The 288358-nt window shown below is 43.8% G+C and overlaps 1 protein-coding gene across 1 annotated transcript; it reads right to left on the reverse strand.

The window, feature by feature from the left end:
- Positions 1-14286: 14286 nt before the first annotated feature.
- Positions 14287-232145, reverse strand: LPAR3 (lysophosphatidic acid receptor 3). The gene is made up of 3 exons (XM_086954047.1): positions 231971-232145; positions 103814-104570; positions 14287-15011 (listed from the first exon to the last, which is right to left on the reverse strand). The coding sequence occupies exons 1-3, from the start codon at positions 231977-231979 to the stop codon at positions 14677-14679; spliced, it is 1101 nt and encodes a 366-aa protein (XP_086810173.1). The 5' UTR covers positions 231980-232145; the 3' UTR covers positions 14287-14676.
- Between the last annotated feature and the right edge of the window lie 56213 nt (positions 232146-288358).

The raw sequence follows: 288358 nt of genomic DNA on the forward strand, positions 1-288358 counted from the left end.
ACAATGCCTTTTATTTATGTTTTTATAAACCAAAGCATAAATACAAGGTATTATCATTTACAATGCCAATAGCTCAAACTCGCGTAAATGCGAGACCTATTGCATTGCAAACATTAATTTGTAGTGGTCATGGATTTCATACTTTTAAATAGTTTAAATAGTGGACCATTATGTACTTTAGAGTTCTTTGTCCATGTTATAACGTGTACCACCTACGTTGAAGGTGCGACACCTGTAGTGTGGAGAGTCGAAAGTATCCTCTCTCACTACACTTCCATAAACGATCACAAAAAGTCTTGATAAACCTGCAGCAAAGGACAGTCTAGTTGTGCGTAGTTCGGATGTTAATATCGGGACTACGCACTCTAAAGTACATAATGGTCTACTATTCCGTTAGCCTTGAGAAAGTCTTTTCGTACAAAACACGTGTCGGCTGCCTGTTTCAGATGTTATGGAAATAGTGCTTGATATGGAATAAAGGACATACAAAGAAAAATCGAGACCGTCTTATGGCCTTCTTGTTTGATACTTCACCACCCCAAACTGGTTTTCGGTCTAAACATAGTACTGAAACAGCCTTCCTAGCGGCAGTGGCAGATGCAAAAAGAGACTAGACCATGGAGGCACAACAGCTATAATAATTCTGACCTTAGTGCTGGCTTTGAGACAGTGAACCACAATATTCTCCTTAAAAGGTTCCACACATGTCAGGGAAAGCTCTGGACCTGCTCAGCTCCTTCCTGAAGGACAGATCCTTCCAGGCATTCAACAAATCTTGCTCATCAGACATAATTTCTCTCAACTGTAGAGTCCCGCAGGGGTCATCCCTGAGTCCTGCGCTTTTTAATCCATGCATATAACCACAAGCAGACCTTGTGACTCCCTTCAAGATCTCTATAGTTTCCTACGTGGATAACACCTTGCTGGTATTTTTGCTCACCCCAGTCCTGAATCCCGCAGTCCCCACTATGGGACCATGTCTGGAGTTAGTAGCGAGCTGGATGAATAAATCATGTCTTGAGCTGAATGGATCCAACACTGAACTTATGATTCTTGGGAGCAATCTCCATCCACAACTGGCCCTGGGTTGGCCAGAACTCCTTGGTCCACCCCCAGCCCCCAAGATAGATATGAAAAGGTTGGGGGTTTTGTTGAACAAAACCCTTTCGATGGAAACTCAGGTCACCAAACTCTTAACCAGCTGTTTTGGAATCCTGCATATGTTACGCAAACTACTTCACCTGCTTCCTCAAACATCAAGGAGGTTGGTAGTCCAGGTACTGATTCTATCCTGAACTATGGCAACTCGTTCTTCCTTGGTGCACTCAAGACAGTCATCCGAAACGTATACGTCATACAAAATGCAGCTGCACACACATTGCTAGGAATCCCCAGACACACTTCTCGCAAAGAAGGTCTGGCACGTCTTTTTTAGCTCCCAGTTGCCCAAAAATTGAATTCAAAACTATGAACTGCACATAGAGTCCTTCACTTAAAAGGACCTTCCATATTACTCCAGTTTGTCACCGCCGGCAGCCCCAAAAGGGCACTAAGAACCACCAATGCACATCTGGCCACAATTCCCCTAATAGAAAAGCCAGACGTGGAGGCCAGTCCTTTAGGTTGAGTCTTGCAAAACTTTGGATATCCCTCCCCCTAGCCGCGAGGACAACTAAAAATGAGCTGTCCTTCTAAAAACGTCTCAAGACCTGGCTATTTAAGAACTAGCCCTATGCTGATTACCAGTGTAATCAGAGGTGCTTTACCTCTCAGCAAGCGCTGGGATGCCCACGGTTCGCCATGCACTCTACAGGTAAATCTAGGGGCAATTTTACAAGCCCTGTAAGCCTCCGGAACGTCACTCTTTACTACACCCTATGAAGTAGCACAGAGTTACTCAGACTTTGCTGTTCAAGTGCTGTAATACATGACACTAGCAACCACATATAGTGCATCAAATGTAGTGTCTGAGAAAAAGCAAATTATAAGTTCTATAGTGCCTATGCCTAAGAGATATATGGGATTTTTGCACTGTGAACTATTTCAAGTATGGCTTGAAAGTCTTTTAAGGGGGGCGGTGACTCATAAGCAATGAATGTAGATGTTCAGAAAGTAAACCTGAATACAGCACTAACCCTTTTTAATGCACCTCCTACTCTTTTGTTCACCAGAAGTGGCAGCAGGCAATATTGTTGCCAATTTTAAAGTCATGGTTGCTAGTGAGGAATTTATCCTAATGAGTTGTGTAAATTCGGATTCAAACCTCTCTAAAGTATATTTTCTAGATAAGAAGCTAAGTTTTCCCTACTTGTCAGTGTCCCTCTATACACACTCTAGAGTGGCTCTTATGACTTTGTGAAATAGAAAGGTCCAAATTGAGCAGGATCAAACGTTTCAAAGAACTAATCAGAGTCACTGTCAATGTCTGGTCTCTTGAGGCCCCCTTGTGTGTAGAACCACCAGCTTGAACTGGGCTCCCTGAAGCAACCTTCCCTTATCGGACTTGCATTAAACTTTATCCCCATCCTCATTAGTTCCAGCCTCTAGCCCAGCACAATGTCTTATAGCGCACTGGACATAAGTGTTAACACTCTTTGCGAGTAATCGGGAGAAGAGGAAGGATAGTTTACAAGCCCCTTACGCGCAGGTGCGTCACTTTTAATATAGGAAAAATTGACGGACAGGTGGTGCATGGGGCTTGTAAATAAGCTCGAAGAGTGTCACTTCTTTTCTCTGTCTACCTGGCGGGCTCTGTTATGAAAACATCACCAGAGATTATACCAGGCACTTAAATCGAAGTAGGGCCAGCTACAGCTAACCCATTTAATTGCCCAAAATTGAATGTACCAGAGAGGATTTTTCTTTTCAAAAGTACGTGCTTTGAGTAAACCCCTAACTATGGGACAGTGGCTTGAGACACATTGAAACCATTAAGAACTCTAGGGTTGCCCTTAGGCACTACATCCTTACAAGCATGCTTGCTTAGCACCGGTGAGGGAAGGTGAGGCATCCCGCCACCAGCATTAATTTCTTAACTACCTATCTTCATTACTGGTTCATTGAAGACCCCACACCCGCTACAGCACAGGGCAGAGTCACTGATAGTGAAGGTGACAGGTAACTGACACCTACCTCAGCATGGCTGCAAGCTATTTCCAATTGAATATGAAAAACAGTACTGAATCCACCCAAGCAATGCTTAAATTATAGGGCCCACAGAATCACAGAAACACCCATATCCAGATGGAGACAGGACAAAACAGGGCATTTGTTGGGAAAGTAGATTGAATAAAAAAAGGACTAAGGATCTTTAAGAAATTCAAAGTTGATAAACTTTACTGATGTTTCCAATAGCACGCGGGTGGAAATTGACCCTAACATGGTTAAGAGTGGAACGAGAAGGACAAGATGAGGAGGTAATGAATTATCACACACTGAGGCTTTAAGGTGTACAAGATTCAAAATCGTGTACACAGCCAGGTTAGAGAGTCCTTAATCACCTTGAGGTTGAGGGTAAAGATCGCAGTTAAAAAGCATTTTAAATGACAATTTAGCTTGCATCAATGTACTTTAATGTGCGTCACCGTTCACACAAAGGCATACCTCTCATCTTGCATGCAACTCACAATGGCAAAATGCTAAAAATGTACTCACACCGCTCCTCCTGGATTCACATGTTCACGCTCCTAGGGCCGGTCCCAGTGAGGCTGGAAGAGTGGGGCTGTTTTTGCAACAATGGGGGCAGGTAATGTTACTGGGGGTCAGTTTTGCAGCGGTGCTGCAATACCAGCCCTAGTAACAAAAGCAGCTGTGCCTCACATTTGCAGGGACCTTGCACACTCCCCCGCCCGAGGGCCAGTTGGATAAAATTGCCAGGGATGCTTTGGGTTACCAGTCAGGCCCTGCACACCACTCACCTTGAACTCAGACAGAAGTGGCGGCCAGCATGGATCTGGGGTGGCGAGGCAGGGACAAGGGGGTTAAAAATGAAAAAGACACTTACCTCCTTGCAGTTCTCTCCCATGTCCTCTCTCCTCTGCTTCAGCTGAACAGGAAGCAGGCAGGCTCCGCTGCAGCATTGTTATTGGTCTGAGCACCGTAGTTTGATGCTCAGACAGGGGCTGAGGGCCTAGGCATGTTCTCCACCCAGGCTATAATGCAGCCTGGGTGGAGAACATGATAAGTGCGCATGACTGGCCGGCCTCAAACGGCCGGCCAAAGCCCATGACTCCTCCCCTGCCCTGCTCTGTGAGCAAAGAAGCCTCATCCCGCCCCATGCTACTGCAGCAGGAACATGTAAAATAATATCAAGTTGTTATCATTTTATTTTTCCTTTCTTTCACTGCTGCAAAGCAGTGGGGGAGCGCTCCTTCACCTTAGCGGAGGAGCTGCCACTGTCACACTGACCACTTAACCTACACTAGCACAATCACATCACACCCGCTACACTCACACAGGCTCACTCTTCACTCAAACAGGTACACGACTCACATTGCACTGAAACAGGTTCACCACCCACCCAGGCACAACTAACACTGTAATCACGTTACTCACACAGGCACATTTCTGACTTTGTAGCCACACAGGCTCAACTCACTCCATATGCATAAGAAACAATTGATGGACGGAATGCTGGACAATGCAAACATTCACCCCCAGTCACAAAGATCTGGATTTAATCCATCATTCTTTTGCTCACCACACCACCCCAGTTTGAACCCAACCATATGCAAATCAGACTTGACCCTGTTCCTTTTGGGAATAGTCCAGCCCGAACTGCCAAGCCAGGTCCTCCCTGGACCGGAAACAAGCATCCTGGGACCGGTTTCAAGGCATCTCCCTTCATCAGCCAGGCTAGCTTGAATCTAGAGGTCTAGTGAGCAAACTAACAATACAAGAGAAATTTACAATACCCATTACTAGGTAGACAAAGGTGTGAATAAGGTGATAAAAAGTAACCAGACCTATCAATAGAAAGAGAACGGATCACACAATTCTTTCAGTTATCAAGGAACACCTTATTATGTGGACAGGGCTTGAAGTGGATTCAAGAGCTAGCCAACTCAGAATCTGCTGCATTCAGTTATTAATTTCTCAATACTATCTTACCTGAATCCTCTGAGTAGCACTTTAGTATTACTTATCGCCAAACCTAGACCCAGGCTGCCAAACTCACCTATACCAATGACTATAGAGTCGCAGGCCCCGCTTGAACTTCCGCAACTGCAGTCAGCCAAGCCATCAGTAGTGATGCCAGATGAAGAAATAGCAGACAAACCCGCTATGCTTAATGGGTAAACAAGAACTTCCAGGGTGAATTTTCTTCTTATTTGCATCTGCATCTTCATGCTTCTCTACCTTGCTTCATTGTCATAGGACATGATCTGATGTAGCCACTGGAAGAAAGACAGTTGAAGACTGAAGAAGGCAGAAGGTCTTTCTTCTATGCAAACGGTACTGCTATCAAAGTCACCTTGAAAATTAAAAAGAACTTAACACATTTTTCAAAAAGCAGAGAGACTGCGAGAGATAAAGGATATTGGGAGTGACATTCTGATGTTTTACTGCCACTGTACAAACCAACAATGGATAAACATGGGGCAGAGCAAGAAGAAGTAGTTTTACTCTGTGCAATACGTACAGTGTCTGCTCCTCTACATTCCTTCTGAGGGTTGGATAGAAGTGTTTATAAAGGTACTGGGAGAGCACAAAGGCGGAGGGTCGGTTACCTACACACTGGGGTACGAAGAATTGTCCTAAATGTAGGACCCTGCATGAATACGTGATTCTTTATTGACGAAAGTGTTGCATTCATGGTTGACATGGAGTAGTGAGATCCTGTTCTTTTACTAGAGTAGAGGTAGCAAGGGAGTAGAATATCACCTTAGAAACTTAGTACAAAGATATAATGCGGTGTTTCTTGGGCTCATCTATGTGTGACGCACGTGCGCAGCAGATGCATAGACCCGGCCCTGATAATTAAGTGCCGGTGCTAAGCACCGGAAAGCACCGGCACAAATTAAGCACTGCCTCTAGTAAAATAACAGGGTCTCACTACTCCATGTCAACCATGAATGCAAATCCAGAAAACACAAATTAAGCACTGATTCCAACATATCTCTCTAGTTAGCTTTCCCTCCAACCATGTCAGTTCCGGACAACAACCACACAAAATCTCAGATTGGACAACCCTGTGCAGTAAACAGCTAAGCAAACTTTTCCATAATTAATATCATAAAGGGTCTGCAGAGCTGTTCAAAGCTACCAGCATACTGGAAAATATAAAACTATGCATCAGTCGCTCACACTTCAAAATCCACAACCCTGCTGCATGCAGTGTCACATCACATCATAACATCTGCTCATTGGTGGTCCTCACGTATGACATGGAAACACATGCCACATATGTTCAAAACAAAGACACCATTTTTCTAACCACACACCCTACACGGTGTAGTATGATACCATGTAGGCAAGCATTTGATTGGCCCACTAGGTGGCCGTAAGTGCTATTGAAATGTTGCAATGCATAAACAAATGGTTCCTCTTCACAAGCAGCTCTGCACAGCTCATGTTAACAGTTTGCTGGGCTGTACAAGGGACATTCAGCCAGAGCTATTTGAGGATTTTCATACCCGTTATTGACACCACAGCAATCGCAAGCAGTTTTACGTTACACAGTACACTTTGTGGGTACCTTGTGTTGAAACTGTGTGTTCCTGTATGATAGCTTTATCGATTTATTTGATTTGCCCTGTTTGGATCCCTATTTTACTGTATATGTAGCTATGTATTTTTTTTGATCTGTTGCTTTCTATAAATCAAAGAACATATTGCTATTGTGATGACTAATAAACTGTATCCAGTCTCAACCTTCACACCACTTCATTTGAGTTCGATTTTGTCTGCTTGGCCAAACTATCACAGAAAGTCTGAAGCTTGGGTATCCAACATTCAATATAGCATATCAAGACCCAGTGTGTTGTTTAGTGAATAATACATGTATTTTCACCTCTGATATTAGGCAGTCCGTCTAACTATAAGGGCTGTATGAGGGAAAATGATAACAGGCTGGAAATGAAAAAAGTTGTACAGAAATGTTAACGCAGAAGCCTTTGTTTCATTACTGCCACCACATGAGGAATCACAAAGAGGCTCTGATAAGTGAGGGAACCTGACAGAATGAGGAGGATGGTGCAATCTAAGGTCCTTAATCAATAAAATAGTTGTCAAATGGCTTTGCGTGAACTTACCACAACAACTTCAATCTTTAAAAGAATGAGGTTCTGATTTAGCCCTGGGCGGTTTTCACTGAATGTCTCTAAGGGTGTTGGAGGACATTTTGTTTACCACTCTGACATATTTTTAGTTCACCATAGGTCTGGTGGTGTACTCTGTGAGTTCACACAAGTGGCAGCCATGGTGGTTCCTGTGAAGGCACTGAAAGTTGGAGCTAGTTTCTGAAAAATAAAAAAATCAGGTGCCCACACACTGGGAGTTGTGAGTCACAATTTTTTTCTGTTCTTGACTGCCAGGTTATACCTAGTGGTGAAGAATGGGAAAAAAGGACACCAGACTTTCCACTGTAAATAGGGTAGGCAGTCTGATGACCTTACTCTAATGCAAAGGACACTGCTGTGTAGGGACTTTCAGAGTAAGCTTTCAGATGGTGGAGCCATAAGGGGCACCACCGTCGTAAAACTGACAGTCCACCAGACAGAGCGGGTGGACTGATGGTTCATCACAGAGAGTGCCAAAAACTCCTAAAGGAGTCTTGCTCTTCTAAACATTAGTAGCTTGCACACAGTGGAAATGTATACCTGAGATGTTTGCCTATGAAGGTGTTAAGCTAATAACTAGGTATCATCAGTGTAACTGTATGTTGAAATATTTTAACTACCTTAAAAAGAGGATGCACATATACATTACAAATAATCTGTGCCTCCACTTATAAGTGTCTTCAATTTTGATCTGAAGGGGAAAGTGAATCTGGAGTTATTTTGGCAGGCAGAAGGGATTAACACCAACTCACTACTGAATCAGGGTCTAGACATCGATGAGGTGGTATGATCCAATGTGTCAAACATAGCAGACAAGTCAAGAAGGAATAATGAGATGTTTCTTCCCTGGCTGACTTACACTATCAAGTCATCAAGGACTGTACCACAGCTAATTCTGTGCCTCTTGAAGGACTAAGACCTGCTCCAACCATATTGAAAAATGTATTGTTTTGAATTATTGAAGGTAATTGAGTCATAAATGTTATTTCCACAACTGCTGTGGATATGAGATCTTCCCAAATTGAAAAGTCAGAATAATCCAGAGAACTGTCTTTCCACTAAAAGACATCTTTAAATTGTTACGTACAACACCCAATTGCAATGATGAATTAATGAAGGACTTGCATAGTTGAAACAATTAGTAAGTGGCTATTAATAACTTTTAGACAGTAATCTAGAACCGATCACAAACATTTACTTGCTTTGACTAGGCTCATTAGATCTTCGGTGATCTCCAATTAACTGTAATGGAAAGAATGATCTACTGAAGATCATTCTGACTTACATGGGGAGGAACTAGGGGCCCTATTAGGATGACGGGCGGACTTTGTCCGTCCGCCACCCTATCGGTAAACGGGACCGCCAGCCATAAGGCGGGGGTCCCTTGGGGACAATTAGGATGCGCCCGCCACAGTGGTAGGGTGACGGGTAGGATCACGGGCGGATCGCCACCGCTATACGGGCGGTGGCGATCCACCCGTGATCCTAATGGGCCCCTTGGTGTTTGTTCAATGCTGGTCTTTCAAAAATTGATGAATTTTGCATAAAAAATTCTGAAAGGGGGAGAGGATATAGCCTTGCAGCTAGAGCGGCCGACCTCGGACCTGGGGACTGAGTTCGAGTCTCGGCAATGACACTCAACATCCTGTGATTCTGGACAAATCACTTAATCTCCCCGTGCCTAACAAAAAAATTAATGAGTTCATCCGTAACAAAACTGTAGCTCATCTCAAGCGCTCTGATACCCGATGTCTCTGGTCTAGTTCGCGCTATATAAAACTCTAAAAAAAAAAAAGGGCGCAGCACAGCTCGAGATATCAGAGCTTCAGAGGTTGGTTATTTTAGTTTCAAGGACTGCAAGAAATCACCCTGAAGTTTGTTTTGGATGAATGGTATACAGTCATAATATCGAATACAAAATATCGATTGGCCAAAATATCGAGTTAAAAATATAGAATGGACACAATATCGAGTGGACAGAATATAGACTACAAAAATATCAAATAGAATAGCAAAATATCGAATAGAATAGCATTAATATCGAATTCAAAATATAGAATGGACAAAACATCGAAATGACAGAATATAGACAACACAAATATCGAATTTGAGGTAAGTAAGTTAATATTATTTTTTAAGTGTTTTTATGTTACTATATGTGTGAAAAGTGTATATTTATTTTATAATTCATTTTAATTAATTCATTAATTTAATTGTATTCAATTTTTGCGTAATATAATTCTGTAGCAGGTTGTGGGTTTATAGGGGAATAGGGTGGGAAGTAATTTAAATATAATTAATTAAATATGTTAATTTATTTATTGGTATTTATGTTGAATTAATTGGTAATTAATTATTAATTGGTAATTAATTAAAATATAATTGGTAAATAATTGTAATTAATTGATGAATTGATAATTATGTTAATTCAATTAATGTATTTTCTGCAGTGGGCTGTGGGTTTACAGGGGTATAGGATGGGAAGTAATTTAAATATAATGAATTAAATATGTTAATTTATTTATTGGTATTTACTTTGATTTAATTGTTAAATAATTATTAAATGGTAATTAATTAAAATATAATTGGTCAATAGTTTTAAGTAATTGATTAATTGTCCATTATGTTAATGTTATTAATTACTTTTCAGTAGTGGGTTGTGCGTTTATAGGGTAATAGTGTGGGAAGTAATTGAATTATAAATAATTACATTTTTAAATGTATTTATTGCTTATTTTTGTTGTAAAATTGATTTTTTTATTAATTCTTAATTAATTTAGTGTTCATTGGTAAATAATTTGTATTTGTAGGTAATTTTTTTTAATAATTAAATTTCATTTGTATTTTTAATTGATTAATTATTATATTATATAAAATTGTTAATTATTTTATATTATTTGTAATTGGTATTAATATTTAATTTAATTTAATTCATATATGAAGTATTTACTTTCCCTACTGTTGCACTCACTGGAGTGGGAATAGTCATTTTTACCCGTACGCTATCCAACGCTTTCCCTACTGTTGCACTTTCTGGAGTGGGAATAGTAATTTGTACCTCTACGCTATCCAACACTTTCCCTACTGTTGCACTCTCTGGAGTGGGAATAGTAATTTTTACCCTCCCTCTATCCAACGCTTTCCCTACTATTGCACTCAATGGAGTGGGAATAGTAATTTTTACCCCTACGCTATCCAACGCTTTCCCTACTGTTGCACTCTCTGGAGTGGGAATAGTAATGTTCACCCCTACGCTATCCAACGCTTTCCCTACTGTTGCACTCTCTGGAGTGGGAATAGTAATTTTTACTCTCCCGCTATCCAATGCTTTCCCTACTGTTGCACTCATTGGAGTGGGAATAGTAATTTTTACCCTCCCGCTAACCAACGCTTTCCCTACTGTTGCACTCACTAGAGTGGGAATAGTAACTTTTACCCCTATGCTATCCAACGCTTTCCCTACCGTTGCACTCTCTGGATTGGGAATAGTAATTTTTACCCCTACTCTATCCAACGCTTTCCCTACTGTTGCACTCTCTGGAGTTGGAATAGTAATTTTTACCTCTACGCTATCCAATGCTTTCCCTACTGTTGCACTCTCTGGAGTTGGAATAGTAATGTTTACCCTCCCGCTATCCAATGCTTTCCCCACTGTTGCACTCACTGGAGTGGGAATAGTAAATTTTATGCCTACGCTATCCAACGCTTTGCTTTCCCTACTGTTGCACTGTCTGGAGTGGGAATAGTAATTTTTACCCCTACGCTATCCAATGCTTTCCCTACTGTTGCACTCACTGGAGTCCGAATAGTAATTTTTAATCTCCCGCTATCCAACGCTTTCCCTACTGTTGCACTCACTGGAGTGGGAATAGTAATTTTTACCCCAACGCTATCCAATGCTACCCTACTGTTGAACTCTCTGGATTGGGAATAGTAATTTTTACCTCTACGCTATCCAATGCTTTCTCTACTGTTGCACTCACTGGAGTGGTAATAGTAAATGTAACCCTCTCGCTATCCTATGTTGAAAATATTGTATATGTTTTGTTAATATTATGTATATATATATATATATATATATATATATATAAGTGTGTATTAAAATTATTAATTTCTTTAAGTTACATTAATTATTTATTAATTTTACAATTATTTAAGTATTTTAAGTATGTTTAAATTAATTATATGTATTATTATATTAATTTTAAATTACTTTTAAGATATTTAAAAAAATCGATATTTTGACTGTCTACATTTTTTACAACGATATTATGGAGTCGATATTTTTGTACTTACCTGTTTGAAGATAGGAATTCGATATTCTGGCATTCTATATTTTCTCTACAATATTTTGGCAGGTCGATATTTTGCTCCTCGATATTCTGTCAGTGATCCCATTTTTATAGTTTCTAGGACTGCAAGAAATCACCTTCAAATTTTTGTTGATGAATGTGACATGTTCAAAAATGTATAAAGTATAAAAGACCGATTCAAAAATAAGTTTACGCAGTAGCTATTGCATGCCTATGCTAGTAAACAAGACAGTGCTTGGTGCAAATACCTTTTATAACCAGATTATAAAAGCAAACATGCAGGTTGCAATGTGACACAAATATGTGTGCATATTTGCTTTGTTGTATTTTGTAGTGCTGGTACTGTGTTATTTTCTCGTGTTGAGTTTTATACAGCATATTGTCGTGTTGTATGATACTTGTGATCAGTTCTTTTTTGTTGTGTTGTGCACTACATTTTTGTTGTCTTGTTTTATTTTGTGTTATGTAATTTTTCTGCATTCTGTTATGCTCTTTAATTACTATAGAGATACCAACAAATGCTGTTACATTTCGAACCGAAAGCAGCACTTTCCCTCGAAGTTCCAGCGACAGTCAATTATTTACAACTATCTAAGGTGGTAGTACCACCATCATTTTGAATCAAAGCTCTATGATGACGGAGTGTGATTTTGCTTTTGCTAAATTTAACAGCATTTATTAGCAAAGTGTGATTTTCAATGTTAAAACACATGTGCCTATGTAACTTATAATTTGTAGTAGGTAGCCACAGTTAGCTATTACAAGAAACCACTCGAGTTAACATGTTGTAATGAATTAACTTAGACTAATATTAATATTATTTTGAATGTCGACATTACAAGTTTAAGGGCAAGAGGCCTGCTCAGATATTTTCATGGTTGTTTGGCACAGAGATGTTTTTCTTTCCCTGGTGCAGATGCTGTAATTTTCTAGAAGCCTTCTATTATCTAGCAAATAGGCACTTGTTTTGTATTAGATGACTGATAGTGAGTTTCTCACTGGAAGGAGGACAAAATAGTGCAACCCATGGGAAGACCTGTCTGTACCAGAGATTCTGTACAGTGTAACAACTCAAGGACATAGCCATGTATGAACAATTGGGAACACATGGGAATTGAGGGAGTTTACCAGCCCCAGTTTTTGGAACAGAATGATTGGTTCCTGAAAGTGGGAACAATCTGAAACGTTGCAACTAGAGTTTTGTTGAATTATGATAGTGTGTGTTCCTTAGAATAGTTAGGAGAGGAGAAGGAGACCCCAGTGATGCTTGCTGACTTTGACCTGAGAAGATCTTTATCAACTTTGCAATTTCCACTAATTAAATGTAAAGGCTTCATGCCTGAACCTTCCAATTCTCTAATCGGAAACCTTCATTTGGTTTTCTGAAGCTGACACCTTACCTTATTGCCTAAATGCCCAAGTCGACTTATCATGCTTTCATTTAGATTAAGCAATCCCTTTATGGAACACACCTGTTGCATATTTTGCATACTGTTTGTAATTCTTACTAATGTCCTATCTTACCTTGTTTTGTAATATCAACTTTTAGTGAATTAAAAGCTGTAATAAGAATGACTAAAACTTGAAAACTAATGAATTAAACATTTTGGATTAAATTGGCTTGTTAATCATTTTAACTAATTCCTCACCTCTTTGTCGTCTTCTGTGAAGTCTCAATTGGTCTTCACTGTACATGGAAATTAATGTAAATGATGCCTCATTACCCACTGTCCCTGTCAACTAACAAAGGTGCATATGCCGATGGATAGGCTCATATGATGATTACACTCGAGTTTTGAGATGCAAGTAGCCCTCCTGCAGCAATGGGTAACAGCCAATTGCTAAGGAGAGTCTCTAAGGACATGCAAGACTGACGAGATTTCTGGAGTTCACAGCAAGCTCTTTGCTTATTAATGTTGGGGTTGGGTCACATAGTGCACAGAATAAAATCGCTTATTTCCATATCAGGATGAGTTCAGCAGGATAAAAGTCTCCACCAGTTCCTCTGTGCCTAATTAAAACCGTTCCTATCCTGGTGAAGCACGGTTGTAGGTTGGGAGCCTGCTTGGTTTGCAGGTGCCCTGCAAGACCCCTCCAAACGAACAAAAATCTGCCAACAAAAGAAGGAGTACTGCTGCTCGTATACTCCCTATTAACACACCTGTGTAGACGAAGTACCAAACTATATCACCATTCCTTGAGAAAACTATATTGTGCAGTGGGTGCTTTGAAGCATTCTGTAAAATATTCAAATAGCGTCAGTGGTTAGGCAGTAACTATAAGTAGTTGAGACATGCTACAGCTAAATAGTAAATATTTACTTTTATATGGAACCTGTCATGGTGCAACATTTGGCTGTAGGTGCTAGAATGATACATCAGAAAAGGAGTACTCTTCTGGTGTTTTTAAATCAATATAACTGTTCAAAATCATGCTACTTTCACAACCTATTGCAATAAAATTCCAATTGTTACCCAGGCCAGTGCTTATGTATACACAGTCAGATAATAAAGTACATGCTTCAGGGGCATGTTGACAGGTGCTACAGTTCAAGTCTGTACCCATATTTATTTGGTTTGTTGCTTTTCTGCTAAAGTGTTGATCACAGAATGACATCGCAATGAGTTTCTTTCCAACTCTTAGATGACCTTTCTATCACTTTTATGCCTGAAAGTGTAGCATATACTTGGAAATATATCTGACATACACATTTATTGGAAACTGAACACCAATTAAGCAAATATTTAAAATGTACATATTAACCTGAGAAATGAATAACCACAGTGCACAAACATTGTAGTAACTTACTCTAGGAGTAGGCGTATTTTCAGTAGAATTAATGTCTAACATGTTTAGAACTAGTGACCAGTAAGCTATTTTTTAACTAGGCTAATCGAATAAATAATAAACACTTAAACACAAAAATGTATGCTACTATATGAGTGTGTTGGCTTACCAATATACAGTAGATTAACTAGTTTTAGTTCAAAACTATTTAGTTTCCTGCATTGGTCAGAAAAGTCAGTTCTTATTTACAATATGGATGGTTTGCTGCCTGAGGGAAAAGGCTCTTTTAAGAATTGTCATATGTGCACTTTCTCATTGACCATCGCTTGAGTTGTATTATCTTCGAAATAATGACTAGTGGTACTGGCATTGCTTCGAGTACTCGTCATGGCTGAAGGTAGCCTTGAAGATCGACGTTCTAAAACTTCATAAAATCTACAGCAGATCATCCTTTTCATCGTCCTCCACATCTCTTCATCTCTGTATGAATAAATGATGGGATTCATGACGGAGTTCATCAAAGCCAGTAGGAGAAACCATCTCTTCACTTGCTGCACACCGCACTGAGTGCAATTCAAACCGTCAAGCAGCAGAACAACCATCCCGGGAGTCCAACACACAACAAATGCACCTATAGAAACAGTTGAAAAAAACTGAAGTTAACTTCATGGCTATGGAAAGTTCTGAGAGAAAAATTACAGTTCTATATTCTGGATTATCAAAGGAGACTATTAAATAAAATTAGGTTTCAGTCAAACAGTTACAAGTGGAGACAAATTTTATTTTTATATATATATACATGTGATCAAGGGCATTCCACTACCCGAAACGCGTCATACGGCTTATGAAAAAATAAACTGTTTCTGCCACGAAGTTCGGGTCCGTGACTCTCTTTCCAATGCACAAGGAAGCAGGAGGGAGTCTATATATATATATATATATATATATATAATGCCCGAGGATGCCTGTCTAAAAAAATCATCATTCTATTGAAGACTCATAAATTGGAAGACTTTGATTACAGAATGTAATATATTACACTCAAGTTAATTTGTGTATGATAACCGTCTGGAATACTTTCAATGGTGACCAGCGTACTTACTCAAAACTCATTTAACAATTCTTTGACCAAGAGATTGATCAGTTTTTAGATTGATTATTTTGTTGCATATTGACGTTTTGGTCTTGTTTTGACTGACTAAATGCCCATTGGGACAAAAAGCTAGGTATTCTTTGTGTACATTAGCATTTAATTTTTCCTTGGTCCTGAAGCGACAGTATCAGGCGTGAAACACGCGTTGGCCCAATTTCCTGTGCAACATTCATTTGTGGCAATAATAGTTGTAATTAAGAAAACTAAAGAGCTGTAAAAGTCTCTAGTGTGATATCTAAGGAAAAAGAAGAGACCTAAAATGCTGTCTGCTTGCAATCATGACCATAATTTCAGTGAAAATATTTAGGTAGTTACACAATCCTTAACTTATGCCCGCTGCAAGAAACAATCACAACTTGAACAGTCAAAACAACTGCTCACTGATCACAAAATAAATTTAGGAATAAATAACAACATTTAACAACACAACATCAACAATCCATACATGAACAAAGAAAGGATACCTTATCTATAGTGATGTCACTTCTAATGTGAACAGTAAGATGATTTGTATTGTCAACACTGATATCCTCGATTACATTTGCATTGGTATATGTCAAATCATGTTAGACCTCATGAGCATGCCATCTGGTGGACAAGGGCAAGGACACAATTTATAGTTTCTGCCCTAACCAAAACTGTCAATTGCAGGGGTATTTCAGTCTTGTTTCCTAACCATAACTTCACTCTATGTTTTCAGGTGAATTTATGTATTGTTTTAAAATGTTATGGTAATGTGTTATGCGCAGAAGTAACCATAAGGTACCCGCAGCAAAGTTTTTCATTTACTTTCTGTTTTTTTTATGATATGCTACATCTGACTCCTAAACATGGCCTTTTGACATGCACAGCAGGAGATAGCACTAGAGTTGTTATGCCCTTTGGTCAATTTTAGAGTGTGACTAACCCATGTTGCAGCTATCAGAAAAGGAAAAAAATACAGGGCTGTCTTGCAGTGGGTTTGCTAGCCTAACCATCCCATTGCAGGATGGGCAGATTGGGAAACACCATTCTCAATTAATCTAAACACAATCATTCTCTTTATTAGGTCATGTCTGAGCCAGCGCATGCGCTGTCTGGCAAAACATTTAGTAACTGGGTTTTAAAAGTGCTACCCAGAGGCTTTTTCCGGCCACCAGCTTGCTGTTACACACAAAAGCGCATGCGACGTGCACAGCTGCCATCTGGCTTTCTGTAATGGCTCATTAAGCCTTACAGCGCGCGTGAATACTCCTCCCCCTCCCTTCTCCCATTTCCTCCTCGTCAGCTTCATTGCTTTCACTTTCGACCATGCGCGAATTCTCTTCCCCCTCCACCCTCCCTTCTCCCACTCCCTCCTCGTCAGCTTCATTGATGTTTCTGCAAGAGTCCCGGGACTCTCTCATCCCAACTGCACGTTCGCACATAGTTCCCGGGCTTCTTTTCACACTTGCGTGCTTGTTTCCCCACCTCAGAGAAGTTCTGACTTCGAGTGAGTTTCCTTTGACTCCTTGGTCAATCACTCTCATCTGCCTTTTCACTCGTTTTATTCAAAACCAAAATCCTTTTTTTGTAATGTTTGTGTCCCCATCTTCCGTTTTTTCCCCTGAGCTTCCTTCTGTAGTCCTTTGTTTGTTTCTTCCTTTTCTTACAATGTCCTCTTCCTATTTTGAGCTCCGGGCGTTGAGAGGCAGCCGACGGGGGACCGGTTTCAGGTAAGAGACTTCTTATTCTTTCCGCCTCTCCCTCACCATTCGTTTTCATAATTTCTAAACACTATGTAAAATTACAGTTGTTCACCCATTCCCCTCACGCCTTCTTTTGCTTAGATCCCCACTCACAGCTTTATTTTCAATCTGTTGGTTCCTTTATGGTGCCCTTTTAGTCTGTTTCTATCCTCTAATTATCTGTCACGAGCTAAGCGCTTCTGTTTTCTATCTTTTCCTCCCAAAACATTGCCACTTTATAGCCACCATTATAATGACGAGTCCCTCCTCCAAAGTACTCTCTGTACCTATCATTATGGTGATACACACAGAGTGCCCCCGATGTAATGGATGTGATGGATTCCATGCCACCCAGGGCGCAGAGCTCTGGTCATAGGCCTTTAAGAAATAACCAAAAGCATCCTGGTTGCTATGGTCTTGATTACCAATAAAAAAAATCTAGCTAAATCGTCAGATTACAGTGGTCTGAAAACATTGTCTCCATTGTTAATCTATTTACATGAAACCTTCTCCATCTTCCTCCACCCCTGCGATCTCTGTCCCTATAGAACTCATCCTATGAATTCCATTCAAATAACAGGCTCACTACGAACCTTTGCACTCCTGAATATCTTGACGATAACCATCTTTCAACTGTCAGTCCCAATCCCATGACGAACCTACACTGTATTTCTGCACTTTCACCGGACGTCAGTTTCTGTAATGAAGCAACAGTCATTGCGAAGAAACAGTTTTTCGAATCTCTTATGCTTTTACTGCTGTTTCTAGTAAGTGCACTATTTGTTTGATTTTGAAACTGTACTCTAAATATGAAAATTCAGATTTGCTTTTTTTGTGTTTCCATCCTATCTAACAGAAAGGGACACCAGCATTTAAAAATCTGTTCACACTGAGCTCACTCAATCGTTGTCCTCTCCTTCTATCGCTCTTGCCTGTTGTCTTGCGTTTTGCTGTTTCCCTCTCCTTCTCAGAGAGCTTCACACTGGGCGTAGTAAGGTTTTCACATATTACTTCTCCCTCCTGTCACTACCCTCCTCAAATTCCATTCCCTCCTGTCACTGCTTATCTTTCTCTCATATAACCAGGGCCACTGGAATTATGCAATTGTGTGGCTGCAGCGATTTTCGCATAGTTATATATTTTCTGCATTCACCACATATTCCATAATTTGGTTCAGCTGCAGATTTTGGCAAACATGATTTTGTTTCTAGCTCAAACTGTTCAAAAGTTACTACAAGCATTGGCATAGCCAATAGGTCTCGCCTTTGGGACCTTTTAAGTGTTTAGCCATGCAACAGCTGGTGTTGCACCATGAATATTGTGCTGCATAACTAAATACTTAGAAGGTCCCAAAAGCGAGATTTATTGACAATGCCAATGCTTGTTTCTTTATCCTTTTGGATTGTATTTTGGAACTTCACTCAGTATAGCTATAGGTAGCCTTCACTTCCCTAGACCATTTTGCAGTCCAATGAAGCACACGCAGGCATGAGTGTTTTTTTAAAACCCATGCCTTTTTAGGCAGTACATTTAGAAAGGGTGGTTTATCAGTTATCATTTCATCCCAATACTTTGAAAAGAATTCTAGCTCAATGTCTATCCAATAACTTTAATATAGGTCGTGTTTGTTAACTGCATATAGTGTGTGTGCTGCTGGACTTGTATTGAAACAAATGGCATTCCTACTTTTAGCTCCTGGTGCACCCAGGCACACAAGGCAAATTTGTTACCAGCGACCACAAAATAGGAAGCAATTCCTGGATGTGCTTTTGATGGCATTCCTACTTTTAGCTTCTGGTCTAGCCTGGCACACAAGCCATATCTATCACAAGCGACCACAAAATAGGAAGTAACTCCTGGATGAGAAGTTGTAATCGAGAATCAAAAAAAAATCCAAACTACTGGCCTTCCACTCTGCCTTTAGATGGTCAAATGCGAACCCTGTAATTTTATTGTTCTAAAAGTACCACTTTTACACACGCTTATAAAACATTTGCCGTATTACTCTCATCCTTTTTGGATGTGATATACAATTACAGAAATTCTCAGCCCACTTAAAAATATAAGGCTAAGTTAAAGCTGCAAGCCTGTCATGCAGTTTATGGGTGTGTTGTTTCAAAGTTCATCTGAGCAAATGCGAAGATGTACAGGATCTGCAGTTCCAACCAGACCCTGTAGCTGTAATTAGGATCAAAGATGCAAGGAAGGAGCCAGGAAAAAAACAAAAATAGAAAAGCAGTATTTTAGGCATTCGGTTAAAAAAAGCCGATTGCTGCTTCAGAAAAAGCAATGGCAACATTGTGGGATATTCTCCATGACACGTGAGCCCATTTTACTCTGATCCACGCCACGTGTTCAAGATAACCAAATATTATGTAATATGTCCTCTTTACATTAACTGTTCACACATTTATTGTATTTGGATACCCTGAAAACATGACATTGGCAAAAGCTGGATTCTATTAAACGAGAAGGACATAATGAAACAGAAGGCATGGCTGACACAAGCATTTTTGGGAGCTCAAGGCAAAACGCTTTTTGACACTGGATGCCTCTTCATCTTCTACGAAAATGTTTTTGAGGCCCTTTTTGTGATGTGGCACTAGTGCTTATTTTGAGCAGGTGCTTTCAGGTGCTCAGCACCTGCACTTCTTTCACAGGGCCGGAGCTACAATTTTTAAACCTGAAGGTGGTGGTCTCAATATTAATTGTTCAATTCAAAATAAAAAGAATAACATACATTGTAAGGTGACTGGCTGGTAAATGTTCATAGGCAGGCCGGCATATGCCTGTCCAGGCAGGCATGATTGTGTACCGCCACGTTAGTTATGATGTCATCAAACTCATCACAAATCCAAGAAGTCATCGACAAACTATGGCTTGCATTCTATTCCCCTAGGCTGCTGCACCCTGCCACTGCCTGAGCCTTAACCTCCCATTGGATAATTGCAGCTGGGGGCTGGCTCATGACGGACTTGAGGCAAGGAAGCTGCAAGAGCACATTTGGAACTTGGGTGTGAGGGCTCTTGAGGAAGAATAAATGAAAGTAAGTGTGGACTTACAACTTGTTGCGTAGCCAAAGTATCATATCCGGTAGCGCTGCATTGCTGCTATCCTCAATGTGCTTGATGCGGCTGTGGCCCAACACAACTTCTATGCACCATGGAGTCACCAGTAGAATCTCTGTGCTGCACCCCAGCATGGTAATTCCTGAGCGTGAGTGAGTCCAGAAGGCATCACAGTCATACTTACCGGCATTTGCAGCATTACTGCTGGGGACAATGCCTGTGCTGTAGCAGGCAGGATCACAGCAAGCTGAGCAGTCGATGCCGATGCCTTCATCATCCCTGGACCTACTAATTATAGGCAGCACTAGCAGTGACATGACCTGCTGTGCTCAAGCAGCCTTCTGTTCCGCAATAAACCCAGTCATACCACACTGATTAATATATGCAAAAAAGCATTTTCATTTGGTGTACATTTTGTTTTTGTACTTGGTGTAGGTAAGAACGACAAAAGGAGAACGCAGAGTTCAAAATAGCAGGGACATGTACAGGCTGACAACAGGGGTCACAGGCAGCAGCAGTGTTAGAGATGAGAGACAGCAAGAGTACAAAGGAGAATAAACAACAAGAGAGGAGGGAGATAAAACGGAGCAAAGTAGAAGAAAAGGAGGAGAGCAAATCAGATACAAATAGAAAGCAGCCATGATGTGAAGAAGAGAGCATTAAGAAGAGAGAAGATAGAATTAACAAATGTGAAGGACAGGACAGAGGAAAAAAAGCAGACAAATGATAAAATGGAGACACAGCTAATCACTGCTAGAGAGTGATAGTAAAGAGTCAAGATCGAGAGGAGAGAGAGAAGAGCATGGATAAAAGTAAAGAGAAAAAAGGGCAGGGCTAAAATGAATAGAGGGCAAATCAGAAATACAGGGTGTGACAAAGGTGGTAGAAAACAATTAGAGCAGTGAGAGGATTGACTCTTAGAGCAAAGACTTAGGGGACAGACAACAGGTCAAGGTTAGAAGATAGAGACTGATGCAGTGAGAGTGTTGAAAGTGGGGCTCACCGGAGGAAGACGTGAGCGGTGGCCTCCTTAGCAAAAGTTTTTGCACCTGCACTTCTTTTTTACAAATGAAGCACTGTGTGGCACAACCTACTGGTGGCACCTTAAAGCACTTGCCTCTCCTTGCTTTACGTAATGGAAGTGCCAATCAAGCTAGGCGAGGAACAACTTAAGTGTATACAACATCCTTTATTCGCAAAACATCCAATTCACAGGTCTCTTATGCCATCAACCTTTAGACTAACAACATATAAGCCCTGAAAGTCCAATATTGCTGTGATTTGCAGCTTAAAAAGAAAAGCCCTTGATTTTCTGATGACATCACACATGATATTATGGGTGTGGTTTGCAGAGGGTGCAAAAAAATTTTTCTTAAGTAGTTGTGTCCTACTCTTGACTTGGCTGAATCAGGAAGAGTAAATCAAAGTTCTTAATGGAAACAATATGAGTCCGGTCCAGCATTTTAACACCGACTTTTAACGAACCACAAGAAGCACAGGTGTGTGCTTGCGTGCTGATGTTGTTATTGTCCCTATTAAAACAATCAATCTATGTATATAATGTATGTGTTGGTTTCTGTGGAATGTGAACCTAGCTCAAAAGCAATGGAGAGTTGCACAGGATTCATAGCCAGGGCTGCCTTTTGGCATGTGCGAGCTATGCCCAGGCTGCTAATCTCCAAATTGGCGCATATACCTAGTTGCACTGAAATCATGTAAACAGCAGCAGCCCTCTAAATTGGCTCCAATAATTCAGTTTAAAGCGCTTTTAGGTCTGATCTCTGAGCACATAAACGGACCCCTCCTGCCTCACTTTACACACCAGCAGCGAGGGCACCAAATTTCTTTCTTTCCAGGGTGCTATCTGAACAAGGGTCGGTTCTGGGCATAGCCCCTGCCCCCTGGAAAGATACCATCATTGTGGCAAGGTCAAGGGTAGACCTTTGGGTCAAGGGTAGGGTTCGTGAAAGATATGTGTCCAGCAGTTTCTTTTCCCTGAATTACTGGAGATTGTGATCTAGTAATAAACTGTGGGAACCATATGAATTTAAGTTTTCCAAATGGAATATCCTTTCTGCTTGCTGTGCATTTATATTTCTGAAACAAATGTAAGTATTCAAAGGTTCATGGGGATCTCCTTGTCCTCATTTGTCATCCTTAACCTTGAAAGTCCAAAAAAAGAAGCAAAGCACATTTAAAATAGTAATTTAGCCACAGTAGCTGCCTTGTTTACAAAACTAGAAAATTGAGTCTTTGAAATGAAACATACTGCTGGGTACTGAGAGCAGAGAAGAAACATTCTGTTCTGGGGAATTTTCACACTATGTCGAAAAAACAGCTACATCATGACACTTTTGAAAAACTTCACATGTAACAAAAAACTGTCCTGAGCAGGGTCCCATCCTAGATTAGTCATTGGTAAAATTGCCTTTTGGCGTGAAGCTGATGGCTTGCAGTAGAAAATAGCAGCTCTTAGTTTATTCTGGTGGAAATCCAAGTTCAACAGTTACACTTGGTTTGTACTTGGATCCCGTGTCTAAAGTGACATCCCAACAGCTAAAATGATCTCTGCCAAAATGTGTCAAAAACGAAAACACCAAAGCCTACTATACAAAGAAATACACAAATAAGCGCTGAGTGGACCATTTTTAAAGTGAAATAGACACACCCACACAACTGGCAGAAAGAGGGTATACATATTTAGTGGGTGACTATTAGAAACAGCACAGTAAAAGTGAATTGGGGTGAGAAAAGAACACGAACATCTATTGGGAGAGCAAGCAGTTTATTGGGATGCAGGTAAGATAATAAGACATGCACTGGCAAAGCCAATAGGTCTCGGCCATCCGAAAGCTATTGTCATTGTCAATGGGAAAGTCTTTTAGCCATGTGTTATTGATTGGAATGGATGTATGTGGTATGGAGTGGAATACGTGAGTTGGACTGGAGTTGTTTGTTGTGGAATTGTGTGGTGATGAGTGGAGTTACGTGTAGTAGAATTATGTGGCATGGTGTGCAATCGAAATATGTGGATAGTAATTATCTGGTATTGAGTGCACTGGAATTATAAGGAGTGGTATTATGTGCCTTGGGTAGAATTATGTGGAGTGGCATTGTGAGTTGTAGAATGGCATGTAGTGGAGTGGAATTATGTAGTGTGGTGTTGAATTCTGTGGCATGATGTGGAATTCTGTGGCGTAGATCGGATGTATGAGGTGTGTAGAGGAAGTGTGTTGTCGAGTGGAATTATGTGTGTTTTCCTTTCCCTGTGGGGTTCCCCAGGAATAATTTTTTAGTCTGACACTATTTAATATATATGTTTATGGTCCGGCCGAGTTAATTAGATCTTCCGGATTCTCACTAACATCCTCTGCCGAGACACTCAGATCACAGTCTCTCTGACTAAGAATGAGCAGGACATTGGCATTAGATTCCATAACTGCAAGTGAGCAGTAGGTGAGTGGATGGCTAATAACTGCCTGAAGCTCAACTCTGCAACGACCAAGGTCTATCTATTTGGAAACTTAACATCACTCTGGTCTTCTTCCTGGTGGTCACCTTTATTGGGATCTCTACCCACTCCTGTCAGAAAGGTTCGTAACCTGGGCGTGTTGTTGTAAGACATACTGACCTTGATAAGCCCGGTCAAAGCAATTACATCATCTTCCTTTTGCACTCAGAGGACTTTGAAGAAAGTTCTTCCTTTTATAACATAGTAGCTTCAAAAAGCTATAGTGACATCCATGGTCCTTTTAACAATTGACTACTGCAATGCTCTGTACATTAATATGCAACAACAACATATGAATACATTGCAAAAACATCAGAATGCTGCTTCTCAACTGCTTTTGGGCATTCCAATATTCCAATCTGTCTCACCAGCACTTAGCTGCACTGGATGTCTATCAGACAAAGAGTCATCTTTAAAGCTCTTTGCATCACATTTAAGTACTTAAATTGTATAGGACAGGACTACCTGAAGAAGGAATTTAAATGGCACTCCCCCAGGTGGACCCTAAGATCCTTGACTGCAAAGAAAGTCTGTATCTCAAGACTGAAGTTAGCATCCTCGGTAGGCAGGAGCTCTGTCAACAGTGCCTCCAAGGCGTGGAATGCCCTACCTCTCTATCTAAAAGCCATCAACAATCTAGTCCTCTTCAGGAAAATTCAGAAAATGCCAAGACACCTTCGGGTATACATGCGTCGAAGAAACTAATTTAACATGATATAGTATTTGTTGTGGATTTATGTGGTGTGGAATGGAAATGTGTAGAGTTGAATTGCGTGGCATGGAACTGTGCTGCATTGAGTGAAATTGTGTTGAGGGGAATTATGTTGCATGGTGTGCCGTGTATTTATGTGGATTGTTGCTTCATGGCACAGAGTGGAATTATGTGGAGTTTATTTATGTGGTTTTGAGTACAGTGTAATTATGTGGAGCTGGAAAATATTTTAAAAGGCTAACAATTCCGTTAAGTTGCTCATCAGTGTCTAAATACTGTATGTTTGTTCCTGGAATTCCTTGCTGTTGCTATTTCTTTTTTTTTTAACTTGACCATTTGTAAAAATTCCAAAGCACACTTTCATTACTTTTGCAGAGTAGCAAGACGAGTTGTAGAAGGGTGTGCTGCGCAGGGACGACCTCCGCCCTCTTCAATCTTTTTGTGAAACAGCTCTATAGAGGGGGGAGAATGCTAAGCTGTACAGCTGGAGACTGATGTAATGCTTTGTTGTGAAAGGCGTGGGTTTTTATTTCTGGTTAAAGGGAGGCTCAGTGCCACTTGCCACCATGGAACCTTCACAGCCCGTGTTGTGAGATTCAGCTTGGCTTTACAGGGAATGCTGGAGAACAATTATGGCCTGCTTTTGTTGATTGCATGCCCTCGCCTACAACCCATGGCAAACGTGGCACAACAGGGAAGAGGCACATATTCAGACAGGTGGAAGGTTGAAATGTGTTTCATGGATGGCAGTTCATCCGGTATATTAGCCAAATAAAACTGGAACTGCATCACGACAATTCGCTAACAATCAGACAATTAAAGAATAAAACTGCTAATTGCAGGTTTAAACAAGACGAGGGCAATGGCTCATTCATTTAAGTGCTCTGAAGCTAACAAAGCACTTTACAAAAGCCCAAACAAAGCCCCTAACTTCAGAGAGTGTCCAGTTTCACAAAGACAGGTGCAGGGTTTGCTTGGCAGTCCTTAGAGCAGCCAGTCTAGGGAAGGTGGTGGTTTGGATTAACCAGCTCAGTGTCAACACTTGACACATTACGTAATACAGTTGTTTTCGGAAGTCAAAGAAATAAATGAATAAATAAGGCTCATATCAAATGCCATCAGCTCATGCAATAAGGAGTCCAGCCAGTGCCTTCCATGCGTGAATTTTAAAAAAAAACAGACGACCGAGCATGTGATAGGGTTTATAAAATACTTGAGCTGGGAAGCTGGGTTTGAATTCCGGCGTTGGCCCAACATCCTATGATCTTGGGCAAATCACGTAATCTCCCCGTTCCCACAAAAATAAATGTGTCTTTGTGCAAATTAAGTGGTGCTCACGTAAAACGCTCTAATAATACATCCAGGTAGGGTCCGCACTAATTAAAACTGCATTAAAAAAAAGCACTGTATAGAGTGCTCCTAGACAAAGAAAAAAAGTAGTTCCCAAAATGAGGTCGGAGAATGTTTACAAGGACTTGTTCAATGCTCTGGGGGACGGGCCAAACACAGGAGAGGCTTTACGCATACAAGCGATGGACAAATGGGAACAAAGAAGATGAGAGTGACGATGGCCCGAGCAAATGGAAAGCCTATGGGCGGGCTGAAGCCCACAGATAGAAAACTATACATCTCTTCGAGACAGCGCAGGCGCTGTCTAGCTGAAACCAAAAAAGAGAGAGTGATCACGTTACTTCAAAAGAAGGTGCTGAATTGGCATTTTTTATCCGACTTGGAGAGAGAGTATAACGTGCTAGAGTATTGCAACAATTCCAGGGGCCACACGTGAACTATGGGGTCTAGGCTTGAAAATGACATCTGAAATGCTGTGTCCATTTCTGTAGACCATGACCAGGGTATTATATCTAGCGTTGGGATCCTTATTTGAAGTTTTCAGCCCTGTTCTGTAGGGGCAACTATGGAGTGTTGTTTCTAGTTCTGGAGACACTGCTTACAGCACTGATAATAAAGAGTGGGCAGAGCACAGTATTTTGGGTTGGTGGGGACTGTGGAAGATGGAGTTTCAAACACATGAAATATGGATACTTAAAACATCTTGGAATACTTAAAAAGTATTTTTGCGTTTTGTGTGTGCAACCAGTTGCCTTACTGTGGCACACAAAGGAAAATGGGGCACTTTCATTGATAATCTTGATGCAGAGACTGTGGAAAATTAGTCTATACTTTAGTAATTGTTTCAAAACTTTACCATTATCCCCCTCCTCCTCATTGCACCTACCAAATCACCAATCAATAAAAGGGAGTAATTCAACCAATCAACAACTTTTTAGACAATAGAAAGTTTAACATGGGCAGAAAAGATAGACTTTATGATGAATTCCCTCCACAAAACTGGCTGAATAGGAGCAACGAAGACAAAATAAGGAGGGTGCAGACAAGATGAAGATGTTGGGATGAAAAGGGGAAGAGGATGAGATGAATGTATGTTTTGTTGGTTACTAGAATTGTACTATACTTCCAGGGCTCGATTGAGAACAAAGAGAAGCCCTGGCAAATTTTTCAAACCACCCCTCACACTTCAGGTAGTGAACTTGTGCAGCAAGCAAATCTGACTACTACAAAGGGGATTTGGGAGGCCCTCCCCAAAGACACTTTTGAAACAAAAAATCATATATTGCCCGTTTTAGAACACATTTTTTGTTATAGAACTTTGTCTTGATATATGGAGTTTGGAGACATGGCTGTGTGGCTCCGAGAAAGAATGAATAACTGGATGAGTGAAGAGTGGGGGGATGAATTAATTCAAGAATAGATTACAATAAATACGTTCAGCTATGTGGAGTAAATGGTCTAAATGCACTTACCAAGGATGGTTGTACTGGTTTTCATTTTAGCTACATGAAAACTTCACTCTCCTCAAACACTACCAAAACTCTTCCTTATAAAACATGCCTGGATGTATTTAACACAATGCACTGGATCGAAAGTTTGTTGGGGGCAACATTGTTTGGAAGTTCCTCGCAGCACCAGACACCCGGACATCGTGCTCCTTGCCCTGCTCTCCCCCGCCGCCGCACCTGACATCGCGGCCGCTGTGAGGGGGGAGCCATCACGGACTACACCTCCCAGGGTCCCCTGCGCAGGACACTTGGCCGCCGCCTGCAGAGTCACTTTCCCGCGCCCAGAGGCGCATAAGGCCGGCCCGCTCTTGCGGCCGAGCGGGATTGAAAGTTTGTTGGGGGCACCATTGTTTGGAAGTTCCTCGCAGCTCCAGACACCAGGACATCGTGCTCTTTGCCCTGCTCTCCACCGCCGCCGCACCTGACATCGCGGCCGCTGTGAGGGGGGAGCCATCACGGACTACACCTCCCAGCGTGCCCTGCTCAGGACACGGGGACGCTGCCTGCAGCGCCACTTTCCCGCGCCCGGAGGCGCATAAGGCCGACCCACTCCTTCCGCATCGCGGGATGCGCTCGGGCATCGCCGGGCTGAGCCCGGGCAGAGGGCGGGCCGTCTGTGGCCGTCCAAGGCTGGGCTGGGCCACCCCCCTTGCTCTGACTTCCCCAAAAGGTACATTATCTTTGACTCTGCTTTTTTTTCCTGGGAGGCTAATTATTCGACGTCCATACTACTGAAATTCCTGATGAAGCCGTTATAAACAATATGATATTGTGGATTGGGGGAAGGGAAGGAAGTGACTGTCTTAGAATCACTGTGATACTTATCGCTAGGCAGCCAGGAAGGTCAGGTTTGGGAGATAGTGTATTCAAAACTCAATCATGTCCAAACCTCCAAAAACACGCTCGGCTACGAGTAAAGCAGAATTAGCCGGCAAGCCAAACCAGGTCAATTTAGAGACGAACGACGCACCACCCAATAAAACCAAAAAACCCACCACGATTGACCTGATGTTGAGGAAAGTCTCCGGGGAGATTGAGCGCATGGAGAGGAGTCTGTCCTCTTCTCCAATTCTCATACTAGTCACCCCCACACAATCTAGGGATTTAAGCACATATGAAAGTCCCAACACGGAGATAGTGAACAACTCTATCGAGGGCATCCCATGTGCACAACTGGTAGCACAGATAGGGGCACACGACACCAGGGACAGCAATCCTACCATATACAGCAGACCTAAACAACGGGGGCGCAGTAAGGGCCAGCTCAGAAAAAACAAATCAAACACAGTGACTTATCGATCCAAAAATAGACAAGAGGTAACCCCTGGTGAAGCCGTGCCAGTCCATGCAGGACCACCAGGATGGATGGACAAGGTAATCGGAGACCTAAAAAAACATCTGGAAGCCTTCATCATTAGCCAAATAAAACCGATTGTCAGTAGGATAGACAAAATAGCTAGTGAATTGATTAAACAGGGCAAGACTAAGGGCCCGATAAGCAGTAATCCTACCTCAGGCCCCAACCAACCCACAAACACAACCATTGACCAAATAGCGGTCAAAAACAACTGTGTTAGTAATATGCAACACACGATCGCTCAGGTACATGACTCACCTAAACGTCGAGGACACCCAGAAAGGGGAAACGCCCAGAAGGAGGGAACTAAGTATACAGACAAAGCCCAACAGCAACCATTCACACAAGTGCGGCAAGAAGGGCATTACACAACTCAAGGTTTAACTAGCTTACTTCAAAATGACCATGCTTCATATGAAAGACCAGAAAGCCCACCACCACACATAAACTTGCCCCCGGAAGCATGCCCCTACGTTATCGTATTTGCAGGGGTTCCCGTACTCAGGGCTGCAGAGAAAGAATCACACTTAGAACTCAAATCCAAAATAATAAAATGGCTGAATATTCATAGGCCCTTGAATACCGGGGAAAGTGGGGAGATCCTACAAGTAAGACGAGTGAATTGGCTACGAGGCAGAAAAAAAGACATCATAGGGGATTGTATTGTTGCGAATTTTAGAGACACCAATCTGGTGGAATACATATTAGTAAACACAAACATAAACCACACCAATACCATTCGCACCCTTCCACTGGGATACTTTTACCCGAGGAGGCGGACCACTTATAATATGATCTATCCCAAGTGAAGTACAGGAAGGGCACCACCTAGACAAAGGGACAGAATGCCCAACCATCCAGATCAGTTTTTACCACCTCGAGATTACCCACAGTGGAGAAACAGATTCACCCACCCTACAGTCGCTTGATGAAAATGACTGACTACCCCCAGTAGTGAATGGGCAAGAAAAGATAACTACAGGGGATGGACCTGAATGTACCATGAAGGGGCTGGAGAAAGCGTGGAAGTAATGAGGACTGAAGAACCCCCAATACATAGGGGTGTGGATATTAGCGAGGTAAAGCTTTATAAGATAACTGAGTGCAGACCCAATGATCAGGTTCCAAAGGGAGGAAAAACTTCTAGGGCAGGGCTAGCTCTACTGTCCTGGAATATAGCGGGCCTGGGGGGAAAATGTGATAACAAGGACTGGAGGGAGTACATCAGCGGCTTCCATATAATAGCACTGCAGGAGACCTGGTCACGGGACCTCTCTCCCTACCAGCTGGATGGCTACAAATGCTTCTCTGTGCCTGCACAGGAAGGTAGATCAGGCAGGGCAAAGGGAGGGTTAGCCTTATATGTTGACCTGGACCTAAAAGGCACATGGACTCAACCTCCTTGGGCTTCACATACTTTACAGGCAGCGGCATTCCAAGGACAAGGTCAGAGGTTCCTAATATTACATTTTTACAACTAAGGGCCGATCGATGGGAATTACCCAGTAATACAGGAACTAGAAAGCATATTAAATGAAGAAATTGACCAAAGGAAGGGGGGCCCAGAACTAATTATTTTGATCATGGGCGACTTTAACTGTCACCTGTGCCCAAAACTTCTCCCCGTTAGCCCTGACTGGTCCTCTTGCCCAGTAGAAAGTGAACCACATTTTGAACATAACAAAGAGGGAATGCTGCTAATGAAGCTACTTGACAGGTTTGTTCTGACACACACTATTGACTTGTTGGCCTTGAGACCAGAAGACACTCTCACTCCAACATTTAAGGGCAGAGGCTGTTCATCCATTATAGATTTCATCATAATATCCACTTTTGCAAAAGAGCAGGTTAAAGAGGTGAGAATGGACTGGAGCCCCTTTAGTGACTACAATCCCCTAACTCTTGAAATTTTATACAATGGGCTGATATCAAGGAATGTCCACACAGACACTGAGATGCGCCCAACGGATCAGGGGAGGCGCTTAAGATGGTCAAAGATTAATGCCCAAGAATTTTATAGCACCCTAAAGGAAAGAGGGAAAGAACAAATAGAGGCCTGCCTAGAACTTACAATAGAGGGCAGAAATGTGGTCTTAGCATTTGAGTCTGTAACTAAGGTGGTCGATGGACTATTAAAAACTAAACGCCCTGTAAAGGATTCATTACTTCCACGATGGTTTGATCTAATTGTTTGCGGGCACTGAGGGAGCTAAAACTCTGCCATAAGACGCTCCCGAGACACAAGGATAAAGTTGCCCTGTGTAGGCGTAATTATAAAACGCAGGTTAAACAGAGAAAGATCACGCTCCAAAAGGAAGTCTGGGCAGACCTGAGGGAAGCAGGGGAAAATAGGGACTATACCCAATTTTGAAAAATCATCAATAGTCCCTGCTTTCATGATACCAGTGCCCCAGTTATTAGCACCAATATACTCCCTGAACAATGGGTCACTCATTTTGAAGGTTTATATAATCACCAGGGTGACACAGTAAGGGTAGATTCCTGGGAGGGGGCGCAATCCACGGAATTAGTATTCTCCCTACAAGAAATCACTAAGGCAATTAAAGGTCTGACCCGAAATAAGGCACCAGGCCCCGACGGCACTCCCCCAGATCTCTATCTAAGTAATATTGAATTATGGGCGCCCATTATGACTACAGTATTAAATGCAGCGATAAAATCTGGGCTCCCACGATCTTGGGCTACAGCATTGATTGTCCCTATCTATAAGAAAGGTAGTAGGGACAACCCGCAATGCTATAGACCAATATCGCTGATAGACGTGTCAGCTAAATTATTAGGTAGGGCAGTCTTAAACCGCCTTACAGAGTGGACCGAAGAGCATCACACCTCAGCAGATACCCAATACGGATTCAGAACGGGTAAATCAACTAGTGATCAATGCCTTAACCTCTACCTTCTAGTTGCTAAATACACAAAAGCCAGCAACGGAACGATGTTTATGGGGTTTATGGACGTGGCTGCGGCCTTTGATAATGTTAATAGAAATAAACTCTGGGCCTTGATTTTTAAATTGGGAATTGACCCGGAACTTATAAACATTTTAAAAGAATTACATTGGAAAACCACTGCTAAGGTTCGCTATAGCGCGGGGGGTGAGCACTGATCTCTTCCCGTGCACTAGTGGAGTGAGGCAAGGGTGTATCCTGGCTCCCTTCTTATTCTCACTCTACATAAATGACCTAGAAAGCACATTGATGGCCTTGGAGTCTGACTGCCCCAAAGCAGGATCGCTCCAAACTCCAATACTGTTGTACGCAGATGATGCGGTCCTGCTTGCACGTACAGCGTTGAGTCTGCAACATCTTGACAATGGATTTGTAAAGTTCATGGAGAATCTAGATCTCTCCGTGAACTTGAGCAAATCCTTTGTAATGGTGGCAGGGAAAAAAACCCTAAGAAATATGTATTCAAAATAGGAACTCATGTTCTAGAAACTGTTAACACATTCTCATATTTAGGTCTTCTATTTGATGGAGAGATTAGGTTTGCCTCCTTGCTTGAGGAAAGGTGTAGGAAATTGGTCTCAGCAAATGGTGCTATTTTAAATTTTGCCCGTAGGCTGGGTCGCTGGTCACCAGAGCAAATATTGACGTTGTATAGAGCGGTTAGCACCGCCAAGGCCACATATGGGGCAGAGGTCTGGGGCTTTAGGGATGTAAATCACCTACAAGTAGAGGAAGATTAGTTCCTACGTAAGATGCTGAAGACCCCACAGAGCATCCCAGCAGCAATTGTACATACAGAGCTTGGGATTCCATGTATTACTGACCAGATAAAAGTGAGACCCATCCTGACCTGGCTGCAAATCTGGATAAACCCAGAAGCAGAGCTAAGCAGGCAAATAGTCAAAGACTGCCTACAGAAAGACAAGTGCCTTAAAATCCCCTGGTTAAAATACGTTAAAGATACATTAGGGAGCATAGATCACCAGATACTGTCTTTGATTGACACTTCCTGTAAATATCGGACCCAAAAGCTGCTATTAGGAAAATATGATTGGGGCAGGAAACAGCTTCACTCTACAAAAACATCTGTAGTTGCACATCGCTCAGTAAGCAACGGGGAGGGTATGAATCATATTTATTCTTAATGTGTAATCAGCAAGAAAGATTTTTAATGTGTCGTTTTCGGCTCAATTTGTTACCTAATATTTTAGCTTACCCGTCTGGTTTTACCTTAACAATTGAGCAGAAGGGTGCCTGCGGCTGCGACAATAGGTCTCCGCAGGACATCCTCCATTTTGTACTTTTATGTTCTTTTTATCGAACCCCTCGCCGTAGATTTCTTGTAGATATTTTAAAAGAGTCAAAATTTCGCCATGCTAAAACTGCCTTACTTTTTCTGCAAAGAGCTTCTGACATGCGTACCTTATGCTCTATCATGAGTTTTCTAAAAGTTGCTGTTAACTTAAGAAATACAAGAGGTTGACTTAGGACGCAAATAATTCTAAAATCTATATGTATTAATTCTGTTTTTAAAATTCTATGGTTCAGAAATGTAATTGATGATTTTGTATTATGTATTTTTATTATGGTTTTTAATCATCGAAATAAAATTTACTGAACTGAACTGAACTGAACAATGCACTGATTTACTGCCTCAAGGAATTAAGGGTAAAGGATTAAACTTTGATCTAAAATGGGAGAAAGAAAGAGATAACCATGTAGTGGCCGAATCAAATTGTCCATTGTCTGGGTGTCCACTTGACCATATTCTGTGATACTAGGCAATTACTTTTTTTCACATTCCCACCTTTCCCTTCATTAACAGGTGAGAGCACCTCTAAATACTTCATTTCAGGGCATGCGCTGCATAAAAATAAAGACTCTAATACCATAGGCCACATAAAGGGGACAAAAGACAACTGACTACCCTCTTGGTTCACTCATTGTATCGCCGTCAGGGTAGTGGCAGAGGGGCATGAATGTTTCTAAGTTCATGATTACAGTCACATTTCACGATTGACACTCAATGCAATAGTGCAGTTTAATATAGTAAACTGAAATGAGTGTGCAATGGTAACATTATACAGAAAACATTGGTTTGAATTTTGAAGTGTCTTAATCATATATATACTGCATTCTGTGATCCAAGCAACAGCAGACCCCTTGCCACCCTTCCTCCTCAATGATCTTCTTGCCGTGACCCTGAAAAAGACAGGAACCAAACAAATACAAAAACAAATAGTTAAAAGGGAGAATGGTCTGGAAGGCACGCTTTAAAACCATTTGTTTTGCATGTTTTTGTAAAGCACCAAAGCGCTGCTGGCACGAAACGCTGCCAGCCTGGCCCCCCAACAACACAACCGTCCTCCACCAGCAGTGAAAACAGCTAATATTCTGCCAGCCCACTGAAAAATAACCCTGTGCAGCCAATCTGGGCCTGTATATTCCAATTTTAAGTCTGCTGAAAGTACAGAATGACGTAGGAAGAGAAGAAAAGGAACAGCCAGGACAGGGGAAACCATCGGAATGGGGACTTGTCTTGTGGATGAGGTGGTCAACACACAAAAAAGATAGTATAACATAGGGTGTTGCAAAAATGCATTTGATTATATAGCCTTACTGTCTTCTAAGCATCGATGAACAATGAAGTATAAGTGTAGCAGTTAGGGCAAAGGTGCATTTTTGGATTGATTCTGAAGGTGAATTGCATATGTACTCTTTGGAACTAAGCCTTTTGAAGCCTGTAGCACAGAGGCGTAGATGAATGCTATGGTTCATGACCAAGCACAGAAGCAAGTCATACAAGTATAGTTCAAATATTCTAAGGAAAAAGTCTGAGACACAATATGCAAAGGAAGTGGAGCCGTGGAGCTGTTGTAAAGACCTGATATCTGAGAAGAACTGCAATTAAGCACAGTGCTAAATTATGGTGGAATAGTCTGAAATGCTTGAAAGATTAAATTGATCTTCTCCTCAAAGTAATCGGCAACAGAGTTGCATAATTCCTGCAATGCTAAAAGTGGCTGTGTACAGGCATGGTGATGGATAAATTCCTTAAGAGTTTTAAACAATTATTTAGAGGAATTGCCCGCTAGATCAATGTGCATGCTGGTATACAGTTTATACACCTTTTTGAAATGTCGATGGTATATAGCGAGAGCTGTCTCATAAGCCTCTTTATCATCTGCGCCATTGCTTCGGCTCCACCGTCTCTCTAATTTCTTGCAGAGAGCTTTCCTCGCTTTGAGCTCTGCAGTTTACCAGGTTATAAGAGGTCTAAGCACAGTGTCAGATTGGGTTTTTAAAGGAGCAACACTGTCTAAGGCAGAATTTAAAGCAAATTGAAATTCCACCAGCATTTGAGTGACTTCTGTGTCCTGTTTGGAATTGGGAAAGTCAAAAGCTTCGGAGGACGAGTTAAGCGGGACATACTGCCATTGCCTCATTGCTCCCTTACTTCTGGGATGACTCACGGCAGGCTTTTCCTGATAGGGAATTTGGAACAGATCAGTGCATGGTCAGTCCATGTGAGAGGACAGGGTGGATTACAGTATAGTGTACTGATATTTGTAAAAATGTAATCTTGACTTTGGCCAGCTGTATGTGTGGTGCCTATAACTTTCTGATGGAGGTCTAATGTGCCTAGATAAGCGAGAAGCTGGAACAAATCTGTAACCAAGGGGTCATCAAAGGGGTAATTTAAATGGTACACAGACAAAATATCGATTTTTAAATATCGATATACAAAAATATCGAAGTTTAAATATCGATGGGACAAAATATCGAAGGTAAGTAATACCGACAGTCTAAATATCGATATTGGTATGATATCAGTAATATCGAAGTTGTAAATATCGATGTCAATAATATCGAAATTAATAACTTTGATGTTACTAATATCAATTTTTAAATAAATTTAGTGCATATTATATTGTATTTATTATGTTTTATTATTTATTTTTAATGTAATTTAATTAAATATTGTCTTTTACTACTGTAGCGGGTTGTGGGTTTATAGGGGAATAGGGTGGGAAGTAATTTAATTATGTTAAATTAATTATTAATTAGTAGGAATTATTAATTAGTTAATTGAGAAATAAATTTTAATTATTTTTAATTAATTGATTAATTGATAAATATGTTCTGTAGCTGGTTATGGGTTTATAGGGGAATAGGGTGGGGAGTAATGTAATAATAATTAATTAATTGATATATGTTTGTACATATTTTAATTAATAATTAATTGGTAATTAATTTCTATTAATTAGTTAATTAATTAATATAATTTTGTACATATTTATAATTATTTAGTTGGTAATTAATTAATATTAATTATTTAATTACATTAATTATAGTAATTTTTTTATATATAATTTATTGTTATTCTTAATTAATTAATTGGGAAAAATAATATTAATTATTAAATTAAATTAATTACAGCAAATGTGCTAATATATTTACTTTATTGTTATTGTTAATTAATAATTAATTGGTAATTAAATAATATTAATTAATTTTGGGTAAAGGGGTATTTTTAGGGTTCAGGGTCAGTTTTCAGTTCATGGGTAAAGAGGTATTTTTAGGGTTCAGGCTCAGTTTTCAGTTTTTGGGTAAAGGGGTATTTTTAGGGTTCAGGGTCAGTTTTCAGTTTTGGGTAAAGGGGTATTTTTAGGGTTCTAGGTAAGTTTTCAGTTCATGGGTAAAGGGGTATTTTTAGGGTTCAGGGTCAGTTTTCAGTTTTTGGGTAAAGGGGTATTTTTAGGGTTTAGGGTCAGTTTTCAGTTTTTGGGTAAAGGGGTATTTTTAGGGTTCAGGGTCAGTTTTCAGTTTTTGGGTAAAGGGGTATTTTTAGGGTTTAGGGTCAGTTTTCAGTTTTTGGGTAAAGGGGTATTTTTAGGGTTCAGGGTCAGTTTTCAGTTTTTGGGTAAAGGGGTATTTTTAGGGTTCAGGGTCAGTTTTCAGTTTTTGGGTAAAGGGGTATTTTTAGGGTTCTGGGTCAGTTTTGGGTTTTTGGGGTACAGGGATATTTTTAGGGTTCAGGGTCAGTTTTGGGTTTTTGGGGTACAGGCGTACAGGGTAAAAACAAAAAAATATTACATTAAATCAAATAAATTAGATGAAAAAAATTAAAATTACTTTAAATTATTAAGTGTTTTATTTATTTTAAATGTATATGTATTAGTTTTAATTTTGTTTTAATATTTTTATTTAATAGTTGTAAAATTATATGTATTTTAAAATTATTTTTACATTATTATTAATACATTTAAAAAAAACGATATTTTCGATTCCGATATTTTTGTACTACGATATTATTTTTTCGATATTTTTGTACTTACCTTAATGAAGATAGGATTCCGATATTTTTGCTGTTGATTTTTTTGCTCCAATATTTTTGCATGTCGATATTCTGTCTGTCGATATTATGTCAGACATTCAATTTAAATCACCTAATAGTAAGAAGTTTTGTGCTGATAACACATGTGAGGCAACAGTTTCAATAAGATGAAGGCTAAAGCCTTTATTTGGTCCTGGGGGGCGGTAAAGCAGGGCACCTTTCCAATGATAATTTGGGTTAAGTTCTAGTTTAAATATACACATTTCTGCCCAATCCGTATTTAGTATTTTGATAAGTGAGACTCTAAAAGGGTCTCGAAAAAGAATCGCAATCCGCCTCCTAGTCTCTTATCTCTATTGATTTTAATCATGCGGAAGTTCTGTGGGAGAGACTGCGTCATAGCGGGTATAGAGCTGGGACTTGGCCATGTTTCCGTCAAGAAGCCAACGTCAGGCATAAGAGAAGAAAGAAGATCCCAGCATTCAGTGGTTTTCTTGGCCAGGGATCTTAGATTACATAAAAAATCTTAATCCCATATGTGGGAACTGGGGATTAAGAAGACTGGGTCTGAGATAAGGTGCCTGTTTCTAGCATAGCCATAGCATCTGGCCTTAAGTCGCTGGAAGTGTAAGGCTTACAGCTAAATTAGCCTTTAGGGCAAATCATGGGTCCCTCTAGTGTTGGTGGAAAGCATTTGAAGCCATTTTGATTCCACAATAGTGAGCATCTACAGTTTTCTCCTATTTTAACTAGTGTCATAGAAAAATAAGTTATAGTGGCGGGACTAACCTTAGGAGAGAAAAGAGCAGGGGTCCTGGCGACAAGTGAAGTTCAGGCGCAGATGGGAGCACACCTGTGCAGACGAGTTTGCCTTTGGCGTGCCTTTGGTGCACTGGCAGCGAGCTCCCTGTGAGCATCTGATACATGCCCGAACCATCATTGGATGATATATCCAGAGATGCAGCGAACTAGACCGCTAACCTCTCTAATGGCAGTGTACAAAGGTAAGTGGAGAACTTCAACAGTTGGCTTTCTCAGCTCAAATGGGAAAACCCGTGGCAGACCAGAAAACCAAGTGGCAACCCTCCAACCAAGCAGTTAAAATTTGTTAAAAACTTGTATAGAACCATACCATACATTAAGCACAAACCTCAATGCTTGCAGTGACTGCTGCACCGTTGCTCTCTCATTGGATTTTATATCTGGAGGTGCGGTAAACTAGACCACAAACCTCCCTAATGGCAGCGTCAAAAGAGAAGTGGAGAATGTCACTGGTCTTCCTTGGATTTTTGTTTGCTAAAACGGCCTGACACTAGTTGAAACTGAAGATAAGTATCCATGCTGCTGCCAAAGTCACAAGACACCAGTAAAATTCTAAGATTTGCAATGAACTCATCAATAGATTTGTCACTAGCTTGCTTTTGTGAAAAGAAACTGAACCTTTCAACAAATACATTAGGTTGTTCATCATATTGTGCAACTAATTTTGCAACAGGTTCTCAAAAATCGTCCCACAAAACTTTCTCAGGTGGTTCCATTTCCAGTGAGTTATTGAGCAGTGGCCCCCAAGCAACTTGATAAAATTGCCTTCTTTCTCTCTGGATGACATTTCTTCGCATCAATGGCTAACAGATAGTTTTCAAAATTCCTATATCATGTGCTCAGCTTAAAAACAGGTTTGTCAGTTGCGTAGTGAGCCAGGAACCAGCGTTGTATGTCTTAGTGCAGTACTGCAAGCTACTCCTAGAGGTCCCTAGCGAGCAAGGCACCGGCATTTTATGTCTTGGTGCAGTGCCTCAAGCTGCTCCTAGAGGTCCCTAGAGAGCGAGTCACTAGCACTGCATATCTAGGTGCAGTACCGCAAGCTGCTCCTAGAGGTCCCTTGTGAGCAAGACACCAGCACTGCATGTCTAGGTGCAGTACTGCAAGCTGCTCCTAGAGGTCACTATTGAGCAAGGCACCAGCACTTCATGTCTCGTTGTAGTACTGCAAGCAGCTCCTAGATGTCCCTAGTAAGCAAGGCACCAGCACTGCATGTCTAAGTGCAGTACCACAAACTGCTCCTAGAGGTCCCTAGCGAGCAAGGCACCAGCATTTTATGTCTTGGTGCAGTACCGCAAGCTGCTCCTAGAGGTCCCTTGTGAGCAAGACACCAGCACTGCGTGTCTAGGTGCAGTACTGCAAGCTGCTCCTAGAGGTCACTATTGAGCAAGGCACCAGCACTTCATGTCTCGTTGTAGTACTGCAAGCAGCTCCTAGAGGTCCCTAGTAAGCAAGGCACCAGCACTGCATGTCTAAGTGCAGTACCACAAACTACTCCTAGAGGTCTCTAGTGAGCAAGGCACCAGCACTGCGGACCTCTTTTGGTCACATATGGAACTGCACCCTGCAGAAGATATGGTAAAGCCAACCTACCCATAATGCATTGCATGCAAGACAGTACTAGAGTACATTCAAATAGCAATGTCTATATATACAATTAGTAGCTTTGAAATGTGACAGAAGAATTATTACATTCATTTCGGACTAGGTTGTACTGTGTGTGGAGCTGATGAAGGGAAATTTATAGATAGTCTTAAATAAATGTAAGATGTTCCCGTGAGCAAAGTAACCACTGCTAGCCTAGCTTAGGACCAAGTGTGTGTCTTGCCTGAAGCCTTTCAAGAAAATAGTGCCTTGAGGCTGTAATTAAAACCTAGGGAGTAACAACACATGCAACATAGGGTGTCATCATGGAAAGTTTCAAGAAGAGACATGGCAATTCTAACAAGGGACTACTAAGTCTACTGACCAATGAAAAGCCACCATTTTCAAAGGACAGGGACAAGGGCCAATCAAAAATATGGGCAGAAAGTGGGTGGAACTTTATGAACATATCCTGAATACAGCATGTCTCGAAGAGACACTGCTGCCTAAGTGAGACCTAAAACAGATTCTTCAAGGAGTCAGCACTAGAATATAATGGCATAAGATCAAAGATACTGAAAAGATGCTAAACCTAGAATCCTGACTCATATGTGGAAAAACATGAAGTATGTGGTTCGGTTTGTGAAGTAATACATGGACAAAACGCTGCTCATGCTGATGCTCCCTCTGCAAACATGTAAAGTGACAACATACTTTCAAAGAAACTCTTTCATATCCTGCCTGCTGAGCAAGCAATTCTCATCAAGTTGGAAAGGAGGGAGTGCAGGACAACAGAGTAATACAAATATATATATTATGCGGAGGCCCTCCGAGTGCATACACACCTCACAGGTATACATATACTTTGGCTCCAGGGTAATGGACTGCTATCTGTATCTTAAGAATACCTAGGGCTATAGAAACACCTGGGGCTGTAGAGTGATATATGTATCTACTAGCCAATCAAAAATCTCTCTCCTCAGTCTCTGGCTCCAGCATACAATCATTCATATAAATGAAGCCGAAACATAATAATTTCACCTCTCTGCATTGATTTGAACCGAGGAAAATAACCCAACATTACATATTGACACCTAAGCTGTAGCTAACTCTTAGAGACCAATGCTGTACAGAAGGACAGCGTGGAAATAGAAATACACTTTTTTCCCCATTTGCCCTTTGATTCCGATTACCAGCAGAATTTATCTCAACAAAGCAGAAAAACTGCTTAGTCTTGGAACCCATTCCCCCAATTCACTCTGCAGGGCGATAAAGAGAACAGAATTAACTATTCCGGTCAGTGTTACCCCATGAGTTAACGGGGATCACAAATTAAACACTAAACAAGCAAGAGGTAAATATATGTGTGGCTGGGGTCATTGAGCAGGGGGTTGTGCCTCTGGAGGGTGAGAAGGTAGTGGGCCCTCCGAGGAGCATTGTCTGGCCCCTCCATGGTGTTGGTAGCTAAGCTTTACCTCTCCCACAGCCACTGCTAATCTCCCCCACTGGCATTACCGGGTGCAGATCTGTATGCAAAACTAGGTCCAGTGTTTCTGGACCCAATAGCTTAGGTCTAGAAACACCAGACCACTGGTAGTTGTCTTGAGCAATATCTGACCAGAGGATGCTGTCCTTGGGAACTTGTGATGAGGGCTTTGGTGGTTTAGGTGAGGTCCAAGCCAAAACTGTTTGCTTAAGAAAAAGACTTGCTCGCCCTGGTTGTCCTTGCTTTCAAACCTTCCATGGACTGGTGGATCAACAGTTTTACACAGTATTAGCTTAACAATATTCTCATTTGCAAATGCAGGATTTATATATGTTGCTGGCAAGTGCCAGAAAATATAGCTTGCACTTCTTTGACGGTTTCAGTTTTCAGTGCCTTAACATTTCCCATTATTGGATACCTTCAAGCGCTATAGAAACTCAATAAATATAGAAGCATGTGTAAAAGAAAACTCCATGCAGCTACTTAACATAGTGCAAAAGACCCCAGGTATCTAAGCACACATTTTCCAAACACATAAATCACTATTATAGTAGCAATTTTGATGGTATTTTATTTTGTGGCATGCACACATTTTGATGGATTTGTAACTGCCACTAAAAAAATAATTAGACACAATATCAAACACTTCTGCAGTGGCACACATTTGTATTTTGAGCATCCATTGTTTCAAATGAGAGCACAATTCTCTGTAAGGCACATATACGATTTGCTGAAAATACCTCATATATTAGATTTTTTCTATAAACCTCAGATGTGGCTTGCTTTCCACACTCACTATAACATCGGGGGTAGTTATATAGATGTATTACAGAGCCAACTACGATCAAAGGGTGAGGAAAGGCTCCCAAATTCTGTCATCTGCTTCCCTCAACATGGTGCTTACTCGATTCCCCCACGGTACCGTTATATCCTATCATATCCTTAAGTGATCTCTCCAACCCATGCTGATAGACTAATGGTTTCTTGCAATAAAGGGCCAATACTAATCCTACCTTTGAACACCAAGTGGTTCAGCTCTAAGGGCTGTTACCTTGATAATATGTTAAAGACTGAACTCCATCCTAATTCCAGTAGACAGAGTGCATGAGCCATGTTTATCTTCTTTCTCAAATCCCTTACCCTTTTTTTCCTTTCATGAGACCACATTTGTAAGCCTCTGCATTAATGTTCACGTAGCCTACTGGGAGAAGAGGCTGGTGAGGGAAATATGCAGGACCATGCCCTTGTTGCGAGTTGTTGATAAGTGGGTCTAGGGTGCCGGGGCACTTCCCTTACCTGGTGCATCAAACGACATACATTTGGGAGAGAGTGATTACCAGAGTCATGAAACAGCTCTCACTTGTGAGTGAGCTGGGTATCTGGATTCTGGCACTGTTAAAACGTGATGCTATGTCGATTGCTCGCTGTAGGGAGGGTGGTTGTGAGACGCTGGAAGACTTATATCCGGTAAAGCAGATCATTAGTATTGAGGACGCTTGCGTTGAGCTCCCGATGGGTACTGGACAGATCCTCCGGTATGCTTAAATCGCCAGAACGGTTCAGTAAATTTGATCAGGGTTCCAGAGGCTCTCCCGCAGTCAAAGACGTTGCCTATGTTGCTGAACATGGTTACTGCTCGACATTCGGGGGTCAATTCCGATTCGGGAAAAAAAACGTCCGTACAATTTGTATCCGGAGCCCTTTCTGTACGAATCGTACCCGTCCATCCGAGTCGCGTAGTACGATCCGTATTCCGTGAATCCGTCCGAATCGTCGCGATCCGTACGTATTGCAAGGCTGAAACCGTGACCCGTACGACTCGTACACATGCCGTACGACCCGACGAGTACGGTCCACGTCAGGTAAGGGCGAGTCGTACGGGAAAGCACACAAACACATACACACCGTACGGTCCGTACCCCCCATGATCACAGGGGTACGCACCGTACCCCTGCGATTATGGGGTGTACGGTCCGTACCCTATGTACGATGGGTGTACAAGCCGTACCCCATGTACGATGGGTGTACGAGCCGTACCCCATGTACGATGGGTGTACGAGCCATACCCCATGTACGATGGGTACACCCATCCTACATGGGGTATGGCTCGTACACCCATCGTACATGGGGTACGGCTCGTACACCCATCGTACATGGGGTATGGATCGTACATAATCACATACACAATGGGTATATAGAGTTCACCAACATAAGCAAGGGAAATTCCCAATTTAGAAAAAACTGCCCTCACTCACATACCGAAGTATGTGACATGCTTCATCATAGGGCCTGCTACAAACGCCCTGGTGTAGCCACATCCAGGGCGGAGCATTAGGGAGGGGAAAAAATAATAAATTTCCACGTTACAAGACGTACAACATAATACGTAAATACGTACAACGAGTAACATATATGAGTGATACCGTGTGTGGAGGAACACCTCGTGGATCTGAAACGCGTGCAACAAAAAATAGTGCAGTGAGGACGTGTGTTAAAACTGATTAGGGGTGCCAAAAGAAAGAAATACTTTATTAGAACCAATTATGGTACCCTTATCAGGATTAAAAGAAAAGAAAGGATGGGAAAAATGTCTTGATGAGAAAATGAGGTTTCTCAAGACTTCCCTACTACCACTGCTCGAGTCAACATGTTTCGACCGTTATCTTTGTGCCCCGGAAGGTCACCCCGGTCTTCTTCAGGACTGTCGCAATCAAATCCACCGGTTACCCATGTCTTAATCCGATCCTTGGGTTGCCCAGCTAGATGTAGGTCACAGGGATCTGTACTCTACTGGGTATGTCTCTAAATCAGTGGAGGAAATGTCCCCAAAAATCATGGGAAAACATTCACTGGAAAGGAGTAAAGGAAATCGTTAGGTGAGAGTGAGTGCTCGTCCCTCCCAACACTAGATTTAATCTAAAAAAAATCTCTATTCCATCCTGAGCATTAATAATATGCTCAGGTATGTCTCCACAGTGATGAGATTTATAACTAGGTTCCACACACATTTATTAGGATGTTAATGAAAACCGGGTGGTCATATTCGGCCACTCACAGCATATACTTCAATATTAAATTATGAGGTATAATAATTTGCAAGAACTAGTGACACATCCACAAAACCATAGCCCAACCTGGGACTCCATGCATCCACCACCAACCTTTCCATGAGCTCCCAATAATTAGGGCAGGTCGTGAAACATTTTCAAAGAATGGTAAAGATTAAAAATCCCATTTGAGATAATTCAATTCATCAGGTAGACTCACCGAGTTTATGGGATTCACAAACTCGAACTGGTGGCCGCCCGGGGGTTCTGCCCATGAACACAATCTACACGGAGTAAAAAGACCGGGAGAACCAGGTGACTCACAGTGATTGTATGATCTCACATAACGGCGTTTCAAAGTCTTAATATGACGCCATGACAAAGGGCATCTCATCCGGTAGTCTTACCGTTCAGTCCGGCTAGACCCGCGTACACCTGCTCAGACGGAGAACCACCGCGTAGATGGAAGACGCGGTGTTCATTACTCTGTTTATCCGATCGAAATCGTCGCTGGGGAATGACGTCATCGCCGTAGCGACGTCGCGACGTTGACGGGGTAAACAGCATGGACCTTCGGGAGTTGTAGTTACATATAGCCCGTGTTTCCTCCCATTGTATACATAATCGTGACAGTCCAATAGTTGAACCTCAAGTGCTGAAGTCCGCATTATATGCGGAAAAGTCGTATTTGCAAAACAATTATATTTAGTATATCTCTCACTTCTTCTACCATTATCCCCAAAGGGGGTATGTTAATGATTCTGGTGTGTTGTCAGCGCAAGGGGGATATTTGTCACTTCCCCATCTTCCCCAAAAAAGAACGATCGTTACCTCTGTTCTTTACCTGAGGATCTAATATATGACATAACACTCCTCAATTTAGTTACGCCCTTTGTCTTAAATATGCTGACACAGGTTACACCCCCGCTGGCACTGTGCACGAGAGCTAACCAATAGTCTCTCTTTCATTAACGTTGGGTTAACCGATCCCGTTTTTACGAGTGTCAACAAATTCCAGCGAGGGTATTGTAGCATTCTCTTGCTTGCGCTGACAACACACCAGAATCATTAACATACCCCCTTTGGGGATAATGGTAGAAGAAGTGAGAGATATACTAAATATAATTCTTTTGCAAATATGACTTTTCCGCATATAATGCGGACTTCAGCACTTGAGGTTCAACTATTGGACTGTCACGATTATGTATACAATGGGAGGAAACACGGGCTATATGTAACTACAACTCCCGAAGGTCCATGCTGTTTACCCCGTCGACGTCGCGACGTCGCTACAGCAATGACGTCATTCCCCAGCGACGATTTCGATTGGATAAACAGAGGAATGAACACCGCGACTTCCATCTACGCGGTGGTTCTCCGTCTGAGCAGGTTTATGCGGGTCTAGCCGGACTGAACGGTAAGACTACCGGATTAGATGCCCTTTGTCATGGCGTCATATTAAGACTTTGAAACGCCGTTATGTGAGATCATACAATCACTGTGAGTCACCTGGTTCTCCCGGTATTTTTACTCCGTGTAGATTGTGTTCATGGGCAGAACCCCCCGGGCGGCCACCAGTTCGAGTTTGTGAATCCCATAAACTCGGTGAGTCTACCTGATGAATTGAATTATCTCAAATGGGATTTTTAATCTTTACCATTCTTTGAAAATGTTTCATGACCTGCCCTAATTATTGGGAGCTCATGGATAGATTGGTGGTGGATGCATGGAGTCCCAGGTTGGGATATGGTTTTGTGAATGTGTCACTAGTTCTTGCGAATTATTATACCTCATAATTTAATATTGAAGTATATGCTGTGAGTGGCCGAATATGACCACCCGGTTTTCATTAACATCCTAATAAATGTGTGTCGAACCTAGTTATAAATCTCATCATTGTGGAGACATACCTGAGCATATTATTAATGCTCAGGATGGAATAGAGATTTTTTTTTAGATTAAATCTAGTGTTGGGAGGGACGAGCACTCACTCTCACCTAATGATTTCCTTTACTCCTTTCCAGTGAATGTTTTCCCATGATTTTTGGGGACATTTCCTCCACTGATTTAGAGACATACCCAGTAGTGTACGGATCCCTGTGACCTACATCTAGCTGGGCAACCCAAGGATCGGATTAAGACATGGGTAACCGGTGGATTTGACTGTGACAGTCCTGAAGAAGACCGGGGTGACCTTCCGGGGCACAAAGATAACGGTCGAAACATGTTGACTCGAGCAGTGGTAGGAGGGAAAGTCTTGAGAAACCTCATTTTCTCATCAAGACATTTTTCCCATCCTTTCTTTTCTTTTAATCCTGATAAGGGTACCATAATTGGTTCTAATAAAGTATTTCTTTCTTTTGGCACCCCTAATCAGTTTTAACACACGTCCTTACTGCACTATTTTTTGTCGCACGCGTATCAGATCCACGAGGTGTTCCTCCACACACGGTATCACTCATATATGTTACTCGTTGTACGTATTTACATATTATGTTGTACGTCTTGTAACGTGGAAATGTATTATTTTTTCCCCTCCCTAATGCTCCGCCCTGGATGTGGCTACACCAGGGCGTTTGTAGCAGGCCCTATGATGAAGCATGTCACATACTTCGGTATGTGAGTGAGGGCAGTTTTTTTCTAAATTGGGAATTTCCCTTGCTTATGTTGGTGAACTCTATATACCCATTGTGTATGTGATTATAGTCCATTTAGAGGGTTTGGGGTATTGGAGTATAAACGATTTGGCCCTCTCCCCTTTTGTGTGTTTAATAGTATGGATCGTACACCCATCGTACATGGGGTACGGCTCGTACACCCCATGATCACAGGGGTACGGTGTGTACCCCTGCGATCAAGGGGGGTACGCACCGTACCCGGGGGGGGGGCATTCCATACCTGTTTTGGCGCAAACTTTGCTTTTACGGCTGTTTTCAGCTCCTGTAGAAAAAGGGTCGTACGGTGCGTACCCGACACGTATCGTACTTGCTTGGTCGTAATAACCAGCCTCGAACCGTACAGATGTCGCGTACAGCGGGTTCGAGGGAGAATCGTATGGAGATTAGTGTTGTACGGACCTCTGTACGACTCGTACGGAGTACGCCTCCTGGTACGAATCGTACTTCGTCATACGTACGGGGGACGTTGCAGGGTACGATTCGTACAGGAAAAACGCTCTGAACGGCTATTCGGAGTGGTTTTTCCCGAATCGGAATCGGCCCCTCGGTGTCCGTGTTTTATAGGACACTCCAAAGGGACAGAGTTAGGGAAAGCCTAACTGCCACACAGGCCTGGCTGGACAACTTAGTGGGCCTCTTAATAGATAAAGAATGAACTGTGACATGTGTGCTAATTAGAAAAGTGTCCTGCAACTCCAGGTTTACATTTATACACTTACGTTATGTACACCGCACTTACCTGAAGCCAATCAAGCTGAGCAGAATGTATGCAGTAGGTCGGTGTCTTGTCCGAGGTGCGGGGGGGCGAATGCCTTCTTTCTGCACATGCTCTGGCTGTGTCAAACAGTACATATGTTTTAGGCAACGGTGGTGGAGAGATGGGGGTGAATGGCATTTTGGTGGATGGGGACCCTAGACAGTGTCTACTGGGCATGATCAAGAAGTCTTTGAGTGTGCGATGGACTGGAAGTTCTTGCAGCTTGATCTGATCGTTGCCAAGATTGTGAAGCCATTGACTGGGCCTGGAAGAGGGCTTGCTAAATACCCTCCTTTGAACACCAAACATGTGTTTCTTACATAGAGGCAAAAGAAAAGGCACGCAGGGGGAGTAAAAAAAAGTGAAAGCGCACCATGCGCAAGTTCTGCTTAAAAGCAGTAATGAAAAGAGTCGGTAGAATGCAATGCAACAAAAATAAAAAGTGGAAGCATGCCGTTTCCGCACACCATACCCGTTCACATCTCCTGTCCAGGCCCATTCACATCTCCTGTCCGAGATGATCTGGAGCTGACAGGAAAAATGAGTTGTGTTGTGATGAAACGATGCACACCTTTGCACATCTCAGTCTGGGCGCGTGCACATCTCCCGTCCCTCTTCAAAGCTAAATCGACAACAATAGATCTCGCCAAAGCATGCAGTGCATGCGCTGCATCGCTGGGTGAGACCTAAAAAATGCAAAATATTGGAATTTATGTCCTCAGGCAAGGAGTATGGGCTACAGATTGCCAAAATTTAAAGGGCTGGTGCTATCAACTGCATACCCGGGTAGGGGGAAATAGTGGTGATGCATTCTTTCATCTTTTGCAGTTTCCATTGCATCACAGTAACAGGCATGATGTAATATATTTTTCAGCAGATTCCACTCAATAGAATGTTTCGCAACGCCTTGGTGCATCATAAAGTAGCCATTAAATGACCTGCATGACTAATCTACTGGTAGATTGCCGGATTACACTGCGAGGCATCAGCCACTAATAAGCATTTGGTATCCCAAGAGCTATGTATAAATCCCTCTGCAAGTCTGAGGATTATAGTGCATGTCAGCACGATCTGCTAATGAAAGAACAAAAATTATATAAGGACTATTTAAACCAAAATCATCAGAATATAATTTTTAGGAACACACCTAAACTCATTCTGTTTCATCATTCTCAAGGCTAAATAGCATACTAAAATGAATATGATAATTCATATATTATGAGTAAACACACGTACAATCGCACACACGCTCTCTCTCTAACTTTTTCTCCAATTCCCTCTCTCCTTCTCTGTCTTGTCTTGACTTCTCTCTCTCTCGCTGTACATATGGGGAAATATGAGATTCGTTGATCAACATTCCATCTGAGACTGATGGCGAGAAACCCAAGTGTATTTTTTGAACAGCAAACGGATAAGTGTGTCAAAAAGCGTTTTGTTTGTAAGATTAATTTTCGTTATTGATGTTGTTTCATTTCTGGCCAACTTTTATAATATGCTTGCAAAATAATTACTTTTAGTATTATTTGTCAGTACAGCAACTCATATAGTTTTGGGTTTCCTATACAAGTGAAAACATCAGCTTTTGTCAGAAGGCTATGTACAACAAATTTGTCAAATAATAATATTTCTAAACACAGGTGTATATTAGAAAAATAAATTTTATCGTATAGAAAAGTCAAGGGGTACTGAAATTTGTCAAGTGTACAATATAACAGGAAGTTATATGTTAAAACAATTATTCATTATGCTTCTCAGTGACAATTGTGTACATTTTTTTCTGAGATAAAGATAAGGCAAAACAAGAAAATAAAACAAACAAGTAATGCCTGTACAAATTTGATACAGAATATAAGTGTAGTTGTCGACGTTTCGGTCGATGGGCTGATGTCTATTCAACCATCTTCAGGACTGTAGAAATTGCTATATTAGCCCGCTATTTAAAGACAAACTTTTTTTTAAAGTTTACCGTGTATGAAGTTTAAAATTCATTATTTTAGTAACGTATATTACCCGGGTGGAAAAATGAAGAATACGTGGATTAGTTAAAACCAGAGAAAGTGAATATTCAAGTAAATGTCTGTGTGTTAGTTGCTTGTCACACATCCCAAGAATGGCTTAATAAAGAATTCAGAAAGTCATAGTGAAGAGAAAATAGAATCTCTTTGTAAGACTTACTTAAAATATCGCTTTAGGAATATTATGGCAATCGACATGTGAGTGTTTATGATTGCTTTCTTGTCAAAGGCAATCAATCCAGATCTGAAATAATGTAAATTATATTATCCCATTTAGAATATCGTACATTGGTTCATCCGAACTACATATATGCATAATTTAAATGTATTGCATATATCAAGATATTTGCATTCTAAAAATTGTTAATCTTCATTCATTGGAAAGAAACAGTAGTGTGGTCCTTGTATCACTCATTATTCATTGATACTGTTGATTTCAAAAAAATAATAATAGATCTGCATTGTAAAATATGCATATCTAGTCGGAGACACTGTGATCAGTGTTGTCTAAAAAGGAAATGTTAATCTAGATCTTATCTCTAGAACAGCGGCCAATATTGGTTCTGTGCTTGAGTTAGAAATATGGACCCTATTTATTCACAAAATTGTTAGATAATATCAGCTAGGTTCAATACCTGAATCAGTTTGTGGCAGTGTGTGCCAAATTTTATATAAGGCTGCGTGGTCTTGTTCCCAAACTCTACAATTGATCCTTGTACTGAGTATATAAAATGGGTGTCTAGAAAACGAGTTATCAATATGAATTTAAAATTATCAAATGACTAACTAGTATGACTCTCTCAATCATAAATTCCTGTATGATGTAGGCTAGCAATGTTCTGCAATATTGGCAAAATACAGTGAAGCCGACCCTACGGTGCAGGTGATATTGAGTTTTTTTAGTGCGAAAGAGGACTATCTACCAAACATCAATCAGCCAGTATGTTGTGCGGCGGCCATCTTGAAGTGGAGAAGTGTGCTGCTATCGAATACCGGGGAAATGATTCAACAACGGTAGCATTTCGATACGATAAATTCTTACAGTCACAAACACAATATCCTGTGTGGTAATTAAAATGTCACATATCTCCTAATGGCGAGCAACCTCGCAGAGGAACTTGATATAATACTACCTACTATTTAGCGATTTAGAAGTTTAAACATCAACTTTGAACAAAACAACCGAAGAGATACGAATCTAGCGGGATGGCAGCATCAATGTAACAAAGTGGACATTGTATGTCCTATAGGCTGTACAAAATTAAAATGTGATCAAAAATAAAATATGATGACCGTTTATGTTAATTTGTGTGCCTCCAAAGGTATGATTTTGTAGTGTACATGAGTAGTATAGATCCGTTCCCACGATTAATATAGAAAGGGAAAGGCTAGTATGTACAGTATGACCCGTTGTTGCAAGACAGTCCATATGTAGTCGTAGAATATTATTTTGTCTTAAATGCCATGCAAGAGTAGAAGAGCAATGTGGACAAGCTCTATTACATAATTCTAACATTGTCCAATATCTGTAATAAAGAGTCATTACGACACTATTTTGCAGTCCCCAATGATCACAACAGGAGATAAATCATCATAACATGGAAAAATAGATACTGTGCCAATGGACTATTCTAGCTTTTCTGTACAATTTAGCTTAACAAGTAATTGTAGGTTATACATAAGGACACGATAAGTTGGTTTCTAAAGTATCAATCAATTGCTTGATCGTGACAGCTGTCTATCACTGTATGACATCTTTTTATCTATTTAAAAATTAAATAGACGATGTGAATGTTCTGCTTAAAATGAATTAAATACAACATATAGCAGTGCAATGACACATTTATTTGTTATTCTGATGTCAATCATTTGTCTTCTATCTGAGACGTAAAAAATGTCAAGTTAACCATGTGTTTACAAAATTATACATTTAGATTTAAATTGATTTAAAGTAACCATTCATTATTATTCTACTGCCTATAATTTGTCTGTTGTTAACAGTTACAATACTGATAGTGTAGTCTTATCCACAAAGATATATACATATTTGGTCACAGATTGGTCTAATTGTGTCTGGTCTTATTGGATAAAAGACAGTGTTGTATTTATGTATACATGCCAACGTGTGCCATTCTGTTGCTGAATTCATACCCTTATTAATGCAGTCAGTTCGGTAGTTTAATCTGCTGTCCTTTATTGTCTGTATCTGATCTACATTAGATTGTCTATTGGTTGGTTTCACAACTTCTAAAACCCACCAGCGCATATCCTTTTCGGAGTGACCCAGTCATAAGTAATATTCCACTAGGGGGCACCCCCAATGCAACATCTGATGCGAGATTGGTGTTGCAGGATCCGTTTTTAATAGTAATGGTGTATATATTACACTAAAGAGTTTTTCTAACTGCAATATGTCCAATGTAGTGTATTGTATCCAATGTCCATGTGGACTCCAGTACAATGGCAAAACAATCCAAGCAGTGAAAAAACGGATCCTGCAACACCAATCTTGCATCCGATGTCGCATTGAGAGTGCTCCCTTAGTGGAACATTACTTACGACTGGGTTCACTCCGAAAAGGATATGCGCTGGTTGGTTTTAGAAGTTGTGAAATTTATTTTTCTACTATACACCCGTGTTTAGAAATAATATTATTCTACAAATTTGTTGTACATATCCTTCTGACAAAAGCTGATGTTTTCATGTGTATAGGAAACCCAAAACTATAAGAGTTGCGGTACTGACAAATAATACTAAAAATAATTATTTTGCAAACATATTATTGAAGAAATGAAACAAAATCAATAACGAAAATTAAACTTACAAACAAATCCCTTGTTGGCATAATTACCCGTTTACTTTATAGCACTGAAGCCGACAGGGGGTTTACTGGTTTACCCATTGCAGTTTTCATTCATTTTTTGAACAGTGGCTGCCATGGACTGTACTGGGCAACGGTCTTCTACCCAGGTCGGCGGTGGCCGGTTTTGTTGCTGGGGGGCCTTTTTGTATAGCAGTGCAGCATTTTGGCAAGCGCCAACTTCAGAGTTCCTTGTAAAAGTACTAGTTTTTATGTAACAATCAAAGTGTTCAGATATTTCAGGTGATTAATGAACCGTACGGGGCCTCGTCTGAAAAATTTGCCAGGGCTGCTTTGGGTTCCTAGTCTGGCCTTAGTAGCTGCAATACCAATTTATTACACGGGGGAATCAATACATGTCAAATCTCTTCAGCTATGTATTGTAAAGAAGGGTTTTAGTCACAAGCACACCTATGTATGTGTTTTTCAAAATACCCAAAATGTTAAAGAAAGTTTTCCTATCTGCTGCGTGCTACTAGGTGTCAGAGGGCTGCCCGTCCCTAGGTTGACAAAGTCTAAAGAAAGAAATTATGACAACCTGTCTGGAATAAACCGAGTGCACAGCAATACGCAAGTTTCTTTAGCCACATTCACAAATTATTACCATAAATTTTGACTGCTCAATGCAAAGAAACACCATTGCAAATAAACATAAATTTTTTCAAATATATTTCATTGTTCAGGGTGTAACTCATATTTTGAAGTATTTTTCAGAGTGTACCACAATGAAGCTAGTCGTAATGAAGCAAGTAATTAATTCATGACTCTATACATACAATTTTAGTTTGTTGATGAATCCAATAAAAATAACATAACTGTTAACACAGATGCAGCAGTAACGGCTATGAATGGATTTCGGCCCGATGCATTTCGGGACTTCCTGTCCCTTCCTCAGGGGCCACTGTGAATAAAATAAATAAACTATTTGACTGGGACGTCATCTTTAGAACTGAAACTGAACAACATCTTTAACATTCATTATCAAGAACAAAGCCATCTTGCACGATCGAGACCATTAGGTTTAAATTGTTTGAATGCTAAGGAATGTTTCCGGTGAAAGGTTAAACATATGTGGCGATCATTCAATATAGCCGAATGTGACAGTGACAAAACTTCCTGAAACTACATATTAGTGGAGCACAACATGCCTAGATCTTTGTTTGTTTCCATTGCTTTCTGATTTTTACCTAAACATATCAGGAGGCCAATGTACTAGTTGTCTTCGCATTGATCAGATTGATGTTACGCATATTTGGTTACTTGCCATCGTGTTCAGCACTATTTTATTGATTCGCATTTGATTCTTGTGTCCTTTTACCATTGCAGTTGTAAGCGATGCCTCATCATGAACTTGATCATTTTATCTTGTGCCGTCGAAGCAGATTTACTCATTATGTACATTGTCTCCTCTGGGTCATTTGCCACCTTTACACTGCACTTTTTGCACTTTATTGCTTTATCTTGCATGTTTAGAGCACTTTCTAATCGCAGCGTTTATGTTCATGTTGCACTTAGCATACCACCAGGAGGGCCGCCACTCTACCCGGTTTCTATGTTGACGTGGTTTGCACATGATCACGTCCGTAATTTTTTTTCCTCAGCGAGTCTTCGCTCTCGTCTTAACGCACTTCGAGTACCCCAGCGTGAACTGTTGGTTATCAAACTGAACGCCTCAATTCTCAGGTCAGTATAAGCTTTCTTTCGTGTGTGTGAATTTTGTACTGACCCATGCAGGTTTCACGTATTTATTAATCTGAACGCTTCTGTCCTTCGACAGATTACAGTCAGACGTTTTAGCATTCGAGCTCACATCTCATGTGAATAGGTATGGTTTATTTGTTATCACCACACCAAGGGTATTTGATCTGGCTCACGTGTGTTCTGACATTAAGTTAATTATAATTGCAGGACACGGTTTGAGTTTTTATCGCCTCCGCGCTGCCTTCATCAAGTTAGGCGACCGAATTTGTACAGATTGGTTCTTGTCACTCATTAACCTCCTCACGTACTTGAGCTGTCACATCACTAGAGCCGTCCTTTTGGTTACCCTTTTACTGCTACAGTCTACTAGGCTCACTACCTTTTTTCTACAATGGCTACCATGCTATATTATTTTTTGTCCTTGTCTTGATGTGTAGTTTTTCATTCACAGTTCCCTTGTGAGTGCGCATCACCTCCTCGCTTTCTTCATCATGTTAGGCGTTAACAGCATTACAGGTTGGTTCTCGCAACCTTCTTACGTCCTTAAGTTGCAGTTTTACCTAAGTGGTCCTCCATACTAGAACTCCCTTTCAATGCACTTCACTCCTGCGTGATAGGGTGCAGGTAACGCGCCAGCGGATGGCTTGGTCACGTTGCACCGAGCCGATAGATCCGGCTTCGGATGTCTTCCCTGGCAATACTGTCGGATCTATATGCTCGGTGCAACGCGACCAAGCCATCCGCTGGCGCGTTACCTGCACCCTATCACGGGTTGCTTCACCGCATCGTTCACCCCCAAACGGGTTGATGACCTGATTGTTCGCCTTTCACTCTTCTATAACCGAACCCTGGCCGGTGTAGGACTCCACCAATTTAGTGACTGATGCTGTGATGTCCCGCCCTATCCTTCGCTCTACTTGATGGTTTCATTCGGATTCTACCAGGCTATTGTGGGTTGTATTATTTAGGCATACTTTTTGTCCTGATGATGATCCCTTTGATTTTGTAAGTGGGATCGAAACGCCGTCGACTTGTTGAAACACCATATACCTGAAATGTATACTGAATGTGTTATGCTTGTAATGGTGTAAACTGAATTTCTGTCACTGTTGTATTTACAGAAATCGCTCACTCCTGCCTAAATACTGAATGAAATGAATGAATGAATGAATTAAAAAAGTACTTGATTAAGCGCACTGCGGCCAAGCGGCTTCCTGGCGCTGGGGACTTGACCAGACTCACAGAGGGGACCCAGGGAGACTAGCAGGGAAACGCCTGGGAGAACAAGAAAGTTTTGAGAGCTTTACGGAAATGGGGATAGATGGGGATAGAACGGATGGAAAGAGGGAGACTGTTCCAGAACCGGGGGCCAGGACCGAAAATCGGGTGCCCCCTGTTCTGGATTTGCGGAAGCGGGGGACATGCAGAAGAGAGAGAGAAGAGGAGCGGAGAGTGCGGCTGGGGGCGTGAGGATTGATGAGAGATCTGATAAAGAGAGGAGCTGAGCGGGTGTGCGCCCGAAAGGCCAAACAGGCCAATTTGAAAAAAGATCTAAGGCGCACTGGGAGCAAGTGAAGGGACTTGAGTGCAGGGGTAATGTGGGAAGATTTGGGGAGATGGAGAATGAGGCGGGCTGCCTAATTTTGAATGGCCTGAAGGCGGCGGGTTTCATAAGCGGGTATGCCCACGTACAGGCCATTCCCGTAGTCAAGGTGGGAGGTGATAAGAGCCATGACAATGGTTTTGAGGGCGTCCGCAGAGAAAAACCGGGAAATCTTACGGATAAGCCGGAGGGACAAAAAAACAAGAGGACACAACAGAGCTAATTTGGGCATGCATGGACAGGTCATGGCTGACCTTGATGCCCAGGGTCCGAACAGAGGAAACCGGTGAAGGGGGGGAACCAAAGGAAGGGGGCCAGTGAACCGAGGACCAAGGGTTTGAAGGACCACCCGTGAGGACAAGCTCCGTCTTGTCCGGATTGAGCTTCAAGTGATTGATGCTCATCCACTCGGATATGAAAACTAAGGTGGAACAGAACTTAGGGAGGGAATCAGAAGGGGAGGAGAGATCGAAGACGAGCTGGAGGTCATCCGCGTAGTTATACACAGAGACCCCCAGCTCGAGAAGCGAGATGATAAGAGGGTAGATATAAAGATTGAAAAGAAGTGGGGAAAGGGAAGAGCCTTGGGGGACCCCACAGGTCCAGGGCTTGGGGGAGGTTGATGTCAGCTTTCCCCTTGAGTTCGTCCAGGGCCACGAGGACGACTGTCTCCGTGGAGTGGCCTGGGCGAAAACCCGCCTGATAGGAGGCCAGGAGGTGGTTCTTCTCGATGTAGGAGGACAAACAAGATGTGACGCAGCTTTCAAGGATAAGGGAGAAGAGAAATAGGCCTAAAATTAGAAAGAAAAGAGGGATCCAGACCAGTTTTTTTAAGAATGGGAAGAACTATAGCAGATTTAAAAGATGAAGGGACAGAACCCAGGGCCAGAGAAGCGTTAAGAAGGGCGAGAGGAGGGGTGGGGCAGCTAGTGAAGAGAGTTCTAAGAATCCGTGCAGGAGCACAGTCCGCGGGAGAACCAGACTTGACTTTTACAAGCAGGTTAAAGAATAGCTCCAGAGAGATAGGTAGAAAATGATCCAGAGAGGAGGAGGGCAATGGGAGGGAGCAGGAGAAACCAGGTTGAAGCACAGTAGGAATATTGGCCTTTATGTTGGCGATCTTATCAATAAAATAGTCATTAAGTGAGGAGCAGAGGATCTGAGAAGGGACGAGACTAGTGCTGGTGCGGTCAGAGGTAGCAAGATTATGAACCAAAGAAAAGATTTCTCAAGATTTATTGGCAGAGAGGGCAACTCTCTCGGTGAAGTATTTAGTTTTAGCCACGAGGATCGCTCTTTTATAATCATTGAGGAGGAGTCTGTATTTGGCGCGGAGAGTGGGGCAGTAGTTCCATCTCCAATGGCGTTCCGGGCGGGGCGGCCTGATCGAGTGGGGCGGCCTGATCGCAGGAAGAAGAGAGCCAGATACTAATGGCGTCTGCCTGAGAATCCAAAGAGAGATCGGTAAGATCAGGAGCTGAGGAAGCCAAGGAGAGCGAGAGAGAGTTAAGGTCAGTCTGGTTCCAACTACGAGCCAGAATATTTTTGGGTAGAGGGAACTTGTCGGCCGAACCCAAGTGAATGGAGAATGATATAATAGAGTGGTCCGACCAGACACAAGGGAGTATAGAGGGGCATGAAACGTCGCAGCGTGATGACCAGATTTGGTCCAGGATATTACCCTGGATATGGGTGGGGGCCGAGACATGGGATGAGAAGTTCAAACACTGAAGTGTAGCAGAAAAGTCTTTAGAAGGCCAAAAGTTGAAGTCGCCAAGCAGGAGAACCGAAGAGTTATTGACCACCAACGTGGCCAAAAGATCCTGTAGAGTAACTACATATGAAGGCATGGCTTGAGGGGGACGATACATAAGGACTACGGTGAGAGGTACGGAAAGATTGAGTGATCGGGTCCCCAAGTAGTCCACGTTAGGTATGAGGAGGTGGGCAAGAAGTTGGAATTTCAGAGTAGAACGGATAATCATCGCCACACCTCCCCCAACCTTACTGTCCGGGCGGTCTGCTCGGAGGGCGTAATAGGTATCGGGGAGAATGGCCAGAAGATTCGGATGGGAATCAGTGGAGAACCAAGTCTCAGTGAGAAATAGAAAGTCTGTTGAGTCTGTGTTCAGAAGATTGAAGAGTTCCGTCTGATGTTTGGCTGCAGAGCGGGTGTTAAGCAAATAGGTGGAAGCTGCCAAAGGGACAGGAGAAGAGCGAGTGACAGGAGAGGGATCAGAAGGAGGAGAGGTAGGGCTGTGGGTGACAGGGAACAGACTGGGAGGGTGGGGGGCAAGAATACCAAAAGAATCAAGACGATGCAATAAAGAAGGGGGAGGAAGGGAGGTAGCAAGATGTGCAGAGAGTTGAGCTGAGGTGTAAACCAGAGGAAGGGCAGAGTCTGTGGCCCCTTGGTCCCGGCCCGTCGCGGACGGGCACAGACGGGCTTGGCTTAGGTGCAACTTCGGCGCGCCTTCGTCGCGCCCGCTGCGCTCGTCCGCTGCGCTGCCGGGACTGCGTAACCAAGATATAGGGACACATAGGGGAGAAGGGCCAAGGGGTGTGGCAGGGGTGGAGTGGCCAAAAGACTGCAGCACTGACCCCAGAGCCGCCCAAGATGGTGGACTTGCCCGTCCCTGCTCCGAAAACTAGACCGGCAAGGCGGGGACGATCAGCGGGAGGCGCTCTGGGGTGCGTGCAGGTGAGGGGGCAGCTAAAAGTATTACAGTGTGCAATATCCGATGCGCGACCAGGATACACAAAGTTCGTCGACCTTAAGGTCTGTGCAGGCTAAAATGGTGCGTTGCTCCCGGAGACGCCTCGGGAGATCTGTGGTAAAAGTCAAGGTCTTCTCTGTCCCTTCACTACCTTCTCACCTTGCCAATTTGTAAGCGTAAGGGCACAGGCTTGTGTCCTACTCTAAAGAATTGAAGGTATTTTATATGACATATCAAGTGTACAGTAAAAATTCTTGACCTCTGTCTGGCTGGACAAGTCATACTACTCAATATAGTTTCCATTGTGTTTATATATTCATTGCTTTCACGTAACCTTTTTTGCATGGAACCATTGTTGTTGTAGAAATATGTTCCCCGAGGTCCTGTGCTGACTCGTATGGGTGCCCTTGTTGTTCTGAATACATTGTAGGATGTAGGGGGCAAAGGCTGGGCCCAGGGGCCAGCTCACAGGGCCCTCCAGCAGGGAGGCAGTCCCCAGTGGCGGTCCTCCTGGTGCCCAGCAGCAGCCGCAGGCCCCCTTTTAGTCAGGAACAGGGAGCAACCTTTACAAGGGGTCAAAGCCCCTTTTTATACACATTTTTCCTTTGTCTGGAGCTGTAGAACCTTTTCAACCTCCTGAGGCGAAAAGCCGGGAGATAGATAAGAACTGTTTTTACTCTTGTGTGTCACGAATAACTTTCTTTGCTGCTTTTAATAGCACCTATCACCTGGCTTCACAGGACTCCTTCCTGCAAAACTAACTGCACAGCTGCCCAGCGCTGTCAGCAGGTTCCTCACCAACACAGCGCCATTGCCGGCGTGCGATTAGGCCACGCCCCCTTGGAGGCCACGCCCCCTTTCTCGAGCAGGTATTTAAGCGCTGAGCTAAAGCGTCACCTGCCAGAACCTTTGAACCTCCTGAGGCGAAAAGCCGGGAGATAGATAAGAACTGTTTTTACTTTTGTGTGTCACGAATAACTTTCTTTGCTGCTTTTAATAGCACCTATCACCTGGCTTCACAGGACTCCTTCCTGCAAAACTTACTGCACAGCTGCCCAGCGCTGTCAGCGGGTTCCTCACCAACACGGCGCCATAGCCGGCGTGGGATTAGGCCACGCCCCCTTGGAGGCCACGCCCCTTTTCCCTGCTAATCTCCTGAGGCGGAAGCCGGGAGACGACCAATTTTTAAAATTGTAACTTTCTTGTGTCACTAATTTGAATAACCTGTATTTTAATAGCGCACTCACCCGGCTGACACCTCTGCAGCGGGCTCGAGACACGCCTAAACAGCGACCTCTTCGCTGCACCAAACAAGGAACAAGCATTTACAATGCAACGGTTTCGCCTTCGGAAAAGTTAGAGCTATTGGCATTGTAAATGACAAACTTTATTTATGTGTTGGTTTTGAAAACAGATAAATATATGGCATTGTCATTTACAATGCCAATAGCTTACTCTGTCGCAAATGCGAGACGTATTGCATTTGCACACACACACACCCACACAAGAGCCCCACACACACACAAGAGCCCCCCACACACACACGAGGCCCACACACACACCACACAAGAGCCCCCTACACAGACCACACAAGAGCCCCCCCACACACCACACAAGAGCCCCCCCACACACACACGCAAGAGCCCCCCCACACACACGCAAGAGCCCCCCCCCCACACACACACGCAAGAGCCCCCCACACACACGCAAGAGCCCCCCACACATGCAATAGACCCCCACACACGCAAAAGCCCCCACACACGCAAGAGCCCCCCACAGACACAAGAGCCCCCCACGCACACGCAAGATTCCCCCACACGCAAGAGCCCCCCACACACACGCAAGAGCCCCCCACACACACAAGAGCCCCCCACACACAAGAGCCCCCCACACACAAGAGCCCCCCACACACAAGAGCCCCCCACACACAAGAGCCCCCCACACACAAGAGCCCCCCACACACACGCAAAGAGCTCCCCAAACACACGCACAGAGCCCTCCGCTCCATTTGCATCAGGTGTGAGGCTCCTGACTGCTGACAGCCAGGAGACTCCAACAAAAGGAGGCTTATGACCTGCTATAGGCATTGTAAATGACAATGCCATTTATTTATGTTTTAAAAACAAAAGCATAAATAAAAATAATGTCATGAGCAATGCCAATAGCTCTAACTTTAAGAATGCCGAGACCATTGCATTGTAAATGCTTGTTCCTTTATGTTAAAGAACTCCACGTGAATGCATGTGGTCCATTCACATTTGTTCTGAAAGGTTCCCAGCCATTTTTTTGATTGACCATCGAGCGACTCTAAAAAGCAGCATTGTCCATAACAGCGTGAATTTAAGGAAGAATAAAATAGAGAAAGTTGAGATGGTTTCCTGACGAACGCAACTGCCGAAACACGCGTAGTCTCCATCTACTGCTGACCCTCCTTTCTGTCCAAGAACCATCTGGACCCTGTTTTAAATACATGACAAGTGCTGTATTAGATATAAAAAGTGTATTGTCTGTCTTTTTTAATGATATGATCATGCTATAAATTGTCATAAATTGCTTGATGCATTGAAGATTCTAACGAAATAGAGATTTTTTTATACTAAAAAAACGATAAAACTATGAAAATAAAAAGATTTTTAATAATATCCATGCACAGTGTTCTTTGATTATATGTTGTCCTGATAGATCAATTGTTTTGAATATTGTCACTTGCATATAGCTTGTCATTTTTCCTCTTATGTGGTTTCCAGGTCCTTCAGTTGCCGTTCTTGCTTTCTCCCTCCCACCTTACCTTACCATTCTTGCATACCCACCAACCCCATGTTCGTTTGCTCCTCCAGCCCTGCACATCCACCCTGCATTGTCGGTTTGCTTCCCCAGGCCCTCCTTTGCACTGTTGCCTATGTGCTGCTTCTGCTCCCCCCCGTCCACCCTCCATTGTCAGCTGGCTGCCACAGCAACCGTTGTCTGCTTCCCCAGCTCTACCCAGAAGCGCTCATTTTGTTAGCGTCCCCATCCTCATGCCCACCCACTTATTGTCTATGTGCTTCCCCAGCCCCTCCTGCCCACCCGCAGTTGTCCGCTTGCTTCCCCAGTGCCTCCTGCCCATCCTCAGTTGTCCGCTTGCCTACCCAGAGCCTCCTGCCCATCCGCGGTTGTCCGCTTGCCTCCCCAGCGCATCCTGCCCATCCTCGGTTGTCAGTGTATTTCACCGTTGTGTTTCACATGCTCCCCCCTTACCGGTTTCCTTCTGTCCCGCTCTCCCTTTGTGTTACCTTTCCCCCCAACCAACTCCCCCATTTGTTTTGTTTTTCATTAAAAAAGCGAATTAGCCCTGGCAGCATCATAGGGTTTTAAAAAAATGTTTTGCTGGACAGCCATACTGCTGTACTGCATGGCTAAAATTAATTGCCAATAGCTTTCCTATGTAAGACCTATTGGCTTTGCTGTTGCTTTTTCACCCCTATAATTCCCCGTAACTGGAAAGAATTTCCAGTGGAGGCTGACACAGCAAGTATATCCAGTGTTATCCATCATTAAGCAGTGCTTTAGTCTACTTCAGCCCTGTCTGCATGTCCCCTGCATGACTCACCTTTAAACAAACAGAAACTGGAGCAAATACAATATCAACTGACCAGTTTGACTTGGGTCATTGAAAATCCCAGAACATAAAAGGCCTGAGTCCAGGAACCAGCAGCACAACGCAATGAGCTAAATGGTCAAACAGTGCCTCACAAGACAAATGCAGATAAATGAAGTCACCACGGAAACCCCCAGTAATAAAGAACATGTTTTAGATTACATTTCATAAGGTTCCTCAGAGGCTTTTAGCAGCATCTGAACACTGACTGTCCCAGAGTTGGTGCACAGTCTGCCCGTCCTATAAATGATTCCTTCCCCCATGCCAAGGTAGACTCCCGTGTTGCTGTGAGAAACCAAGATTACAGCACCCAGAATGCATTAGATTATCACAGGAAAGTCAAGCACTGGGAGTGGGGTGGCCACTTTGCCCTTACCCCCTTTCTGTAGCAAAATGCAAAGATGGCCGCCGGCATGGCCACCCTTGCAGGTGGCACTCTGGTTCAGCGCCCCTCACGGGCCTAGCAAGTAAAGATGAGTTATTTTATACATATTATTCGCTCTCACTTAAAAACCTTACAGCCGCTTCTGCAGTGCTCATTAAAACAGTGGTATCGAATAACAAGCAGGCCTCCCCCATAAGTTTATTTTTCATGTAACACCCCTTCCACCCACAATACCCCGGCTAATTCAGGCCTCCTAGCAGTAGCTGGTGCTGCGCAACAAAGCGTCTCTTTGTGTTGGGGGCATCGGTGGCGCGGGCACAGAGCGCCCTTGTGTGCGTGTAACCGGAGCGCGGGTAATTGTGCTTGCTTTAGCCTCCTCCGTGACTGCGACCTCGGCGGGACAAAGGCGCGGAATGTTGGCACCGGTGCCCGGCCGCGGGCAGAACCGGCGCTCCGTGTCACGAGGGCGCACTGCGCGTGCGCGGGAAGCTCTGCACGGGAGCCCGGGGTCGGGCGGCGGGCACACAGTGGGCTGGCTTTCAAGACTCTCGAGTGGGGATTCATTGCATATTATGAAACAAGCATTTACAAGTACAGCCCCCCCCCTTTGAAAGCACCCGCACTCACCGGCTGTCTTCTGGCGGGCGGGGCTAACCTCCTCACACGGGAGCCTTGCTCCCTGCAGCACTCCTCCGGCGGTCGCTTTGGGGCCGCGGGCGGGGTTCCTCTCCTCCTGGGCTCTCCTAGATGCAGCAGGGCTCCCTCGCATCACGGGAGCCCTGCAAACCGGCCGCCAGGCTTCTTCTTTCTTCCCCCCGGGCTGCGGGGGCGGGCACTTCCGGCCAACCACTTCCGGGTCGCTGCGGGCAGCGCAGCGGCCCTTCTCCTTAGGCAGGCAGGCGGGGGCTGATTTTATCGGGCAAATGCCGGGTGGGCACCGGCTCTTTAAAGATAACAATCAATCGAGGTGGGCACTCGATCGGCCCACAAGTCCATACACGGGGGGGGCGGGAGAGGACGAGGGGGGCGGGCGGGAGAGGACGAGGGGGGCGGGAAAGGACACGGACGTCGGGAGGGAGGAGGGAAACGTGGGGACGGCGGGAGGAGGGAGGACAGCAGCAAGCACGGCCGGCCGGACCAGACACGGGGGCGTTCCCGGCGTCCCGTGACGTCGGCAAAAGCCAAAGAATGTCGGGAACGCCCCCGTGTCTGGTCCGGCATTGACGGACAGGCCCCTCGTCCAATGGCTAGGCTCCGTTTATGGAGCTAGCCAATCGGACGGGGGGGCGTCTTCCATAGTGCTTACTATACTCATTAGATTTCTCTGGAGGCGGAGCCTAGCTCCGCTCACCAGCGAAACCTAAAAACAAACATTTTGCCGCCATTGACGGCGAGGAATTGAGGCCACGCCTACTCTCAGGCCACGCCCACCCGCCACAGTACAAAAGCGCTGTCAACAGCGTCAACTAACCAGAACCCTGCTAATCTCCTGAGGCGGAAGCCGGGAGACGACCAATTTTTAAAATTGTAACTTTCTTGTGCCACTAATTTGAATAACCTGTATTTTAATAGCGCACTCACCCGGCTGACACCTCTGCAGCGGGCTCGAGACACGCCTAAACAGCGACCCCTTCGCTGCACCGAACAAGGAAAAACAAACATTTTGCCGCCATTGACGGCGAGGAATTGAGGCCACGCCTACTCTCAGGCCACGCCCACCCGCCACAGTACAAAAGCGCTGTCAACAGCGTCAACTAACCAGAACCCTGCCAATCTCCTGAGGCGGAAGCCGGGAGACAACCAATTTTTAAAATTGTAACTTTCTTGTGTCACTAATTTGAATAACCTGTATTTTAATAGCGCACTCACCCGGCTGACACCTCTGCAGCGGGCTCGAGACACGCCTAAACAGCGACCCCTTCGCTGCACCGAACAAGGAAAAACAAACATTTTGCCGCCATTGACGGCGAGGAATTGAGGCCACGCCCACTCTCAGGCCACGCCCACCCGCCACAGTACAAAAGCGCTGTCAACAGCGTCAACTAACCAGAACCCTGCTAATCTCCTGAGGCGGAAGCCGGGAGACGACCAATTTTTAAAATTGTAACTTTCTTGTGTCACTAATTTGAATAACCTGTATTTTAATAGCGCACTCACCCGGCTGACACCTCTGCAGCGGGCTCGAGACACGCCTAAACAGCGACCCCTTCGCTGCACCGAACAAGGAAAAACAAACATTTTGCCGCCATTGACGGCGAGGAATTGAGGCCACGCCTACTCTCAGGCCACGCCCACCCGCCACAGTACAAAAGCGCTGTCAACAGCGTCAACTAACCAGAACCCTGCTAATCTCCTGAGGCGGAAGCCGGGAGACGACCAATTTTTAAAATTGTAACTTTCTTGTGTCACTAATTTGAATAACCTGTATTTTAATAGCGCACTCACCCGGCTGACACCTCTGCAGCGGGCTCGAGACACGCCTAAACAGCGACCCCTTCGCTGCACCGAACAAGGAAAAACAAACATTTTGCCGCCATTTACGGCGAGGAGTTGAGGCCACGCCTACTCTCAGGCCACGCCCACCCGCCCCCTTTCCACCTATAAGGATGTGCAATCACCGGACGCGCAGCGGACGGGCGCAGCGGGCGCGCCATCAGCGCCCGAAGGCGCGCCAAAGGCAAGCCCGTCTGGGCCCGTCCGCTCCGTCATAGCACCGCACCTCCGAGACGTCATCAACTGCTCCTTCAACTCCGCCACCTTCCCAGAAAGCTGGAAACACGCTGAACTCACCGCCCTTCTGAAAAAACCCACAGCGGACCCCACCGAACTCAAAAATTACCGCCCCATATCACTCCTTCCTTTCCCGGCCAAAGTCATCGAGAAAGCTGTCAACAACCAGCTCGCCGCTTTCCTCGAAGCCAACAAATCCCTCGACTCCTCACAATCTGGCTTCCGAGCAAAACACAGCACTGAGACCGCCCTCATCGCAGCAACAGACGACATTCGAACTCTACTGGACAATGGAGACACAGTCGCCCTCATCCTCCTCGACCTCTCCGCAGCCTTCGACACAGTCTGCCACAGCACCCTTTTACAACGCCTCAGAAACATCGGAATACAAGGAAAAGCACTTGAATGGATCACCTCGTTCCTCACCGGAAGAACCCAGAGAGTCCGCCTTCCACCATTCAAGTCCGAGGCCTCTGAAGTCATCTGTGGCGTACCACAAGGATCCTCACTCAGTCCCACCCTCCTCATCGTATACATGAGCCCCCTCGCGGCCATCGCACGCCAACACAACCTCAACATCATCTCTTACGCGGATGACACTCAACTGATCCTCTCTCTCACCAATGACCCCAACACCGCCAAAACTAACCTACACGAAGGAATGAAAGAAGTTGCCGAATGGATGAAACACAGCCGTCTGAAACTGAACTCAGATAAAACTGAAGTCCTCATCTTAGGTACATCCCCCTCTGCATGGGACGACTCTTGGTGGCCGGAAGCCCTTGGAAAAGCACCCATCCCGACAGACCACGCACGGAACCTAGGCATTATCCTGGACTCTTCACTTTCAATGAACAGACAAGTCAGCGCCGTATCCTCATCCTGCTTCAACATTCTTCGCATGCTCAAAAAAACATTTCGCTGGATCCCCACCGAAACCAGAAAAACAGTCACCCATGCTCTGGTCACGAGCCGACTGGACTACGGAAACACCCTTTACGCAGGTACTACCGCTAAACTCCAGAAGAAACTCCAACGAATCCAAAACGCCTCAGCCAGGATCATATTAGACATCCCGCGTAACGAACACATCTCTGGCCACCTGAAAGACCTCCACTGGCTACCCGTCAATAAGAGGATCACTTTCCGACTGCTAACCCATGCACACAAATCACTCTACGACATCGGACCAGAATGCCTCAACTCACGACTGTCCTTCTACACCCCCTCCCGCCAACTACGTTCTTCCAACCAAGCCCTCGCCACTGTACCTCGCATCAACAAGACAACCATGGGAGGCAGTTCCTTCTCATACCTGGCTGCTAAAACATGGAACTCACTCCCCACTTACCTTCGCCTTACCCAGAACCACCTAGCATTCAGAAAGCAACTTAAAACTTGGATATTTGACAAGTAATCCTCTTCCCCTCCCTAAGCGCCCTGAGACCCTCTGGGTATGTAGTGCGCTATATAAATTCTTTGACTTGACTTGACTTGACTAGGCCCAGCCACTCTGCCCTCTGCAGCCCGTAACGACCTGACCTACACTCGGGCTGACTTGTTAGCCTTGAACCCCAACAAACATCCCTCCTGATTGCGCATCTTGAATGGAGACACTCAATTCTCCGGCTGTGACCGCTGCAACCCCGCCAATCAGACCACGGCATCAAAGGGTTTGCACCTAGGCCTACTTAACTGCAGGTCGCTCGTGAAACACGCACAGGAAGTGAACCTCCTAATCACTAATAATGCCTTAGACATTCTGTTTTTAACAGAAACCTGGCTTACCTCCAGTAGTGGCCCAGACATCGTTCTAGCACTCCCCCCGGGTACGTCATGTGCTCACAGAACAGACCTGAGGGTAGGGGAGGTGGACTTGCAATAATCTTCAAAGACACCCTCACCTGTAGAACGTCTGATGGCAACATCAAGGGATACGAAAGCTGCCACTATACTATTATAATCTCCCCTGTCACTTCGTTGTCAGGAACGCTGATATATCGCCCACCAGGCAATCTAGGAGACTTTCCGACCAAAATTACTGACCAGACCTCCACCAAATGCACGTCCACTACTAACTACCTATTATTAGGAGACCTGAATGTACATTTCCTGGACCCAGACGACAAGCAGGCCAATGAACTACTCCAGGATCTCACCTCAATGTGCCTTGACCTTAAAAACCCACAGGCCACTCATGAAAAAGGGCAACTGCTTGACCCCATTCTCTCCAACATCCCCAACCTGAGAACCCTTGACCATATCCCCCTTCCCTGCACGGACCACTTCTTGATCCCCCTAGTATGGGACATCATCACTCTGCCCCCTCCACCCCCAAAAATTAGAACGTACACCAGACGATGGCAGAAACTGGAACCAGACGTCTGGGCAGCCAAACTCAGAGAAAACGTTCCCCATCCCCCCCATGACACCTTAGTAGGGGACAAAAAATTCAGTACCTGGATTACCCAATCGCTCGACGCCATTCTGCCCAAAACCCACTCTCTCAGACACATCAAGAGAGTTAATCCCTCACCCTGGTATACCCCGGAACTCAACCTGCTACGTAAGGCCTGCAAAAGAAATGAACGTATCTGGAGGAAGGATAAAAAACCGAGGAACGGAAAGAATCATTCCGCACCTCCGTAAAATCCTACAAAAAAGAGCTCCGCAACATCAAAACTAGTTTCTACGAGAACAGAATTAAAAACGCTGCCTGCTCGGCCCATGAAACCTATTCAGTTCTTAAAGAACTACTCCACGCCCCTGATCCCCCACTCAAACCCCTCGATCCCAAAGAAGCTGAAACTAAATGTAACAAATTAGCCACCTTCTTTGACGAGAAGATTCAAAACATTTTTCTTACCATACCCCCCCCGGACAGGACCCCATACAGCAGGATCCTACCATCATCACCACCAATCCTCCTTTGCTGCCAGCCCCCCAACCCTCCCTGGACGCTTTCGGTCCCGTAACAACGGAAGAAGTAGGAGCAACGCTGGCCGCAATCAAAAGTGGTTCCCCCCTCGACCCTGCCCCCCTCCGTTTCCTAAAAAAAGTGTCAAGTACCATCATCCCTCCCCTCACGGCCCTGATCAATTCCTCTCTCTCGGAGGGCATTGTCCCCCCCAGCTGGAAAGCGGCAGCAGTCAAAGGTCTACTGAAAAAACCCTCCTTAGACCCGCAGGATTTCGCCAACTACAGGCCCATATCCCTCCTCCCTGGAAACAGCAAGATCGCAGATAAGCTGGTAAATAAGCAATTATCGCTTTACCTAGAAAGCAACAACCTCTTAGCGGCCTCCCAGACAGGATTCCGTCCAGGTCAGGGCACGGACATCGCCCTCCTGACAGCAGTGGAGAAGGCCAGAAGCATTCTGGACATGGGAGGATCAGTGGCAGTGATCCTCCTAGATCTCAGTGCGGCCTTCGACACTGTAGACCATCCCACCCTAATCCACCGACTGGGAGAGATCGGACTAAAGGGTATGGCCTTGAAATGGCTAGAATCCTTTTTAATAGGACGCTCCTTCCAGGTGCGGGAAAACGACAGCTGTTCATCCACCATCCCCCTCCGGTGTGGAGTACCGCAGGGCTCATCTTTGAGCCCTACACTTTTCAACGTGTACATGGCCCCACTGGAGAAGAGGGTCAGCTCATACGGCGTGTCAGTTATCAACTACGCCGACGACACTCAGCTGGTCGTAACCCTTTCTCACCCTCACCACGCCCCATCCGATCTCCACAGCTGCCTCTCCGAAGTCCACCGATGGATGAATCTCTCCTCATTGAAATTGAACGGGTCCAAGACTGAGATCCTCCTGATGGGCCACAAGGGGCCCTCTCTACCATCTCACCTTTGGCCTAGGTGCCTAGGGGACCCTCCCGCACCCAAGGAAGAGGTCAAGAGCCTTGGTGTGTGGATTGAGAAGGACATGAGTTTTAAAACCCAAGCTAAAAGAACCGCAGGGACATGTTTTGGGCTACTCAGAGCCTGCAGGAAGATCTTTCCCCTGCTTCCCGATACCGCAAGGAGGCTCCTCATTCAGGGTCTAATCCTGGCAAGATTAGACTACTGTAACGCCATATACTTGGGAGCCCCTGACGCCACCCTGAACTCACTGCAGAAAGTCCAAAACGCCGCCGCCCGTCTACTCACGGGCACTCCAGGAAGATCCTCCGCCAGGCCGGCCCTCAAATCTCTCCACTGGCTCCCAGTCAGAGAAAGGGTCATTTTCAAGGCTCTCTGTCTGGCCCATAAAACCCTTAACAACAACGGCCCCCCACTTCTGAAAGAACTCTTAATCCCATACAAAGCAGAGAGAGATCTCCGGTCTAATGTAGAAAATCTTATTGTAGTCCCTAGAGTCAGAAAAGCCAAGACCGGTGGCCGTCGCTTTTCGGTTCACACGGCCAAACGCTGGAACCATTTACCACGAAAACTCAGGACAGAACCGAACTACCTCCAGTTCAGAAAAATCTTAAAGACCCTCCTTTTCCCGCAAATATAATTTCATTAGTTGGCTGAAACCCTTGGAGAAGCAGATCAGCGCTGGGATGCTCTCTTGAGTTACTACGCGCTTTACAAAAACCATTAAATAAATAAATAAATAAATAAATTTTCTCGAGCAGGTATTTAAGCGCTGAGCTAAAGCGTCACCTGCCAGAACCTTTGAACCTCCTGAGGCGAAAAGCCGGGAGATAGATAAGAACTGTTTTTACTCTTGTGTGTCACGAATAACTTTCTTTGCTGATTTTATTAGCACCTATCACCTGGCTTCACAGGACTCCTTCCTGCAAAACTTACCGCACAGCTGCCCAGTGCTGTCAGCGGGTTCCTCACCAACACTGCGCCATTGCCGGCGTGCGATTAGGCCACGCCCCCTTGGAGGCCATGCCCCTCCCTTCCTCCTCATAAAAGTATGTGTCACTACCGTACGCGCCGCGGACGGGCGCAGCGGGCGCGCCTAAGGCAAGCCCGTCTTCGCCCGTCCTCACCAAGACATCGCCTCTCGCCAGACCCCCTGCTCAAAATACGCTAGCGACACACTGTTATGGGAAAAGTCAACTCATGGCACTAAACCCGGGCCAACGATGTGACAAACTAGAGGGCTGCTTGGGACAGACCGCCCTCAATTGTAAGTCCTGTAACTTACTCATTGCAGAACCAAATCTCCCCAGACACAGGGTTACTAGTAGGAAGCTTTCCTCGCTGACAATATCTCACCTTAATGTCAGGTCCCTAGTTAAATATCATCCTGAGGTTCATACGCTCCTTATAGAGGACAACCCAGACATCTTGTTTTTAAGCGAAACATGGCTCAAAGATGAACTCACCAGCATCCCTAATCTCACGCTACCGGCTGGATTCTCGATGACCTCTATCAATAGAGACTCAAGAGGAGGCGGTATTGCTGCAATATATAGAACGTCATATAATTGTACCTTTGTGAAGGAAGACATTACGGGATGCGAGTGTGCTCGCTTTAAAATTACTACTAGCCCTCACTTCTCCCTAACTGGCCTTCTCATCTATTTTCCCCCGGGACCCACCTCCAAATTTATAGAGGAACTCCTAGAGACAGCCCATACCCTAATTGCCAGCTCACCTAACTTTACGATCTTGGGGGACTTAAACCTCCATTTTGATGCCCTCGAGGATCCGACCATTAGTAATCTCCTAACAGACCTCACTGCACTTCAACTGACCCCTCGTATACTATCCCCCACCCACTCTGCTGGCCACCTACTCGACCCGGTCTTTACTAATATTCCGGAAGTGGAAGTGGACCCTCCCAAACCTATGGGATGGACAGACCACTCTCTGGTCACATTTGTGATCACGACCGCCACTCAGCCCAAAAAAGTGCTGCCCGTCTCCTGTTTTAACCGGCCCTGGCACAAACTCCACAATACGGACTTCCCTGCCAGTTTAGGTGAACCTAATCTGGATAGTGCGAGCGACATCAATATGGCATACGCTGCGTTTCAAGAGTGGATTACGAAAGGACTCGACACTACCATACCAGCTAAATGGACTAGAGGACGGAGTACCCCCTCTAATCCATGGTATGATGAGAATTTGAAAAATATCAGGAAAGAGTGTAAAAAGGCTGAACGCCAGTGGAGGAAAGATTATAGGGACGAGGAGAAAGCATGCTATCTGGCCAAACTCAAGCGATACCACAAAGCTATCCGCATGTCTCTGGCCTCTTTTTATGCTAAAGAAATTGAGTCCAGCCCCAACCCCACGAAAACTATTTTTAAATTAGTGCAAAAATTACAAAACGGTGGCAACCAAGCCTCTTGCATCTCGTTCACTCAACAGTGCGATGAACAGGCCACCTTTTTCACAGAAAAGGTGAGGAAGATCTACAACACCTTCTCTCATACCCCCTCTGTCGACACCGCTGATCCCAATGAGGCCCTCCAAGGCTCTAAGCTCACCCTCCTACCGGCTATCTCTCTTGAAAACGTAGCTACTATCTGCAGAAAGGTGAAATCGGGTTCTCCCTCCGACCCCATGAGACCAGCCCACTTCTTAAAGGCATTGGACTTCTTCCAACCTTCATTGGCTAAACTCCTTAATCTTTCTTTCTCATCAGCTACTGTGCCCACATGTTGGAAACAGGCTTGGGTTACTCCCATTATTAAAAAACCCACTCTAGACCCTGCTAAACCGGAAAATTACAGACCAGTTTCACTGCTCCCGTGGGTGTCTAAATTAGCTGAAGCCCATGTGAACGCCGTACTCACTGACCATTTGGCCAAAAACAACATCTTGGACCCCTCCCAACACGGGTTCAGGCCTGGGCACAGTACAGAATCCACCCTTCTTGCCACCACAGAACACCTCCGGAGGATCATGGACACCGGTCAGAGTGCTGCGCTGATATTGCTCGACCTCAGCACAGCATTCGACACGGTCTCCCATAATATCCTACTGGACCGCCTGGAGAGCATTGGGATCAGCGAACTGGCACTGGAATGGTTTCGGTCATTCCTCACGAGCAGATCTTTTCTCGTGTCAGGCCCCCCCTTTTATTTCCCAACCCCATGCAATTGGCCAAGGAGTCCCCCAGGGCTCTGCCCTTAGCCCATCCCTTTTTAATGTGTATATGCAACCGCTTGCGGCTGTGGCCAAAGAATGGAACCTCGATACCCAGCTGGTAATCACCCTCACGGAAGCACCCTCTGCCACGTCCACTAAATTTAGGGATGGGTTGGCCGCAGTCGCCAACTGGATGATGGCAAATTGTCTGCAACTCAATGCAGGAAAAACAGAAGTGCTACTCCTGGGTAAGAACACTAGCGGTTGGAATGACCACTGGTGGCCCCCTCTGCTTGGCCCTACCCCCCGCCGAAATCCTTGGTAAAAAACCTAGGAGTATGGCTGGACTCTGCACTGAATTACCAGTCGCACACAAAAAAAGTGGCAGCTACTTGTATTGGGTTGCTGAGAAGCCTGAGCACCATCTTAGGTTTCTTTGACCCCAAGACAAGGCAGCTCATTGTCCAAGCCACCATCCTTGCCCGGCTGGACTATGCTAACGTCCTCCTCCTAGGCGCAAATAAAGCTGAGATATCCAGATTCCAACGTATTCAGAACTCAGCAGCCAGGGCAATTGTAGGCCTGCCCAGAAGATGTTCGGCCAGAGCCACCATTCAGAGGCTCCATTGGCTGCCCATAGAAGCTCGCATCCAGTTCAAGGCTCTTATCATTGCCTTTAAAATCCTTAGAACGGATGGCCCTGAACTACTCCGATCACTGCTTACTCCTTATAACCCCCAACGCAATCTTCGTTCCATGGGTCAACATCTAGTGGTGGTCCCTCGAACGAAGTTCTGCCGGATCGGAGGAGATCGCTCCTTCAGAGTAAAGGGAGCTAAATTATGGAACTCCTTGCCCCTCCACATTCGTCACCTCACCAATCTGTCTGCTTTTCGCAAAGCAGTAAAAACGCACCTCTTTCCTCCTCTGTAGTCCCGTCCCCCTCCCCCCCCCCTTTCCCCAGTTGGTTATGCTTTGGTTCTTAGCGCCGTGACGCCCCGTTGCTGGGGCAGCTGTCGCGCTCAACAAAACTGATAACATAACATAACATAGGGCAGGGGGTGAACCAGTTACAACTGGTTCTTGAGCACTTTGTTGTGCTCAGCCCCTCTCCCCATTCAGACAGGCTAGGGACATCAGACGCATCACAGGGGATGGAGCCAGCATTGTGGAGGGAAGGCACAGCCCTATTTAGGTCCAAGGTGCACTCCTCCCTCCCATCAACATGAATATCTCTCCATTCACCACCGGGGCAGACCCATCCTGACTCCTGGAGCCAGGCACACCAGCCAGCCACAGCCAATCACAAGCCAGACAGTCAATTCACATTTACTACACAGACATGCCAACTTCTAGAAGTGGCACTTCCACACCAGACACATTAAATCTGGGCACAACATCGCGCAGCATTTAATCTCACGGGTTTGCACATACCAAACTCGCCCTTGCACTCCCCACACATCAGGAACTACCATGGACACACATATTCCCCATGCATTCCTATGGGAGAGCAGGTCAATCTCACCCCACGCACTCAGATTGCGCACACACTTTACACTGGGACACAGTGTTAAACTGCGCAGAAGACCAAAAACAACTAGTATCAGGTCACAAAAGCAAAAAGTTCAGAGGTGAACCTGCCAAAAGTCCAACATTTACCATCACCTGATTATTCACAATGTCCATCTGGCAACACTTGTTATCTAGGCATGTTGTGCACCACTAATATGTAGTTTCAGGAATTTGTGTTGCTGTCACTTTCGGCTATACTGCATGATCACCACATATGTTTAACCTTTTACCCGGAACATTCCTTAGCATTCGAACAATTTAAACTTGATTGTCTCGATTGTGCAAAATGGCTTTGTTCTTGATAATGAATGTTAAAGATTTTGTTCAGTTTCAGTTCTAAAGATGACATCCCAGTCAAATTGTATTATTTGTTTTATTCACAGTGGCCCCTGAGGAAGGGACAGGAAGTCCCGAAATGCATCGGGCTGAAATCCATCAATCGCCATTAACGCTGCATCTTTGTTAACATGTTATGTTATTTTGATTGTATTTATTAACAAACTAAAATTGTTCTTGCTTCATTACGACTTGCTTCATTGTGGTAAACTCTGAAAATTACGTCAAAATATGAGTTACACCCTGAACAATGAAATATCGTTTAAAACATTGTGTTTATTTGCATTGGTGTTTCTTTGCATTGAGCAGTCAACATTTATGGCAATAATGTGTAAATGTAGCTAGATAAACTTGCGTATTGCTGTGCACTCAGTTTATTCCAGACAAGTTGTCTGGAATTTCTTTCTTTAAATCTCTTTAGCTGCCACTCCCAGCAGCAATTAACAACTAACTAAATTAACAGAGAAATATTGGTATGTCGGTAACTGTTTCCATCCGCATCTCTCATCTCGAGCCCCTTCCTCTTCCTTGTTTGCTAAATAAGTTATGTTTTATCTTCACCCCAAACACTGGTCATTATCATTTATTTCATGAGTAATAGCTAGCTTCATTTATCAAACTGTCTATGTGTTTTACTCTATGAAATCCATCCCCTTTTGTGCAACGCTAGCCATCAGTACACCTTCTTTCTTTAATATCGCCATCTTTCTGATTTTTGAACATAGCATACAGCTCCAACGAGTGCAGTCTTATCTACCACCTTCTTGTGCTGTAATAGTGACTTACCTTTAAGTTATAGTTCAAATCTGGCCACTCCCAATTCAATACAAAGGAAAAGAAGCTTTGGTGAATTTAGTAGGACTGGCGTAGTGTTGCCTATTTCGCCCTTTGGAAAGTAGGAGTAGCAGGCAACACTACGCCCACTACGTGGGCGTAGCGTAGTTGCCCGCCACCCGCCTCCCTCCCGCCCTCCCCTACATACCAAATTTTTGTAAATTCAGAAATAAAAGTAAATAAAAGGAACTTACCTTGTCTGCTGCGTCCCGGGGCTCCCTCTGCTCGTTTGCGCCGCCGTCGCCGCCATCGCCACCATCGCCGCCATCGCCGCCATCGCCGCCATCTTGGATACCAATTGGCATGCGCATTTCTCGCATTTTGAGCATTTCTCATTTCGTGAGAAATGCGCATGCGCGGGCGGCCGCGCATGCGCATTGGTATCCAAGATGGAGGTGACGGAGGCGCGAACGAGCAGAGGGAGCCCCGGGACGCAGCAGACAAGGTAAGTGCCTTTTATTTACTTTTATTTCTGAATTTACAAAAATTAGGTATGTAGGGGAGGGGGGCAGGCAGCGCGTAGTGGGGCTACGCGAAGTGCGAAGATGGGCGTAGTTTTTCGCCCACTTTGCGTAGCTTGGCGTAGCCCCACTACGCATACTACGCCCAGGGTTAATCACGTGTATGTTGCTACAAGCAAGGTTCACTGGTAGTTGCTGGATTGCTATTTGCAATCTTTTAGAAACTCACATTAGTAAGCTACTCTTAGACATGACTAACCTCGTCTTAAATGTTGGAATATGGTGCTTACTGAAGCAATCTATTAAAAATATGTATACCATGTCTCAAAACAAAAGACATATTTTCAAATCAATTGGAGCAGCACATGAACTTTAGTTGCAGAGTTTAGACCAGAGATGTTTCAGGAAAACAACGAAGGAGCACCTATAGGTATAGATTTTTTGTCTCTATTATGAATCATTCTGCATCCAAGGGACATGGTAAAGAGATTTGTAAAAACCTGGCAGTAGGCTAGATGGACATTTTGTGCTCAGAACAGATGGAAGCCATGACCACAATGAATCGACTGGATTGTCATCAATATTTCATCCATCGTCTAGGTGATGGAACGCTTTGACCAGTCCTTTATTTTATACACATTACAGTGACAATGTTCTTTGCCTCTTCCTTTACATGGTTTCGCAGTGTATATGGCTATAAGATCCTATTGTCAACCATGTCTACTTCACTATTTCAACAAAAAAATGTGTTGAAAACATCGTAGTATAAATAGAGTAAAAAAATATTGTGATGTCAATAATGTCATGGGACAACATATAGAAGTTAAGAATTTTGGTCTTAGGCATGTAATATCCTTTTTTATATAGTTGTGTATAATATCTTTTTTTTATACAGCTGTATAAAAAATTGTTAGTTTGATAATTATGAGTTATTTTAGTATTATAAATGATTAGTATTATAATAATATTTGTGTTTTTAGTTTGTTTTAGTATTGTTTATGAGTTAAATGTGATTAGAAATGGTTAATTTATAAGCAGGTTGTCGGTTTGTAGCAGATTGTGGCTGAATGTGCTTTTTAGTGTATGATTGATTTTTGCATGTAATTTACATTTTTTCATTGATAATAAATTATGTAAATAATTCAATTAACTTATTTTAATTATTTTTTTATTTTTAATTATTGTTAATTGGTTGGTCGGTTTATTCAATTACACAATTGTGTTTATTTTATATTCATTATTTTAATTGTATTTGTTTTATGTAATAAATAATTCATTTTGAACATGTTTTAATTGGTGTAATATTATTTTATACATTTTATTTGTTTGTTGGTGCTAGTTTTAGGGTATTAGGGAAGGAAGTGTTTTACCATAAAATTATTTGCAATATAAAGTTTATATTTTTTAAATGTACGTTTATTTGTTTTATAGTTAATGAATAAACTTATCCTATTCCGGTCCCCTTTGGAACATTACACTCTTGCCTCCATGTCAAATATGATAGTTACGCTTAATTGTTGAGAATTATTTTGCAGAATTACACTTTATTGAGTATTTGCAAGAGTTTTTGCACTTTATTATTTCCACCGGACCTTGATTGGTCATGTATCTTGGAGTCCTTTATACAGCCTTATAAGACAACATGCAGTGTGTTCAACTGGAACCAACCTTGATATACTATGTGATTCCGATTTTCTCATTTGTTTCCACCTATTAAACAATTGGTCTTGATGAAGGAGGAATGGATACCGCAACCGATCAACCTAAACGTGCTTTAATGATATTAATCTTTCACTGTTGTTTGCCCTGAAGGGGAAATTGAAAAAATATTGATATCTTCCTTAACACTTGGACTTATGGCATTCAACGGGGACCTTATTTTTAATTTTTGATGGAATAAATTGATTTATTAAAACCAGGACTAACATGTGGGGTTTTGGGGTACAAACGTTTTTTATAATCACATTGCATTTTTAATTAACTGCATTGATTAAAATGACTTTCTACAAAACTAGAGAGTTGATTTCTCTTCATTAAGTATTTGATGCCTGGTGATCTGGGTAAGCTAGTTCTGATTAGACTAATGATTATAAATGTGATGTCTGTTTACAAATTGTCAGGCTTAGAGGATTTTAGGTTGTGTTTTACAGTTTATGTTTGCCCTAATCCCCCGCATTCCCTTTTTGGTTTTGGACAGAGTTTTATTATTAGGCACTCTGTTTGTATATAAAAGGACATTACCACCACTCTGAAACAAGACAACAAGCAACTACCAAATTTCACTACCACATATTACAATTTACTATGCTACAGTATAATGAATGGACGTGGAAACTGAATAGAAAAGGGAATCCATCTGACAGTCTAGTGAAGAGAGAGGACACATTGCTCTCACACTACAAAACAGAAGGGACCAAAAAGGTTTATTTAAATGTATTGTTGTCTCATATTTGGTAGTTTGGCATGGTTAGCAAGGCAATCACTAGAGAAAATATTTCTCTGTGTTCTCTTTAACAAACCAACATAACAAAAAAATCAGTCAAACAAATAAAAAGCTTAAATGTCCACATCACCTTCAAGTAATAACAAGCATTTGCAATGCAATAGGTCTCGCATTGATTAATTTTGAGCTATTGGCATTGCTAAATATTGCAACACCAATTGCAACAAAAGTCTATAAATTGTAGGCCAAAAAAATGTATTTCTTTTTGTAGCAATGGTGGCATGCTGCGCTTTAGATGAATATGTAAAGTGCGCCATACTGCGATTGCTACAATAGTTGTTTGTGGATGCCTTAACAATTGAAGTGTGCACTGATGGCTGGTGGTGTGTGTGCCTGGTTGAAGCGTGCACTGACGGCTGGTGGTGCGTGTGCCTGGTGAAAGTTTTCACTCACAGCTGGGGGTGTGTGCATGGTGACAGCATGCACTGATGGCTGGTGGTGTGTGAGTGTGCCTGATGAAAGTGTGCACTGATGGCTGGTGGTGTGTGTGTGCCTGGTGAAAGCGTGCACTGATGGCTGGTGGTGTGTGTGTGCCTGATGAAAGCGTGCACTGACGTCTGGTGGTGTGTGTCCGGTTAAAGCGTGCACTGACGGCTAGTGGTGTTTGTGCCCGGTGAAAGCATGCACTGACAACTGATGGTGTCTGGCCTGGTGAAAGTGTGCACTGACAGTGTGGTTGTGTGTGTGGTTGTGTGTGTGTGGTTGTATGTGTGGTTGTGGGTGTATGTGTGGTTGTGTGTGTGGTTGTGTGTGTGTGTGTGGTTGTGTGTGTGGTTTTGTGTGTGTTGTTTTGTGTGTGTGCTTGTGTGCTTGTGTGTGTGTGGTTGTGTGTGTGTGCTTGTGTGTGTGCTTGTGGTTGTGTGTGTGTGGGTGTGTGTGGGTGTGTGTGGTTGTGTGTGTGTGTGTGGTTGTGGTTGTGTGTGGTTGTGTGTGGGTGTGTGTGGTTGTGTGTGTGTGTGTTTATGTGTGTGGTTGTGTGCGTGCATTGCCTCTTCCCTTAACCACCCTTTCTCACCTCCCCTGCCCCCTCCACTACTTTTCTTTCTCCTCTCCTAATTGTATTGCCTATTTTTTGGGGATTTATTGTGTAATTGTTGAACTTTTTCTGTTACATTGTTGATTTTCAGTTATATTGTTGATTCTCATGTAAAGCGCTCTGATACCTCCGGGTCTAGCCAGCGCTATATAAAACTCTTTAAATAAATCAAATTATAAAAGGAGGTTCTGACAAACAAGCATGGTAAAATAAAACTGTGTGGTATATTTCTGAGCTATAGTTTACCGACATGTCATAATAGACATTGACTTCTCAGAATTACTTCGTTGTTACCGCAACATCAAACATGCATTGATAAAGCCAATAGTTTGGTCTTTAAATAATGAAAGCAGATCCGTGTTCACTCACCCATATGAACGCAAAGTAGAGATAGATGGAGTGGTGGGTCGGCAGAAAGAGGGATGAAAGTGTAGTTCTAAACAAGGATTGGCAAAGCCGAGTTGCTGTGCAACATGCCTTAAAGTCAAGAAAAAAGCACTGTGACTCAGCCAGCGATAACCGCATCATGTCGGTTTGTTTTAAACTTTTAAGCCATGTTGCACAGAGATACTGGCTGCTGTGTTATATGGCTTAACACCTTGGCTGCTAGGTGTTTTCCCCCTCCTGTGCTGGAAATTGCCATTTTGCTGGCACCATGACGAGCTCAGCTCGTCATCAGCACACGACACCCGTGGGTGACGACGAGCTGAGCTCGTCATCAGCATCAAAGGGGTTAAAGTAAAGAGGGAAAAGCACTATGACGTGGCCAATACTGCCCGCATCATAGCATTTTTTAGCCAGGTTGCACATAATATGTTAAAAACCAGTGTTTTTCAATGCAAATACTTGTTCCTCTTGTAACGTATTGTTTGCTACCTCTGCTTGTATCCTGTTTGCTTTTGTTACATGCACAATTGTCACTTTTTCCTCATGTAATATAACGTTTTCTTTTGTAACATGCCCACTTGTAATTCTCTCCTGATGTAACATTACTGTTTCTATTGTGAAACCTTTGGGTAAAGTCCGCACTGTATAAAAACGCATAAAATAATTAAATAAATAAACCTGCAACAACTGCCACAGCTACAACACACTCCCCACCCACCGTGCGCCCAGAATGGTGAATCTTACCCCCGACACTCCTTGTTCATTCACAAGATATTGGTCTCCTTTTAACCAGCTGCTAACGAAGTTGTAGGAGGAAACAGCATTTTGCCCCTCATCAGCATTACAAGATGAGGACAAATTTCACACCGACGAATGTTGTTCCCATAATACCTGGTGACAGATTTGCCCAGGATAAAAATCATGATTTCGAGTTTTCCAATTTCCAAAGCGGGTAATGAGTAAAAGGACGACTCATTCAAGCATTCTACCAATCATGTTTTTTGTCTTTTCTTGGTAATTAAATCCATTGTCCCTTTAGGGGCAGCGCATACTTACTTTGCATGCAAGCCAGGAGGTTCTTGAGGCACCTAGTGCCAATGCGAGCATGAAACGCAGAGGAAGGTACCCACCGTGAAGGAAGAAAAATATCAAGGAAGATGATGGAGGAACAACAGCAAAATATGAGTCCCTTTTCTAGCTGAACGCAAGAGAAGCATGTTCTGAAATATTTTAAACTGTATTGGAGTTTCTGGCACTGATATGAATCCTGCTTTTAAAGTTATCAACGATATTAGATGTGCTTAAATATAGCTACTCACACTAAAATGATAATAAGGTTTTGTAAAATGATGCTACTGAAACTAATTTCTCATATTTTTGGGAATAGGTAGGCCCTCTTACGTGGTCTCATGTGATCACATCACTTTGCTGCAAAATGGAAAAGCTTCCTAAAAGTGGTGAAGTGCAACATATAGGTAAATGGCCACCAGAAAGATATCTAGCTATTTATTCATCTATCCATATTTATTTAGTGAATTGAATGCTGTCTCACTGAAGTGGATGTGACAGAAATAAATACAAAGCTGAAGTAATGAATCAGAAGCAGCATCCTAGAACTCTCATTATGAGGAAGCTTCATTGAACGGTAAGCAGCCTCAATTAAAACTAGGCTACCTAAATAAGAAGTTATCCAAACCCTAAAATAAGAACAGCAACAGTGGGCAAGGGGCCTGCCTCATACAAGCAGGAAGATACGGAATACCTCTTTAGGTGGGGAACTGCTTCACCTTAGAGCAAGCTTCGCCACTGAAAGTAACTCACTGAACCTAAATAGCGTAAACCAGGCTGGTGGTGATGATGCAGGTTTCAATGCTAAGGGAAATGAAATGGTGTGTGTGCATGAAGTATAAGTGGCATTGTGTGATATAGGAGTGGAATCAGAGACGCAACGAATGAGGAATTAATTTAGGAGAGGGGTAAATGTAGCACGAGCTTTAAACGCATTAATGCTATATGCACAGTGGTTCCGCAGTCCATAGGGATGAGGGCTCACTGCACCATAACTGTGGTTGTAATCTGCTACTAACGTATAGTAAAGAGGGCCATGCCATCCTCCCCACATTACTGTGAGTAAACACGCATTTGATGGATAGCAAACGAAAACGGAAGAAAATGAAAATAAAAATAAAAACAAGAAACACATATATATTTTTTTTAAAAATTGAAAAATTAACAAGCATTTGCCGCGCGGCCGTGCGCCTTTCACGGCCTCGCGGCATCGAAAGTGAAAGTGATCGCAATCAAGGGCTCAGCAACAGCACGTGCTTGTGCGGCAAAAGTGACAGCACCCGAGTCAGCTGTGCACATCACGCGTGTGCTTGTGCACGTGATAGTGAGCTAATCGCCACGAAAGAAGCATTTCTCAGAGCACCTACGTAGGTCTCGGCCAGAGTAGCGCATGCACTGGGTCAGGCCGAGACCTAAAAATGAAGATAAAAAAATGATATTCTGGTTAAATTAGCTGTGAGGTTAACTTGGATAAAGGGACAGAGTCCCAGTAGAATCGTACCATTATTATTTGAAGTAAACTGGAGTTGTATCATTCCAAGCAACTCACACAAGGCAGCTTATACCCATTTAAACTAATGTGGAGTCTGTATGCAAGTATTCTAAACTTGGAAGCAGATGCGCGGAGAGTTTATCTGTTCTAGCAGTGAGAAGGTAATAGCTGAGATGAATTTTAGTGCAAATTACTCTGATGTAGGCAGAACTTCTAATCAGTAATAATAATGTATGATGTATTTGTGCTTTTCTTTCTAAAATGTCGGCCGCATGTTTGCCAGTGTGTGTCACATACTTTCTAAGCCATGTAAGGCAGGTATTATACTGCACACTGACATGCCCTGCACAAATGTAACTGGTCTCTGAAGGCCTACAACTACTACAGTCAGTTTATAATGTGTAGAGTATTAATATTGACATATCCCAAGGAGGTGCCAAAAGATTCTGCAACATTGACTCATATGTGTATTATCAATCAATCCATTTTGTTTAGTCAGTTATCATCTTGTATTTTTCCTTCCAATAATGGCTTAAAATATTAAAGATTTGTGGAGAATCAGCTGCCTCTGTCATTTCAGTTTTCCAACTGTCGATATAACGTACAATCAATGTTTTGCCTGCTTTCTGGCATTGACTCAATGTTAACATCAGTGCCGAATGATCTAAGGATGGCAGCCTATAACGGCAGCAACTTTGCTGTGAATTTTGTTGGGAACTTTTGGCAGTGTTTGACAATGATCACCTCCAAGAGATTGATGTTGCTATCTCTGCTCTTAAATGTGATTATGTATTGAATATTTTTCTATAGCAATACTGTACCCCAAGATATTAGCGATCCTAATGGGGTGCATAGAGGGGATACATTTAGCAAGTGTTTCCAATCACAGAACAAGGAAAACTAAAAAACAACAAATTCTGCCCAGGTGGCTAGCAAACACATGATTTTGTAAAGATTTCTGAAAGTGAAGACATTTGCGTGAGGGCTCAGGGTGACAAGTAGAGATTATTATGAATGAATGGCTGCTTCCGGGAAAGATTAATTGTTTCTTGCAAGATTTAAACCTGGTTTCAAAGTGGATGCTTAGCTAGTTGGCAAGAAAAATTGATTAGGTACGTAGTAACAGGGCCGGACTGGGAACCAAAATCGGCCCTGGCAAAGTGCTCTGCCGGCCCCCCCACCCCCTTGGGGGGCTGGGGGTGCAACCGTGCTCTTTGCCAGGGCCGGTTTTCTGGCAATTTTGTTACAGGGCCATTTTTGCAGCAACGCTGCAAAAACGACCCTGTAACAAAAATGGCCCCCAGCGGCCCAAAACCGGGCCTCACCCTTGCGGGGCACCGGGGCATTGTCCAGTGCCCGCAACAGCCAGTCCGGGCCTGCGTAGTAATGTAAGTAAGCCAGTACAATTTGAAATGGTTTCAGTTCTTTCCAAGGGGAAGATCACACACCTCTGTCAATAATAGCCAAAGTCTCCTTGATTGAAGAGGTGATCAAAATACAAAGAGAGCAGCCTTAAACACTTCCCTTGTGGCTGTTCATGACTGGATTTTATCTAACTGGTCGAAGCTCAAAATTGCCAATAAAGAAGTAATGAATGTAGGTGTAAATCAGCCCTTTAGGGCAATATGTTCTGTACATCCAATATGGGCTCCTTTCCCATTTTGGTAAAGATGTAAAAGTCTAAGCTTATTGCCGGACAGCAATCTCTCACAAGAGCCCTAGATAAAGCTGTAATTTTGGCTGGTTTCCTCTAGAAGTGCTTCATCGAGTCATGCACTACTTCCTCTTGAAGAGCCACGAAACTGTGGTTTGTGCTCTGGCAACACATTGTACCATTGTTGGACAATTAACCTTCTGGTTAGACTATAGGTAATCTAAAATCTCAATTTCTGGGCTTTGTGAATATAGCATGCCTAGCTACAATTGCAACATACTTGGGGAGTGGGATTTCCCTCATATGGTACTTAGGGGCCGATTATGATCGCGGACGGACTTGCGTCCGTCTGCGATCATTGAGGAGGAGGGGATGTCCGCATGGGCTGCGGAGTTCCCTCCTGTGTGATTAGGATGTGACCGCCAGGGTGGCGGTCACATCCTCTATTTTTAACATTGCGGCGGGTGCGGCTTCAAGCTGCACCCCCAGCAATGTTAAAAATGCACGCATTGCATTTGCATGCAGAAAGAGGCAGGCACCGTGCGGTGCCTGCCGCTTTGTGCATACAAATGCAGGGGGGTACCATAGGTACCCCCCATGTGCAACCCCACGCCCCCCCTTCACCTAGGGGGCCCGCAACGGGCCCCCGCAGTGAAGTTACACATGCTTTTCCACGGCGGAAAAGCCGCCGCGGAAAAGCATGTTTGCAGGCACATACTAATCTGGCGGACGGTGTCGGAGAGACACCGTCACCAGATTAGTGCGTTTCCTCCGCGGTTGTAAGCCAACCGCGGAGGAAAAGCTGCGGACGGAAACCAGGACCCACCAGCCATCCTAATGTTGCGGTGGGTGTTTGGTGGGTCCGCTGCGGATTTTCCGCATCCTCCGGGCCGGCGGTGGCTTCCGCCGGCCCGGAGGATGCGGAAAATCCGCAATCATAATGAGCCCCTATGTCTGTGAATACCTACCCTTTATACTTTGACTAAAGCTGGATTTCTTCAGCTTTAGTGAAAAACTAAAAATCTTGTTTTTTCTGCATAACCTTAGTTCTACTTCGTTTCGTCATGCTTTTCAGATACAAGAAACTTATATAAGCTTTGGGCTATTCAACCAATCTAGATGCGTGTTTGTACGGTTACACGACTGACGAGTGCTGGAAGAAACGAAGTTCGCCTAATGTATCAAGATGACCTGCACAACACACTGTTGGTCCTGATGAAAAAAGAACGACGCAAGAGTGGAGAGTAACACACTGGAAGAGTGAGGAAGCTACCCCCAAGTCGAAATTTATACCGTCATCATTCCTTTGAAAAAAGAAACGAGCATTGGAAACAAGGAACGCTCGGCACCAGCACCTTATTTTCAACACCATACTTATAGCAGCCTACCATGTGGTGGCGGTGTTCATCTAATTTAGAGATAAGCAGAACAATGGTTGTTTAGGAATACAATTTACACTAACAAATTGGTAACACCTACCTCCCCAGCAATTCCTTTAGCTTAGGGGACCTAAAATGATCTGAACTGCCACAGTTAAATGCGAGAGAGATTGTTAGTAGTTGTTTTGGCAACGATGGCAAGGGCAATGGGTGGTGCAAGCTGCAGTGGCCTCCTGGTCAGAACCCTGGCACTTAATATTTTACAAATTAAGCCCTGATGAAGGAGAACTGTTCTGTACCCATAAACCAGCAAAGGGGGTGCGGGGGCTGACAAATTCTTACATGACATAAAATATCCATAAGAGGAGCTACATACTAAATACCCAAGTAAGTGGGGCCTTGCCATGCAGGTGAGATTCGAAACAAGGGCTACTATATAGAACTTGCATCAAAGGAAGTCACTTCAGACGGATCTTAAAATAAAGTGACATCAATGATATAAATATAAAACTGTGCAAAGCACAAATCACTTCTAACATCTGTTTTTGACAGAATTCGTCTTTTAGTTAGTAAAATCGCATTTAATTTCAAAGTCTTTCTTAGAAGACCACACAACTATAGTGAACAATTTCCTTCAAAGCACAAAGGTATCCAATGATTATTACATGAGGTTAATAGCAGGATGAATGATTTATTAGATAGAAGGTTTTGTGCATGGCTATCCAAATTAGTTTGAGTGTGCTCTGGAGGACCCTTGCATTAATGTCTTGTAATTACCCGCTAATTGTCTCAGCAAAAAATTATTGTGGATGCTTGCTGTAATAATCTGTCACCACATATAAAACAACCACTCAGTCATACTGTGGCACGGTCATTACAATATAGCAATAATGACCTAACACTGTAAAAACCTCTAAGACTGTCCTAACTCAAAGCTTATAACTCACACTTCATCCTCTATAATCAACTCTAAGCCTAATCCTCATCACTACCGTAAACATATCCCTACTCTTAACTTTGCTCCTAAGTCTAACTTAAAAACTGCCTCTTTAACTTATCCCTATTCTTCACAGATTGCTTATCCCTAATCTTTAACCTCAACTATATGAACATTCATCCAGAGGCAAAACCCAGACATTGATATTATACATAACAAAAAATATACATAACACTCACTCTAAACCTGAAGTCGTTTTAACCTCTTCGGTGCTCATGACGAGCTGAGCTCGTCACGAGGCACAGTGCTCGTGTGGTCATGACGAGCTGAGGTTGTCATGACCACACCCGTTTCTATTATGGTCCAGCACAGCAGGGGAATAAGTCAAGCAGCCAAGGTGTTAACATTACATGTTTAAAGTTTTGCCGCTCTGGGATTCTCTAGGGGGCGCATAGGTGTTCACAATAAGCAGGACTCTGTGGCAAGGCATTTGCCTCTATGTGACCAAGGATTCGACTTACTTACTCATGCTAGTGAGTGCTGGTCAGCTATGCAGGCGCAATCTCAAACTCCAACAACCAAGGGTCAACTGACTTGCCATTTATCTCATTTCATGAGGTCAGATCATCAATTGACAGGCTTGTTGTGCTGTGATTTTTTCCAAACTGCAAGGCTTTGTTGCTGTAATGTGCCTGACGGTTCATGTGGGATGCTTAATACATTTTGTTATTGGTAGGTGTGTGAGTGGGGATATGCAGTGTTGTTTGACCACCAAGTTGCCTATTATTTGACTGAATTCTTTATTGAGGATTAAGGTATGTAGGATGGTCTGATGTATGTTCTTAGACAGGACATCCCTGGTGTGGTATTCCCCCAAACCTTTGGCCTTCACTCCTTCTTCTTACTGACCTAATTTTTGTTGGCTCTCAGGCTCTGTGCTCTTTACCTCTGCTAACCACTGCTAAAGTGCTTCTGCTCTCTTCTTCAAACATGGTAAAATTAGCATACACCTAATTGGCACGTTTAATTTACTTGTAAGTCTCTAGTAAATGTTACTACTTTTACCCACGGCCTGTACTTTAAATGCTACTAGTGGGCCTGCAGCACTCATTGTGCCACCCACTAAAGTGGCACTTTAAAACATGTCTCAGTCCGGCCTCGGCAGCCTATAGTGCAGTTTTGCATGTCCTGAAGTCGTTTTTAACTGTTGTAAGGCCTATCTCTCCCATTGATTAACATTGGGTTGCCTTATTACAATTAATAAGTGCTAACTTTAGATTGGGAGCAGACTGAGATATGTTGTTTACACTCAAATGAATTATAATCTTAAATCCTATTTAATGGTAAAGTCAGAATTTATGTTACAATTCTGAAAACAACACTTTTAGAAAGTTTGCAATTTTTTTGTCCTCACAAACTGGGCCTTCTGCCAGTGTCCTGGGTCACATCACTGTGAAAGGCTCTTCTGTTGGGATTTGTGTATTACTTGCAACCATTGACTCAAAGAGGGCTTAGGTGTGGACAGGACCAGCAATCCTGGAGCTTTACCCCACCTCACTTATACTTCAAAGGGCTTTAGCCAAGACAGTTTGGAGCCTTGACCAGGGGAGGGAAAGGAACTTTCCAGAACCAGTGCTGGGGGTAGGACAGAGAGTACCCCCACACAAAGGTTTGCAACATGTATAAATATTGGACCTCCAGAGCCACTCATCAGAACACTCCTGAGCTAAATATAAGAAAGAGGCGGTCTTGGGTTGGCATAGGTTGCTTGTTCAAAGGTTTTCAAGTTGTGTTAATTGTGTGCACTTGTGATGGAGCTGTTATATGTATTTTCATGTTCATGCTCGGGCCACCAAGTGTGTGCATGTGGCTATGACTATAAGAATTATATTGTATGGCTGTTGGAGCATAAGGTCCCTGTAAATTGATAATTGTGATGCATTGAGTATTAGTAGGAGTAGCGTGGTGTAGTGTTACACTAATTCTGTATGTGGGAAGCATAGGCCAGAAGTTCAAAATCACAGGGTGGCAACTGCAAAATGTCTTTTTAGAATGTACAAAACCCTTTTACATATTGGGAAATTATTTCTAACTCTAAGATGGTGTTTAGTTTTTTCCTTAAGCACATATAGAACGGGGCACTAAACAGGCACTCCCTATTATTTTTTATTTGTAAACAATGTATCAATGGTTTGTGACCACAATTGAAGCTGAAACCCCATCAACAATTGCCATCCTCTGAGTTAGCGTGGTAACTGACTTGCAAAAGGGATGATGTTTCATGTGGTATACCTTGGAATGATATCAGGCAGCCTACAGAGGACGATTGTCAGCTCCTCTCAATGTGTTGCCAAGGGGAAACATCATTTTTTTAAAGCAGCACCTGTCTTTTCAACAAACACAGGCTTTAAAAAAAACGGCTATTCATCTTAGTATTCACAGCCAATCACATAGGGTCACAAATTGCGAGCTGCTCAACTAATATTCATTAGGTAGGCCATTTTCTGACCTTAGTGAATGTACATCTTGCAATGGGACCTATTAGAACATAAGTTGCACTGCAAACTGCACTCCTATTTGCAAACCAGCCAGTGCCAAAATTGGACATTCCTGATTTGCAACTAGGAGAGGCACAGGGACCAGAGGTTTTAATGTATTACAACCCCCAATTCTGGCAGTTTTTTAATACCTAACCGAGGAGTTTGTTTTCCTTCCTGGCATTACAGACGGTGCTTCCCTTCCTATGTCACTGTTAGGTAGGCTGTCTTATATGTTTTGCATTTTCGTCCGGTTGTTGGTATGCCAGAGTAATGTTTTCTACTGCTGGAAGCATTTCTGTGCAAACAACGCGTTTTTTCAGTGTGTTGTTCTGCAGTGGTTTTGAGCTAGCTATTTCAAATTGAACTAAAGGACCACATTGCGTTTTTCATTTCTCTTTTTTCCACAATGAATTTAATTACCCCTTTATTATTTACTATATTACAGATCATTTATTTAATGTATTCAATTTGATTTTTATGTCGTAAAATCATATCTAAAATCTAAAATCCAAATACTTTATTATTTAACTGGTGTGTTGTATTGTGCAAATGTGGGTTAGTCCATTAACGTTTAAATCAATTGATACAGAATCACCCTTTCACATTCTACAATGCACAGGCGGGCGATCAGATGGTAAGTGAATAACTTGAAATTACTGTGAGAAGAAAACTCATTTTTGTATTTTCCAATTTTTTTTTAAAACATCAGAATAAGCCACAGGGTGAGCTGATGTGCAGGATGTTAGCGACTTTACAGTGGAACCTTAAAAAAGAATATTGCTCCCATGTATTTCAAGTATATCACCCCCATTGATTTATTTTACGTGATGGAGCGTCCTCCCAACATCACAATTAACGTCTGGTGGGGACTTTGCATCCTATTAGGTCACAACTTAGACACAATGTACACCGATTGTGTTAAAGACGTTTCAGGAGATTAACCCCCCAGATTAATCAAAGTCCTGTTTTGCGATTCCTTAATAGCAAATTTTAAGGATTCGCTATTAAAGACTCGCAAAACGGGGTGCATGTAGAAATCGCAATAATTTTAGCGATTTCTACAGCTTCCTTATTTGCGATTCGCTAATTGCAAATCGCAAATAAGGATTGGCTTTCCCATTCATTCCTATGGACCTAAAGGCCCATAAGAATGAATGGGGAGTCATTCCTTATTTGCGAATAGCAATTAGCGAATCGCAAATAAGGAAGCAATTCCAAGGGTGCCAGGGTGTCCAAATGACACCCTGTTGCACCCCTAAAATGCTCATGTCCACCGGTGTTGCGCACACACATGTCCAAAGGACATGTGTGTGTAACATATAACTAAAGTGCATTTTTCTACGTTTTTGCTATTTACCACGTAGTTAGACATCACGGTAACAGCGGCCCCAGATTGCGATTTCGCAATTTTAAAATGGTTCATGAATTGCATTTAAGGAATCTCAAATTGAGATTCCTTAAATGCAATTAATCGCAATTTAGCGATTTCTAGATTTGCGACTTTTGCATTTGGGATGATGCATCCCAAATGCAAAAATAGCGCTCGCAAAGTGCCAGATTCTCAGAATCTGGCCCTTTGCAAGCTGATTCTGGTTTGATGAATCTGGCTGTAATACAGGTAAATTTACTTCTGTAACGTCAAACCAGGTGAGAAACGTACTATTATAAGAACAGTTCCTCCTATGTACCACGCATCCTGCATATTACCCTTACCAGAAATATCCATGCAGCTGAAGACACCATAACATCAGAAAAGCCATCAAGTGCTACAGAACGACAATAGGACAAAGAATGCTGTTGATAGTCGCTTACTACAGAAATAGAGTAGTAAATTAGTCCCTCAGAGGGTTCGGCTCTGTGGCTGAAAGAGCATATGGCCTCGTCTCTGGGGTGGGGAGATTAAAGGATGGCAACTGTAGGATCAAAACTGACAGCTTACTTCTTTTACTAAATTATCACAGCACTAGTGACATAAGATAAACATGAATAGATTACTATTTACATATGTTACAATACAGTTTCAGATGTAAGCAAACTTTAGGGAAATTAGATTGTACATCACATTTTTTTACATTCTTATCTACCAGGGTACAGCAAGTGCCTTTTCTCTCAATTTAATTTTGTATGAGGACTCAAACGACTACTTCTGGACTTCCAATATATTGATTCAAGTGAAGAATTATTGAATAAACATTCCATATAAATATGGGCGGAGTCACTATTTACTGGTTGCACAATATGGGTTGCTATGTGCCACAGTATTTTGTTACCAGTAAATATTTTTACAACCCGATCTTAGGTCAATTGGAAAAAAATAAGAATCGGATTTGCATAACATACCTAAATAGTAACACAAAAAGTTGATGGACGGAATGCAGAACATTGTCAAGCATTCATCCCCGTCATTAACCCTGGTTAAATCCATTGTTCTTTTGCTCACCACACCACCCCAGTTTGGACCAAGCCATATGCAAATCAGTCCTGACCCTGGTCCCCATGGGAACAGTCCAGGCTGAACTGCCAGGCCAGGTCTTACCTGAACCAGAAAACTAGCCTCCTGGGACCAGTTTCAAGGTATCACCCTTATCCGCCAGGCTAGCTTGAATACAGTGGCAAAGCTATTCCAGGACCCACGCCTGGGCATATACCCTTTGCACTAAGGGCAATTTATAGCAACACAAAAAAATGATGGACGGAATGCAGAATAATGTCAAAGATTCACAAACAGTCACAGATATGGGTAAAATCCATTGTTTTTATGCTCACAACCAGCCATAGGCAAAGCTGCAGGTCAAGGCTGATTTGCATATGGTTGGGTCCAAATTGGGGTGGCACTGCAGACCATTTTTCTTAAAGGAAACTGAGTTACGTTTAACAAACAGAAGTTCTTGGTTTTTTTTAGACTTTTTTTCAATTTGTTTCAGGTTTGGCAGTGGTCTGTTGGACCACTGCCTATGCTTCAAGACACTTTTTTACATTCACAAAAGGGAAAAGGGTACTAAGAGATTCTCTTCCCTTTTGCAATTGATTTACCATTTCCTTTGATGTGTTGTGAATTTTCAATATTTTGCAACCAGATTTTGGTTGCAAAAAATTGACGCATAAGACAGATTCAGTATTTGGAAGGTACTCCTACAACAAGCTATTTCCAGATACCAATTGGGTATCAATTCTGAATCTCGTTTTAGGAACCAGAACAACTTTTACTACTGCTGAAATGGTATTATTACACAGAAAGTTATTTTAATGGTCACAAATGGGAGATCAGAGCATTAGTACACGTGGGGCTGCATTATAGAAAGTGCCCTTGGGGTACAACCGGCATATGCGCCTGTTTTTTGCACCCTGGGGCACTTTGGTGTTACAGCAGGGGATCAGTGACACTTATGCAGCCCCTTCTGTAATACAGACTGCTCTGGAACACATGTAGCACCAGAGCTATCTCAAGAGGGCGTTCCCTCATTGGCATGAGGAAATCTTTTTACCTCTGTGTCTGCGACTTATTAAGCACGCAGGTGTAAAGGCAGGGAAGCTGCCAGGAGGTGCACGGAAAGTGCGTCACAAAAAGGTGGCACACTGTCAGTGTGCCCCCTTGGGGCAGCCCTCTAGAGAGATGAAAGAGTGTCCCATGGACCCGACAGACATCCGCATGCAGGAAGGTACAGTCACTCACTGCACCTGTCTGCAAGGGGATCTCTTATTCCTTTTGAAAGTGCAGGTGGGTTGCTGTCTGTATGGTGAAACACGGAGCGGCTTTGAAACAGCTGCTCTGTATTTCACTTGAATGCCCTTCTCCCATGGTAGCACAAGTTTGGGGCAGCCCTGAGGCAGTGCATTCGGCATAAATGGGCACACTTTCTCTGTTTGCGCATTGTGCGCATCATAGGACAGGCTCTGGCCTTTTACAATCAGGGTAGTAAGTGCAATCCTTTAAATTTACAAATCATCTTGGTTCAAAGTATGAAATATTTGTATTTGGACATCAGACAATAACTATGATTTACTTAACTGGGGTTTAAGAACTGCTGATGTGCAAAACGTACAAATGAAGACATTTCTAGAAACGAGAACGAACACTGCAGGCCTGAACACCTTTTATGAACCTAGTGATTCTTTCCTTGGAGGAGTGGTTTTTCCAGTTTGAGGTCCTTTGTTCTTTAATCTGCGGGGTGGTGAAAGGCAGATGCCAGGGCATGATGGCACACGACAGAAAATAATGCAGCAGAGAGCGTGAAAGGTAAACACCCTCTTTATTGTTCTTTTGAATCAACATGTGCTGGTGCATACAACACCCAGCAGTGAAATGAAGCATATCACTCCATACGGAGGTATAAATGCCACTCTGGCAAAATATGTTTTGTCATTTACTATAAATCACAGATACATTGGCATTATAATGTTATTATTTCAGTTTGTGTCATGCTAAATCAACTCTGTTGGATTACAACTGAAAGCTTCATTTGTCCTCCAACAGACACCAACCTCACTCTTTTGTGGAAGCAAAAGTAAGTAGATCAATATGTTACCTGTCTTTCCAGACTGTATTGAATAAACCAACTGAGGCTGAATTGATCAATACCCGACTTCCATCTCATTAACAGCATCTCTAGGACGACTACAATATTCACGGGATGCATGCCTGACTACCAACAGAGACGGAGGGCGAATCAAAGCTGAGCAGGGTTCTTCGAAGACCCAGCTTCTGCATGAATCACACTTTATATAGATGACATTGATCAATGATCATGCACAGTAAGATCAGAGGCGTGGCGGGAAAAACATAGTTGTGCAAGGGGCAGTAATAATTGCTGATGACTAACAGAAGAAGCTGGCCTGACGGTAAAATATGAAGTAACCACAAAAGAAACATATTTGAGAAAAAAAATGCTAGAGGGAGGTGACTCACCCGGAAAACTGAATGCCAGATGACAATCGGCAAGTTATCGATCGCGACAATTCATCAGGCTAGATCATTATCGCCTATTCCGACTTTTTAGGTAATCCCATGCAGGATTGTGTGCTTACAACCTGAAACTCTGCAGGTCCTGGCAAATTCCGCAACTTTTCCCACTGTTATATTCAGGAGGAGACTTAATGAAGTGTGCAAACTTTATTGCAACTAGAAATTTACCTTTCTCCTCTTACGCCATCATATACAGAAGAGGCTTTTCAGCATGGTGCCTAATAAATTACTGACACATTTTCATTTGGAGAGTGATTACTCCTCTGCTTCCCAGTGGTCTCCATATTCATTGAGAGTTCCTGAATTTACTAACAAAGACCATGTGGCACAAACGGGCCATTAAATATAGTTTGGAACCAGAGGAGAGATTTACCTGTGTGATGTTTCCGCCATTATGTGGAAGACCCTCTCTACAGTCGCCTTAGTTCTAAATGCATTAAAGCATCTCTAAAAATGGGTGCGTATATGGATGGATGGATGATATAACAAGCATTGGCAAAACCAATAGGTTTCACCTATGTGAGAGCTACTGACTTTTAGCCATGTTGTGCGGCAGTGTAGCTTCTGTTCAGTCAGCATGACTAAAAGTTAGTGGCGTGGCGTGGAGGAGAGTTGGCTAGAGTGGCATGGTGTGGAGTTGCATAGAGCAGCGTAGAGTGCAGTGGTGTAGAGTGGTGCAGGGTAGAATAGAGCGGAGTGGCATAGAGAGGAGTGGCACACAGTAAAGTGGAGTGTGTTGTAGTGTAGAGTGGTATAGATGAAGTGGAATAGAGTGGTGTAGAGTGGCTTTGAATAAAACGATATTGAATGGAGTGGCATGGAGTGAAGTGGCATAGAGTACAGCAGTGTACAGTGGATTGATGTAAAGTGGAGTGACGCAGAGTGGCATAGTGTGCCGTGGAGTGGCATAGAGTGGAGTGGTAGAGAGTGGCCTTGTCTGGTGTAGAGTGGAGAGGAGTGGTGTGGAGTGGCGCAAAGTGGTGTCAAGTGATGTGTAATAGCAATGAGAGGTATAGAGTAGAGTGCATATACTGGTGTACACATGCTTGGATTACAGCGGAGCAGTGTAGAGTGGTATGAAGTACAGTGGAGTGGCGTAGCGGGAAGAGGCAAACAGTGGCATGAAGTGGGGTGTAATATGGTGGGGTGGAGTAGAGCGGTGTGGGGAGAGTGGAGTAGCATATAGTGGAGTGGTGTGGAGCATAGTGACACAGAGCAGAGTGTCATGGATTGGAGAGGTGTATGGTGGCATTGTGTGGAGTTGAATGGTGTAGAGTGGAGTACAATTGCCTATAATAGATTGGCATAAAGTGGCATAGAGAGGGTTGGAGTGAAGTAGAGTGGTGTAGAGTGTAGATTAGAGTGGAATGGCATGAAGTAGAGTGGCTTAGAAAAGAGTGGGTGGAGTAGAGTAGGGTGGAGTGGAGTGGGGTATAGTGGCAAAGATTGGAGTAGTGTAGAGCAGAGTGGCATAGAATAGAGTGGTATGAAGGTGTGTGGAGTGGGTTGGAGTGGCATACAGTGCCTAGAGTGACATTGTATGGAGTGAAGCGGATTAGAGTGGTGTCGTCTGGTGTGGAATAGAGAGGCATGTAGTGGAGTAGAGTGCAGTCACATATAGTAGAATGGAGAGGTGTGTAATGGAGTAGAATGGCATAGATTAAGAGTGGAGTAGTTTACATTGAAGTAGCTTAGATTAGAGTGGTGTAGGGTGGGGTGGAGTAGAGTGGGGTAGAATAGAGTGGTATGGAGTAAAGTGGAGTGGTGTAGAATGAAGTGGTGTGGAATAGAGTGGAATAGATTAGAGTGTGGTAGAGTGGAGTAGCATGAAGCGGTGTAAAGTGGAGAAAAGTGGATTGGATTGGTGAAGAAATGAGTGGCAGAATGTGGCATAAGGCAAGTTGGGGTAGGGCAGAGTGATATCGAGTGGCGTAGTGAGTGGCATAGAGTGGACTGGTGTAGTGCAGAGTGGCATCGAGTAGAGTGGTATAGAGTGGGTTGAGTAGAGTGGGCTGGAGTAGAGTGACATGAAGAAGAGTGGTGTAGAGTGGAGTGGTGCGGTGTGGTGTGGTGTAGAGTAAAATGGCATAGAGTGGGTTGGAGTGGAGTAGAGAGGCATAGAGTACAGTGGTGTAAAGTGCCGTAGAGTGGCATTGTGTGGAGTGGCATAAAGTAGAGTGGTGTTGAGTAGAGTAGAGTAGAGTAGAGTAGAGTGGGATAGAGTAGAGTAGAGTAGAGTAGAGTAGAGTAGAGTAGAGTAGAGTAGAGTAGAGTAGAGTAGAGTAGAGTAGAGTAGAGTAGAGTAGAGTGGAGTGGCATGGCATGGAGTGGTGTAGACAGGAGTGGGATGGAGTGGTGTAGAGTACAGTGGCATGGCGTGGAGTGCAGTAGTGTAGAGTAGAGGAGTTCAGTAAAGTGGTGCGCATTAGCAGAGAATGATGTGAAATTCCATAGAGTGGAGTAGAGTGGAGTGGCACAGAGTGAAGTAGCAATGGGTGGAGTAGTGTAGGTGGCATAGGGTAGCACTGTTGTGGGTTTAGGTGAATAAAGCAGAGTTTAAGACATACTTCAGTGATTCACACTAAACAGAGACGTACAAAAGATCACATATATATGCTAGGCTCACATAGAGGACACAGACCATCTGGGACGGGGTTAAGTTCCAACCACAGTAGAAGCAAGCCCTCAGATTTCGGCAGCAGCAGCCTGAGTATTTTTCACTGCTGAGCCAGTCCTACTTGCTTGCTGCTGCCAAACTGCGGCTGCAGCTGCTTCGAACTACCCACTCTGGTGAACCCCACCAGCCCTCCTCCTCAGCCCAGAATAAATCAAAGACTTTTAATTGATGCCAACTACCGACAACGCAGCCATTCACCACCTGGCGCTCCCTGCCTTTGAGACATTGGGTTGCACAAGACGCTAACTAAAACCTACTAGTCACCTAAGCCCTACTCCACCTGGACTTTGGTTTTCCACCCCGACTCAAGTTCTCACAAATGGAGGCCAGGGCACTAGCAGGTCCATAGGCAGCAACAGTTCATTGCAGCATGTTGCTCCCCCTCCAGGTAATCAATACCTTGGCACCACTCCTACCTCAGTCACCACCTGGTGGATCATGCTCAACCATGGGGCAACGAGGAGGTGCGGGCTCTCATCTGGTGGGGCTTCAAGACGCGGAAGCCACTGGCCAGACTGAGCAAGTGGCACTGCCAGAAGAACCACCCATAACCCCCATTGACATGGAGCTGGATAAAATGATTGAATCTATCGCCGAAACCGAACAAGACCCATGCAAGAGGGTCGACAGTGGCAATAGGTGTTGCAAAGGATGTTGAAGCATCAAGTAAATGTTTTATTTGATGTAATCTTGCATTACTATGCAGATGAGTCAAACTCGAATTTCCAAGAACTTGGAATTGACGGTCTGTCTGGATTTATTCTTTAGAGTTACATGTTCAGAACACTAGGAAGTAGTCCCTCCGTCCTATCTCCTAAAGCATAGTAGGTGCTTGGGAGGGTGGATAGTCTTAATTATCCACTAACTAATGGTGGAGCTATTGCGTAAGACCGAAAACAAGGTAATTTAACTAGTCGAATGACTGTTAATTGATGGAACATAAGGAAGATGACTTGTAGGCCCTGTTTTATTTACTTGGTTCAGTCTAACTCACACAATAATGTTTTGATTGATGGAAACTTGTTGGTTGTTGTTTAATTTATAGCCTGACTAAACGTATGATTAGCATCGAGGTTTTTGTAAGATTATTAAGTAATCTCTTAGATCGGATAAAACTGGCAGAGAAACGAACTAAGCTAAGTTGCTCATAAATTCTGCATTATGTAACACCAATGTGTTATCACTAGTAATACCAAGTTACAGGTGTTTGGGCAAAGGCAAATTAACTGTATCTAAAGTCACAATTAGGTGTAGAAATGAGGAGCTTGTATGATGTCATAATCAAAGGCTAAAGTCCAGCAGATATTCATGGGCACCTTCTACTCTCTCAAACTTGGAAATAAGAATATAACAAATATTCAAATCCATCTTGATTCATATTCATATGATTCATATTTGCTTATGGAGAGACAAGGTCAGAACTAAAAATAAGAGAATGACATTGATCTTGCACCTTCCCCAAAGTAAGAACAGAAGCCTGTATCCACAGAAAAGGGGTTTCCAGTATATAGGGAACAGTTGCGCTCAGCAGAATAACCGGTTGTCAGGTCGACATAGGATCGAGTAATATGGTGCTAACAGGATATGGGTAACCCTAATAACCCCTAAGCTAGAGTTTAGAACTCCAAACCTGTACAATAATAATCAAGGACATGTGCACACATAAGATCACAACACAGAGTATGTTAATATAATAAACAAATAAACAAGAAATCCCCAAGTCTTTTCTTGTTGCTTTTAATGCTTGTTTGCAGAGAGACCAGCCGACACGTGTTTCATCAAAGAACAGTCAACTCTGACTCTTCAGGGCTGGAATTAGAACAAAAGAAGCTCACTCAGTAAGCCATACATATACATTATACAATCCCGCAAGAGAAACATGATGACCAGCTGCCAAACACATCTAGCATCAGTGGAAACCTGAAGGAGAGTTATATGATGAAATTACTATAAATGCATTTAGAAAACTGTGTCGACAGAGAGAAACAGTGGGACAAGTAGTGCTCAAAGAACTACACCTATAGTGACAAATTTTCTATACAAAATTCACACAAGAATTAAAATTCAATCTAAACCACAGTTCAAAGGAGTTTCACTTGAATCTTAAAAACATCTTGATAGGCCTGTGCGTGTTACATAGAGTGCACAAGACATCAAAGTGCCAATACACCCACTCTTATTCGTGCTACCATAGGGAAAGGAAAGTTACTAATGGTAAGTATTAACCAGCGGCATGCAAAGCTTATACCCAAGTCATAATAGATGGCATTGATAATCTATAGAAGGAAAAATGAAAATAATAATAGAAAATATAGGTCAGTTGATAAGATACTTGAAGAACTAGGTAAAAAACACGCTAGGATCGATGAATACCACTCCATAAAACTTACCCCATAACAGGTGATAATTCCAACCCGGAATTGTTTATTATATTAACATACTCTGTGTTGTGATCTTATGTGTGCACAGGTCCTTGATTAAGAACAGAAGCCTATCTGCATTGGTACCCCAAAGTAATTTAGGCCCATCACACAACACGTGAGCCAACATGATTGTGGCTGTGAGTTGAGATCATGCTCTTTTGATCAGATTACTGTCTTCACCTGTCAGGTGGCTCCAAGCCACTTACGTACATGACCTCCTTGGACTAGGCTGAGTGAAAAAACATATTCGAAAATGGAACTCAATATTCTGGGCCACAGCAAAGCCAAGTATTCTTCATGAAGATTTGGGCACACATAAATTTACATACAGAATAGTACCAGACAAATAGTTTATCAGAATAGCAAGCAAGAGTCAGAACCTGGGGAATATTCAGGGACATTTACCAAAGGAGACGGACAGGAGACGTGGAAGGAGGAGAGGAAAGCACAAAAGAAAGGACCAATCAGATGCGCTAACACATAAAAACATGAAGCTCAATGCGCTATCACTGCTAATATAAATCCACTTTGCAACATGTAAAGGGAGCCTGCTGCCCAAGTGACAATCTTTGGGCATAAACAGATAACACTTTTCTACACTACACTGTACAGAAAATGATGCTGTATATAAATGAGATTAATTATGCATAACCTCAACTTCTGCACGTTTCAGTGGTTAAAAAAATGGATTCTTCGGAATATTAAGAAGAAATAATGTGTTCTAATAATTCTGCTGTAATGCGTTAATGCAAAAGGGTCATTGTTTCAGCACTGATCACACTGCCAGAGACTGTCCTGTGTAATCTTGAGAACAAAAATCACTGTACCCCTCTGTGTCCGCCTTTTGTTCGCACACATTTCTCCTCCCTCGCACCGCTATCTCAGAATGACACGGTGCTTCTAAACTACAACCTTCTTTTTTTGTTTGCCACAAAAAAGTATCGAAAATAAAGTTTGATGTGGTAATGCGAAGAAAGCATCCATTCATTCCTGGAATGATAAACTGTGTTTGTACGGGCCGCCGCTAGATATTTTGGATCCACTCCTTGTTTTGATTCTTAATTGTTGCAAAGAGTGTTTCTTGTCTTCAAAGTCTCCGGGCAGACTAGACGTGCTGGCTTGCAATCATTGTGAACTCACGCTGTCCTTCGCCATTAGCGGTTTCTCCTTTTTCATTCTGTTTTATTAATTCATGAACGTAGATTACTTTAAAAAGATAAAAACGAGGATGTTTCGGAATTCACGCTCTTTATCGACCAATTCTGAATTTTGAATGTTGAATCGGAAGCATTGTTGTATAGATATTTGCTGCGGTTTTGCAGAGCATCCTTAGCGAAATCGACGTTGTGGGGTAAAAGACGTCGGGGCATATTACCAACAACTAGCGATAATTTTTGTCTCTAACTTGTTTAGAGACAAAAATTATCGCCGCACATCGGCGATTTTTATCGCAGATAAACCTTGCTATTAACAAGGTTTATCGCAAATGCGATAAAAAACGGCCGAAATGCATGAATATCGCTGAAAAGTCAGCGATATTCATGCATTATCGAGCAAATGCTCTTAGCCATGTTATCCACCTCCCATTGGATAACATGGCTAAGAACTGCTCAGGGCAGGTGTTAGCTTTTGGAGATATTCCCGCTTAGCGCGAATATCTCCAAAAGTTGGTAATAGGAGATAGCGATGTTAGCGACTGTTTTCAGTCTCTAACATCTTGGCACGCCCACTTTGCATCTCATTAGTGATAAATATCACTGACATGCAAAGTGGGGCCCAAGATGGTCGCTATCTCCTACTAGCTGTCGCTAACTGGTGTTAGCGACAGCTTGGTAATAGGGAGATAATTTTATCTCCGCTTTCTTGGCTTTTAAAGCCAAAAAAGCGGAGATAAACCCCCTTGATAATATGCCCCGTCATCTTTCTCTTTATCGCTGCAAAGGGGAATATCACCAGAGAGGGCGCCATTGGAAGAAGGGGGGCAACACTTTTTCTTTACGAATGCAAACATGCGGGAAAGGGTCCAGGGCAGGGGTAGGATGGTTTTACTTTAGGGCAGTTTGAGTGGAAAGACTGCAGAAATATTCAAATAAAAATAACTCCACAACAATAACATTTGCAAGGCAAAAATGGACCACAGATGAACAAAAGATTCATAGATTGTGAGTTGGTATGATTGTGATTACACATAAGAACCTTCGAGTTGAGCTGGACTACAAACCGTATATTCCATATTGACTAAGGTCTTGACCTCCCTGATGTCAATGATAGGACACTCAAAAGAGGAATACTGTGCTGCTATTTTTACACCAGGGCGTGGCATCTGCCCACTCTGGAATGATATGGGGCCATCAAACACAGCTTAGGTGGGACAAAAAGCTGATTTGAAGGCCGCAACAGCAGCTCTTTGATCAGAAGCTAGTGCTATATCTTTCTATGCCAGTCCTTCTTATTCCCAATCCAAGCGAAAATGTATGCCCAAATGCCGCAATAAAGCAGCAAAAAGAAACAAATATGTAAGGTTTTTTTCCCCTACTTTTCTAAGGTACATGGGCCCACATGCATCAACATTGCCATTTGCGATTCCTTATTAGTGAAAAATAAGGATTCGCTAATAAGGAATCACAAATGGCTATGCATGAAGAAATCGCTAAAAAAATAGCGATTTCTTAAAATTCCTTAATTGCGACTCGCAAATTGTGAATCACAATTAAGGATTACCTCCCCATTCATTCCTATGGGCCTAGAGGCCCATAGGAATGAATGGGAAGACATTCTCAATTTGCGATTCTCAATTAGAGAATCGCAAATTGAGAATGCAATTTCAAGGGTGCCAGGGTGTCAAAAGGACACCCTGTTGCACCCCTGAAATCTGCCTATAAGTACATATTGCACACGCACATGCCCCATGGGGGCATGTGTGTGTGTAAAATGGAACTTTGAAAAATGCACTTTAGTGCATTTTTTAAAGTTTTTGCAAATTACCATGAAGGTCAACTTCATGGTAATTTGCTCCCCCTATTAGCGAAATCGGATTTTTTTTTAGTTTGATGCATTACATTTAAGGAATCTCAATTTGAGATTCCTTAAATGCAATCGCAATTTAAGTAATCGCAATTTTGCGATTTATTAAATTGCGAAAAGTACAAAAGTTATGATGCATCCCAAAAGTTCAAATTGCATTCGCAAATGGCCGATTTTTGCAATTCGCACCATTTGCGAATGCAATTTTCAATGATGCATGTGCCCCATAGGGTTTATACTTCCATTTTACCAAGGAAGATGAGGGTCAAGCACTGAGAGAAAGCAGAGCGATGTCTGATGAAAGAGTTTTTCCCGCTCTGGAGGTAATTTGCGAGTGAGGTGCTGTGCACTAGGTCAAAGTGTGCCTAGGACGTATGCAGCTGGCAGCACAGGAAACTTCCTCTGCGAGCCCGCAGCAGCTGCAATATTCTGCTAGGGGAGCATTCTGATTGACTATCTTGCTCCAACCATTCTGGTATGGGTGCTAGACTAGTAATGACCTGCAGGCTCGATTACTGAGTAAGCCTCACAATGGTGAAAGGGACATGAAAGACAATGTTGCACTTTGCCTCATCAACTCTGGACCTCTTTGATGCTTGATGGTCTACAGAATTGAGTCAATTGAAAGGCATTTAGCAAACAAATCTATGTTAGTCAATATTACCGCTGACCACAAGCAATTAATAGTTCAGAATCTCATACTTGGAGCAAAGACGTCTAGTTGAGCAAAACATTATGGCAGGAGAGTTAATCCTGAGAAAAATCACACAGAAGAAGAGTGTGTGTGATCCTATCGAATGGTCTCAACACTTGCTGCTGCAGAGGGATATGATAATACAAAGAGAAGGTGGATGGTAGGGTATTCAAGGTTGGTTGAATCCAGTAACTAATGAATATTTTCAGCATAAAGAAGGTCACTTTTTCAAAGAACAGACAAGATACCAGGTAAAGAAAGTCAATACTTTGAGCCAGAATGTACCAAACCCTTCGGGCTATGCTGTATTTCTGTCCACCATAAGAGATGCTAGATAGGAGAATGTAACTACGATTGGCCGCCAGTACCAAGCATTACATACTTTAAAGTAAATAAGATATGTTTGGGAAACAGGACATTGACTGCAATGAATCAACCTGTATAACATGATTCCTTTTGCAGAACGTGTGGGCAGAATACAGAGTAACCAATAATACACTTTTATAAAGGTAAATGGAAGAGCAGGATTTTATTGAGTAAAAGAGGAAGGCCTTCATTTTGCAAGCGTAACTTTGGAGTTGAAGCATGTTGTCTACTTTACAGAAGAAATAACACAGACTAGAATAAAATGGTGGCTTTTAACGGGGGTTGAGAATTTTGTGGCTGGACACCAGTCACAGGTTACCTATTAGAAGTAGTACGTTAATTTCCTATCAGAATATTGAACCATCAGTTATAAGCTTTTGAAACTAGACAGCTCTCACCTACCATTTACAATCTAAATTAGTGCTATCCAATTTGGCTGTGCAGAAAAGCAAGCATTCATCTATCGTCAGCAAAAGTAGTGTTTCCCTTTGGGGCATGCTCAACTTGGCAATTAACACTAGGACAAACATTTTAAATCATTAAATATTGCACACAGGACACTTTTTCTCAATTATATATAGCATATCCACCAGATATTTCGGTTCTGGACTGAGGCAGTAGATGACAGGTTTCAAAAGGGCTAGTAGGTTAGGCTATCGATTCACAGAACAGCCATCTTGGAGCACTCTGCTCATTGATTTGTCCAGTGTAACAGGCCATCTGTAATTCAGCAAAAAGACAATTTTGGCACATCCAATGCCTTTTCCAAACCTGTTTTCCGAGAGCACCACTAAATCACAGTAATGGCAAAAAATTGATTTTTAAGTTTCTTTATGTTAAAACAATGTTTTGTGCTAATTTACTACCTATTTGCTAAAAAAAGAAAAGAATTAATAGAAAGGGATATTGGTGAGAGAAAAGTGGATAAGAAAGAAAATGTTGACGGCAAAGCAAAAAAAGAGAAGGGCAATAGCAGGAAGCAAAAAAAAGGAAGTGAGGGAGAACGGACGATGAAAGAACATTGAGAACAAGGGCAGCAAAGTTCAGATGAACCATCACACTTCACAAGTTATCCTCAATTGAAGGGTAAAACCCCACATGGGCTAGTATCCATGACCCAACAGGGGAAGTGCCTGCCACAGATGTTTGGGATCATCCACTTTGATAACTTTCTGCGGTCTCCAAAAATATTTTAATCTCCATTGATTTCAAGGGAATCACCTTCCCATACACTCAATCTCACCTTCCTTAGAGACTCAAAAGTTGAAGAGGTAAGGAAACATTTACCTGATATTTGTAACACAAAGGTGAGCTAATACCATCAATGTGCATTATTCACTTACCTAGGACAGCCATGACCGTCTTCATCAGCTTTATCGGTGTCCTCCTGCGACTAATGGATCCAGATGTATGTTGCGACAAGACGGTTGTTTTCCTCCTAACATAGATGTAGATTCTCAGGTAGACTACAACCATGATAAAGAACACAACGAGGTTTGAAACTGTCCAGAAGGTCAAGTAACTTCTACTGTATATTGGAGCCAGTGAGGAGCAAGATGTGATGTTGCAGAGGCAGTTCCATCCGAGAGTAGGTACTGTGCCCATAAAAATGGCAATGGCCCAGACAGAGAAAATGAGGAACGTCACTCTCTTTTTTGTAAGGTTACTGTGAACTCTCATCCGAATAACCGACATGTGTCTTTCAACTGCAATCGCCAACAGGCTTGCCAGAGATGCTGACATGCTGGTGTCCACAAGTCCTTGCCGCAAGAACCATCGGTGAACCGTTAATGTTTTGGATACGGGACCGGTGTGGAACATCAAAAAGACATATGCAATGCCAGCAAAGAAGTCTGCTGCTGCTAAATTGGCCAACAAGTAATAAAAGGGAAAATGAAATCTTTTGTTCGTGACAACAGCTGCAATGACCAACGCATTGGATATGAAAATAAACAGGCAGAAAAAAGCTCCAAAACACAAAACAATCACCAGTTTCGTCCCAGACCAGTCTTCTTCAGTTTGACTTCTGCTCTGATTGTAGAAAAAGTCCATGCGTTTATCATAGTGACACTCATTCATCATGGACGAGGGTCTAACATCCTAAAAAGGTAAACAGAAAATAAGATGACTTGTTACACTAATATTAACATCATTGTTTTTTTCCTTTTCCTTCACCATGTAACAGTTCATTTTATATTTTAAGGTTCGTTGCACAGGTACCAATTATACTTTCTGCTTGAATACTGGCAGCTCTTGCTGAATGAAGTTCACATACAACACAAGAGCAAAATAACTATGCAATAATGTGCTATCCATTTTAACAGACCTTACAAAACCCTCATGAGCATGTATGCGGTTGATTTAATGAAAATAAGATACATATTCATCACCCTGATTTGAATAAAAACAAATATGCACCCTGAAATTTCAACCAATAATTAATTTACAATAAGTTAGCCCCATTGATGATAGTAGTATCAAAATACGAACATACGTTTATACGGTAAGTAACATATGTCAAGAATCATGGTCCAGTGGTCCAATGCATCTAATAAAGCATAACCAGTTATGTGGACCATCATCTGTCAATAACAGAACACTCAAGAAAGAGAGGAAGTGTGCCAGGACATATTGGAGTGATGAAAGTGGAGAAGTGAATCCTCGTTAATGTGATGGTGGCAACAAGAGGTCATACAAAAATAGGCATAAGAGGGGGAGGTGGAGAGTATCTGAGAGGACTGTCAATTTTCCAAACTTTTTTTTAGGGATAAGTACATTCTTTTCTGGAAGATTAGTATAGCTCAGTGACAGCAATTTGCCTCAATAACACTTGGTCGAAAACAAAAACCAGATTATAGAGAATTTGACTGAAGTGTGGAAAGTAAAATTCTCTCTTGTATTCGGAAAATGTAAATGTATTCACAGCTGTAGGCAACTCTGTATCTCATCAAAAGAAGTTCTCAGCAAAGGAAGGCAATTAGTATTTTGCCAGTCTTGTTTTGGCTGAAGAAGTATATTTCTTTGTATAACATTCTAGGAAACCTCTGAAGTTCTTGCAGACGTGTACATTATTAGTTAAAGGTACTTGTGTAACTTTGTTCAAGTCATCCAAAAAGCATAAATGGCAGCTGATAGGGGGGAAATATTAGAAGTAGCGAGTAGGGAACATGGCTGAGGTGAGTGGATGGGTGGGACTGGCAACTGGAGGACGAGAGTAATCAGAGAAAAAGAAGGTAGTATACAGGAGATTGCACCCCACAAACAAAGACCAGAACGTTCAGCAGGGACAGGCTGGGGAGAAAGGTGGGCTGGTATGACCCCCCCCCCCCCCAGAAGAAAATAAAGACACTAGAGTTAGTTGGACCATTAATAAAAGTGCAGGCTGTCAATCTGATCTCAGAAAGAAAGGTTTAAGGGAAAGTTCAAAAGGGGGTCTTGGAAGATCATGTTCCTATAATGTTTATATTATTCATAGATGTTGCCACAGAGCCCATGTTTTCTAAAGATTACATTCATGAAAAATCTTGTAAACTGTATGACCCTCTTAAAAATGTGAGTATGAGGTGAGAGTAATGGGAGAGGCACTTGAATGGCTGGACATATGTCATGATTCCAGATTTTAATCAATTCACGATTCCAGATTTTAATCAATTCACACTCCATCCTCTAAGACACGAATTTCCCCACTTTAGCGTTGCAGAGTTAAATTAATATTATTGACCCTTTATTATCAACATTATATGGCATACGCCTAAAACCAAATTATCCCTAATACCATTTATTAGGTTTTATTTCTAAATAAAAAGTACTTATTTTATTGTTGTTGTAGCAATGCCACTATTGTCAATTTGAAACAGTGTGCTCACACACCATATGCGGATTAGATTCAGTCTAAAAAGTAGAGTTTGGAATTCCTTCTAAAATGTGCCGAAGTCCTTCTGAATTACTGATGTCAGGGGGAGCTCTAGGCTCATGGCGGACCTGGGCAGGGAGCGTAGGTAGGGGACCCGGAAGAGAGGGTCCGGTGGGGCGGAGGCGGAGGCCAGTGGAGAGGGGGGTCAGGGTGTTTGGAAGTGGAACAGACCCAGAGGCCTACAAATCCCTGCCAGGGCCGCCACGCAAATATGTATCCATCCTCAGAGGCTTATTATATTAAGGATATATATTGGCGTGGTGGCCCCTGGGGTTTGGTGCCCTGTGCAGGTGCACAGCTTGCACATGCCTAAGGCCACCCCTACTGATGTCCTGAGAAAGTGTTTTCCATAATAGAGGGTCAACACCATAAAAAAAGACTGTGATGCAGCTGAGTTCTTTTCCAATGTTTTTATTTTGAGAATTGAAGGTTCTTTGCTCCTTAATTTTTTCAATTCACCTGAGATATGAAGGCAAGAGTGTAGGTAAAATGGGATTTCGAGCTTTAGGGCTTTAAAAAACTTATAGGCAAGTTTGAATGTGATCCTTGCCTTTAATGGTAACCAGAGCAGATCTCTCAGCACCAGTATTATGTGAGCAAATATTTTCATACCCATTGTCAAATGTGCAGCAGAGTGAACAAGCATTTACAATGCAATGGTTTTGCCTTTGTTAAAGTTAGAGCTATTGGCATTGCTCTTGACATTATATTTATTTATGTTTTTTTAACATAAATAAATGGCATTGCCATTTACAATGCCACTAGCTTTATCTCTCGCAAATGACACACACAAACACACACAGAGCCCCCCCAAACACACACCCATACAGAGCCCCCCCACACACACCCACACAGCCCCCCACACACACAGCCACACAAAGCTTCCCACACACACAGCCACACAAAGCTTTCCACACACACAGCTACACAGAGCCCTCCACACACACCCACACAGCACAAGCAGGCAACAGGGGCACACGGAGGCACAAGCAGTGGGTGCATCGGTGGAGCTGAGTGGTGGGTGCATCGGTGGAGCTGTGTCAATGGAGCTGTGTGGTGGGTGCATCGGTGGAGCTGTGTGGTGGGTGCATCGGTGGAGCTGTGTGGTGGGTGCATCGGTGGAGCTGTGTCGGTGGAGCTGTGTGGTGGCTGCATCGGTGGAGCTGTGTGGTGGCTGCATCGGTGGAGCTGTGTGGTGGCTGCATCGGTGGAGCTGTGCGGTGGGTGCATCGGTGGAGCTGTGTGGTGGCTGCATCGGTGGAGCTGTGCGGTGGGTGCATCGGTGGAGCTGTGTGGTGGGTGCATCGGTGGAGCTGTGTGGTGGGTGCATCGGTGGAGCTGTGTCGGTGGAGCTGAGTGGTGGGTGCATCGGTGGAGCTGGGTGGTGGGTGCATTGGTGGAGCTGGGTGGTGGGTGCATCGGTGGAGCTGTGTCGGTGGAGCTGTGTGGTGGCTGCATCGGTGGAGCTGTGTGGTGGGTGCATCGGTGGAGCTGGGTGGTGGGAGCATCGGTGGAGCTGTGTCGGTGGAGCTGTGTGGTGGCTGCATCGGTGGAGCTGTGTGGTGGTTGCATCGGTGAAGCTGTGTGGTGGGTGCATCGGTGGAGCTGTGTCGGTGGAGCTGTGTGGTGGCTGCATCGGTGGAGCTGGGTGGTGGGTGCATCGGTGGAGCTGTGTGGTGGGTGCATCGGTGGAGCTCTGTGGTGGGTGCATCTGTAGGGCTGTGTGTTGGGTGCCTCGGTGGAGCTGTGTGGTGGGTGCCTCAGTGGAGCTGTGTGGTGGGTGCATCGGTGGTGCTGTGTCGGTGGAGCTGCGTGGTGGGTGCATCAGTGGAGCTGTGTGGTGGGTGCATCTGTGGAGCTGTGTGGTGGGGGCATTGTAGAGCTGTGTGGTGGGGGCATGGTAGAGCTGTGTGGTGGGTGCCTCGGTGGAGCTGTGTGGTGGGTGCCTCGGTGGAGCTGTGTGGTGGGTGCCTCGGTGGAGCTGTGTCGGTGGAGCTGTGTGGTGGGTGCATCGGTGGAGCTGGGTGGTGGGTGCATCGGTGGAGCTGTGTCGGTGGAGCTGTGTGGTGGCTGCATCGGTGGAGCTGTGTGGTGGCTGCATCGGTGGAGCTGTGTGGTGGCTGCATCGGTGGAGCTGTGCGGTGGGTGCATCGGTGGAGCTGTGTGGTGGGTGCATCGGTGGGTGCATCTATGCTTTACAGGTCTTCAAACTGTGGGGCGCACCCCCCTGGGGTCTGTGGCTGCATTCCTAGGAAGGTGGGGCGCAAATGGCGTTTGAAGTATTTGTATATGAGGAAGGCTGGGAAGATCAACTTTGTGCACTTGGCTCGTCTCCGGGCACTCTTGATTTACATACATCAGTAGAAGGGCTTCAAAACTGAGTATGAACTGTGATCCTGGAAGCACCCTGGGGTGGAGGTCAGTGAGAGGGGAGGCAGGGTCTAGAAAGAGGCTAAAAAGGACAATATATTCTGTAACGAGTTTGTTATTTTTTTAACCTTCACGTAATTGCGTGCAAAATGTGCACATGTTCAATGGAAAATTAATGCAAGTTAAACCAATCACCTTCACCATGAAACCTCAGTTACCTAATACAAGCAAGGCAAGGACCACTAAAATTATGCAGCAGGAAAAGACCAAAGTTATGCGGCGGGGTTAAATAAATTATGTTGCAAGAAAAGTCAGATAATACAGCTTAATTTTTATGATAGCATTTAATTATGTTTCAATTTTTCCACGTGATTACTGTCTGGGCAGAGATTTCACTTCATCCACGTTACCACCGAAATACACCAACAAGGTAGTTAGTTAACTTTTGCAAAGGGCTGTCCACTGCCCGGCAACACGTGTGACTACATCTTTAATACCTTTTAATCCTTTTGAACTAGAAACAGTTTTTTTGTTAAAATCCACAGATTATGCAGCAGTTAACTAAGTAGCAAATGCGGAAAATCCATAATTATGCAGAAAGCGCAGCAGAAGCGCATCATTTCAGAGATCCTGCCAGAAATCACAAATCTGAGTCTTAGTTGGTGCAGTGGGGATTAGTGGCATGTGTAAATACTGTTAAACTCCACATCAAAACTGTGTGCATTGTTTATTAATGTAAGTGACATATTTTAACCTATTTGATTTGTTATTTTAGTTTGTTGTAGTTGATGCAGAGATGAAAAAGGTGTTACCATGCTGAGAACAATATAGTCTTGAAGAAGTGTGCCAACAATTGCACCATTTTATTGAAGCGCCGCACAATTCTAGTTCTCATGATTTAGCCCAAGCTCCCAATCGGATTGGCCACACCTCTTTCAGAGGTTTGCCACGTCCCATTTAGGGCACCCCCGGTTTTTCTTATCCCACTTTAAGCTCTGATTAACTCTAATCTTGGGTTGGGGAGCTTGCTACTCGCCAAAAAGCGCTTCCACGGGGTAGTAGCACTATTAGAAGTACAGTTTACAATTGCAATTACAGGGTAGTCAAATTATAATAAATGTGAGTTTAATAATAATGAAGGTCAGGGCACGGCTGAGAAGGCAGAGGATGGGGCTTGAAGGCCGCTGAAGATCTGTGCAGACAGAACAGTGAAAGGCAGGACAGTGAAGGGTAGGGCAGTAACGGACTGTCACAGGGTAGTGGGGCTGTGCCTGTTTCTAACCGTTACCGATTCAATTGCACACAATGGAACGTCAACAAAAGGTATTTTCCCAGGATCACACAACTGGCCATACAAGGAAGCTGGGATTTACACACAGATCGCCTGAATCACCACGCATGGGTTTAAGTCATAGATTGTGTCGCCATGGATTATGTCACATAAAGTCACGACTACAGCTGCCCCGCTCTCACCTCCCTCTCAGCCACTGCAGTGGGATGTAGCATCTAGTAACACGTGCCCGGTGCCTGGGCTGTCAATGGCTCGAGTTGGAATAGAACTGGCAAGCACGAAAAAAAATAGCTCAGAGGGTTACAGTGGGGGTTTCGGAAGTCGTTAAGAAAACAGCAAATCACAGAGATTAGCAAAATATCGTACTGAGTCTGTGGTGATGCTGCAACGAGCTCCTATGACGTAAAGAACGCATGCCGAAACGTCACAAAAATAGCTATGATGCAATTAGAGCTCTAGCTCTTTTTAAGTTGATAAAACGAGGACCACTTTGTTGCTTAATAAAATATATTCACTAAAAGCGCTACGAAGTGAGAGAAATACTGTTTATTCTGCAAGCACCTTCAAAGTACGTAGACGCTGTCCTTGTGGTACAATCTATAACAACAACTACAGAACAAAGAATATAAATTCACTTACTCACCCCTGGTACGAGGCTGTGGGTCCTCTGGGGCATCCGAGAAGAGACGCAGAAGTGCCGGCAATGCCGGACCACACACGGGGGCGTTCCCGGCGTCCCGTGACGTCGGCAAAAGGCAGTAACGGACTGTCACAGGGTAGTGGGGCTGTGCCTGTTTCTAACCGTTACCGATTCAATTGCACACAATGGAACGTCAACAAAAGGTATTTTCCCAGGATCACACAACTGGCCATACAAGGAAGCTGGGATTTACACACAGATCGCCTGAATCACCACGCATGGGTTTAAGTCATAGATTGTGTCGCCATGGATTATGTCACATAAAGTCACGACTACAGCTGCCCCGCTCTCACCTCCCTCTCAGCCACTGCAGTGGGATGTAGCATCTAGTAACACGTGCCCGGTGCCTGGGCTGTCAATGGCTCGAGTTGGAATAGAACTGGCAAGCACGAAAAAAAATAGCTCAGAGGGTTACAGTGGGGGTTTCGGAAGTCGTTAAGTAAACAGCAAATCACAGAGATTAGCAAAATATCGTACTGAGTCTGTGGTGATGCTGCAACGAGCTCCTATGACGTAAAGAACGCATGCCGAAACGTCACAAAAATAGCTATGATGCAATTAGAGCTCTAGCTCTTTTTAAGTTGATAAAACGAGGACCACTTTGTTGCTTAATAAAATATATTCACTAAAAGCGCTACGAAGTGAGAGAAATACTGTTTATTCTGCAAGCACCTTCAAAGTACGTAGACGCTGTCCTTGTGGTACAATCTATAACAACAACTACAGAACAAAGAATATAAATTCACTTACTAACCCCTGGTACGAGGCTGTGGGTCCTCTGGGGCATCCGAGAAGAGACGCAGAAGTGCCGGCAATGCCGGACCAGACACGGGGGCGTTCCCGGCGTCCCGTGACGTCGGCAAAAGCCAAAGAATGTCGGGAACGCCCCCGTGTCTGGTCCGGCATTGACGGACAGGCCCCTCGTCCAATGGCAAGGCTCCGTTTACGGAGCCAGCCAATCAAGGACGAGGGCCGAACCAAGCCACACTATGGAACTCAACAGGATTTCGCCTGCGCCGAAAAGATGCGCAGAGCGCATCCTTCGGCGAGGCAAAACCTAAAAAGGGGTTTTAGTGGAGCAAGTGAGCTTTTTTTGGTTTCCGTAAAAAATGAATGAGTCAAATGGGGACATTACTATGGAATACATTATGCAAAGGAAGTTAGACTGTGTTATGAGAGGTTTAAGGCATTTCAAGACCAGAGCATCTCGAGAGGACTAAATGGTGTGATGGATGTGAGTTTTCATAGATAATCATAGGTTACATCAGCAGTTCTTAACCCTTTCACTTCTGTGGATCCCCAATTAATCATTAACCCTTTCTGAGATCGTTATTGATATGTGGGAGATCCACAGTGAGCCATTATTGAAAAGCGAGGACCCCAACTAAGCATTTTTTTATGAATTGACCCGTAAAACAATACACAGAAACAAGCATTCATCAAAAAAATACACAAATGATGAAATAAAAACAAGGTGACATTATTATTTTAATGCGAAGGTTGAAGCTTTTTTAAATTCAGTTGCGGCCACTTGTCATCCATACGATATTCTGTTTGATGCATTTGCACTTCTGTCACAAATCAAGCTGAGGGTCTTAGCTTAACTTTTAGCCACCAATTTCAAATTCCTCCACATTTAAAATTTTAATTATAGATGTTGCCTTTTGTTTCTTTATATACTCTTTAATAATCTGTTATAATTGTTGAATTTTCTAAGCAGTTGCGGACCCCCTAAGAAGGCTTTGCGGACCCCAAGGGGGCACTGGACTACAGGTTAAAAACCACTGGTTTCCGTCAATCCCAGACCCCACAGATTTGGCTACACAGGTACATTTGGGTGTAAACGTGTCTAATTTTAGATTATCTAAGCAAATATACATTTGGACAAACAACAATACAACAAAAAACAGAAAGGAGGAAGATCCTAATTAAAACATCTATATGTCAGATTTCTGGTAATAGGATATGGGCTTTGGAATGTCGGAAGCAGCAACATTGGAAGAATATGCAACAGGTTATCAAGATGAGACTAGCCTGACATGTCAAGGTCAGGTCTTCAATCTCTTAATCTCTATTAAGCCTTTACCATACTAAATGACCATTTGTCACATATCACTCCCAGGAAACGATAAAACTGTTGAAATGGTAAGTATTTTATTGGAAATATAGAGTTGAAAGACAATTGCAGTAAAGCAATTGAATGTGCACCTATGAGCTGGAGGGATTTTACACTTTATAAAAAATAAGTATATATCCCTTTAAATCAATGTGCTATTTATAAATAGAAGATAGGGGCCACATTGTGATGATATCACTAGAAATAATGGTAATTAGTATGAATACTAAGCAGATTGTGATATCAACAGTGACTGACCTGCAGAGTTGTGTTTCGGCATCTAGTGCTCATTGTGTGACCTGTTGAGTTTAGGTAATTGCCAATAACACAGCAGTAAAACAATCATTTGTATGCCAATCATCTATTATAAGAAATACACCCATCCAAATGGTGATGTTTTTCTAGAATAAAAGAACCCCTGCCTCTTGCAGGGCCTAGAAGAGTTCAGCAGGGAAAAGAGATGTCATGAAGGCTTGTGTGGGATCTACTTTGCCCTGAGTACATTAGAAGCCATAGCTCGACTTTATGAATTACATTGTGTGACTCAAACTCTGCAATGTGAATTTTTTGTCCTGAGAGATGTATAAATGTAATAGGCTTGTACAAACTTAAAAGCCTGAAAATCGCAATATTATTAATGGTGTGCGAACAAATGTTTGTCATATAGAAACATGATGGTGACTGTGAAACTCAGTAGTTGAATTCACATACATTCTAAAGAAGAAAATCCGAATGAAAATATTGTAGGTGGCTAAGATGTAATTTTCCAAATGTAGTCACAAACAATTTTTTTGAAGTGAATTTGATGAAAAAGATTAAATAATGTATCTTAGTCTCCAAATCACAATTATTGGAAATTGTTTTAGCCAGGTGAGGCAGTTTGCTATGTTATGGTATGCAGATGTGCAGAGTGCACTGTCACCAGGAAAGGTATCCTGGCACTTAGCAGGTGTGAGTCTAACCAAACCTATGGCCTAGTGGGACTTCTCGAAAAGCCAGGTCCTAAGCTTCTTGAGAAATTCAACTGAGGAGGCTCTTATGTTTAGTATCAGGTCATTCCAAGCTTGCAAGCAATGTAGGAGAAGACTTAATCGCAGGATATGGCTTTCCATATGCGTGGGGTGGGTGGAAGTAAGAGTCCAGACAAGCGTAGGTGTCTGGAAGGTTTGTTGAAGCAGATCCGATTGTTGAGGTATGCTAGCCCAATGTTATGTAGTGCCTTAACAGTGTGAGTGAGGAGTTTGAGTTTTGCTCGGGGTGTAAGATAAGTGGACTATGGGAGATAGAGAGCAAGTCTGGCTGCCAATTTCTTAATGGTCTGCAGTATTTCAGTGACTTTTTGTCGATTCCAGCATAGAGGGTTTTCCTGTAGTCCAGTATGCTTGTGACGATGACGTGTGTGACGGTCTTCCAGGTGCTGATTGGGATCCATTTTGTAAATCATCCTCAGCATCTTCAGGGTCTAGAACAGAGGTCTTCAAACCTTTGGATGCCGAGACCCTCCTGTCAACATTTACAGGCGTAAGGACCCCCTCCTGAAAAAAATGTCTAAACCTCTAGGCAGGGCTACTGGAATTATGAGGCAGGTGAGTACCAAATTATGCGACAGGCTTGACTAAATTGTGTGAGTAGAAAATTTAAATAATGTTCTGTGATGCTGCGTATTTTGGGATAGCATTACTTTATTATTTTAAAATTGTTTAAACACAGTAACACTGAGGAAAGATTTCACCCCATCAGTGCCAGTGTATAACCAAAATACAGCAATTAACATCAGAAAGATGTCTAGTCAACCTTTGTGAAGGGCCTCCCACTCCGCAGGAATACGCGCTGCCACATTAGAAGCTCACCTGGCCATGGTCGGGAACAGCAAGGGTCCCTTCAAACCCTGGCGGTCTTGTGCAGAGTTAAGCAGTTTACCCATGCCCCTTTCCTCTCACCCCTTCCTTCCATCCCTCTCTTCTCTCCTCTCCCAACCCCGGATCCCTCTCTCACATTGCAGCAGATGGTTATTAGCCCCATGCCACCTTTTGGTAACAGTAGCGCACTACAAATGTAAATTATAATAGGCAGGAGCAGGGGATCCACTAAACCCGTACTGCGGGGGGGTTTAACACTCCCAGCCAGGGCTGGCCCTAGCACTGGTCGCACACGGTGCAACAGTCTTTCCACCTTCTCCATGAATTCCCTCACTACCACTCACCAACAATACACCTCATCTCTCTATAGCACCTGTCTGACAAAATACTCATAGTTTACTCACACTCACTTCTGTGATGTGAATGGTACATCTTCTGTGTACCAGGTACTTTAACCTTCTGCACTGTGTGGGTGACAAGAGTGCCCATGTGACTGCACGGAGAGCAATGGAACAGTGTGAGAGTAGGGTAAAAGGAGTGACTACAGGTTGAGTGAGGTGACCATATGAATTTGGGTTCGGCTGTAAGTGCAGAGTGTGACAAATTAGTGCATTGTTAGTGATGGCCTTGTTTGAGTGAGCTACAGATTGAGCAGTGAGGGGGGGGACAGGTGAGTGAAGTGTCACATGAGTGCAGGATGAGAAGTGTGCTCGTGTCACTGCAGGGTGAGGTACAGAGTGAACAATGCAAGCACATTTTTAGTGCAGAGTGATCACTGTGAGAGCAGGGTGAGCGGGTGAATGTTGTGAGTGCATGGCGATCAGTGTGAGTGCATTGTGATCAGTGTGAGTGCATTGTGATCACTGTGAGTGCAGGGTGAGCGGGTGAATGTGAGTGCATGGTGATCAGTGTGAGTGCATTGTGATCAGTGTGAGTGCAAGGTGAGCGGGTGAATGGTGTGAGTGCATTGTGATCAGTGTGAGTGCATTGTGATCATTGTGAGTGCATTGTGATCAGTGTGAGTGCATTGTGATCACTGGGAATGCAGGGTGAGCGGGTGAATGGTGTGAGTGCATGGTGATTGGTGTGAGTGCATGGTGATCAGTGTGAGTGCATGGGGATCAGTGTGAGTGCACGTTGATCAGTGTGAGTGCACAGTGATCAGTGTAAGTGCAGTGTGAGCGTGTGAATAGTGTGAGTGCATGGTGATCAGTGTGAGTGCATTGCGATCAGTGTGAGTGCATTGTGATCAGTGTGAGTGCATTGTGATCAGTGTGAGTGCATTGTGATAAGTGTGAGTGCATTGTGATCGCTGTAAGTGCATGGCGATTGCTGTGAGTGCATGGCGATCATTGTGAGTGCATGGCGATCAATGTGAGTGCATGGCCATCAGTGTGAGTGCATTGTGATTGCTATGAGTGCATGGTGATCAGTGTGAGTGCATTGTGATCACTGCGAGTGCAGGGTGAGCTTGAAAGTGAAGGCGAGAATGAGAAGTGAGTTGTCTAAAAGCAGGGTGCATTCCCAGAAACTTGAAGTGTAGGGTTTCAGATATTAGTTAAACTATTGCTATAATGGCATTAATCAGGGATTGAGGGTGGAGGAAATAAATAATGTGCTGATCCTGCAACAAACTTCCAGTCTTATGATTAGGGTTACCAGCTCATTATTTTGATGCCCCAGAATTAAGCACTCACCTAAAGCTGTATTTTTAGCACTTATCTGTGAATACTTAGACCAGCAAATATAAATAGAAAGCACTTTTAATTGTGTCACTTTTAATTGTGTTCTAGGGCTGCCTCAATGATCCATGACTGACAATTAAAGAGAATAAAGACAGAAAAGTCACATAACTAATTAATACATACTTTTTTTATTTATAAGTTCTATTTAGTGTCAAGAGCAGGCATTTTTCTTTTGGCTACCCAACTTTATATTCCTTTTTATTAAATGAATTCTCACACTACAGCAAGAAGTGTAAAAATACAAATGTAAGGAATAGGCAGAGTGGGGGCCCAGGGGGAACTGGACCATAAAAAACATTAAGCCTCTGTAACCAGTTTACAAAGGCATGTAAATATGCTAATGGTCTTTAAAGACCTGTGAAAAACCCGGGCGTGCCGGAGATAAGACTCCAGACACTGCCCAGCCGAGCCCCCAGCAGCTCGAGTTTCACTGCAGCAGCCGGGCTGAGACACAGGACGGGGGAAGAGGGGGAAGAGGGGGGCTGAAACCCTGGAGGCAAGGGCAGACATGTGACTGTAAAGGCGCGACGCCCTTCACACCACTCCACGGCCCCCCTGGGGGTCGCGCCCCACAGTTTGAAGACCCCTGGTCTAGAAGCATGAGGCAGTGACGCCATTGACTTGGGTGGGAATGTCGAGTTTGCTGTTGATGATGATCCGGAGGTTCTTGGTGTGGGTGTTGTGGGTGGAAGTTGGTCCCAACTCTGTTGGCCACCAGGGTCCATATTATACAAAGAGCCCAGGTGGCGCAAATGGCGTTTGCTCCCGTTTTCCACTCCCCTGGGGCACTTTGGTATCACTGAAGGGGCCAAAGATGCTTGTTCAGCCCTGTCTGTAATACAGATAGCACTGGCACACATATAGCGCCCGCGCTATCATCAGAGGGCGTACCCTCATATGCATGGGTGTGTGGCCCCATGCAAATGTGGGAATATTTTTGCCTCTGCGCCCGTACCGGATAATAGTTGCGGGTGAAAAGAAGCCATCAGGAGGCCCACTGACAGTGTGCCACAAAAAAGTGGTGCACTGCCCGTCCGCCCCCTAATGCCAGCCCTCTGGAGGGGGTGAAAGGGATCCTTTGGCCCCCCTGATATCCCAGTGCAGGCAGGTGTAGGATGCTGGTTCTTTATATGGTATATCAAAAAGAGATATGCTGGGCAAAGAATACAGGTATTCCATAATAAGTGGACAGGGGCTTGCTCTAGAAATCCCAAGGTGCTCTTGTAGTGGGTAGAGTAGTCGAGTAGCCTTGGGCTTATCAGAGAGGAGTGCAAATACACACAATAGTCAATAAATGATGCACACAACTCAATAAGGAGAACCACACCATTTTATAACAAGCATTGGCATAGCCATTAGGTCTCGCCTTTGGGACCTTTTAGAGTTTAGCCATGCAACAGTTGTTGTTGCACCAAGAATATTGTGCTGCATAACTAAATACTTAGAAGGTCCCAAAAGCGAGACCAATTGGCTATGCCAATGCTTGTTTTTTGTGGCAGTCATCTCTTTTGCCTCTTCTGACGTGGCATTTAGAATCAGGTTATACCTATTATTTTTGGTGCGTTGGTTGTCTTGAGTTTGGTAACTTTCTACTGCACTGGTGGAAAGTAAACCTTGGGGGTGAATGATCGCCGAACAAAAGACACATCACACGTTGCCATCAGGAGTCGGTGGTCACGGTAGCCTGTATTAAGACCAATACTTTCCACAGCCTGAATAACTGCCGTGTGTTTGCTGCAGCCTGCTCTTGACTGATATTCTGAAAGTGAAGGGTTGAGTTGGTTGTGCAACAAAGTACTGCTAGCTAGATGCAGCAGCGTAACTTGTGTTATAAGATTTTACCAATGAATCCTGCATCTCGGTCGGGGTTTGGAAGACTATTTCAATGACAGTTCTGTAGCGTAAGATAATGTCTCGATACAGCTCAGGAAGAGCACAGGGTGAAAGAGAGCAAGTGAATGAGAAAGACGAAGAGACCCAGAGAGAGAGAGAGAGAGAGAGAGAGACAGTAGAAAGATGGAGACAGGAAAAGAGAGAGGGAGAAGGGACCGACAGATGAGAGGGGGGCCAGAGGGAAATAGATGGCGATTAAAGACTAAGCGATAAAGAATGCAGGGTGGTGCTAACACGTTAATCGTTAATGGAAATGGAACCCGCAAGTGGTATGTACGAAAACCAAGAGGGACGGGGATGGCGGTGGGGGTACGACACAGAGAGCGTGTGGGGGTGGGGGTGGGGAGGGGTCGACCTAGATGTCCATTGAGAACTGACACTAGCATGAAGCATGCAATTAACACAAGCGCTAAAACACAAGCGCGGCCCCGCGGCCGCAATCGTTTGTTTGCTGGCCCGGGAGTGGTGCATGCGTGTATGCGTGCGCACACAGCCTGCTCTTTTTCAAAGCACATACTCGTGCTTGTGGTGCACCGCTGTGCACTCCCACAAGGCATATGCTGCCACAAGCATGAGTATGCGGTTTGAAAAAGAGCTGTACGACGGCTAAAGGTCTCCTATGTAGTTCAGGCGCACTGCGCAGGCGAGCCCTAAAAATAGTACATATCTATATGTATATTTTACGCACCACAATCAATACCATGAGGTAAGTACGTTTTCATTTAAAAAGTCGACAGTGCATTTATCAGAAGCTGCAATGTTAAACTATGGGAGAAACAACAAGTACAGCATTCAGGTACAGTACAGCAAGTTACGAGACCAATCTCCTGGACTTAAGGTGAGTATGGGTCAAGGTCCAAGACAGTGCGTCACCTCCAGCGGCACTAGAGCTGCTGGGTCCGGTGGAGCAATACAGTAATAGGTGCCCTGTAATATGGAATACCCGGTGGACGGGGTAGCCGGGGATTCCATGATGGCGACTGGATCTCAGCAGGCAGATGAGGACGTCGGCGGTCGAGAGACGGAGGTGGAGCACGTGATGACGTCACCAGGGGAATCGGAGAAGGAGGTGAAAAATAGAACTGAGGAGTCGGGCGGGTTGGTTGGATCCAGGAAGAGGAAAACCCACTAGGAGCAGAGAGAAGAAGGCCACCCAGAACCACGCATGGTGGAAGCGGAAAACTACCCGAGGCGACCAGGGACAGAGGGCGCTGACCCAGAGGACCCCCAAAAGAGGTGAGAGAAAAAAGGAACATCCCGGGAGAGGGAGGTTTCCCCAACACCAAGAGCTTATCCGGATGTCCTCGAGGGAGCCAGGACTCTGCGATACCCCTTGCTGCGGTCAAGGGGGACCATAGATCCAGGCAAGTGCAGGTACTGAGCTATTTAAGGAAACTGGCTGGGAGGGGGCTGAAGGGGATCATGCATGACTATAGGCACGGTCTAGGAGTTCTCCCTCACCCCCTTTTCCCCACACTATGGTAACCGCCTGCACAGAAGGAGTACAGTATTGGCCACATATAGGACTGACCCATTTTTTTTGTGTCTCTGTATTTCTTTTAAGCCATCTGCACAACAGATGGGGAAGGACGAGTCCTAAAGGATTGTGGACCTGACGAAGAAGGCTCACCCCACTGGAGAGGAACACCAGAGACTATTGTGCATTGATTGGTTAAGTTACTATACTGACATTATGTTATATGCTCTACATGTGGAGACTGTAACAGACTTTGAGTACTAACCGTTTAATAAACTTAGTGCTCCGCGCACCTACTCCTAATCACTTACTGCTTAATGTTATGCCTGCATAGAAACTGCCCGAAACGACCCCAGTTTTCCCACCCCCAAGCTGGGAATAATATCACATGCCCAATGTTAGTCAATGGAGATTGGTCTGTGGGAAAAGAAACTGCACGTATGGACTGGGAGGCCAGTTGCGTTGAACCAACCAGAGGGTTCAAGTCTTGCGATGCTAGGAGACACTGGTGGTCCTTTTCTCCTTCGGCCAGGGCAGCCGGTGCAGAGCTTCTTTAAGGTGTTGCGTTTCTTCGTCCAGGAGCACCAGTGTATGAGGGTGCACGCAAACCGAGGCTGCAGGCAGTGGCAGAGAGTTTACAGGGGGCAAAACCAAGGTGGACTCTGTCTCTTTAGTGTGTGGGGAACATGCTGACACTATTGACCCACTCTGACTCCTCGCTGTTCTTCTTGGTTTGCCTGCGGGATGCAGGAGAGCAGTCCCGCCGCTCCACAGGAGTTCTTGAGTCTTCTTTGAAGGTGGGCAGTCCTCCCAGACTTTGGAGGCACAACAGCTGCAGGATAAGACGTCTTTGATGCAGGTTCGATGGGGTACAGCAGACAAGGCGGCAGGAATGTGTCAAATCAGTTGCTCCTCTTCCGTCTTCTGCTTTCACAGCTCTTCAGTGTCCGTCTTCATTGGTCATCAGGATCTGCTTTTCAGGTGCCAGGGGCTCCCCTAAATACTGCATTTAAGGGCACTAGGGGAGGGTAGGGTAGTAGCCAGTGGGCTACTTACCCCTGGGGTCACTACACTATCTATATGACCACTTCCTGAGGGACGTGGGTGTAACCCTGTCGCAGAGTTCCTAAGCTTGCCATCACTAAGATGGCTAACTCTAAAAAGTCGCCTCTACTTCAGGTAGCCAACCTTAGGAGTGGTACTGGCGTCAGAGTGGACATGCCTATCTGACTAGCTAAGTTTCCCGCCAGTCCAGGTGCCAAAGGGCTTTTGACAAAGAGTGTCAGCTTCCTTTCCTGTGAGAGAAGCCACATTTGAATGTCAAAGGCCGTGGACTCTTTGAAGCACCCTGCCTTGGAATGTTGATCTGCAGGTCATCCTGTGGGAAGGGGTGTAAACACCCTCTGTCCAAACAGGCCTTATTTCTGGCCTCCTAAGACCCAGAAGTCTTGGGGATCCCCCTTGGGGATTAGAAACTTGTCTCTAGTGGCAGGCTGGCGAAAACCAGTCAGTCAGCAGTGCACACCAGTAGCAAGTAGATTTTCAGAGGCACCTCTAAGGTGCCCTCTAGGAGCATGTATTAATAAATCCAACACTGGCATCAGTGTGGTTTTTTTAATATGAGATGGTTGATACCAAACATCCCTATTTTCAGTGAACTCATCGTGTAGCTGGGGAACTCGTTTTCACCAGTGTCCAACACATGTGCTCAAAACGGCATCCCTGTTCCCTGGTACCGGCAGCAATAGAACTGACCAGCGCAGGGGCACATCTGCTCATGCAGATAGGTCCTCACAGTGCACCCTGCCTTAGGGATGTAGGGCCTGTTGTAGGGGTGACTTACCTATACAGCATGCAGTGTCTGTGGGCATGCACAGAGGAATGTGTGCCATGTCAGTTTTCACTTTTGTCTGTAACAAGAAACGCAGCCTGCAGAGGTATCTGTATGTTTGGTGAGGGGTCCTTTGGGGTGGCACAATTTGTGTTGCAGCACTTCAGCACCCTCTTTCGCCTCCTTTCCCTGAGTACCAGGGGTACCACCTTCTAGGGGCCTACAATTGCACAGTTTTTGGGAAAGCTATCTGGTAATAGGAGCCCAGTTAGCAGGAACCCAAGCTAAGTATGGTGCTAGATGCCAATATTTTATGCATAGGCTATAGCAAATCTTTTTGTATCTCATATAATTGGAAGTTGAACTAGTAGGACCCTACATAGCAATATGCACATGCACGGTCCATGCCTAGAGATCCCCCCCCCCATCTTGGCACCAGAGCTGGTAGATCTCAAACCATTATCCCTGAGGGCAGGCTGAAGTCCTGCCCGGGTCTTGCGGGGTCAAGAGCACGCGTGCCAGGACTGTGATAAGAAAGAACTCTTTTCTTCACTACCGGAAGCACTCGCTGCAGCTGATGGACCGCGCTGCATTCCCAAGCACTGGAAGCGCCCTAGATGGCCTGGCACAGATAGGCCCCTCTACTCTCGCGGGTTTTAAACACACATCGCTAAACTGTGTTTTAGGTAGGGCATGCATTGGCACTGTTACTTGTTTTCATCTATGGCCAGGCAACAACCAGTTCAGCTATAGAGCCCTCTCATTCTTACTGCCGAAACTAAAATTGCAAGTGTGTTTAAAGCCACGCCCTCGTGTCCCCATGCACCATCATTTACATGTCACCTTGCCCCGTCGCCCACTGCTTTAAACAGGCATGACCTGCACAGTGCTGAGTGCCTACACTTCTTTCACGTGAAAGGGAAAGGGTCACGTACACTTCTCAGCACTGCTGCACTACGTTTAACAGGAGACTACCGGCCCTTCTCAGGAGTAAACATGCTTTAATAACAAGTAACAGGGGAACATCGTCATTATAAATAAGGGCACAGTTCAATAAATATGATTCACTGACTGAAATTAAAACCAGCTCACGGCCGTGGCTCCTGAAATCCCCCGCACACCTCCCAGCTCCGGCGATGAGACACACTCGCTGAACGGGGAAACTAAAATTGCAAGTGTGTTCAAAGCCGCGTCCTCGTGTCCCCATCTATTCTGATATGCCATCCCCAGCAGGAATCAGGAGAATGCATGAACGTAAGCAACATACTTGCTGCAAGCACATCCGGCGTGTGTGCGATTATTAAAAGAGCAACACTTTCTTTCGATGAAATGCCGGTTAACTTCCTAAAATAAACCGTCTTTACTAGGAACTCACGGCGCTTCAACAAGAACAGCGAAAGTAAATGCTGTGCCGCAAAGCGCGTGCAGCCTGGCAGAGTCGGATTCCGACACGCGCCTCTTGCCTGTTTATCAGCGCCGCGCGCTGGTATGCAGACTCCCCCTGCATTCCAGAGAGGCACGCGACGCGATCCGGTCTGCATTGGCATGCTGTGGAGACAAGACCTGGCCGCGCGCACAACGTTATCCTATGGGGAAACGCTGCGCGCGGCCAGGTCTTGTCTCCCTTCGTCGGTCTCAGACTGCTGAGACGACGACTATAGTTCTCGCTTGCGAGAACGCACTTTCAGCGCGTTCGTCGTAGGCGAGACCTAAAAAGGGAGAACAATCCTTACACAGCTAAGCATGTGGAATTTAATAGAAAGCATGTCCTTTCTGTAAAGGGGGGAGACCGTTGAAGCTGTCCTCTTCAAGGTGCAGCTAACAATGGGCACTCATTGGAAATAGCATGTTTAGGTTTTGCGAATAGATTGTTCATAAAACAAGAGACAATGGTCAGGCACAGTAGAATAATGAGATCTTGTGGCTGGGTCGCTCACTACATAACTACTGATTTAGCACAAGTGCTACATAAACTGCCACATAATTTGCAGACTCCTACAAAAAGATTCTTTCTAGCTAGAATGGATCAAAATAATCATGCAATGGAATGTGACTCACAAAGCTGCCTAATTTGTCTTTTCACACTCCTTAATTTAGAAAACATTGCTGCATAGTTTCATTTTCCATTACCACATAATCAAGTCGCCATGACAATGGATATGCTCTCTAGATTGAGTCGGAGCTGTCATTAAGATAATGAGACTAATGTTTCAAGTTTTCCATATTTTATGTGCCTGTGAAACGTAGGTCGTTATACCACTGCATGTGTTTTGAGCAATAACCGAAGTAAAACATGTTATATGTGCACACATAATGATTCCAAACAAATGGGACATCAAATTCTTCAACTGTTGAATTTATTTTGGTGGGTGGTGGGTTACCTGGACCCCATTTGTGCAACCAGATCTCAAAATTAGCAGTTTTTGTTTAATTCAGTCTCTCCTTCGGTCCCAGGAGCAGGTGCCTGCCAGTTTCCATGGTGGCAGCTCTCTGATAGGCAATGATGTAGCATGCAAGTAGAAAAAGCTATTATTTAGGGATTAAGTGTTGTGCTTTAGTTTGCACCCAATCCCTGAATGCGCTCACACAGGTTGAGACTAGCACAAACACCCACAGTTTGCAACCTATTCGCTTCTTGATGCTCCGACAGTGGAAGCTCGAGCTTTGTGAAAACCCAGTACATAAGCTCCTTTTCCTTGCCGGCGGTAGTTGAGGTGGGCAGGGTCTTTGAAGAACGATTCGCCCATGTTTTTTAAATTTTATTTTTTTAAAACAGGTGTGAATGCTTTTTGTTGAAAACAAACACCCATGAACGGGCAATGCCGGCCTTCAAGTGCCTGCGGCTGAAAGCGGCGCGTAGGGAGTCACCTGTGCTAGGAAACAGAGGGAGGGATGAAGAGATAAAGAAGCAAGGGTAAGCCTTCTCCCCAGGGACTCTGCAACCTGAAAGAAATGTAAATGTGTTCAATCGGCAAATATAAAGGCTGTTTGGGAGAGAGTATAGGCTTTAATTGATGGAGTCACTTGAAGCTGCATGGAAACAAAGATTTATTATTTTTAAGAGGTAATGGAAGGGTGTTAACCAGCTGAGTTCTGTGGTACTCCCTTTTAATGAGCACATAAAAAAAATCAACTAGGCCCAGACTGACTATGTATTACTAAAATATATATATTTTGAATCCACTTGTATCTTAAATATCAAAACATTTTGTACATTAGGTACCTCTAGGCATTTCCAGCATAAATACCCACTATGACACAAAGGGCCGGACTGGGAACTCAAAGGAGCCCAGGCAAAAATTATAAATGCAGCCCCCATGTGCAGACGTGCTAAGGCACGCTAGAACCAGAACAACTCTTTCAAGACGCCGCCGGGATAATGTAACTTGCACCACCGTTCCTGGAAGCCAAAACCGGCCTCCAAGTATCAAAACTAGTCTCCACCAGCTTACTGGAGGATTGCCCGTTTGCCCAGCTGGCCATTCCGTCCATGATGACACATATAAGCTGCCAAAAAGCTCTGTTTATCGATGTTCTAGGCAGAGTTCAATCCTATGCAATACAGAGTAAAGACAAGGCAAGATGTTACTTAAATCAACCACCCTTTTCCCTAGATAGTTATGCATCTGGACATCAGTTAGTGGCACCAGCCTTTCTCCTAGATTTGTCTTCGGTAGCCCTGGTACACTACTGCCCTTGCCACCCCTGACCTAGGGACACATAAGTATAGCAGAAGGAGAGAAAGTAATCTGCTTTTAAGTGTCATATGCACTTTCTGCAGTTTCCACAATTTGCCTACCTCATAGTACCTGGGTAGTAAGCAGGAGGTAGTAAACAGGAGGGTGAAGAGTGGCTTAACTAAGAACAAGTGGTGTAAAATGTGATATTATAAGAGAATGTGAATAGGGTGATCTCACGAGCCTATCCATCATTGAGAGGTTTAACTTTATGTGGGACTTCTTAATAAGCGTGCTGACAGTTCTGAGTGAATACAAAATTAAAACTGCATCCAGGGGGTGTATCACTATATTTTTAGTACGACAGCAACATAATTTATTTCACTGATAGCAATTATAACCACATCATATTATTGTCTAAATTGAAAGGCCTATGTTTTTCCAAGAGAATTTTATAGGTCAAAGAAAGGACGTGGGTGTTTAGGGGGATGCGGGGGGGGGGGGGGGGTAAGGGAGAGAGAGAGAGAGTAGAAGTGGGAATAGGACTGATTTTTTTCTTCACTAGAACTGATTTGCCTTTCTTCAAATTACCCCTTTTGAAGCACACAAGCATGAATAGAATTGAAGACGGGATACTCAGGCACAACTGTAATACTGTCTAATTAAGAGGACTAAACATAAATACGAAATGCTATGTTCGCAAGGTAGGCCTTAAGAGATGTGAAATCACTTTCATGGTATATTAAATCCCAAGTGTTTTTCCGATTTCAACCACAACCATAGCGTCCATCAACAGCCGAGGATATTATATAATTTTTTGAAATAACACAGCATGTTGCCATTGGTGTCAATAAGTAATTCTCTGCACCAAGTCCTCTTGAACAGAGCCATAAGGGCATGAGCTCCGGCCTTGGCCACTGGCCCATGCATGCTTCCCTGTGCCACAGCCTTTATCCGGCTTTCTTCAGCATCTATTCTTTCCTCGGATCCCCGGGGTACCCACTTTGGGAATAAAAAGTGGACTATGGGCACAGAGCCTAACCTTCACTGCCCTTAGAGTCGGCTTTGCACAATTATTGGCCAGGACCACTATCTCTGGGTCAACACCTCTTCTTTCAGGCCAAGAGCCATGCGCCTTTTATTTAAAAAGGTCTTCAGAATATCTTAAACTTAAACTACTCCAGGAGTAGGTATTGGCCTTCAGTCACAAAATGCACCCAAATGCTCAGCCAAATGAGCATAAACTTGATGTAAGCTAGACCATCCACCAAGCCCCTCTCCCAACAATTACCACTGCACACTGCATTCTGCCATGCCCTGTGCAAAACATCGCAGTACAGAGAGATCATGGCAAATAAGAATGTCCTGTTCACTCTAAGTTTAAAGGGTCGCTATTAGCCAAGTTCCATACCCACCACCCCTACCCACACCCAACTCTATTACTCTCAAAACACATTGGCCAATTGAGCCTTGACCTACACATCTTATTGTACTGTTTGTTTGAACGAGATAAGGCCAATCTTATTTTAGGGATTTGCCTGTTCACCTGTTGTTGGGATGTACTCACCGAAAATAATTGTGATACTTTTGGCTCAAGCTGTCAGAACTTTTTTTACAAATGATATCTATACCAAATGTGCATTTGTTTTGCTCTACACAGGTGGGGAATGTAACTATACCCAGGGTTTGTGATTTGCTTTGGTTTGGGCACAGAAAACATCGAAATGTAGTTGAATTGTGGTGCCTCTTTTGAAAAATTGAAATTAATGCTGCGCAGGGAAGTTTATGTTTTCCTTTCTAAACATTGCATCAGCAAAAGGGGATGACTATGTGGATGGCCTAGGTTGCTCTCTCTTAAACACCAGCATATGCAGAAAAAGACATCTGGTCTCAACATCTAGGTCAGCAAGCCTGAAGATCAGCACCAAGAAGTCATGCCACTCAATATCCCAACCCCTTCCCCAATCAAAGTCGAGGGAAAGGATGTACCCATACCTGAAGAGTACACTTACCTAAGCCATACTATCAAGACATGTTGGAGGGTAGCAGTGCCATCAAGAGCGAACTGAATAAGGTCAGGAATGCCTTCAGGATGGTAAACACTGTGTGGAGGTCATCTCAGCACAGCACCAACACCAAGCTGAAGTTTTGCCTGCACTGTGTTCCGTTCAAACTCTCGTATGGATCAGAAATATTGACAGTTGATGAAAGGTGACATCACCAACCTGTCAGCCTTCCACACCATTAACTTCAGAAGGGTGGGTAGGCACTGAGGTGCCCACTTTAAAGATAATGGATAGCTCTCGTTGGCACCCACTATGGGTGGTGACTGGAGAGGGGGCAGGGGCCATGGGCGACTCAGGGCTCCCCCGTAAGCCCCCAACACTCAAAATATTGTGGGTGGCCTGGGTGGGCACCAAGGCAAACACTTTAAAAATAATTCCCGGCCCCTGCCAGCACCCACTATAGCCCCAAAGTAATTATAAAGTTGGGGTGTTTCGGGTGGGACTCGGACACCCACAGAAAAAGCTTGTGCCGTAAAGTAACTATAACTTGTGCCCTCTCCATGCACTGCTAAGTACACAAGAGGACTGCAGAGAGGTGTAAAAAGGGGAGTGGCCTCAGACCACCTCTCTGCAATGCAGCTCTCTAGTACTTACTAGAGCTACCTGGTGGGCTAGATGGCCCCCAGGGATCCTAAGGATTCAAGGGGACTCAATCCCCCAATTTACATCATGCCATGGGGTGTGTTTGCACACTTGTAATATCAGGCCCGCCTCCTCCTTGCACCACTGTACAAATATTCCCCCAATTAACAACGCGCCAGGGGGCGCAAGTCCCCTTGAGTCCTGAGGGTCTGTGAGGGCCAACTAGCCCACCGTTCAAATTAGACGTAGTGAGGTATACGTCATCCTAGCACCACCTGCGATTAGGTGCTAAACGGCAGACCATGGAGTGAAGAGGAAGCCAAGTAGCAACCATTTTAGCCCCCCTGCCTCACACTCCAGTCAACTTGAAAGAGGTGGATGGAGGTGCTCGCCGCTACAGTGAGAGGACGTACTCGCTGTTTGGATTGTGCAGGCACTTCATTACAGAGCCGGTCTTGAGTTGGCCCACTGATGAAGGAATTCGGAGCAGGGCATTGCTTTTAGGCAGTGGAGTGGAGAGGATGTGCCGATTCGACCAAGGATGTAAATTGAAATGAAATGGGCTGTTTTTTAAAACTAATAACTCCTACCTTGTTTGCAGACATACTAAAGAGACGGTAACAAACACTCACAAGCAGACTGGAATATAGTGTCAACCAGGATGCCAGTTTGCTGAGAAAGTCGTGGAGGTTTTCTTTTTCATTTTCACGCAAATGAAAGTTTTTAAAGGATTTACTGTATTGTAAGCATGGGAAAATTCAGATGGAAAAAGCCTGATGATAGTTGAAACGCGTCTCTGGGGGCACAGTCCTACAATAAAATTCACAGCCACACCCCCCTCGAGTGCAAGAACTCTTTGTTAATTGAGAGGAGGTCTTTGTTCATTCATATATATATATGTATATATATATATATATATATATATATATATATATATATATATATATATATATATATATATATATATATATATATATATATATATATATATATATATATATATATATATATATGAGGTACGTGTAGTTCCCAGTACGGTGCAGCGCAGCGCAGTCAGCCACACTGTCAGTCAGGAACAGGCAAGACCCAAACGTGGTGCAAATGAATTTATTTAAGTTTCAGCCCAGCACCAATCCGCCATGACGCGTTTCGGCTAGAGATAGCCTTGATCACATGACAAACGTCACGGGGGATGACCACCCCTTTTAAAGTGCAATACAGGTCATCACATGTGATAGAAAGCGAAGACATACTCTACTTTCTGAAGTAATACAATATAGTTGTACAATAACTGCATGAAAGCATAAGTCGCACAGAGCCAAATATCAACAATCATTAGATTTACAAGGTTGGAATTCATGGCATGGCTAATAAATAAATAAATAAATAAACTTATTGCTAGTACAAAAAGTTTAAAAACATTTAAAAGCCTATAAGAAGTTTTAACTGTTCATATTCCAATTTAAAACTGTCGCCATGCTAATTATGTACTTGTCGGGAAAATTCATTATCACCATTATTTGTTAACAAGTACTGCTGTATCTATAGTACAAGTCACAATTCGTACTGTACCAAAGTATCAAATGATCGGATAATGCATGTAGGAATACTGCCCATGTGGGCTACTACAAGATAAAATGTTAACCGCCTGATAATCAATTGTGCAACACAGTTATTACAAATATATCACATGACTTGATGACAAAAAAAGTGCTACTGTAAAGTGAATTGTGCAAAAAGTAATGTTAATTCATTAATTTTTTAAGTGATACGTTAAAATCATTGGTCAAACAGTGTGAAGGTCCAGGGTTCATGTAAGATAATAGCCTTAATACCTTTTCTATATTCGATTTCAAGTTACAGGACACATGGAATTGGTTCAGATTAGACTGGAAGACAACAGCAGCATGGGTATGTACAAGTTATAGATGTGTGTAGCAATCCTCTCCCATATTGAGACCCTGAGGTGTCTTGGTGTCAAGGGAGATAATATAGCGGGTCTCCAGCTTCCTGAGTTGGGCCTCCCTGTCACCACCTCTCCTTAGAGGGGGGATGCAATCTATAACAAAATAGCGCAACGTTGATGCATCTTTATCGTGTGCTATTTCAAAATGCCTAGCTACTGGGTATGTAGGATCAGCATGTGCAATTGCACGAAGATGTTGTAATATACGCTTATGGACCTGAGGTCGAGTACTGCCTACATACCGAAGCCCGCATGGGCATTCTAAAACATAGACCGCAAATTCTGTTTTGCAGCTAAGTTTTTGTTGGATCTTAATAGGTGTGGGAGATAACGGTGTAACTACCTCGGTTTTACTCACACCATGCTTGCATGCTTTGCAGCTAGAACATCGTATGAACCCTTTGCTGTCGTCTAACCAGGAGCCAGTTACAACTTCTGGGCTACTTGATACCAGGCTATCTTTCATTGCTTTTGCTTTTCTGTATGTGATGCTAGGATGTTTAGGCAGAATAGTGCCCAGCACAGGATCCGTTGAAATCAGAGACCAATTGCTTCTGATTATTTTTTCAATTGCTCTGTGCTGGTTACTATAACCAATGATCAATCTAGTTTCATTGTCACATACACTAGCAGGGACAGTTGGCTGGTTGTCACCTCCTAAACCAAGGAGTTCCATCCTATTAGCCCTGTTAGCCCTAGTCATGGCGGCATCTAAGATAGCTGGTTTGTAGCCACGCTGCAGAAATCGCTCCCTACACTGCAATTGCGCTACACGGCACTGGTTATCACTGCTGCAAATACGTCTGACACGCAGCATCTCCCCATAGGGGATGCTGCGAATTAAATGGGCGGGATGATGGCTGTCCGCATGCAGCAGCGTGTTACCAGCCGTGGGTTTCCGGTACAACTTATTTGGAGAGTGCCTTCCTGAACATAGATTTCAACGTCAAGAAACACAACAGACTGGGAACTGATAGTACTGGTCAGTTGGATATTAAGATTATTGATATTGAGTTTATCAATAAATTCTCTCACCTCTATTTCAGTCCCCTCCCAAACAAAAAACAAATCATCGATGTAACGAGACCAGAGTTTCACCTTTGTGTTCCTAATGTCAGAATGTTCTACCATCAGGACCTGCTCCTCCCAGAACCCCATGTGCAGACATGCGTAACTCGGAGAGAAGCAGGCCCCCATAGCTACTCCTCTGGTCTGTAAAAATAGCTGTTTAGCAAACAAAAACATATTGTTATTCAAACACATCGATATCATCTCTACCACCATTTTAGAATGTTCATTAAAACAATCATCCCTCTTCCCTAGGAAGTGTTTAATGGCTCTTAGTCCATCTTGATGGAATATGCTGGTGTAGAGAGAAGTGACGTCCATAGACACCAGCATATAGGTGGATTTCCATCTGAAATCGATGAGTTTTTTCAACAGATCAGTTGTATCCAAGACAAACGATGGTCAGTGACATCACTCATGACATCACTGATGAGCCCATCCAGTGAATGTGTGTATTTTTAAAAAATAAATATGTGTTATATATGTATATGTAAAAGTTGCTTGAAGAATAAATGTTTTAAGAAGAGTTTACATGGATGTTTTTTTTTTTTTAAATTGATTGGTTAACTGGCTTATTAAGTGTATATTAGTGAATACATCTATTAACAAGTAATGTTTAAATATTTAAATATATGTATTTGCTTTTCACTTTGTGTATAAGTGGCTGCATGGGTTGGTGATTAGCTACATGTGTGTGTATATGGGTTATTAGATGTTTGTTTTCATATCATTATGAGTGTCTATATGGTTTGGTGGGGGTATTCCTTAGCACATAGATGCATGAGTGACTGACTCTCTGCTTGTATGTGCTTTGAAGACAGCATATGTGCAGGACTGTATGGGTGGATGAGTGTGTTTATGTGTGTGTTAGTGAGTGAATGACTGTCTCACTAGAGCCTTTATCAGTAACTACATATGACTTAATCTACTATATGTGAATATTGATGTATATAAGTGAGTATATGTGAGAGTGAGGGATTGTAAGAGTTTCTGTTTAAATAATTATGTTTTTCTATAAATGATTGTTTAAGAGAGTAAGTATGTGTAAGTTTCCTTAGAAGTAAGGTGGTAGTGTGTGTATAGCTGCATATGCAAATAAATGGATGTTCAATAGTTTATTTGCATGTGTGAGTATGTGCGAGAGTATCTTTTGGATGACTGTCGGTGTGTAACAGGATGTATAGGTGTATCACTACATATGATGAGTGAGTATATGTATGAGTGACTATATAGAACTGTTGGTCAATGAGTGGATGTGTATATAGATGATGGAATTATTGAATTGGTTGTTGTAACTGGTATGGGTATCTCCATTTTTTTAAAAATGTTTCTATTTTGGAATATGTGTTTCCAGGGTTACATTGCAGTGAAAGGAGGTCTGTCACTCTGTCACAAGGATGGTCTCATCAGTGATGTCATGAGTGATCCCACTGACCATGTCATGAGTGATGTAATATGTGACGTCATCAGCAGTGCATTGCACGCACAAGTTATAGTGAGTCCAACTAACTATAACGTGTAAATTCAATGGTTTTATGTCAGTAAAATTTCCAGGTAACTATAACTGGTGTGAAACCTATGGTTTTTTCAGTGAATTTAATAGGTTTTTTAATGCTAATTCCTAACTATAACTGGTGTGAAACCTATGGTTTTTTCAGTGAATTTCAATGGTTTTTTAATAGCAAATATTTATAGGTATAAAAAGTGTAACATTTTTAAACAAATTTTATATTGTATAAATATGTTATTTTTTTATTGTATTTTTTAAAATTTTTGACCCCGAGGCGCTCCCGGGGCGCGTACCGGTGAACGCACCGGTAAGCGCAATGTTACGGCGCGCCCCGGGGCGCGTACCGGTGAGCGTCCCGATAGCGCTATTGCCGCGAACGAAAACCACATCGTGACATATCGCGTAGCCGCCACGCCACGCCTTGCGTCATAACACACGTATCGCGTAGCCGCGAGATGCGTCTTATGATGCACCGCGTAAGCACCCAAGCGTATACGATCGCACAACGTAAGCGCCGCTGCGCGCCCTGGGACGCGCCCAAGGGCGCGTAGCGTAAGCGCGTCAAGCCATGTGACTTTAAAATAACACTTTTCATTGGTTCAGAAGTATTTTTTTTCAAAATTTTGAGAAACCCACCCATTTCTCTCACTATTGATTTGCACTTGGAGAGAGCAAGAGGTGTTCTGTGTATTTTCTCATAATTTTCCTGATCTACAGCAATGGCTGCAAGGGAGTCATCCAGCAGTGATTCAGATGCTTTTTTGCCTGAGGACCCTCCTCTCCAGAAAAAAAAGAACCACTTCATCTGGAAATTTTATGACATCCCTGAAGGACAAAAAAAAGTTAATGCTGGTAAAGTAACCTGCAAAATATGTGGCAGTATATTATCCAGAGGCAATCCTCAAAAAAAATGTAGCTTTGGAAATGCCAATTTAATTAGGCATGTCAAAAGAAGACACCCAAATAATTATTCCAGGGAGAGTGTCAGGGAGCTGGCACGGAATTTACCAAGAGATGGCGGCAGCACCTCCACTGGTGGAGCAACACCTTCAGGAACAGCACGTGAAGGTATGGTCCCTAACGTACAGCCGGTCTTTGCAGGCATTAAACTTCTATGCGTGGACTGTGACGAACTGCTCTGTTATGGGGAGCAGAGCGTTGAACTCATTGCTATAAAGAGACAGGAACACCGCTGCTCTCCCAGACCCTAATTTTTCACATTTGTTTGCTCCTGTTGAGCAGTTTTTGAATACCTGTTTTTGTTATTCCCCTGAAAAAAATCCCCCAAAAATATAAAATCGTTTTAAAAAGTATAAAAAAATATAAAACAACAAAAACAAAAAAAAGTTCTTTTCAGAACTACCTCCAATTTATACAAAAAAATTTTTTTGTTTTTAAAAGTGTCATTCTTTTTTCTCCATGGTACGCTCCCAGGTACGCGTACCGGGCACTCCCCCCGCAAAACTCGAAAATTTTTATTTGTCCTACGGGACCCTTTTTTTGCCCCCACATCAAACCTAGGGGGTCAGGGGGGTGTACCCTGCCCCCTTTTGCACATTTCCCCCTTTGATTTTTGCCACCTCTTGTGTCTCAATCCTAACGAGACACAAGATGGCGGCCGCTCCGTACTGTTTAGAATGTTTACAGACACCAGTGAGCCAATAAGCTTTCCGTGCGCAAGTCGCGTGGCGCGCCCGGTGCGCTCTCTGGGGCGCGTACCGGGGCGCGCCTATAGATATATATATTTTTTTTAACCTAAATTACTCAAAATCCACTGGAGCACATATCTTGAGACATAGCAAAGGCACATCGGGCTACCAGTCCCTACAATTTTGCAAAATTTGATGGAAATCCATTCAGCCGTTCAGGCTAAAAGTGAGGTCGACCGCCCTATGGAAATTAACATTGGGAAAAAGTGTTTTGGGACCCCCCTTTTATCTCAGCTCCCGCTTGTTGCATCCCCCCCAAACTTTCAAGGAAGGACCGGAGCTTGACGAGGCCATTTTGAGGAAATTTTCAGGCAGATTCGTCAACCGGCGCCAAAGTTATTCCAAATAGAATTTTGAGATTTAACATTGAAAAAAATCCTAACTATAACTACCTACTGGCGACCGCCAGTAGGTAATATATATATATATATATACATATACATTTATATATATTTACATTTGTTTAGTCAACTCCGCCTCATTGCTGCCACACCACTTGCACGGTGCGTGCTAAGAGACAGAGATCACTTGTGAGTGCGTTTCAAAGATTTGATATGAAGGAGTCAAGTCACCCATCAATAATAATGCACAACACAATGCCAAGTGTAACGCTGATGTGCTGCACAGACCTCACTATGCAAAGCACAAACCTCTCCATGTGGAGATATAGTATTGATACTTGTAGTGTAGTGCACAGTGGACGTAACCATGTTACCTCAGGCAGTGGGGAAGATCTTGGTCATGTAGCTGTGTTTTCCCCCCTGGAAGTGGAAGCTAAGTGGCCTAGTCCAACATATCCCACTCTCGCATAGAAGTATGAATAAATAGGCGAGGCCCTGGGTGTGGTTCACTTGTGGGAAGACCAATGAGTCTGCAGAGTGGCGGCCCTCACCCTGGCACGTGGCTGCCGCCCTGACCATGGTCTCCACCACACAAGCCTCCTGCGAACCCAGCGGCACAGCACCAAAGACTTATGTCTGTACCGACTACTGCCTTTGATCTACACTGTGGACAGCAGGGCTCACAATTCAGATGCAGTGTCAATTGCAGATGACGCACTCCAGTACGCAAGACACGTTGCTCCCAGTGCGGCCCGCACAGACCACGCATGATCGCAGGCTGCGCACACGCTGTGTGCTTCAGGTGCTACTAACCCACTGCACCATAAGTCATTGCCCACGTGACCTTACCAAAGCAGAATTCATTACAAAAAAGACATTGCTCCCAGTGCAACCCGTCTGGACCATGTATCATAGCAGGGTGCGCACAGGCTGAGTGCTCCAGGTGCCATTAACTGTGCAGCTCAGCTAATGCCACGTGGCTGTGTGCCCATCCTGACCACTGTCTCAGCCCTACACTGGGGTTAGCACGGTTCACAATTCAAAATTAGTAGTGGCGCAAATTGTGTGAGAGACTATAAAGGGTTAAGAAGACCAAATGCTCCCAATCTGTGCAGCTCAAGTCAACGTCACATGCCTGTGCGCCTTTGCTGACCGCTGCCTCCGGCCTACACTGTGGAAGACCGGCAACACGTGGTGCCAACTAACCCTGTTCAACACAACCCGATCCCACATGTGGAACTATGTCCTGAGTGGCAGTGACCCCAACTTCGTGGCAGTGACCATAGCATCAGACTCCCCTTAATCAGTGAGGGATATTTGCATATGGAAGGCCAGCGACACGTGGTGCCACTAAACCTGCACTACACAGGGCGCTGGGACCACCAACGTATGCACGTGGCTGTGGGCCCTTGCTCACCGCTACCTCTGGCCTACACTGTGGAAGACCGGAGACACATGGTGCCACTAACCGTCTTCAACACAAGCCAATCCCACATGTGGAACTGTGTCCTGAGTCCTGAATGGCAGTAACCCCAACTCCATGAGACAACCACAGCAACAGACCCCTTCGATCAGTAAGGCATATTTTCATATGGGAGGCCAGCGACACATGCTGCCACTAGCTCTGTTCAACACAAGCCACTCCCACATGTGTAACTGTGTCCTGAATGGCAGTGACCTCAAGTCCGTGGCAGTGATCACAGCACCACACTCCCTTTGATCAGTGAGGCATATTTCGATATGCAAGGCCGGCGACACATTGTGCCACTAACCCTGTATAACACAAGGGCTGACACGTGCAGCCACTAACCCTGTTCAACACAAGCCGATCCCACATGTGTAAAAGTTGTCCTCAGTCCTGAATGGCAGTGATCCCAAGTCCGTGGCAGAGACCACAGCACCACATTCCCTTCGATCACTGAGGCATATTTCCATATCAAAGGCCAGCTACATGTGCTGCCACTAACCCTGTAGAACACAAGCCGATCCCACATGTGTAACTGTGTCCTGAGTCCTGAAAGGCAGTGACCCCAAGTCTGTGGCAGCGACCACAGCACCAGACTCCCTCTGATCAGTGATGCATATTTCCATATACAACGGCAGGGACACGTGGTGCCATTAACCCTCTTTAACACAAGCCGATCCCACATGTGTAACGGTTTCCTGAGTCCTGGTTGGCAGTCACCCCAAGTCAGTGGCAGCGACCACAGCACCAGACTCCCTTCGATTAGTGAGGCATATTTCGATATGCAAGGCCGGTGAGACGACCCCCACTAACCCTCTTTAATACAAGCCAATCCAACATGTGTAACTGTGTCCTGAGTCCTGAATGGCAGTGACCCCAAGTCCGTGGCAGCGAATCCAGCACCTAACTCCCTTCGATCAGTGAGGCATATTTCCAAATGCAAGGCCGGCGACACGCAGCCCCATCAACCCTCTTTAACACAAGGCAATCCCACATGTGTAACTGTGTCCTGAGTCCTGAATGGCAGTCACCCCAAGTCCGTGGCAGCGACCACAGCACCATACTGCCTTTGATTTGTGAGACATATTTCCATATGCAAGGTTAGCGACACGTACTCCCACTAACCCTGTTCAACACAAGCCAATCCCACTTGTGTAACTGTGTCCTGAGTCCTGAATGGCAGTGACCCCAAGTCCGTGGCAGCGACCACAGCACCACACTCCCTTCGATCAGTGAGGCATATTTCGATATGCAAGGCCGGCGACACGTAATCCCACTAACCGTCTTTAACACAAGCCAATCCCACATGTGTAACTGTGTCCTGAGTCCCGAATGACAGTGACCCGAACTTCATGACAATGACCACAGCACCAGACTCCCTTTGATCAGTGAGGGGCATTTGCATATGGAATGCCGGTGACATGTGGTGCCACTCAACCTGCACTACGCAGGCCGGTGGGGCCAACAACATATGCACATGGCTGTGGGCCCTTGCTCACCACTACCTCTGGCCTACACTACGGTCAGCATGCCTCACAATTCAGATAGAGTCCTGATTCCACATGATGCAGTCCAGTAGGCAACACACATTGCTCCCAGTGAGGCCGTCCACACCAAGCACTGTCACAGGCTCATTCAGTCTCAATGCTTCTGGTGCCACTAACCATATTTAACACAAGCCAATCCCTCATGTGTAACTGTGTCCTGAGTCCTGAATGGCAGTGACCCCAACTTCATGGCAGCAACCACAGTACCAGCCTCCCTTCAGTCTTATTTGTTGTTCTTTTCTTTAAATAATTTTTGTTATATGTAAATCTATACATGACTAAGGTTCTTCTTTGTCCAACTGCACAGGGACACTTCCGGGCCCAAGAAGGTTGTTGGGGGTATGTTGATAATGTGGGAAGAGGGTGCGTAACCTGCTGATGTGGCGATAGGCAGTGTCAAAGGGGTATCTCTCTCAGAAAGAACTCCGATATGTTTTCACAAATGCCTCGGAGAGATGCCAGCTGATGGACTGAATCACAAAATGACTCTTCAATACTTATGTAGTGTGATTTATGAACAGTTCGCACCCAGGCTCGCAGAGAGACAGCTGCGGCCTGTCCACTCGACTCACTGATGCAGCACTACGAGCTGTCCGCGTCATTGTAGCTATCCCTGCCCTGTTCTGTCGTACTTCACGCCATGCCACTCCGATTACTTTCGAAGTTGGCCCCACATAGCTACCTGTCACAGGCGTATTCGCTGTTGGTGTGCAGGTCAGTGGTCTAGTTCGCAACATCTCATGGCCACTCCCTGAGGGCAGGTTTGCACACACACCGCATCCATCCGGCACATGCGTCACAGGCCATGTGACCATGCAGATATAATAGATTGACAACGTCACATCCTTTATTGCCGGTGCAGACTGGATGGCAGACGCCACGCGGGTCCCAACCATAAAGAGTCCATGAAAAGTTGCCAGAAGGTTAGTCACACCCTGAGCTGTATGGCCGTCAGGGGCCTACCATCCCCTTGGTGCGGACTTCAGATGCACTGGGTTAGTGCCACCCGAAGCTCATGTGGCCATCAGGGGCCTACCACCACATGGCACGGACTTGAGTTCCCCAGGCTTAGTGGCACCAAAAGCTGATGTGGTCTCCGCTATTGGCGACTCAGGACTCAGCGACATGTGTGAGATCTGACAGGGCGCTTAGAACCGGAAGTGGTCTCCGCCATTGATGATTAAGGACTCAGCGACATGTGTGAGATCTGCCGAAAATTGGAAAAACTGGTATGGTCTCCACCATCATGACTCAGAACTCAGCAACACCTCTGAGATCGGAAGAGTTTTGACGGGCACGTGGAGTGCCCACTGCCGCACACTCCGGGGGCACCAGGTAATTATTTGCTCATGGATGCGCAGGGGGGGCAGTGTCTTTCTCTCTCTCTATTTCTGTCTCAATTCCCTCTCTTCACTCTCTCTCTCACTCTCTTCATTCCTTTCCTTCTATCTCTCTTTTCCTTCTCCCTTTCTCACTCCCTTTCTTTCCTTCCCTCTCTTTTTCTCTCTGGCTTTTTTCCTTCTCTGTGTCTCACTCCTTTGATATGTGCATTGCACACATCCTTATATTGCGCTTTATTTTCCAGGCTCTGTCGTCGACATCCAGGGTACCCACAGGAGTGTTCCGTCTTGTTGTTTTGTATTTTTTTTGTTACATTTTGTTTATTAGTTTATCGTTTATATATATGTTAATAAGAAAATAAAGAATGAAAATAGTTTATCGTTTATATTACATATGTTTATAAAAAAGTAAAGTTTGAAAAAAAATAACGTTTTTGGTTGCTTTCTTAACTGCTTTGTGACTCTTTCTTGTTGAAATGCAGACTAGCCATTCCTGTGCAAAAAGACACGAGGTGCACCTTTGCGATTTATTCTAAATACTAAAATCCTGTATTGAATTGCACTGAGATAGTGGCTGCACTTACAGTGTACACACAAAATCAATGAAGAAATCTCATTGTATTTATATTGATTGGGAATAGTGCGTCAGGTGCTGGATCTTGACGGGATGCACTGCCCAGTTTGTATATTGTTCTGCACATGAAAAAATCACATTACAACTTTCACAACCACTGCAAAGCGAAACAAATTCCGACAATAAGCCACGTTAGCACCAGGGATTTTACACCTGCTTTCTGCTGGTGTTAAGCAGGATGAGTACCTGCAGCATGAAAGGAAATACAGCCAAGAGCCACACCAGAACACCCACAGATGCCATAGAGTCAATGAGCATGATACAGGGATACCAATGAGGGCCACAAGACTCATTGCAAAACCCCAGGACTGCCAAGGCCCCTCAAACCCGCATCTGAGCAAGTGTGTTCCTGCGGTCATTGAGTTAGCATGGTAGGCATAGGCGCTGCAACATCACAGTGTGCTGTCTTCAGCAGACGTTACCATGTCACCTCAGTGTTGGCAGTGACCCTGGACATGTAGCTATGCATGCATCCTCCTGCATGCACAACCGGCGTGTGCTGGTCTGGCGTACACAGGTCAGTGCAGGGGTGTGCCTATCCGGCAAGGGGAACGGGGTGTCTCGGACATGTCCGTGTGCAGGTAAGTGTGTTTCCGTGTTCTGGTGTGGCCTGCCACAAGGGCAACAGCCATCGATGTTGTAAAGTGGCATGCACCACCTCGAAATGGCACTGTCATGGTGTAGTTGGAATGCTGCAGGACATGCGCGAATAGGCATTACAATGGTGTGCCGTACAAAGGTGTGGGGGCTCGTGGGAGGGAGGAGCAGCTGTTTGGCAACATAACACACAGTAACCACAGTAAACCCGCCCATGAGCCACGTGCTGAGCATCTCATCCATGATGACCAGGGTCGCAGACATCCCACAACACTCACAACCGGCCTTTGTACACATCCTGTATGAATGCAGCTGGAGAAGTTACTGTGGGGATGAAAGGTTCTTTGTCTGAGCTATCTTGCGCTAGCACATCTGTTGCTCTGAGAAGGAACTTGCAAGTGGCCAGCCCCCCCGGACAAATACGATAATATTTAGATCCATCTCCCACACTACGCACTCCCCGATTTGAGAACAAGTACACATCCCACACTCAAAACTCCTTTGTCGTAGTTAGCGTGCATGAAATGGCCTTCACAAGTAATCCCACCACACCCCTGCACCCATTGCACCAACACCCGACTCATTGCACCAAGATGTGACATTTCATCTACAGGACTGGCACACGGCAAGCCAGTGCAGCTACCAGCAGAGCCACTGACACAACAGCAGGGCATCCCGAACACATGGTCAACCCCAGTGCCGCTTTTGACACTGTAGAAGTAAAGGGAAAAGGTATAGAGGGACCAATCTGACAATTATTTTCATACAAGGTACCATTAATTACCTTGATGTGTCATTTATTAAAGACTAAGTTCTTATTTAACCATAGTTCAAAGTCATATACGTGTCAAATGGCAGACAGGACATAAACAAATCTAATCAGAATTTCCATGTGAAAACATAATATGTACAAAACATAAACAAATAAATCGCATTCATATATATTTAGTACAATATATATACACATTATATACAACATATACACAGAATTACGTAAGCAAAAAAACTTAACATGATATAAACAATGAGAGTGTACACTCCTTACTCTGAGTAGTACACTTTAAGGAAATCCCCTGAGCGCCCGAGGAATTCAACCTCTAATCCTATTTTTCACAAGGCGCTTTCCTTTTTTATACATGAATCAAATTCATAGGATTCCTTAAAGGATATGATATTCTATGCCCAGGTATAGGAGGGTGATGTGGGTATAACCCCTTGTTCTTACTTGTATCTGGCTTTTGACACTGTAGCGCACACTGTGCTATTGCAGGCCTTGCAATCATTGGGGGTGACCGATAGTGCACTCAAATGGCTTGCTGATTTCTTGGCAAATCGTTCATTTCAGGTCTTTATGCCAATAGCATGCTTCGAGAGTCACAAGTCATTATATGGTGTTCCTCAAGGCTCTATTCTAAGCCCTCACTTATTTAACAACCATGTGAGACCAATTGCGTTGATTGCAGAGGAAGCTGGGTTGTCTCTTTTTTCATACGCTGAGGACACCCAGATTGTCCTCTCCCTCTCGGCTGAGGGGGCATGTAAACCGTCGTTACTTCAGGATGGCTTGCGGAACATTGCGGGATGGATGCATACCAATCTATTGAAACTAAATGGAGAGAAAACAGAACTGCTGATCGTGGACAATAACAAGGATTTGTGAAGCCCAAACATTGGCCCGCAGAAATGGGTCCAGTCCCGCAATCTAAACATCAAATGCAAAATGTGGGTGTTCTTATCGACGACCAACTGTCCTTGAAGCAGCAGGCAGGTAGGGTAGCCTCTACCTGCTTTACTATACTTAGATGGCTAAAAAAAGTCTCATGGATGTTACCTTTTTTCGCCCAACGTACAGTGGTCCAGTCACTTATTACTTCAAGGCTGGACTATAGTAACTTCTTGCACATGGGTGCCTCTAAGGAAGTGCTGCGTAAGCTGCAGTTAGTACAGAACGCCACAGCACAGCTGCTTTGTAAGATCCCTAAAACTTCGTCTATCCCTGGATCAATTCGAGAACTTCACTGGCTCAGGATTGAATGTCGCATTAAGTTTAAGGCTTTGAGTCTTATGTTTAAGATAAAATCAGGAAAGGTTCCTCCCTACTTATTGTCCCTTGTTCATCCTTCTGTTCCTTCCCGCTCACTTCGATCTACGACCCAGGCAAAGTTTGTCATACCTAGGATGCGACTAGTTCATATGAGCGATCGCTCCTTTTCCTATTTGGGTCCCTCTTTACGGAACTCTCTTCCGGTTGGCCTTCGAAGTGCATCTTCTTATGAGATCTTTAGGAGAGGTATAAAAACTTGGCTATTTAATATGTAGCTCTCCTTGTTTCTTTGCACTCGTTCAGGCTGCGCCGGGAAACCCTAGGGTAGCTGTGCGCCTTACAAAATTAAAATAACATTAACAATAAGAATTCATGTCCACCTATACCTTGCATGTCTGCTGCATGTCCTTGGTGCACTGCCTTTGGCAGTACTGCGGATCACTTACCAACCTGTATTGCAATGTCGCATGTGCCTATTAGAGTGGTGCATGGATGTGTGCCTCTCCAACGAGTGGGTAGCTGACATGGATTAAGAGAGGTATGTGGGCCCCTTATGGTCCATGACCAGGAGTCTCATGGTGATGCCCCTTTATGGCATTCAGGGATTTTTGGCATGCATGTTGGGAACTGGGCCTGGGAGATAGCACGTGTCGTAGTATGCAGTGACCAAATTGGCCCACGTCCCGATTCTGCTTTGGTGCACATTGGGTACAGTGGTTGGAGTCAGCACATCTGTCCCGGTCACCTGATGGATTACGTCGACGACATGTCAAATATATTGGCCAACCATCACTCATTAGAGATTGTGGCTTACGCAGCTGCCCTCAAGTTCATGGACGAGTGACAAGGTACCTACAACCATGACTCGATGAGCCACGTTGCAAGTTTCCCGCTGTATCATTGCAAGTTGTACATCTGCTCACTTGGATGGCTTTAGGACAGTGCGACTGGTGCTGCAGCACCAGGCACTGACCTGTGGAAGGGGGTGCTGATCTCAGGAGGGGCTCTGTATTTAGTAATAAGGTATGACTGGAGAGATGACGGGCGTTTTTGCCTGGTGGTAGTAAGAGAATCCGGTCATAGGGTGTGGGGGCGCTAAAACAGATTGTCTCAATGGGTGCCACCAGCGCTAAAGCCGGTGCTGTGTGCTCACATGTCCCAAAACAACAGTGGACATGACTGCATTGGGGTCGAATGATGTCCGAGGTGCGGACAACCAACGCTGCATGGCGCTGACGTGTGTTGGTGATGGACTACCCGTAGGTGAACATGGACGTTTTCCTACGTTCCTTATTCAGGCATGCTGCTGCATTTGTCTGCATATCATGGCACTACTCTTGTCGACACTGACACAGTTTTTTTTATAAAGTTTCCACATTTTCACTTGTCTCCAATGTGTGTGTCACGCACTATGTGGCTGCCTGCCATACGTGAATTGCTACCCCATCCGGACTGTGGGTTTGTACCTATTCATTCTTATGTGCCTCTTTCGTACTGATGCTTTTGGATGCTTATCCGCCACAGGCAAGTGCATTTCACTTCTGTGTTCAATTGTACGAATGTTGGTGTTTGAACAACATTGTGTTGGATGTTGATGTATGTGTGTGTGCTGCACATGTGTGAGATGTCCCTTCATGTGAGTTTTTGTTCACCCTTCTCCCTTTTAGGCAGCGTGGTTTTCACTTCTATGCTTGTTCAGTTGTGTGATGTTGGCGGTAGTGTCACTTGTGCTCCTTGTTGGTGTATTTCATTTTGGCCATTGTTTGTCCATACTTGTGCTGTACTTAATTGTGCCCATCTCCCCCTGACCCCCACTCCCTGCTTCGTTCTCTTCCTGGTGCTGTAGTGTCTATAATGTTGTTGCTCACACATAAATACATGTAATGAACAAATTAGAATAGTTCCTTGATTCTTTTAGGTTTCAAAATTTCTCTCTATTGGTTTCTTTTTCATTTTCCATATAAACAGTTTCTTTAATATTCTAGGACACATAGAAATCAGAAGTGCGACGTATTCTATCAACACACTTTTTAGAACATTCTACAACACGTGAAGGTTAAAAGTTCATCAATTTTTTTAAACCTAACAATATATTTTTGCAATATTTTCTTGAACATTTAACGGCACGTGCAGGATAAAAGTTCACAAATTGTTTACGTTTGAACAGTGTCTTACAAATGCAAGTAGCAGGTGTGGTTGAGCAAATTTTATCCTATGATATGTACTCCACGTTGAAACTGCTTTTTCTTAACCAATCACACCTTCAAAATGCTAGTGTGGATCATAGCACATAGCTATATTTTCTGGTGCAAGAGGTATGCAGAACACAGATGTATTGACTTAGACCTAGGTTTACAAAATGTGGACATTAAATGGTTTGCACAGAGAGGATTGAAGTGGCACCAATTGCTACCTTTGGTTAAAACCTCTTTGCATCTTCACACCCCGACCTCATGATTGTGCATTGTGGTGGAAATTACCTAGGCACATTGACTAGAGTAGGTTTGGAAATGCTTATGAAGGACACCTTTGGACAATTGATGTTACTTTTGCCTCAAACTGTCTTTGTATATTTCAATATTTGCCAAAGTCAGAAGTGAAAATGGTCAAAACAATGTTGTCCTTAGATTGAAAAATCAAGGAAGAATGTCAACAAAGCTGTGTCTGCATACCTCAGAGACCATGGAATGGGGTCGATCTACAACAACAAAATATGTTTGATATAGCTGCTATCTACAAAAGTGATGGAGTACTCTTCACAGATCAAGGAAACAGGGTTTATCTGAATAACCTGATGTTGTACATCCACACCTACATGTAGCTCCAACTAATGAACATAAGGGCTCTTTATAGAGCCACCCTATAACTGACAACTTAGGCCCGCTATTTTAGGGCCAGGTAATGGCAACTCGCCAAAATGTATTCTCCACACAGCTGTGGCGCAGCGGCCACACCATCTGACTTTGCAGCACAGAGCTCTCGCTTTGATCACCGGCTCTAGCGACAGCTCAGGATAGCACCATGTGACTCTGAGCAATAGCTTACTTAATTTCCACGCTGGCCCCTAGCCCCTGCAGACCTGTACGAGTGTCTAGTTTGCACTTTACAAATATTCGAAACAGCAGAATTGAACTTTACACTCCCTCTGTAGCATCCCCCAATCACCCTTCAGACGTCACACTGTTTAAAACAAAAGTTTCTCCTAGTACGTATGCACACGTGCTGACACTACTTGGACAGGTGTGCCGCAGCGCCCAGAAAACATGAGTTCAGAGCACAGGGCTCATGATTTAATCCCCTGCTCCGGCAGCACCTCAGCTCAGCATCATGTGACTCTGGCAATAACTCACTTAATAGCTCACATATTTTCCACGCCGGACTCGAGGGCCTTCAGACACATAGGGGTGAGTAGTTTGTGCTTTACAAATACCAAATTGATTTATGTTCACACTCCATGTATAACACCACCTAAGCACCATATACAAGTTGGACAGGTAGGCCCAGAGCACATGACTTCACAGCATAGGACACACAGTTTGAGTTCACGGTCTCATTCTAGAGTCCATCTGCAGCTCAATTTAGCAGCATGACACTCTAGGCAATACCTCAATTTTCGTACCCAGCACTTTCAGACCGGTCGGGGTCAGTAGTTCAGCGACTTTATCCTCGAGTCCGGCAGCAGCCCAGCTTACACCCCCAGCGCCATCAGACCCGTAGGAGTGAGTAGTTTGCACTTTACAAATTGATTTGATACGCGCGAATTTACCTTCGCACTCCCTGTATAACACCCCCTAAGCACCATATACAAATAACAATGTTCGAAACAAAAGTTCCTCTGAGTAGGTATAACTACATGCTGACACTACTTGGACAGATGTGGCACAGTGGCCAGAGCACATGACTTCACAGCATATGACACACATTATGGGCTCACGCTTTCATCCCGAGTCTGGCAGCAGTTCAGCTTAGCACCATGAGACTCTAGACAATACCTCACATATTTTCTGTACCCAAGGACTTTCAGACCAGTACGGGTCAGTAGTTTGTCCTAGTTGCTATAAACACATGCTGACACTATTTCCACAGGTGTAGTGCAGCGGCCAGGGCACATGACTTCACAGCATAACACACACAGTTTGGGCTCACGCTTTAATCCTCGAGTCCCGCAGCAGCTCAGCTTAGCAACATCAGCATCAGACTCTAGACAATGCCTCACTTAATTTCCGTAGCCCAGCACTTTCACACCGGTAGGGGTGAATACTTCGCTTCGCACCCCCTGTATAGCACACCCTAAACACCCCACAGAGATTATAGTGCTCCGACCCTGCTCTTTTCTAGTTTTTTTACACTTTTTTCCCCTTACTCGCTTCAATGGAATCGCGAAACTGCTGCCATCACTTCCTAGTTGCAACCGCTCGCTGGCAATAAGCAGCAAGAGCGTGCTCATAACGCCTCAGCCAATCAGATGGCAGAATTTGCAAATATCGATATCTGTAAATTTCGATATTTCTCCAAAACTACTTAACGGATTTACACCAAAAAAACAAAAGCGTGCTTTCTAGACCAAGACCCTTCTCCCTGCTAAATTTGGGGTAATTCCATTTGCCCGTTCGACCTGTAGCCTTGTCTAAAGTTTCCGACCGTAATTGCATAGAGAAAGCACGTTTTGGGACCCCCTTTTTTCTCGACCCCCCCCCTTGATGAATCACCCTCAAACTTTCAACTTAGGAGCTGATATGAACAAAGAATTAGCTTGAAAAAATTTCTTGAAGATTCATCAAACGATGCCAAAGTTATAAGCAAAACAAAAATGCTCCTCCTATGGAAACTTGGTCCTAACTATAACTACCTAGTAGGTTATAAATATATATATATATATATATATATATATATATATATATATATATATATATATGTGTGTGTGTGTGTGTGTATGTATGTATATATATATTTATTCAAAATGTTTAATATCTTTGGCAAAAAGTTAAAATTTTAATCAATGTAGACCAGCACTTTATTTCTTACAGATGTTGAATGGTATGATATTTCCCTTGCCGTTGGCTAATTTTTCAAATCTGTCATGAAATGTCAAAATGTGATTCTTTCTATTTTTTCCTTTGCTCATGTTGCTCATGTTGTACTTGTATGATCAATGTAATCGAATATAGTTTTATTTATTTTTATTGAACACAATAATCAAATTACGTGATTAATTCTATTTTCCAGATCAATGGAGCAAGTATGCAGAACTTGATCGCTCAGTACAGAAGAAAGTTTGAATAGCTGTTCTCCAGTCACATTTAGGAAAACATATTTCTTCTAGTACTTCGTCAATTATTTGCTGTGCGACACATTCAGCCACATGGACTCACAATTGAATGTACCACTACTACAATCACCCTTCTGCATCAGGTGGCAGTGCCACATTGGCTTGAAAAGAAGAAGCAGAAAAAAACCTTTCACTATTATTGAACAAGAATGGGCAAAACCAACAGGTCTGGCCTTGGCAAGCTGGTACATTGATTAATTAATTTTATTGCAAGCATATGTCAGCAAATAAAAGTAAGAAACAGAAAATATGTCACATCTAAATATGGTGGCCTTATGCTTGCAACAGAGGTTTAAAAAAACTACATTTAGGTTATTACAGAACAGTATTGGTACTTTCTAGCAAGCTGGTGTACCGAGAACAGGTTTAGAAACCCTTTTTAGTTTTAAAGCACACCACAAGAAAACATTGGCTTTGGACTGTTGTAACCTGAAGAAGTGTTTTACCCACGCAAGGAAAACAAAACACAATAACAAAACAATAATGTGTTAGTTTAAAGGCGGAACTCATAATGGCATTTGAAATAAATTGACATGCTTTCACAATTCTCTTTACATCTTACTTTTCTTACTGTTACTGCTATTTGAAACAAGATTATAAATAATTACTGTTATTTGAAAGTTTACTTGGTTTGAAAGAAAGCACACAATTTCATAATCTCATACTCAGATGCAATATGACTCAAGAGTCAGTTACAGTGCCTCGTGTTGCGAGAGGGATGTGCTTGCCTTTCCCAATGAGAAGAAAGAGACAGGAGTATGTGACTTTGATGATTCTTCAATCAGTACGGCTGGAGGGGGGGGGGGTCTTCAGTTATACCTTGCCAAGGCTTCCAGCTAAACGTAAGCGCAGACCAACCATAAACGTAGGAGTACATTGGTCTCTTTAATGTTGCGAAGGCACCAGTTTTGGTAGGAGGCCAAAACATGGAAAGACTTCATTTAAAAAGCATTGGGCATAAAACCCAAGAGCAAACTTGTAAAAAAATCAACTCGTATGTGAAATAAAATAAAAAATTGAATAAAATAAAATAAAATACTTTTGAAAAAATTGAAATATTCATGATAATTCATTAGCTGAGACATCTACTCAGAAAGTGACCCACCCATACCCTCACTTCCTTAATGATACTCTTCGTTATTGTGGGCAAGGCAAATACAAAGACCATACAGAATGAGCAAATGTTTTCTTTTGGTGACAGGAGTAGCTGTCAGACGAGGCAAATGCCCAAACACCCTGCCTTTGGCTATATGTATGGGCCACGATGTTTGCGTTAGTGTGGAATTAGTGAAAAGAAAGCAACAGTACACTTTTCAGTGTCCTATGAACAATAAATAACTCTTCCCATGAAGACTTCATAGGAATCTTCTCTAAGCATGGAAACAATTAATCGAAAACGTATTCAGATCACCCTTTACTCTGTGGTTCACTCGAAAACAAGCAACTTTGGATTTCATTTTTGAAAGGATTGTTGTTAAGGTCATCTGAACAATAAAGTCAAAAGAAATAAAGCAAGGGAATGTTGATCAGCTGAATTCAGGGAGAAGAAGTGGCATGCCTGAGGTCAGAGTGTAGCAGCAAGCCGTAATTAGGAACCAGGAGTTCTGGATTAACTGCTCAGCTCATTGACTAATCAGCCAAACCCTCCTCGTGTTCTGTACATATTGAAAGGTTTATCCCAGAAGTGCAATGTGTGAAACAATCATCGCACTACATATAGCAGGATGACAAAGAACTGCACCTGCACCAGACTGATGAGGACATTCCCACTACTTCCTCTCCAATCCCTCCTGTGATAGTTCCCACGGCAGTGTTAGCTCGTCTTGGTGTAAATTAATCTGCTGAGTAAAAAAAAATGGACTCACTAGGAAGGGTTTCTCAAAACAATGTGTTGCGACCCTTGAATGGCTATCAAAAGGCAGAGACAGGGTGCCCAAGAGAAACAAACTCATTAAGCAATGATGAAAATGGAGGTAAAGAATATCTCAGCACCATCTCATCTGAGTTACTAAAGGAACACGAGTAAGGACTATTGAAAAGGGTGTGTAAGCCTGCACTAGAACAGGATCACCATATGCTTGATATTCTGATGTAGCTACAGTTGATTACTGTTTATGACATTCTTGCAACATATTTCATTACTATATTATGCTTTTGTGTCACACCCATGTTCATTTACTAGAAGCACAAACTTTAGGACCTTCAACAGACTTTGGTGAGGTCAGTACTGCTTTAGACTGGGGGAGTGCCCATCACGTCAAACTTGCGGTTCCCACCCCTCTATTTTGATGGGGAAGTGCCGTGTTTTCACTGCCAGAGTCTTCGCTGGCTCCACAGGTACAAGCCTATAACCTGGCGGACTGTACACCGGGGGCTACCAGGTATCAGAGACGGGCATCCCTCCATATTGAGGGTGTGGTGATCATCACTCATTTTCACTTCGAGTGCCCATCTTGCAAGGTATTTTGTTTTTGTTTAGAGAAAGCAACTTCCCATTTTGGGAGTTTGTTTTCTCTAAACATAAATGTTTGCTTGGCGGGCTCCTTTAACATGGCACAAGCACGGCAAACTCAAATACCACAATGGGAGCTGCCATGGCAAGAGAGCCCTTCACAGCACAGAGATTCCCACCAGGCAGGCTGTGGTTTCAAAATAGGCCAAATTGTCCTCCAGCAAGGTGGCAGGAAGGATGGCCTCCACAGTCCTGGTAGGAAGCGGACTGCCTATCAAGATCTAATGATCTCTCAAGTCTTAAATTATTCTCTTTCAATATTGACACTATGGGTCTCGTTCTGAGATGCGGAGAACTCTGCATCGGTAGTTCTACATTACAACACCATCAGGATGCAGAATTACCATATCATTCCTAGCATTTCCCCAGGAGGGGGGAATTAGTATGGAAGTCAGTGGCTCCGCTGCAGGGTTCCCTACATTCTGGGTGCTTTTCTGGGGACATATAACAATATGCACATTATGTTTTACCTAGTGATATGAATTCACGGAAACCCCAGAGGTTGCAAAATTAACACACGTCTCTCAATTCCCTTTGACCACTAACTCTAGTTACCAGCTGATTCAAGATTCATGAGATTAATTTAATAGATCTAAGACACTCGCCTATTTTCTACACCAGGGTTCTTGCAAAGCGTGAATAATGTCAGCCTCATTACCATTCAGGTTATCGCCTAGTCTTACATTAAATACAGGAGCACGTACTAGGCACTATCAAGAATATAAGCGACGTGGCTGCACTCTAAGCTGTAATCACTGCTCCATATGCACTCAGTCAACAAGTTAGAATTTTTTCATGAGTCATCCCATCTCCTGCTACACTACTTCTTGGAGACTAGTAATACTTATTTGCCCCCTATTAAGGATACTGTGCACAGTTCTTCACTGATGTGACCTTCGATCATGCCCTGTACATGCTGTACAGTGGGCAAGGCTTTCACCCATGTTTTGTGTGCAGTCTATGCTGGCTCTCGTCCACAGAGGGCATAATGTGTTCACTACCTGCAGGTGCATAGAGCACTTAGAGCATTAGCTAAGTTAAGTATTTGATAAACACAAATCATGGCCTTCACCAATTCGCTGGACATAAAGCAGTATATAGTATATCTGTTTGTGACAGCCACCTGGCCTTGCCCTCAGTTTTTTGTGCTAGTGGAGAGGAGAATGTTTCCCTAAACTGGAAGTACAGCATAAACCTCTTTTGGGAATTATCCACCCATACTCTGAGTATGAGGTTTTACAGAGCATAACCCTGCCAGAACAGCACATTGAAGGCTTGTGCGTCAGTGGCGGCTGCATGCGATGGAGAGTGCTGGGGCGGGCACAACAGTAAACTAGATTAACTTCATGCCGACAGGCATTACATTATCGTTTTGAAGTTAAAATGTTTAACTTTAAACGGTAATGTAATGAATGTCATCGATTTAGATATCCATAATTACAGACATAAAATACATTTTTTTAAAGCAGGAAATAAAAATAATTTACCTCCGTCCTCCTTCCGGTGTTCTTCTCTCTTTCAGCGAGCCCTAGCCAAGTCCCCTAACCAATCCTTGCGCTGCTCTCAAGCTGCATGACAACAGTGCCAGGATTGGATGGAGCCGTTTCTTACAGCACTCCAAAGAGCACTGGAGGCCTTAGCTCGGTCTCAACCCAGCTGTCCAAGACAGCTGGGCTGGGAGGTTTAAAGTGCCCATGTCTGTCTGGCCGTCACAATACTGTGCCAAAGAGACATGCACACTTTATAGTGCCAAGCCCCTCACTACTGTCTGCTGCTTCCAGTCAGCAGCAGCCCCGCCCTCCGTTCTAGATTCGTCTCAGGACCGGCGGTTGCAGGGCCAATGAAAAATTAAAAGGTAATAATGTTTATTATCCTTTTATTTTTCACTAGGGGCATTTTAACTAGTGGGGCAATGCTCCTCCCCCATAGCGGAGGAGCCGCCCCTGGTGGTGGGGTGTGTATGTGTGTGTAACAACCTTGAAATGACAGTATTTTACAATCAAGCAATTAAATATAGGAGTCCAGCCCATCCTCCGTAGTAGAAAACTCAGCACAAGGGGAATGAACCATTTTGTGCGACTGCAAGTTTCCCTGTGACTGTGAAGAAAGCCCTTTCAATTCACCCCCATCGATTGTGAGAGTGATCCATTCCCGTTCAATTCATGGAAATGCAGTAATTCTATTTCTTGCCTGAAATAAACCTCTGGCCATATCGAGGGGAGAAAGGGGACATAGAGGAGTTTGGGGAAGACCATGGTCTTTCCCAAACTTCCAAGGCAATCTCACTTTGGATTTCCCACTACCCACCCCCTAGGCTGGATTTACTAGGGTGGATTTCTCCACACTTGTGATGGAGAATTCCTCACTACTAAATGCATATACACCTGCCAGGAATGACTTGTGAATTCCTGACTAGTGTAAAAACGGTACATTCTATGGCAAACTTAGGCTTATCTTTGTGAATCAGTTCCAGAGTAATTATCAACTACTTCTGGAGACAAGATGCAAGTATGATATATTTTCCCAAACAAACTTTGCAAGCAACATGGTATGACTAAAAGATATAAAGTGTTGAAATTCCAAATAAGAGAAGAACGTTAGTGCACAGTCATACATAATAACCCATTTTAAATGATGTTTCACATTATATTTTATTATTGTTTATAAGGTGCAGTAAATAGCAGGAGACCGTATTACTCCATTGAGAGAATTCAGACTAGTATGATGCAAGTGGTACCCAGATACCTTAAACACACGCAGTAAACTCCTATGTCATTTAAATAAATATTTCTATCAATGTATGTTTAAAATGGAGGAGCACTTACAATGTAGGTGCACTTACAATCAAGGTGCACTTAGAGGACTGTATGCTTCAGTTTTCAGAGATGTTCCACTATGATAAATAAATGTGTTCCTGTGCATTGATTACTGGTGGTCAAGTTAAACTACAAAACGAATTTGGAAAGGAAATTGTTCTCATACTGTTGAAAGGAAAATAATTATTGAAAGTGCTCGTTCAGCAAATGTAAATGGATTCGCTCGATACAAATATGCAACTAATGATGTTCTCATTTCATTTATGTAACTGGACTGAAAGATCCATGTTCTGAACGAACTGAAATGCAAAGAGGAAAGTAACAATGTGGCTCCCGGGTCGTAAGTATAGCTAAGATGTATATTACAGGCCCAAAATGCCTTGTAGCCTGTCCTTCGAAATTCGTCTCCATAAGCTAACTGAACCAGCAGTCACTCTACATGCAAAACACTAGCTCAAGAGCATCTATTTCAACATCATGTCTGCAGACATTCTATACAACCACCCAAGACAGAACAAAGGGACAGATTTGCAATAGGTTATTTAAAAAAAAGATGCGTAGAATCCAACTATTTAACCACTTTTCAGGGGGAACACATGCAATGGATGCACCCTGTTCAAATCAGCAAACCTTAAATAACAATACAGTAATAACATCAGGGGCGACTTGTTCCATTAGAAAGTGGTAGGGAGATCGAAAAACTAGCCAAAAAAACTAAATAACCCCCAAAACACCCCAAAGTAAAACAACCCTCCCTTCAAAAGCCCAAAATAAAACACCTTCCTCCAAAAGTTGAAAATACAGAACTACAATAACATTTAAAATAAATAAATAAGATAAAATATAGTTACCCATGCCTGCACGTTCTCCTGTATGTTCTACTTATAAATCTGCTATGGAAGTCGAGCTACCCTAACTTATCCAGACGCTGCTCTCATGCCTAATCAGCATGAGAGCAGTGTCACGATTGGATGGAGCAGGCTGGCTATGCACTCCTTCAGGCCCTGGAGCCATGTGCGTGATCTCCATCCAGCAAGGTGGGTGGAGAGCTTCAAAATGTGCATGCCACTTTGGCCGGCGCAAAACAGCTGGACAATATGACCAGGGTTGGATTGGGATTGAAAATCGGCCCGGGCACGCAAAAAAAAAATCGGCCCACATTTGCATAACTCCTTTCCTCAAATGACTGTGTGGGCGTAATTTTATTTAAAAAAAGGTGGGGGTAAAAAAAATGCACACAGTTTACACTGCTGAAACACACCTGAAAACAAGTGAGGCCCCTTCTACTCAGGCCCCCTGCCCCCGCTCAGTATGTGCACACGTTATTTTTGCCGGCCAGTGAGACAAAGGGAGTGATACCTCTGCCTAAAGCTAAACAGGAGGTAACGAGCGCCCATCTGCCTATAGAAAGGCCACTCAGATACCTACTGGGCCGCTTGCTGTTCGAACAATAGAGACAGCACTCAAATCGGCCCCCAGACAGCTAAAAAAGCAGCCCACATCAGGAACTCGGACACCGGCCCCTCTGGCATTGCCCGAATGCCCGCGTTATCAATCCGACGCTGAATATGACATGCATTTTGGAGCATCCATCCACTGCTCCTGTCCTCTGCTACCAATCAGCAGTAGAGGACATGCCCCATGTGTCCCTAGGCTCGGGGTCGGCTGGCTGCTGCAGTGCACACATCGGAAAAATAAAATGGCAATTAAACCTTTTAATTGCCATTTTATGTTTTCCTGCGCAGCTCGCAGCAGCGCGGGGACAACGCTCCCCTGCTCCAGTGAAGAGACTGCCGCTAAACAAGATCAAGATCATCCCATACACAAGCTTCCTCATAGAGTGCAGGATTCAGAAGCATTAGTGCTGCCAAGACTACATTATGCCAGCGTGCTGTATGCAAGGCTTATATAAAGCCTAACCAGTAGATAATGCCTCTGCCAGACAAATTATTAACTTGAACAGATGTGACCATATCACACCCATCTACAAGCCTTTGCACTGCTTACCGGCCGCAAGAAGAATATCCCTCAAAGCGGTCTACTGCACACATGGGCAATCTATTGCACTAGGTCAGTTCTTCTGCAATAAAAATGGAACCTCAACTCGATGAAAGGAAAAGGGCTAAAATGACCTTCTGGGGCTAGGAGGCACTATATATATATGATACACTAAGAGAAAATACATACTCATTCTAAACACAGTTCAGATCTCACAAGGTATGTAAAGCAATATATTCACAGAAAAAAGTAACATTATAGTTAGATGCAATGTTCAATAACAACGAATAGGACACTTTACCCTGCACGCTTTTACAACGGGTGCCATTACCCTGCAGTTTTTACTCCACAAACCGTTACACCGTAATTTACTGTTCTAACTCCACTGGGGTGCTACTTTGGGAAATGCGTTGTAATGATTTGCGGATTAAAAACTGCAGGGTAATGGCATGTGTTGTAAAGGATGTTTCCCGCAACAACGTAGCATTTTAAACTCTAAAAACCACTGAAATTCACCAAAATCACAGCTGTAATTAATGATTAATACTGCTCAGAGTTCACCAGTATCACCCCAATAGGCAACATATTAGCCTCAAGAATACTGAAAATGCAGATATTGCCCCCTGCTGGGAACTAATTTATATATATATTCTCTGGAAAAAACAAAGTTAAAGTATGTTATAGTTAGGTGAAATGTTCAGTAACAACGTATCATTTTAAACAAAAAAAAAGAAATTCACCAGTTATAATTACACAAGTAACGATAACACGTGCCCTAAGGTAACTGTAACTTGCGCCCTGCCATGCACAGTGATATTATCAATGATGACAACAAAGGGTGGCTATCCTGGTGCCTACCCAGGGCACCCACCACACTATCATTGGGGGTCATGGGGACCTCACGGACCGAGCCAGCTCCCTGCTTCCAGCAAGAGCTGGCATTGCTCCAACCCACAGGGAACAGCTAATAAGCTGCAACCTGTGGGTGGGAGCAATTTTGTCATCTGTTTCCAGGCCTGCTGCGGTGCGGGCAGGGAATACAGATGAAAAGTCCACTCCCACCCACATGGAACGTGTTTTCATGCTCCAGCCCACTGGGAGTGGACTCGGTATTTGCTACCACTTGACGTTAGATTTAAAATTGCTTCCGCCAAGAGCTAACAAACAGGTTTCCCTGCCTGCGTCAGTGTGGGAATAGCAACCACTATGTCCCGGGGGTAGGCACCCCCGGAAATAGCCTATTAGCCATTCTTAAGAGATGCCCCCCCCTATTGTACATACAGCTGGCATGAGGGGGATAAGGTACTCAGAACCGAAATCGGACCAGGGAGGAGGGCTGTGTGCTTCCTTTCAAATATGGCATGCCCCACGGAATGGGGAACCCTGGGTCCAAATATTCCAAGGAGGGGGCTGGGTATGTCTCTCCCCCATTTTAAATACGGCCAGGCGCCAGGGGAGGGGTTTTCCGGAGTCAAAATCTGCTCGGGCGGGCCTACATGCTCCCTTTCTCATTACAAATAAGGCCAAGCTACAGGGGATGGGGTCTTCAGGCCGAAATTGGGAGACAAGGCTTGTTTTTTTATTTTTTATTTTACCAAGGATTCGTGGACCCTTCAACAATTTTTGGCAAAAGTAAAAAAAAAAAAAAATTGGGCCCCACAGGGTCCAGGCCTTATGGGGTCAGGGTATTCCTATCCTGTCCCCACGTGCCTTTTAAAAAGTTTTTTTAGGACTCTGGACCCAGTCCTGAGTCCAAACATGGCTGCCACCACTTCCTGGTTGAGGTGGTGGCTACCAATCAGATTTCAGTTTGAGATATGTCGGGATCGGCGGTTCCTCAGTGTCCCTAGATATACAACAATTTTGAGTATTAAGTCCTCAAAAAATACTAAACAGATTAACACCAAAACACAAAAAGCACTCTTCTTGGACCTAAATCTAGCTTTCTGCTAAATGTGGTGTAAACCCGTTCAGCAGTTTAGGATGTAGCTGTGTCTAAAGTTTCTATGGGAAAATGAATGGGGATATCGTGTTTTGTGGAGCCCCCCTTTTTTTCCCATGGTGCTTGATGGATCACCCTGAAACTTTCCATGCACAAACTAGTTAAGACAGAGCACTTTTTGGGAATTCCTGGAGATTTGTCAAACAGCGCCAAAATTATTAGCAACACAAAAAATGCCTTTACTATGGAAATACGATTCTGACTATAGCTACTCAGCGGCAACTACCTCATAACTCCTTCAAGGATGGGGGCACAGACACAATGCCCGAGGCAACTAAGATCATTTTAATTAATTGGGCCTCTCCCGCCACTACAACTCACAGATCAATCAATCATTCAGGTGTTTTGTATAGCGCAGCTACTCACCCGTGAGGGTCTCAAAGTGCTGGGGGGCGGCTCTGCAGGGTGCTAGGGTCATCTGAAGAGCCAGGTCTTCAGGACTTTCCTGAACTGGAGCAGAGTAGGGCATTGCTGGAGGTGGAGGTCGTCCCAGGTCTTGGCTGCTAGGTAGAAGAAGTACTTTCCACCTGTTCTGGTCGTGTAGATGCATGGCATGGTGGCCAGAGAGAGGTCAGCTGATCGGAGATGTCTCTTGGGTGCGTGGAAGGAGAGACAGTTGTTTAGTTATGCTGGTCTTATGCGTTGGTGGTGTGCTGTGGTGGCTGTTCTGTGAGCGGTGCGTGTTTCTGGGGTTTTGCTTTTCCTTCATGTCTTTTCAGATTGCGGAGATGAGGTTGAGTGTGTGTCCCGCTGTGTCCGTGGGGTCGGTGACAAGTTGCTTCAGTGGGCTCCAGTTATAGTGACCTTAGGGCACGACTTCTAGTTAGTTGAGATAATTATAACTGGTGAAATTCTGTGGTTATTTGAGTTGTTACATTGTTATGTTTACGCTTACGACACCCAACTTGGGGTCTCTTTGGACCACAAGGAGGGCTCGTCTAACACCTTGGGCCTGTGTTTAGAGGCTGTTGCTGGGTGGATGCAACTTTCCCACCTCAAACTCAACGGGGAGAAGACAGAGATTATGTTACTAGGTAACTCTTCTCCTACGTCCCTGATGTCGAACTGGCCTTCGTGTCTCGGCGCTCCCCCTCCCCCTAAAGACCAGATAAAGAGCTTAGGAATCTGGCTGGATAGAGCACTGGATTTCTCGGTCCAAGCTACTAAAACTGACTCTGTATGTGTGGGGCTAATGAAAATGCTCAGGAAAGTGCTCCCCTTACTTCCATTCCAGGCGAGAAGGGTCATTGTACAGGCCCTGATACTCTCTCGCCTGGATTATGGAAATGTTTTATATCTAGGGGCCTCGGCAACAGTGACAAAAAAACTTCAAGTCACTCAAAACTGTGCCGCACGCCTTTTGTTTAACATCCCTCGCTGGCGGTCAGCGAGAACTACCCTAAAAGAGCTTCATTGGCTCCCAGTGGCTGCCAGAACACTGTTTAAGGCCATGTGCATTTTGCACAAATCTTTTCATCAAACCGGCCCGTCAGTGCTGTACCCCTTAGTGTTGCCTTATGCGCCGCCTAGAACTCTTCGTTCGGCTTCATTGCATTTGGCAACCAAGGCAAAAATTAAGAAAGCCCGTTGGGGTGGCCGTTCTTTCACTCACTCAGCGGCGAAGGCATGGAACTCCTTGCCTCTACCCCTCAGACAAAACGACAACCCAATGTCATTTAGGAGAGATTTAAAAACCTACCTGTTTTCAAAAGCGTACTAATTTTACCCTGTAGCCGGACACAGTAATCAGTCAACAGCGCTGCGAGGCCTCGGGGTAGTTATGCACTATATAAGTGGAATTTTTCATTTCATTTCATTAGAGAACATTTCACCTAATGATAATGGTACTTTAACTTTCATTTTTCAGTGAATTTCTAGTCTTTTTTTTAAACGTAAAGTAATATTTTATTACCATACGTAAAGCCAAGCCCCCGCCATGCACGGCCTTTAGTTAATTTGAGGCAAAATAAAAATAAAAAGTTGTTGGCCCCAGACAGGACCCCACCAACAGTTCTAGAGATAGCCCTTCCCTGCCCCCCTGTGTTGTTTCGCTTTTTTCATAGGACTTGTGACTGAGTCCAGAGTCCTAATATGGCTGCCATGAATTCCTGGACAATACTGTGGCAGCCCATCAGATATTAACTGGAGATCTGTCATCTCCTTCGATCTTCTGCGGCATGAAATATACAATTTCTTTAGCAATAATTGCACCCAGGACATTGCTGGACCTTTGTTAATTAAGCGCCGGGTGGTGGCGGTCCCTGGGACAGCAGGGGAGGCCTTAGGGCCTACCTCACATTTTGTATTAATTAAAAACAGTGCCCATCTGGGAGGTGGCAGGCTGGGGGCTGCAGGAGGGACACATTCATCTTGTCTTCGGCCCCTGGGGAGGTGGCAGGCCTCCCGTCATTATTTCCAAATGCCCCCCGGGACCTGGCTGACCTGGGGGCCTAAATTAAACGAAGCAAGATAGGCCATGCTTTGTTTTTTGTCATTTTCACAGAACCAACGTGACTCCCAGAGATCTCCCTGGGGGGTCAGAGTATTTCATCCCTGCCCCATTTTCTTTTTTTAAACTCTTTTTTCGTGTGACTCGGTTCAACCAAGTCCCAAGATGGCAGCCAACACTTTCTGGTTAGAAGTGTTGACGGCTAATCGGATCTCAGGCAGTGGATCAGGAGGGTCACAGATCCACTGCGCCCCTACATATACAATCGGGAATTTCTTTACATTTCGCACCAACTACAGATTTACACCATTTAACAAAAAGGGTGCTTTCTGGACCAAGGCTACTATTCTGCCAAATTTGGTGAAATTCCATTCAGCAGTTCGGGCTGTTGTTTGGTCTAAAGTTCCTATGGAAATTAACTTGGAGAAAAATCTTTTTGGCCCCCCTTTTTCTCGGCCTCCACTTGACGGATCACCATGAAAATTTCAAGATAGCAGCTGAAGTGACTGGCGCATTCGTTTTTAAAACTTCGCAAACATTCCTCAAATGATACCAAAGTTATTGGCAAATGAAAAAACACTCTTAGTATGTCGTAACGGGATCAGAACCCTAATTACGATGTGACCGCCACCATATCTTCAAGCAATTTAACATTGCAACGGGTGCTGCAGCCAGCAGCACCCGCCGCAATGTTAAATGGCCATGTTGTGCATTTCCCTGCACAATGTGGCAGGCAGGCTCCAAGCGGGGCCTGCCACCTTGTGCATGGAAATGTAGGGAGGTACCAGGTACCCCCCTCAGTTCACATCTGGCTCCCCCAACACAAAGGGGGCCCGCAACGGCCCCCGAATCCAGCCTCCGGCAGCTTTTCCATGGCGGTGAGGCTGGCTGACGTCCGGCATTGTTATCAGGTGAGTGGTGCCTGTTAGGCACCGCCACTATATTCCCGGTCTTATTCACTCCGCCAGGCAATCGTAATGATTGCCTGTGGCGGAAGTGTGGTGGTCGGTCTTTGCTCCAGCCACGCTTGCGGAACGATTCCCCCTGCCATCCTAATGTGGCCGAGGAAATGGAAAATTGATATATGTGTGTGTGATATATGTGTGTGTGTGTGTGTGCACCCTAAGTTGGCAATTGATATATGTGTGTGTGTGTGTGTGTTTGTGAACAAGACTGTCTGCAGTCAAAACGCATTACGAGATTCATTAAATCTACACTGCATCGTGACCCTCCTGAGTGTGAGCTTTTCTTGCATATTTTGGAATCAATCATAATATATATATATAAACATATACTGGTGTGTGAGCAAGGCAGCAATGTCAAAACGCGTAACAGCGATATAATAAAACACAGAAAGAATTTTGAAAGTCCAGTCCTTGTGTCTGATTTCTATCGGGGGAATCGAAAGTGGGGATTGAGATATATATATATATATATTCGTAGGAAAAGCATTTTTTGACTTGCCTATATTTTGACACCAGTTGACAAATCTTCACAACATTTTCCTGAGAAATTGTGCCATTGATTCTTGCAGAGTTTTGGGATGATCCATCATGCTGGCAAGAAAAAGGGGGGAGGGCAGAAAAGGTGGGTTTCCCTTGTTAATTCCCGTAGGATTTTTAAACACGGCTACAGCCCGAACCACTGGACGGATTAGAACAAATTTGTAGAAAGGTAGGTTTGGTTATGCAGATTGTGTGTAAATCTGTATCGTAGTTGTTGAGAAATGTAACCATGTCCTGAGTGATGTAATATGTGAGGTCATAAGCAGTGCATTGCAGAGGCGTATGTTATAGTGAGCTCTGGTAACTAACTATAACTGTTGACTTTCATTGGTTTTGTACGAGTGAAATCTGAGCTTAACTATAATGTCCTTGTAACATTTATTTTTTTCTGTGAATATATAAATATTATGATATATTATTCTCTATCTTGTAGGTCTCCCACTGTGCCATCCCAGTCCACGTTCCCAACCCATCAGCGAAAATACATAAGGACAATTACATCATATCCCATCCTATTTAAGAATCACAAAAAAAAGAACTGCAACGTTAGAAAAATATGTTTTACAGCGCTTGACGTAACCAGAGTACAGAATTGGTGTCCTTGGCAGAAACACATGGTTTTCTTATAGGCCACACTTCCAGTAAGTCATCTCTTCAGTCGACTTAGAACAGATTTTGCAGAGACAACAACATTTCAGAATAACTGCCAGCTCACCCGACTTCCCTTGTTTCATCTTCTCAGGTAACTTGACCTGCCAGTTTTATCTGCAAAACTCAAAGCAATGGACGCATTCTTTCATTTTTTGGGATCTACAATTGTAGTTTCTTTCTTACTTTGCACTTATCATGATACTCTTTGTACTTCAGCTGTTTCCCTCTGCACTTTTGCTGACAGGATTTAAGGCTAACACCTTCTTCACACTACCATACTGTAATTCTGTAATACGGTCTCCAACTTGTCTTAAGTTTGTTACCTTTCATCAGCAAGAGGTGAAACATCCTAGTGGAGGAGTGGTCCTATGTGCTTCATTGTTTCAAGTAATATTCTTTACAGCAAACTACTGGCATTGGCCAGCTGCAAAATGTCACAAATGTACCTGTTTATGTTACCCATTAAGACAGTAAACTTGCAGTTAATATACCTCCCTCTCAAATACTTCCTCCCTCATCATCAGTTAATCAAACCACACACCACTAATGATAATAATGTCTCTGAAAAACTTGTCACCTAAAAATGCACTTAGCACTAACTATGCTAAAACAGATTACTTATTGTTACTTGACCAAAACGTCCACCCTCTTCTCACCTTGAGTAATAATCACTCACTCCTACTACATAAATTTTTTTACTTAAAATACCAAAATTGTTATATATTGCTTTCATGCCTGCCCAAAAAGCAGTGGTATAAAAGCCCATATTCATAATAACATAATGACAATCTCCAAACCAGTCTGCAGAACTGTTTCAATTGTTGGGGCTACTAGGACAAGTGTTATGGAGGACCAAATTAGGCAGCAATTATATCTAAATTAGGCAGCAAAAAATGAAACATATTTGGCACAGGCTCTGACAGTATTATTTTCATCCTTTTTAGCTAGAATAATAATAAGTAAGTAATAAAACTATTACGTCCCTGTGACATTTGTTTTTCCAGCGACTATATATATATATTACCTACTGGCGGTCGCCAGTAGGCAGCTATAGTTAGGACCAAAGCTTCCATAGGAAAAGCGTTTTTGTTTTGCAAATAACTTTAGTGCCCCTTGACGGATCTCCACAAACGTTTCACAAAACGTCCCCTTTTTGGTTCAGCTCCTCTGTTCAAACTTTCGGGGTGATCCATCAAGTGGGGGCCAAGAAAAAAGAGGGTCCCAAAACACGTTTTCCCCATGTTGTCTATGGGGATTTTTCATTTTTTGAACATGACTACAGCCCGAATAGAATTATACCGAATTTGGCAGAAAGCTAGATGCTGGTCCAGAAAGCGTGCATTTTGTGTTTTGGTGTAAATCAGTTCAGTAGTTTTTGAGATATCTATCTTTAAAAATATAGATATGGGGACACAAGTCCTTGTAGTGGATTCGCAAATCCTACTAAAATTTAATTGGCTTCAACCAGGAAGTGTTTGCAGCCATCTTGGGACTCGGCTTGAAGCTGAGTCCCAGAAAAATAGTTTTAAAAAAAGAAAAGGGGGCAGGGTAGGAATACCCTGACTCCCCAGATAAGGTGGGGGGTCCCTGCCTGGGGTAAAAAGCATTTTTTTTATTATAGTGAAGATCTGCAGCACAATTTTAAAAAAGAAGGGGGCTTATCAAAGCCCCAGGACAGCCACCTTCCTCGGGCACTTTTGATTATGAATGCAGGCAGGCCCACGGGACCCTCCCGCAAATCCAAGGACTGCCACCTCCCCTGGGCTATTTTGTTTTTTTGTGGGGGGCTTGCGGACCTCCCTGTCACTGGGACTTACTCCTCACAAGGGCTCATTAAAACGACATGGGGGGCCTTGAGGACTTCCCCCTGCCCCGTGGACCGCCACCTCCCTGGGGCTTATTTCAATAATAACAGGGGGCCTCGCAGACCCCACCTGCCCCGGAGACCACCACGTCCCCGGGGCTCACAGTCTTTTCTTTTAAGTAATGTGGGGAAGGCCGTGGGGCCTCCTCCACTGCCCCAGGGACTTCTACCTCCCTGGGTACATACTTCAATTTAAAAAATAATCCCTGCAGCCCTGGGGACCACCACCTCCCCAGGACAAATGTGAAAAAAGGAGGGGAGCATGAAGCCCTCGTCCAGGAGCTCTACGTGGCCCTGGAGACACTCACCCCCATGGCCGGCTCCAGCAATGTGCCGAGGTGCCCACCCGGGAACATTGAAGTTTGCTATGGTTTGACTGGAGCACTTGTGGGCCAACTACAGGAGGGGTAGTTGGACCCCAAGGACCCTCAATAGCCCAGGGGACTTCATCCCCCCTAGTAGTGCACCGGGAGGTGCATTCGCAGAATGGTGACGAAAGGGGACGTGGCCTGCTACCAAGACTCAGCAACCCTGCTGTATGGGACTTACTGGAGGTAATAGTCCTTCAGGTAAAACGTCCTTGAGGGCCAACTACCCTTTCTGTTATCATTAATAAGTCCCACACAGAGGGATTGCTAATTGGTCTTCGGAGGCCTCTCCCCCCATCTCCACTACTCTGAAAAAATGCCTCCTGGTGCGCTCCTGTTTGGGGGATGAAGTTGCCTTCACTGCTGATGGTTCTTAGGGGCCAATATTATCTCCTGTTACCTCCAGTAAGCCCTACACAGTGGCATTGCTGAGAAGTAATCAGAGGACATGCCCCCTTTCTCCAACACTCTGCAAATGTGCCTCACAGCATACTGCTGGTGGGGGGTGAGGTCCCCTTGCCTACTGAGGGCCTCAGGACTAAAGGGGACTTTATCCCCCAACTAGTAGTGTGCCAGGAGGTGGTGGAGAAAGGGGGCGTGACCACCAAAAACCTCTTAGCACACCCAATGTGCGGCACTTGCTGGAGGTAACAGGAGGGGTAGTTAGCCCCCAAGGACTCTCAATAGCCAAGGGGACTTCATCCTCCTACTAGTGGTACGCCGGGAGGCACGTTTGAAAAGTGGTGGAGAAAGGGGGCATGTCCTCCTATCAGGTCTCAGCAATCCTATTGTGAGGGAATTGCTGGAGGTAATAGGTGGGGGTAGTTGTCCCCCAAGGATGTCCTTGAGGGCCAACTATCCCTCTGGTTATCTCCAATATGTCCCATACACAGGGATTGCTAAGTGGTTTTCGGAAGCCATACACCCTTTCTCTACCTCTCTGCAAATGCGACTTGTGGTGCACTACTGGTTGCAGGATGAAGTCCACTTCACTCCTGAGGCACCTTGGATGCCAAGAAGCCCTCCCGGTTCCTCCTGTAAGTCCTACAAAGCAGAATTCCTGCAAACGAAACTACTAGTTAAAAAAACATCGAAATTCACTGAAGAAAACAAAGGTTACAGGGACGTTATAGATAGGGATTAGCATTTAAAAAACCTTAGAAATTCACTGAAAAAACCTAAGGTTACAGGGACATTATAGTTAGGAAATAGAATTAAAAAACACCTTAGAAATTCACTGAAAAAAACAAAGGTTATAGAGACGTTATAGTTAGTCTGAGGTTTCACTTGTATAAAACCAGAGAAATTCAGCAGTTACAGTTAGCTGAGCTAACTATAACTCATGCCCCTGCAAAGCCCTGCTTATGACCTCAAATATTATGTCACCCCTGACATGGTCAGTGACATCACTGATTACATCTCAAATGACATCACTGATGACATCATCCACAGATTCTCTGGCTCACCCACTCACACCCCAATATAACCTTCCATACACCCATTCCAACTTCCATGCTGCCAACAAATTAGAATGCTGCAACGTACCTGGCTCAAAACAAACGCCAAACAAGACGAACTTCACCTACAAAAAATTAACAGATTATACAAGTCAGCTATCAAAAAAGCTAAGAAAAAGTACTATTCAGACAGAATTCAAAATGCTAAATGTGCAAATAAAGAATTCTATAAAATACTCAATGAATTTCGCAAACCAAATTGCCTAGAAGGAACTCATCTTGTTCCTCAAGATTTCACAGACAAACTGGCAAGTAAGTACACAGACAAAAAAGACACATTGGACTCATACTTAAAACAGAAACAAGCACTAGCACTAACACCTGTACAAAAGAGCAATCCGAGAATACTCTAACCCAGCCTCTCCGTTTCTTCCAACACATCTCACACAATGAATTTATTAACCTGGTCAAAGCAGACCCCTGTCCACCACAAACTTTCAAGACAATTCTATTAACAACTTCTGCTGCCACTCCAGTGAGAAGAATCATCAACTATTCCTTAACTACAAGAATATTTCCAGAAGAACTCAAAAAATCACACATAAGCCCTTTACTGAAGAAAACAAACTTGGACCCACTGAACCCTGACAACTACAGACCCAGTACTAATGAAGTATTGGAGAAAATAAAAATGGGGAGGGACTGTACAATTAGATCTTTTTATGCATGTCTAGCAAAAAGTAAAATGGATGACTTAGAGAAAGTTGGCAACAAATGGATTGAAAAATTGGGTGGGGAGACTGGAAATTTTCAAGAATCCCTGGACATGGGATGTAATGTTCTGTGCTCAGGTCCCATGCAATCGCAACATTATAAGACTTTATTCTCGTTGTACCATACTCCCGCCAGGATAGCTAAATGGGGAGGCACCACTGGCACCACCTGTCCACGTTGTAATGCAGGGGATGCAGACATTATCCATATGTTTGCTACCTGCCCTCAGCTTTATTCACTGATCAAAAATATGGAAGATTTTCTTAGTAATACTCTTGTCATACGAACCAAAATGACACCCATGATGATACTGTTCGGGAGAGATAATCAAGTTGGTTCTGATCAGAAGGAATTCATGTTTATAGCCACCGCAGTTATGAGATTAACAATAGCAAGAGCTTGGCTAGACAAGGTACCCCCAGGAATGCATGTATGGCTGGCAAATTTACTAGCTAGTTATAACCTTGAGAAAGCTATTTATGCACGCAAGGGGAAAAGGGGTAGGAGACTTGGGCTCAAAATCTGGGAACCAATAATCAAATGGAAAGAAAGGATGGCAATATAAGATACTGAAACAGAATATGAACTTTTGAACTGTAATTTATATGGCAGGATAAATCTATATTGCTTATATTGTTTATATTATGTTAAACTTCAAACCAGCGAAATTGGAAATTTTTGATGTATAAAATATACAAATGTATGATGTAAAATACAATGTGCATATTAAGAAAAAGGAAAAATAAAAATTATTTAAAAAAAAAAAAAAAAAAAAAAAAATACTCAATGAATTTCGCAAACCAAATTGCCTAGAAGGAACTCATCTTGTTCCTCAAGATTTCACAGACAAACTGGCAAGTAAGTACACAGACAAAAAAGACACATTGGACTCATACTTAAAACAGAGACAAGCACTAGCACTAACACCTGTACAAAAGAGCAATCCGAGAATACTCTAACCCAGCCTCTCCGTTTCTTCCAACACATCTCACACAATGAATTTATTAACCTGGTCAAAGCAGACCCCTGTCCACCACAAACTTTCAAGACAATTCTATTAACAACTTCTGCTGCCACTCCAGTGAGAAGAATCATCAACTATTCCTTAACTACAAGAATATTTCCAGAAGAACTCAAAAAATCACACATAAGCCCTTTACTGAAGAAAACAAACTTGGACCCACTGAACCCTGACAACTACAGACCCATTACAAATGGATCTTTCCTGTGCTAACTGAAAAAAAGAGCAGTGTTCGCCCAGATGTCACAATTCATTGAAGAGAATGACATACTCTCATACTTCCAAACAGGATTCCGTCCGAGAAGAGGCACTGAATCTGCCCTCCTTGCTATTTGGGATGACCTGAAGAATACAGTTGACCGCAGCGGGGTTGCTGTACTACTCCTCTTGGACCTCTCGGCTACCTGTAATATTGAAGGATTGAAGTACAACTTTATTGAAAACAGAATAAACATCAAGACGAATCACTTGAGAAGACTGTAGCTCAGGACTTTGAATTTGTTTTGTTCTATTCAAAACACTAATAAAGGAATGGTTCCTTGTGAGCACAAACTAAAAATACTTACCACAACTAATGCAGAAGGAAAAAAGTAAGTACATATTTTCAGCCACTAACTCTAGTAGGAGTAGGGTGCTTTTCGCCACAAAGCACTTCAGTGCCTTGTCAGGGGTAGGAAGCGCTATGTAAATACAATTTACAATTACAACACTGATTTTATGCCTTACTCATAGCTCGGGTGTTAAATGCCACATACAGCTCCATCATGGATATCCCAATGATAATGAGCTCACCCTTCTGCTGGAGAATGTTATTTATTCCAGTTCAATATAATCAATAGTGTATATTCACACAAGCAATATGAAATGTGGGTGGAAAAAAATGTAAAAGTACAACTAAATGATACAAACAAGAAGGAAGTCCACCACTAAGACATACAACACTTTTAGGACATATAACTTGTCACCCACTTCTTCCAGTAGCAGACACAAAATAATGGAAAAGGTACACGAACAGAAGCGGAAGTACGGCGACAAAGAAAGGAGTGCTATGGATACACACAAATTACTTGGTTCCCTCGTAATTTGTCTCCCAACTGCGTGGTCGGACCACAAGATAGCACAACATTCTCAAGCTCCAAATGAGACAGGATGGACATTCAGGAATGGTTGCATTTGCTATGCTGAGCACAGCCACTTGATGTTGGAAATTGAGCAGTTCTTTTTCCTGCGACGCTTCACCCAAGATAATTGTATGCAACACCATTAAGGGCTGTGTTTAGTGGCATCATGGAGTGCCTCATTGTAAGTTGAGCTCCACATATGAATAAGCAAAACACACATGGCCTGCTCCTTTGCTGCAAACAATGGGGGGACTTGCTCCACACTTTTTAAAACTGGAGCCAGCATGAACCCTAGTTGATGAGCCTCACATGTGCATGCAACATCAAAGTGGCATTAAGCGTGGGTAACTCTGCCTCTGTGTCATTGTTGTGATGATTGCTTGAAGAAAAGACCAACAAACAGTGAGTAAAAATAAGAACTTTACAGAGAGCACAACCTGGCATTCGACCACCTCAACGACCCAGCTGCAACTGTCGATCGTGGAGTGCCGTCAGCTTCACATTCTATGAATGAAGGTAAGAACATGGAGAAAGAACTTGAAGAGCATGGGAGCTAGAACTCAGGTAGGAATAGTAGTTAAATAACAATAATTAACAGAAAGAATGAGAAGAGCATGGGAGCTCCAACTCAGGTAGGAATAGTAGCTAATTAACAATAAGTAACATCACAACACACTACTACTGGTATATCATGGCAAGCAATTAATTCAAAAAGAGATGACATTCACCATGAGTAACTCCTAGTATATAGTGCACACTTACTCACAAGGCACTGAATAACAGCATCTTTACCATGGTACATCCTTTCTCCGTGGCCCATTCAGTGTTCTAATCGCTAGATCTGGCAAAGGGATTGTTTCTCATTTCAACGAGATGCAGGAAGCAAGAGGTGAGACTGCAGTGGGGAATTATCAAGCAGCACCATAACCAAAAGGAGTATGGGTAATGGTGTTTCTCTCAGGTACAAATCCCTGCTGCTCAGTAGAAATAGAACTTGGTATTAAAGGAATTTGATGAATAGTAAGTACTTTGGCAATGATCTGGTCTTCATTTTTCAACAAACATTGTGGATGGTATATCCTTATGTGTTATTCTAATTTGTTCTTGGCAAATCTTGAAATATTAGTAAGGCCACATGTACTGGGCACATTGCTAGTGTTCTGAGTGATCCTAAGAAAGAGAGCCCAGATATGCATCTGTTATGTAAAGCGTGCAACATCAATAATTTGCTTTTTGATAAACAACATCACAATAAACTAATAGTTAATTTTTGGAGAAAGAAAAACACCTTCACAGTGAATATGCACATTCATTAGTGCCCAATGTGATAAGTGGTGAAAATAAAAAATACGATTCTCATTATTCTATCGTAAAATAAACCAGTTGCACCCCCTCCCCCCAATGTGTGACACGTTCAGACAGTCCTCCCTTCCTTAAACAACAGTATGAATTGTAGTCCTTCCTATTGTAAGTTTAAAAGTAATAAAGTGCAAGGTATGTTTGTGTAAACACCCACAACTGGCTGAATGTGTCTCACACAACATCATGCAACATCGGTATTATGCATGTGTTGCATACCTGATATGCACAGTCTTTATCAATTCCTAAATAGTGTGCTGTATTTGTTACCAAGCTCTTACAATATGCATCTCTTTGCTAATTGGACAGACTTTAACGTGTCTGAAGCCTGTACCTTGAAATATCTGTAACCTATAGCATAGCTATACTATCTGTAGTATGAGGCTAGTAACATGAACAATTTGTTTTGAAACCTTGAGGGGTATATTATGTTCTCTCTAAAATAGTTTTTTTGTATTTGAGACTGTGCTTAGGTGCATGATGCCTGTGGCTTGGCATCTGAGGCTGAGCCTTGATATGAAGGTTTGTAACTGCGCATGTGGTATCTCTCTGGTCATTTGAGACTTTGCCTGGGGATGTGATCACTGTGTTAAGGCATTTGAGGCCATGCCTGGACATACAATGATTGCAACAGTGTGGGCCATTCTCAGTTTATCATGGTTGCAGTTCATTGCAGCACGCTAGGTAATGTATGTATAGTCAAAGTAAAAAACATGCTTTTGTAAATGTTGTTCTTTCGCAAATTTTGTTAAACTTTTTTAGGTTAGTTACGTCAATTTCTGATGTCAGTTGGGTCAAAGATCATTTGTCATCACTTGGGGCCTGATTACGAGTTTGGCAATGCAGCGCCAGGTCCCCCCCCATCACCTCATCGACAAACCTGTGGTTGGGCCTGCTGCCAGATGATGTGTGTTTCCAACATGTCTGCAAGGCTCCCACCACAGTGCCTCAGAAAATGGGCACCACAATGGGAAACCCAAAAACAGTTCCTGCATGGCATGGACAGGAAAGTCCATGCCATGCAGGAACTGGAGTGTATGCACACGGGGGCACATATTGTGCTGCCCGCATGCACCCATGGTACAGAGGCAAAAGGGGGCCCTAGCCCCCTTTGTTTCTTCCTCACACCGGTTTTCATGGAGAAGGAACCCCCATGAAAACCGTGACGGCGAGGACAATTGTAACATGCTTAGCAGGACCGCAGCGGTCCCTCGTAGCATATTGCTGACTCCACACTGTCATACGACCACCAGGGAACAGTGGTTCCGTTGCGGCTGTGGCGGGAGAATGGCGTTCTGACTGCCCTAATTGTAATAGGACGGTCAGAAGACCGCCACACCCACGCCAGTCTGGCTGTCAGTGGGCCGCAAGACTCGTAATCAAGCTCTTAGTGTTTTCTCATAGGTCATGTGACTTCACTTTTTGTGATGATGTAGGTCAAAGAAATGTGATGTCACTTCCAATACCCCTGGTATTTTTGTGAATTGACATCCATGCCCATAGCTGGATTATCTGAAGTCCTTATTTGTAGGTGTTTATATGGTCACAATATGGAATAATTTACCACTGAACCCTCAATTTAAGGAGGAGCTAAAGATTTCGCGCTGGCACAGTCCTTTAAGGATGACATTATCACTTTCACTTTAAATACATATAGGATTCATCGTACAATCTACAGGATTAGGAGCCACAAAACGTTTACAAGAATCACTTCCCAGACGTATATGTGGCTGAAGTTTATTCACCTGAAATTCAATCTAAACTCTTTAGCAGTTCCTAGGCTCTGCTGGAGCAGTTTTAAAGCAAGCAAACCTCAAAGCTGATTATACAGGTACAAGAAAGATCACCTTGCGCATAATCCATGTTCCTGTCTAGTATGGCTGGTTCTGGCTGGCTAAGTCCAACGCTCACCACTGCAGGATTAATGGTCTGTCGAGATGCAGCTGCATATTGCTTGAGTGGGTGCTACTTTATGCTTATTTGGAGAGTATTAAATACTTGGATGCTATTTTAAACCTTTGTTGAATTATCTGCCCTACGATTTCCATGCATCCTGTATCCGGTAAACGATAACTTTTTTTTATCCAAAGTGTCTGCTACCAATTCAAAAATTGGCTAAGGTCCTAAAAGATGTACCTGTAATAACTTTCGTTTTTATGCATACAATTAATTCTTGATGGCAATGTGCTATATATCTGATGAATTTGTATGTGTTTCGTTCGGATGTGTTTATTTACTTTCAACAAAACTTTTATGGTGTTACAGTATTATTCCCACATAGGATCAGCGGCATGTGAAGAAGATGTCACGGAGTTGTTTAAACCAGAGGACCAAAGGCCCTGATTCCGAGTTCTTCGAAATAATGGAGCCATTTATCACACCTCATAAATAATGATACCCCGGGGTGTGTTATTTTTCAGATGCAATAATCAGAGCAGAGCCTATTTTGAGCTTTCGAGGAATAAAATGCGGATTTTTGTGCTTATCACAACAATTATTGGATGTGTTAAATAACACAACCCCTGAGCAAACATGGGTTTTCACAGGGGTAGAGAAACACCGACCCACACATAATCAGGGTCCAAGAGTCGAACAGAGAAGCGTTCTTTAAAATGCACATACATACAAAAATTATGTTTTGCACTGTTTGCTCAATATCATAAATCTAACTATGTTTTTATGAGTTACAGTTCACTCATGCACACTGTACACAAACCACAACAATATTAAAAAAGGGAAGAGGAATAGCATGTCGGTGAAGAGTTTCCACAACCCTCTCTCTATCAGAGAAACATATAATGCTAACCACACTTACTCTCGGGTCATGACCAGCTCTAAGCTCAATTACTGGAAGTGGAATAAGTGCCTGGAAATCCTATTTAAGAACAGGCGAGTCAGACGTCAATATCGATAATGGTTTCTTTGAATACTTAAATACAACAGTGGTAGTTAAAAAGACTTTACTTATTGGATAATTGCACTTGTTTTATATAATTTCAATCTTTTATGTCCAAAAGAAAAATACCAAACGTAAAGAAATTAGTAATTAAAGTATATATATATATATATATATATATATATATATATATATATATATATATATATATATATATATATATATATATATATATATATATATATGAATATATTCCCCAACTATATTTTTAAATTGAGGAGCCAGCACACGTTATAGTGGGAATTCTATAGTTTATTTTGTCAGTTACAGCATACACAGGAACAGGGACGCGTTTCAGCAGTCAAGCTGCCTTTCTCAACCTGAGTTGCGCCATATTGGTGCTTTCTTTTAAAGCTTACTTTTCATTAAAATTGAAGATGCACTTCACTTTGCAGGGATTGGGTGGCCACAAGCATGCGAGAGAAAATGTCATTCATTATTTTGCACGAAGGACATAACATCAGTAAAGAAAACCACAAAAATGTAAGTCCTGCAAAATAAACTTTGCCTCGAGGTTATTTACAAATTGTGTCTTTGTTGCAATGTCTCGTTTGAGCACTTTCAAGACCATTCCCAACATGCTCTGTTGTGTGTCAGGTAACACCCGGACTGGATTATTTGCGAGTCCTCCAACTGTATCAGAAGGCATCACACTCATTTCTTTTCCTTTTATTTAAAAAAACCAAAGTCACGCATTTGACCAGTTTGTACCTCTTAACTCCGCATACCGCCGCTATCTTTGATGTCCTATCGATCCCTTGTTAGTTTCTTTACCTCCGAGTGAATTTTGTACAATTCTCGGGGACAGCTCATTGTTTCAGACCAGTTCCAAAATACAAAAGGGAAAGGACTTACAGCGGCGATTCTCTCCGAAGCTTCAATTTCGTGTGCCCAGTGTAACCGATCCCAATAAACAATAACAGGATCCCACGAAACCATATATTCACTGGATGGTTCAACTCTCCTCTCGTTTCAGGCGCTGCTAGCAAGTGCGTGGCTTCACGCGGTAGAACCAAACCGCTATGTATCAAAACTGTGTTTGCCCCGAGTGCCACCCGGTTCAAAACCAAAAGAAGCCGCAACTCCAGTCAATCCGTTTTTTAAGAAGCAGGTAGATTTATTATCCGATCCTCTACAGCATATTTCACAGCGAAAAACCAACGCGTTTCGTGAGCTCCCCACTCACTTGATCACGGTTGTTACAAACACTGTTTGCTGAAAGTAATTTAAAAAGGGAGTCCCTTCCACCTCGGTCACATGATTACAACCATATGTTTTTCTTTCACAATGGCCTTCTGGGACTTGTAGTTTTTAAATTGCATAATGTAATTCCACATCGATACAAAAGAAATAAAATTTGTCCACCCTCTCCCTGCTAGAAAACAGTTTTCAGAATGATATAATTTTCAAAGGGTGTTGCCTCCAAGGGTTTCTTTGTGTGATAGAAACAACAAAAATGATTATTTCACATTTGTGATTATCAAGCATTTGGAATAAAGGCCGGGTTACTTTCTTAAGTCTTTATACTTCAGACATATTGAATGCCCTCTAGTGGGCTGACTCAGTCATGTGGTACCACATTTCTGTTATCATTATATATCATAGATTACCGTACCCTATTGGTATGTCTCATTATCGTTTTGCTCTTGCTATTTCTAACCTAAAAAGAGTTATTGTTTCCAGCATTTTAAATTAAATATTTTTGAAAGACTTATAAACCTAAAATTCTCAATAATAAGCAGGGTTCATTTATCCGAGTCTTATTACATCAGATCTATATCACTTCATTCATTAAATCTCTAGTGTTTAAGGTGGTTAAGGGTCAATGCAACATGTACTTAATCCGTCTCCATAGAACAGAAGGAAACACATTCTCTAATGCCTTTAGAGTAGATTTCAAACAGAGCATTTTTGCAGAGTAGCTACCAGTTTCTTGAAGCACTTCCCAGACACGTAAAATGCGTTAATACTGTATTCACAATTTTTCAACATTCGGTTACAGTATTATTTTCAAAGTTTGGATTTCCTACAGAAGACGCCAGATCTATTTAAAAAGGTGTGTACCATAGACAACGCAGTAAAATCACTCAACACAAACAAGTGGCAAAAAAAGAGAACCTAGATGTGTTTTCCTTCTTGTAACACCTGTAATCAGGGAAGCACCTCGAGGCGTGGGGTCAAAGTTCAGGAATCAGGATTTAAAAGAAAAAATAGCCTTCTACGGGAAGCCAGTCATTGGCCACGAAAAAACCTCCAGTTTGTACTCAGCTCCCCGCTTTTACGAAAATAGCGAGTTTTCAGCCACAACATAAGGGAAAGACTTAAAGAGGGGTAATAGTTTCCATGTTTAAAAAAAATATTTATCCTACGTCAGTGTTAGCAGAGCATGAGAGATCAGTTGTAGGGCCCGGCCAAAAACAGTTTGGAGACAGGACTTGGCCACAAACCGGGCTCTACATTTACCACAAAAAAAGCAAAATCAATTAAAATAACGCAGCTAAAAACTGAGTTGTGTTTAAGGCTCAAAAAGAAAAAAACACTGAAATTCGCCAGTTATGCACTCAACACATACCATAACTGATGCCACCTGCCATGCTAATGCCACCAATTTCGAAATGGCACAAACAAACAACAACAAATATTAAGACGTTATAGGTGGTGTGAGTTGAGTGGGTGTTGTGTGAAGCCAGCAAAGTTTCACAAACCCCTTGAGCAAGGACAGTGAAGACTTAAAAAACATTTAACAAAGCACCACATGTCCAAAGGGGGGCTTGGCTGTCCACAGTGTTTTGGACACTGGATCCTGGAGTCAGACCCTGCTACACATAGCTGAAAGATTGCTCAGTTGGGTTGGTTGCCCACAGAGTGATGGACTCAGGACCTGGTCAAAAGCTAGACCCTGCTGCCAAACCAAGTTTGCACAGCCAGAGAGTGTGTGCACCAAGGGTCAGCCACATGTGACAGGTTGGATCGAGGGACATTTAGTATATGAGTAAAAAAACACAAAACATCAGAAAAAAGCAAAAGTTAAAGTTAAATGGTGTTTGGGCAAAATATCGAGTTAAAAAGTTCAGGAGACAGAAATTACAGAAATTAAATATTGTCTCACACAAATATAGTGATGTACAAATAAAGTTGATAAAAATATCTTTTTTGGAGGTAAGTAATATAATTTTAAATAATATCTCTTTTTAATACTGTTTTCACTAATATAGTGGTTAGAATATTGATTCTGAATGATTTAAATATGTTTTAGTTGATATGCTAATTTCATGTTTTACGATTGTTTATATAAATGTTAATTGTTTTTAAAATATAGCTTGTCATTTTTAAGTGATTCCAATTTTTGTATTCAACTTTTTATAGTGTTGTAGTGGGTTGTGTTTGTATTTGATTATATAATTGATATTCATTATGTAAATTATGTAGTACTGAATTATTGTTGTTATATATACTATTTGCATCCTGTTTGTTTTCTTGGTGCATAATGTGGGAAGCTAATTAAGTAATCATTATTTAAAAATTAATTATTATTAAATATTAAATGCATGTTTAATTATGTAATTTATTCAATATGTATTTATTTTACTTATAGTTTAGTTATGGGCTGCTAGGTTTGTAGGGGTCTTGGGTGGGAAGTTAATTAGGTAATCATTATTTAACAATTTAATATTGTTATTTATTTAATTGATTTTTAATCATGTAACTTATAGAATAATGATTTATTTTACTGATATTTTAGTTGCGGAGTGCTAGGTTTTTAGGGGTATAGGATGGAAAGTTAATTAAGTGATTATTATCTGTAAATTAATTATTTGATTGCATTTTAAATATGTAAGCTGTGGAATACTCATTTATTTTCATTCAATTTTAGGATGCTAGCTTTGTATGGGCCTACGGTGAGAAGTTAAAGAAGTAATAATAAACTAACAAGTAATTATTAATTGTTGCTTCATTATTTAACTGTTTTTAAATCTGTAAATTACGGGGAAAAAGTGTTTTAGGTGCAGGCTGCTAGGTTTGAAGGGGTACAGGGTGGAAAGTTAATCAATTAGTAAATGAATAACAATGAATTATTCATTGATCATTAATTATTTTATTGAATAGTGATTATGTAACTTGTTTGATTGTTTTTAGTTTTTTACCATTTATGGGGTTACTAACATTTGTATTATATTTGAAGTGGAGTTCTTTCCCTACTCTTGCTTAGACTACAGTAGCAATGCTAAAATTACTCTATTCAAAGTTTAACATTTTCCTTACTGTTGATCTTTATATATATATATATATATATATATATATATATATATATATATATATACATATATATATATATATATATATATATATATATATATATATATATATATTACCTACTGGCGATAGCCAGTAGGTATATATAGTTAGGATTTTTTCCCTATGGGATTTTTGAAAATTCTATGTCTAATAACTTTGGCGTTTGTGGACGGAATCGGCTGAAATTTTCAGGAAAATGGCACATTTTGTTTCTGAGCAGCCCCTGAAAATTTGGGGGGGTTTCCTCAAGGGGGGGCCGAGAAAAAAGGGGGGTCCCAAAACGCGTTTTCCCCATGTTAATTTCCATAGGGCGGTTGGCCTCACTTTTAGCTCGAACGGCTGAATGGATTTGCACGAAACTTGGCAAAATTGTAGGGACTGTTAGCCCGATGTGCCTTTGCTAGGTCTCAATATATGTGCTCCAGTGGATTTTGAGAAATTAACGTTCAAAACAAGATATATATCTGTAACAGCGCTCCGGGCTGCGCTCCGGTCCGCTTACTTTTCGCGAAACGGAACTTTGCGATGCGAAGCTGATTGGCTCCCCGGTGTCTGTCAACATTCTAAACAGTCCGGAGCGGCCGCCATCTTATCTCTCGGTAGGATCGAGAGAGAAGAAGAGGTGAAAAACGAAGGGGGAATTTAATGAAAGGGGGCAAGGTATACCCCTCTTGACCCCCTAGGAATGTTGTTGGGGTTATTAAAGGGTCCCGTGGGGAAAATAAAAAAAAAATTATTTTTCACGGTAGAAGCGCTTCCCGGGCCGCGAACTGGGCCGCAAACTGGTAGCGAAACGGGAATTCGCCATTTTGTGCTTCGTTTTAATTAAATTACTAAGTATAAGGGGGTGCGGGAGACCATTTTGTGCTTCGTTTTAATTAAATTACTAGGTATAAGGGGGTGCGGGAGACGTATCCTAATCCCTTATGTTTTCTGAGGGTGGCTGAGGAGGCTCATATATGTTGATACATGTCTTCCAGCGGCTGTGCGTGAGCTTTTTTTTTTTTTTGCTGCGTGACGTCTGTTAACGTTCGATTCGATGGAAATCAGGAAGTGTTGACCACCAATTTGTCAGTGCGATAAAATATTTTGTTATAAATGAATCCTTATTGATAAACATTGTCTGCGCCATCTTGCCTTTTTTCCAATGCCACAATTTTGTCGTGCACGGCAGCCATTTTAGATGCCAGGCCGGTCCCAGGCTATCACCTAGCCCTGCGGATGTAGTTTATGGCCCCAGCTGTAGAGAATCCAGACATGCCAACCCTCCCGATTCAGGCGTGAGACTACTGATTTCAGTGCTAGTCTCCCGCCTCCCGATTTCTGCAAGCAAAAACCCGGGGGCATATTACCAACAACTAGCGATAATTTTTGTCTCTAACTTGTTTAGAGACAAAAATTATCGCCGCACATCGGCGATTTTTATCTCAGATAAACCTTGCTATTAGCAAGGTTTATCGCAAATGCGATAAAAAACGGCCGCAATGCATGAATATCGCTGAAAAGTCAGCGATATTCATGCATTATCGAGCAAATGCTCTTAGCCATGTTATCCACCTCCCATTGGATAACATGGCTAAGAACTGCTCAGGTCAGGTGTTAGCTTTTGGAGATATTCGCGCTTAGCGCGAATATCTCCAAAAGTTGGTAATAGGAGATAGCGATGTTAGGGACTGTTTCCAGTCGCTAACATCTTGGCACGCCCACTTTGCATGTCATTAGTGATAAATATCACTGACATGCAAAGGGGGCCCAAGATGGTCGCTATCTCCTTTTAGCTGTCACTAACTGGTGTTAGCGACAGCTTGGTAATAGGGAGATAATTTTATCTCCGCTTTCTTGGCTTTTAAAGCCAAAAAAGCGGAGATAAACCCCCTTGATAATATGCCCCACGATTCCTCGGGGGTTTCAGCTGACAGGGCTTGGTTACGTGGTAATTTTTCTAGGAAACGTCAGAGGGTCGATGCAGGGGTTCTAGAAGGGGTGATAAACCATTTAAGCCTCATGAACAAGCGCATGGTCTTTTAAAGATCTGTGAAGTACTCGGCGCGGCGGTGTGTGTGTGTCCTCTTTCAGGAGCGGGCGGGGGGGGGGGGGAGTGTGGCACTGCCAGCAACTTCCAGGCCAGGCAGTGTTCAACACTTGCATCACCCTTTCTCTGCCTGCTATTGCGCTCCATGCTTCGGAAAGGTAAGAAAAAGAACGTGCATTTGAGTTTGAAATGTCCGATCCTGTAGCAGTACACTTGCAAAGCCCACACATGACAATAACCCGATTCAAGGCCCCATTCACCCGTTTTAAAAAAAATATATAACACTCCAACAAAGTAGGATTATAAAACTTTATTAACTTTTAAATATAACGAACGGAACAAAAACTGTAAAAACATTTAAACATTTTTCACAAAAAAAAGCAACAATGGTCAGAAGCTGTCTTTTGTGCGAATAGTCCCAAGGCAGCACAACGTGCTGAGTTCTGGACGGCACCCAGGTGATGTCACCTGGGTGCCGCACTGGTTTTTGGGATCCTACAATGCAGCAAAGAAAAACAGTGTGGGGCGTCCAGGGTTGTGCGGAGGGAGGCCTCGTCAGTAGCGGTCTGTTGTGCGAATAGTCCCAAGGCAGCAGAACGCGCTGAGATGTTGATGGCACCCAGGTGATGTCCAGTAAACTGCCGCACTGGTTTTGGTATCCTACAATGCTGCTCCGAAAATTGGCGTGGGGCGGCCCGGGGGGGGGCGTGGGGGAGGCGGCGTGAACGGGCCTCCCCAGATGGCGGCCATCCAGCTGAGTTGCGCCCGCTCTTGCGGCTACAGCGTCTCGCTCACCATGTTGTTGAGTTGCTCCCACTCTTGCAGTGCAGCGATAGGCGGCTGCCACATGACTCTTAAAATGGCGGACGGCTCTTCGGTTTTGGGCCTGGTCCACTAAAATGGCCCTGGGACACCTTGGAACTCGGACGCTTGCCTGCTAGGGCTTGGGCTCCATTCTCGAAAGCGTCCCCTCAGCCGTGAAGATTCTACAAAAGTCTTGGGGGCCCTCGACTCCTGCAGGCTTCCGGTGGGGAGCGGCTGCCATGATTGCTCACGGAATGACCACGACGGAGCCACGAGATGGTGGTGCTCTCATGCGGACGCCAGCTTCAGTCTGAATCATCCAGAAACAAGGTGGGGCTTTCATCGTTTGGGAAAAAAAAATGTTCTAAACCAATGAAAAGTGTTATTTTTAGGTCATATGACCAAGCCTTCCATTTTTAGGAAACCAAAAGTAAAATGAACCAATGAAAAGTTTTATAAACAAGTCACATGACCTGTTATGCGGCATAGGGCTACAAAAAGCGTAGAAAATCCGTTGGCACGTGAGGCGGCGTCAGTAGCGGACCGATGTGCGAATAGGCCGAAGGCAGCACAACGCGCCGAGATCCGGATGGCACCGAGTTAGTGTCCAGCAAGTTGCCGCACTGGTGTGGCTATCCTACAATGCTGCGCCGAAAGTCGGCGTGGGCGCCCCGTTGGCCTGTGAGGTCGCGTCAGTCAGTGGGGGCTGTGCGTCTCCCCCAAGATGGAGGCTCCTCGGCTGCAGTGCGGCGCCCCTTAGCGTTTCACTCGCCGTCCAACTGAGTTGCGTCTGCACTTGCGGCTACAGTAGGCCGAAGGCAGCACAACGCGCCGAGATCCGGATGGCACCGAGGTGGTGTCCAGCAAATTGCCGCACTGGTGTGGCCATCCTACAATGCTGCGCCGAAAGACGGCGTGTCCAGCTGAGTTGCGGTCACTCTTGCGGTACAGTGACTCGAACGCGCCGAGATCCGGATGGCACCGAGGTGGTGTCCAGCAAGTTGCCGCACTGGTGTGGCCATCCTACAATGCTGCGCCGAAAGACGGCGTGTCCAGCTGAGTTCCGGTCACTCTTGCGGTACAGTGACTCGAACGCGCCGAGATCCGGATGGCACCGAGGTGGTGTCCAGCAAGTTGCCGCACTGGTGTGGCCATCCTACAATGCTGCGCCGAAAGTCGGCGTGGGGTGCCCCGTTGGCTTATGAGGTGATGTCAGTAGTGGACAGATGTGTGAATAGGTCGGAACCAGCACAAGGTGCCAAGATCCGAATGGCAAGTCCTGGATGTAGAGTGCCATAGTTGAGAGTTCTGAGCAGTGCTTGTAAGACTGTCTGAAGCTTATTTGCACCTGCTGCAGCTTCACTATTGCCCTGGTGTGGCCAAAGGTCGCACATGACATAGGCGGCCGGCTCCCGAGGTCCGGCGGATCTTTTTTCCTTTTCCTTTCTGCTTCTTGTCCTACAATCCGTTTCATCTGAAGACACGACCAGGTCCCTGAATGTGTGCAGGGGGACGCTATTGATTGAATGAAAATGGCGGCTTGACACAAAGCTGACTCAAGCGTTGCTGTTGATGCTATACAGACAAAAATTGGTTTTCAGTTTGTACATTCTTCAGGATTTTTTTTTCCATCCAAGGCTGATTGAGAGTTTGTAGAAAAATGGCTTCAGATTTTCCACATACTACTCTTCAACATTCTTCCTAAATGTAACAATGTGAGACTCACTAGGAGAACGGCTGTTTATGTTTCCTTTCAAAATGCTGCGAACAATATTTTCTGAATGGAAGACACCATCTTGTAGCATAAAGGGCCGAAAGGGGTTCTGGTCTGGCCGATGGTTGGTGGAGACATTTTGACTATATCTTGGACCTGCCCGGCCTCGCCCAAAATGGCGCCGGTATAAATGGGACTCGTAACTCATTGTTGTGTACTGGTTGAACAACCTTGATATCACGAGATATGAATGCAGTTTTGATGCTCATGGCGGGCGGGGACGAGAATTGATTGAATATTTCGACATCCCTATTGATATTAAGTTCTGATGTGTTATTGATTACTGTACTATTGAAAGTTCGAATTAACGTCACCCATGGTACTTGCACGCAAATGTATATCTAGATAACTTTTTTGTAAGTGGCCCTGTCGTATTTTAATTACAAAATGTACGTCCACCGATTCCGCAACTGTTAGACACCTTAGTTCTTGCAACCTAATGGGTCGTTCGTTACGTTCCTCTATAATGTAAATGTCTCCTCATCATATACGATTCCAGTTTGCTCCGTGGCCGGCCCACGTGGTTATAGGCCCGTATTTGTATACTGACATTTTCACAATAAAGGTTTTTAAAACAAAACATGGTAGTAGTATTTACATTGGTAAAGTTTTTACTTTTAGTCACTGTTTTCGAATCAGTAAAAGGCAAGTGAAATAAAGTAGTCCAATTACATGACGGATAAAAGGTATAATATGTAGGAACGCAGTAAAGATAAATGGTCAAGGGCAGTTGTGTTTTCCACTTCTGCAACATAAAGTGATCGATAAGAATCTGATAATCAGGCGTATCGGCGACTAAGACAGCAGGCCGAGTCTCTTTTACTCAACGGCTCCGTCATGGAACGAAGAAACGCCCTTTTTCTCGAAAAAGGAATATATTTTACTTGCAGGACAGTTGTAAATTTTCCGGGAAAGTACATTAGCCTGGAATATTATAACATATATGTTTTTTAAAAAAAAATTCGAAATCAATAAAAAGCGTATTTTTTAGGTCATATGACCAAGCTTTTCATTATTAAAATAACAAAAGTAAAATGAACCAATAAAAAGTTTTATTAACAAGTCACATGACCTGTTATGCTTACGTTGCGCGCTGCGCGCCGCGCCCCGGATTACTTCCGGGCGCGCTAACGCGGCGTGTCATATAACGCATTACGCGACAACGTAGGTCAAGAATATAGTCAAAATGTCTCCACCAACCAGCGTTCGGAACACAACCCCTTTCAGCAGTCCAAAAAGTTCTGTAAAATGACAACAGAGGGGACAGGCAACAAGAACCATCAGTCAAAGAGGGGAGGGCAAGTTCTTCTCTACCGGGTCATGTTGGGGCGCTACCGGAACTGATCGAATTGGTAGTCTACAGTGTTTCTGGATGTTTCAGACTAAAGCTGGCGTCAGCATGAGAGCACTACCATCTCGTAGGTCCGTCCTGGCCATTCCACGAGCAAACATGGCAACCGCTCCCCACCAGAAGCCTGCGGGAGTCGGGGGCCCCCAAGACTTTTGTAGAATCTTCACGGCTGAGGGGACGCTTTCGAGAATGGGACCCAAGCCCTATCAGGGAAGCGTCCGAGTTCCAAGGTGTCCCAGGGCCATTTTAGTGGACCACGCCCAAATCAGAAGAGCCGGCCGTCATTTTGAGAGTCCTGTGGCAGTCGCTTATCGTTGCATCGCAAGAGCGGGAGCAACTCAACTACATGGTGAGCGAGACGCTGTAGTCGCAAGAGCGGGCGGTAAACAGCTGAATGGCGGAAGAGGCACAGTGTAGCAAAAGCGGGCGGAATGGCAACTAAAACGGTAAAGGGGCGCCCCACTACAGCGTGTCTTCAGGTCAAATGGATTGTGGGACAAGGTCCAGAATAGAAGAGTCATCAAAAGGCAAAAAGTTCCGCCGGACCCCGGGAGCCGGCCGCCTATGTCGGGAGCGATCTCAGGCTACACCGGTGCTATAAGACTTGGGGAGGGGGTCGGAGCCAAGCGTCTTCTCCGAGTCCATGGCCATCACACCGCCCCTCGGGGGCCTCCGTCAAGCGGTTTAGGAAGGTAACATATCACATTGTTTTCAAATGCAGTCAGGTCCACAAACGACACTCACTTACTTTGAGAATAGTGAAGCTGCAGTAGGTGGAAATAAGCTTCAGACAGTGTTACAAGCGCTGCTCAGAACTCTGAACTATGGCACCCAACATCCAGAACTTATGCCATTTGAGAATGGCAGTGACATTGAAGCAACTCAGGGACCAAAACCATTAACGTACTTTCACGTATGAAAATCTTACTTGGGGAGGGGGCAGGAGCGAAGCGCCCCCTCCCAGTCCGCGCCACCACACCGTATGTTGAAAATCTGAAGCCATCGTTCTACAAAGTCAACCAACCTTGGATGGAAAAATCTAGAAAAATGTACAAACTGAAAACCAGTTTTGGTCTGCATAGCATCAGTAGCAACGCTTGCTATCAGAGTGCATGAGTTTCATGCTCGATCGATTGAGCTAGCCGGATCGGGCAATAAAAAGTATAAAATAGTTATGTAAATAGTTATTTAATAAAATGTTTTACCCTGTTTCTTTGCTGGTGTGTTGTCTATATTTTTAATATTTGCATAGGGTTTGTTGTTATTTTGGGCGGGGTGGGTGACGGAGAAGAGCTGTCTTGCAGCCCTCATGGTGTGGAGCTCAGTTCATCTCACTATTTTCGTATTTCTCATGAAGGGTTGTTCATAATATTTCTATTTTAGCGAGGTCAAAAAGAGATCCAATTAGTGGCCTACTGATTTTGCTCGATTACTTTTATTTTTTTACACGATTTTTCACGATTTTTCACTATCTGCAAAGACTAAACAGAGTATTGCGACTTTGTGCTTGTTTGTAAATAGAGAATGAACCAAAGAGAATCAATTGTAAAACAGTAAATGCTTGGATAACAATCAATCAAATGGAGAGACAAGCAGGCACGACGGATTACAACGGGGGTAAAGGCCTGCGTTAACTACTCTTCACTATCTGCAAAGAGAGAGTACTACTAAGAGAAAAGAGGGGAGGGGGGCAGCGTTCAAAGCACATCAGCGTGCATAAACACGAAAAAGTTTTTACCTATCACGTACTTGACATTTTACAGCTTTTGATATTTGCTATTAAAAAACCAATGAAATTCACTGAAAAAACCATAGGTTATAGGCCATATATAGTTAGGAATTTGCATTTACAAAACCTTGAAAATTCACTGAAAAAACCATTGGTTATAGACCATATATAGTTAGGGATTAGCCTTTTGAAAACCTTATTTTACTCACACAAAACCATTGAAATTTCATATATAGTTAGTTCCACTAACTATATATCGCGCACCCGCAATCCACTGCTGATGATGTCACATATTACATCATTCATGACATGGTTAGTGACATCACTGATGACATCACTGATGACATCTCAAATGACATCACTGATGACATCTCAAATGACATCACTGATGACTTCTCAAATGACATCACTGATAAAATCACTGATAACATCTCATTTGACATGACTGATCACATCACTGATGATATCATTCATGTGATAATACCATGAACCTCTTCAGACTCTAATATAACCTTAGATACAATCAGTGTAAATAGACAGTCACAGACTGTCACTCATCCATGGAGTTACTCACACACCTAGTCAGTTATGCAAAAAATCAATCACACCTCCATTTTCTCAACTATACAGTTATACACACCTTACTTATTCAAACATATACTAACACATTTACTTTACTCTCTTATACAATCCCTGATACATGTTCACAATGATCCATACAGCCACTCACACATTCACTGGCTCTTATGCACAGTTATTTATATATGTCAACTCTCACATGTACTGTGTTTTACATATGTACTTACTTTGACATGTAGCACTGAGATATCCATTCACTCACTAATACACTCATGCACAGTCAACCGCCCATACAGTTGTTTGCACATGCACTTTTGAACCCATACATATAGTGAATCAACTACTCACACATCTATGTACAGAGTCACACACCTCCCAGCCACCCATACACACACACTCAGTTTCCCATACAAATACTTGGACAACCAATGAATAACCCATTCAGTTACTCATATAGCTACTGATCAACATATGTAGCAGTTTGTAGAACAACAGATATAATGATGCACAAATTAAAACAGTTTAGTCACTAACCCATGCACTCAGTGAGACACATTTAATCACTCACTCATACAGTCAGTCATGCACCTACTAAATCCTTCATCCAGACACTTCTACATCCACTCATTCTTCAATATGTAAGACATATTTTAACTTTACAGAAACATACAGTCACTGGATGTTGTCATCAGTGATGTCATTTGAGATGTCATCAGTGATGTCATTTGAGATGTCATCAGTGATGTCATCAGTGATGTCACTAACCATGTCATGAATGATGTAATATGTGACATCATCAGCAGTGGATTGCGGGTGCGCGATATATAGTTAGTGGAACTAACTATATATGAAATTTCAATGGTTTTGTGTGAGTAAAATAAGGTTTTGAAAAGGCTAATCCCTAACTATATATGGTCTATAACCAATGGTTTTTTCAGTGAATTTTCAAGGTTTTGTAAATGCAAATTCCTAACTATATATGGCCTATAACCTATGGTTTTTTTCAGTGAATATATATATATATATATATATATATATATATATATATATTACCTACTGGCGGTCGCCAGTAGGTAGTTATAGTTAGGATTTTTTTCAATGTTAAATCTCAAAATTCTATTTGGAATAACTTTGGCGCCGGTTGACGAATCTGCCTCAAAATTTCCTCAAAATGGCCTCGCGGCGTTCCGGTCCTTCCCTGAAAGTTTGGGGGGGATTCGTCAAGCGGGGGCCGAGATAAAAGGGGGGTCCCAAAACGCGTTTTCCCCATGTTAATTTCCATAGGGCGGTCGATTTCACTTTTAGCCCGAATGGCTGAATGGATTTCCACCAAACTTGGCAAAATTGTAGGGACTGGTAGCCCGATGTGCCTTTGCTATGTCTCAAGATATGTGCTCCAGTGGATTTTGAGTAATTAAGGTTCAAAAAAATATATATATCTATAGCCGCGCTCCAGTACGCGCACTGGTACGCGCACCGAGCGCTTACCGCGACTTGCGCGCAGAAAGCTGATTGGCTCTGGGGTGTCTGTAAACATTCTAAACAGTCCGGAGCGGCCGCCATCTTGTGTCTCGGTAGGATCGAGACACGAGAGGTGGCCAAAACAAAGAGGGAAATGACCATAAGGGGGCAGAGTAGACCCCCCTTGACCACCTAGGTTTGATGTGGGGGCCATAAAAGGGCCCCGCGGAGCAAAAAAAAAATAAAAAAAATTTTTGATTTTCGCGGGGTGAGCGCCCGGTACGCGCACCGGTAAGCATACCGGAGAGCGTACCATGGGGAAAAAGAATGACAGTTTTAAAAGTAGCTGTTTAAAAAAAAATGTTTTGTTGTTTTTTTTATACATACACATACATATATATAAATGCATATGCATATATATATCTATATATGCATATATGTGTATATGTGTGCGTGTAGAGAGAGGTAGAGAGGTAGAGGTGTAGAGGTAGAGAGGTAGAGAGGTAGCGGTAGAGAGGTAGAGATTAGTAGAGAGAGAAGAAGAGAGAGGTAGAGAGGTAGAGAGTAGAGAGTGAGTAGTAGAGAGTAGAGAGTGAGTAGTAGAGAGTAGTAGAGAGCAGTAGAGAGAGTAGCAGAGAGTGAGTAGTAGAGAGTAGTAGAGTGAATAGTAGAGTGAGTAGTAGAGAGTAGTAAAAGTAATTTACAATCGTTCGGAATATCGGTGTTTGGGCAGATATGATCCAGGGACCCCCAGTATGCAAGGGGAATTAGTCCCCCCTCTACAAACGCGCCAGTGGCCTGCATTGCAGAGAGGTGTAACAAGGGTGTGGCCTCATTACACTTCTCTGCAATGCAGCTCCCTCGCGCATACTGGAGGCTCCTGGTGGACCAGTTGACCCCAGGGACCCCCAGTATGCAAGGGGAATTAGTTCCCCCTCTGCAAACGCGGCAGTGGGCTGCGTTGCAGAGAGGTGTAACAAGGGGCATAGTCTCATTACACCTCTGCAATGCAGCCCCTGGCACATACTGGAGGTTCCAGGTGGGCTAATTGGCCCCCAGGGGCCCCCAGTATGCAAGGGGAATTAGTTCCCCCTCTTCAAACATGCACGGGGGCTGCGTTGCAGAGAGGTGTAAAAAGGGTTGTGGCTTCATTACACCTCTCTGCAATGCAGTCCCCTGGCGCATACTGGAGATTCCTGGTGGGCTTTCAGGTCTTATATAGTTAGGAATTAGCATTAAAAAAAACTTTGAAATTCACTGAAAAAACCATAGGTTTCACACCAGTTATAGTTAGGAATTAGCATTTAAAAAACCTTTGAAATTCACTGAAAAACCATAGGTTTCACACCAGTTATAGTTAGGAATTAGCATTTAAAAAACCTATTAAATTCACTGACAAAACCATAGATTTCACACCATTTATAGTTAGCTGGAAATTTTACTGACATAAAACCATTGAAATTCCCACGTTATAGTTAGTTGGACTCACTATAACTTGCGCGCCTGTAATGCACTGCTGATGACGTCACATATTACATCACTCATGACATGGTCAGTGACATCACTCATGACATCACTGATGACACCATCCTTGTGACAGAGTGACAGACCTAATTTCAGTGTAATGTAACGCTTGAAACACATATTCAAAAATAGAAACAAACATTTTCAAAAAAATGGAGATACCCAAACCAGTAACAACAACCAATTCAGTAATTCCACCATCTATATACACATCCACTCATTCACCAACAGTTCTATATAGTCACTCATATATATACTCACTCATCATATGTAGTGATACACCTATACATCCTGTTACACATCAGCAGTCATCCAAAAGTTACTCACACACATACTCACACATGCAAATAAACTATTGAACATCCATTTATTTGCATATACATTTATACACACACTACCACCTTACTTCTAAGGAAACTTACCCATACTTACTCTCTTAAACAATCACTTATAGAAACACATAGTTATTTAAACAGGAACTTCTACAATCTCTCACTATATATACTATACTCACTTATATACATCAATACTCACATATACTAGATTAAAACATATGTCGTTACTAATGAAGACACTAGTGAGACAGTCATTCACTCACTAACACACACATATACACACTCATCCACCCATACAGTCCTGCACATATGCTGTCTTCAAAACACATACAAACAGTGAGTCAGTCACCAACCCCTGCAGCCACTTATACACAAAGAGAAACACTGATACAAACATTTAAATATTTAAACAATACTCGCTAATATATGTATTCACTAAGATACACGTAATAAGCCAGTTACCCAACCAATTTTTTTTTTAAAAAACATCCATTTACACACTTATTTAAACATTTATTCTTCCATCGACCTTTACAAATACATATATAAAACAAATTTATTTTTCAGAAAGACACACATTCACTGGATGGTGTCATCAGTGATGTCATGAGTGATGTCACTGACCATGTCATGAGTGATGTAATATGTGACGTCATCAGCAGTGCATTACAGGCGCGCAAGTTATAGTGAGTCCAACTAACTATAACGTGGGAATTTCAATGGTTTTATGTCAGTAAAATTTCCAGCTAACTATAAATGGTGTGAAATCTATGGTTTTGTCAGTAAATTTAATAGGTTTTTTAAATGCTAATTCCTAACTATAACTGTTGTGAAACCTATGGTTTTTTCAGTGAATATATATATATATATATATATATATATATATATATATATATATATATATATATATATATATATATATATATATATATATATATATATATATATATATATATATATATATATATATATACTATTATAATGAGAGAACTTGCACCTTTTGGCCAGGTAAACTCGGGAACCACAGCGCCAATCTACACACCCGATACATCTATGAAAATGTCAGGGTGTATAGATGGACATAGGCTATATAAATAAAATAAAAAAAGTAAATTAAAAAAATTAAGTTTGAAAACAAAGTAGTCCCCTGAAAGTAGCGCCGGCCAGGACCTAGCGCTGGCCGCGACGCGACGTGCGTGATGACCACGACGGGACGTGCGTGATGACGACGAAGGAGGAGCAGCGGTGCAGTGACGAGAGGCTGTGCAGTGAGGAGCTGCGGCACAGGTAAGGAAAGGGGAAGTTTTCAAGCTTTTCCTAAACACTCAGTGCAAGACTGTGTGATGCAGGGGGAGGCGTCCCAGGGGGGGTGAAGTGAGGCAGACAGACGACATGTCGATGGCCTTCCTAACGCGTCTGCACACGATCACACTTCAGAAAGACATCTTGAAAGAGCCGGGAGCACAGAGAGGAGGCCAGGCGACAGAAGCACAGAGCTTTAAATAGAAATCTTTTCTCAAAAGGAAGCCAGGCTGAAGCCTCAGACGGAAAGTATAGATTCGAGTTTCCTACTTCCAGGCAGAGCATGGCACCCGAAGTTTAGCCAGAGCCAGCTGCTTTTGTTTTTGGGGAGATAGAGGAAGGCAGAGTTACGTCAGCAAAATCTTCCTGGGGTGTCTTAGCAATGGTCCTCCTGTAGGGCAGGTGTTCAAAGAAGGACCTTCGCAGTGCTATCAGCTGGAAGAGGCAGCAGTCATCATCTTTTTCGAATATGAGTCAGCTAGGAAAGGAAAATGTCAGAGCGGGAGTGAGTCCGGCGGGAGGGGGGGCAGGAGGGAGTCGGGTGGGAGGGGGGCCTGGTCCGTATTCGTGCATGGGCATGCACGGACAATGTCGGGGCGGGCGGGGGCCTGGGCGGGCGGTTGGCCCTGAAGCCTCATTGCCCCCAGGCAACGCTGGGGAGGGCTGCTAGTATATATTATATATATATATATATATATATATATATATATATATATATATATATATATATATATATATATATATATATATATATATATATAAGCTAATCATTACACAAACACAACTGGTTCACTGACACAATATCATGGTAAAAATTATTGTTGAAAAACATATTGGGTCTAATACAATGTCAGTCGGAGGCTTTCCGACATTTTAGATTTGATGTCCGGTCGCTGTTTTATAATGATGGTGATCAGACGAATCCATTGCGGTTCCGTCAGTCAGTAAGAGGGGCCTCATAATTCCTTCAAGACAGCGTTTCTGCTGTCAGGATTATGATGGCACTTTCCAGCAGTTGCATGTTGGCCTTTCCAACATGGAACTGCTGTTGAACATTGTAGCTTTAAAGTTCGACCGCTATATTATAATGATGGCAGCCAGAGGAATCCGACTCGGCTCTGACGGGTTCAAAGAGCCTGTCAGCCAGTCAGAAAGGCCTCATAATCCCTTAAAGATGGTGTTTCCTCTGTCGGAATTATGATCGCACTTTCCGACAGCAGTTCCATGTTGGCCTTTATGACATGGAACTGTCGGAAAGTGTCTTAGGGGGGCCCCTAGAAGGTCCCCTTCCTCCCTGGCCCTCCACATGTGATCTGGGGGGCACCTATGGTGCCCCCTTCATATCCCTAAACCCTGTGGAAGGCACTGAGAGGGATGCTTCAAAATTACAAAATTTCAATGGGAGCTTGTGCTGCGGGCGGTTTAGCCTGCCGTACAAGCTACCATTGAAAAATTGAAGTTTGCGACCACACCCTGTGAGGTCGGTTGGTTCCCAATCTGCAGCAATGATGGGCAAAGGCAATTCCGACCGACATCATAATCAGGTCCTATATGTCAAAAATATTGTTTACACAATATCGTGCTCCTATACTTACTATGGTCAGCAAAGAACATCACAAAAAAATATTGTTGACACTAATAATGTCTAAACATAGAAAGAAATGTTGATTTTGTAATAGAAATTGTTTAAAGTTGTAAATATTAAATATTTTAATGGATACATTTCACATAATGTAAATTAATTATATTCCAAAAAATTCCATATTATATATAAATATGTTTTGTATAAACACACACACTCATTTATATATAATGTATATATGTGTGTGTTTGCATGTATATAAATATTTATACATAGTGTAACATAATTAATAAAAATATTTCTTTTATACAATATTAATACTTTAATATTTAGAATTACTATGAAAATATATATCTGTATACATATTCATATTAATGCATTAAAAATATTACCCAAATTAATATGATGTAATATATGCAGAGATACATTGACTTAGGAAGAATACCACAAGGTTTAAGAATCTTCATTGCCCCAAGTTACAAAAATTCAAACCCCCTAAGGATGCAAGAATGAGAGGTTTGTAACTTGGAATCTTCTAGAAAATTGATATTAATTCTTATTAAATATGCAGATGTGGTTAGAGCCTCCTTATTAGAACAAATAGACACATTAAATGAAGGGATTGACAGCAATGGACAAAGTGAAGAAATTCTAAAAATGAGCAAAGAAATGGCAGCACATCTGAAAAAGGAAGAGGGCAACAAAAACGGCTATGAGTTGGGACAAATGTCTACATTTTCAAAAAATACGATGTAATGAGAGGTATCAAGGCCAAAACAACAGATGAACAAACACTGAGCACTTCACGAAGCAATAACTCAACTGTGCAAACATCCAATTCAGATTTAAGCTCAGCACCAGAAAGTGGCTCAGATTCAGAATTGAGGGATACTAACACAAACTCCTTTACGAAATAAACCGACCCCAGGTGATGAATTACATTTGTTAGTCATGGATCGCAGGGCAACACTCCGCCCAAGAAACCCACAGGCCAAAACTACAACAACAGTAACTACTAACGTAGGCAGAGGAGGAACACTAATTGGCAACATTACAAGACCCAGAAGACAAGCAATAGGGAGATGGAAACAAGGTTAGAAGCCCATACATTGACTGAAAATAATCGAAGCATCATCAACCTGGCAAAAATAAATGTAACTAAAGCAGAGGAACACATACTGAGCTTGGGACTATCCTATTGCCCTGAAAGCCATTTTAAATATGTGACAACCAGAATGAATGTATATCAGTGTATTAGAAAATTGAAGCTCAAGAAATACAATATGCTCAAAAATAAAGGAGGAACTCCTCCTATAGTTGGAACACATGAGATTAGACAAGAATATCAAAATCCCACCACTCCAGCAGACGGTGATAGGTCATTGTTATTGGATCAACAAGAACTATGGACAAAAGGCCATATATCTGACATTCAAGATAATAGGTCAGAACAAACAACGGTGGAGATCCCAGATATAAGCGCAAACACAGAACGAACTATACCAACACCATTTAGAGGCAAATCCACATTTAATCCCATAATGGTGCGAGACTCATTAGATATCTTCAACAAACAGATCACTGCCCAACTCAAAGCTTACATTACAAAGTCCAAAACATCAAGGACAAATGCAACCAACAGAACATGACATATCACAAACTAATAAATCGACTTGAAAAAGAAAGCTCTATTGTCATCAGAAATGCTGACAAAGGTGGCAAACTGTCATATGGGTTAAGAAAGTCTACATCAAAGAGGCTTTATCACAATTGAGCGACCAATCTTGCATCACGAGTAATGGGTCAGAACTGAAGCAAATATACAAAATATAGAAAGCTAAGCTAACCACCTGGAGAACCAAAAAATAATTATTGACCAATGAATAACATAACTATCTAAGAAATGACAATCCAGTAACTCCTTCAATCTATTTCATTCCTAAAATCCATAAAGACTCTCACCACTCACGGGAAGGCCAATCATTTTGGCCCGCAATGGATTTTTAGAACACACATCACAATATCTAGACTATTTTTTACAAGGATATCTCCACGCTTTACCCTCATATGTGCGTGATACCAGTGACTTTTTAGACAAACTGACAGACTGCATCTGGCAAAAAGACTATCTTTTAATTGCGCTGGATGTTACCTCGTTTTATATAAGCATAAAACATTGTGATATCTTGAACACTTTAAAACAATATTTGTCCAAAATATCGGAGCAGCTGATGCAGCACAACCAAATGTTAATTGAAATGGTGTCATTTTGCTTAGACAATAATGTATTTATGTTCAGCAATATGCTGTACAAACAATCTAGAGGTGGAGCCACGGATGCCAGCTTCTCCCCCAGCTATGCATGTCTAAATATGGGCTGGTGGGAGGAGCTAGTACTCGGAGTCAAATACAAAGAACAGGTACAAAACAACATTGTGATATGGCTTCGCTATAGCGATGACCTCTTTTTAGTATGGAAGGGTACACACCAAAAAGTGTAGTAGTTCATTATTAACATCAATGACAACACATTGAACCTACATTTTACAGCCTCAAACAATGCAGACTCAGTAAGATTTCTAGACATGTAAAAAGTATGTAAAAGTATGTAAAAAAACAACAAGATACTAACAAAGCTCTATTATAAAGAGACAGCAGGCAATGCAACCCTACATGCTAGCAGTGCCTACCCGAGACATTTGATAAACAGCATCCCCTATGGAGAAATGCTGAGGCTTAAAAGAGTGAATAGTGAGCAAGTAACTCTCAAACAGGCTCATGAAGAAAGCAAGATCAGGTTCCTACAAAGAGGTTATTCACACAAAATCATACAAAGTGCCATTGCCAAATCCATGATAATTGACAGATTTGACTAGATTCAAGATAAACACAAAAAAGCAATCACTGAGTCAGAACAATATGATATTTCCACAACAACCAAACAACAAGAGTTCAGGATAATGATGGAATTCAATAAACAACACAAGGAATTATTATTTTATTATTTTTTCCATTTTTAGGGCGCAACAGCTACCCAAAAAGGGTTTCCCGGCGCCTAGACACAGCTAGTTAGAGGACAGGAGAAAGGGGTAGTGGCTATTGAGTTTTATTGTTCAAATAGCCAGGTCTTAACAAGCTTTCTGAACCTGGCATCATTTTCTTCCTTTCGGATGAAGGGAGGGAGCGTGTTCCAGAGGGATGGTCCCAGATGGGAGAAGGACCTGCCACCTACTCTCGCCCGTTTGAATCTCGGCACACAGAAAAAGGCTGCCGTCTGCGACCGAAGGTTAGGCTTGGGAGTGTAGAGGTGGGCGAGGGTTTGAAGATATTTAGGTGCTGTACCCGCTTTAATTCTGAACATATAGTTCAGGGCTTTAAAGCGGATTCTGTTTTCAATCCTGAGCCAGTGGAGTTCCCGGCGGTGGTTCGAGACTCCGGAGTTTTTGGGAATATTGCATAGTAGACGAACTGCTGCGTTTTGCACCACCTGTAGTCGGCCGACTACTGATTTGTTTGCGCCCAGATACAGAATGTTGCCGTAGTCAAGCCTCGATGTAATGAGGGCATTGACTACGGTCTTTTGCGTGGAAGGAGGCAGCATCCAGAGGATTTTCCTCAACCATTTGACTATGGTGAGGCATAGACCAGTTACTTTACTGGCCTGTTGATTCATGGATAGGGAATTGTCCAGAATGAATCCCAGATTTCGCACATGGGTCACCGGAGTAGGAAGAGCGCCCATCTGGTCAGGCCAGTGTACGGGATTCCACAGATCTTGATGTTTTCCCAGAACCAGAATCTCCGTCTTGTCACTGTTGAGTTTTAACTGGTTTTTCGTCATCCAGTTCAGGATGTTTAGGAGTCCTTCTTTGAGTAGAGAAGGGGAGTTAGGACAGGATTCGGATAGGGAAAAAATGATTTGGAAGTCGTCGGCATAGCTCATAAGAGTGAGACCCAATTGTTCAACAAGGTTGGCCAGGGGTCTGAGATATAAATTAAAGAACAGAGGACTAAGAATAGACCCCTGAGGTACTCCATGGGGTGCCGGCAGGATATCCGAAGTGGCTCGTGAAGAGGTAATCTGGAAGGTTCGGTTAGTCAGGAAGGACCGGATCCAATCCAGTGCCTTTCCGCGTACACCATTTTTGTGCAATTCTTTGACGAGTGTTTCATGGGAAATGGTGTCGAAAGCCGCGCTCAGGTCTAATAGCACGAGCGCGACCATCTGACCTTGATCAAGTAGCTTTCGGATGTGTTCAGTGACTCCAAGCAGGCGGTTTCTGTAGAGAAACCAGCCCTGAAGCCGGATTGTGATGGGTGCAGTAGAGAGTTTTCTTCTGTAAAAGTAGCTAGAGCAGAATGCACGTGTCTCTCCAAACATTTGGAAAATGCCGGGAGCAGGGATATGGGTCTGTAATTGGCGAGGATTTCCGGGTTTGCAGTAGGTTTTTTTAGAAGGGGCGTAACCATGGCATGTTTCCATAAGGCTGGGACAGTGGCAAGGTCAAGAGAGGAGTTCAGAAGGTTTGTAATGATCTCCAATGAGTTATCACCAAGTTGTTTAATGATTTTGATAGGAATGGGGTCCCTGGGGGAGCCGGATTTGATGGTCTTAAGAATTAATTTCAGTTTGTCTACTGAAAGAGCAGGCCAGGATTCCAGTAAGTTGGCACAAGGGGGAGTTAAATCTGAGTCAGAGGAAGAGGAGGGTTCTGTATTTTTTGCCTTGATATCTAGGATGATTTTGTCAATTATTTCATAGAAAAAGCATGCTAACGCCTGACATTGTTTAGTGTTTAATGGGGGTGCTGCAGCTGTAGTGTGGGCACCAGCCAATTCTTTGACTTTGTTGAAAAGGGTTTTTGGCATATTAGTTGCTTCCATGATAGTTTTTGAGACGAAAGCAGCTCTTGCTTTTGCGCAGGCCGTGTGATAAAGGTTCCTGGCTTCCTGGTAGCTTTTTTTAGCGTCAGGGGCGTAGTTCTTACGCCATTTGCGTTCGAGCGCTTTGCATTTGGATTTTTCGGTTTTTAGGCTATCATTATACCATAGAGCTGGGAGGCGGTGTCTACTCCCTTTAATGCAAGAAGAGGGCAAACATTTGTTAGCAGCATCGCTGAGCCAATTATGTGCTGCGGTGGCTAGGCAGTCCATGTTAGAGCTACAACTTGGGGGGCTGTCTTGTAGTGTCGAGTTTAGCAGTTCTAAGTTCACTAATTTCCAATTTTTCCTAGATGAATCTTGAAAGTCATGTTGCGAGTTGGGGGAGGGTGGAAAAGTAATGCTGAATTTTATTAGGTGGTGGTCAGCCTATGGGCGTGGTGGCAATACAATTGAGTTCACTGATGTTGGAGATTATAGGGTCCAGCAAGTGGCCAGCTATATGAGTAGGGCTAGAGTTTATCAGGGACAGATTTAAGGCCTTCAGGTCGTCAAGTAGGTTAGAACAGGAGGGGATGGTGGGATCCTCTAGGTGCAAGTTCAAATCGCCCAGCAGGGAAAAATTACTTAAAGTAATATAATGAGGGGTGATAATATTGGCTAAGTTAGATACCCATTGAGAGAGATTTCCTGGGGGTCGATAAATCAAAAGGCCTGACATCGTGAAGTTCGGGTTCAAGGAAATTTTGAAAAGGCCCGCTTCACAGTCTGGAATAGCTACTGGTTCCAGAGTGCATTTTAGCTCTCTATTAAAAATAATTGCTATTCCACCACCTAGCTGTTTGTTCCTGTCTATTCTGGCAATGGCGTAGTTGTCAGGGAGGGCGGTAGCAACATCCGGTCCGGCGCTGTCGTGCAGCCAGGTCTCGGTTAAGAAAAGGGCACTGGGACCATTTTCAGCTAAGAGGTTAAAAATGTCATATTTGTGTTTTGGCAATGATCGGCAATTTGTACTATAAAATACGTAATTTAGAGGTTCGTTTTTACACAGTAATTTGCTTTTTCTATGTCTTCTGGAGGTGTCAGGGTGGGGTTGACAAATTGAGGTGGACAGTTTATAGTCAGCGCAGGAGCGTATTCCGACTTTATGGAGGTTAAATATTGAGCACCTAGGATTGGGGGTAGGGCGTAGCGCTTTCAATTCAGATGACGATCTTACCAGCCTGAAAGATGCAGGGGGAGCGAGAGCCTCTGCCTCGTGCCCCGTCCTGGCACGGACGGGCACAGACGGGCTAGTCTTTGGCGTGTCTTCGGCGTGTTGATGGTGTGCCCGCTGCGCTCGACCCCTGCGCTTTCGAGAAGTGAGCATGGAAATAAGGAGGAGGCGGGCGTGGCTACATGGGAGGGGCGTGGCCCCGAGTCACGTGGGTGGTGACGCTTAACAGGGATATTGATCTTCCCACAAACAGCGCTCGAGATAAGTGCAACAAAGTTATCACAGTTTCAAGTTCTTAAAATCAACAGAAAACAGTGCGCGTGAGTATACAAATTTAAAATTAGTCGAGGAGCAACACCCCCGGCTTCCGCCTCAAGGGTAGCTAGCAGGTCAACACCGGCTGCAACTCAGCGCAGTGTTTTAAGCTTCCGGGAGGGGGCGTGGCTACATGGGAGGGGCGTGGCCCCGAGTCACGTGGGTGGTGACGCTTAACAGGGATATTGATCTTCCCACAAACAGCGCTCGAGATAAGAGCAACAAAGTTATCACAGTTTCAAGTTCTTAAAATCAACAGAAAACAATACGTAATATTTTCAAACGCAATTGGCCTTTGGTACTAGATGACCCCATAATAGGGAACACGTTACCTAGCAATATCTCATACACTCACAGTAGGGCACCCTGGATGCGAGATAAACTGGTCAAAACTAGCCCAGAGTTAATAGAGAGTTGCAGCTGGCTAAAAACACACAAAGGGTTTTTTAAATGCAAAGTATGCAAAGCTTGTCAGCAGGGGATCAACACAACAACATACACAACCCCTTTTAGCCCCAAAAAAACCAAAGATCAAAAAACTTCTGACTTGTAAAACAGAGTAAGTAATTTATGTCCTGGTCTGTCCTTGTGGTCTACAATACATAGGGAGCACAAAACTCCAAGCCCACAAGCAAATATTACAACATATCAGAGCTATCAACAACCAGGACAAAACATGCCCTGTGGCCAGACACTTCAGGGAACACCATACCTAATAGAGTGAGTATTTATAATACTTCATTATATATTCAGTACCTGCAAGTAGAAGAGTAGGCAACAGGGAGGGGAAACTACCTAAGTTAGAAACCAGATATATTTTATAGATGGATTCAAAACAGCCAGGGGGGGCTTAACCTTACAGAGGATCTACACACCTGCCTCAACACCTATATAACACATGATGAGAGATCTGGATATCACATATGTAATATGGTTTTTACCAATGACTATATTTACATTGTTTACTGGATGGTTTATGATATTTATATATATTTTTACATATTTATAGATGTATACATATTCTATCCATTGTACGAAATATATACATATGAATCAAACCCATTGCAGGTAAATAGCGAAGAACAACAATATTACATCTGCATTTTACTCACGCTAAACCAACATATCTTAAAAGCATGAGGTCTGATGGATGCAATACACAAAACAACAAAACAGTAAAATAGGGATCTTTTTAAACCAAGATTTGTGGCAGAACTAATGTTCAAACTGCTATTGACATATACACTACTGCCCCAGTACGACTAATCGAAGCAACTAAGATATTACTGATAAGCGGATAATGACAAACTGAGGAAAATAAAGTCTTAAATATCCACCAGCAGTAAACTGGCACTGCACTTAAACACTTAGACTCCACCGCACTTAGAGCACTTTTTGACTGTCATTCCAAACGGGAAGATTAGATTTCATCAACTTCCTATGCCATGGTATATACACAATTTGTACATTGCTTGAAATTTGCACGATTATATTTTAATCTATGTATATAATGGATTAAGGTGATGAAGCCAGCAACATGATTATGTGAGAAATCTATATTCTAGCTCTACAGCAAAAATGATTTCAGGCATCAATATCTTAAAAAATGACGCTACGGAAAACAAAATATTTTTATATTTAAGTATTTATTTAGTTATTGAAATATTTATCTGCTACACATAAATGCAATTGTATTGACGTATACTGGTATTCAGGCTAGCAACTCATCTGTAATGTATTTTTAACATGTTATTGTAAGTATACTTTGAAAAACTACAATTTAAGTATTTCTTCCATGGTCATGAAGGTCGCTATCTGTATGCACACATAAGCGCAAAGTCACTTCAAAAAAGAAAAAAAGCTACCACAACAATGTCATGTAATTTGAAGCGCGTTATGGCGGCATCCTAAAAAATCTCTAAAGAAAATACATCCGTGGTCGGTGTTTTGGAAGAATCGGACGTACCGACGGAAAGTGCAATAAATATATATATAAATAAAGGTTTAGGTCACATTGCTGAGAGTGCTGGTGCATTATTTTGTACTCTGAAGCTGTGATCTTGAAGACCAGCGTGGTGTCCGTCTTCCCGCAACAGAGCACCCGATCGCAAGTGCAAGGGAGTTTAGACGTAAAGTGAGCATGGTATATATATATAAATATATATATATATATATCAAAGCTCTGGTTCCAAAAAGAAACACACCGCACTCACAGGGCCCAGGTTGAGGATACTTTATTCACCAGGAGGCGTTTCGGCGTTTTGCCTTCATCTGCTTGTGTTTGAAAAGCGGCACAACCTATCATGATGGTTTTTAACAGATGAGTCCCATTGGATATGGCACACAAACACCGAGAGAGGACTCGGACCCAGCAATCTTCTGCCCTGATGTATTTTGGGATTCGAAGTCCATTAAAGAAAATGTTCCTTTATTACAGCACAGTTGCCATCCTCTTTGGTGTCCTGTCGATCATACTGGCCATACCACCTTAGCGCCGTGGAGTGCACCTTTTCCCAGGACCCCTCGCCTTGCCACAAGGTCTCTCAGCACTCAGCGCGGTTCAAATGGCCGTAGCTTCCACAGGCATGATTCCTGTCTATGAGAGTTGGCGCCCTGATTCCCTGATGGCGGTGCAATTGCCAATTAAATTCCAGCTCCAAAGTCCCGCGCTCCAAAGTCCCGTGCAGGGGAGTCTCACAGAACACATGTCTAACTATGTGGATTTCTTTCTTTTGCCGCATGTGAAAGCTTTGAAATCGTATATCAGAGACACGAAAGACCTGTTGGGACATTTGGCATCTTTTGAGTGGAATGAGAACTACAAACTAATAGTACTTGATATTACGAGCGTGCACACTTCCATAGCACATTGCGATGGTCTAAGGGCACTATGATATTTTTTGGAAAAACCCCCATTGAAATATTTGGAACATATTACCTTGATTTTGGAGTTTACACAATTTTGTCTTACAAATAACATCTTTTTATTTCAGACACAGATGTACAGACAGACCTCAGGCACGGCCATGGGCACCTGCTTCGCCCCCAGCTATGCGAACTTGTATATGTACTTTGTTCATAGGAAGTTTCCTAGAACTGCACTGTGTGTATCTTATGTTCTATTTAGAATTACAAGATGGTGCCTCATTTGCGAGTAGAATTGTAAATTAGCCAGTCTGTCTTCTTTGTTGTTGCAGGCAAAGTAATGTTTAAAAACATGGTAGCCAGACCCTTCGGTAAACATCGAGAAAGGTTGTTACCGAAACGCGTCTGTTGGTTGTGCGAGTTTTCTGTGAAAATAAAACAACAGAAACGTCCCCCAGGAGTGCTTTTCTTCTTTGCACGGGTTCGTGGTTTTGGAAGGCATACTGGGAGATATATATATATATATATATATTCACTGAAAATACCATAGGTTTCACACCAGTTATAGTTAGGTGAAAATTTTACTCGCATAAAACCATTGAAATTCCCACGTTATAGTTAGTTGGACTCACTATAACTTGCGCGTGCAATGCACTGCTGATGACGTTACATATTACATCACTCATGACATGGTCAGTGACATCACTCATGACATCACTGATGACATCTCAAATCTAAAATTTCTATGGCAAAATGAAACCCCTCATTTTGTTCCTTTTCAAATTAAATGTATTAAGTGTTACCACTTTATTCCAATCAAGATGACTTCAGGTGTGCCATACGTTTGTCATAAGTAAGACTGTTAGCGTTCTAGTTGTTCTTTAGAACACTCTGGGACATTCTGTCATTGGGCTATAGTTGGGCTACATCTGGCTGATATTTGGGCTACATATGGGCTCTTTTGTCTCTGGTGGCCATCTTGGGAGACTGCATATCAGAATTGTTTTAATGAAATATAAGAGGATTTGAGAAGTCACTCAAACTGTGCCCTAATTTTTCTTTCTTCAGCACTAATCATAATTTCTATGGCAAAATGAACCCCCTCATTTTGTCCCTTTGCAAATTAAATGTTTTAAGTGTTAACACTTTATTCCAATCAAGATGACTTCAGGTGTGCCATACTTTTGTCATAAGTAAGACTGTTAGCTCTCTAGTTGTTATTTAGAACACTCTGGGACATTCTGTCATTGGGCTATAGTTGGGCTACATCTGGCTGATATTTGGGCTACATTTGTTTTTTTTTGTCTCTGGTGGCCATCTTTGGGCTACATTGGGGTACATTTGGGCTCTAACATATATATAGCCCAATGTAGCCCAATATATATTTTTTCAAAGTTAATTTTCGTAAAAACCACTGGAGCGCATATCTTGAGACTTAGCAATGGCACATCGGGCTACCATTCCCTACAATTTTGCCAAGTTTGGTGGAAATCCATTCAGCCGTTCGGGCTAAAAGTGAGGTTGACTGCCCTATGGAAATTAACATGGGGAAAACACGTTTTGGGACCCCCCTTTTAACTCGGCCGCGCTTGACGAATCCCCCCGAAACTTTCAGGGAAGGACCGGAGCTCCGCGAGGCAAAACTGAGGATTTTTTCAGGCAGATTCGTTAATCGGCGCCAAAGTTATTCACAAAAGAATTTTGAGGTTTTGCATTGAAAAAAATCCTAACTATAACTACCTACTGGCGACCGCCAGTAGGTAATATATATATATATATATATATATATGTATATATATATATATATATATATATATATATATATATATATATATATATATCCGCGCTCCTTTCTCCTGCTGTTTTAGGGGGCACTCACAGACGGGTGCGTGATGCGGTTGCAGGACCCGCAAAATATGTCGCTCAAGGTTTCTGCCTTTATCACAATAGAAACCACGCACTCCGGGGGTACTTCTCCAAGTTGATTTTATTTTGTTCGTAACAGACGCGTTTCGGCGCTCTGCCTTCCTCAATGTTACAGTGATATTAATGACCTCAATCAAAATTCCTTAAATTTTGAATTTGTGGGGCATTACAGTAGGACCACTATAGACCTTCTAGATATTCGGATTAAACCTCTTGACGCAAAACTAGAAACAACTGTATTCCTTAAGGTTACTGCCGGGAGTTCATTTCTCCACGCGGAAAGTGTCCATCCTGCCGCGTTAATCAGGTTTATCCCCTTTGGGGAATACTATAGAGCAAGGAGAACCTGCAGTAACAAAGAGGAATATGACAGAGTAGAAAAAGAAATGACGCAGAGATTTATCCAAAGGGGATACTGTCATGATATTTTGAAAGGTGCATCAACTAAGGCTAGAAATCTAGAGAGATGCAAAATACTGTTCGAACCATCGATAACTAAACAACAGCAAGAACAGAGAGAAAAATTAAGGGATCAGGACAACTCTAGATTTATAACAACTTTCAATGTGAAACATAGAGAAATTTGATCTATCCTGAATAAACACTGGCATTTGATAAGAAATGATCTGGTGTTGGGCTTCAAAGTTAAAAGAAATCCAGAGATTACATAACAGAGACCCAAATCTCTCAAGGACTTGATTATCAGAATTGAATTTCAAGAAAGAAAGGGGGGTGCCCCCACGTGGCACATCAGAAACCAGGTTTTAAAAAAAATTCTAAATGTAAAGCGTGCCAACATGGCATGAATTGTACTGATTTTAGAAAAAATTTTAACAAAACAGTAACCATTAGAAGTTTTCTGACTTGTAGAACTAGTTTTGTTGTTTATTTGCTACAATGCTCCTGTCCTAAAATGTATATAGGAAGCACAACCATACCTGTTTATAAACGAATCCTTCAACACAGGCGAGCGATTGTAAACAAAGACAGAACATACCCTATTGCAAGGCATTTTGAGTCCCACCACCAGAGTAACCCTATGAGCCTGCAGTATACGTGTATAGCAGGGGTCCCAAGGAAAAGGAGAGGGGGGGATAGGGAAAAAGAACTCCGGAAATTGGAAACATATTTTATTCTGGAATTTAACTGCACGGAACCATGTGGGCTTAATGTGGATGAGGACTTGTATACTTGCCTGTCTTGATGAATATGAAGAAGAGTTCAAATAGGAGAATCTGCACAATTGTAAGACCATGAATTGATTGTTTTTAATTTTCTTTTAAACAGTAGTGGATATCAAGGTACAGACAACGTTATGATTTGTGTTATCAAGTTGAGACGGGTAGTAAATTTCATTTTGGTCAATATGGACTTGCACTTTCTGAGATCATAGTACTGTTTTGAAGTATGTATATTTCAAGGAGAGAGATAGGTTTATATGGAGAATTTTTCTCTAGTTTACATAAGCACCAGCACTTTAAATTTTGAAGTGATACGGTAACATTACTATTTGAGAATGTGATCAAGTAATGTTGTGTTCCTTATTATTTTAAATTGCTCTCCGCCTCTGAATATATACTTCTAGATAGATATAAACAAATGGCTTGTTTTTAAATTATATATAGGTCATGAAATATCATATTTATTTGTTCTTGCACTTTAAAGTGAAGTAACTTAAAGTTAAAATAACAATGGTTGAGGAATGCCTTTTTTGCACAGTTGCACTTGCACTTTAAATTTGTCGTAATTTGTACCCAACATGATTAGGCACTTGCCGGTATATTTTGTTCAGGTCAAACTTCCAATAGCTCTATGCACTTGCACTTTGGATATGTGAAATGCACTGATTAAAGTTTAAGTTTAAGTTTAAATCACTTCTAAAGCGCACGTACACCTGACGGTTTCATGGCGCTGTGGTTCACTAATCCTCAATTGGCAGTGGGGGCCAGGAGACAGAAAAAAACTCATTGAGGGAAGGCTTCTGAGAAAAGAAAAGTTTTTAATGCTTTTCGAAACAGGGGATATTGGGTGAGGGACCTGAGATGAAGAGGAAGTGAATTCCAGAAAATGGGGCGATGGTGGAGAATTTAGAACCTCCCCATTTTTTTCGACGAAACCGGGGGACAGCCAACAGGTGTTGGGAAGATGATCGTAATTCCCTTGCCGGGGTATAACGTTTTATCTCAGAGGAGATGAAGGCAGGGGCGGATCCTGACTGAGCCTGAAAGGTAATGCAACCCATTTTGAACAATGAGCGTTCACGGATAGGGAGCCAATGCAGGGATTTTAGGACCGGGGTGACATGATGTGACTTGGCCAACTTATAGACTAGTCGAGCGGCCTGGTTCTGCACCAGCTGGAGTCGTCAAACATTGTAAGCGGGCGTACCACAGTATAAAGCGTTGCCGTAGTCTAATTTAGAGACGACCATATCCAATACAATGAGTTTGAGTGCGGGGAAAGAGAAGAAGCGGGATACCTTGAGAATGGTGCGGAGGGAAAGGAAAGAAGAGGACACCACAGAACTCACCTGGGAGTGCAAAGTGAGTTGATCATTGATCTTGAAACCAAGCATTTTGCTGGAAGGAGAGGGGGAAGGGGGGGGAACCCAGGGAAGGGGGCCAAAAAAGAGAGGACCAGGGACTGGCACAACCACATGTCAAAACCAGTTCAGTTTTATCCGGGTTTAATTTCAGGTGGTTGTGGCTCATCTAGTCCCGAATGAAGATCATAGTGGTTTGAAAATTAGCTATAGGATCAAGGGATGAAGAAAGATTGAAAATGAGCTGGAGGTCATCCGCATAATTAAATACGGAGACTTCCATTTGTTGAAGGGCAAAAATAAGAGCGGCAATATAGAGATTGAAGAGTAGTGGGGAGATGGAGGAACCCTGGGGAACCCCGCATGGGACTTTACAGGGCTCAGCCGAGAAATCGCCCAGCCGCACTGCTTGAGTGCGGTCCCTTAGGAAGGGGGACAACCAGACCAGGGCTACCCCGCCGACCCCGGCCGCCCCGACACGGGAGAGTAAGATGGAGTGGTCCACCGTGTCGAAGGCGGCGGACAGGTCGAGGAGGACCGGGGCCTGGGGAAGGTTGGTGTCCATACCTTCTCTAAGGTTGTCAAGCACGGATAGCGCCATAGACTCGGTGGAGTGAGCGAGGCGGAATCCGGCCTGATGGGGGGCTAGAACCTGGTTTTCTTCCACAAAGGAGGTAAGGGCTCTGGTCACATGCCGTTCCAGTATTTTCCCTAAAAAGGGTAGTAAGGAGATAGGTTGAAAATTGGCAGGAGCAGAGGGGTCAGCACCAGGTTTTTTTAAGATGGGAAGAATAATGGCTGTTTTTAGAATTGGAGGAACAACGCCCTGAGATACGGAGCAGTTAAGAAAGGAGAGTGGAGGTAGCACACAAGTTGTGAAAATGAGCCTAAGGATGTGAGCAGGGCAAGGGTCTAAAGGGGAACCTGATTTAACCAAGGGTAGAAGGGAAAGAAGAGATTCTTCTGTTAAAGGGGGAAATGAGTCAAAACGGGCCTTTGCAGAATGGCTGGGGGGATTGTGGAAAGAGGAAGAGGGGGGAGGAATATTGGCTTTGATTTTTTCGATTTCATCCAAGAAATAAATATGCAAGGAATCACATAGGGACTGTGAGGGCGGGCGTTTAAGGGTGGTTCTGTCAGCATAGGCAAGATTGTGGACTATAGAAAAGATTTCTTTAGATTGGTTATCAGCGGCTAAGATTTTAGAAGAGAAATATTCCGTTTTGGTGGATAGGATGGTTTTTTTGTATTGAGACAGGAGGGAGGTGTACTGGGTTTTGAAATCTAAATATGTTTTATTTTAATATGGAATGTGCAATAGAAAAAAGTGAGGAACTAATATTGCCAAGGAACAAAAACAAATCATGTTTGTGAACTACTATGAATTTTAATTATTTGTAGTTTTGCATGTACAAATACTTGAAGATTTATGTTTATTGAGAGTATTTTGGAAAGGAAGCGGAATTATCATGACTCTGAGAAGAATGAGAAACATGTTTTAATATGGATGCCATGCTGTGTTAGGCAGAGTCCTATATTTATAGTGTTGTGTCCTTTGTTAGTATTAATCACTACTGCTAATGTATTTTAATGTGGAAATAATGGTGCTTTGACATCGTGAACAAGGCAGCATGAGACTGCCGAAATGCGTAGATGCAACTTTGTCAGAAAATAAAACAGACTGAGTGTCTTTAAAATCTACCTCAGAGTGCCGGATGATTGTTTTTGGAAGCATTGGATAATCTCATACCTGATGTATATTCCTGCGTTGCCCCGGTGCCTGCGACATTAGCAACTGCCCTCTAAATGTTCTCCCCATGTACTCTCTGGAAATACAAGAATAAACAAGCCGCACACCTCCGGACAGCATAATATTTTATTATGTACAAAGACGACGCGTTTCAGCAAAAGCCTTTTTCGAGTGAAATTCATGTGCCAAATTGCCTCGAAAAATGTTAGCATTTCATAGAAAGAGAAGAAATACTGTAAACATTGTAATAAAACTCCATGTTTGAATCTTATCTAATCATGATAACGAACTACAATTCATTTACAGTTGATATTAAACTTTGATTGCACATCAGCCGATATATATATATATATATATATATATATATATATATATATATAAGCATTATTTGCCAATAACTGCGAAAAGGAAGGAGAGGGAAAATAAAATAAAATAAAATACAAATTTTAATACATTTCACCCCAAGTGGGGTTGTGCATTTATTGACAGAACCTTATTTGGTTTGTGCCATTTCTCATCATTTCCTGGTAATTTACTTTGAATTTAATATATACTGTCTATTTTGCATAGTACAATGAAGTTACATAAATCAAACAAAATTCAAGCGATGTGTATTATACTAACATGGTTAAGTACCTAATGGAATTTGTATACGCTCTGCCAAATCCCAAAATTGCTTCCTTTCTGATGGCAAGGCGATCTCCCATGTGTGTGCAAAGTGAATAGGATAAATAAATAAACACAAAGTAAAGAGGGTTCTTGGGAGAACAGCCTAACCTCTGTGATATACCAAAAGGGAACTTCACTGATCGGCCCAATAGTCCTCCTCCATTGCAGTAGGTCCCTACAGTGGAAGGGCAATTTCCCCTAGAATCTGCGTGGCTAATACGTCTGTGCCTGACAAATGTCTACGACTGTGGGCTATGTTCATATACATAGATCATACTCCGCTAGAGCCCTTACTTTATAGACTAAAGTGAATAATGTGTGACCAGATACAGAATAAAATCAGAAACTGAGGGAAAGTTGTATATGCATGATCTCAGTGGTGTTAACATCCTATGTGTATAGCCAGTTGCTCTCCACTGTTCAGTTCATTAAGTATATTAATATTAAGTTCGATTATGTACCTTGATCCTAAGATACGTAGTTGTTTTTCTCTGTCGCCACTCCTAAGGTGAGTCAGGACCCCGTCTATGCCATAGAATTGTATCAGGCTACAATTGTTGTTATGTTTTTCTTGGAAATGTCTCACCACGGGATAGCTGAAGCCTCGATTTGCTACAGCTCGCAAATGCTGGTGAATTCTAAGTTTCAATTGTAACTTTGTGCTCCCGATATAATTAGGGCCACATGGACATTCTAGTGCATATACGACAAAGTCGCTTGAGCACTTGATGTATTTGTTAATCTTATTTACCCTGCCTTGCTCAGTGTTTTTGGGATAACACCAACATAGATTTTATTTTTAGGATCCTATTATGCTGTGAATTGTTCTTGAATTTCTCTATTGGAGCAACTTGGAATTTATTCTTTCTGTTCTGGGAAAGGAAGACTTCATGAAACAGGTAGCTCGCTGGTGCCATGCGCGCTTTTACATACATATGTTTATACAATAATGGCAATGGTTCAAAGCTGCTATTTCACAAGAAAGAGGTCTTAACTGTGAATTACTTCCTGAATTTATTTGTAGAATATTTAACTTCCCTAAACAAATAAAAAACATTAAGTTGATGGTTAAGGCAGCATTTCATTTTTCCTTTAGTTCTGGTGATAAAAAAGCGTTCACAGTGATAGTGCTGCTTTGAGAGCCTTATTCAGCACACATAATAAGCTAACCTTGCAGACCTATCATTGAAATAAGAATTTACCAATGAATTCTCGCTAGTGTGAGAAAATAATAATTTTGAAAGCAGAGCATTCAGTAAAAAAATGACACTGTCCCTCATTGCACTTTGTTTTCTTTCTTTATATATGTCTTGATAAACCTATTGTATACTATCAATGTGCTACAAAAGCAAAGCACATTGTAAAATGCATGGTTTGAATTCCATTACAATAATTTCCTTTCTTTCTAATAATATACACTGTTATATAAAACATATTTTAAATATTGGTGCATTATCAACAAAAACACCACCTTCTCAAAACGCATATCTGCAGTTTCAGGCAAACAAATAATTCTAAACGGATGATTCTCAAATACTCCAAATTCTTTGAAAGAATAGTGAAGTCAATTAACAAATCATGACATATAAAAGAATACATAATTAGCAACATGAAATATGGGCCCATATTACGATCTCGAGCTAAACTCTTTAACCGCGGTGTGGGAGTTTTTTTTAGTGGCTAAAGCTAAAGGACGTGTGCAGCACTACCGAGGTAGTGCTCACGACGGCCGTTGGCCGACACGCTCATGCAACGAGTTAAGGCAGTGGTTCCCAAACTTTTTCGACCTGTGGCTCCCTTGACCTAATTGTCAGTTGGCCGTGGCTCCCAACCATTTTTTGCCGGTGGGAGGATGTAAGCCCGACCTCGGGAGTACTTCCAGTTTTCTCCCTGATATTAATTGGGATGAAGCCAATGAAGGTCAAATTGCTGTGTCTACAGCTACAATTAATCCAAATTAATTCCTATTTTTACACCATTTTTTTGCTTGAACTTGTTTCTTTAATTTCAACATTGTTTCATGTTGCTTTCCAACTGGAACTTCAACTCCCAACATGCAACACATCTGCATTATATAATGCGATTTCTCCCCTCTCAATGCATTTCGGCTTGTTGCCTTCTTCAGGGAAAAGTCTAGAAAAAGTAAAACATTACATTCCTTTATTCAGGAGGTTCTCCGCCAAATAAACTACCCACCACCACACTCCTCGTGGTTTCTTAAAATATGCATCTAAGTTTGTGCTCACTTTCAGCAATGTGAAAAGTTAGTGAGTGTCCTATCCATCGTACATATAAAAAATAATGGGTACCGCTTTCGTTGTGGAAGTGTGATCTTTTAGCATAGCGTGAAATGTGTCTCTACGTTTGGGCTCGCTCTCAGCACTGTGGTTAGTTAATGTGTCTCCTACACCTCATGCATAGACACTTATATTATCTCCGTTTGGTCGTATAATCTTAAGCAGGCCCTTTAAACGCTATGCGTTCCGCTATAAACTCTGTCCACACAATTATGCAAACCTTCTGGGTACCAATATACACCCTCCCCCTCCGTGCTTTTCTTCATCAAAAGAGCCTTCCCTTGCGCGAAGCAACAAAGAAACGCTGCCCCACTCGCTTGCGGTTAATCGGGATGAACGCGCTCCTCTTTCCTGAAGCTACTGCATGGGTGCGAGCTAGTTAGTATGTGTGTGTGTTAAATGCTCGATATGCGTAGCGTCTTGACGTGATGTTATAAACCTAGGAAGTGGACTGATCGGCATGTGCAGTGCGCCCTACTATGTGGATTAATAAAGTATTATTTCTACGAAGTGGATGTCATTGGCGGTCTCTTGTGTAGAAAAACGTGCTATCCTCCCCACTTCATGTGCGTCGCCCCTATCTCGGAGCACCAGGGCGCCGCGGCGCACAGTTTGGGAACCACTGGGTTAAGGTGACAATTAGAAACCTTTAAATGCCATGAAACCCTCAATGACAAGATGCAAAGTTCCTGCTAGTAAATTTTCACACATAGGCAACAAATCTCTGGCATGAGGGCAGAGATCTCTATGTAGTAAGCAAAGGAGAAAACAATAAAGTTTAATAAAAAAAATGTAAAAACATTACAAATAATTTATTGTAAATTAACTTAAAATAATTCTCAATCTAGAACAAAAAAAATAAAAACATTAAAGGGCTTATTACAATGTCAGTCGGAGTTGCCTTTCAACCGACAACTTCTCAGACTCTGGACCGTCCGACATCCGGTCAGCAGTGCTGACCGCCTGATTACGATGTGACCGAACACTGTTCGGTCGGATACACACATATCTTTATGGGAGCTTGCGTTACGGCGGTAAACCAGACGTAATACAGGCTCCCATTAAGAAATGGGGGTGTATGAAAAACCCTGCACCCTGTGGCAGGTACCCCATGATGCCTGCCACACAGTGCATGGAGTTACAGGGGGGCAGCCACTAACCGTAGCCCGCGGATGCAAAGGGGCCCTGCTTTCCATGTCAGGAAGGCCAGCATGGAAAGGCTGTGGAAACTGACATCGTAAACTCGACTGCGGAAAAGCCATCTATATGGGATTACGGTGCGGTTCCAATGGGCCAGAAAACTGTGAGAGCCAGTCAGAACTGCGGGGGAATGACTGGCCAATTCACGCTCCGACCACTGACATCGTAATACGGCAGTCGGACCGCAAACCGATCTTCACGGTCAGAAAGCTTCCGACGAGCGGTAAGAGGCTTTCCGACCAACATCATAATCAGCCCCAAAATGTCACAGCACAATAACTCAACAAATTAAATGTGTAATACATAAATAAATAAATAAAACATATAACTTAAATTTACAATTATTTCAAATATATTTAAGCAATGCCGCACTCACTATCAATTTTTAATTCTATTATTCAGTAAAATATAATAAAAAAAAATATTTTATTAAATGTTTAAAAGTGTTATTTAAAAAATGAAATATACATGTATTTAATTTTAACAAATAACTCACCTAGAGACTGTCAAAAAACAAAGAATACAGAGGTGTGCAAAAGTGCTTTGAAAACAGGTGTATAAAAATAAAAATGGAGCACTGTGGAAGGTTGGTACAGTCATTCAGGAAAAAGGACCCTATGTCCTTCAGGAGGGTCATCAAGGATATCAGTTCCTTGGGATCGATTGACAATTTAGCCAATACTACAATGAGCCCAGAGGCTTGGGAGAGTCACACAGTGCTTCATATCATCCTGGAATGCCACTGGTGCCTCAGAAGGCTGAAGTTGCCTACCCAATCTTCATTAGATTTACTCTGGAAGAGGTCTGTGAGGCCATCACTAAGTCTCCATCTAATAAGCCCCAGACCCCAATGGGATCCCTATGGACATGTATAAGTCTGCCCCGGAACTGTCGCCCTATTGCTTTGCAATTGCCTTAATGCCTTTACTCACTGTAATCTTCCAGACCCATGGCATACCACCACCATTGTCATTTTAAAAAAGGAGACCAGCAGTCCCCAAGCTGTTACTTCCAATATCTCTGTTGTACTCTGGGGTGGTTGTATTGAACTATTTGTTGACCTTGGTTGTGGAGTCTTTTTAACACACTATCGGAGGTTCACTATGTCTTCCGTGCGGGGTGGGCATGTTGGAGCAATGTTTTAATTTACACCTGCTCATTAGCAAGTATATCATCGCCAAGCTGGGCTCCATCTGCCTGGCCTTCGTGGACCTAACTAGTGCTTTCGCCAGTGTGGTTGGTTCAAGGTTGTGGGACATGTTGAGCGATCTAGGGGTGGGTCCCAGGCTAGTTATATTCCTGTGTGCACTTCACTTTAGCTTATCAGCGTCTGTTTGGATCCACCCTGCTGGTGAACGCACCCCAAGTTTCCCGCTGGGGGCGGGCATCCGTCAGGGGTGTGTACTGGCCCCCATTCTCTTCCTGCTATATATTAGTGACCTTGAAAAGACTCTATCTGCCTGTGTGGTGGACGTACGGATAGTGGGCAGGAGAAAAGTCCCCGCATTACTTTACACAGATGACACAGTCAAATTGGGTAGAACACATGAATCTAAACATCCTCATCCAGAAATATTTGAGTTTCATTGGGTCCCTGGGCCTAACCACCAACCATTCTAAATCTTACACCATGTTCTGTGGGCCCAAATCACAGAAACAAGGAAGTGTTTATCTTCAAAGCCACCAGGTTGCTTCCCCACAGAAGTTGTCTTATCTGGGGGTGGTTCTTGATGCCAAGGGCAATTGGGGCCTCTGTATGCACAAAACAGGCCAAAGGTTTCAGGTGCTACAGGTTACATTTATAGATTTAGCCTTGTACATAGGTAGAAAGTTGGAAGTATTTAGGAGCAAATGTCTCCCCAACCTCAACTATGGGGCTGGCATTTGGGGCTATTGCAACATCTCTGACCTCCAGGTCGAAGAGAACAGGGTGCTGCATCGCCTTTCTGGGTGTTCCTTGATCATGCGCCTTTTATACTGTTCATCAGAAGCTTGGTGTTCAGTTCTTTGAGGACTCTATTAAATTTGCCCCTTGGTACTCTGGTGTGCCATTTAGGTGACCCAGCATGCAGGCCTGAACAGGAAGGTGATTCTTCATTGCTTTGCCAGGTGATAGAGGCCTAGATATCCCATGGCTGACTTACATGAAACAGGAAATTATCGATTTAGGAAGATTTTAGTTCTTTTTTGCCCTCATGGGTATTACTAAACCTGATCTATCTTGGATCAAGAATGCTTTCATAACCAGGAATACACTGTGCAGAGAGGCACTTGAAGTAGCCAAAACGTATGTTAGGGAATATATTAGCCTGCAGTATACTCCCCATATGGAACCATACTTGTCCTGGAGGGACACCACATGGAACAAAGTCATGTTAACTAGATTAAGGCTGGGCACTGTTAGGTGGCAACTAAGCTTTCCATTGGGTCAATTAAATTGCACCAATGTATTAATGTGTCCCTGTGATGAGTCTTCTCCCCAGAGTCTGCTTCATTTTGTATTTTTTTGAAAATATTATAGGGCCTTCTCCACAAGGTTTTTATTGCCATGAATTAGATTCTGTGATATAAGAAGCTGTGCAGGGGCCTTAACTTACATGCAATCATTGAATTCCCTGCTCTATGTAGTTTCATTTGTTCCTTCTTAAAAGGTGCTCTCAGTAGGAGAAAACAAAAGGCTTTCTGATAGTTTGCTACTGTATTTGCTGGCACTTTGCACATGTTTGCATTCTGCGTATTTTATTGTGTATTTGTTATTTTTTAACTTCTGATTTTAAATTAAATGAAAAAATGAAATTAAATAATTAACTTTAATATAATTTTTAACACTCTGTATCCCAAGCCACTCCTTAATACCCTTCCCTTTAGTAGTAAGTGTTCCCCATTTCCCATCATTCCCCTGCCTTCCTCCCACATTTACTAGTCAAACAAATGCCTACGTGAGCAGAGACGGGTGGAGAACTCCATATAGAAAAGATAGAAGAGGCTGAGGCCTCAACAGATAGGTTTGTTAATAGCATTTTGCGGTATGTGAGTAGTAGTTCTGTAGCAATACTAAATGTGCTACAAAGTGCAATTTGTGAATAGGCTCCACAGTATAGAAGAGTACGCTTTTCATCAGCCCCCTTCAGACTCTGGCAGACAGCATTTTTTCGAAGTTGCCATTTGGTGGGTGGATTATCCTTAAAGCCCTGACATATTGCAGAAGGTTACGTGGGGCTTAAAGGAGCCCCCTGTGATAACCTTTCCAGTGCTCTGTTGCCCTGTTCAGTGTCTCTGTGCCGGACTCCTGCTCCTCCAACTACTGGCCAACCCACAGAGCACCATTCAGCCGATGACAACTATCTGGTACTGGTAAACGTCTATTATACCTTTGCCAGTGCTTGCTAAATTGTTTCACATGCATTGGCAAAGCTAAAATATTTCATAATGGCCACAGTACATGCATGTATGGTAGCACTTTTGGAACAAAATGTATTTTCTTTTTAAACTTCACTATGTGAGGGCTAGACTGCTTGCATGCATATGCAAGGCAAGAAAAAGTAAGATACTCCATCGCAACATGGTGATTGAGCATGCATACACATGCATGTCAGCGAACTAAAAAAAACATAGCCAAAACAAACAGGTCAGCAGCCGCAGCAAAGGTGAGAACTACTGGCTCTGCCATTGGCTGCGTATATATTTTTTTCTTAATTTGCTTTTATTAAATGCCTTACATTTTCTATTCTATGTATTCTATTTTAGATATATATTTCTTAAATATTTGACCTTTATCCTTATGACTCTTAAACTGCTTTGATTTCGCTTACTTTTTTATTTAATTATTTTAATGCTTACCATTTTTTAGATGTGTTTATTTTAAAATATCTATTTTGATTTGTTATATATTTAACATTACCGTTATTTCTAAAAAAAATCGTTTATATTTCTTATTTGGACATTTATTGGTATGTGTAGATAAACTTTGTTACTAATATACATTTATAACCATTTATGTATGAAATACCAGAATGCAGAGGCTCCATGAGGTAAAGGTAATCGTCTCAGCGCAATTACCTCCAATATAGTGGAGGTAATTGAAGTGACTCCCGGTGTAGCAGATCCGATGCATTGAGGATACACCAGTTCTCATAGATATGCAACTAAGTCCCAGCCTGTTGTGAACGTTAGATTTCTGTCTTCACGTTTTTAACTTACATCACACAAACAGAGCTGTGCAAGCTTTTATCATGTTTCTTTTGTTTATTTAATACACGGTTAACGATTGTGCTTTTTGCCAGCGAGTCATGAATGACAGATTTATATTCAACAGCTATAACATATAACTATAACAACTATGAACACACTTAATACAGTCAGCAGGTTACATATTTTTTCAGGTCCCCTCGGATTACTTAAGAAGTTGTACCTATTTATTTCGGTATCAGTTTCTACAATGGGAGGCGCTGTTGAAGATATAAATGAAAAATATATATATTCTTGACTTTGTTGAAGACATAAATTATTTTAATTTATTTTACAAGGTTTTGTTTCAATTTTAGGCTCTCTATTATGGATTCCTTATGTTCAGCACCAATCAACCCTTCAATGATTTGACAGGCCTTTCTCAGACTACAGCAATTATGCTGAATATTTACATATTCTATGCACGGTTAAGCTGTCAGGATGTTTTGAAAAGTTCACTTTACCAGATCTATTTGGTCTACAGATTTAGATTACCCATGTTTTCAGTGGTCTCTAAGTACTTGTTACATGTATTACAATGTGATGCACACGGAACTGAGGTATTTGATTTGTGTATGTTGGCTGACAAATCCCATCTTAAAACAGGGCTCAATTACTTCAAAACGTGTTGTAAACTTTTTATGTCTCCATGGGTGATCAACAGGCTGTAATTTCTCTGTATACATATCAGCAGTCGGGAAAGATTTGTGAGTATTAATTGTCTGTCACACACTTCTAATATCTCAACATGACCGCAAAATGAGTGAAGCACTGATACGAAAGTCTTTTGCCAGGAGGATGCAACAGTGTGTGTTAGTTGGCAATACCAAGTCATTTGCATACAATTATAACTTGGTAACATTCCTGTATATATCCGGCTTAGCAACTTCTCTAGATGCACACTTGATCAGGCTATACACAAAACAAAATCATCGTGGTCCTTTTGGAGATTACTGGGTAATGCCAACATTTCTGTACAGAAGCTACATCTATACATTTCCTTTGCTGTTCCTTCTCATTCTCCTTGAAAGTTTGCCTGTAAAAGTGCAAATTGTGACCAATGTTCACCGACCTTACCCATCTGCATGGGAAATAAAGAAGACTGTTTTTAAGCTGGCAAATGTTGGAAAATAACATATACAACTTCAATTCTCAGTAGAATCTGCATTACAACCTTAACCATGTGCATTTCAGAGTACCTAAATGTGTCTAGAAATAAATAATTGAAATCATTGGGGTGTTCTTACTTTTGGAAAGCAGTGGCTTTCCCTTTGACATTTCCTGAAATGCTACATAGCTAAATGGGGAGTTTATTGCAAATCTGCATAGGGAATATTCACCATAAAGTAGTGTTCTATCTGTACCAAACTCAATACAGAGGTGCCAATGTAGAAGAGCCACTGTGCCTCTTCATACTTTTAGTAGTGTTGAAGGCGCAGCCCTTTGCACACTTGAGCAGACTGCGTCAGCATGAAGCATCAGCATGAAATATAAGTATGTCCTTCTCAAAGATTTTGAAGGGCTACCCAAATGGGTATTTCCTTGATACGTCAAGACTTGGGTGCATGACAAACAAGGTCCCAGAAGACCTAAACAATACTGAAACCTTTGAAGTGGAAAGGGGAGCCAACAAAAAGCGGTGGAGCACAATACTCTAGAGCACAGCAAAAATGTGTGGGACACAGCATAGTGTGGGAAGAAGGTGGCAGGAGGAAAAAAGAGACGGGGAGGACAGATTACTGTAACTGAAGGGACCTGACAATGTCAGAATGGAGGGACGAAAAGAAGATAAGGAAATTAAGATCTAACACAGTGGAGTGTGGAGGAAATACCTATGCGGTGACACTTGGAGGGTGAGTGGGAAAAGGACTTCAAAGATACAGGCTTTTACAAGTGATAATCTTTCAGGAGATTGAATTCAAACATGTCATGATACTTAATGTCAAACACTACAATCCTTTAATTAAAGTTGTAGGAGGTACTGTTATGTTCCAGAACCCCTCATACACAACTGAGTGTCACTGCTGAGGCTAGAGATTGTAGCCATCAACGTAACGGCAAAGTACTTATCAAGGTAAAAGCGGACAGTGCCTATCATTGTAATGACAGGATGTCGCTACCATTGTAATTGCAGACCGCAACCATCTATGTAATGGTGAACATTACCTACCAATGTAATGGCAGGCTGCACTGTACGTGCAATTGTTTGGGCAGCCTGTATTACAATTCCTATATACAATTATCTTTGTATGGAAACTGGGTAATGAATATCACCGTTACTAAATCGACATAACCATTGTTGATTGCATTTCTTTTGGTAGTGCTTTCTGTACATTTTTGCACATTCCATTATGCAATGATGACTACATGGCCTCACTCCAACAATTCTGCATTATTTCCTATTGCCATAGAGGCTAGACACGAAATCACCTCTTTTTATATTAACTCTCGCCTGGTATTATGGCGCTTCGCGTGTTCACCCACTGATATTGTTGTACAGTTCCTGATTTACGTTTCACTTTTTTTAGAAGTTCTTCAGAGAAAAATAACACATTTACGTTTGCAAGATTGATTTCAGGTTTAAATTATGCATGGCAAATGCCAGAGAACATTCACAAGTGAATGACTCCCTCAACGTAGGCCATCAGACACTAGAAGACAATTGATCAAATTTGTCAAAATGGCTTTGTGAATACACTCAAATAAGCCAAGGCCCTGATGTGCAAAGAAGCAGTTTGCAAACTGAGATTGCAAATTGTGCGTCGACTATTTGTGAACTACCTCTTATTTTGCGAAGTAACCTATTTCGTAATAGGTCATGTCACAAAATCTCTCTTCACATAGGATCAGGGCATCACCGGCCTAAGGAGGTAACTGATTGGTGGCCTACTAACAACTGCAAAGTGCCATCCCTGTGATTGTCTTCCCAAAAGAGTAAAAGGTTTTCTTCAAGCAGCTCGTGTTCAATAAAGGAATCTTTTCTGCTTTAAAAAAATGTTTCACATCTGGCAACACGTCTGGAGGAGCAGGCAGTGGTTCTGTGGCCCACTCTCTGCTCCCCCTGAGCACACCTGACATAACTCTCAGACTGGAGGCTTTCCAGCGGGGCAGTTTCCCCTTTCAGGTTAAGATCCCAATTCCTTTAAGGAATCGGTAACTCTTTCATTCACACATCTCGTTGTGATTCGTAATTAGGAAGGAACGTCCCTTTAAGTACTTTTCCAATTGTGATTCAGAGCAAGTAGGAAAACCCATATTGTTCTGCAGAACTCTTACTGAATCACAAAAGGGGTTTTGTAGATCGCTAAAAACATTTTGCAGTCACAAACCCGGTGATTTTGTGAAATGCAGGGGTTGAGATATCAAAATTACTTTGTAGATAATGAGAAAAAAAGAAAGCTTGCATACTTGAGTACAGCAGCACAACCATATTTCCAAATATATTAATCATCATAATGCATTAGCTTCTGAAAGGAAATGTAAGACAACTGAGCGCACATTAAAAGAATGATTAGGAATCCTGGCCTCGGATTGATGGTCGGACTGAATCAGATCTGCAGCTAAGAGTATATCCATGGAAAAAATGTCACCACACACAATTCCAAACATGCACTGACAAAACCAATAAGACTTACATTGCTGAGTGCATTTGTTTTGCAAACATACGCTGTCAGAGCCCATTTGAGGGGCCAGAGTACAGACAAGGGCTTCTGGGCCCTATCATGGTGATTGAAGTCGTCTGCCACTGGTGTTCTGGGGTCCATCCTACTATGGCTCTGAAAATTGGGCCAAATATACTATTTCTGCACTGGAATCTCAAGGTAGTGAGGACGAGGAGTCATAGATAGTATGGGGGAACTGTACTCTCAACCAGCAGACATATTTGCATATTGTCCAGCTGAGTGCTTACCTTCTAATTTAAAATAAACACTTTAATGTCACAATAAAATGTAACACTATACAGTTCTATTAAAATGTAAATTGATGGTAGCAATCCCAGTTACAATCCCAATCGGGTATTCCCTCTACCTGATGTAGGAGATATCTAATGTATACAATCCCCAGTATACAGTGGGCACAGGTACTGAGCAGGCAAAAGTGTAGACTACCCCAATAGTCAAATATGTAACTCCATTCAATGCCTTTTTATACCTTGTATATACCTGTCAAAAAGTCTTAAATCCAAGAGCCAGTCTCAACCGTGCATTCGAGTGTCTCATTTTAGTCGAAGGCTGCGGTCTGATTTTATCTGCCGGTTAGCGCTGCAGTTCTCTCTATGAGGCAGGTATGGTTCTTCGAGGGCTGTGGAGGCAACCTTGCATTGGAACAGGGACAGCAGGAGGAGGTCAGAGTGGTATGCCTGCACGGTGGCACTCGTCTTTGGCAGAGGCAGCCTCCTTGGCTAGGTGCAGACAGGAGCTCAGGTACAGCAGTTGCAATCTCCACACTGAATCATTCGTCATAGTATCCATTCAGAAGTCGCAGCCTTTGGGTCAATCAGGGCTTTCTGGTTCTGTGGCAACACGTCACCTTTCCCTAAAGCCAGCAGTAGCAGCACCAGTCTCTTTGTCAGTGGCGGACGGTATGGATTGCGGTGGCCTGCAGGGTGCAGGAGTGAGGGTGTGGGAATGTAATTGCTTTTTAACGTACCTTATCACCGCGTCTCTCCTCCGCATTGGACTCGGGCCGGAACACAAAGCAGGGTGCACCCAGGCTGCATTGCAGCGTTGAGATTGGTCTGTGCGCCGTGGTTCAGCACTCACACAGGACTTGGGGCCTGGGCATGTTCTCCACCCAGGCGGTAATGCAGCCCGCGTGGAATACATGCAAAGTGCGTATGACTGTTTGGCCGGCTCAAGAGGGCCAACCAAACAGTCATGTGCACTTGGAGTGGGCAAACCACTCCTGCCCTGTCCTGCTCTGAGAGCAGAGCAGCCTCGCCCGCTCCGGCCACAAAGCAGCAGGAACAAATAAAATGGTAATAACATTGAGTTTTTATCATTTCATTTTTTCTTTAGTTACACTGCTTAAAAGCAGTGGAGCGATGCTCCTCCGCCTTAGAGGAAGAGCGGATAACGCTCTTGGTCTCCCAGTGGATTAAAGATCAAAACAGTGATGCTTGTTCTTAACAAAGTCTTGAAGTTCTGACAAGAATTGCTCAGTGAGATTGAAAGAAGCCTTACAGTACAGGTCACTTCTGGCTTCTCATTTTGTGGTACTCAGCTTTCTCTCTGTGCTCCCCACACTGGGAACATGCTGTACTTCTGCTTCTGGACAGTCTCTGCTTCCCTAGGGGCAGGCACACTACTTTCCTTTTTCAACAGCTCGGCAGACTTTTTTTTATTTTAATTTAAATTGTTTATTAGAGATATGACATGATAACAAAATCATACAAAAAGAAAAACAACATACACAATATCTATATAATACATCAGGTTTTCTGTTTACTAACCCCTCCCAAAGTGGATCACTACAAGAAGATCAGAAAATAGGGAAAAGACAAATTGAAAGATTAACTTGAAAAATTAAAAAATTATTACAAAACTATTACCGGGGCCTTAAACAAAGAAGAAAAAAAAAGAAGAAAATCCATTTCGTCAAACTTCACAAAACCTTAATTTTCCAGGTTCAGCCAGTTGAATAGAGGCTCCCATATCAATTCGTCCTCCCTCCAAGCCCTAGGTCCTCTTCTCTCAAAAACAAATAATTCCCACTTACCCACATTAATGAGTTTACTAAACCATTCGTGTGCTTTCGGAGGAGCAGGGTCTAGCCAAACAGTCGCTATACACAGTCTCAAAATTGCCATGGCAGCAAAAAATAACTTCCGCTCTGGTTCAGTCATGTTTTGGTCCACTACCCCCAACATTATGGCCTGTGGTGTTAGTAATATCACACATCCAAACACTTGTTCTAAATGTTGTTCAATTTTGTTGAGCAATGGAGTCAGACAGGGGCAGGATGCAAACATGTTAATACTATCTGCCGCAAACTCCGAGCATCGGGGACAGTTTACCCCCACCGCCCCCCCCATTATTGTATACGGTGTGGAGTTATATACAAATTAAACCATGTCTTAAAACACTGAACCTGGAGATTTGCAGATATAGTGGCAGTTCGACTATAACCTAACGAATCTTCACAAACATCCTGTCCAACATCTAAATCAGTCTGCCAATGGCTAAAGTGCTTAGTAAGATCATCGCTCCTTCTTTCATTAACCAGTTTATAAATCATAGAGATAGTTGATTGGCCCCCCTTAATGGCTTCCACTAACGGGATGCAAATCCAACTGACAGTTTTTTTGGAGAAGAAGTCTTGGATCTGTAAAAAAAAATTTAAGTGCCGATTGCTGATTCCAAATTTCTGTTTTATAGATTCAAAAGTCAATACCCCTGATTCAGAAACAATGGGGCATATTACCAACAACTAGCGATAATTATCGCTATGTTGGTTTAGCGGCGATCTGCGGGGATTTTTATCGCTTAGGAACCTTGCTATTATCAAGGTTTATCTCCTAAGCGATAAAAATCGGCCAAAATGCATGAATATCGCTGAAAAGTCCGCGATATTCATGCATTAACGAGCTAATGCTCTTAGCCATGTTACCCACCTACCATTGGATAACATGGCTAAGAACTGCTCAGGGGCAGGTGTTAGCTTTTGGAGATATTCGCGCATAGCGCGAATATCTCCAAAAGTTGGTAATAGGAGATAGCGATGTTAGTCGCTAACATCTTGGCACGCCCACTTTGCATGTCATTAGTGATAAATATCACTGACATGCAAAGCGGGGCCCAAGATGGTCGCTATCTCCTACTAGCTGTCGCTAACTGGTGTTAGCGACAGCTAGGTAATAGGGAAATAATTTTATCTCCGCTTTCTTGGCTTTTAAAGCCAAAAAAGCGGAGATAAACCCCCTTGATAATATGCCCCAATATCCCCTATTACAGTAACCCCTTGTGATGCCCATTCTCTAAAATATCCATCCCGGAAAAAGGGGAATATAAATGGATCCTCCCAATATTGCGCAATTTCCGGAACGTAGTCCAGATTTTGAAAGCCCCCAACAAAACCTTAAACCTCACCCGTTTAAAATAAGCAAAATCAATATGTCTAAATAAGAGCCCCCTAGCTTCTTCTCCATAAATTAAACGATAAATTGAAATATCTGAGCAATCTAAATCTTCAGCATCTAATAATTCAGCGATATGTCTCAAAGTTATTGACCAATAATAAACCTGAAAATTTGGTAAGGACCAGCCCCCCCTCTATCTGGGCAATGTCATATATTTCATAGCTCGCCTAGGACGTTTCCCAGCCCATAGAAACAAGGAAGTTATCCGCTCTCATTTTTTTAACCAAGTTTGATCAAACAATAAAGGAATAGCTCTAAGAAAATACAAAATCTTGGGTAAAAAAATCATTTTTACAACATTGCATCTACCCATCAATGTTAACTGAAGATTGTTAATCCGGTGAGCATCAGCTTCCATTTTGCCTATCAAAGGGTTTAGGTTGATCTCCACTATCTCCTAAGGGTTGGAACTAATTTCTATCCCTAAATATTTAGCTTTACGAACAACCCGTGAATCCGCCAACATAATTTTGTCGTTACATATTATTTGGGTTTTTACCTCATTTAAATGATACCCTGAAATCATACCAAACTGTGATGTAATAATCTGAATTTCTTGTAATGCTACTTGCGGGGAATCTGTCAAAATAGCAAGGTCATCAGCATAACCAAGAATTTTAGTGTCTCCACCTCTAGACCGTACCGGATGAATCAAAACATTAGAAAGAATTTTTTTAATTAAAGGATCAATATAGATTGCAAATAATAAAGGGGAACAGGGACACCCCTGCTTTGTACCTTTCAGAATATTGATTGTGCCTGTCTGGATTCCCAAGATCGAAATTTGAGCCGAAGGTTGTTTATACATACTCTGGATTGCACAGACAAATCTCTCCCCAAGACCATAATGCCTCAATACGGCCCATAAAAAAGGCCAGGAGACCTTATCAAAAGCTTTCTCCGCGTCCAGCAGAATTAAAGCCATAGGGTCTCCTGAAAACTTAGTATAATTAAACAACGCAATTGTGCGACGTATATGATCAATTGTTTCACGACCAGGCACAAAATCATGTTGCTGAGAGGACACAAGCTTCTTAATCACCCCTGAAAGCCAGTTTGCAAGAATCTTAGTATATATTTTTATATCACTATTGATGAGCGTAATTGGGCGGTAGGACCCAGTATCTGATGGTATCTCGCCCTTCTTTAAAAATGTAACGATTCTTGCTCTTCGCCACGATTCAGGAGGCATATCCCCATTTTGAACTCTACGGAAAATCTCCAACATGACAAGTGTAAACTGGGATCGAAAAAACGTATAAAATTCACCCGGTAAAAAATCTGGGCCGACAGCCTTGCCAGCAGGGAGAGAATCTATAGCTAGCCAAAGCTCATTGATTGTAATATCTGCATCTAGCATATCAATCTCTTCTGGGGATAGTGCATCAACCTCGATTTCATTGAGATATTCTTGGATTTCAGCCTGCACTACCTCACTTTCACTAATATCTTCGTTGTATAGTTTTTGATAACATTTTTTAAAAGCTAGAGCGATGGCACCTTCTTCAGTAGTAAACCTTCTTCCGGGTCGAGAATACTTTTGATGCGCATAACAGACTCTCTTTCTCTAATTCTAGCGGCTAGCATGTGTCCTGCTCTTTCACTATTCTCAAACATTTTGGACCGCCATGCTACAAATTTACTTGCCGCTTTAGCCTGAGATATTTCTGTTATCGCTGACTTAGCTATAATGATCTGTGTTTGAGCGGCATCATTATCCCCGCCCCGCAATATAACCCAGGCCAAATTCATCTCAGCCTCTTCTAGATCTATATACAATACCAGTAGTTTCGCTTTTTCTTCTGATTTTCCCATCCAAAGCGAGTAGTCTCCCCCCTTATCCCGAGCTCGGCAGACTTCTATGCAATTCAGGCAGCATTTGGAGACAAAGAAAAGAGCAGACCCTCCCTAGAAACCAGGCGCGGTTGACAGTAGGAGTTCCTGCAGGGCGATGACGTGGGGAGGGGAGGGGCAGAGTGGGGTGTAGTAATGTATGGATTACGGAAGTTTAACTGGTAAGTAAACATATAAATAAATAAAACGAATTTTGTTGCGTGCACTGCATCACCAAATGCGATGCAGTGCGCACAACGAAATTCGTTTTATTTATTTATATGTTTACTTACCTGTTAAACTCTGTAATCCATACATTACTACACCCCACACTGCCCCTCACCACGTCACCGCCCTGCAGGAACTCCTACTGCCGACCGTGACTGCTAGAAACCAGCCTACCTTGAACAACCAAAACTGCACTGACACCCCTCACTCCATATGATCTACAAAATGGAAGTGCTCAGGAAGAACGAATCAGAAAACTTTTGCTAACAAGGCCCTAAATGAATTTCTAAGAAAAGTCCTGTCTCTATCCTCCTTCACTTCAGTGAGTGGGTCTCCACCCTTCAGACAGAAATGTAGGGGAAACACTTCCACTGTCTGGGAAAGCTTTCCTCATCACTGATCTGGTGTCATGCTAAACACAGGGAACCCAAAATGGATTCAATTGGCTTCAGTACTCAGATTCATACCACGCACAGCAGGATCCTACAACCTTATATGTGTTACATATTCATTACAGATACAGGCACTCAACATGCACACAGGATGCAATGGGTTCGCATAACAACTGAAGTTTACATGAGAGGGGTAAGTAGACCACACTCTCCCAGACACGGAAAAAAGGGCCTGGTCAGACTTACAATACACAAAAAAGGGTAAGCTACCGCTGACGCTTTACATGTTAAACTGCGGACACGGACAGTAGTTTAATGCCCATTGAAAGGAAATGCTTTGTGCATTTCTCCAGGTCACATAGTAGGTTAATGGACCTTGCATTACCAGAGACAGACTATGGCCTCTGTGCACAAACTAGATCAGCATGACGCTAGGGCCCAACCACAAGTTAGGATACCAGTTTCACAAGCACGGTTGCCCATCTGTTTACCATTATCTGCAATATGTAAGAAAAAAAATGCAAAACTATAAACAATATAAAAATAGATTAGGTGCTCAGTTGTTCAAGCACACCACCCCAATCACTGAAGTATATTGCTTTTCAGACTGCTGTGAACATGTGATCAGGTGATTTAATGTCTCTAATCGCAGTACTAGACATCCAATGAATGAAGTGGGTTGACCTCTGGTGAGTAAAACAAAATGTAGAAGACACTTGAGCGAATCAATGGATCAAGAAGCCTGGGTGGAAAGCCATTGAAAGTAGGAAAATGTTCATATTTTTGTGTTTTTTTTGGGGGCGGGGGGGTAAGGGGTGGGACTTGAAGCTAGCTGTGTCTAGGCCAGATCTAAAAACAATACAAGACGCATTTTAAAAACGTTTCATTATATTTTTTGAACAACGGTGTGGGTTTCTAGACATTTCAGAATGTATGGACCCACAATACTCAAATAAACCCAATATCCCGGAATTCCAGTCTCAAAGTTTAGAAACAGTCACAGTTTTCTATATTAAAGTGCCAGCTTCCTTGCTATAGTAATTCCATATAAAGCACAGAGTTCTGGGACATTGCACGGCCATTTTGAAAATAATGGAAAAAATAGCATTTCAACTATCTCATAGTTATGGGTATATTTGTTTTTTTTACTGTTTGTAACCCGCCATGTGAATTTTACCATTAAGCAGATACATAGATTGTTCAACGAGTTACACACGTGCTGTGGGGAGGTCTGTATGCAAACTGCAACTGGAAGGTGCAAAGCCCAGCATAGCTGATTTGGACTTTCATACTTGGGAGGTTGCTAAATGAGCCCTATTAAAAAGGTGCAAAAAGAACACCTATTTTTTTTTACAGAGCTACGAAACGGGGAGAAGAAATAGGATACCGAGTGCTATGGCAAACAAACATTTCAAATATTAAAATGTGTAATCAGCATAGGCACGCCTAGAAAACCATTGCTTTGATCCTATGTTTTCTATATTGTTATCTGCCCAATGTTAGAGACACAATTTTCTCAACGGCTCCCACATCTCCTCAGAATACACTTGAAAATGTTTGATATTTTGAGGCACTTCATACTATAAATGTGAAACATAATTTTATAGCATTATTTTTTTTGTGAAAATCTGTTTATTATAGCATTATAAACTAATAAAAGGCAGCCAGCACCTGACACCTTGATAGATTGGCTATGTTTATATTTGCCACAAAAAAAACAGAAAAACCCGGATGAAAGGAGTGCCACTAATTCCAAAACAAATACATAGTGGGGGTTGGAGGAGGTCTTGTGCGTGACTTTCAAGCTTAGAACTTGTTTACACTAAACACAACACTATTTACTGCTGATAGATATACACACATTCCACAGTAGAGGCCTGGAAATAAACTCGCATTTCCTCATAAAATAACAAGTTGTAGGATTCCAGACATCGAAACTGAGAATAGGATAGGGGCGCACGCGCAGCTGTACTTCATTTAACTTGTCAATCTTTGCTCGCTGTTTCAAGCGGGGTTGCCCCAGAAATACTTCTGTGTGAGCCCTTAGGTCTGTGAAGACCTTTTCTGACAACTAAAGGGATGTTATGCTACAGAGCATTAACTCCCCGAATTGCAAGCATTATTCTCCTATGTTTTTGAGGTGGGACACCCAACAAATTATTAGGGAGAACCAAGCCAAGAGTCTGGCTTGGCTCTAGCGCCAGCGCACAAGCCGAGCCTGAAATTATTTGCCAGTTGTGTATTTTGCAAATCATGCAACAAACAGCATGTAAAAACATGATAGCGCATTCGTCATTTTTTTAAGTATATTTATTTTGTATGTTTCAATTTAACTTCAGTACATTAGATTATATCACTGCATTGAGGTATTTGTAAAAAGTGATTTTGTAATCATTAATTAAGAAAATGCCTGCCCTCCTGCCTTGACAACAATGCTATTAGTGAACTAAGAAACAACTCAGTGGTCACATATACTCTATATATGTGATAAAGTATGTCCAGAGGATCACACAATTTGCGAGCACTGCAGCTGGGATTGATCAAAAGTTTTCTTGTTTCAAATTGTGCAGGGGGTACTAGATGTGTATCTTTTTCTGTCTCCGGTTCCACATCAAAGGCTAATGCTTTGTCTTTAGTTCCTAGTGCCTTAGATATGACCGTCTAGGAGGAGTAGAAGCCACGTGACTGCTGGTCTGGAGGGTTCGAGAAGACATCGAGCTGGGCAGAGCCATCCATCTGGCTCGAGTCTTTAGTGGTTAGCACTCTAACACCAGTTCTGAGTTATGCTAAAAAGAAAAATAAAGATCCTGCGTCACATCAAAAACATTGTGGGTGTCCCACGTTCGAACACTGATAAAAACTGCGGCTGGACGAATTCTGTTTCTAAAGGCTCGCACTCTACGCACTCAGACTGGCGTTGCTGAGACGGCTTCCTACTAATTAGTGGACACCGCCTCTTTCCCCGAGAGGAAGCAGTGATTTACAGCCACCGCCTCGCCCAGGGGGGTCCGCTGTGCTGTAGAGAGCTTCACCGAACCACGGCCTCCGTGTGCCAGGGACCGGGCTCTGCAGGCGCGGCCACGCTCCTCACCCCTACCCCCCACCAACTCGGAGCTGTCCTGGCCCGCCTCTGAAAGGCACATATAAAATGTACCTCACTCTTCTATAAAAGGGAACGCTGGAACATCAGCTAACATGACTAGATTTAATGCAAGGTCACGCTTTGCTTCACTCAAAAATAAAAGTTGCAAACTAGCTTCAAAGATGCAACCGGTCTCTGCAGGATTCTGTTGCAGAGTCTGGATTTTTGGACGTCAACCTAACTGCTTTGAAGATCTTTTCAGTTGCCTCTTGAAGTTAGTTATAGGTGGTTAATCAAGTCCTAAAAATAGAAGTGGGGGGACTAACCTAGTTAATCAGTAAGCAAGTGGCATCACAGTGCGTGACAGACATCACGACGCGTGACATCGCGGCACTTGATGCGCGTGACATCACAGGAAGTGGCATCACAAGAAGTGGAATCAGATCTTAAGCCCTCACATACATGTTTAGCAGGTGTATCATGAGTACATTTGAGCGCATTTCGGGTATACTTGCAAACCCTCCTGAAGATTCACACTTTTGTATGCTACACATAAAACAATGTTGCCTTTTGTCAGCGTAAACTTCCTCTACCCATAGTGCTTTAAAAGAAAAAATAGTAATATTTAAATTATTACAACGCCTCCTCAGGGGTAGTAAGCACTATATAAATGCTAGTTATTTTGTGCAAATACTGGGAAAGGTCAACACATCTGCTGTTCTTACAGTGCATGCATATCTCTCAAACAGGGACTGAACAAAGTGAAAAGTTGCCTCTCTTAAGTATGTGTGAAGTGCTAACAAGGTGTGAGCCTTTGTTTCCCCTCCCCTGCATTTGCTTCTAGGTGTGAGGTTCCTGACTGCTGCCAGCCAGGAGACTCTAACAAAAGGAGGCCTGATGACCTCTCAGACTCCGCCTTTGTTAAGGGCCCAGCAGGAGTCAGAAATGAGAGAGCCCCTTCCCCGCCTGCATGGTCTTGCCAATCGAAAGCAGATAACGTGCAGGCCCTGCTGAAAGTGTCCTGGTGTTCGGAAATTCAAATTACAATGGGACGAATTCAGCATCTTTTTCAGTGGGGCCCAAGTTCTTGGCAGGGTGGATGGCGTCCACCATGTGAAAAAAGTGGGTGGACGCCGTCCACCCGCATGTACCCCCGACTCGCGCCCTGTGACTACTGGCTATAGTTGCCATTTTATTTTCACCACTATTCAACAGGTCTTTTTTCTGGAAAATGAAAGCACAATTTTAATTCAGATCGTCTTAGATACAATTTCTTTAGACGCATTTTTGTAGAAATAATAATAAAAGCGTGTTTTGGAAGAGGTGGCCTTTTCTGACTTAGAGAGCTGTGGTGTTCGGAAGTGCCAGGGCGGGCCGAAGTGTAGCATTTAATTACCTATGCAGTCAAGGGCGTTAATTCAGAGTTTCCCCGGGGCTAGGTGGAAAGTTACTGTGCAGAGTAGCAATCTGCCTACTTGTGCATCATGTGCCTGGGTCAGAGAGGGACATAGACAGGTTAGTGCTGCATGAAGCATGTAAGTGTGGGAAAGGTCTGGATTGAGGGATGGGGTTCATTTTGATGCACCTTCCTTGGTTTTACTATGTATTGGATTTTTTTAACAGTCTATTTATTAAATCGTAGCTCAGCATACCAACACAATTGTATGCATATGTCATGATCAATATTGACATGGTAAAATTATTTATGACTAGTTAATATGGAGAACTGGACAATCAGGAAAGATACAATTCCGACAATCAGGAAAGATACAATTCCGTACTGTTGACAGAATGCAGTACATATTAGTTTCATTCACATAGCATTCTATTGACCCCTGTATGCCCCCATAGGCCCCATACCTTCTCCCATTTTTTGGGGCAACCTCGTCTTGATAACTCACTCTTTTGGCCTGTTGACACCAGTCGAGGTCAGTTTCCCGCTCCGCTGCCCTGGGAGGAGTGTCAGCTCCCCACATCCTTCCAACATTCTGTTTTGCTGCCTCTGATGCCAGCATCAGTCATATTTTCGGAAATTTAGGCCATGTCTCTTCTCCTGTCACCCCCTGGAGATGCCACCGTGCCTCCATGGGGACATCCATATCCATAGCTCTGGCAGTGATCGCCCTCCAATATTTGTGTTGGATTTTCAAGGCAGTTTTGCTTGTTCTTTGTCCACTTGCTATCTCCTCGCCACAAAACCCGACAAACTAGTGTTGGGGGCAAAGAGATGGGGACCTTGAAAAGGCTATCTTTAAAAGAGCTAAATCCAGCATGTTAAACTGATCGGCTCTAAATTCGTTCAAGGGTAGGTGGCTGGGAGAGGTGTCTCCACGTGTGGGAAAGGTCTTATGGTGGCAACTTCCCTTCAACACTTTGTAATATTCACACCATAATATATTTCAGCTGTGGATTGAATGTTGTCTGTGGGCTTGTGCATAAAATATCCCTGCACTAGACATACGGAGAGGAAAATGAATCAACAGCAGGTTTGCATTGAAGGACAAAGAAGAGATTGCCCTTTAGTATACAAAGATTACACATTCCACTGTCCATTTTGTTTTTCAAAACTGTATTGTTTTGAAACGTCTGAATAGATTAGGCTTGATAATCGAGAATTCACTAAAGTTTTCCTTGAAATCCATCACAAAGTATCCGTCAGAGAACAGTCAGGGTGGGCTGGAGAGTAGTTAGGAAACTCAGGGAATGAGCTTCAGCTGAGGAGATGTCAGTATTTTCCTGACACTCCATTTGGCCCTGGGCAACCCCTCAACTTGGTATAGGTTATATTTAATCATTTATGAAGTTGGAGCGGTGTAACATGAGGGGTAATTCTGATGTCTGAGATTTGACAACCTGACATTTGTGTAACTTGAGAGAAAGCTCAGCTGTTTGCCGCCTGCTAGGTGATTCCACTTTCCCAGGCTTGTGCTCTAAGATGTGTGCCTCATGCAAGATAGCTCGGCTTTCGAGGTCTGAATTTGTACATATGACTCGCCAAGATAGTTCTACTGCCACTTGTCAAAGCAGATACAATTAGTATCACCTGAGTGGATGCACTTCAATATAAGGTTTTAGGGGCAGATTTATTAATATTGCACACAATGCAATGTAGCACGGCAACTTGCTGCATTCAATTGCTTGAAAAGGCGAGCATAAAAATGTGACATATACACTAAAATATGGCACACTTCTGCTGTCTCCTAGCGCTGGTGCACAGTGTGCTGGCGAAACCAAAGCAGGCGCCCTTGCACCACACTACTCTGAAGTCTGACTGTAAATCCATGTAAATTCTGTGTAACCTGAGAGATAGATCTGCCAACTGCATTCCACACCTTATTTTAAAAGTATTAAGGGGCAAGACTCCCTACCCCCTTTAAAGCTGCACTTTCAACTAACATAGCTTACTGTGATTATGTCCTTGGTGTACCACCCGACTCTGGAGCAAACCCTATACATACCACGTGTGTACTCACCACCCCGTTTAGTTTTGCCATCTGTGAATTTACAAGCATGTTGGATATATTCCCTGCGTGCATTCACGGATGCCTTGAGTCGTTCTCCATGTTATTATTATACATGATTTGTAAAGCACATGGCTACCCGAAAAGCGTTCCCATGTGCACCCCCATCCCCTAGTACACCCTGTTTTACACACTAGCTCCCTGAATGCATGGCCTTCACATACTAAATTTGGGTATACTTGTCACATCCCTGTTATACCATTAAGGAACTCCACCGCACAACGTGTGCATGCATGGTATGCGTTCACCTGTAGTCTCAAATGTTCCCCAAAATGTACTAATGCCCTCTGTGTGGCCAACCACCTCCCCCCCCCCCCCCCCCGGAGGCATGTCCTACGTGTGCTCAGCAGTTCATTGTGTACACTCTACTTCCGCCGACAGCCATCACCCTTCCCACTTTGTGCATACCTATACTACCCATTCATCAGTATCATGCCTTGCGTGTCATTCACAGTCCTTCTGGGCAGTTGACTTGTGAGACTAATTGACTTCAGCGGCACACCTGGGAGCCTGCAATCGCCGCGCAACTGTGCTGTACTGTACATGTGCCCCCCTGGGCGAGTTCAGCCGGTCTCAGGGCACATATACGTGCCTGAACTCATGGACAACCAACCACTGTGTGCATGTGCCCTGTGAAACTTTGTATTTAAATCACACACTACTCGAAGGCTTTAGACATGCCCCGTGTGCCCAGCAACAGCGCTCATAGTTATGCCCTGTACTTACCGACCACATCAGGGGCCCTCCGTCCAGGTAGAACACGTTCAGAGCTCAGCAGCTCGGACCCTCTGAGCGCGCGCTGCGGGTCCATAGGACTGAATGTGCCCGCTGCACTGTGCTGCCGCTGCCCCTCGCCGCGCGCTCTCCATTGTCTATCCTGGATGCAGCTCTCACAGAGCCCGGCACGAGACGGGACCGGGGCAAGTGGCGAAGAGCCAGAGGAGGAGCGCGAGCGCAGCTGCAGCGTGACGTCAGGGGCGTGGGCCGCTCCAGCACCTCTGATCCGCCCGGGCCCTCCTCAGCTCGCAGAGTTTGGAACAGGTCTACCTCAGCCCACACATTATCCTAGGGATGTGTCTGCTCACGCTGTGGGGCTGCCGTTCGTGCATTTCCAGAGGGCGTAAACCTTTCACCACAGATGAATAAGTGTACAGTGGTTGCGAAAGTAGGGAAAGATTATACCACGGTGGTAGCGAAGGTTCCCATCTGCCTAGTCTGAAACACAAGAATAAAGCCAGTGCGTGCACCCATGCTGGTCATTTTAGTAGACGATAAAAGAAGGCGGCCTATCGAACTGCAGTGAAACTTAGGTTCATTTCTCCTGGGGAAGCAACTGATAATATCATCATTTTCCAAAACGGAGTTACTAATAGATGCTTTCGTGCCATTTCCATTTGGTAACTTGTTCTATTTGCTGGTTATGTTCCAAAAAACAGAACGTGCAATGGCTTTAGTAACACATACATTTCTCTAGAAATAGTACGCCACCTTTATTATGAAAAAAAATAGGAGTAAGTAGATACACTTTCAATGATTGCAAATTATTATTAATGCATGTGGTGCAAATCAGTCATTCATTTTTCATGTATCATATTACTATGTCGAGGTAGTTTTCGTTATTTTACTAAACGGGTCCGTTCTGTGTACGGACTGTCCCTCGCACACTCTCATGTCTAATCTCTCTATCCTTCATCCTCAGCAGCCTACCTCCTGACCTTCTCAACTGGCCCAGTTCCTGTCACATACTTCCACTTCCTCCGTGCCACCTGCTCTATTACCATCTCCTCATCTCTCGCTTTATGCAATCCTCAGTCTCTATCAACGCTCCTCAATCTCCCTTCTCCCTCTTCACCCTTCATCCAGTGGCGGCTGGTGACATTTGAAAGTGGGGGGGGGGGGGGGGGCGCAACATTTGTGGCGGTGTGCACCATGGCAAGTGAGCATAGTGAGCGAGGCCGAACAATGTAAGTAGGGTTGGGTCACCTTTACTTCCTTTTCTGTATCCAGGGCGGACATTTGGTAGCATGTACCTGCCTGCATCAGACAGGATCCTGGTGCAGGCATGTATATTCTACCAATGTCCGCGCTCGACAGATAAGTAAGTAAAGGTGACAGGTCATGAAACTCAAAGGCGCCTTCAGGTCTGACCAACAAGCCTCTGTTTTGGTGCGATCTCATCTCCCAGCAGGGAGCAGCTCTGGAGGCCAGCATTGCTTGAGGCGGTCACGGACTAGCGATACTTTGATGTGTGTAGTGTAGTTCACACTTTGGCACAGGTCATGCTGTGCAGACAGTCAAGCCCACCAAATCCATCCTGCCACAGAGGGATTATCGCGATTAAAGTGGTGGTAATTGGTTGTGTGAGCAAACATTATTTTAGCCCAAATCCAAGGCAAGATTTTTCTTACATTACATAACTCTGAAAGCAAGAAAAATCTTGCGGTGGATTTCGTCTAAAATAATGTTTGCGCACACATGAGTGTTTTGGTATGCAGTATTTAATTTAGCTCCCGAGATAGACACTACTGCAAAAGAGGCTCGAAATGACTTATTTTAGAACAAGTTACAAAGGAAAGAATATACGCGGTAAATACTAAAAAGTAGTAACGGACGGTAACAAAGCAAAGTTGCATTTGTTTTTCTTTTACTAACTATTTGGACGTACATGCACACATTTGTACAGTACAGCTTTGGCGTTCACAGTTAAACTTCCCTAAAAATAAAATATAGGTCATCTCATTCATTCGTTTCCTTATTCAAAGTCCCGACCCTTAGAACACACTCCCAGCCGATGGGGGGGGGGGGGGAAACACCAACAATTTCGGTTCCCAAAACACACAATACCACGTCGACAAGGTCAGAAAAACTTGGCCCAAAACACCCCTTCCTCTTCTTCAATTTCATGCGAGTACTGCCTTGCAAACAAAACTGCAGCTACCCAGCTAATCGAAGCCCAAAAATAAATGTGCAGACTAGTCTAGTGCAAAAAAACGGTAAACCGCTTTGCCGCTCCATGAATCCCACTTCTCCTCCGGCCCCCCACTAAACTTTAACAGCCTTCATCCCTCATAAATCTAAGTGTTTATTATCGTAAATGAAATGTTCAGCTACAGAAATAAAATGAAACTATATCAAAAGGTGAATCTCCTTGAAAGGAAATACCAGAGGGAGAAAATGTGCTAAAACGCTGGAGCACAGCAATCAGAGGGGGGAGATAGTAAGTCTGTTATACTGCCCGCCCCAGTGCTAGTCAGTGCACAAAACACAACGTAGGATAATGATTGAACAAATACATTATACAAGTTTACACACCTTGTTGTGCTAACAGTCACTCTTCTACACGTCGTTAGTCGTTGTCGTTACGTGTGTGGTCGACAGAGTGAAAGTAGTAGTAGAGTAGAGACAAGTACGCATACAGTCTTCTCGAACAATCTCTGTCCAATTGTCTGCACGTGCTCTCGTCTGTGCAGAGAGGAGGTGACTGGCCGGCCCGATTTGCCCAGCAGGCAGCAATGTCCAATCATGTAATGGCTTAACACTAAGCCATTACAGGGATTGGCCATTGCCCCACGTTGGATGCTCCCACCCCCGCGGTGCAAGTCAAGACAACTAGACTGCCAACCGCACTACATGCTGCAGAGCCAATCATGACGCTGCTCTCTTCAGAGGAGAGCTGCTCTCTGAAGAGACCAGCGTCAGGATTGGATTGAGCACGAAAAAAACGCCGCTCATTTCAAAACCATTGGGATCCGTGGAGGTGCGCAAATCCCATACTCGCCCATGCTTGCTTTTCAAATCACATAGGGTTGCTAGTTGCAGAAAGGGCAGCCAGACAAACCCCAAATGCGCAGTGCGCACTGTGCCAGGCCAGGCCCAGCCGTAGTACAGTAACAGACAGTGAGTGCAGGCCTGGCTGGTCACGTGGACGTGATGTTATGATGACGTGACGCTGCAGCGCGACGGAGCGCTTTACATGATCGTTTTTGTCGTTTAGTATTGCTTGTTTGTAAATTGTATTTCCCTCCTGTTATTTGCCGCCGTTCGCCCTCCCTCCCCGCTTCCCGCCACCACCGCTAACCCAGCCCCTTTTCTTTCTGTACCCTCCCCGCTCCCGCCTCCCAGCTGCTCCGCCCACCCGCGCACTTCGCCATATATGGCGACCGTGCGAACGCGCAGCGGTCACGCGCAGCGGGCGCGCCGATTGTGCGCCGAAGGCGCGCCAAAGGTAAGCCCGTCTACGCCCGTCCGTGCCTGGACCGCGCCCAGTGCCAGGACCCCTGGCCCTCGTAGACACCGGGCGACCCGCCTGACATACACCGCCGCCGCCCTCATCGCACTCAACTCCGGCCGATCCCCAGGATGCTACCGAGCCACCCCACGACGCTCCCACGGACCCTTCAGCTGCCAGGCCTGCAAATTCACCTGCATCCGGACCTGCCCTGCACCAGCACCTGCCAAGCCGAACACCAGCAGCAACCACCTCAAGTGCATCCTGCTCAACACCCGCTTCGTCCACAGACACGCCATCGAACTCTGGAACCTCCTAGACGCCACAGCCCCGGACGTTGCCTTCATCACGGAGACCTGGATGAACGCCTCTTCAGCGCCCGACATCGCCATCGCCATCCCAGAGGGCTACAAGATCACCCGGAGGGACCGCACCGCCAACCAGATGGGAGGAGGCATCGCCATCATCCACAGGAACACCATCCGAATCACGACCAGCACCGACAACACCCTAGCCACCGCCGAACACCTGCATTTCCAGATCCACACTGACCCGAAGACCACCCTCAGAGGCACCCTGATCTACCGACCCCCGGGACCACGCACTCAATTCAGCGAGGACATCGCGGACTTCGTCAGCCCGCATGCCCTCCCCTCCGCTGACTACATCCTCCTGGGGGACCTCAACTTCCACCTGGAGAACAACAACGACCGCAACACCAGCACCCTGCTCGACAACCTCGCCAACTTTGGATTGAAGCAACTGGTGAGCACCCCCACCCACCTCGCCGGACACACACTCGAGGCCGTCTTCTCATCCAGCAAGGACATCGCCTTCAGCCACACCACAGAACTCCACTGGACGGACCACAGCTGCGTCCACTTCACCTTCAAAAGAACAACGATCCATCACCACCAGCAACAGGTTGCCCACAGAAGCTGGAGCAAGATCACAGCCAACCAGCTCGCCGCTTCCCTGAGCCAGCACCCTCCTGCCAACTCAGCGAACCCCAGCCAGGCCGCCGACAACCTCACGAAGTGGATCAGCAACTGCGCGGACGAACTCGCCCCTCTGAGGACCCCGCCCAGCAGACCCGGCAGCAAGAAAGCCCCATGGTTCACCGACGAACTCAAGAGCTCCAAGAAGAACTGCCGAGCCCTCGAGAAAGTCTACAGAAAGGAACCCACGCCGGACAACAAGACCACCCTCAAACTCGCCACCCGGAAGCACCACCAACTGATCCGAGCCGCCAAGAAAACTGCATTCAAGGACCGGCTGGACAACAACGCACACAACTGCAAAGAACTCTTCAACATCGTCAAAGAGCTCTCCAACCCCAACGCCGGAAACAACGACATCACCCCCTCGCAAGATCTCTGCAACTCCCTCGCCTCCTACTTCCACAACAAGATCGCGGACATACACAACAGCTTCAGCACCCAACCGACGCACGCCACGACCATAGCTACGCCGCCCACCGCCGCCCTCCGAGCCTGGACTCCGATCAGCACCGAAGACATCGTCCGCATGATGAACTCCGTCCACTCCGGATCTCCGACCGACCCCTGCCCTCACCACGTCTTCAACAAGGTCGACGCGGTCATCGCCCCCCACCTGCGGGACATCATCAACACCTCCTTCGACACCGCCACCTTCCCCGAGAGCTGGAAGCACGCCAAACTCAGCGCTCTTCTCAAGAAACCTACAGCAGACCCCACCGAACTCAAGAATTACCGCCCAATCTCGCTCCTCCCGTTTCCAGCCAAAGTCATCGAGAAGATCGTCAACAAACAGCTGGCCGCCTTCCTCGAGACGAACGGATCCCTCGACCCCTCGCAGTCCGGCTTCCGAGCCAACCACAGCACCGAGACCGCCCTCATCGCCGCCACCGACGACATTCGAGCCATGATGGACAACGGAGAAACAGCGGCCCTCATCCTCCTAGACCTCTCCGCGGCCTTCGACACTGTCTGCCACCGCACCCTAGTGCAACGCCTCAGCAACGTCGGAATCCAGGAGAAGGCGCTGGAATGGATCGTCTCCTTCCTCGACGGAAGAACACAGAGAGTCCGCCTACCACCGTACAAGTCAGAAGCCACCGAAGTCATCTGCGGCGTCCCTCAGGGATCCTCGTTGAGCCCCACCCTCTTCAACGTCTACATGAGCCCCCTCGCGGCCATCGCACGCCAACACAACCTCAACATAATCTCCTACGCCGACGACACCCAGCTGATCCTCTCCCTGACCAACGACCCCGCCGGCGCCAGAGCCAACCTGCACGAAGGGATGAAGGAGGTAGCCGAGTGGATGACGACCAGCCGCCTGAAACTGAACTCAGACAAGACGGAGGTCCTCATCCTGGGCTCCACGCCCACCGCCTGGGACGACTCCTGGTGGCCCCCCGCCCTGGGCACCGCACCCAAACCGACTAACCACGCACGCAACCTGGGCTTCATCCTGGACTCCTCCCTCTCCATGACCAAGCAAGTCAACGCCGTCTCCTCGGCATGCTTCAACACCCTGCGCATGCTACGGAAGATCTTCTGGTGGATCCCCACGGAGACCAGGAAGACCGTCACCCAGGCCCTCGTCACCAGCCGACTGGACTACGGCAACGCCCTCTACGCCGGAACCACCGCCAAGCTCCAGAAGAGACTTCAGCGGATCCAGAACGCCTCAGCCAGACTCATCCTCGACATCCCACGTAACAGCCACATCTCCGGACACCTGAGAGACCTGCATTGGCTCCCCGTCAACAAAAGAATCACCTTCTGTCTCCTCACCCACGCACACAAAGCCCTTCACGATCAAGGCCCGAGCTACCTCAACAACCGAATCAACTTCTACGCCCCCAAACGCCACCTCCGATCAGCCAGCCACGCCCTCGCCGCTGTCCCACGCATCCGTAGAGCGACAACAGGAGGAAGGTCCTTCTCCTACCTTGCCGCCAAGACCTGGAACTCCCTCCCGACCGACCTGCGCCTAACCCAAGACCACCTCTCCTTCAGGAAGAAGCTCAAGACCTGGCTGTTCGAGCAGTAACGGCACCCCCCCCCCCCCTTAGCGCCTTGAGACCCTACGGGTAAGTAGTGCGCTCTATAAATGTCTTTGATTGATTGATTGATTGATGATTGAAGTTGATTTGAAGGTGCGTGTGATCGTTGTAAATTGCCCAAAAATAATTAGTGGGGCAACGCCCCACCGCCCAAACGGTAAAACCGGCACTGCCTACATCCCTTCAGCCCTCTATACTTTACTACATCACACTCCCACATGAACCCGACTTTATACCTCCAATGCCTACCGACAATGCTTTAAATGGAAATACAGGAGTGCAAGTGATCCCTAATTAGAGTACCTGTTTGCTTCTGAGCACTCTCCCAGTACACGTATTGCAGCAGTGTGCCGCCCAACTGGTATTTTGATGTTTCTGTCATTGCATCAGATATATAATAGAACAAGTAACATACCTACAACAAGTCAGAACTATTGGCTCTGTCAATCGTTGTTAGTTGCATAAGATAAATGAGCAGCAACTATGAGTTGTATATAATATTGAAAAAGCTTGCACGTAAAGCCCTGGTGACACCACGACAATGTTGCTGCTCCTGAGTTTCAAAAAGAGAAGGGAAATCCAGAGAGAAAATGACTCTCTTTGAAGGATTTCCCTTCCCCTACAACGCTCGAAAAAACATGAACCGCCTGTGCCAGGGCATAAAACAGAGCCCGGTAGAGACCCGTTTCAAGGCCCCCCTTTAAAAAACTGCTGGTGCTCAGACCAGGTGAGACCCGGCCCACTTAAAGCCCTGGGTACAAGTCCTTTCAAATTAATCAAGTGGAGGTACTCCGTTCCGGACAGTACCTTTCCAGTTAAAGCACTGCCTACGCAGTAAACCTGCCTCCGTCCAGAGTAACGCAGAGCGTTGCGCGTGATCAGGCGGATTGTAGACGGTAGGTTGCGGCATTCCCTTTTGACTCTGTGGGATCTCCTGACCCACTGTCATACTACGGATGGTCGTATGTGTACACATGACCTTACATTTTTCCGCTGTTCAGAACCTTTTGGAGCCCACTCACCGTGACCTCACAGCTTGATTTCTCGTTCTGTTGCCAGATTAGGTGATCTTTCACACTGTCCTGATGAAGATGTTGACTATTACCTCTCATAATACAAGCCCTGACGACTGAAATTCATTATCAGTGTCTTTACAGTGCTATGTGTATATACTCGAATATTTGGCCTGTTATAGGCTGGACAGGTTTCACTATGTAAATAAAATGTATATATGTCACATTACCTCTCCCCTATCGATTACCTCACTCACTCACTTTGATTCAGAACACTCCCACCCTCTATTTCCAGCACTAGAGCACCATTGTTGCAAATATAATCATGTTCCACATGTATGAACAACTGTGTCTATAAGAAGTTATCAATACTTTGAAATTAAATTACAGTTATTGCGGATTTGCACATTTCGGTGTTGTTAATACCATGATTTCTTTCATTTTGTTAAATTGTTGCTACTGTGACCATTTCTTTATTGTACTGCAGGCGTGAGACGTTGCAGGAGAGCACACGACCACTTCTACAGTCTGCGGTCATTCTCTCACTTCCATCTTAATCCACCCGCTCCTTCTCCATTTTGCAATCACTTGTTGCCTCCATCTCCTCCACTCCACTCCACCTCCTCTGCTCCCTCTCCATCACTTGTGCTCCTTCTAAATTTCATCTGCTCTTTCTCTGTACTTTTGCTTTCTCTCCTCTCTGCTCCCCCATGCCCTTTGTTCACTCCCTATCTTGTTTTTCCCTCTCCTTCATCAGTTTTGCCCTCTCCCCCTTCTTTTTGCTTCTATGAAACAAATGCTGTAATAGATTGGAAAACATCCAGATCTTGAATCCGGCAGCTATTTGTGACTCTGCCCAAGTGAATCTTCCAGACTGTGTACTGATGCTGTATGTTAACACAGGGAAAAATGAGGGAGTGCAGGGACTGCCTGCACTGTTTCCAAAGGCACTCCGGTGGGAGAATAAACTCCTGAATTATGGTATCATCATGAGGTTTCACACATTACAAACAAGCGTAGTCAATCGTAATCCTTTTTTTCTGAAAGTTCATTTAATCGATGGGTCACTTATTATTTCATCATAGTGACTTATTTGTGAAGCAATATGTCAATTGTGCTTTTTCATAACATCCATTGATCAATGCATCATCCCTATGCATTTCGGGCGGGGCCCTTCGTCAGGGGATAGCAAAAGATCTGCAAATAAACATACTAGTATCAGGAAGGGGAGCTCGCAACCACGAGGTGTACAATATGATCTAGAAAATGAAATTAACCCAAGCATGCATATTCCGACACAGTACAAGTAAGAGTCCCCACCGGCCGGAAGGGACTATTTCCTGGCACCCTAAAAGATTACAACTCAGTCTACATTATTCACACTGGTGAACATTTTCTAACACGAGTGCCGCCATCTCTATATAGTCTTTGATGTTAACACAGGGAGACATTCAAAGGACTCATGCTCATTCAAGTTCACTTTACTGTACCAGGAGCGTAAGCTTCCAAGTATGTGGCTCTCTCAAGGGCCAATCACTGATTCTTTTTATTCAAGTTGAGCATCCTGCTAGGAGCAGCTAGACGTCCTAAGAAGCAAAGCTGTAACCTTTTCTCCAAATTCTGCAACAAACAAAGGTGCACACACAAGTTTCTAAAAAATAAGTGTAATGTAAATGTGTTTTTGAATAGAGCTCTCTGTGTATGTAAAAAAGTGTGGTTTGTAGGAAAGTCAGGTATACTTATATAATTACACTTATATCAATTTATATAGCTGTTGGACCTGGCCCATTTTGAAGGGTTATCCCAGAACTTTTTGCCTTCCTCCTGTATTTTTTCTGACCTGTTCTTGTTGGTTTTATCACTCTGTGCACTTTATCACTGCTGATCAGTGCTAAAGTGCATGTGCTCTCTCCTGTATACTTGATAAGATTGGTCTACACCTGTTTGGCATATTTAATTTACCTGTAAGTCCTTGTACAGTGGTATCCCATATGCCCAGGGCCTATACATTAAATGCTACTAGGGCCTGCAGCACCTGCCTGTGCCACCTACAGAAATAGCCTTTCAAATCAGTCTCAGGCATCTGCCACTGCAAGGCCTGCATGCACAGTTTACTGCCACAGTGACATGGCAGTTAAAGTATTTGCCAAGTCTCAAACGCCCCTTTTACTATGTATAGGTAGCCCTATGGACAGGGTGCTGTGTAGGAACAAGGTGGGACATGTGCCTTTGTTGTGTGGTGTTAGAACTGGGGGTCTCTAGTTGGCAGAGGGAGGTACCACTGTCCAAATAGAGGCCCTTGCTTCTAGGTAAGAAGGATACACTCTGTAGATAACCCCTGCTCACCCCCTTGGTAGCTTGGCACGAGCAGTCAGGCTTATCAAAGGCAATGTGTAAAGTATTTGTACCAACACTCACAGTAACACAGTGAAAACACCACAAACTGACTCCACAACAGTTTAGAAAAATAAATGTGTTTTAATCTAAACTACACAAGACCAAAATGACAAAAATCCAACATACACAGTTCAAGAATATGGTTTCAAATGAGTTCTTAAGGTTACGTTAAAATAGTCCCCAGTTGCGTCACGTTTTAGCCAACAGTACCTTTAGATACGGCAAAAGTACCAAGTGAAAGCTGCAGCGTTGAAAAGCAAGCGACGCGTCACTCCTGAGACCCTGGGGAGGCGATGCGACAACCCCGCTGGACGCAGCGGGCGTGTTGTGGTGACTCCGGTCTGTATGGAGTGGGATGTGATTCCTTGTGTGGATTCTGGTGCAAAGGTTTCGGTGGAAGCAGCTCGCAAAAGGTACGATGCGACGATCCTTGGGGCGGCGACGTTCTCTGGTGCGGCGACGATGCGCGGCTTAGCGTCAACCTTCTCCTCTCGCGGCCCCTCGATGCGATGGCTCTGCGACGACTCTCGCAGCGGCGTGATGGGGTCTGCAAGCAAGCTGTGCGATAATCTTCCCCAGTGATGACAGGCTCTGAGACGATACTGGCAGCAATGGTAATCTTCCCCCACCGGTCTGGTGCGTCCTGCAAGCAAAGGATGCAACGATTTTGGCTGTGGCAACAGGTACTGCGACGATCTCGGCCTTTGCGGCGGTGGGAATTTCCTCGCACTGACGGGGGTGCGCTTCGCAAGCGAGTGATGCGTTAAAACTTGCAGAAAGTCTTTAAAATCTTGGTTTCCAGCTTCCAAGCACAAGGACAACTTCCAGAGGCACCACAACTGGCCTAAGCACTCTAGGAAGGACAGAACTCTCTCAGTAGAGTTCAGAGAAGTTGGGGGGTGAAGCCCTTTTGTTCCTGCGACTTCTTAACAGGGAGCCAGCTCTTCTTCAGACCCTTGGAGATTCCTTCAAGCAAGGGGACACAGCACAAAGCAAAGTCCTTCCCCTCTCCTTGGCAGCAGAGCAATTGCAGGTCGGTCCAGAAAGCAACTGCAGGACAGTCTTCCTTCTTCAGTCTTCCTGCTTTCTCCTTGGCAAAGGTTCCTTCTTGATTCCACAATGATCTAATTTTCTGTACAAGGACAAGGACAACTTCCAGAGGCACCACAACTGGCCTAAGCACTCTAGGAAGGACAGAACTCTCTCAGTAGAGTTCAGAGAAGTTGGGGGGTGAAGCCCTTTTGTTCCTGCGACTTCTTAACAGGGAGCCAGCTCTTCTTCAGACCCTTGGAGATTCCTTCAAGCAAGGGGACACAGCACAAAGCAAAGTCCTTCCCCTCTCCTTGGCAGCAGAGCAACTGCAGGTCGGTCCAGAAAGCAACTGCAGGACAGTCTTCCTTCTTCAGTCTTCCTGCTTTCTCCTTGGCAAAGGTTCCTTCTTGATTCCACGATGATCTAATTTTCTGTAGTCTGGGGTCCTGTACTTATACCCCTAAAAGTCTTTGTTCCCTTTGTGTGGGAGGGCTCTGAGCCCGGTCTGAACCAGTTTTGGGTGTTCCTTGAGCATTTTGTTTTCCTGGCCTCTCCTTTCCGTCAGCCGCCCAGTAGGAGGTGGAGCCAGCATTGTGTAAGGCAGGCACAGCCCTATTCAGGCCCAGGTGCTACCCCCTCCCACCACTCTCATACCAGACAGTCAATTCACAAAAAGGCCAAGGTACACGAAAGGTCAGACAAGAAAACTGCCACTTTCTAAAACTGCTGTTCTCAAACACAGGATTTAAAAAACACCTTTCCTAAAAGATGTGTTATTAAATTCTGAGTTCAGGGGTACCAGACTTTTATGTCCTATCTTTCTCCTGGTATACAGTCAAAATATCAAGTTTTTTATTTCGAATTACATTAATATCGATTCAGAAATATAGAATGGACACAATATCGACTCAACAGAATATAGACTACAAAAATATCGACTAGAATAGCATTAATATCGATTCCAAAATATAGAATGGACAAAATATTGAATGGACAGAATATTGAAAACAAAAACATCGAACTAGAGGTAAGTAAGTTAATATCAATTTTTTAAAGTGTTTTTTATGTTACTATATGTGTGAAAAGTGTATATTTATTTTATAATTTATTTTAATTAATTAATTTTATGGTATTTTATTTTTGCGTAATATAAATCAGTAGCGGGTGGTGGGTTTATAGGGGAATAGGGTGGGAAGTAATTTAATAATGAATAATGACATTTTTAAATTTATTTGTTGGTTATTTTTGTTAAAATAATTAATTTATTATAAAAAACGAATATTTATTTTAAAAACAAATTAATTGGTATTAATATTTAATTAATTTCCATTCATATATGAAGTATTTACGTTCCCTATTGTTGCACTCTCTGGAGTGGGAATAGTAATTTTTACCCCAACACTATCCAACGCTTTCCCTACTGTTGCACTCATTAAATATGTTAATTTATTTATTGGCATTTATTTTGAATTATTGTTAATAATTATTAATTGGTAATTAATTAAAATGTAATTGGTAATTCATTTTAATTAATTGATTAATTGATAATTATGTTAATTACATTATTTTATTTTCTGTAGCGGATTGTGGGTTTATAGGGGAATAGGGTGGGAAGTAATTTAATTAAAATGAAATACATATGTTAATTTATTTATTGGTATTTATTTTGAATACATTTTTCATTAATTATTAATTGGTAACTAATTAAAATGTAATTGGTAATTAATTTTAATTAATTGGTAATTAACTAATAATTGGTAAGTAATTTAAATATAATTGGTAATCAATTTTAATTAATTGATTAACTGTTAATCATGTTAATGGTGTTAATTTCTATTCAGTAGTGGGTTGTGGGTTTATAGGGGAATAGGGTGGGAAGTAATTTAATTATAAATAATGACATTTTTTAATTTATGTATTGGTTATTTTTGTTGAAATTAATTAATTTATTATAAAAAACTAATAATTATTTGAAAAAAAATTAATTGGTATTAATATTTAATTAATTTTCATTCATATATGAAGTATTTACGTTCCCTACTGTTGCACTCTCTGGAGTGGGAATAGTAATTTTTACCCCAACGCTATCCAACACTTTCCCTACTGTTGCACTCATTGGAGTGGGAATAGTAATTTTTATCCCTACGCTATCCAATGCTTTCCCTACTGTTGCACTCTCTGGAGTGGGAATAGTAATTTTAACCCCTACGCTATCCAGCGCTTTCCCTACTGTTGCACTCTCTGGAGTGGGAATAGTAATTTTTACCACTACGCTATCAACGTTTTCCCTACTGTTGCACTCATTGGAGTGGGAATAGTAATTTTTACTCTCCCGCTATCCAATGCTTTCCCTACTGTTGCACTCATTGGAGTGGGAATAGTAATTTTAACCTCTACGCTATCCAACGCTTTTCCTACTGTTGCACTCACTGGAGTGGGAATAGTAATTTTTACCCTCCCTCTATCCAACGCTTTCCCTACTGTTGCACTCTCTGGAGTGGGAATAGTAATATTTATGCCTACGCTATCCAATGCTTTCCCTACTGTTGCACTCTGTGGAGTGGGAATAGTAATTGTTATCCCTACGCTATCCAACGCTTTCCCTACTGTTGCACTCTTTGGAGTGGGAATAGTAATTTTTACCCCTACGCTATCCAAAGCTCTCCCTACTGTTACACTCTCTGGAGTGGGAATAGTCATTTTTACCCCTACGCTATCCAATGCTTTCCCTACTGTTGCACTCACTGGAGTGGGAATAGTAATGTTTACTGCTACGCTATCCAATGTTTTTTCTACTGTTTCACTCACTGGAGTGGTAATAGTAAATATAACCCTCTCGCTATCCTATGGTAAATATATTGTATATTTTATTATTAATACTATGTTTATATATATATGTATATATATATATGTATAATGTTTTTTTTATTATATTAATTATCTATTCGTTTTAATGTTATTTAAGTATTTTTAAGTTAGTTATATTTTTTATTTTATTCATTTTAAATTACTTTTAACTATTTAAAAAAGTTGATATTTTGACTATCTATATTTTTTACATTGATATTTTTGATTCAATATTTTTGTACTTACCTGGTTGGAGGTAGGAAGTCAATATTTTGGCATTCTATATTTTTAACTCGATATTTTTGTATATCAATATTTTTGACATCGATATTGTGTCAGTGATTCCTTTCTCCTATCGGAAGATATGCAGGTAACCACTGTAGCCAGCATTCCCCATGATAGCATAATGGCAAGATAGCCTTACAATAGTGAATAACAAAAATGGCTGTAATTCACTACCAGAGCATGTCACCTGCACTAGCACATGCTCTACCTTTCACATACAATGCACCCCGCCCAAGGGGGTACCTTGGGCATTCCATAGGGGTGACCAATGTGTACAGAAAGGGAAGGGTTAGGCCTGGTCAGTGGTGACACTGACCAGGGGGACACAGCAGTTCACAGACTGCCCACAGGCACTGCGGTGGCAGGCCTGAGATACCATTTTAGAGCTACTCATGTGGGTGGCACAATCAATGCTGCAGCCCCCCAAGTAGCATTTGTATCACCAGCCCTGGCACACTCAGTGCGCTTTACTAGGGACTACTTTGATACAAATATGCCAATCATGGATAACCAATTACAATAACAATTTACACAGGGAGCACTTGCACTTTGACTCTGTTCAACAGTGGCAAAGTGCCCAAAGCATCTAAACCAGCAAAAACGAAATCCAGCACTGCGTCAAAAATACAGGAGGCAGAGGCAAAAAGACAGGGGAAACTACACCAAAGATGCCAGGTCTAACATGTGGCATGTCCTGGTAGTGGCAAACATCCTGTTTAGTTTCTCCCTGGCGTGAGGCTACTTCTCTCATAGGTTTGCATTGAAAATTCCCTGATATGTGTTTCAGTGGTAATTTCTGATATGAAAAGGGTAGTGTGCCATGTTTGATGTGTTTGGAATAGTGGAAATAAATAACGCTTATTGGTGAAAATGGATTTGTTATTACTCTTTAAGAAATGCCACTTTTAGAAGCGGGAATTTCTGTTTGTTTATGACTCTTTGTGCCCTGCCTTGTGTATTCACCTTCTAGTTTAGACTGACAGAAGCTGCAGAAGTTCATTCACTCTAGAACTTCACAAGAGGGATTTGAGGTGTGCCCTGCCTTTCCTGGGTGACTCATAGCCAGGCTGTAGACCTGGTCTACATTTATAGTGGTGGGAGGAGTTGTCATCTTCACCTGAATAGGGCTGTGCCTGCCTTTCACAATTCTGTCTCTGTCCCCTGTAGTGTGTTTGTAGCCAGGGCTGGGGATTGAATGGGGGTGTTTTGCACTTCTACAATTGCTTGAAGTGCCCCCAGAACAAAGTCTTTGTGGATATAAGTACAGGGGATGTGACCCCATAATTTTAGACACTTTGTGGTACTTGTAACCAGAGGCTGCAGGCTCTAAAAACTGCCAGGAGAACCCGTAATTTCACTTGATTGCTTGGAGTGCTGACATGCTGGGGGGAGAGAAGCACTAGAGAACAAGGTAGAGAGAAAGGGTATTTAGGCGGGAATACCCCTGGTCCCCTTAGAGAAGTCTAGTCAAAACAATAAAAGGGGTACACACTGGAGACATGTCAATGTCTCTGAAGTCAGACAGGAGGTGCACACAAAAAAAGGAAAATTTTCCTTGTTTAAGAAGACCCCTCACTCACCAACCTAGTTGGTGACATGCTTCATCATCGGGGTCCCACGCAAACAGCCAAGTGCCGTTCGGGTGTGCTGTGACACCTGATTACAGTGAAGCGGGTATTTTGTGATTGAGCGAAAAAAGTGAGTTAATGAAAAATTGGCCAGTTTTAACTCCTTGACAGGAACTATTTATTCTGGAGCAACTGAACAATAAAACTGACTTAAAAAACGGTCTACATGTTTCAACCTCTAGATGGAGAATTCCAGGTTTTCATCAGGACCAGTGAGAATGACCAGGGCGGCCTACACACCCTAAGGTGTACCCAACCTGTGGTCACTGTGAAGCCCAACCGTCTACTCACAGTTGGGTGTTCCCGTTCTCAATTCTTGAAAGAGAGTGATCTGTAAAGATAAACAGACAAACAAATAGACACATGCACAACAACATCAACAGAACAACAACAAGACTAACTGAGCATTTTCTTCAAAATAATCACACCCCAATGACATGCGATGGACAGTCATCGAACAAATAAAATCAGGGAAAAGACTACAGCAAAGTTTAATCGAGAAGGAACAACGATGGATATACAGACTTTCCACGCACAGAATTGGGCTGAATGATAACACTCCTTGGAACTCAGTCCTCTCTAAATAACTTTTCTTTTTCCTTACTCCTAGGGTGTAACTATACGCCTGGTACTCCCTGTAGGGACAACTGATGCTGGGTAATAGTCATTGCCAGCTTAAAACCCATCGCATGTCATTGGGGGTGTGATTATTTTGAAGAAAAGGCTCAGTTAGTCTTGTTGTTGTTTTTTTGCACCAGATCATGCTACGATGTTCGCAGGTCCTCTGTTTGACTTTCCTGCATATACTGCAGGTCGCAGGGAGATTTGATCATATAAACCACGTTGGTGCTGTTACAGTTCGTGTGGGTCTGCAGAGTCCACACTTTTTTCGGTTCCAATGATAGAGTTTTTGAATTATTGGTTAAATGGCATACGCTGCAGTTCCCACATTGCTAGTGTCCCACAATGTTTGGTAGGCCCCAGGCATTAAGGACAGTGGCTGGGGTTTCAGGACCCGTTTCCCTCACTACAGAGTCCTTTATGCTTCTCATTTTCTTGAAGGAAAAAGAGGTTTTTGCCAATGCAGGTTCCCTGTGTTGATAATGGCCCGATGTTTGTTAATGGCCCTTGTGATTTGATTAGATGTCGTGCTGTAAGTCATCACACAGGTGAGTGGAATTTCTTCTTCAGGCCATGCATTGTCTTCCAGAAGCACCTCTCTAGGTTGATTCCGTGCCCTTCTCTGGCATTTGGTTAGAATACTTTCAGGGTAACCGCTGTCAGACAGTTTCTTCGTGAGGTAATTTGCTTGACTATTGTAGTCTGTGATCTTACTGCAGTTCCAACGTAGCCTGAGATATTGGCCATAAGGCAAGTTCTCCCTCAGTGGTCTAGGATGAAAGCTTGAAAATGTTAGTAGATTGTTCTTGGCCGTAGGTTTATGATGGGTTTTGGTTTCTAATCACCCATTTTCTTTGCTGATGACAACATCCAGGAAGATCATGGTGTTTGTATCCTTGGTGTGTGTAAACCTCAGATTCCAATCACAAGTGTTAATCCATGTGATAAAGTCTGAAAGGACATCGTCCGGTCCCTGCCAAATGGCAAGGACATCATCAATGTATCTCTTCCAGAAGGTGATATAGGGGCTGAACGGGTTCTGTTCATTGAGGATGAATTTCTTCTCGAAATCGAAGAAGTAGAGTTGTGCCACACTAGGAGCGAAGGTGTTCCCCATTGATGTACCCCCTGTCTGTAGGTATAGGGTACCCTCGAACTCAAAGTAGTTCTTTTTGAGAGCAAGTCTGGCACATTCGAGGATGAAAGCCATCAGTGTCCTAAATGTCCAGTCAGCCTCATCCAGGGCTCTCTTAAGGACTTCCAATGTGTCGTCCTGGGGGATGCTGGTATACTGGCTCTCGATGTCAAAGCTTACCAGTGTAGTATTTTCATCCACTCAGACCACCGAGAAGCTTCAATAGGCTGTTCGTGTCTTGTAGATATGTAGAGGTTTGTTGTACGAGTGCTTTTAGAAAGAAGTCGCAAAACCGTGACAAAGGTTCTAAAAGGGACCCTATATTGGACACAATTGGTCGGCCTGGTGGTGGGATTTTGTTCTTGTGCATTTTGGGTTGTGTGTAAAAATAAGGTATTTTGCCCTCACTGTTTACAAAAAATCCGCCTCTTGTTTGGAAATCTGACCCATGGATTCCGCTTGATCTGCTAGGGATTTTATTTCTTCCTTCAAATCCATAGTGAGGTTGGATGTAAGTCAGCGATAATTCCTCTCGTCTGATAGTAGTCTGTTGCATTCAGCCCAATAGGTTTCTTTCTCCTGCACCACTACCCCACCTCCTTTGTCCGTCTGCTTTATGGCAATGCTGTCACATTTCCTCAAGCTCTCCAAGGCATTCCTGTCCTCTCTACTCATATTTTGGAAAGGTTCTTTCTGATCTAAACGTTCAATATCATTGAACACTGCTTGTTCAAAAAATGCCACCTCCACAGGGATGGTATGTGGAGGCGGTGTAAAAGTGGATTTCATACGGAGTCCAGTCTCATTAGGATCTTTGGTAGGGGCCTTTTCTCCTTGTTTCTCAAAGAAAGCTTTTAGTCTTAGTTTTCTGAAAAAAATGGAAAGTTCACTGTGGAGATGGAATTTATCCAATGTTGCTGTGGGAACGAAGCCTAAGCATTTGTTCAGGGCTCTTTCTTCACTTGGTGATAATTGTCTGGTTGCAAGATTGGTAACTAGACTCTGCTGTTGCTCGTCCCGGCTTGAGGGTCCCGTGTCTTGCTCCGTGTGAAGCTGCCTACTGGATCCTCCTCTTCCCAGTGAACTTGGTTCATCCCCTTTCTTCTGCCCCTTCCTCTTCTGCCCCTGCCTAAAAAAGGTGGCCTAAAAGTGTTTGGTGGGAATAGAGCTGGCGGGAAGGGTGGTTGTCAACCATACATAGAGTATTGTTGTGGTTGGTTGAAGTGGCCCTGAAAACCAGGCATCATCGGTGTATTGTAATTCGGCCAGTTATTCTGGTGTCCTGTTCCTTCCTCTCTGTCTTTGTCTACCACTCCCTGTGCTTGAGCTACTGCTGGCAGTGGAGTCATTACTAGAGACATCTGAGTCCCGATCTGATTTGGCAGGAGGGGTGAACTCCGGGTCTGAATAAGGATAGGTCTTATTATAGGAAAACCTTTTCAAATCCTTTTGGAATGTTTAGGTCTCACCTGACCCAGCGCATGCGCTGGTCTGGCGAGACATTTAGTGAGGGCTCAAAAAATGCTACCAAGGCCAGCCTGGCCAGCCTAGAGCTATAATGCATGTGCACGGGCGCGCGCTTAGGAGCTGAGGTGCCAAATGGCAAACCTCATCATACTCATTAAGCACCCGAGATCACTTTCGCCCGCGATCACTTTAGCAACGCTCCTTTGAGGTTCGCCTGCGATCACTTTCGCGGCACCCCTTTGATGTTCTCCTTCAAAGAACAGCAAACATCAAAGAACATGTTGTCTTAATACTTTGCTGCTGCCCATTTGACTTACAACATGCTTTCTCTTTCCACAAACTCAAAGTTTGTGTTCCTTTATTTCGAGATGCTTTTAGTATTACTCTCACACACACAACTACAACCACACACAAAACCACACACACAGCCACACCACAACCATACACACACCCACACACACACACAACCACACATACAACTACACACACAGAACCACAACCACACCCCCACAACCACACACATACACACACACACAACCACACACACACACACAACCACAGCCACACACAACCACACAAACACACCCACAAACACAATGCCACACACAACCACACACAACCACACAGACAACCACAATCACATGCACAACCACACAACCACACACACAACCACATACACAACCACACACAACCACACAAACACACACACATACACAACCACACACAACCACACAAACACACACACAACCACAACCACACAGCCACACACAACCACACACACAAATACACAAAACCACAAACACACAACCACACACACAACCACATACACAACCACACACACACAACCACAACCACACACACACAACCACAACCACAAACACAACCACACACACACCCACACACAAAACCACACACACAACCACATACACAACCACACACATACACGCAACCACACACATACACACAACCACACACACACAACCACACCTACAGCCACACACACACACAACAACCACAAAATCACACACACAACCACGCACACAACCCCACACACAACCACACACACACAACCACAACCACACACACACAACCAAACACACAACCACACACAACCACAACCACACGCACAACCACACAGACAACCACACACACAAAACCACACACTACCACCCAAACACAAACAAAGCACACAACCACACACACACACAACCACAGTCAACCACACACAACAACACACACAACCACAACACACACAACCACACACACAACCACAAACACACACAACCACACACACACACACAACCAGACACCCAATCACACACACAACCACACGCAAAACCACACACAAAACCACACACAACCACACATACAACCACACACACAACCACACATACAACCACACACAATCACACACACACACACACAACCAGACAACCATACACAACCACAAACACAGCACACACACACACACACACACACAACCACACACCCACACAACCACACACACAACCACACACACACACAACACACAGAACCACAACCACACACAAAAACACACACACAAACACACACACACAACTACCCACACACACAACCACAACCACAGACATAACCACACACACAACCACACACTCACAGCCACACACACAACCACACACAATCACACACAACCACTCAACCACACACACAACCATACACACACACAGCCACACTCACACACACATACAAAAATACCCAACCACACACACACACACAACCACACACCCAACCACACACACACAACCACAACCACATCCAACCACACAACAACACACACACACAACCACAACCACACACACAGAGAACTACACACAAAATCACAAACACAAGTACAACCACACACACAACCACACACAACTACACACCCAACCCCATGCACAACCACACACACAACCACAACCACACACACACACAACACAACCACACACATAACCACAACCACACACACACACACAACCAAACACGCACACACACTCAACCACACACACATACAAAGATACCCAACCACACACACATACAACCACACACCCAACCACACACAACCACACACACACAACCACACACAACCACACACACACACATACAACCACACAACCACACACCCACAACCACAAACACACAGACAAACACATACACACAACCACACACACAACCACAATCACACACAACCACAACCACACACACAACCACAAAACCAAACACAACCACCCACACACAACCACCCACACAACCACACCCACGCACAACAAGAAAACTACACACAAAATTACAAACACAACTACAACCACACACACAACCACACACAACCACACACACAACCACAACCACACACACACACAACACAACCGCACACATAACCACAACCACACACACACACACACACACACACACACACACACACACACACACACACACACACTCAACCACACACACACACACGCACACACAACCATACACAACCACAACCACACACACAACCACACACAAGCACACAACTACAACCATACACACAACCACAACAACACACACACACAACCACACACACACAACCACAAACTCAACCCCCCACTCACACACAACCACACACACACAACCACACACACAACCACCCATACAACCAAACACACACAACCACACATACAACCACACACTCACACAACCACACACACACCACACACACAACCACACACACCCACAACACACACACACAACCACACACACAACCACAAGCACACACAAAAGCACACACACAGCCACACACACACACACACAACCACAAACACAACACAACACACACAACCACCACATACAACCACAAACACAACCACACACACACAACTTCACACAACCACACACATAACCACATACACAACCCCACACACACACAACCACACCCACACATGCAATCACAGACACACACAACCACACACACAACCACACACACAACCACACATACAGCCACAACCAAACACACAACCAGACACACACACAACCACACCGTCAGTGCACACTTTTACCAGACACAGACACCATCAGTCATCAGTGCACGCTTTCACCGGGCACAAACACCACCAGCCATCAGTGCATGCTTTCGCCAGGCACAAACACCACCAGCCATCAGTGCACGCTTTCACCAGTCACACACCACCAGCCATCAGTGCATGCTTTTACCAGGCACACACACCACAAGCCGTCAGTGCTCACTTCCACCAGGCACACACACCACGAGCAAGCAGTGCACCCTTCCACCAGGCATACACACCACCAGCCATCCGTGCACAATTTCTACAGGCACACACACCACCAGCCATCAGTGCACACATCATTGTTAACACATCCACAATTAACTACTGTAGCAATCGCAGTATGGAGCACTTTACTTTTAAACATGTTCATCTAAAGCGCAGCATGCCACCATTGCAACAAAAATAAATACATATTTTTGTGGCCTACTATTTATAGACTTTTGTTGCAATTGGTGTTCCAATATTTAGCAATGCTAATAGCTCAAACTTAATTAATGCGATAACTATTGCATTGCAAATGCTTGTTGTACTTTCTGGTGTGTTAGATTTTCTTTATACTCGTTGATCTCTTTATTCAGTTCGTCGAGTCTTTTCTTATAGCCTGTGATGGTGGTTTTTATATGGCTTTCTGTGAGCTGGATCTCGATCAACATTGTCTCTGAGAATCTTAGCACTGTTGTTATAATCAGCACTATCCAATCATGCAAGGAATGCCACGCCATCTGTGCCCAGTCCTTTCTAAATACAGGGTCATTCAAAAAGATTTGTGGGGCATTCGTGACCAGCATGCCTTTAGGTGCCATGTTATTCCTCAGGTACTCCTTCATTATAGTCCCATGCAGAATCGTTCCGATCCTGTTTCTTTTCATTTCCGACAGCTTCTCCCAATCTGTAGTCTGTGAGATGGTCTGTGCTATGCTTGCATCAGCAAAAAGGGGAGGGTCTCCCAGGAATCCATCCACCTCCTCGCTGGAGTAAGATAGGCCTTGGTTCTCACCCATGGTTTGACAGTGTTCCAAATAACGTCAAATGCAAGAAACTCTTGCAGCTGTGCGCTGCCTCAATCAATAGAGAACAAAGTAGAGAGAAAGGCTTTTTAGGCGGGAATACCCCTGGTCCCCCTAGAGAAGTCTAGTCAAAACAATTGAAGTGGTACACCCTGGAGACATGGCAATGTCTCTGAAGTCAGACAGGAGGTGCACACAAAAAAAGGAAAAATTCTCCTTTTTTAAGAAGACCCTTCACTCACCAACCTAGTTGGTCACATGCTTCATCATCCTGTCCCAACCAAACAGCCGAGTGCCGTTCGGGTGTGCTGCGACACCTGATTACAGTTGAGCAGGTATTTTGTGATTGAGTGAAAAAAGTGAGTGAATTAAAAATTGGCCAGTTTTAACTCCTTGATGAGAACTATTTATTCCAGAGCAACTGAACATTATTAAAAATGAATTCACTCGATACCGTGTTAGGTACGATTGACATTCGGTATCTGTAAGTGAAAAAAGGTGACTTAAAAAACGGTCTACATGTTTCAACCTGTAGGTGGAGAATTCCAGGTTTTCATCAGGACCAGTGAGAATGACCAGGGCGGTCTACACACGCTAAGGTGTACCCAACCCTTGGTCAATGTGAAGCACTGCCACTGTTGCTACAGATGCCTTTGTGTTGGCCTGCCCATGCCATGTTGTTGGTTCCCCCACTGTTCTCAAAGGACTGGGTGACTCCGTCCCTTAGTTCTATTTAAGGCTTGTGATTTTGGAAGCAGCAGGTGTTTCCTACTTGCAGGCATCAGCGCGTACTGAGCGCTTCTGGGTCGGCCCTGCCAGCAGTTCTTTATATAGTTACGGTATCAGGAGATGCTGGGGATTGAGTGTGGAACTTGAAAGCACTCAAATTCCCTTTTCTCCTTGTAACTAGTGCCCTGGTGAGCAGGCACCTGTCGGGAGATCCCGACAATTTTTGCAGCAGCGGGTGGTGCATGCTGATTCTCGGCCAGGTGCTCCCTTTGATGTTGCCAGGCTGCCCCGCTGGGCTGGAGTAGCGTTGCTGTTCGTGAAACGTAGCGCAGCAACATAAAGGAGTCTCACGGCACCCGCATTGCCGGGACCTGCACCCAGAAGAAGCTTGGATTTGGGTGCTGTGGGCCCTGACTGACAACCTGGGAGACGACAACACTGCCTCCACAGTTGGCCATCTTGCTACAGGTCCGTCTTGCCAGGTATCACGGGACAGCGGAGTTCCATGAGTCAGACTCGTCCTCACCGACAAGAGATCCCCAGGGAGGCAGGCTGCTGCTACTGTGAGAGGTACTGTCCTGGGCAACCCTCCATTGTTGCTGGGAGAAATGTGGGCAGCTGCCACACTTTTGACAACCTCCCAACGCGGGTGACTTTGCAAGGTCTCCCCACTTGATTGCTTTCTGAGTGGGTGCTCCCCCCTCCCTGTGGTGACAGTATTGTGGGGCTGCACTGCCTAAACTTTGTTAGAGGTGCCCGGGAGAGTTGAACAGATGACATGTGTTTGCTCGCCGGCCACTACCTTGTAGTGCCCTGCTTCCCATGGAGTCTGCCAGGGAAGGGTGCGCTCCCCTGTGGGTAATGTATAGGGTGACCAACCGTCCGTAAATTTCACGGACAGTCCGTAATTTGGACCTCACGTCTGTTGTCCATGAGGATCCCTTTTACAGACGCCTTTTGTCTGATATTTTGGCCATCACAAGGAGCAGCACTGCTCCCCTGTGAGAGGCCTCACCTCCCTGATGGGGCACCTCGTGCTCCTCCTTGAACACAAGAGCAGCCCGTCCCTGCCCATTGTCTTTCTGTACGCGGCTGATTGCCACATACAGAATGTCAATGGGGCAGTCTGGGCTGGTAAAGCATTTGGCGGTCTCCTCCTGCCTCAGTGTACAGCAGGGCATTCTGTTAGATAAAAGGTAAAACGCTGATGCTGCAACTTTAGCAACGTTAGAAAACAGTTTATATAAAGAAACCTGTAAAATGAGTTAAAAAGAACAGGTTATTGTTCTTTCACTGTCTCATTATTTTTGAACTGAAGTATTTTCAATATTATATTCAACAAAGCCATGGTTGCTGCTTTTTTATTTTAAGCAACTAACAACCATTGACAAAGCCAATAGTCCTGGCTTGTTGTTGGTGTAATGATACTTGCTGTATTATATATCTGGATGCAATTACATAAACAACATAATACCAGTCGGGCGGAACACTATGCTAAGCGCTGATTTTTAGCCTAAGTGTTTTAAACCACGCCCTTATATCAAACACCCCCTTTGAAGAGACCCCCCAGTTTTCTTTACACCACTTAAAGCCCTGGTACTACAGCAGGGTGAAGTTCTTTCTTGATGGGCCTCTTCTGTCTGCAACTCTACAAAGGCTCAGCTCATAATGTGAAAAGGTGGGTGAGTAAATAAGTGAAGGAATGTGTGAATGCCTGGATGAATTACTGAAAGGATGAATGGATGAATGAAAGGGGGAATGGATAGATAATACAAGAAAGGGTGGTCGGATGAGTGAATGAGTGGGAGTATGGATGAGAGAAAAGGTAAATAGATGGATGTATAGGTGGAAGGGTAGATGCATGGGTAAAAGGGTGGATGGGTGTGTGAAAGGATGGACTAGTGAAAGCTTAGATGATGGGCGAGTAAATGGGTGGGTGGATGGATAAGTGAAAGGATGGATAGATTGAACTGATAAGTGAAAGGGTGAATGGATGGATGAGTGAAAGAGGGGAAGTTGATCAAAGGATGGATAGATGAGTGAAGAAGTGAAAGGGTACATGGATGAGAAAAAGGATGGATGAGTGAAAGGATGGGTGAGTTATAGGATCAATGGATGGAATTAATGAATGGATGAGTAGATGGGTGCGTGAGTGGGTGGATGGATGGATAAGTGAAAGGGGGATGGAGAGAGAAAGGGAGGATGAATGACTTAAAGGGTGAATGGGTGGGAGGATAAGTGACTGGGTGGATGGATGAGTAAGCGAATGGATGGGTGAAAGTGTAAATGGCTCGATGGATGAGTGAATAGATGGATTGGTGGAAGAGTGGATGGATGACTGTACGAATGGATGGGGTGAAAGGGTGGGTAGATGAATAATGGATGGATGAGTGAAAGGGTGGATGGAGGGATTGATGAGTGAAAGGATGGATGGAAAGATATATGGTGGATAGGTTTGCAAATGGCTGAATATGTTTGGATATTAATGGGCACATAAATGGAAGGACAGAATGAATGGTGAAAGACTGAATGATAGATAAAAGAATGTTTACACCTTGTAGCACCCATTATCTTAAATACCATTCCCGATACATTGACTTTCACGTTAATATGAGTCATTGTCTCTATATAATGTGTGTGATGTAACACACTCCGACACCCTGCCCTGCATAATTGGGGTGAGTAACACTATAAGAGAAATTAAAGACACATGAGAGACGGTCTAAGTGAAGATGAGGGGCTCCATTGAAGGGGGGTAATAAGGCAGGACTGGCCAGACCGGGCATCGGGTGTTTCCCTGGGAGGCTGGAAAGGGGGGGGGGGGGGGGAGTGGTTTTGTTACTGGGGGCTGGCACTGCAAAGTTCCTTGTATATCCAGTAGCTTTCTATTAACAATAAAAGCGGCCTCACTTATATTCAGGTGTAGTTCACCATTGTCTGGTGACTAATGTAGCTGCTGGAACGAGATGCGAATTTCGAATTGTCTAAGGTAGCAAGCTGCAGCCATACTGAAAAACAGTGAAGTGTACGATTGTCTCAACCTAATATAAACTTATTTTGACTTGTACTTAGATGGTTGTCTATTTACTTACTTATATACTATTGCGCAACCACCTCTAATGTGTCTGTAAAACTTAACTTTTGTCCTTAATTTTGACCATTTGTCCTGAATTTTCGTCCTGAATTTTGTCCCTTTGTCCTGAATTTTTACACTCACTGACCTGAATTTGCACCTATGCCAGTTGGTCACCTTAGTAATGTACCTTTTGGGGAGGGGGTACAATTGTTCATTGGTGCCCATTGTTGGACGAGCCCGTGACGGGGTGCCCGCTGTGGACTTGGCCACACATTAGGAAAACATCCTAAAACTACAGTAGTTACTGTTGTAGGTGGGCAGCTGGCCGAGAAGCTTACGTGCCAGGGAGCAGTGATTACTGTACTCTATGTAGGAGGTGCCCAGAGGTTTCTATGCCCTACATAAATGCACTCGCTACCATAGCAGGTGTAATGGAAGTGCAAAGGCGCTGTGACCAGTGTTATTTATGGTAACATATGATGATATGGATATGCTGTGAGTATTTCTGCTGTGTTGTGCATTACCTAACTGCTTGATGCCTCTGTCCTGATGTTGTGATGTGTGCTGTTTTTCCCACATTCCCAGGACTGGCATAGTATGCCCATCATCTATGATTTATCTATGACCTAACCTGCATTGTAGGCTCTGATGTGTTTATATGTATGTATGTATGTATGTAGATTTGCTTAGTGTGTGCAGTGGTGGCCTTCTTATGAACTGTGCGACCTATAAGTGTTTACTTTAAACTAACTGTGATTTTATGACTATTGCATGGTTGGCAAAGTGATTTAAGATCTATGTGGTGTCAAGACAATTGCCTGGTTGACAAAGTGCTTTATGATCTATGTGATGTCATGACAAATACCTAGCTGGCAAAGGGATTTATTTAATTGTGGTTTATGTGTTTTATATATAATATATGAGATATTTGTATTTAACCTTGTGTGGTGTCTCTTTTTGTGGTGTGCCTAGTGTGTCACTGGTGTGGGTGTGAGTGTTAAGCAAACGCTTTACACATTGACTCTGGGATAAGCCCGACTGCTGTGTCAACCTCACACAGTGTCAGCTGTGAAAGTGGAGGGACGGACGCACATGTGTTAAGACGAGAACCCTCACTCACCCTAAGGTGACATGCGTCATCATTGGGCTCCCTCTTGCACACTGGGACCGCAAGGTACCCAGTATGGGCTACAAGTCCCCCAGGAGAGGAGCGTGAGGTGTTTTAAGTCATTCAATGTAGGATAGAGTGAGGGGCAGAGTGCAAAAAAAGTCAAAAAGTGAGTTAAAACTATCTCCTGGACAGACAAAGAAAATCCAGGCTGTGTTTATTCACTTCTACTCCTGAAAGGAGCTTCCAGGAGAGAAGGTGCTTTGCCCTCCTGTCCTTGCTTGTCCAAACGCAGCTCAGGGAGCTCTCACAGTGGTAAGATCACCCTCTGCAGTGTTATTTTTTCCATTCAAAGCCTCCCCTGTGTAGACCATTGTGCTGCAGAGACATCAAGGAGTTTCCAGTAAGTACTGGGTATTACTGTCAGACAATGCCATTAATTTCTTGAGCATTCAACATGTGCACACATAGTCCTCAATTAAGAGAGCTTCTGAAAATGGCGGCACCCTTGCAAGCCCCTGCTTCCACAGGTGTCAAAATTACAAGTGGGTCAGATCCAGGGTTGGACTCCGACAAAAACGAAATAGGCCGGGGCAACAAAATGTAAGTGTCCCCCTATTAGTGAACCAAGTATATGGTTTTCTAGCAAGGTATGGCATACATTTATGCTTACTCCAGACAATGCTGGTGGAAATATCAGGGTCATGAACAGTAAAAAGTGGCTTACCACACCATATAATAGGCCCACAAAGTGCTAGAAAACCGTCCCTCAAACTGACCTGACAGACCATCCCATCGGGGACAGCCTGGTTGCCAGTGCTTAATTTGAACCGGTGCTTTCCGCTGCTCGGCACAAGCACTCAATTGTCAGCACCAGCTTTAGTGACAGTCCACCACATGAGGGCGCTGTCTATCACATTTTGAGATAAGCACAACAGTAGTTACTAAGTCAATATATATTAAAAATGACTAACATCTTTTTCTCAGACCATTATTATAGCTTTTGGTGGCCTGGGATAGTTTGAATTGCCACACTTGTAGTACTGCGATGGTTAGTACTTGTGTTGGTTCTGTCATTGCTAACACTGGCAAGGGCAATGAGTGGTGCAGGCTGCAGTGGCCTCCCGAGAAGGCCCTTGCCACTTACCTTTTTACAAATTAAGCGCTGCAGATTGCTCTACAGGTCAGTCCCACCCTGGTCAGATTTTATTTACTCCCTCAGAGTTTTCTGCCAGTAAATTTCAGCAGACAAGTACCTGTCGCTCTTTACCAGTGAGAGCTGTGGTGAGGGAGCTGGGAGACCCAGAAAATACCTGGGCATGCAGATTTTAGTGCAGTAAGCACCACGATCTGCATGTTTTGACCTATTGTTATTTGGCAACTCTTAATTTGCAAAATTTGGCATTGTAAGCACAACACATTTCTCAAGAGTGCCTAGATACCCTCACGGCTGACAAGCGGCACTCTACAAATCCACCCTACTAGGTACTGCCAACTTGTCCACTTCAGTGCATTGTTCAGGCCAAGCGCAGGTCACTATCGCATTCACATGTGTTTTTTTAGAACATAAACACCAATTCGTGTTTTCCTATTACTTTGCCACTGATGTAAGCATTTCACAGCAAGATATACACTGAGCTCACTTAATTCGTATTTTACAGAAGATTCATGACAGTAGAAACTGTGCATTTTGTTTCTTGGGTTTGGGGTGGGCTGACCTTCCACAATTCCCTCTGTATTTCATCAGAGCTGGAGAAGTCTCACTCAAACAATGTCAGATAGTACAGACAAGATTGTGTCAACAGTGGCACAGATTTACAAGTACTCTCACCAGTCACGCTGCTTACAGACAGCTGCAGAGTTCTTTTAGCTCACTTAGGAAATCTTGAGTCGTAATTAAGTGGTCGCAAGATGACAAGCTTGTAATGTAAACTAGACATGCAATGTAGTGAGGAGGCTTGAATGTATTTACAATGGTGTTAGAGTGAACCATAAGAAAGAAGCATCCACCACATTACTTTTTTATTAATCACATTTGCACAGTAATAGAGGAGATGCCAGAAAGCTTCATGACCCATTCCAAGCCAAGTTGCATCCACTAGCCAGTACACTTCCTGTTTATTTAGAAGCTCATAAAAAGCAAAACTTGGCACTATAAGTATAACACATTTCTTAAAGTGCCCACACAGGCTGTTATATACACAATCCCGAGATGACCAGGGCTATGAACCTGAGGTACTACACTTAACTTCTAGGATGAGGAGGAGGGGGCATGGCTTCGACACCAAAACACATTGCCTCTGATTTACATATAACATTGCCATGAAGTTTCTACCTGCACACCATGTCCTCATTGTAAGGCGAGTTATGGAATGGGGCAGTGGTGATGGCTGGATTTTGAAATGATCCTGTCTATTCACCCTTCCTTGCTGTTTCTCTTCTAAATGCCCTTACCAACACACATTGCTGGCTCGCTAACAGCCTCCAGTATTCATTCACGCATGCATTCTTCTTTAACGGATGCCAAATGTAAGACATTCAACAACATTTTAGGCAGGACACTGTAAAAACTTCAAATGCAGTACCAATGTCCGATGTCGTTTTGTACATTTGTGCTCAAAGCAGCACTTCTCACCAATCCTAAAATGCAGCCAGCACAGCCCAGATAAGCCAGTAAGTACTCAACCGTGCCCATCTACAAACAATGTCATTCACAGTTTTATATCAGCCAAGAAACTGACATGTCTTGTAATCTGAGAGATGCATATGCAGCCAGATAATGCTATTTAGTACAGCTCCATTCAATATCAAGCTCATGCAACCCCAAATCAGTGAATATGGCACAGTTAGGAAGCTGAAAAAGGACCTGTACACAATCCTGGCACCGTCACCAGTAGCTGATTGAGACTTCAGTCAGCAATGTAATCCTCAGAAACAAGGTTGAAGGCACTCAATACCTCCAATAGCACACAAAGGCCATTCTAATCGCAGAATGTGCACAATACAAATGCCATAACACACGCCACCACGCCACCAAGAAAACAGCATTCAAGGAGCGGCTGGACAACAACGCACACAACAGCAAGGAACTCTTCAACATCGTGAAAGAGCTCTTCAACCCCAACGCCGGAAACAACGACATCACCCCATCGCAAGACCTCTGCAACTCCCTCGCCTCCTACTTCCACAACAAGATCGCTGACATACACAACAGCTTCAGCACACAAACAACGCTCCCCACGACCGCACCAACGCCCCCCACCACCACCCTCAGCGCCTGGGCCCCGACCAGCACCGAAGACACCATCCGCACGATGAACTCCATCCACTCCGGATCTCCAACCGACCCCTGCCCTCACCACGTCTTCAACAAGGCCGACGCTGTCATCGCACCCCACCTGCGGGACATCATCAACACCTCCTTCGACACCGCCACCTTCCCTGAGAGCTGGAAGCACACCGAACTCAGCGCTCTACTAAAGAAACCAACAGCGGACCCCACCGAACTCAAAAACTACCGCCCCATCTCGCTCCTCCCGTTTCCAGCCAAAGTCATAGAGAAGACCGTCAACAAGCAACTGGCCGCCTTCCTCGAGACGAATGGATCCCTCGACCCATCACAGTCGGGCTTCAGGGCCAACCACAGCGCCGAGACCGCCCTCATCGCTGCCCCCGATGACATCCGAGCCCTGCTCGACAACGGAGAAACAGCAGCCCTCATCCTCCTAGACCTCCCCGCAGCATTCGACACTGTCTGCCACCGCACCCTAGTGCAGCACCTCAGCAACGTCGGAATCCAGGAGAAGGCACTGGAGTGGATCATCTCCTTCCTCGCTGGAAGGACACAGAGAGGCCGCCTACCACCGTTCAGATCAGAAGCCACCGAAGTCATCTGCGGCGTCCCTCAGGGCTCCTCGCTCAGCCCCACCCTCTTCAATGTCTACATGAGCCCCCTTGCGGCCATCGCACGCCAACACAACCTCAACATCATCTCCTACGCCGACGACACACAGCTGATCCTCTCCCTTACCAACGACCCCGCCACCGCCAGAGCCAACCTACACGAAGGGATGAAAGACGTAGCCGAGTGGATGATGACCAGCCGCCTGAAACTGAACTCAGACAAGACGGAAGTCCTCATCCTGGGCTCCTAACCCTCCGCTTGGGACGACTCATGGTGGCCCCCCCGCCCTGGGCACCGCACCCAAACCGACAGACCACGCACGCAACCTGGGCTTCATCCTGGACTCCTCCCTCTCCATGACCAGACAAGTCAACGCCGTCTTCTCGTCTTGTTTCAACATCCTGCGCATGCTACGTAAGATCTTCCGGTGGATCCCCACCGAGACCAGGAAGACGGTCACCCAGGCCCTCGTCACCAGCCGTCTGGACTACGGCAACGCCCTCTACGCCGGAACCACCGCCAAGCTCCAGAAGAGACTCCAGCGTATCCAAAACGCCTCAGCGAGACTCATCCTCGACATCCCCAGACACAGCCACATCTCCGGACACCTGAGAGACCTGCACTGGCTCCCGGTCAACAAGAGAATCACCTTCCGGCTCCTCACCCACGCACACAAAGCCCTACACAACCAAGGCCCGAGTTACCTCAACAGCCGCCTCAACTTCTACGCTCCCACACGCCATCTCCGATCGACCAGCCACGCCCTCGCCGCCGTCCCCCGCATCGGAAGAGCCACAACAGGAGGAAGGTCCTTCTCCCACCTGGCCGCCAAGACCTGGACCTCCCTCCCGACCCACCTCCGCCTGACCCAAGACCATCTCGCCTTCAGGAAGCAGCTCAAGACCTGGCTGTTCGAGCAGTAGCGGACCCCCCCTCCCCAAGCGCCTTGAGACCCTCCGGGTGAGTAGTGCGCGATATAAATGTCTTTGATTGCTGATTGATATGTATCCGTACAGGACATGGATGTAGGCAAGTTAGATAATGGGAAATGGGCATTGCAATTGTTGAAATGGTAGATGAGAAATAGCTTTGGCCCACATATTTTGTAAAACAGTAGGCCTTCTAGGTGGAGCAGTGTTAGAAATGGGGTATTAAGTTGGCAGAGGCATGCATCCTGTCCAAGTAGAGACCACCACTCAGGGTAGCTATATACACACTAAAAGATAACCTGTGCTCACCATCTGGTAGCTTGGCACAGAACAGTCAGTATTATCTAAATGGGCAATGTGTAAAGTATTTTGTGCAAAACACACACAGTAACACAATGAAAACACCACAAAAGAACTCCACTCAGCGTAAGAACAATAGTCATTAATAATGGTGTAACAAAACCAAGACCAAAACAACAAGAATTCCATAAGTCCTGCCCCGTTCATTGCCGCCATCTGCTTCTTCATCTCGGCCATACCTTTACGAGCATGCGGAGCATCTGATCGGTACCGACCCGCTTTCCGACCTTCTTGCTCGGCATTCTCCAGCGAAGATATCTGAAAAAACAAGGACAAAATTACAACGCTCAAAATTGGCTCTTCGTTCCGTCTCGAGCTCACGTGCAGCGGGGAGGTGCAGCTTCAGAGCACAGGAACAAGAGGATGCTTCCTTGGCTTGTTGCTCCTTTTATCCTTCTTCGGGCGGGCGTAAACCTGCATCCGCCCGCCTCCGGGGGCGTGGCTGGCGGCTTCAGTGTCTAGGACAACCCACTCTAGGGCGGGAAAAGGCGCGCCCCGGCTACGCCGCTTCGGGCATACCAGCCGAGACTCGCCTCCCGCCCAAGATGGCTTCCCGGGGGGATCGGGGTACTCCACCATACGTTCGGGGGGACCGAGTGGTCGCCCCTTTCCATAACTATAAGTTGAGATATGAATTTTTAAAGAATGATAGTGTTACTAGCACTTAGAAACAATAAGCGCCTATGTAAGTGTCAGCTAGTCATGCTGGACTGGGGCAAAGTCAAAAGTTCAGGTCACACGCAATGTAGCACAGGCCAGCTACTGGACCCGCGCATGCTAGTGAACAAAGTGCTTTCATCCTTTGTTGCGAAAGCGAGGTGCGGTTGCAAACAAGCAATGCGTCAAAGTTGAGTCCACAGTTAAGGTTTTGCATCAATTTTTTGCACGCAGTGCAGGCAATGCATCTGGTCCATTGAGCGAAGCGCCAGTTTCAAATACAGTGGTTCAGAAGATGATGCGCCAGCTTAATCCACGCTAGAAGGGCGATGCAGGGATCTTCTACATGCAGTGGTGGCAGTGCAATGGTTCCAAAGTGGTTGTTACGGATGCGATGCAGCAGTTTTGAGTGCAAAGCGCCAATTCTACTCCTGCAAGAGGGTCAATGCGCCATTTCTGCTACACGCAAACTGGAGATGCGCTGATGTCTCTGGTACAAGTATCTGGGTCTATTTCCAGTGCACCAGGCACAGAAGCAGGTGTAGAGACCTTAATAGCCCTGAGTTCTAAGCAACAGGAGGCAAACCAACAAACCCATGGAGATCACGTTTGTTGCAAAGCAAAGTCCAGCTCTCCTCAGCAGGGTTAGAGAGCAGAAGCCAGCAGGGCAGCACAGCAGAAAAGCAAGCCTTCCAGGTCAGCAGTCCAGCAGAGTATCAGTCATTGATGCAGCACAGTAGTTCTTCTGACTGAGTCCAATTGTAGGTCCAGAACTTTCTGATTTGGTGGGGTCAGGGGCCCAGTACTTATACTCAGTTGTTCCTTTAAAGTGGGGGTGACTTCACAGAAGCCCTTTCTTCCCCTCCCTGGCTTCAGACTATCAGTAGGGGTTAATCTGCTGGGAAGGTTCTTCCCATCCTGCAGTACGCTGATGACACTGCCATCCTGGATCACACCAGAGAGCCCTCAAAGCACCTCACCCTTACAATCAAGTTAACAATCTTCAGGTGAACCAGGGCAAAACTAAGGTTGTCATACTTGGGGGGAAATTCCCGCACAAAAAACAACTTCAGTGGCAGATGGGAGACCTCCAATTTTCATCTTCAGCCTATAACTATCTTGGAGTGTGGCTTTCCAAAAGTGCAAACTGGCAGTCCATTTAAAGCACCCTAGAACAAAGGCCATCACTGCTATCCATTTACTGAAGCGTCTTGGCAACCGTATACAAATCCCAACTGCAAAGCGTATTGAAAGCAAAACTTATCCCGGCCCTCAACTATGGTCACTTGGCATTTCCTGGCGCCGTTGACACATTCTTAATAAATTCACAGATCAAGGCCCGACAAGCAAGAAGAACAAGGTTGAGGCTGGAGCTGGGCCTCAGGTGCCCTGACCTTGTGGGTCTGGGGGATCTAATAAAGTTCTATCTCAGGGTCATGCAGGGCCCATAGTGCTTGCTCAAATACCATTTGAAAGCCATCTTTGACGCAGCAGGGCCTACCTGGCAGCTAAAGCTAGCAATAGCAAACATCACTCTGAAAATCAGGATGGATTGCGTGCATCTCCAAGAAATTCCATACTCTTCCTGGAAAAAAGTTGTGAACAGGCAAGTGCAATCAATGTCCTTTGACTGGGTTAGAGGTAGTCTTCGACCTAGCACCCTGACCGAGGTGCTGGATACATCTTACACTTATGGGAAGGCATAATCATACTTTAAACAAGCGCTCTCAAACCAGGCCCATATGAAAATTCTTTATATGAGGCTAATGCACTGCCAATTTCAGACTTTAATCCTGGCTGAGCTCTCCAATAGGAGGTAATCTCATGCAGTTTATGCAACTACCGAAAAAAATCCTGGCTCCAGCTGCTGTTCTGCTGCCCCAAATTGACTGAGGAATGACATTGCCTGCTCCTCCCGCTATGTCATTCAAAAGGGGCTAAGTGCTGCAAGGAGGCGTCAGACATGTGCTTTACTAAAAATATACCAAGTACACTAGCCAGAGTGGGGAAATTTACAACCTCTTTTCGCCTTTCACTCATTGAAGCAAGGACAGCAACTACTGGCCATAGAACCCAGAACTGCACCTAGCAGCTAGCTCTATGGTCATGTTGCCCCAGGATATAGGGACTGCCAACCCAGAAGGCACCACCATCTGATGCACATAAACATTCTGGGGTACCAAGTTGTTAGCAACCCCATCCCTATCAGCAGGAGGTCCTATTAGCTTGCATATGGCACATTGCACTTTACCTCTTTATCTGTAAAACCTTGGACACAGTTCTTATTGTAATTATGCAGGGCAGGTCTTAACTATTATTAAACGTATGAAATAATATAGTTGTCATTATTTTTATAGACCTAAAACTCCATTCTGGTGTTAGAACTCATAGTTTTATTTTAAGCGAAAATGTATTGCATAGTTCTTAGTCATTTAATGGTTTTAATTAGTCAAACATTAATGAAAAAAATAGTGTTAACAGTGGGTAATCAGCTCTTTGTGTGGGGACAGGATATTGCCTATTCAGGTGTAAGTGTCAGTCCCTTCCTCCCTTCATGCCCAAGAAGAGCCATCAAAATGCATATGAGTACTCAGATATACCTAAACTTCCTCAGTTTGTAGCTGTCTAGAGAGAATGTGTGAAGTGTAGCTGTCTCCCACCCCAGACGTGTATTGGAGGCCGACTGCAGACACACAGATCTGTAAGAGCAGAGAAATGCCCACTTTCTAAAAGGGGCATTTCTAAAATAGTAATGTCAAACACAACTTTACCAGTAAAGAGGATATGTGGTTACTGTAGGAAGCGGTCTCTGTATATACTATACCAAAGTAAGGCATTGCGTGCACAGAATCCAGAGGATCCCCAGATGATTTACAGAGGCTAAGGAAGATAATACCAATGCTCTCTTTTGTGGTAGTGCGGGTGATCAGTTAGGTTTATCAGAGGACAGTGCTAAGCATTTGTTGTACACACACAGGCAAGAAATGATTACACACAGACAATGAATAAATCCGAGACCAATAGTTTGTAAAAAATATTACCTTTAGTATATTTATTTTATGTTATGTTATTTTGATTTGTAGCGCGCGTGGATACTCATGAGTGTCCTGGCGCGATGACAGAAAGGGTGAGGGTGTCTGTTTAAGCTAAAACATGTGTTTTCAAGTTTTTCCTAAATACTGCTGGGTCCTGAATATTGTGTAAGGCAAGGGGCAGTGCGTTCCAAGCAACAGCAGCCTTCTTTGCCAACGAACTGCCTCCTAGCCTCTGGTATTTGAATCGGGGAACCTGAGCAAGGTGAAGAGACATAGAGAGCAACTGTCTACATGGAACAGAGAAAGAGAACTGTTATTAGAGATAGAATGGGCCGAGGTCATGAAGAGCGCGGTGGGCCAAAACCACTCATTTGTACTTCACCCGTTCCGTCACGGGGAGCCAGTGTAGTGAGTGCAGGTGATGACCAACGCTATTCCTGGCAGAGATACCCAAAATAAGTCTGGCTGCTGCATTTTGGACCACCTGGAGCTTTTTCAGCAAGTAGCCTGGAATGCCAATGTAGAGAGCATTGGCATAATCTAGCTGGAACAGAATGAGTGCACCCGTGACCATTTCTCTCGCTGCCTGGGGAAGAACTTCCTCAGAGACTTGAGGAGACCAAAGCAATTGTGTGCCAGCTTCTTGATATGGATTAAGAAGGAGAGGATCTCATCAAACCACACCCCCAAATTCTTGGCAGGATTCCCTACAGAGGTGGGCAAGGGGAACTCAGGAGGCCAAAGAGATTCCCGAAGTTAGGAGGGAATTTTCCAAAGAGGAGAATCTCTGACTTCACCTCATTACACTTTAATTGTGTAGCAGCTAGCCATTTAAAAATGGAAGAGAGTCAGTGGTGAACCGAGGAGACTGAATTGTCGTTATCGCCCCAAGTAAAGAGCAGCTGGGTGTCATCGGCGTAGGCCGTCACCTTGGCCCCCAGGCTCTTTGCCAGATATACTAAAGGTGTCACATAAATGTTAAAGAGAAAGGGACTAAGGGAAGACCCCAGGAGAACTCCAGTGGTCACAGACTATAGAGAGTAGAGGAGGTGGACAGAGGAATCCAAATCTGGTGGTCCCGACCTTCTAAGAAGAACCTAAGCCAATTCCAGGCAGTACCCGGCACACCAATCCTGGTAAGTCGTGAACGGAGAGAAGAATGCGGGACCGTGTCGAACATAGCTGAGAGGTCAAGTAGAATTTATGCTGCCCTCCCGCCAGCGTCCGGACACCCCTGTATGGCCCCCTGGACCTCCACCAGGGCTGATTCGGTGCTGTGGGAAGCCTGGAACCCTGACTGTGTTGAATGCAAAATGCCCTCCCTCTCAACAAATGTGGTGAGTTGTTTGTTGAAAACCTTCTTGCACACCTTGACCAGGCCAGGTAAGAGGGAAATTGGCCGATAGTTCCCTGGATTGAGAGGGTCTAGTGATGGCTTCCAGGCCACTGGGACACTGGCTGTCTGGACGGACAGATTAATAATGCGGTTCACCTCTACGTTAATCATCTCTGCTGCTGCTGCTAGCAGTCTAGCAGGGCAAGGGTCAGGGGGAGCCAGATTTTAAACTCTTAAGCATTTTAAGAGAGTCAGGCAAGTCCACAGGCTTTTAAGCATCCAAGAGATGTTCAACGCCAACAGGTGAAGGCAAAACAGTTGCCTCGGTTCCATTGTCACCGGGCGAGAAAACCGCCAGAATAGTGCGGATCGTATCCAAGAAGAAATTCGAGAGTGTCGCACCAGGTAACTGAGGAATGTGACATGCTAGCTTTAGCTGAAGGAGACGTAAACCTCTGAACAATCGCAAACATTTCTTTAACGTTGTTTTTAGCAGAGTCAATACAGTTTGAGTAGAATTGCTTTTTGGCAAAAGTTATGGCCTCATAATAGACTGTCTGTTTGATTCTGAACTTGGCTGCAGGACAGTAATCACTGCGATGCCAAGCTCGCTCAAGAATCTTAAATTTGTGTTTGAGTGCTTTAAGCGCAAGGCTGAACCAAGGTTCAGAAGGAGATTCCCTAGACAACCTAGGAGAGCACTGCGGGGTGAGTATGCCAACTGCCTTAGAGACCCAGCTGCTAAAACCATCAAGTCAGTCCTCAAGGTCACCCGAGAGGAAAGGTCTAGAGGTTTCCAGGACTTGGTTGATCGCACATGGGGCAATTTTGCAAAAGACAGGTTTGCAAAATTAACGCTCTAATGGCTCGACATTCGTCACTACCCACAAGAAGTATGTCACGAAGTGGTCAGACCAAGAAACCGGGCATGGGTCTCTGATCAAAATGGGGAAGTTGGTGCAAATTGGGTCCAATATATGGCCAGCCTGATGGGTAGGGAGACTAACACGCTGGTCCAGTTGGGCCAAATGTAGAATATCCAGGAAATCACACAAGTCCTTAGCCTCAACCTGATCAAAATGAATATTGAGATCCCCTAAGACAATGTAGTGGGAGAATATCAGCGCCCTGGGAGCTATGGCGTCCCCACAGACCTGTATGAAAGGTCTGACCTGACCAAGGGGCCTGTAGATCAAGGAACCTCCCAAAGTAAAGTGGTCCAAAAAGCGAATGCTAAAATCGAGAACCTCACCGCCTCCCCAGAAGGTAACCTCCCCCCTGCGTAGCTCTCATCTTTTCTTATAAAAAATGGCCAAGCCGCCCCCCTCCCTTCTGGGTGGTCCGCTCTAAAAATCTTGTATTCCTCAAGCATGGGAAGGGTAATTACGGGGTCTGACGTAGAACCAAAGATACGTTTTGTAATATCACTGTTTTTCAATATCAAAAGTAGACTCAGTGCTTTTTTCAATCAATACAATGTCATCCTATGGGAGGAACCACAATCAGCAATTTGCAGATAAGAAATGATTTGCCAAAAAAAGCTTTTAGATGAAGAATCAGTACCAGGCAAGGTTCAGGTAAGTGACCTCAATGCGCCACCAGCGGCAGAGGGGCAGCTGGCTGCAGAGGTCAAACTCAGTATCTGGTGCCAATGTTATCCAAAGGAGAAAGGGGGCAATAGAAGTGGTACTACTTGCAGGAGAATAGCACAGTTTTGGAACCCAGTCTCCAGGGGTTAAGGTAAGCACAGGAGAGATAAAAGGTAGCACCAAACTTACACCTCCAGTGGCACAGGGGTGGTCAAGTGCAGAGCGCCAACACATCGGCGGTGCCCAATGCAAACCAATGGGGACTCTCGAACTTGGAAAAAGGTTGCCGGCTCAGGCCAGGAGGTTGGGGAAAGAAACCTACAGCTGCACAGGTACGTTGGGATGTGCTGGAGCATCAGTACACCATCAGTAGATCTCCCCAAAGCCCAGGGCTCTGGGTGCAGGGGTGTCCTTTGGCATAGGAAGTCAGCTTACCGTTGCCGTCGTGGTTGAGGGGGAAGTCAGTGTGCAGAGGCTGCAGACGTTGACGTGGAGTCCTGAAGGGGACAACCCACAAGGGGTGCTTGCTCAGGTTCACTGGGGAACCTTTTCTGGACTGATCGGCCTCTTGGAGTCTGGCCATGGACGTCGGGTGCAGAGGTGATCGACTTTGTGGTTCCACAGGCAGAGCTTTGGTTTTTAAACTTAGTTTTCTTCTGGACAGGACCACTGTCCATGGGAGATCGGGAGTCTTTTTAGAAGGCAGGCAGTCCTCCCAGGGTTGTGGAGGTTGCTGGGCTGTGGGATGAGTCACACGTATTTAGCAATGTCTTTGAGGGCTGCAGACAAGCCGATAGGGCTGGGGCCATTTCAGTTGGTGTCTTCAGTATTCTTTGCTGCATCGATTTTCTTTGTCCTCTTCTTCATAGGTCATCAGTAATCTCAGGGATAAGGTTCAGGGGTGCCCCTAAATACTCCGTTTAGGGGCATTGCAGGGGTTAGAAGGTAGTAGCCAATGGGTTACTTATCTTTAAGTTGACTATATCCTATGTCTGTCCACTCCCTCTGTGGAGGGGGCATACCCCTAACGGTATTGGCTGGAATCCTCCAAAACAATGCAGAGTATTTTCAAAGGAGGGGGTCACTTCAGCTCAGGTGACCTTAGATGTGCCCTTAGCTGAGAGGGGACACACCTCTCTTGTTTACTAATTTTCCCGCTGACCTTGCCACCAAAAAAGGGTCTTGGTCAGGGGGCAGGCATCTACACTAGCTGGAAGGCCCTGGTCAGCAGGGCAGGAAGTCATTGAGGCTCACTGCTGGTCTATGCTGGTCCTGCTTAGGGGTAGGTGTGACGCACTTCCACCCAGAGCAGGCTCTGTTTCTTACCCACAAGAGCAAAAGGCTCCCACCTCAGGGGGTCAGAGAAATGTCTAGAGATGGCAAGCTGGTGCAGATCAGTCAGGCACACGCTAGTGGTAGGTTTGAATGCATTTATGAATGAATCCAACACTGGCATCTGTGTGAGCTCAGTAATCTGAGATCTTTGGTACCAAACCTCTTGGAATTGGGGGAAGCCATCATGGTGCTGTGGAACTCGCAGTGACAAGCTCCCATCCCATGTACTTAGTATGGCTTCACTGTGCACTTTTTAATGTCTAAGAATGGACTTAGACACCATATGGGCATATCTGCTCATGCAGTTATGCCTTCACAAGAGGTATAGTGCACCCTTTCTTAGGGCTGTAAGGCCTACTGTTGGGGTGACTAATCTATGCCTCTTGCAGTGCTGGTAGGCCTGGCACACAGGGATGTGTACCAGTTCAAATCTTCACTTTTATCTGCACCAAAACACGCAAGCTGCAGTGGGAGTGTGCATGTGTTTGGTGAGCAGTCTCCCAGGGTGGCACAGTAAATGCTGCAGCCCTCAGATACCTCTCTGGTCACATTGCCCTTGGTACCACTGCTGCCTTATACAAGAGACTTATATATGGGTCAGAGGTGTGCCAATTGTGGAAACAAAGATAAAGTGTTGGGAAAACACACAGGTCAGGCAGTGGAAACCTGGTCAGCAGGAACCCAGTGCACATTCAGTCAAAGATGCATGAGAGTCAGACAAAAAGTGTGTGGGGCAGGTAACCATGCCAAAAGGAGTACTTTCCTACAAATACCATTCCAAAGATATAAAACATGACACAGCTACTCTTTTCTAATTAGGAATTACAGCTTAAAAGTGAGTGTATTAAAGAATTCCAAATGATAACCTATAAGAGGAGTGGACCGCACAGTAGTGATAAATAAATGTAGTGTTGTGCTCTACCAGGACATATAAAACTTAAGCTTACCTGTCCTATCTTTGATTTGCACAGCACCCTGCCCATGAGCTACTTAGGGCCTATCTTAAGGGGGACTTATGTGTAATAAAAGGGAACTTTAGGACTTGGCCAAGGGTTTTAAATGCCAAGTAGAAGTGGCAGCAAATATGCACACACAGGTTCTGCAGTGGCAGGCTTGAGACATGTTTAAAGGGCTACTTTGTGGGTGGAACAATCAGTGTTGCAGGTATACTAGCACCACTTAAGTTACAGGCCCTGAGCACATGTAGTGCACATTGCAAGGGACTAAAGGTACATTAAATATGCCAAGTGTTGATATGCCAATGTTACCATATTGTAGCAAGAGAACTCATGCATTTTAGCACTGGTTAGCAGTGGTAAAGTGTCCAGAGTCCTAAACCCACCATAATCAGTGTAAAAAAAGGGGAGGAGAATGGCAAAAGATTTGAGGTGCCCCTTCAGAGGGGGCCATTTTCCCATAAGCAGTTAGTATAAATTGCATAGCAGTACTTGTGTAGAAGGTGCGGACAAGAAATCTGTGCATATTAATATTGGAGAGCTCTTATCAGGAGTAGTGGGCTACGAGCCTTGGAATTCGAAGTATCTTAGTGGGTCTGGCCAGAGGGGAACAAAGGGACTACCCAACATGCAAATTCAAGGTGACATTTCAGGCAATGGTGGGTCGAAATGTAGTCCAGCGGCATTGGTTGGATAACTGGAAATATCAATCCAAGTGAGCATACACAAATAGTAGATGGTAGAGAGTCTTTAGTTGATAGAGCTTCGCCACTGGTACTGAAGTTTAGGAATGACTTGTGAGGTATCTTACTTGACCAAGCATCATAGTCTTCAAGACCATCAGAGCTCGTGAAGAGACACACTGACAGCCAAAATAAAGAAACACAACTTCCCTCCTATGTTCTATGCAGTCTATTTCTGTTACCCTCTCCTATGTACAGCACATGAGTTAAACAAGAGAGTTAAGCAAAACCAAAAATGATCAAGATGAGAGTTGCTAACACTACAAACCCTGCTGCTGCTCAGATGGAAGGGAAATGTCAGCTTGAATGATGATGTGGACTCGTTGTGAAACTGGGCCATCCCTTTGTCCCTCTAGAGGTGTCAACGAAGTTAGACTTTTCAACAGAGAGAATATGAGGGGAAAACTGGAAATAGGGGAAGAGAGACATAGGGGGGCATATTATCAAGGGCTGGCGATAGAATTATTGCTGCTTTAGAGTCCGTTTTCGAGCGAAAAGCGGCGATAATTTTATCGCATTATTAACAAGGACAAGCTAGCACGTGTTTCCTTGATTTAGCACCCGTTTTTGCCACGACTCTCATCACATCGTTAATGAGATGCAAAGTAGGCGTGGCTGTCAAAACAACATGGGAAAATATCGCTAAGGCAGCTTCGCAATATTAACAACGAGGCGTAGTGATAATCATAATCCCACTAACTCTGCCTTAATGCAGGAATTTAACATCTGCTAAATTCCTGACTAAGGCATACCTAACATGGGAGGTGGTTTATGGGGTTAAGGTCACAGGGCCTTATCACCAAGCTTATCGCCATTTTTAAAGGGACATCGCTGGTTTTTCAGCAATGTTTGGCCATTTTCCCACTATCGCTAGAATATTTATTGCCATAGCGCTAAACGTTGAGAATACAGTGCTAGCTTGACGATATATTCCAGCGATAATAAAAAGCACGCTCAGCGCGCTCAGCGCGCGCATCGATAATTATCGCTGGGGCTTGATAATATGCCCCAGGATCTCTTTGGGTAGAAGGATGGAGATGGAAAACCCCAGAGTGACATTGTTTCCAGTTAGTTAAGCTGCCTGTCCCACAGGATGGACAGTGCGAGGTGCTCTGAGTAAAGAATCAGATGCCAGAAAAGTAGGATACATTGTACTCGGAGCTTGAAAGTCTGCTAGCCAATATGTAGTCAGATTCTACCCAATGGCGGTTTCTGTGTTGAGGCAAGACACCAACCAAGATACCAAAGCTGACCACCTGGATGCCACATAGTAGGATTCTTGAAAGAACACAAGGACAGGCTAACCATTAAGAAAGACAACAGAGGGATAGGCAATAAAGCTGAGGAGTTGGGGAACCAAAAAGGAGGAACACAAATAGGCAAAGATTTAAATTGAGTGAATGTTTAAAGGAGAGCGGAAAGCCAATACAACCACAACATGTTTCGAGGCACAGAGACATGTCCAGAGTGAGATTAATTATGCTGTGCAACTGCTAACTCAGAAGCGATTTCTACATCAAGAAATTCTAGCCTCCCATTGGTTAGAGGCCTAACCCCCCCATCCCCTCACATGCCACTGTCCCATCTTCCAGAGTTTCCAACCGTGACGGTGTCCATGATAGTAACTTTAGGACGGCTTCAGGGAAATGTCACGTTTGCTCCTGGTGTTTTTATCTCTGGAAACATCCCGCACCCGAGGGCATATTATCAAGGCGGGCGATATGAGATTATCGCCGCTTTTGCGGCGATAAATTTTAGCAAGTTGTCGCTAACAGCAGTTAGCGACAGCTTGTAGGCGATAGCGAGCAGTTTGGGGCCCGCTTTTCATGTCAGCGATATTTATCGCTAATGACATACAAAGTGGGCATACTTATCAACCTGTTAGCAATTGAAAGCAGTCCATGACATCGCTATCGCCTATTATCAACGCAGGCGTAGCGACGAGAAAATTCACGCTAAGCGCGAATATCGCTGAAAACTAACGCCTGCTCAGACCAGTTCTTAGCCTGTATATCCAATGGGAGGTGGATATTCAGGCTAAGTCCCTATTAGCGATAATGCCTGAATATCGCTGGATTTCCAGCGATATTTACGCATTTCGCCGCTATCGCCGGATATTTTATCGCTTTGGAGATAAACGTTGCTAATAGCAGGTTATCTCTGCGATACAATCTGGCGATGCGCGGCAATAAAAAAAATGTCGCTAAGCTTATTTAGCGATAAATATCGCTAGTTATTGATGATATTACCCCCGGTTCCCCACCACTGTCTGTGATAAAATCCTGATACAAAAATGACGTAACTCCAATAGCTTCTTCAGTTTGATTTGAACAATGTGGGAAAATCGTACAATCAAATCTTATACCAATAAATCTGTATAAGAGGAAAGAGTTTTCTCACAGGTCCAAATCCAAGAAGTTGCTCGGTAGGGAGATGCTTGTTTCACTGAATATGAAGAAAAATATTAAACATACTGAAATCGTTCCCCTATGATAACTTTAACACTTAGGGGCATATTAACAAAAAAACAGGCGATAAAATTATCGCTGCTTTATCGTCAGGAAAGTGCCGCTAAAGCGGCGATAATGGGCTTGATAATATGTCCTTGTGAATTCCCGTAGCAGCCCAGGTTCTGATGTTAACCTGGGCTGCTATGGCAATTCACAAGGGCATATTATCAAGTCCATTATCGCCTGCCGATAAAGCGGCGATAATTTTAACGCCTGTTCTTGATAATATGCTCTGAGTTAACTATTAGTGTTTTCAGGGAAATTTAAAGCACCAGAAAAATAAAAGATCTTATTAGAAAAGTGGTGTTTTGAACCTAAAAGATGGGGAAACGGCGATCAGAACATCCCAAACGTGGTCTGATAAAAGCTGTCTTCCCAGGACTATTTTGTTTATCTAAAGTCAAGCGCTACTCAAGGGTTTATAGCAAATCTCAGTGGGACAGAATAGAAACTTGTGTTTGCTGGCATTATGGCGCACTTCCTGTAATTTTAACGTGCGTTGTCTGCATTTCTTCCTAGGGGCGACAGGCCACACGCCCTTGTCTGGGCTGTTCAGTGTGGGTGGCATGCACCGCGTAAGGTAAAACGAATTGCAGCAAACTGCTTGAGCCTGGGTGTGACATGAGGAAACAACTTGTTGAAATTTGCTAAGAAATTCTTCCTTAATGGAGATCAAAACATCTCTTTCTAATATTACTAAGACTCATTGACAAAGAAAGAATCTATTCAAAGGTGCTGTGTTTATGCCAACACTGAATTGCAGAAAAAAAGATGCAGAGTCCAAAAGATAGAGGCGTGTCACTGGGAAAAAAAAATAGGTTCTCTAGCAAGAATGCTTGAAAGCAGGCTTCTCCTACGGTTAACACACAAGCAACTGGTCTCCCAGCGACCTGCAAATAGATCCCAGCTACCTAAAAATAGATCTCATGTGTGCAGCCCAGTCCAAGTTAGATGCTTTTTTTTGGTTCAATAAATGTATGTATAACAACATTTAAAACCGTGTATTTGAGAAGAAAATGTGTGCATTTTGAGACATCATAAATTGTTAAGTGGAGAAAAAGGGTTACGTTTCCGAAATGTATTTAAAGCTGATAGCTAAGCAATGAATACGTTAGCATAGGGGAAACCTATTACTATTATTATTCATTTGGTGCAAGGAGCGCTGCAGTTGTGGCTATTATGTATTACCCACATAGAGGTATTACCCTGCGGGGGCAGCTCCTTCGTACTGGCGAAGGAGCGTGGCTCCACTGGTCAGTCAGTCAACAAACAAATTAGAAATAAAATGACCGCTGACTGAGGGAGCTGATGCCAGCAGTGTGGGAGGGGTGGGGCCGGACAAAGCCGGGAGGAGTGGTAGGAGCACAGTAAGTGAGCATGTCTGTTTGGGTGTTTGTCTTAGGCCGGCCAAACAGACATGCACATTTAGGTTTCTCCAAACCAGCTGTGTTGCTTGGAGAAGCATCACAGACTCCAAGGCACTGTCTGAGTGGTAAACCACGCCGCTCAATCCCGGCGAGGCTCTCATGCTAGCTATTGCATGAGAGCAGTGCAGGGTTTGGGTGGGAAGCCTGTTTCCCAGTGATGGCTGGGAGGAGAGAACGGATGAGGCTGAGACGTCTGGTACGTTTTCTAAAAATTATTATTCTCCCTAATCTCCCGTCCAAACTTTAGTTTTGTGGCAACCCTACAGTCCCACAGTGACAAACCCTTTGTTCTATTATTGCTGGCAATCGTCCCTGATGAACTGAGATGATCACGGCTGGTAATCTTGCATAAGGTGGCCACTAATGTAATCTTGTCTGTTAAGGTTCCTATTATAACACTAATATTAGTTGCTCATGAAAATTTTCATTGAACATAAGTAGCTCTTATTATCGAAAAGCTTCGAGACTTTAAATAATGACAAAGAACATCAATTTTTATAATCAAATCATAGGTTTTTCTTCATTTGGAGTTTCTACAGTGAACTAGTTGTGTACAAATGTAAATTGCCTTGATAGCAGCTATGAAAAAATATTTACTGAATCAGGATTTTTAAGACAAAAAATGTTAACAGGTAAAATTGTTACATTGTGTTAACACAATTACAAACACAAGATTAGGATTATGGATCTAGATTAGTTCATAATAAGATTTCTACGAATTTTCACTTAAATAATGGGTCTCTGTCAATGTTTGATTGTTGGTAAGAGTTCGCTTGTGGGATGCTATTCATCAGAAACATGAGTGGAGCATCTTGGAGGATTGGACTGTTTTTGTATTATAGAATCATTCACGTGATAAATATTTACAACCTGTGTGAAGATGCTAGAGACTTTTGCACCCCTAGAGTACAAATGGTGAAGGTGGTTCACCAGAGAAGTGGATGTCTGCGACACCGTTGGGTGCATAAGAAACAGCAAAATAACGAGGAATTGAGGTCACAGTGGGGACATGACTATTTATAAGTATGAAAAGTCAGACCTTTTTAAGAAAACAGTTCACATTCCAGCATTCAGATATAATTTGCTTTAAGGACACATTTGTGAATGAATGATTGACAGGATTGTCTCTGAACCAACCACACAGATTTGGCAAATTACAAACAGGAACCTGTTTCCCAAGCTCCCAAAAAGATTAAAGGGAACTAGAACAGCAGTGGTGGCTGGCATATATTTAGGATGATGAGGCGGGCTTAATACAGGTGGCACTAAGATAATTAAAAAAAAGGCACTTACCTTGCTGACTTGCCACACAAAGTCCTCCGTGCTCGGCTGTCTTCACTATTTGAAGCAGCGGACCAGGAAACTGCACTCTCCAATCCTGGTATGTCTCTCAGCATATGAGAGCCGTCAGGATTGGAGGGAGCTGTGCTTTCTCTAGCCTAGCTGTCTAAGACAGCTAGGTTAGAGATATTTAAAATGTGCATGTCTGGCTAGCTATGGCAAGACGGGAGGTAAAAGAGACATGCACACTTCAAAATAAGTGCATAGCTACCTGCTGCCAGTCGGCAGCACGGACCCGCCTTGCCTGACACTCGGTTCAGGACGTGCTGCTTAAAAATAAAATGGTAACAAATGAAATGTATGACCATTTTAATTTTTAGCTGAAAAGGGATTTTTTAAGGGATCACTGACATAATATTGATTACCAAAATATCCACATACACAAATATCGACACAAAAATATCGATAGCTAAAATATCGACATCCTATCTTTATAATGTAAATGACTAAAATATGGAAAAAATAATATAGATGTACAAAATATTGATGTACAAAATATTGTTTAATTATATATAAAAAATAAAGCTAAATAAATTAAATAATAAAATTAACTTTAAAAATTGTTTGGATGTAATGTACATTTTAACAAATATAATAAATACATTTAATTAAAATATAAAAAGTAATATATGAATGTATATTTACTTTAAAACAATCATTAAACTAATAATTTATTTCAAAATGTTATAAATACATATAAATTTACAAATAAATCTATATATATATATATATATATATATATATATATATATATATATATATATATATATATATATATATACACCTATAACATAAAATGTAATAAAAAATATATTATAAATTAAAACATTCAAATATTTTTAAACTTACATTTTGCACTCCATTGAGTGCATTAGCAGGGAAAGAGTTGGATTGCGTAGGGGTAAAAATTACTATTCCCACTCCAGTGAGTGCAACAATAGGGAAAGTGTTGGATGGCGGAAGGGGACAAATTGCTATTCTTACTCCAGTAAGCGCAACAGTAGGGTAAGTGTTGTATAGCAGAGGGGAAAAAATTACTATTCCCACTCCAGTGAGTGCAACAGTACGGAAAGTGTTGGATAGCGTTTAGGTAAAAATTACTATTCCCATTCAAATTACTGCAACATTAGGGAAAGTGTTGGATAGCGGAGGGGTACAAATTACTATTTCCACTCCAGTGAGTGCAACAGTAGGGAAAGTGTTGGATAGCCAAGGGGAAAAATTTACTATTTGCACTCCATTAAGTGCAACAATAGGGAAAGTGTTGGATAGCGGAGAGGTAATAATTACCATTCCCACTCCAGTGAGTGCAACAATTGGGAAAAGTGTTGGATAGCGGAGGGGTAAAAATTACTGTTCCCACACCAGTGAGTGCAACAGTAGGGAAAGTGTTGGATAGCGGAGAGGTAACAATTACTATTCCCACTCCAGTGAGTGCAACAGTAGGAAAAGTGTTGGATAGCAGAGGGGTAAAAATTACTATTCCCACTCCAGTGAATTCAACAGTAGGGAAAATGTTGGATGGGGAAGGGAAAAAAAATACTATTCCCACTTCAGTGAGTGCAACAGTAGGGATCATGATGGATAACGGAGGGGTAAAAATTACTATTCACTCTCCAGTGAATGCCACAGTAGGGAAAGTGTTGGATAGCGAAGATGTAAAAATTACTAATCCCACTCCAGTGAATGCAACAGTAGGGAAAGGGTTGGATAGAAACGGGGTAAAAATTAATATTCCCACTGAAGTCAATACAAAATTAAAAACAAAATAAATATCAACTACAATACAAAAAATGTTAAAAACAAAAAAAGAAAACATATAAAAATATTAAAAATTACAAAAGATAGAAACATATTATAATGTTAAAAAATCAATAAAATTACCTTCAAACATTATTTTATAAAAATGTAAAAAATAATTTTCAAACAAATAACTATATTTATTAGAAATTAATTATAATCAAAAACATTAATTGTTACATAAGATTAATATTTTTTTCCTACCCTATCACCACACAATTAAAAAAACACATTAACATTTCTACAAAAAGTGTACCTCATTAATTAACAATTAATTATCAAAAAACAAAAATTATTATTTAGTCAGTCAAAAAAAACTTTATTCAGTCTTTTACAACCTTAAAAGTATACAAATAGGCAACATATCTTTCAATAAAATAAGTAGGCCGGGATAATAGAATAATCAATACACATTCTTGGGCCTATAATCCTCAAGTCTTTAAACATTATTTAAAATTTTTCTAAAACAAACAATTTCGTTTTTTTTTTAAACAGATTATTTTTGTCACAGGTCACATGTAGTGCATAGCTCCGCAGCCCGGAGACTACTGCAGACATCAATGAAGTAACAATAGTGCTGTTGACTTTTATAACAAACTAACCCCCCACCCAACCACCCCCCGATTGCGTATATGCCTCCACAGCCAAAGGATTACATTTACAAAGTAGCAAAAGTCCATCCCAGACCTCCATGCAGCCAGCGGTGGAGCCCGAGGTGCCTTCCAAGCCCTGGCTATATCCCTCTTTGCCAGCGTGAGACCTAGCAGCAACAAATGGCATTTATATCTATTGCCCCCGATACCCTCCAGCACATGCAGCAATGCCAGTCGCGGCTTGTACGGAAGCTTCCATGCCACCACCTCCGACAGACAGGAGAACATCCCCCTCCAAAATCTATGCAGTGCAAGACAGCCCCAGATTGTGTGTATAAGTTTGCCCTCATTTGTCCCACACCAGAGACACTCGGGGAGCCGATCATTCCTGCCCTCCACAGTTGCACTCTGGTAAAATATACACAATGTAAGTATTTGAATGTACTAGTCGTAAGCGTGTGGATATGGCTGCCCCTCGCGGGCTTGCCAGAGCCTCTGCCCAGTCCTCTTCCTCCAGGTCACCCACGTCCCCCTCCCATGCCGTCCGAAGCCGCAGCAGATTCTTGGAGCAATGGTGAACTAACGTCTGGTATATGCGAGAGACCTTGCGGTCTGGTAGTTCACCCATAAACACTTTTGCCTCTATCAAGCTAAAGTCGGGAAGGGACTCCAGATGCACCAGATGAGGTGGCAATGCGTGTCTAAGCTGCAAGTATTTGAAGAAATGAGACCACGGCATCCCATATTCGGTCTAAGCTCTTGAAAGGATTTGAGTGTCTGATCTGCCAACACGTCTCCTAGGGATGATATCCCTATAGAGTCCCAACCCTGGAAACCCCCCAACGCCACCAGCTGAGGCAACCGCCCATTATCCCAAAGAGGTGTCTCCCGGGTCAGAACATTCCACCACCCCATCCTACTCTGGGCCTGCCGCCAAACATGAAATACTACCTGCGTCGCCGAGGGAAGGCACCTTCGCAGTGGCGCGGAGTACAGCAGCAAATGTAGGGACCTAGTGCCCAACAAGTGTCGCACAACCGCATATGCCGGATCTCCTTTGTCTCCGTATCACCACTCATTAAGTACCAGCAAGTGTGCCGCTTGATAATAGGAGAGGACATTCGACGTCGCAAGCCCCCAGTGTATGTGGATAAAAAACATGTGCGCAGGGCTACCCGGACTGCCCCCCCCTCCTCCCAAAGAAACCCACCCAGCGCCGAATTAACCTGTTGGAACCAGCAGGGCGAAATCCGATAGGGGTGGTTCTGTAGTGGATATAAAAGACGGGGGAGCGCCACCATTTTGAAAATAGCTGGTGTATCAGAAAGATAGACCCCCAGGTATTTCATCCCCCCGGGATGTAAGTTGAAGGGCCGAGGCCCAGTATCCCACCCCTTGTCCACTGTCCGGGACCCACAATGCAGATTTGCCCGGATTCATGTACAGCCCGGAGGTCTCACCGAAGATCTGCAAGATACGCAGCAATCTCGGCCCAAACTATCAAGATCTGTAAGGAAAAACAGGACATCATCCGCATCCAGTGCTATCTTATCTGTAATGCCTGGTGCCCATCTGAATCTATTGAGCTGAGCATCAATGCGCACCCACGCCACCAACGGCTCCATGGTGAGCGTGAAGAGATAGGGGAAGAGGGCGCAGCCCTGACGCGTGCCACGTTGGATCCGGAAGGAACGAGATATCGCCCCCCCACCCGCACTGCCGCTGTAAGATCTGTATACAGCAGCCGTAAATAGGTCATAAAGAGGGGACCAAGATTAAGGCACCGCAGTAAAGCGAACAAATACACCCAATTCAAGGAATCAAAGGCCCTATCCATATCTGCTAGCAATAAAGCTGCCGGTCCTCCAAGCTGTCTCCAGGCCGATATCGCAACATGTGCTCGTCTGATGTTATGGCGGGTTGCCCTCTGAGGCATAAATACGGCCTGATCTGGATGTACCAGATCTGTGCTATGCAACAGGAGCCTGTTGGCCAGAGCTTTGGCCAACACCTTGGCCTCTATGTTAAGGAGGGAGATGGGGCGATACGACGCATGCCGCTCTGGCAAGCCATTCAGGCCCAGAGCCTTTCCAGGGCGCAGCTCCCCTAGGGCTGTACCGAATTAGTCATCCGACAGGGGTCTATCTAACTGCTCCCGCACCTCATCCGAGACAGTCCGGGGGGGGGAGATCGTCTATAAACTTCTGAATAGTCTCCTCAGCGAGACATTCCTTGGATGCATACAAGTCCTCATAATACGCCGCAAAGCTCTCAGCAAGTGCCGAGGAATCAGTAATAGGCGCCCCTCCAGGTCAAGGACCTGGGGCAAAGGCTGGGTGTGTAGGGTACCCTGACACAGGTGGTGGAGCATCTTGCTGGATTTATCTCCCCATTGATTTACCCGACTACACGTAGCCAGCCAGGCCTGGCGCGCCTCATCCATTAAGATCGCAGTTTATTGCTGCTGAGCCAGGATTAACTGTCTCCTTGCTCCACCGTCTGCTTCTCGACCCCTGCAATCTAAGGCCTCCATGGCGGCCCCCTGATGCACCAAGTCCCATTGCCGCTCCTTCCTCGCCGCAACTCACCAAGAGATATCAACACCCCGCAGCGTCGGCCTAAAAGCCTCCCAAAGAGTTGCTGGAGATTCCACGGACCCCACGTTAGTCGCCAGGTAGTCCTCTAGCGCCTTAGTCATGTGCTCCCTGTACTCCTCCCTCTGCAGTTGCCACCCTGACATTCGCCACTGAAGTGGCTGCCTTCCAGGGCCTATCCGGACTCTGAGTGCTACAGGCGAATGATCTGATAAGGCTCTGGGCAATATAGATGTCAACACTATTCTGTGTGAGATCCCCCTGGGAACAAAGATATAATCCAGCCTGGAAAAGGAATCATGCACTGCGGAGAAATAGGTGTATTCCCTATGAGGTCCATGCATGTGCCCCCACACATCCACCTACTCAAGATCCATAGCCAGGGACTGGAGTTTGGTAGAAGGGCCACCCACCATGGGAATCCCCCCACTCCTCCATCTGTCAAGCCCCCGCTCCATCACATCATTCCAGTTCCCACCCACCACGGACAAGGTATTTGGCATGGCACCCCATAAAGTTAAGAGTCGTTCCACTAGGGACCACTGTAGTGGCGGTGAAGCATACACACTGCTGAGCGTCAAGATATCTCCCCCAATCCTGCCCTGTATGATAATATATCTGCCATGTGTATCCGACCAGAGTTTCTCGTGCGTGTAAGGGACCCTACGATGTATCAGGATTGCAATGCCCCGTGAGCCCCATATGAACCCGGAGTGGAACACCTGATGAAACCCAAACCGCTGCAGACATAGAGCGTTTGTGCCCATTAGGTGTGTTTCCTGAAGCAGAAGCACATCGGCCTCAGCTCTCTTAGCATATTGTAGGATAGCCCCTCTCTTCACTTTGTCCAGTGCCCCGCGCACATTCCAACTGAGCACGCGCAGGGAACCAGGGGCTATCCGCCCTCCCCTCTCTGTGCCAGGCATATTGAAGGGTCCCTGTCCTCCCCTCGGGTGCCTCCATGTCTCAGCGCACGCAAATCTTGGCAGGCAAACAGTACAGATAGGCAATCAAACAAACCCCCAACTCCCAACACCCCGTTCCCCCCATACCACCCTAACATGGAAGTACCTGTTGCGGTCGGATCGTAGCCAAGTCTATACTGCCGCTGGCTCACTAATGCGTTGGACAAGCTCATTCCTCATGCCTTGACTAAACAACAGCGCAGCCATCCCAGTCCTTGGTATGATGATGCTCTTCGACTTTTAAAAAAATCTTGCAAACAAGCCGAAAGAGCCTGGCGCAAGTCTTATGGCCCGGCTAGGAAAGCTCTGTACCTCGCCACCATCAAGACCTATCATAGAGCCATCTGCAGGGCCAGGGCCGCCTACTTCTCACGTGAATTCAGTGCTAGTTCCAACCCTAGCAAACTTATCTTTAAAGCACTGAAAGATCTTACTGCCGGTAGAGCCTCTACCGCTGAGATCTGCTCTGCCTCCCACTGTGAGGATTTGGCCGCTTTTTTTATCAATAAAGTGGAAGGAATTTATCGAGCCTTTCCCAGCTCTACAGGTTCCCGGAAGCGTATCACAGCCACTTCTAAAACTACTCTCTCGCTATCTTATCTTCCGGAGCTTTCTACGGAGGAGTTTGACAAACTCGCGATTAGGGTGAAATCGGGTTCCCCGAAAGATCCCTTGCGGCCCTCACAATTTAGAGAATCCTCCGTCTGCCTTCCTCCGCTCTGTAATCTTATTAATCTATCACTGTCCTCTGGCTCTGTACCAGTTGCCTGGAAACAGGCGCAGGTAATTCCTATCCTGAAAAAACCTGCTTTGGACCCTAAAAAAGCTGAACACTATCGCCCCATCTCTCTCCTCCCGTGGGCTGCTAAGCTGACTGAGGCCCATGTTAATACTATTCTAGCAAAACATCTCCATTCTGCGAATATTTTAGATCCCTCGCAGAATGGGTTCAGGCCCGGCCATAGCACCGAGACGGCGCTCCTGTATATGGCTGAACATCTTCGCATGTTAGAGGATTCCGGTCACACGGCGGCACTTGTGCTCCTCGATCTAAGTGCCGCCTTCAACACTGTCTCCCATGACATTCTACTCCAACGTCTGGTTGAGGCAGGGGTGGATAAGCTGGCCCTTGAATGGCTCAGATCTTTTCTATCTGATCGCTCCTTCAGGGTCATCACTCCCCCCTTTGAATCCAAACCTCATGCGATTGCCCAGGGTGTCCCCCAGGGATCGGCCTTAAGCCCCACTCTTTTTAATCTTTATGTCCAGCCGCTGGCTGATGTCGCCATGCGTGGGAACCTCTCCATCGTGTCCTACGCAGACGACACGCAGCTTGCGGTTGCGATTAGTGGGGCTTCCGATCTCGAGGCAGCCAAGTTCCGTGAGGGACTCATATCTGTGGCCCACTGGATGAATGATAATTTCCTACAATTGAATGCTAAAATAACCGAGGTGCTCATTGTGGGGAAACAAATTCATCTGTGGGGTGACAGCTGGTGGCCACGCGAGCTCGGTCCTACCCCTACCCCTGTCACTGAAGTCAAAAACCTCGGGGTATGGTTTGACTCCCAACTGAGCTTTTCCACTCACACTAAAAAGACCGCGGCATCTTGCTTTGGAATCTTGCGTCAGCTTCGGTCCACCTTCAAATACTTTGACGCTCCTACACGTCAACTCATTGTGCAAGCTTTGATTCTGTCTAAATTAGACTATGCCAGCTCTCTTTTTCTTGGAGTCAATCAGGCTGAGCTCTCCCGTCTCCAACGCGTCCAGAACGCTGCCGCCAGGGCTCTGGTTGGTTTGCCTAAATTTTGTTCAGCTAGGAGAACCATCTTTAATCTCCATTGGCTCCCGGTGGCACAGAGAATAAAGTTTAAATCTTTGATTTTGACATTCAAAATCCTTAAGCTTTCCTCTCCTCAGATTCTGCAGCAACTCATTTCTCCTTATGTTCCAGCTCGTTCTCTGCGGTCTTCTGTTCTCCACCTTGCCACTGTTCCCCGTTTCAAGAGATCCAGGATTGGCGGCCGCTCCTTCCGAGTCCTTGCCGCCAAACTGTGGAATTCCTTGCCCGTCCACATCCATGCCATCGATGAGCTCCTGGCTTTTAGGAAGGCGGTTAAAACTTTTCTTTTCCCCTTAGCCCCTTAGTTCTTGTTGCCGTCGTGTTGTGTTTCCCACCTCCTGTCCGGTTTTGTTCTGCACTAGCGCCAGGACGCCCCTTTGCTGGGGCAGCTGTGCACTCAATAAATCAGGATAACATAACATAACATAACATAACATAACAAGAATCACCCCCTCCAATGGATCCCCATGTAAATACCCACAACTTTTGGGGGACCTCACA

This window comes from Lissotriton vulgaris, chromosome 1_1, assembly GCF_964263255.1.
Source record: "Lissotriton vulgaris chromosome 1_1, aLisVul1.2, whole genome shotgun sequence".
Taxonomy (NCBI): domain Eukaryota; kingdom Metazoa; phylum Chordata; class Amphibia; order Caudata; family Salamandridae; genus Lissotriton; species Lissotriton vulgaris.

Excerpts from the sequence above, each read along its gene's own strand:
- LPAR3 (XM_086954047.1), bottom strand. Across the intron at positions 15,012-103,813 it reads GACGGTCATGGCTGTCCTAG|GTGCATTTGTTGTGTGTTGG; the intron begins GTAAGTGAATAA and ends CTGTTTCTATAG.